The sequence below is a fragment of the Muntiacus reevesi genome, chromosome 2 (assembly GCF_963930625.1).
Source record: "Muntiacus reevesi chromosome 2, mMunRee1.1, whole genome shotgun sequence".
NCBI lineage: Eukaryota > Metazoa > Chordata > Mammalia > Artiodactyla > Cervidae > Muntiacus > Muntiacus reevesi.
Genome location: NC_089250.1, coordinates 210,692,636 through 210,906,807, shown reverse-complemented (window position 1 = coordinate 210,906,807; position 214,172 = coordinate 210,692,636). Strand labels below are relative to the sequence as shown.

Sequence of the window (214,172 nt, the reverse complement as noted above, 5' to 3'; positions counted from 1 at the left end):
GGGGGAGACGATGGCAACCCAGCCTTGATGACTGGATTTAGGAGGTGGGATTTTTCTCATTACTGGAATTAGCTACAAGTGCTGAAGAGCTCACCGCAAAACCCCCTGTGGCGGTACCACGCGCTGGATTTAGCCTTGATGGTTGATGAGCTTCAAATGACTTTGGCCACATGACGCATCTGGCCCCAGTGAGGAAGTGGGGCAGGCAGGCCCCAGGACTCCCGGCTCTGGAGTGGGACCAGATGGTAGTGAGGCGAGTGAAAGTCGCTCTGTCGTGTCTGACTCCTTGTGACCCCGTAGACTGTACCCCGCCAGGCTCCCCCGTCCATGGAATTCTCCAGCCCGGAATTCTGGCCATGGGTAAGCCGTTCCCTCCTCCAGGGGATCTTCCCAACCCAGGGATCGAACCCAGGTCTCCTGCATTGCAGGCAGATTCTTTACCATCTGAGCCTCCAGGGAAGACCTGGCTTTGGAATGGGACCAGATGGTAGAGTCCCTTTGATTTTGGCTAAGCACCCACTTGGTGTCAGGACGTCTGCCAGACGCTACAGTGCAGAAGGGACAGCCCCGGCCCCACCCCTAGGACTCAGGCTCCTGTCTACCATCCTCCCCAACCTGGCCTGGGAAAGCCCCCCGGCTTTCCTACCCCCACGGCCCTGGGCACAGCCAAGGCTGAGCTCTCCCAGGGCTTGCCAGGGGCTGCCCCACACACAGACACCCAGCTCACCGGCGACAGCTCCAGTGGAGAGCACAGGCCTGCCCCGGGTCTGAGCCCCGCACCGTTTGCCCCAGCAGCCAGCAGTGCCAGCTCTCATTCACCTGGCATTTCCCTCATTCCAGGCCCAGCTTAAACAGCGAGAAACTGCATTGGACCTCCCCAAACACTCCTAATACAGTCCTTGGAATAGGTACAGTTGCTAATGTCTTTTCACAGATGAGAAAAACCGAGGCTTGGAACTTGCCAAGGGCACCCAGCCCGGTATGAGCAGGTCCGTGTGGGCCGGGCTCCAGACCACTGTGTGCAGAGCTGGCATTTGGTGTGTGCACGGCCTCCTGCAGACCAAAGGCTCAGGCTGACTCTTGGAGTGTCCGGGCCACTCACTCCTGTGTCCCTAGGCCAAGGACCCGGCCGCCATGTCATCAGGCCCAGGGGAGAAGGAATTCGCAGGATGTGTGGCCCAGCTGTGTCCTAGCTCCACTCCTGAGTACAGGCTCTGTTTTCTCTTCTGATGAGGCAGCAAGGCCCACCCCAACCCAGCCAGAGTCCGTCCCTCGTCTGATCTGCTGAGAAAGGAAGACTCGGGGTCCCCTGGGAACGGGTGGCTAGGGGCGTGCATTTCCACAGTGAGGCACCTGCTTGCCCTTCAAAGCCTCCGCCCACACAGCCAGGCTCACGGCCAAGGAAGCCCTCAACCAGCGGCTCAGGGACCCCTCCTGCACCTCCCAGCGGTGGGTGAGACCTGGGCCCGTGGGCTGACCCAGGGGGCCTTCGTCACAGGCCTGGCTGGAGGCTTACCTTAGCCTCTGAGAAAGAACTGTCACGTGGTGAGGGCTGCTGTGTTCGCTTCTTGGGAAGCCTGACAGAGGACCCCAGAGGGCACTGCCTGGGCCTCGGGCGCTCAGGCTAAACCCGTCTCCGCACAGCCCGTCCCCGTGGCCCAGCCTTGGTAGAGGACTGCCCAGCCCTGTCCATCCGGGGAAGGCGGCATCTGGAGCTAGGCCAAGGTCTTTGGGCCAGGCCGGGAAGCCCTGCCTCCCCTCCCGGCAGGCCTGTCGTGAGCACCTCCCTCTTCATGCAGGTTGAAGTCTGGAACCCCCAATATCATTCATTCATTCAGAAGGGCTGATGGTTTAGAGCATGGGTCCAGACTGCCTAGGTTCAAGACCCAGCTTTTTTGCTCCGCAGAGGTGACAGCCCGTTTAACCTCACTGCACCTGTTTTTCCCATCTATCAAGTGGGGGAAATCACAGTGCCTTCCTGAGAGTCTCACTGTGCAGATGAGATGAGATCAGGCAATAAATGTAAGGCACTCCTAACCCAGGCTAAGTCCTCTGTTAGCCCTTGATGGGAAGTGGGTGGGGGAGATTCTAGGGACTCTGGTAGTTTTTTTTACATACCTATCAATAATCACTTTATTTTTTTAACTTAAACTTTTTATTTTATATTGGAGTATAGCTGATTAACAATGGTGTGATAGTTTCAGGTGGACAACAAAGGGATTCAGCCAATCATATACAAGTATGCATTCTCCCCTAGATTCCCCTCCCATCCAGGCTGACCAGCATTCCCTATGCTCTACAGTAGGTCCTTGTTGATTATCCATTCTAAATATAGTCGTGTGTACATGTCCATCCCAAACTCCCTAACTATCCCTTCTGGGGATTCTACGAGCTCTGGTATTCTAATACCTGGGGGATGTATAACAAGATCTGCATAATGCTAGCTAAAATCTTACAATGTTTAGTTCAATTTCATTTTTTTTTTTGCAGTGTTCTATAATATCACAATTTGAAATTTCTAAAATATTTATTTGTATCTTACCCCCTCCAAAAGCCAAGCTTTTATTTATTAATGGCGTCTAATTTTGCTCATTTTTGTTTGTCTGTTTTATCTTTTTTTTCTTTCTAGTTTTGGTCATTTTCAAAAAAATAATCATTTGGTCACTTGTTTCATCCATGCATTAAAATAAATCCTATCTCATCCTGACAAAAAGCCTGCTTAGGGAAGTCCTGCGAGGTAAACATGAGCTCTTAGCGCTTCGTACTTTGGTCCCCTCCTCTCTGGCCCGGGTGTGGTGAGGAGCAAGGGGAGGTTGGGGAGACCGCAGGAGGGAAGTGGAGAGGTAGCAGCTGACGGCTCAGGCCGCTGGGTCGTGCCTGGCGTCTGCAGGACAGGGCAGTCTGGCCGGGCGGTTATGCAAGAGTGGAAAGACTTCTGAGAAGAAAGGAAGTCAGCGGCGGGCCGCAACCTGGACTTGCGCCCGGGAGGGGGTACCGCTTGCAGCCCGCCCCACCTGCCACTTCCTCTGCCCTTCCCAGGTGAGCAGCGCCGGGCGTCTGCCCTCGGTGCGGGACCGGACCGCAAGGCAGCACCCCGTGAGACGGGGAAGGCCAGAGACAAGCTGAGCATCCCTCAGGGCGGGGCATTTAGTGAATGATTAAAGGACCATCTCTCAGCTGCAAGCCAAGTGTCATGTGCTGTGGGTTTAAGGGAGGACCGCCATCCATCATGGGACACCAATCGGCCTATTCTTGCTTCCAACTTTCTGTTGTGGTAAAAGGCACCCACAGAGAAGGGCTGTGCATGAAACTCAACATGCCTAGGGCCGGGCTAATTTTAGGAAGTGAGCGCACTTGTGGAACTGGCGTCCTTATCAACAGAGCGAATCTCTTGCCGCCTCCGGGCCCCCTCCGCTCACTGCTGGTGCCCACCCCTGCCCCCAGAGGTCACCCTGGCTTCCAACCCCACTGACTGGCCTGGGAAGGGTTTGAGCTTGGGGTCAGTGGCATACTGCAGGAGGGGCATTTTGTCTGCTTCTCTATCCTCACGTTGTACCTGGAAGGTTCCCCCGTGTTGTGTGGGGCAGTTCTTTCCCATCGCTGAGCTGTGCATCCTTCTCTGCAGGCAGATCCCAGCTGTGTAAGTGGAAGTGACCAAGGACTGGCAGGCTGGTCACACCCAGGGTTGGTGACCTCGGGGTGACTGAGGAGCAGCATTGTCTAGAGGGGACCTGCCAAGCAATTCTTCCAGAACAGAGGAAAGAAATAGACCCCGAGCTTCCGAGATAACACCCCCTGCCAAAGGTCAAGCCTTGCCCCTGGTGGTCCCGGGGGACTCGTGGCTCTCAGAGTGCTCCCAGCGCTGATGGCCTTGGCCACCATCTCTCCCTCTTGGAATCTGAGAGTCTGGGCCACAAAGTGACCCTGCCCACCTGAGTTTGCCATCAAAATTCCTGGGTCTAAGACCAGTTGCTCTGTGACCTTGAACCAGCCCTGTAACCTCTGAGCTCCCAGAGTCCCTCGTCTCCCTGGCCAAGTGCCCCAGGCTTTGGCATCACCGACTCAATGGACATGGGTTTGAGCAAATCCCGAGAGTCGATGAAGGACAGGGAAGCCTGGCATGCTGCAGTCCATGGGGTCGTAAAGAGTCAGACAGGACTGAGCAAATAAACAACAACCCATCCTCTCCCAGCAAGCTACTCCTCCCTCACACCTGCATCCCAAATCCCCTTCTCCCCATTCTCAGCAGAGATGGGGGTCCACTTTCACTCAGGAGGAAACCAAGCTGGCTCTGAGGGGCCGTTCTTTGATCAGGATTTGAACCCGGGTCTTACTCTGCCCGCCCACTACTGTTCTCAGTCACACTCACCCAGGGTGTGCACCGGAGGCTTGCACACACTCCCTTGGAGGATTCATCACTCCATGAGCAATGCAGTTACTATCTGAATACTTGCAGAGGGCCCACTGCCTGCCAGGCACCAGCTCTGGGGCATTGGGGCCAGAGCCCTTGTCAAAACAGGCCAGACCCTTCTCTCACGGGGCTCATAATCTGACCTGGAAAGACATTGTAAAAATAAAACAGTGGGCAGTGCTCTGAGAAAAAAAAAAGAAAAGAGGAGTAGGGGCCCATGAAGTGTTGCTATTTTATGTGAGGTTATCAAGGAAGGCCTCTCGGAGGAGGTGCCCTTTCTCAGAGGAGAAACCTGCAGACAATGAGGGTGGGAGTTTCAGGCCTGCCGGAGATGGGCCAGGTGGAACGGGGCGTGCAAAGGCCTCGAAGTGCAAGTAGTGGGGGAGCTCCCATAACAGAGAAGCCAAGGCCGCTGGTGTAGGGAGCCAGGAGGAGAGAGCGGGGAGTCGGGCACCCCACTGGGGTCCTAGAGGCCACGGGGAGGACAGGGGCCAGAGTGTCCTTGCACACCTGCGTGCGTGTGGCCGCCCACGTCCCGCCACGGGAGCCCCAGGAATCCCAGAAAACGAAAGAAGAAGCCCTCTCTGCACGCTCCCTGCCCCCTCCTGCCACCTCCCCCCCACCGCCCTCCGCGACAGAGGCGACTTCCTCTTTCCAGCCGATTTAAGTCCCAGCCCCTGAGCACCCCGGAGGAGAGGGTGCCGCGCGCAGCCGAGCCATGGGGGACCACTTCATCCGCCACATTGCCCTCCTGGGCTTCGAGAAGCGCTTCGTCCCTAGCCAGCACTACGTGAGTACCGGCCGGGAGCGCCCCGCGCGGGGACAGACCTGGGGGTGGGTGGGGGGTGCACGTGCGGGTCCCTGCACAGCCCCGGGGCTCCTGGCCCGAGGGCAGAGGCTGCAGGGTCGTGGCCGAGGCTCCGGGTCCCCATCCGGCTCCGGGCCGCCCATCCAGGGCCGCAGTCCCTGTGAGCCCTTGAGGTGATGCGCGCCGCGCCCCCCCCCCCCGCCCCCCCCAGCCCAACTCCCTGCTCTCCACGCCAGCACGTGTCTCCGCCGGCCCCTCTGGGAGGGGTTCCCGGGAGGGCGCGCTGGTGGTGATCAGTTACATCAGAGTCACGGCCCCTCCTGTAGGGTGACACCACTGCCGGGACTCGAAGAGTCCCCCCTCTTGCCCCGGGGGAGCTGGGGAAGTGTTGGCTCAGACCCGGCCACCCCATCCATCAAAGGTCTCCAAACCCAGAGGAAGACCAGGCAGGGATCCACTTTGTAAACTGGCGCGTGGGCTGCATTCAGAGTATATGCGGAGCCCTTTCATCTTTTTTTAACTCTTAATTTTGAAATAATTTCAAATTTACAGAAATGTTGCCGCCGCAAAATGCCAATTACTCCAGCATTCCTTCACCCACATTTTCTCTCTGTGTGTCTCTCCCTCTGTTCTTTTGTCCCTCCCTCCCTTTCTCTCTCTCTGAATGTGTATTTCTGAATCGTTTGACAGTTATTTGGCGACATTGTGCTTCTTTACCCCTAAATATTACAAGTGTGTATTTCTTAAAACCAAGAACGTTCTCTTACATAACCAAAGGTGTCGAAGTGAGGAAATTAACCTTGATAAAACACTGCCATCCAGCCCACAGACTGTATTAGGATTTCAGCAATTGTCCTACTTGTCCCTTGGCAGGGGCGTTTTTTCAGGCCCAGGATCCAATCCAGGTTATCCTATGTATCTGAGTTGCCTCATCTCTTTGGTGTTCTCTGACCTGGATCAGTCTTAACCAGTCTTTGTCCTTCTCAATTTTGACTTTTTGAAGACATGGGACCAGTTATTTTGCAGAACGCCCCTCAATATCGCTGTTTCTGATACTTCTTACAGACTTTCCAATGGCTTAGCAAGTAAAGAATCCTCCTGCAATGCGGGAGACACAGGTTTGATACTTCCTTAGATTCCAATGGCTTCCCTGAAAGCTCAGATGGTAAAGAATCCTCCTGCAATGCAAGAGACCCTGGTTTGGATTCCTGGGTTGGGAAGATCTGCTGGAGAAGGGACAGGCTATCCACTCCAGTCTTCTAGGGCTTCCCGTGTGGCTCAGCTGGTAAAGAATCCACCTGCAATTTGGGAGACCTGGATTCGATCCCTGGCGTGGGAAGATCCCCTGGAGAAGGGAAAGGCTGCCCACTCCAGTATTCTGTCCTGGAGAATTCCATGGACTGTTTAGACCCTGGGGTTGTGAAGAGTCGGACACGACTGAGTGACTTTTCACTTTTCACTTTAGATCCCAATTATTCAAGGATACCCCGGAAGGGACTCTCTGTTCTTCTCTTTGATCCCATCAGGTGGCAGGTGATTTTTAGTTATTCCTATATTAGTGATGTTTGATCACTAAATCCTAAGTGTGTCCTCCAAGTTTCTCTGCTGTGAAGTTACTGTTTCCCCCTTTGTAATTCATAACTGGGCTTCCCTGGTGAGTCAGTGGTAAAGAATCCACCTGCCAATGCGGGAGATGTGGGTTTCATCCCTGGGTCTGGAAGAGATCCCCTGGAGAAGGAAATGGCAACCCACCCCAGTATTCTTGCCTGGAGAATTCCATGGACAGAGGAGCCTGGCGGGCTGTAGTCATTGGGGCGTAGAAGAGTTGAAGGAGACTTAGTGACTACAACAAGCAACCAAATTAATAACGAACTCATGGGGGAGGTTATGGAAAGCTGTGTGAATGTCCTGGGCCTTACAGACACTGGATGACTCTTGTTTGAATCAAATGACTATCACGATTGCCAAATAATGATTTTTAGACTCTACTGGTCCTTCTGCATGCATTAGTTAACATTTTCCTGTAAGTGTCTTCCCTTCTTCCTTATCTATGTCTGTATGGATCCGTGGATTCAGTGGGTCAGAGTCCATTACTATCAGTACTTATTTTGATGCTCAGAATGTTCTAGATTTGGTGACTGGGAGCTCCTTCAGGTTGGCCTCTGTGCCTTTTTTTTGATATATCATGTCATTCTTTGAGCACATTATTATTATTATTTTGGAGAGGGTACCAGAATTCATTCTTATGGCACAAGATGGTCCAGCTTAACCTGGACTGTCTCAGCCCTAGGCCTGGACTGAACTATTTCACCAAAGAACCCGGGTTCTTTAGTGGGAGTGATATTAGAACCCCAAATCTGGAAGCTAGGCGTGCTCATTGCCACAAAGGTGTCATGGCTCGTGAGTGCCTTTTCAGTGGACAGACGGGGAAATAGCCGTGTCGTATCATTCTTGCCTCTCATCGTTTTGTATCTGTAGCTCCTTTCTCTCACTGTGGGAGCAGTGGGTCCGGAGGAGATTGGTGTTTCACTCCTCTGCTCAGTTCTAAAGTAAACATAAATTTGTTTCAGAGTAACTACACCCACGCCACTATTAACAAAAACCTACTAACCTAATAAGTCAAATTTAAATTTTCTTTGCAGTTCTTTTTTTTTGCAGTTCTTTTTGTCCTTTAGGACTGAGAATAGTGACAGCACTGTAACTAAAAGCTACTTGGAGTCTTTTCCATTAAAAAAAATTTAGATTATTACCCATTTTATATACCATTAAGTTTCTTTGGTTTTCTTTGCTTTCCATTTTAAAGTTAAAAAATCCTTGTTGGTTTAATTTTATTTCTAAACATGTAAAATATTAGCAAGATCACCCATTTAAAGTGCACTGTGGTTTTGGGTATATTATGAGTTGTTCAACTCTCACAGCTATCTGATTTTTAGAGTATTTTAATCTTCCCCAGTGGTAGCTATTCTTTTTTTATTCCCCAATATTTTATTCTGAGAAACTTCAAATATAGACAGAAATTGAAAAAAATTTTACAGCAAAACAAAACCAAAAAATCTAACCAGTCATATGCTCACTATCTAGATTCTTCCATTAACATTACCTGTAGCACTTGTTTTATGATGCAAACCATCCATCCACCCATCAACCTATCTTTTTTTTGATGCACTTCAAGGCAAATCACAAATATCGGTACACTTTGCCCTGAATATTTCAGCATGCATATCACAGCTAGAGTTAAGCATTTGCTTATAGTTTTTTCTCTTTTGATGTAAAATTTGTGTAGAATGAAACCCACAAATCTTAGAGATACATTTACTGAGCTTTGACCCTGGGAGTCCCTACAGAACCCAAACTCTCATTGAAATGTTGACTGTGACCTTCACTCCATCTCTTGTCCCAGTCATTCCTTCCCAGCCCCTAGAAGCAACTATTTAAGGTGTCTTTTTCCACCTTGAATTAATGTGGTCACTCTAGAATGTCACAGACATGGAATGGTATGTAGCTTTTCATGCCTGACTTCTTGCATTCAGCACAGTGCTTTTAAGATTCATCCACGTGGTTGCAAATATCAGTTATCTGTTCTTTTGTGTGGCTGAGTGGTGTTCTTTTAACTGTTTTTGCAGGCTTATTTTTCTGTATTGAGTTTTGTTTGTTTGTTTGTTTTATATAATGGCTTTTTTTTTTTTTTTTTTTTTTTGGATATTGGAGAAGGAAATGGCAACCCACTCCAGTATTCTTGCCTGAAAAATCCCATGGACACAGGAACCTGGTGGGCTACAATCCATGGGATCCATATGACTTAGAGACCAAACCACCACAATTCTTATGTCATATGATTAACTCATGTGGATTGCACAATTCAGTGGTTTTGAGCACATTCACAGAGTTGCACAATCATCACTACAATCTGTTTTTTTTTTAATCACCCCAAAGAAATCCTATTCCCAGTCAAGCCTCAGCCCCTCTACCCCTAACCCCGCCCAGCCACTGGCAACCACAAATCTACTTTCTGTTTCAATAGATCTGTCTCTTCTGGACATCTCTTTTTCTTTTCTTTTTTATTTTGTGGCTGCGCCCTCGGCTTGTGGGATCTCAGTTCCCTGACCTAGGGCTGAACCTGGGCCCTCGACAGTAAAAGTGCAGAGTCCGGCCGCTGGATCACCAGGGGCTCCCTGGACATTTCATATAAATCCAGCCACACAACATCTTACTGTGTTGCGTTGCGTTTTGTTATCTGAGCCCAGCCCTTTCAGCATCTTACCTCCTGTTAACTCTCACACCAGCCCTAGCTGTGTGGTCCTACTTTTACCTCGAGTTTACAGAGAGGAATTTGAGTTAATCTGAGAGAGTTAATTTGCCCTGGGGTCCATGAACTTGGTGCTCTTTCTATGGCCCCGGTTTCCCCAAATAGCACTCTCCCTCCCAGTCCCAGTCCTGTGGGTTTCCACCGTGGGTGGGGGGCTGCCCGGACACGTGCTTGAACAAGGTCCCCGGTTCCTGCCTCCCCCCTAGGTCTACATGTTCTTGGTGAAATGGCAGGACCTGTCTGAGAAGGTGGTCTATCGGCGCTTCACCGAGATCTACGAATTCCACGTGAGTGCCGTGTGTGTGTGTGTGTGTGTGTGTGTGTGCGTGCGTGCGCGCGTAAGGAGGAGACACCACGTCCAGCCCCAGCTCTGCCTTCGGGGAGGGAAATTTAGAAACCCCCTCCCCTCCCAGCCCACAGTTAAGGGGGCATTTTTTTTAAAAAATTGAGGTGGAGTTGACTTACAATGTTGTGGGCATTATTTTTTTTTAATTTAAAGAAAACATTTAAAGTAATTTTTATTGTGAAAATATACGTAACATACACTTACCATTTTGCCTATTTTAAGCGTACAAGCCAGTGGCATGAAGCATGTTCGCTATGTCACGCTACCATCACCACCATCCATTTCTGAACATTCTCATCTTCCCAAACCAAAACTCTGCACCCACTCCACAGGAACTCAAGGCGGCTGTCTCTAGGGTCCTCCTGCTTGCTCTGTGCCCGCAGGGGGATGTCATCCCGGGAGCTTGCTCTTTCACTCACGGTCCCTGGGCCTGATGAAGACCCTGGTGGACTGGAAGGAGGGTGGATAATCCTGATACCCATGGAACCTAGTCTTCTTGCTTTGTGGGTGCCTGTTATCACCAGGATTTACATGGGAGAATCCCCCAGGGTTCCCAGCACCAGAGGCTGTTTGGACAAAATTGGGGGGAGCTTATGGTGGGGGTCACGGTGTGTGGAGCTTGGCTGCTGGGTCCTGGTCTAAGACATGGAGGGGCCACAAAAGCACTTCTCTTATTTGAATTATTTAAAGTGAAATGCAGATAAATATGAAGAAAAACTACATCCAGCCTTGTACACCAGCACCTGGAATCACAGCTGATGTAACTGGGCTTTTGCACATCTAAAAAGTCTTTTGCACAAGGCTTTTAGATAAAGGAGATGGGTCGACTTAAGAGGGAGGGGATATATATACACATATTTAAATGTTTAAATATATACATATAATTCTGGGCTTCCGTGATAGCTCAGCTGGTAAAGAATCTGCCTGCAATGCAGGAGACCCTGGTTCAATTCCTGGGTTGGGAAGATGCCCTGGAGAAGGGAAAGGCTACCCACTCCAGTATTCTTGGACTTGTACCAAAGAACCCTTGTACCAATGCAGGAGATGTAAGAGACTCAGGTTCAACCCCCTGAGTGGGAAAGATTCCTCTGGAAGAGGAAATGGCAACCTATTCCAGTATTCTTGCCTGGAGAATCCCATGGACAGAGGAGCCTGGAGGGCTACAGTCCATGGGGACGCAAAGAGTCAGACACGACCGAGCGACTAAGCACAGCACAGTTCATATATAATTATGACTGCTCTGTGTTGTTGTGCAGTAGAAACCTACTCAACATTGTAAAGCAGTTATCCTCCAATTAAACTTTGTAAGAAAAGATAAAGGAGATAAAGCACTGCAAAAGCAGTGGAAGCCTCCCTTCATCTCAGAGCCCATACCAGCTCCTACCCTTCATGGTTACACACACACACACACACACACACACACACACACGCAGCCCAGGAGCAACATACGGTAGTGTGGAGCGTGCATTTTCTGAGGAGTAGGTAAATGCCAACAGTGTGCCTTTTGCCTGTTTCTCAATCTTATTACCATCACTGGGTTACAATTTTGAGACCAGTCCATGATGATACATTGTGGGGCTCCATCTCACCTATTTAAACTGTTCTATTGTAGGATTAGCAACTCCCCCTTGCTTTTTTTTGTTTTCCATTTCTTTTTTTTTTTACTTTTTGGCCATGCCACGTGGCATGCAGGATCTTAGTTCCCTGTTGGGGGATTCAACCCACATTCCCAGTAGTGGAAGCATGGAGCGTTCACCACTGGACTGCCACTGAAGTCCCAGGATAAGCCCCTTTTATCACCTAGTGGACTCATTCATTCATCCAACCACTATTTATTGAGCCCCTGCTAAGTGCCGGGCACATTCTTCTTGATTGGTAGGCAATGCTGCTGAAAGGTATAAGAAACAGGTGCAAATCCTTGCCTGCCCTTGTAAGCCATATGTTCCAGTGGAGAAGTCAGGATAACAGACAGGCAAACAAATGAGTGATTTCTATAGTGTGTTAGATGGTCCTTAGACGGAGCAAAATAGAGCAGGGAGGGGGGTGGGAAGGGTGGGAGGAGGAGAGGCAGTTGTCAGGAAGGAGGCCTTGTGAGGGGGAGATAGCTGAGCAAGGACTTGAAGAAGGAGAAAGAGGGAGAGAGTGAGCTATTGATCTGCGTGTAGGGGGAAGAATGGGGATAACACATGCAAAGGCCCTGGGACAGGAGTGGGCCTGGAGCTTCCAAGAGTGGCTGGGGCAGAGGGAACAGGGGGAGAGTGATGGCAGGAGAAGTTTGAGCTGGCAGAGGCAGGTCACATGGCACCGTGTGGAACAACGTGGCCTTTGTTTCCATTCTGAGTGAGTTGAGAGGCAGGGAAAGTTCTGAGGGAGGGACGGAGGGAGAAGGGGAGAGACAGGATACAACCTGGGTTTTAAGAGGATGCCTCTGGATGGTGGATTGAGGACAGACCAGGAGAGAGGGGGCAATGACATAAGAAGGTTGTAATAATCAAACCAGGCAGAAGTGGGCGTAGTGAAAAGGATCAGATTCTGAACAGATTTGGGGAGCAGAGCCAAAAGGATTGGCTGGTGAGTTGGATGTGAGGTGGGAGAGAAAGAAGAATTCAGGATGCCACCAGAAGCTTCTTTCTTGCTGTTCAGTCGCTAAGTTGCGTCCGACTCTTTGGACTGCTCCTCGCCCCAGCGATTAGGAAGTATTTAGGGCGTGTCCAATTCCATGCCTTTACAACGCTCTAATAAAACGATGCCTTCATGTTTGCTTTTCTGTCTAGAAAGGCTTAAAGGAGATGTTTCCTATTGAGGCGGGGGACATCAACCCAGAAAATAGGATCATCCCGCACCTGCCAGGTGAGGAGTGGGGCTGAGTCACCTGGGTGGGCTCCCCTGCCCCGGCTCCCCTCATCTGCCCTCTGACTGTCCCCTCCACTCCCACCATCTCTGGACTTGACCTTGCAAGTATGCTTACTGGTCCTTCTGGTGTCCTTCCCTGGTCCTGCCAGCCCCGCGGTGGTTTGATGGGCAGCGGGCGGCCGAGAGCCGCCAGGGCACTCTTACCGAGTACTGCAGCACGCTCATGAGCCTGCCTGTCAAGATCTCCCGCTGCCCGCACTTCCTCGACTTCTTCAGGGTGCGCCCCGACGACCTCAAGCTCCCCACAGACAGCCAGTGAGTGGTGGGAGAGGGAAGGGTGGTTGGCTCAACCTGGAGAGGGCAGGGCTTTCCCATGTTACACAGGAAGAGCCTGAGGATCAGAGAGGGCAGGCGACTTGCCCAAAGTCACACAGCGAGAAAGTGAAGGAGGCAGGATTCCAGCTCAGAGGGACACCCCCAGCATCCCTGCCAGACTTCTACCTGCACCCCTCTGAGCCTCAGGATGCTGGGGGTGGGGTGGAGGACACACTCTGGGCTGGGGGTGCTAAGTCCGCGGTCCTTGTCCTGGCTTTGCCTGGCCGTGGGACCTGGAGCCTTCTGAAAGCAGCTTCCCCAACTGTGACCCAGTGGTGAGGGCCAGACGCAGTAGTGGGTGCCCGGGAGAGTGCTCATAAACTGGGAGGTGCGGAGCCCCCGAAAGGATATGGGGCTTGGTGGCCTCTGTTCATTCCTGAGCATGTCTCAGGCACCTCCTCTCCTTTGCCACCTCATTCTCTGCCTGCCCTCGCCCTAGGGGTCTCCTGGACGCAGGGCCCTCCATGGACGGCATCAGAGAAGCTGAGTGAGATCTCAGGGAATGTGCTGCCGAAGGTCCCTCTCTCTGTCCCTCTCTGGTACTGAGCGCCAGGGGATGCCTGGAGAGCAGGGTTTGCCATAGACAGACAGCAGTACTCCAGTTAGTGCTTCTGGACCCCTGAACACACCCCTGGTCCCAGGCAGGGCAGCTCCCCTCGGCCCCTGGGGGACAGGGCGCCCACCCGCAGTTGGCTCCAGCAGAAGGGAGCTGGCCTACAAGCCTTCTCCTTTGGGTCTGCAGGAAGCTGGGCAACCCCCCTCAGGCTCCAAACAGCTCCTTCTTTCTTCAAAATCCCTTCCTCCCAGTCTAGTCGCTCCCTTCTCTCTGCGGTGGCCCCCATTTCCCACGTTCCTTTTGGGAACTGTCTCGGGAAGTTCTTCTGTAGGCCTGTCCTGAGCATCCCAGGGGGAAGCCCAGTGGTCTAACCCAGACTGTTCTCTGCTGCAGGGTGAAAAAGCCAGAGACATACCTGATGCCCAAAGATGGCAAAAGCAACACTGCGGGTAAGAGGCTGGGGCAGCCCAGCGTGGTCACCCTCAGGGACCGTTGACACGATCAGGGACCCGTGCTCGGGGTATGTGGGGAAAGAGCAGGAGATGAGAGTGGCTGTGAAGGGTCTTGGTGGCTGCACTAAAGAGTTGGGGTCTTGGGACTTCCTTGGTGTCCAGTGGCTGAGACTCTGCACTTCATGCGGGGAGTGTGGGTTCGAACCCTGGTTGGGGCAGTAAGATCCCACGTGCTGTGGGGCATGGCTAAAAAGTTAAAAAAAAAAAAGAGTTGGAGTTTTGGGAGCTCACCTCTGTGGCTGCAGCGCCAAGCACAGACCCTGGCTCCAGACAGCCCAGGGAATGTTCTGGCTGAATGAATGATCAGATTTGGGGGCAAAAGTGGCCTTTAGTGGCCCAAATACACTCAGATTCGAAGGTACTGGGAATTGGGGCTTCAATATATGAATCTGGTGGTGGGGGTGGATACAAGTCAGGGCTTAACAGGCAGCTGCAGCATCACCTGGGGGCTGGTTAGAGATACAGACCCTCAGTTCCTACCCGAGACCTATGAAATCAGTGCTTGTGTTTCAGCGAGATCCCTGGGTGATTTGTTTGCACATTAAAGGTTTTTTTTTTTTTAATTATTTACTTATTTATTTGGCGGCACCGGTAGAGGCATGCGAACTCTTAGTTGCAGCATGTGGGATCTAGTGCCCTGATCAGGGATCAAACCCAGGGCTCCCTGGAGCATGGAGTCTTAGCCACTGGACCACAAGGGAAGTCCCCTGTGCACATTAATGTTGAGAAAGGCTGCTTGCAAACCTCATCAAATGAGAGAGAGCGTGTGTAAAGTGTGCGGCCAGTGTCTGGCACACAGTAGGTGCTGAATAGGCGCAGGGTTGCGAAGCCTAGCTTGTCTCTGCTGCTTTCCAGTACACAGGGCGTGTCTACCCCCGGCCTGTCTGGAGCTGGGTGGGGACAGGACATCAGTTCCCGTCCTGGCGATCCACCCAGGGCCCGCAGGGGAGAGCCGGGAGGAGGTACCCACCGTGTCCACTCACCCTGCCCTCCCTCTGCCCAGACATCACGGGCCCCATCATCCTGCAGACGTACCGCGCCATCGCTGACTATGAGAAGGGTTCGAGCTCCCAGATGGCGCTGGCCACGGGCGATGTGGTGGACGTCGTGGAGAAGAACGAGAGCGGTCAGCTTCCTCACCCTGCCTGGACCTCCCTCCCCTGGTGCCTGGGCCGCCAGCCACAAGCCCCCACCAAGGCTCTGCCCCCTGGGGAACAGCCTTGGGCCTCCTCCCCGCCTGGCCCACAGCGGGGCTCTGGCTCCTTTGGGGGCCCTGGCTGTCCTCCCCACACTGGGCGGAGCGGGGCGCAGAGGTGGGGGTGGTCACCCTCTCTCTGAGAGTGCGCCCCCTGCTCTGGGAATCTGCACACATTCGGGGCCGTGACAGAGCATCTCTGCCGGGATACAGCCGGGTGGGGAGGCAAACTTCTCATCACGCCTGTGAAGTGGACTCTGAACTGTAGTTCTGTGGTCCTCTATGTACCGGTGTGTGTGATTTTGGCATGCAGTGTGGTGAAGGTGACAGGCTTCCCAGGTGGCACAGTGGTAAAGAATCTGCCTGCCAATGCAGGAGATGCAAGAGATGCGGATTCGGTTCCTGGGTCAGTACGATCCCCTGGACTAGGAATTGGCGACCCGCTCCAGTATTCTTGCCTGGAAAATTCCATGGGCAGAGGAGCCTGGTGGGCTACAGTCCAGGGGGCCACAAAGGGTCAGACACCACTGAGCACACACACACACAATCAGTCTGAATGCGAATGTTGCATGTCTGTGTGTCTGCGTCTGCGTGTCCTCACCCCTCCCCACCCGGTGATGGCTGAGGGAGGCTCCCAGGCCTGCCCGGACTTACTGCCCTGTGTCCCTGACACAGGCTGGTGGTTCTGCCAAATGAAGACGAAGCGGGGCTGGGTCCCAGCGTCCTACTTGGAGCCCCTGGACAGTCCTGATGAAGCCGAGGACCCGGAACCCAACTATGAAGGTGCCCGCTGCCTTCCCCAGCTGCAGGGGTGGGAGGAGGAGGAGGAGGGGCCCAGGGATATTGAGGAGCCAGAGTGACTGCTTTGGGGTCTGACATGACTGAGGGCTGGGCAGAGACGGAGGCAGGGCTGAGACCCCAGAGTATAGGTTGGGGTAGGAGGTGGTGCCTTTGGTCAGGACAGGGGGAACCAGGAGGTAGAATAGAGGAGAGAGGGTGATGAGGTCAATCTGGACACGTGGTGGCTGTCAACCTGGGGCTGGGTCCAGTGGGAAGTGGCACCGTGAGCCAGCCTGAGTGTCAGGAAGGAGGGCTGCCTGGAGGTGGGGGCATCGTGGCTGACTTAGAATGGGAAAATGGGCAGCCTCTGGGTTGGAAGGGGTCTATGTGGGGTTTGATAAAAAAAATGTTTTGGTTGCCCATATCTTCAAATATTAATAGAAAGAGTTTACAATTTTATGTGGATTTGTGGCTCCTCTTTAAAAACTGGGCAAGACGTGTATACAGGGCTGGCAGCCCCACATGTGAACAGTGGGCTGGAGTGATGGCTCAAATGCCACTGGACGGGTCCTCTTCCTCCGCACTTCCTGTCTGGCCACTCCTCATGTGCAGGTGGCTGGCCAGGTCTCTGGGGTCATGGGAGCTCTGGCCTCCGGTGTGGATGGCGGTGGGTGGGAGTGGGCGAGCTCCCGTGAGTAGAGCAGGCAAAGGATAGAAGTCCAGGGTGTCCCCAGGAGGAGTGGGGAGAACTGGAGCAGATGGTGTCCTGAGCTCCGGCTGGAGGAAGCCCCAGGCCCAGAGAGGAGGGGGAGGGTGGGGAGCCACGTGCTGGGTGGACCTTCGCAGCATGCCCCTCCCCCTCCAGGTGAGCCCTACGTCACCATCAAAGCCTACAGTGGGGTGCTGGAGGACGAGATGTCCTTGGAGGAGGGTGAAACCATTGAGGTCATTCATAAGCTCCTGGATGGCTGGTGGGTCGTCAGGTAGGAGAGTCGCGCCCCCTCTCTCTCCCTCCCACTCCACCTGTCCTGAGAGTCAGCCTGGCCCAAGACTGGACCTGTGCGGGCTCAGTGCCGACCTGACTGTGACTCTGGGTAGGCCACCGCCTCTCTCTGTGCTGTTCCCATTTTGGAAGCAGATTGCTTCCATGCCAGTCTGCTCGTATCGTGGGGTTCGGTCTCCTTGTCTGAGTGGGCACTTCTTTCCTTTGTGACTTGGGATCATGTCCCCTGACCAGTCCATCTATTCATTCTCCAGCAACACAATTAATTGTGTTAATTATTATCTTTTAAAAAAACACAGTACCATTTTAAAAAGATTTATTATTTACTTTTGGCTGCTCTGGGGCTTTGTTGCTGCATGCGGACTTTCTCTAGCTGCAGTGAGCCGGGGCTGCTCTTCGTTGCGGAATATGGGCTTCTCCTTGCAGTGGCTTCTTGTTGCAGAGCACGGGTTCCAGGTGCTCAGGCTTTAGTAGTGGCGGATCAGGGATAGAACCTGTGTCCCCTGCATTGGCAAGTAGATTCTTAACCACCAGACCACCAGACGAAGTCCCTGAATGAATTATTATATTTGACAGCTGCTAGAACAGACCCTGTCATCCCTTTTCCTTTTAAATCCTTGTAATTTTCACCAGTTCATTCCTTCAAATGAATGTAAGAATACTAGTTTTTCCTGATTCTGGGGAAAGCAGAGTGCTGGGGTCTTACACACGATTGCCAAATCTGGAGTCACAGTGCCTATCTGTGACCCCCATGAGCTTGTGGCCACAACACCCCCCATCAGCATGGCCCTCCACTGAAGACTTTGAGGCAGGATTTCTCCAACTTTTTCATTTTTATTGGTGAAAGTTGTTTTACAACGTTGTGTTAGTTTCTGTTGCACAGCAAAGTGAATTAGTTTTTAGACTCAAATTCAGTGAACCCCCATCATGCACTCCTGAGACAATATTTGTGATTCTCCCACCAGCCAAGAAGAATGGGTTTTACTGAGTGAAGTCTGTATCATGCAAAGGCTACTGTTTTGTTTTTGTTTTTTTAACTCCCAAATGTAGTAGTAAGAATGGGAAGAAAAATCTTCTCAACCAATGGTGCTGGAACAACTGGATATCCCTGGGAGGGGGCGGTGGGAAATGAAACTTGACCCTGCCTCACAGGGTCAAATAAATACACCTTTATTTGGGATGGATCGCAGGTTTTACCAAGCACAAAACCCCAAACTAAGAAGCTTTTGGAAGAAAGCATAAGGGAACTTGTTGACTTGGAAGTGGGCAAAGATTTCTTAGGACCCAGGAGACCATCACCTTACATAAGAGAAAAAGGGACAAATACAAGATCGCAAACACCTGTCCCGGGAGAGCTGGATCTGCTAATTGACTCCGCTTCTCGGTGTCACAACTAGGAAGGCCTGAGTCACACCCATGAGGAAGTCGAGGCACACAGGTGCAGGGGCTGGTGCTAGCTGCTGTGTTTGCAACCTCCCAGCGGCCTTGACCCCAGATGACCCTAAGGGACCCTTGACCCCATGTCTGAGGCTCCATCCCCTCTCCTGGCCGTCACTGCTCAGACCTCAGCGGCTGCCTCTGTTACAGGAAAGAAGATGTCACAGGTTACTTTCCATCCATGTTCCTGCAGAAGGCAGGGCAGGACGTAGCCCAGGCCCGAAGCCAGATCAAGAGCCGGGGGGCGCCGCCCCGCAGGTGAGCAAGGGTCCGGGGGCAGTGGGGGCAGGCTGGGCGGGGCTGAGGAGGGTGTACCTCGGCTTCCCTTTGTGGGTCCAGGCCCTAGGTTGGCAGTGCTAGGGCGGGGGGTTGGGGGGGAGACGGGGCCCTGGAGTGCCCTCCTACACTGTGGGACCGGCACAAGGGCAGCAGGGAAGCAGGGCTGAGAGATGGAAGTGGGGGCACCGGTGCCCACCGTCCTTGGGATGGCCCCTGAGGGCTGGGGCAGGCCGGAGGGCTTCCTGCGGAGGGGGTAGGCTGAAGGCCGGCTGGGGAGGGAGTGAGAAATGGGCCTGGGCTCTCAGGGCAGGGGGTCCGTGTCGGGGAGGGGCAGTGGCCTTCATGGCTATCGGGGCTGGGCAGGACTCCCTCCACCGGCTCCACTTCCTCGGCCTATTCGTTGGACCCCAGGGCTGGCCATTAGAGTCCCCTCGGGTAGGGCGGCGGCAAGGGTGCGGACGCAGGGCGATAACTAAACCCCCTCTCCTGCTGGACCCAGGTCGTCCATCCGCAACGCACACAGCATCCACCAGCGGTCACGGAAGCGCCTGAGTCAGGACACCTATCGGCGCAACAGTGTCAGTTTTACGAAGCAGCGCCGCCGCCGGCCGGGACACCCCGGGAGCGCCCTGAGTGAGTGCTGGCCGGGGACTGGGGGCGGGGCCGGGCAATGGAGGCGGAGCTGTGATGGAGGCGGGGTCTGGGGCGGGGCCGGGCGGTGGGGGCGGGGCCATGAGGATGGGGCCCGAAAAGTGAAGCGAGGCGGTGCAGAGCAGGAGGGGCGGGCCTCACCTGGTGCTGTCCACCCGCAGAGGAACAGCAGCAACCCCAGACCGAGCGCCCCAAGCCGCAGCCGGCCGTGCCCCCGAGGCCCAGCGCAGACCTCATCCTGCACCGCTGCAGCGAGAGCACCAAGCGGAAGCTGGCCTCCGCTGTCTGAGGCCGCCCCCACGTGATGCTCTCCCCACCCCCAGCCCCTAAACTTGTATATACGTGTATAGAGCCTGAGGCTGGCAGCCCCTGGCCCGCGCCCCACCTAGCTGTTCGACACCCTTAATAAACGTTGCTTGGAGGGGACTGATGCTTTGAAAAGTCGCGCCGCGGGCAACGCCCTTGATATTTCTAGACTTAGGACTGGAGGCTGTGAGGTCTGTTGGGGAAGTTGCAAGAACTGAGGTCCGGTTGCATACTTCTCTGGCCTTGGCCAAGACCAAGTTTGCACAAGGCCAAGTGCAAGAGGAAGCGCCAGCTTCTTCTGGCTGTTCGCCTGAACAGACTGCCTGCTTGAACTCTGGCCTCACTGCAGAAGAGTCCTGAAGAAGAGTGGACACAGTGCATAGCTGGGGCGGGGCGGGGTGGTGTGGGTGCGGGTCAGGGCTGTAGTTGGCTTTGCTTGTACACTTTGATTGCCCAAAAAAACCCTGTAATTTAGGTTTAGGGAAACACACACCATAAACTGAAAGGGAAGAAATGGAGAGAGACATTCATGCAAACAGAAACTGCTGGAGTAGCTATACTTAGAGAAAATAGACTTTGTAACAAAGACTGTAATAAGAGACAAAGGCATTCCATAACAATAAAGGGGTCAATCCTTTATAAGGGGATATAACATTTGTAAATATTTATGCACCCAACATAGGAGCACTAACATATACAAAGCGAATATTAACAGACCCAAAGGGAGAAACCGACAACAATACAATAATAGGAGGGGACTTTAATACTCTGTTTACATTAATGAACAGGTCATCTACCCAGAAAATCAGTAAGTGTTTTCCAAGATAAATCATATATTGGATTGCAAAACTAGTTTTAACAAATATAAGAGGATTGAAGTCATATTAAACATTTTTTTCAGTCATGGTGGTATGAAACTAGAAATTAATTACAGGAAGAAAACTGGAAGACTCACAAATGTGGAGGTTAAACAAGTTATAAACAACCAATGAGTCAAAGAAAAAAATCAAAAGAGAAACAAAAACACCTTGAGACAAATGAAAACAGAAGTGAAACATACCAAAACTTATGAAATGCAGTAAAAGCAGCTCTGAGAGGGAAGTTCATAGCAATAAATGCTTACCTCAAGAAACAAGAAAAGTCTCAAGCAACCTAACTGTACACCCCAAGGAACTAGAAAAAAAAAAAAGAGCAAATGAAGCCCAAAGTTAATAGGAAGAAGGAAGGAACAAAAATTATAGCAGAAATAAATGAAATAAAGACTGAAAAGACAATAGAAAAGATCAATGAAACTAAGAACTGGTTCTTAGAAAATATAAACAAAATTGACAAACTTTTAGCTAGATTCAGCAAGAGAAAAAGAGAGAGGACTCAAATCAGAAATAAAAGAGGAGATGTTACAGCTGATACCACAGAATACAAAGGATCAGAAGGGACTACTATGGACAATTATATGCCAAACGAAATGGATAAACTGGGCAACCAAGGAGAAATGGATAAATTGCTGGAAACATACAATCTACAAAGCTTGAATCATAATGAAATAGAAAATCTGAAATGAAAATCTCAAATGAAACAGACCAATTGTTAGCAAAGAGGTTAGGAGTTTGAATCAGCAAAACAAAGAAACAAAAAACTCTCAACAAGCAAAAGTCCAGGACCAGATGGCTTCACTGGTGAATTCTACCAAACATTCAAAGAACAGTTATTATAAGATCAATCTTTATCAAACTCTTCCAAAAAATTTGTGAGAGGGGAACTCTTTCAAATGTATTTTACGAGGCCACCGTTACCCTGACAAAGGATGCCACAAAACAAGAAAATTACAGGCCAATATCTCTGATTACCCTAGATACAAAATTCTTCAAAGAATACTAGTAAACAGAATTCAACAATACCTTTGATCACACTGCATGATCAAGCGGAATTTATTCCAGGGATGCAACAGTGGTTCAATAATCAGTCAATGATACACCATATTAACAACATGAAGGTTGAAAATCATATGATCATCTCAGTAGATGCAGAAGAAGCATTTGACAAGATTCAACATCCATTTATGACAAGAATACTCAACCAAGCGGATATGTAGGGAACATACCTCAACATAGTAAAGGCCGTGTGTAAGGAGTACATAGAACATCAAATTCAGTGGTGAAAAGCTAACAGCTTTTCCTCTAAGATCAGGAACAAGAAAATGATGTGTGATCTCACCACGTTCATTTCTCAAAAAAGATTAAAAACAGAACTACCATATGATCCAGGAGTTCTATCAGAATTATATGAAGAAAATGAAAACACTAAAAAAAAAGAAAAAAAAAGGAAAACACTAATTGAAAAAGACAACTGCATCTTGAAGTTCACTGCAGCATCATTTACAATAGCCAAGATATAGAGACAACCTAAGTGGCCATCAGTGGATGACTAGATAAAGAAATTGTGGCATAAATATAAAATGGAATATTATTCAGCCATAAAAAATAATAAAATCTTACCACTTGCAACAAAGTGAATGGCATTTGAGGGCATTATGCTAAGTGAAGTCAGGCAGAGAAAGACAAAGAGTGTATTATCTCTCTTATATGTGGAATCTAAAAGGCAAACAAAAAACAACATATAGAAAACAGGCTGATGGCTGTAAGAGGTGGGAGGTGACAAGGTAGAAGAAATGGGTGAATTGGTTATTTATTTTAGTTTAAATAAATTGAATAAACATTTTTTAAACTGGCAAATATAAATAGGAGAATATAATTGATCTTGCATTCGAGATTTAATTGACAATAGCTGTCCTGGGGTGATTGCTAAGGCATAGAAGGGGCACAGAAATTTGAACATTTACCCAGTTTTCCCTCCCTGAGAAACAGTGGGGGTCTTGGCTAATTTAAGAGCTGTGAATATTCAGTGAAGGACAATAGCTTATCAAACACACAGAGGATTGTAAATTGGCTATAGAGACAGGGTGCCTCTGACTATTCAGAGAGCCTGCCCAGTTAGGGAGTTGTACCAGAAAGCAATTATTACCACCCATTCCAGCACTGCAGCTGGCCCAGGGCCTTCACATCTCTGCTGATGGGTCTTTCTCCAGATGCAAAGACACTACAGTGCAAACTAGAATTGCAAATCTTATAAAAAACAGAGTTGGACCTTAAAGAAATCTGACTGCCGAAGAACTGATGCTTTTGAACTCTGGTGTTGGAGAAGACTCTTGAGAGTCCCTTGGACTGCAAGGAGATCAAACCAGTCAATCCTAAAGGAAATCACTCCTGAATATTCATTGGAAAGACTGATGCTGAAGCTGAAGCTCTAACACTTTGGCCACCTGATGCAAACAGCTGACTCATTAGAAAAGGCCCTCATGCTGGGAAAGATTGAAGGCAGGAGGAGAAGGGGACGACAGAGGATGAGATGGTTGGATGACATCACCGACTGGATGGACAGGAGTTTTGAGCAAGCTCCGGGAGTTGGTGATGGACAGGGAAGCCTGGCATGCTGCAGTCCACGGGGCTGCAAAGAGTCAGACACGACTGAGCGACTGAACTGAACTGAGCTGACTGATAGAAGACAGCTTGTCCCCAAGGCTGTGGGAGGCACGGAGCGCTTCTGTTCCTGTGTGGGAAGCGGTATATGAGTGAGGCTGGACAAGGCTGGTCACTTAAGAGAGAAGTCAGTTTCTCCCAGTCTTGGCTCAGTCATACAAGTGATTGTGCTGGTCAGGACACTCTACAGGTCAAGAAGGAAGTTGGGGACCTTGGCAGTTGAATCAAAGTAAAACAGTCCCATGAATAGCCCAGCCAACAGAAGCCAGCCCTGGCTGAACGCTGTGGTCCTCTCCCTAATAATAGGCTAACCACCAGGGAGCCACAGGCGACAGGGATGAGCAAGGCTCTAAGACGGATGCCTCCTAGGTCTCCACAGACGCATGGTGGCTGCTTAGAAAAGGAAGAAGAACATGGACTTCGGAGTCATGCGGACCCGGGATTGAATCCTTTCCTGGCTATGTGGCCTCAGGCAGGCCACTTAATCATTCTGAGCCCCAGCTGACTGTCTGAAAACCTGGGGGCTGGTATTTCCCGGCAGGGTTTGCAGGACCATGCCTCTTATGCTGAGTCAACTTCTGCTCTGGTACATCAGCAGGTGGCCTCCCGAAACTCTCACTGTAAACCAGTCTGGAAGTCACCGGACTCACTTCCCGGGAAGTGAGCCTCAGCCCCAGCTGGACCTGCAGTCAACCTCCTAAGGACAGGAACTGCCCAGCGTGGGTCATTCCTGTCTGAGGACATCCATTCAGGCCCCAGCTGGGCCGGGGTCCCCTCCACAGGGTGACCAGTTGGAGGCTGGTCTCTCCTCCCGTCAGCTTCCTTTAATTTCCATCAAAGCCTTTTCCCCCATTGCTTCCTGGATGCGTCGTCAGGTAGGATCTCCAACCCTCTTGTACCCTAATCAGATTAATTCCTCCAAATCTGGAAAGTATTCGCAATTTTGGGTCACTAATTCCAGCAACTAATAGATACTAAGAACACATATCTCTAACTTTATACCTGTTCATTTCAGTTCAGTTCAGTCACTCACTTGTGTCTGACTCTCTGTGACCCCATGGACTGCAGCATGTCAGGCCTCCCTGTCCATCACCAACTTCCAGAGTTTACTTAAACTCATGTCCATTGAGTTGGTGATGTCATCCAACCATCTCATCCTCTGTTGTCTCCTTCTCCTCCCACCTTCAAACTTTCCCAGCCATCAGGGTCTTTTCCAATGAGTCAGTTCTTCACCTCAGGTGGCCAAAGTATTGGAGTTTCAACTTTAGCATCAGTCCTTCCAATGAATATTCAGGACTGATTTCCTTTAGGATGGACTGGGTGGATCTTCTTACAGTCCAAGGGACTCTCAAGAGTCTTCTCCAACACCACAGTTCAAACCATCAATTCTTCAGCGCTCAGCTTTCTTTATAGTCCAACTCTCACATCCATGTATGACTACTGGAAAAACCATAGCTTTGACTAGGTGGACCTTTGTTGGCAAAGTAATGTCTCTGCTTTTTAATATGCTGTCTAGGTTGGGCTTCCCTGGTGGCTCAGAGGTTAAAGCATCTACCTGCATGTGGGAGACCTGGGTTCGATTCCTGGGTTGGGAAGATCCCCTGGAGAAGGAAACGGCAACCCACTCCAGTATTCCTGCCTGGAGAATCCTATGGATGAAGGAGTCTGGTGGGTCGACGGGGTCGCAAAGAGTCAGACACGACTGAGTGACTTCACTTTCACTTTCTAGGTTGGTCATAAATTTTCTTCCAAGGAGCAAGTGTCTTTTAATTTCATGGCTACAGTCACCATCTGCAGTGATTTTGGAGCCCCTCAAAATAAAGTTTGTCACTGTTTCCACTGTTTGCCCATCTATTTCCCATGAAGTGATGGGACCAGATGCCATGATCTTAGTTTTCTGAATGTTGAGTTTTAAGCCAACTTTTTCACTCTCCTCTTTCACTTTCAAGAGGCTCTTTAGTTCTTCTTCGCTTTCTGCTATAAGTGTGGTGTCATCTGCATATCTGAGGTTATTGATATTTCTCCCGGCAATCTTGATTCCAGCTTGTGTTTCATCCAGCCCAGCATTTCTCATGATATACTCTGCATGTAAGTTAAATAAGTAGAGTGACAATATACAGCCTTGACGTACTCCTTTCTGATTTGGAACCAGTCTGTTGTTCCATATCCAGTTCTAACTGTTGCTTCTTGACCTGCATACAGGTTTCTCAGGAGGCAGGTCAGGTGGTCTGGTATTCCCATCTCTTTAAGAATTTTCCAGCTTGTTGTGAGCCACACAGTCAAGGCTTTGGCGTAGTCAATAAAGCAGAAGTAGATGTTTCTCTGGAACTCTCTTGCTTTTTCGATGATACAACAGATTTTGGCAATTTGATCTCTGGTTCCTCTGCCTTTTCTAAAACCAGCTTGAACATCTGGAAGTTCATGGTTCACGTACTGTTGAGGCCTGGCTTGGAGAATTTTGAGCATCACTTTGCTAGCATGTGAGATGAGTGCAATTGTGCAGTAGTTTGAGCATTCTTTGGCATTGCCTTTCTTTGGGATTGGAATGAAAACTGACTTTTTCCAGTCCTGTGGCCACTGCTGAGTTTTCCAAATTTGCTGGCATGTTGAGTGCAACACTTTCACAGCATCATCTTTTAGGATTTGAAATAGCTCAACTGGAATTCCATCACCTCCACTAGCTTTGTTTGTAGTGATGCTTCCTAAGGCCCACTTGACTTCGAATTCTAGGATGTCTGGTTCTAGGTCAGACGATCACACCATCGTCATTATCTGGGTTGTGAAGATCTTTTTTGTATAGTTCTTCTGTGTATTCTTGCCACCTCTTCTTAATATCTTCTGCTTCTGTTAGGTCCATACCATTTCTGTCCTTTATTGTGCTCAGCTTTGCATGAAATATTGCCTTGGTATCTTTAATTTTCTTGAAGAGATCTCTAGTCTTTCCCATTCCATTGTTTTGCTCTATTGCTTTGCATTGATCTGTATCTATGCTTTTTTTTTTTTTTTGAGTTAATAAATTTTTGTAACTTTGGATGATTTGTTAAAAATTGAAGTATAGTTAATTTACAGTGTTGTGTTAGTTTCAGGTGCATCTATATGACAACCCTCCAAGGGAAAAATGCTACAAAGGAAAAGTAATTTGGTCAACTGACAAAATTGGAGTATGATTGCTAAACTAGATAAAAATATTGCACCAGTATTCAATTTACTGGAATTGGTAACTAAATCATGGTTATGGCCAAGAATATCCTTCTTCTTAAAAATACTCCCAAAAGTATTTAGAGATAAACAAGTTGTAACTTCCTCTTAACCGGTTCAGAAAAGAACTATGCACATATGTTTATACACTTATACAGATAATCATAAACAAGACACTTATACACACAGGAAATGTACACACACATACATACACACAAGAGAGAGATGGGGGGAAGAGAACAAACAGATGATAAAACAATATGAGAATCTGGCAAAAGGGAATTAACTATTCTTCATGCACTTTTCATTTCTTTAACTTTTCTATGCATTTGAAATTATTTCAAATAAAGGTTTAAAAAAAAGCCTCCAAACTTCAACTTAGTCTTTGAAAGCCTATGTTATTTATTTTTGGATTTTCTATTGTCTTTTGCTTTCCATCATCATCATCTGCTTTTATTTTTACTAATTTTTATTGAAGTATAGTTGCTTTGGGCTTCCCAGGTGGCTCAGTGTAAAAAATCCGCCGACCAAGGCAGGAGATGTGGGTTCGATCCCTGAGTTGGGAAGATCCCCAGGAGAAGGAAATTCCAACTCATTCCAGTATTCTTGCCTGGGAAATCTCATGGATAGAGGAGCCTGGTGGGCTATAGACCGTGGGGTCGTGAAAGAGACAGGACCCAGCGACCACGCAACAATAATAGTTGCTTTACAATGGGAGTTTCTATTTTAAGTCCCACCTTTCTGGTTTCGTGGGAAGGCAGAGACACCACAGTATGTGAACATGTCTCTGATTCTCCTTCAATTTGGAAACATATGAAGTCACATGGAATACCATGCAAATGACAGGGAGGTAGATGTGCGTGTATGTATAACTCCATCTCTCTCTCCGGTTTAAACTTCAGGATGCAGTCCCAATGCCCACAGGGCTAAGCAAGCTTGGGAGTGAGTGAAACAGGCCAGGCGTAAGAAGAGTCAACTACTAGAAATACAGTAAAACTTTCTTGATTTTTTTTTTTTTTACTGGGCTATGGGGAAGCACAGAATGTCATACAAACAGGTATGCTAACTGCAAATGATATTTCCGAGTCAAACTGGAAAAAAAAGAAAACCAGAAATATTTAATAACATGTTTTCACCTCGCAACCCCTCGGACCTAGAGGATTCTAGGCTTCCAGCCCCCGGGACCGTGCGGGAGCGGAGCGTGTTTTTGTCACGTCGAGATGTGCAGTACGGAATCCCACTGGGAGTCCTTCAGCTGGGAGCAGTACTCAGCTTTACTCAGTTTCATAATGGAAAAGAGCTGTTCACAAATGTAGGTGCTCCCAAACATCGAGAGGATCTTGGCACAGTGAGTCTTGTACTTGGGGTAACTGCCCCAGAGGTATTTGTAGAATTCTGGTATTCCAACCTTGTCGTATTTGGTTTTCAGGGCCGTGTTGCACTGCAGGTCAATCACCTCCATCTGCAGGGCTTCCTGGACGCTCTCGATCTTCATGGAGAAAGGGGAGCTGAACAGGGTCAGTTCACTTTCGTAGAGTTTGAAATCAGACAGTCTTTTCTGGAACTCTGTCTTCAGCTCCACGATTTTGGGAATGTAGTTCAGGCCGTCGCTTTCGTCCCTGGAAACTGATTTCAGGGTGGGAAAGTGGGCCAGGTTATTCCTGGCCAGATGAGTCTCCCAGAGGCACAGTTTGGCCAAGAAGGCCCGAATCAAGTCGTACATCTGAGTCACGATTTGGGAATGCCCTTGCAGGGAGATGTTCAACGTGTTCAGGTGCATGGTCATGTCCACCAAGAAGGCCAAGTCTTTGATCCAATCTTGAGAGCTCAGCTGAGGCAGGGGCTTGCCCCTGGAGGACATGAAGGAGTCAATCTCTTCCAAGGATTCAAAGAACCTCTTCAGCACCAGCCCACGGCTGAGCCACTTAATCTCCGTGTAGTACAGGAGGCTGCCGTATTGGCAGTCCAGCTCATAGAGCAAAGTCGTGAACTCGCTGTGGTTCAGTCCGCGGGAGCAGATCCAGTTCACGGCGTTAACTACCACGCTCATGATGTGGTCCATCTTCAACTTCTGAGCACAGAGTGACTCCGGGTGGATGATGCAACACACGGACTTCAGGTCGGAGCCCTTGCAAACCATCGCCACCTTGGACTTGAGTTTCGTGACCAGCCCATCGCTGGCGTCTATCATGGCAGGGGTGCCAGTAGAGGCCACGCTGACTAGTTTCGACCAGTCGATATTAAACTTTTTCAGACTTTTCTCAACACGCAAAAAGATCTCGTTTCCAGACTTCGTGCCCGTCATGGGCACCGTATCTAAAAGTTCTTCTGACACATCAAAATTCTCATCGACTCCCCGGATGAAGATGGCCAACTGCGTGGTGTTGTTTATATCTGTGATCTCGTCGATGGCAATGGAATAAGCCACAAAAGACCTGATTTTTTCACGTAACTTCTCCCACAGGTTCCCAGCTACGTCTTCCACGGGCTGGATGGCAGCACTTTCCCTCGGACTCGCCTTGGCAAACGCTTGTTTTTGCTCGGGACACACGATGTCTGATGACCCTAGGAGATACTTTCTGAGCCCTTCCTTGAGCTCCTGGAGCTTCTCATCACGCATCTGCTCGGTGTACTGGTCATAGTGCTTGCTGTGGTTGGTTTGATAATGGCGTCTCAGGTTGTACTCTTTGGACACCGACATGCTCTGTTTGCATATTAAACAGGTAGGGATGTTCTGCACTTCCACGAAGAAATAAGCTCTCTCCCACTTTTCTTGGAATACACGGCCCTCTTGATCTATCTTCCTTTTTCCCACTTTTGATAGAGACATGGAGACAAGAAAGAGTTCACTTTTCTCTTGACTATTAGAAAAACATCAGCAAAAGCATGATGACAAATGCAGGGGATAAGGTGGCTGGGGGCGTGGGTTAACTGGAGGGTGACCCAGCTCTGCAGAGGTGGGGGTGGGGCTGGGGACACTCAGGGCCAGCAAACTATTGCTGAGGGAGCATGGCCCCACGCTGGCTGGATCTAAAGAAAACCTGGAAATGAATTTTTATGAAAAAGCCCCTGGTTTTTCCGTATTGGCCACTAATTCCCTTTTTTAAAAGGTTGATGAGTCAAATGAAAGACGTCTTTGTAAGTGGCTATGTTTGTTCCACCTGGTGTAAATGAGAATGGTTTGAGATTGTATTTGCATTTTAACATATTGGGTTTCCCTGATGATTCAGCAGGTAAAGAATCTGCTTGCAATGCAGGAGACACAGAAGACTCAAGTTCGATCCCTGGGTCAAGAAGATCCCCTGGAAGAGGAAATGGCAGCCTACTCCAGCATTCTTGCCTGAAAAATCCCACAGACAGAGGAGTCTGGCGGGCTATAGTCCAAAGAGTTGGACATTTTTTTTTTTCAATGGCTTTTCAAGAGAATTTTGAAATAACAGAGAAGGGGATGAGTACAGAAGGCATATGATTTACCTGCTATGAGTCCCAAAAGACCTGGTGACAGCCACAGATCCTCACAGAACTTACGTGGTTTCAGTGTAAAGAAATGGGCCACAATGTATGTGAGCTTTACTTCGAGAGAACATGGGTATAAAAATTCACTTTAAGGAAATGCAGACAGAGACAGTCAATTCAGTAGTTGCCTGGGGCTGGGGGTGGGAATGGGAAATGACTAGAAATGGGTAGGAGGAATCTTTGGGGGATGATGGAAATGTTCTAGTATTAGATTATGGTGACGGTTGCACAACTCTGTAACTTTACTGAGAAAAATCACTGGACTGTGTACAGTTTGCACAAGTGAATGTTATGGTATGTAAATTATGCCACAATAAAGCTCTTAAAAAGGCACAAAGCTATTTAGCAACCAGATGAATTTAGGAATAATAACTGTGCATTTCAAGAGAAGAGTTTTGCTTCCAAAAATAAAAAAAAAATTTTTTTTGAGATGGACCATTTTTAAAGTCTTTATTGAATTTGTTACAAGATTGCTCCTGTTTTAGGTTTTGACTTTTTTGGACCTGAGGCATGTGGGATATCTGAGTTCCCTGACCAGGGATCGAAACCTGCACCCCCAGCACTGGAGGTGAAGTTTTAACCACTGGATTTCCAAGGAAGTTCAGAGCTTCCAAAATTTAAGTGAGGAGGTTCTCTAGTGATTCAAACTTTTGGAACCATCTCTACATTTTCTGCTTTTTTTTTTTTTCTTCTAGAACTACCTTATTTTTAAAAATTTACATCGAAATATAGTTGACTTACAATGTTGTTGTGTTAGTTTCAGGTATTATATACATATGTTCTTTTTTAGACTCTTTTCCATTATAGGTTAATGCAAGATGGGTATAGTTCCCTGTGCTATACCGCAGGTCTTTGAGAGTTACATTGTCCGCTTTAATATCCAATAGGATTTTGACTTGCTTGCAAGGACTCTAGGGGAGACATGAAAAATATCTGGACTTCCCCAGTGGTCTAGTGGTTAAGCCGAACTTCTACTGCATGAGGCGTGGGTTCGATCCCTGACTGGGGAACTAAGATCCCACATACCAAGTGGTGCAGCCAAAAAAAAAGTTTTAAATTAAAATGAAATTAAACAAGCAGAAAGGCTGGAGCATCGCTCCATCAGAACAGAAGTCAGCCTCAGCACTGACTGGAGCGGGTTCTGGGAGCCCTGCTGCGGCAGGCAGGAGCCGTGCTGGTTCTGAACTGTGGGGAGGTCAGTGGTTAGAGATCCTGGCGGTGGGACTGGGGTGGCCAGGCGGGTACTATTTACCAGCTAAGGTGGAGCAGCAGTAGTTCAGTATTATGAGCACCTTCCTCCAGCATAAAGACTCTTGAATAAGAGTGTGGTGTGCCATCACTCACTGCAAGTTCTGCCAAACTAATATGAGAAAAAAATGCCTGGCTAAGAAAACACAAGCAATGGAATTAAAGGGCTTTATAAGCAGCAGGAAAAATGAACATAGAGAGCGACATGTTTTGGGACTTGCCGCTGGTGGTCCAGTAGCTAGGATTCCAAGCTCCCAATGCAGAGGTACCCGAGTTCAATCCCTGGTTGGGGAACTAGGTCCCACATGCTGTAACTAAAGATCCTGCATGCTGCAACTAAGAACCAGAGCAGCCAAATAAATAAATAAAAAGTGGCATGCTTTGCTCTGAGACTCAAGGCTCAGGAAGCAAGGACCCCATGGTGAGTGTCCCTGAAGACAGCTCACACCTCACATTGGGGGCTGGAACCATCTTCTCACCCCTGGAATACTCACCATTGCTGAGCTCGAGACCTGGAAGTGGTCTGAAGAGAAAAAGAGACATTGGTGAGTGCAACAAGGGCACTTTTCCTCTCTTGTCCAATTTAGTTCTATTTGACAAACTTTTGTGACATCAGCTATCGGCTAAAGCAAGACTGGTTGCCCACCAATAACCAAGAAATGGGAGCTAAAACACACAGTTCCCAGAAGCAGAAGCCAATGAACTGGGACTTCCCTGGTGGTCCAGTGGTTAAGACTTCGAGCTCCCAATGCAAGGGGCCTGGGTTTGATGCCTGGGTTAGATGCCTGGGTTTGATCTAGGGAACTAGATCCCACATGCTGAAACTAAAATTTCCTGCATGCTGCAATGAAGATCCCGAAAGCCGCAACTAAGACCCAGTGCAGCCAAATAATTAAATTAAAATAAATATTTTTCAAAAAGAACACCATGAACCGAATATGAGGGGCAGTATCACATAGCAGTTGACCGACTTGACTGCAAGGACCCACCGCCCACCTGCTGGGGTTAGAATCCCGGTGTCCCCTGACTTGTCCGCCTTGAGGAAGTTAGGATCTGCAGCTCATTCTCCTGCCCCAGCAGGGAACCCTCACGTACCTGAGAACTGTGAATTTGATAAACTCTGCAGCATCCAGGATTCTTCTCATGGAGCTGATTTCTAGGTAGCCGGGGGCTTTGAAGACCACCCCCGGGGGCATGCCATCGATCACCACACATCCAGGGTTGAAGGTGATCTTCCTGTAGGGAACTTTCACAGGGAAATCCACTCCAATGGCTTCACCTGTGGTGAGATGCACATGAAACCAGCTCAATTTGTTACTTGCTTCTCCCAAACTGAGCTTTATCTTTAACGTCAAGCTTTCAAAATTATTCGCGTCAAGTGATAACAATGGTGATCCGCCATTATTTTATTTTCCAGGCGTGCTAGGATGCAAGAGTGATTTTAGTGATTTTTGAAATTGGGAGTGTGTAGGACAGCAGACTCAAGTTTCTCTATGCATGAAATAGGGATTATCTACCTAAAAAGGTTTTCTGAGGATTAAATGATTCATCATATGTCAAACGCTAAAAACAATACTTAGCCACAGGAAGAAGTCGGTAAGTCAAAGATAGCTATGATAATTATTTTTTAAATTGAGATAAAATTGACATATAACATTATATTAGTTTTGGGTATACAGCATAATGATTTGATAAAGATAGCTTTTTAAAAAAATTTTTTATTGAAGTATAGTCAATTTATAATGTGTTAATTTCTGTTGCACAGCAAAGTGATTTAGTTGTACATATCTATCTATCTATCTATATATAGATACACACACACATATTCTTTTTAAAATATTCTTTTCCACTATGGTTTATCATAGATATTGACTATATTTTTCCATGTTATACAGTATGACTTTGCTGTTTATCCATTCTATTTATAAAAGCTTACATCTGCTAACCCCAACTTCCCACTCCATCCCTCCCCCGACCTCCTCCTCCTTGGCAACCACCAGTCTGTTCTGTGTCCATCGTTCTGTTTCATAGATAGGCTCATTTGTGTCCTATTTTAGATTCCACAGAAGTGCTATCATATAGTGTTTGTCTTTCTCTTTATGACTTACTTCACTTAGCATGACAATCTCTAGTTGCATCCATGTTGCTGCAAATGGCATTATTTCATTATTTTTTGTGGCTGAGCAGCATTCCATCATACATAGGTACTACGTCTTTATCCATTCATCTGTTGATAGACATTTAGACTGTTTCCATGTCTTGGCTATTGTGAGGACTGCTGCTATGAACATAGTGGTGCACGTATCTTTTTGAATTATAGTTTTGTCTGAATATATGCCAGGAAATGGAATTGCTGGGTCATATGGTAGTTCTATTCTTAGTTTTCTAAGGAATCTCTATACTGTCCTCCATAGTGGCTGCACCAACTTATTTCCACCAACAGTGTAGAAGGGTTCTCTTTTCTCCACAGCCTCCCCAGCATTTATTATTTGCAGATTTTTTAAATGATGGCCAATCTGGTGTGAGGTGGTACCTCATTGTGATTTTGAGTTGCATATCTCTAATAATTAATAATGTTGAACATCTCTTCATGTGCCTATTGGCCAAAAGATAGCTATTATTATTATTATGTAATTAGTGTTTCCATATAAAAATACACACTAATTTTGATCACAGCTCCTTAAGAGGAAGATCAATTTCTTAAAGCAATCAATTAGAAAGAAATATTTCAAATATATATTCAAAAATCTGAATATGCAACAATATAAAAACATACCAAATTTTCGGCTAAAAAGGTCATTGACTTGTTCTCTTAGTTGTTTTATTTTTTCAAGGCTTGATAATCTTTCCTTCTCATTATCTAAAAAAAAAAAAAGTTTATTCATGCATTTGCCCCCGACCCCAAAAGGCCATTGGAGAAAACACCCATTAGCTCATGAGAAAGTACTTTACCTGGCTTATCAATTTATTTTTAGCAAAAAGTAAGCATTTTGTAAATTTGTAAATTTAAGGCATCAGAGATGTCTTTCCTTAGTTGACAGGGTGAACTTAGCAAAGAAATAGCTCCAAGAGATTAACCCATGTCACAAAATGGTTAAAATAAAACAAAATGAAAAACACAGTCTAGATTATGACAAAATCAGATAGAATTCTATACCTGGAACTGTCACTTGAACGATGTTAAGATCTTCAACACCTGCTGCAGAATTTGTAATATTGGGTGAACTGGTGTTTCCTTAAACAGAAATTGAAATTTAGAACTTATAGAAAATTAGACTACTTCTGCTATAAAACTACCAAACTGCCATTCTGATCAGAAGGCCTGAGTAGGGAATTCCTGGTGATCTAGTGATTGTGACTCGGGGCTTTCACTGCCAAGGGCCCGGGTTCAATGCCGGATGGGGAACTAAGATTCTACAAGCATCACAGTGTGGTCAAAGAAAAAAAAGAAGAAGGCCAGACTAAATTTTTAAAACTCCAGAGAATATTTAGCTATGGAATAACAAGCTGGCTTGGCATTAATTGATGCTTGAGTCTCTGCAGTTTAATGTCTATGTCAAAGGAGAAGGCAATGGCAACCCACTCCAGTGTTGTTGCCTGGAGAATCCCAGGGACAGGGAAGCCTGGTGGGCTGCCATCTATGGGGTCGCACAGTCGGACGACTGAGGCGACTTAACAGCAGCAGCAAAGGGGAAAGGCCTCCATGGCTTTTACTTAGTTTGTAGCCCCTGATACTTCACAGTCAGTCTAAATTGATTTAAAAAGAAGACTGATAAAAATACATTTCCTGGGACTTCCCTAGTGGTCCAGTGGTTAAGACCCCAAGCTCCCAATGCAGGGGGCACAGGTTCATTCCCTGGTTGAGGAATTAAGATCCTGCATGCCACTTGGCCAAAGGAAAAGAAGAAAAAATTCCCTTATTGTTAATTCTCAATTTAAGGAAGGGTGAAGAAAGTAAGACATATGAGTGCGTACAAGAGAGCACTTAAGCAGCAGACGTCCTGTGAGAAATGATGTAACAGGACAGTCAAGGAAAGGCTCAGGTGGGGTTGAGCAGTAAAAGCCCAGTTGACGGTATCGCGGTCTGGTCAAATGACAGACACTACGCTCACTTAAGTTCTATGTGAGAAATGAAATGAGCCTTTCGAGTCCTTTCTGAGGGACTCAGGGCTCAGCCCCTGTGTTCTGTGAACGATCAACAATTTGGATATCTGAGATTCTACATCTGAGAGCAGACCCCAAAAGGACACAAGAAGCCACATCACAGTGCTCCCTCCTCCCCTGGTGATACACACACACACACACACACACACCGATTTCACTCTTTCCTCCGGAGCAATCCTTTGAGGAAAAATGAAAAACTATACTTAGCAGTGTCAATTCGGCAATGTTTTTGGCAACCAACCTTCAACTTTCACCTCAGCTTCAGGGTCCTCACTCATTTCTGAAGGGACAAGTTGAGTAGAATCTTGAAAAAAAAATTTTCTAAAATGACATTCACTGTTATGTATTCTCATGTTCCAATATTTTACTGCTTCTCTACCCTAAAAGTCGCTTATCCTGGCATTTCAAATGCATTTCATATTTAATAAACAGAGGTATAAACACAAAGGTACTTTTAATTTTAAAAGGGATAATAGAGTAATAAAAGATGACCTTAACTTACAAGGGATAAGAGGAGATAAGAAACTTTCAGGGAGCAAATGATACGAAGTTACCCACAGTAAGGGACACAGAATATTCTTCTCTTTGAGCTAATGGAATTCATGTGGCAACAGTGTTTTCTGGTTGTTGTTGGTAATTATTGAGATTTTTAAAAAGCTATTTGCTCCTCTCTTATCCGGCCAGCAGCCCCCAGGTGATTCAAGGTCTATCGTTACTTGGACTCATAATTGAGTTTTCTGCTGGATAAGAATTATGACATGTACATCAAGCTGGCATCACAGACTCAATGGAAATGAGTCTGAGCAAGCTCCAGGAGATGGTGAAGGACAGGGAAGCCTGGCGTGCTGCAGTTCATGGGGTTGCAAAGAGTTGGACACAACAGAGCGACCGAACAACAGCAACAACATACAAGTTCCACATACAAACAAAAGCCTGGCTAGGTTATCTCACCTAACTGGCTCATTTTAGAATGATCTGTCAGTTGTTACATTAATTGATTGTTAGTAAAAGAAGAAAGACTAGAACACAAGACTGTTTTGATTTTGTACTATCATTGTATAAGATGTAACCTTTAGGGAAAAATGGGTGAAGGCACATTGGATTGCTTGTACTATTCTTGCAGCTTCTTGTGAATCTATTGTTGTTCAGTTGCTAAGCTGTGTCTGACTCTTTTTGACCCCATGGATTGTAGCCCATCAGGCTCCTCTGTCCATGGGATTTTCCAGGCAAGAATACTGGAGTGGGTTACCATTTCCTTCTCCAGGGGATCTTCTTGACCCAGGGATCAAACTATAACTATTTTAAAATAAAAAGGTTTCAGGGAGTTTTCTGGTGGCCTTGTGGTTAGGATTCCGGGCTTTCACTACCGTGGTGTGGGTTTTAATCCCTGGCTAGGGAACTGAAATCTGGTAGGCCATGTGGTTCGGTCAATAAAGAAAGAAAGAATTAAAGGACTGGCATGAAATAGAAAGCTTTAAAAAATCAAACAAGGGGCTCCCCTAGCAGTCCAGTGGTTAAGACTTCACCTTCCAGGGCAGGGGGTTCGGGTTTGATCTCTGGTTGGGGAGCTGAGATCCCACATGCCTCGGGGCCAAAAAACCAAAACATAAAACAGAAGCAGTATTGTAACAAATTCAATAAAGACTTTTAGAGAGTGGTTCATATCATAAAAGCCTTTTTAAAAAAAGTTTATTCTCTGCAAAATACTATAAACTAAAAAAAAAAAGAGAGAATGCCTCAATTTTCTAACCTTCCATTGGTAATTCCATTTCTATTACTTCAGTGCCTGCAGAAGGACGACGGCTCTCTGAAAGGAAAGCAAACGATATATTAAAAAGGCAGAAACACATATTTTAAAAAAGACATCATTTGAAACTAAGGCAAAGAATTCAAGACCCACACAGGAATACCCACGAAATATTTATAGACTCCTGGAAATCAAATTCATATAAATGATCCTTTCTTTATGCTTTCCCCCCCCCCCCACCAACCTATGCTTTGGAAAAACTTAAAACAGAAAAGCAGAGAGAAGGCAAAATGAGGCCATTTGTCCATCCTCCAGCATCAAGTCATCGACTCAGGTCATTCTATCTGTGCCCCAACCCCCGCTCCCCCAACACTGGTTGTTGTTGTGTCAGATTCTTTGCAACCCCATAAACTGCAGCACACCAGGCTTCCCTATCTTTCACTGTCTCCCTGAGTTTGCTCAAACTCATGTCCATGGAGTTGGTGATGCCATCCAACCATCTCATCCTCTGTCGTCCCCTTCTCCTGCCATCAGTCTTTCCCAGCATCAGGGTCTTTTCCAATGTGTCGGCTCTTTGCATCAGGTGGCCAAAATATTGGAGTTTCAGCTTCAGCATCAGTCCTTCCATGAATATTCAGGGTTGGTTGCCTTTAGGATTGACTGGTTTGATCTCCTTGCAATCCAAGGGACTCTCAAGAGTCTTCTTCAACACCACAGTTTGAAAGCATCAATTGTTTGAAGCTCAGTCTTCTTTAGGGTCCAACTCTCATGACTGCTGGAAAAACCATACCCTTGAGTATATGAACTTTGTCGGCAAAGAAAAGTGACTACACCCATTGGTAGTTTACGGTAAATCTCGGAATTCAGTCTGCAAATACCTGCGTTGAAGGAAGTACATCTCTCTTCAGTTAGCGTCACCATATCGTGATGACCCACACAATGAAGAATTATTCTTTATCATCATCTCATATCTAGTCATTGTTCAAGTTTCCTCAATTCTCTCACGTGTCTTGGAAAAAAAACCACATACTTTATACTGGAAGTAGTTTTAAACTTATGGGAAAGTTGCAAAAATAAAATAGTACAAAAAAGATCCATCTACCCTTTACTTAGATAGCAAAATGCTAATAATTTACCCTGTTTGTGATCTTTGTCTTTCCCGATCTCTGGCTCCAGATGGAGACACATATCTGGATTTCTTTTTTATTCTTGCCTAATTGCTCTGCCTAGGATCTCCAATACACTGTTGAAAAGAAGTGGCAAGAACAGACATACTTGTCTTTTTTAAAAAAATTAATCATCATTTTTCACTGTGCGGGGCCTTTGTTGCCGTGTGCAGACTTTCTCTAGCTGCAGACAGGGGGGACTACTCTTCCTTGCGGGGTGTGGGCTTTTCACTGCGGTGGTTTCTCTTGTTGTGGAACACAGGGTCTAGGTGCAGAGGCTTCAGCAATTGTGGTGCACGAGCTTAGTTGCCCGCAGCATGTGGGCCCTTTCTGAATCAGATATCGAACCCACGTCCCCTGCATTGGCTGACATATTCTTAACCACTGAGCCACCAAAGAAGCCCCAGACATATTTGTCTTGTTCCTGGTCTTAGGGGGATAGTCTTCAATCTTTAAGTATGACATGATCTATGTAAGTTTTAAAATAGTTATAAAAAGTTATATAAGTTCTTATTAACTATAATAGTTATATAAGTTCTTAATTATGTTAAAAAAGTTCCCTTCGGTTCCTAGTTTCTTGAGCGTTTTTTAAAAATCATGAAAGGTATTAGATTTTGTCAAACGCCTTTTCCCTACATCTGTGGGGACAATCGTGTGGGTTTTGTCCTTTATTCATTATGTTGCTATTCTGTTGATTGATTATTATAGGTTGAGCTAATCTTGACTTCCTAGGAGCAATCACTATATGGTCATTGTGTGGTCAGGCCATTCAAGATGGCTGTTCTCTTGCTCTTAGTACATCTCCCCGCTCAACCAGACCCTGCTTCACACACATGACTACCTCCATCCTCTTAATTATGGCTTAATTAGTAACTACCTACCGCTTGCCCCTTACCCCCACTGCTGGTTTCCCCGGTAACTGATGAGTCCATCTGACGTCAGGTCCTCCCTATAAATGGAAGCCGCTTCCGAGTTAGTGAAGTTGCTGTCACTTCTTGTCTGCCGTTTGCTGCACAAAGTGCGTGTTGCTCCAGGACTTTGCTTCAGATGTGTGAGATCCCCTGTCCAATAAGCCATTGATGTCTTTGTTGCGGGGCTTTTTCTTTGTTCTCAAGGTTTGCCGACCTGGGGCGGAGGTACATCCCCAACAGGTATGATGGATAAACTTATGACTGTTTTATTGAGGATTTTTGTTTATTTGTTAATAAGCGATATGGTTCTGTAGTTTTCTGGTGTTGTTTTGTCTGGTTTTGGTATTAGGGTCATACTGGCCTAACAGAATGAGTCAAGAAGTATTCCCTCCTCTATTTTCTGTAAGAGTTTTTGAAGTTCTGGTGTTCACTCTTTAAACACTGGTAGAATTCACCAGTGGAGTCACCTGATCCTGGGCTTTTGTTTGTAGGAAGCTTTTCAATGACTATTCAAAATTCTTGTTATGTGACGATTCAAAATTTGTGTTTTATCCTTAGTTTCAGTGGTTTGTCCATTTCATTTAGGTGACTCAATTTGTTGGCATACAATTACTTACTATTTGTGATAGGCAGATGCCCCCGCCCTGGCAATAAAAAAGATATCCAAAACCTGTGAATATATGATGTTACATGGCAAGGGGCAGATAGGATGCAGTTGGGATTAGGTGTCCTCATTGACAGTCTTCAGAAAAGATTATCCTGCATATCCAGCTGGGCTCTGTGTAATCATTGTATGGGGTATTTCAATGTGGAAAAGGAAGGCAGAAGGGTCAGTGCTGGAGTGATGTATTTCGGGAAAGGCTATATTAATTCCTTGACCTTGGCCTTCTGTATCCTTGTTCCCCCATCCTGGAAGCCTTTCCCCCCACATCACACAGCATCAGCCGGGAAGAAAACAGAACGGTATTGATGCTCTGACATCCATCAAGGAAGCCTGGGTGCAGTATAGCTCAGCAAAGCTTGTACAGGGCAGTCTTCATTTCCAGGGAAGAGACGGGGCCCCCGCACACGTAAAAGACCTATGGGACTTCCATAGGCTTTGCGGGGGCCAAGATACTACATGTACCTGTGTAGACGTTGTGTTGGGGGTCTTCTGAGAGATCTGTGTTGCAGATGGATCGTGAGGTCCTGGTGTGTGTGGCGGTAGCTTCTGAGCACTTGTGGGGTCATGGCTGACTTCACTGGGGGGGTCCTAGGGGCCCGCCGCCATTCTGAGCAGGTCACATTGGTTGTCTTTTTGGATTTAAAACTATCTCCCTCACTTAAAGCAGACAGAAAGATACCAATACTTCATGTACGTAACCTAAGTGGTTATAAAAGCATTCAGTGCTATGGAATATTGTCCATGATGTCAGACAATCTGGAACTCTTTTGGCATCAAGAAGGAAGCTGTTCTACAAAGATGTCTTGAATGGTTCTGTCATTTCCAAGCCAAGCAGGAGAAAGACTATAAAGTCACACGTTTAAAGTGGATATTTCTCTTCAAATAATGTACTTCTTTCTGAAAAGTTAAAATAGAGTGATTGCAGGTGCATCTAATTTATTTCACTGTTGCCTTTCAGAGGAGAATCTGTTAAGAATCTTGTCCCTAATTGTACACAATTTGATCACTTAAGTATAAAAATATATTCTTGGGAGTCAATAATTAGTTTCTAAATGCCTGTTGTTTCAAACAACAGGCATCTAGAAACAAATGTTACACTGATTCTTCACCCTGAATTCAGCAAGCACATCTGAGTGTCCAGGATGTAGAAAGTCCTGGGCTTGGGACTCCAGGGTGGGAGTAAGATGCTGTGTTTCCCGCCACTGGCTGAGGGAGTCCTCGGCAAAAGTATAAATATAGGATTTCCCTGGCGGCCCAGCGGTTAAGACTCCCCCCTTCCAATGCGGGGAGCTGGCGGGGAGCGGCTTCAGTCACTGGTCAGGGCACTGAGATGGCACATACACAGCAGGTCACAGTAAATGCTGGAGATTCCCTGCAGGAGTTGAGGGTCTGACTGTGCCCAGAAAGAAGGGGGACGCTCCTCAGAAGTCTGCAGGATAGGATGGGGAGCCACAGCGAGGGATCAGCTTATATAAAAACCCCGTGGAAGGGGGATTCAGGGCTTGTTTAAGGAACCATAGACAGAGCAGCGTGTCTGAAGAACGGAGGGAGGGTGATGGTGGGGGAGGCAGATGACATAGGAGGGGACACCAGAAACAGCAGTAGGGGGACTTTCCTGGTGGTCAAGTGGTTAAGACTCTGAGCTTCCACTGCCTGGGGCACAGGTTTGATCCCTGGTCTGCTCAGTTGGTAAAGAATCTGCCTGCAATGCAAGAGACCCTGGTATGATTCCTGAGTTGGGAAGATCCGCTGGAGAAGAGATAGGCTACCCACTCCAGTGTTCTGGCCTGGAGAATTCCACGGACTGTGTAGTCCATGGGGTCTGAGCAATTTTCACTTCTAGGGCTTCCCTGGTGGCTCAAGTAGAGTCTTCCAGCAGTGCAGGAGACCCAGGTTGGATCCCTGGTTTGGGAAGATCCCCTGGAGAAGGAAATAGCAATCCACTCCAGTATTCTTGCTTGGAAAATCCCATGGATGGAGAAGCCTGGCAGGCTACAGTTCATGGGGTTGCAAAGAGTCGGACAGGACTGAGCGACTTCACTCTCTCTGTCTCAGGAAACTAAGATCCTGCAGGCCTCATGGGGCGGTCAAAAAAGAAAAGGAATAGGAGGAAACTGGGACTTTACAGGTGATAAGGAGCCACAGACAACTGGGACTTTACAGGGGATAAGGAGCCACAGACAACACCTATGGGGGAGAGACGTGGACAGATCCCAGTTTTCAAAGAATACACGACTGGGGTGGGGTAGGGCGTCTGGGATGGGCTGAAAAAGAGATCCTCTGCCCCTCTGTACAGATGTAAGGAGACTGGTCATGGGGCACAGGGCAGGATGCGGCCGAGGGGGTGGGTGGGGTTGGCGCACGACAGAGCAACTACAACAGAACTTCCATTGGTCTCTGCCTTTTAGATCTTTTGGAAAAGGTGTTTTTAGTAAAACTTACGGATCTAAGTAACACTGCAGGGAAATTCCAAAGTTTTTGTAAGGAAACATTTTCAATCTGATAATGTTTGAGGCTCTAACTGCAAATTGTCCCACACTCTGCACCCACTCACAGTGGAGGTGGAAGATGGAGAAAGGATCTGAACACCGTGCAATAGTCATGGCAACAAGACGGTATCCTAGCACCATGATGACCCCAGCCGATCATCAACCATCGTCAGCTGGGGTCTGGCAGGATTCTGGTCTTCAGGTAGAGAACTGAGCCACCCAACCGCATAGACCACCCCACCTGCGCCACCTTTGGGACGTTTATGTATTTGGTAACGACCATCTTCTTCCTGTTGAACTTATATGCTGGCAGTGAACTCATATGCTGCCTTTCTAGTAAAAAAAAGGCACTTGAGTTTCTTAACTCTGTCTCCATCTCTTTTATCTCAATATCTTCTCAGCAACTCAGACTGGACAGAAGAGGATTAAGAGGGGAATGTTTTAGAACACACAAAACAATATTTAATAGACAAACTCAAGTAAAACGCAGCCTGAAATACCTCTACAGTCACGTATGCCCAGAATCATATGGATTCAGGCTACATATTAATGCAATCTATTTTATGACTGTGAAATTGTTCACCTTAATGGCATTGTGCAAGATTCTACGTAAATATACATGTATCTTTATGACTCTTTGCTTGTTCAGATGAGCACTAATTAAAAGCTTCCATCACAGATAACTGTTAGAGAAGAAAGTTATTATAAAATGGTATTACCTTGCATACTATATTCATAGTAATTAGGGTCTTCTGATTCTTTCTTGACTGACACAACTGCTGCTTCCAGTGAAATACCTTGGAACGCAATGGAAATTATAAAATGATGTGTTAAACTCATCAACAGAGATGTGACCGGCTCACACACCTTCCAGGTTGTTTGGATTAACACAGTAACACTGCAGTCAGCAAGAGAACTTGTAGCTCATGCGCTATGAATGAATGGGTTAATCCATGTAAAAATATAACACAACATAAAAGGAATGAAAGATGGAGGGAAAGATGGGGGGGAAGAAGAGAAGGAGAAAGGGGTCTAGCTCCCAGTTTGGGGAGATTTTCCCTTTCAAGATGGCTGAATATGTACATGTAGTTACATGAAACATTGTAAATATTCTTCTGAAACGGGGCCTGAATTGCCACAGATTATCTTAATTTACTTACTACAACAGGATGAATGTCAAAACCTGGGGAAACTACATTAGTAAAACCAAAAGGCTTTATCAGGGAAAGGTGTGGGAGAGGGCAAAAATTAGCCACAGATGTCTCCCGTCCCAGTATACACGCCTGTTTGCAACGTAACTTTCCCACTCCTGTTTTCTCCAAGTGGAAAACTACTCCACCTTGTAAAGCCAGGCCTGGCCATGTGACTTGCTTCGGCCAATGGGAGGTAGACAGAGGCTTGAAAACTGCCTGTGCCTCCACTTCTGCTGTTTCTAGAGCAGAGCTGCCGGGTGAATGAGCCTGGAGGATGTGGGGCCCAGAGGAGAGAGACCCAGGAGGACGGCCAGCCCAGCCCAGAGGACGGCCTGGTCCACACACACATGTGTGAGAAACACTGAGTCACGGTTTGAAGTCACTCAGTTCTGGGGTGCAGGTGATATACTGCAAAAGATAACTGATACCGAAGTACACATATAATCTAACTGTGAAAGTTAACAGACGCAAAAACAGTAATTGTGACACAGCTTGGGATTTCACGGTTCGGCATTAATTAACAAGTTCCGGGGTGGGGCTGGGGGTCTTCTGAAATTAACAGCGCTGTTGGCATAGGGATAGTGAGATGGGGTATTAAAGAATGTGATTATCAAAAGGGCTTCCCTGGTGGCTCAGCTGGTAAAGAATCCGCCTGCAACATGGGAGACCTGGGTTTGATCCCTGGGTTGGGAAGATCCCCTGGAGAAGGGAAAGGCAGCCCACTCTAGTATTCTGGCCTGGAGAATTCCAAGGACTGTATAGTCAATGGGGTCACAAAGAGTCGGACGTGACTGAGTGACTTTCACTTTTCACCTATCACTAGCCTGAATTTTGTTTGAAACGTGTATAGCTTTTGTAACTTAGAGTCAAACTTTTAGGTACAACTTCCAAGTTGATTGGGCACTAATGACTCTACTAACAAACATCTGAAGTACGTGACGGCTGGGCTGTCAAAGAAAAATTCCTGTTCAGTGCAGGCAACTGAAAGCAGATTTGATGCTGTGGAATGCAGAATGTGTTTGAAATGGTAATGAAAACAGACTGGCTTCAGCTTTTCCTCAACACATGATGGGGGGAGGGGAAATTCAAAAGGCAAAACCCGTTTAAACAGCTGTTCGGTGCGTCAGGTGCTACACAGACATCGCGGGAAGTAAGGCCAAGGGATGGTCAGCTCTCAGGAGCCTGTAGGCAGCTGGAAGCGATTCGTACCATGAAATTCACAGCAGAAAGTCACATTATTAGGGAACCCATATTTTCTTAAAGGGAACCACATCTCCAAAGAAGAGAGACCTCAACAAAAGAGGCCTATTTTAAGGCCAGTGGGAATGGCTCATCCCCCCTACAGCTGGTGAGGAAGGAGGGGGAGGCAGCAGGGACCATGGTTCCATGAAAGGCCCCCCCTTCAGGGAGGGCTAACAGCTGCTCACTCTCATCTCATCTGTTTTCCCAGTTTCTAACAGGGAAGAGACTGTGGCTTGGGGTTTTAAATTCTCCATGACCAACAGAGACACAGGCAGAATGTATCTGAAATGCATCCCTAAATCTTGGAAATGCATCATGGCCAAGATTAAAGGGGCTTCTCTGGTGGCCCAGCGGTACAGAATCCGCCTACAATGCAAGAGATACAGGAGATGAGGGCTTGATCCCTGGATCAGGAAGATCCCCTGGAGGAGGACATGGCAACCCACTCCAGTATTCTTGCCCGGGAAAGCCCGTGGACAGAGGAGCCTGGTGGGCTACAGTCCATAGGGTCACACAGCCGGACATGACTGAGAACACACACATCCCTAAGATTAAAGGGGCATCACGTATAAGGGGGATGAAAACTACACAGCTGAATTCTGCTAGCTGAAATACTCGGCTCCGCACTGACTTGTGTTGGTTTTACCTAGGATAACTACAAGGAACAAGCACTCTTATTTTTCAGACCCTGATATTTAAGGTGGAGCTTCCACGGAGCACACATTTACATGTAGACGGGAGTGACCCTGGTGTATGACAAGGGAGGGGTCAGGCTCTCCTTCCCCGAGGGACAGGGGGAGGCAGCCCGGCATAAACCACACCCTGACACCTTCAGAGACGTGCGTGCTCTGACCTCCATGTCATTGAAGATAAAGTCTCTCTTTGCCTTTCCTCTACAAGTTTTCTTAATATTGAATATTTTTCTTTTAGATTCTCTCATACTTCATTTTAACTTTTAGAAGCTTGGAACTGTTTCTTATTTTTAGATTGCTTTTCTAAACATTATTAAATTCTAGTTTTACCCCCTTATGGTAGTAGGTGGTTTAGTTACTAAGTCACGTCCAACTCTTTCTTCCCCAGGGACTGTGTGCCTCCAGGCTCCTCTGTCCATGGGATTCTCTGGGCAAGAATACTGGAGTGGGTTGCCATTTTCTTCTCTAGGGGATCTTCCCGACCGACCCAGGGATCAAATTCTTGTCTCCTGCATTGCAGGCAGATTCTTTACTGCCGGGCCACCCTTTCCCCCCTTAGAGCCAGTTTGCTTTCATCTTTATCTTTCTGAGGTTTGAACTTTAATTTATGTACTTGTTTATTTTAGGTTGCCTAAGCTTTTAACTTCTAATGCTTTCATTATTTTCCCACCCCTTGATTAAACATTTGACTTTTAAATTTTTTTCTATTTTTAACCTCTAACATTTTCCCCTAATGCCATTTTTCTTTTTTCTTTTCTTTTTTGAGAAGTGGGAGAGGCAGGGATGGGGGGTAACTGCTCACATCCATCAAAGAGGGATTTCTTTTCTGCCAATATAGATTATCGTAGTAATGCATGTCTGTTGTAGAACATTTGGAAATTACAGAGTGTAAGAAAGCAATAAAACAAGTTGTTTATTCATACTTTATTCATAAATCAAATTCATAATTCCAAATGTATGTTTAAGACTTTTTTACTTATTTAACAGTCAAGTTCTAATTTCCATACGATTAAAATAATACTTTACCTACAAATATATCTACTTAGTGACCCCATGGACTGTAGCCTGCCAGGATCCTCTGTCCATGGAATTCCCCAGGTCAGAACACTGGAGTGGGTACCCGTTTTCTTTTCCAGGGGATCTTCCTAACCCAGGGATCAAACCCAGGTCTCCCGCATTGCAGGTGAATTCTTGACTGTCTGAACCACCAGAGAAGCCCAATAACATTTTAGTACCCAGTATTTATTGAACTAGAAGACTTTTTTCTAGATATTTGAGTAAAATATGATTCTGCAAATATGGCCAAAGTTGAGGTTAACTGGTTTTCTACATGGATCAATAGATCATCTGAAAATTAAAGACAATTTTATTCATTATTTTCAATCATATACCGTATATTTCCTTTTCTTGTCTTAGTGCATTAACTAGGACTTTCAGTATGATACTGAAAGGGAGTGATGAGAGGGGACATCCTTCCTGATCTTAGTGGGAAAAATTATAGCTTCTCACTATTAAATATGATGTCAGACATAGGTTTTTTGAAGATTTTTTTATCAAGTTGAGGAAGTTTCCCTCTAGTTCTGCTTTACTGAAAGTACCATTTTTACATAAAATGTGAAGTGAAAGTGAAAGTTGCTCAGTCGTGTCCAACTCTTTGAGACTCCATGGACTGTAGCCCGCCAGGCTCCTCTGTCCATGGAATTCTCCTGGCCAGAATACTGGAGTGGGTATTAAAAGGATTCAAATAATAACCTGCTGAATACCTCATTCTACAAGCATCAGGGTACATACCAGAATCTTCCATGGGTTCGGTCTTCACACGGATGGGGGCGCAGCTAAAAGGAGAAAGGCACGCTGGTCAAGATGGGCAGGGAAAGAACTGCCCACAGGCATTTGGACACTGAACCCACTCCCCAGATCTCCGTGTTGTCATGATTCCCCTCACCTCCTCAAGCTGAACGCACAGCTACCTCGACTGTAATTTCGTAAAGTTAAATGACACCACGAAGAAAGTTAAAGGTGTCAACAGAATATAGTTTCATAATCCCAAACACCCCTTTGAATAAGGAACATGTAACAAAATAAGCCATTCCATACTCTAAAAACTAATACATTGGGTTTAGATGTGGAGTTAATTTTCTTTTTGTCCCTTACCTTTCACTTGGTGATGTCACTGACCTATCGGTGTCAGTTACCACCCCAGGCCCACCTGCGCAGGAGTAAGAAGACACACGCTAGCTGGTTTCATGCATCTTGAAACACGATAACATTCAAAGGCACATAAAGGGAAGGGAAATACAGAGAGGACAGAATTCCAGGTTCCAGGTCATCAGAGAAGGGCAGCAGAGGGGCCAGCTCAAAGCAGCCCCCAAGGACTGGGCCACCTGTGTGGGCAAAATGGGGGCTGAGTAGCAGCCTGGGGCCAGAGTGGCCTCCAGCAGGTTACTAAGCCTCCCCGGGCCTCAGTGTCCTCATCTGAGGATGGTGGTTGAGTACGGATTCATTCATCCATGCAAAGTGCTTAGAACAGTGTCCATCACAGAATGTGTCAGCAGTTATCTTCATTATTCTGTAAGGACAATACAGCCACCTGGGACAGCGGTCACCAGCCACCCCTCACCCTCCAGTCCCTCCTTTAAGGTGAGCTGGGCCCCCAGGAAGTCACAACTGCTCCAGAAATACTTGCTCTGTGAGCAGTCCATGCACAGGGGTGTCTCATCACCCTCTGTACCCCGAGGTGCGGACAGTGAGACCCCCGCCCACCCCAGCCACTTGGCTTCTGCACTTATGTAGGCTCAGCACGACACTCTCTTTAGACCTGGTCTTTCATGAACCTTTCACGACCCAAGGTTTCCAACTACATCCAGAATAATGATCTGAGAAAACAAGAAGTGGGCGTAGATGGATCTCTAAATGCTCCTCGTAAGGTTGCTTCTTTTTTCGGTCCCTTTATCATTATGAGGAGAGTATGAGTCGTCCTGGGTTCCCAAACGTAATTTCCACCACCCTGCACATAGCTTTCTGCCTGACCACATGGAATGGGCTTCCTGGGGGAACCAAGCTGTAAAGATCCTGCTTATCTTGGGGGCCAGCTTCTCCAGGAAAGCTCTTCTGACCACACAATTCTAACCCTTTCCCAAGGGCTCTCAGGGTCACCATCCCTGGTTCGCTGAACAGCCTCATCCTTTCTCGCAGACATCTCAGAAACATAGGAATGGCCACACAGCCCGGACCTACTCCTGAAGCCCACAATGCCTGGCCCGCAGCTGGTGCGCAAAGACCAGCATCCTCACATTCCTATGCATGTGGACAAGGGAGGTCTCCAGCCCTGTGAAGGCTGGACGCAGAAGTCCGCTGGCATGCAAGCTGGAGGAGGGTGGTATCTCGGCTCCTGGGCTGGGTGTGTGTGTTTCCCTGAACTGTCGTCCCTGAAAACATCATCCCAGGTCCGGGATCAGAGGGGGCTTCCTCAATGTGGGAAGGGCACAGCCTAAACAAGTGTGAGAATGTGCCAAACTCGCACTTTAACTAAGAAAAGCGAAGTGGGCAGTCACCAAGTAGGAGAAGCTGTCACTTACCTGGCTGATTCGCTGGACCCGGGAAAGGTCTGCAAAAAAACCCCATATGTTAACACTGACATGAACACACCTCCCACACAGAGTAAACATCTGAAGAACCAACTTCTAAACGTAAGGGGACGACGGGCTTCCTTGGTGGCTTAGTGGTAAAAAAATCTGCCTGCCAATGCAGGAGACATGGGTTTGACCCCTGGTCTGGGAAGATCCCACACTACTGAGCCCGCGTGCCCTGGAGGTGGTGGTCGGCAATGAGAGGAGCCACTGAAATGAGAAGCCTGCGCATCATGGCTAGAGAGGAGGCCCCGCTCGCTGCAACTAGAGCAAAGCCCACGCAGCAAAGGAGCCCCAGCACAGTCAAGAGTAGACAAAATTATTTACATAAATACAGCAATCCCAATAAATAAATGTAACGGGACAGATTTAACCAACTGAAATTAAGTTGTCAGTTTATCTTCAGATGAACCAGCTGTGAGAAAAGGGGGAGAGCCTGTCACCTGTTGATGAGGAATGAAATCCCTGCTTTGTTCTCCAAAATCCACTTCAGGATTGCAAGGTCATAGTTCTCAGGGTGTTGGAAGGGGACCCCTTCTGGGAGCCCCTGAACCACTATAGCCTCCTGGTCTGTCAGCATCTTCTCGTAGGGAACAGGTACCATGGCTGTCGTCCCCAAGGCTTTGCCTGGAAGCACCAGCAGGATATCTTTAAATAACAGGAGCATAAAAGACCCTGACAGTCAATTTCAGTTAGTGTCATAAACGCAGGTGGTGACATCTGGCTCCAAAGTTTATTAAAATCCTAAAGTGTTCCCTGCTGCTATATCTCAAGTTTGTAACATTTCCAATCAAAGGGCCAAAAGAATACATAGAATCTGTTTTCCTTTAAATCTTCACAGAAGGGAAAATAACAGATTGGATAATCTATAAAAACATGGAATCAGTATGTTGTACACTGGAAACTAATATAAGGTAAGTCAACTTATATTATATTTCAATAAGTAAACTAAAAATCATCCATTTCTGAAAGAAAAGACAATAATAGGCCTTTTTGGCTCCTCTTGGCGGTTGCACAATGCAGGGTACTCGCCCTGGTGCACCCAGGGCTTCAGGGAATACCCTGCGTGGTTACTCATGATGCTGCCAGCTGAGGATGAAGGCCCGGCCCAAAGCTTACTCCCTATGTCACATGGCGCAGACCAGTCCTTGCCTGTAGAGAGCTGAGGCCTCATGTCCTCCACCACCTGGGGCTGTGACAGTCTCTTTGCACCGCTGGCCATCCCCAAGGTCCTGGAGCCCCGTTTCTCACAGGGAAGTATAACCTGAGACCCTAAGATCCCCTAGCTGGGGTCCCCAAATACAAACACCCACTGCAGGTGTGTGCAGCTGTATAGGAAAGGGGTGCCAGGCCCGAAGAGGCTAACGGGCTTCTAATGCAAATATAACACCTGCAGACATCCTTGTTATCTAGCTTATAAGTGGTTTTTTGTTTTGTGTGTGTGTGTTTTTTTTTAAATGCACTGTGTTGCATGCCAGATGTTACTTCTGGCATAGTACCATGCCCCTGGCAGTGGAAGCACAGATTCTTAACGATTGGACCACCTGGGAACAACCCTATCTAAAGCATTGTGTAGGTATTTAAAAAAAAACAAAACACTGTCTCAGGGAAGTGAGGCTCAGGAGGGAGGGGATACATGTATAATTATGGTTGATTCACGTTGTTGTACGGAAGAAACCAACACAACATTGCAAAGCAATTTTCCTCCAATTAAAAAATAAATTAAAAAAAATTTCTGTCTCCAGGCCTGTGGGGAGACCAGTGACGATGAGGCTGGTGTGTGAACCACCCATGAACATCTGTCATAACTACATGGCTGTGGGCAGGGGGCTCCACAAAGACCGAAGGCTGATGTATACAGAGGTTCTGACAAATGGGAAGAGACCATGTTGATCTGGTACTTAACTGGCTGTTCGCTTGATGAAAATGTGGATTTCTCTAATGTTAGAGATGGTTTATATAGTCACGCTGATAAAATGATCTCTAATACCATCTTTGGCAACAAAGGTCCGTCTGGTCAAGGCTATGGTTTTTCTAGTAGTCATGTATGGATGTGAGAGTTGGACTATAAAGAAAGCTGAGCGCCAAAGAATTAATGCTTTTGAAGTGTGGTGTTGGAGGAGACTCTTGAGAGTCCTTTGGACTGCAAGGAGATCCAACCAGTCCATCCTAAAGGAGATCAGTTCTGGGTGTTCATTGGAAAGACTGATGTTGAAGCTGAAACGCCAATACTTTGGCCACCTGATGCGAAGAGCTGACTCACTGGAAAAGACCCTGATGCTGGGAAAGATTGAAGGCAGGAGGAGGAGGGGACGACAGAGGATGAGACGGTTGGATGGCATCACCGACTTGATGGACATGGTTTGGATGGACTCCGGGAGTTGGTGATGAACAGGGAGGCCTGGTGTGCTGCGGTTCATGGGGTCACAAGGAGTTGGACATGACTGAGCAACTGAACTGAACTGAATACCATTTTTGTGGGCTTCCCTAGTGGCTCAGTGATAAAGAATCTGCCTGCCAATGCAGCAGATGAGGGTTCCATCCCTGGGTTGGGAAGATCCCCTGGGGAAGGAAATGGCCATCCATTCCAGGATTCTTGCCTGGAGAATCCAATGGACAGAGGAGCCTGGGGGCGGCTATAGTCCATGGGGTCACAAAAGAGTTGGACATGACTGAGTGACTAAACAACACCGTCTTCTGTAGTGAACTAGTCAGGGAATGAATGCCTAAGGTGAGCTTTACCGTAACAAAAGCAGAAATAGTCTTCGACAGCTTTTCTGAGGATTTCCGTTTCTCCTGAATCAACCTGCATCCCGCTGGCACTGGCGGGGCCTGGGGGTTTCATCTCCTGCGGCCCTTCGGCAATACCTGTGAATGAGCCATCAGTACAAAGTCAGAAGCCAAGCATCTGTACAGTACATTTCCTTAATATCCATGCTTCCAGCACTGAAAGGAAAAAGGGGAAAAGGAATTGACATAAAACAAGATCTTTTAATTTAAAAAAATAGGGTAAAATAACAAGGTGATAGTCTCTGAAATGACTCTATGGATAAACAATAATTCAACATATGAGGAAACAGAATTTAGCAGTTCAAAGGAAAATATCATAGAAAATTATTTGCTACCTAGTTTGCAAGTGACAGTCACTAGGCAGGAAGACCCTCAGAACTGGAGAGGTTTAGGACCAGCCCCCCAATGATAAGCTCTGAACAAAATCTTAAGATCAATTACTTTTTTTTTTTTTTTGGCCTAACACATGGCACTTAGGATCCTTGTTTCCCAATCAGGGATTGAACCCATGCATCCTGCATTGGAAGCAGGGAGTCTTAACCATTGGACCACCGAGGAAGTCCTAAGATCGATTACATGAAAGCTTTGAAGAACAGTCAAAAACAGGCAAAACCAGAAAGGAATGATGTCCTTGAAAGAAGGCGGGAACACAGGGAGTGAGCTGCACACGGAGCTGGCTTTTCTCCTCTGGGAACTCCTCACTTCCTGTGGGATTCCGGGGGAACTAGAGCTTAACCAAAAAAGCAGCTAGGGGTAAAGAATCTGTCTGCCAACGCAGGAGACGCAAGATCCCTGGGCTGGGAAGATTCCCTGAAGGAGGAAATGGCAACCCACTCCAGTATCCTTGCCTGGAGAATCCCATGGACAGAGGAGCCTGGTGGGTTACAGTCCACGGGGTCACAAAGAGTCGGACACGACTGAGCGCCTGGGCATTAATAGCATCAGTCTTAGCTGAAATGAGGAAATCTACGTCACAGGTCGGGACTGCTGCTGTGGTCGGACAGAGAAGCAGAAGTTCTGGAGAAGAATGAGTCACAAGGCGGCAGACCCAACATCATCACAGCAGCCTCCCTCGGATTCTTGTTGTTTTCGTTGATAAGTCGTGTCTGACTCTTTGCGACCCCACCGACTGTAGCCCCGCCGGGCTCCTCTGTCCATGGGATCTCCCAGGCAACAGTACTGGAGTGGGTTGCCATTTCCTTCTCCAGGGGATCTTCCCGGCCTAGGGATCGAACCCGAGTCTCTTGCATTGCAGGCGAATTCGTTACCATCTGAGCCACCAGCGACGCCTTGACTGGTCCTCAAACTGTGCAAGCATGGGGTGAGGCTTTAAGGAGAAGCAACGTTTGCAAGCTAAATTGTTGGGCAGAGATTTAACAGCCAACAGGGTTTAAACATTTAAACAGGGTTTTGGATTCACCAGGTTCGGGAAGCTTGTTGAACACTTTGTAAAACTAAGGGGCACATGGTAGGAGGAGGGGCCGCCCTCCGAGACTAAGAGAGATGGATGCTCCAGGGCCAAAGGCATCACTTGTCCACATGGGGACCGGGTGACCTGCCAGTAACTTCACCGCCTGCCAGAACAAAACGCAATTTTTTTTTAGCAGACTTTTACAACATAGCATGCATAATACCTGGTATGAAATTTAAAATTAGTAGGGACTTCCCTGGCGGTCCAGTGGTCAAGACTCTGGGCTCCCAGTGCAGGGGGCACAGGTTCAATCCCTGTTTGGGGAACTAAGATCCCACATGCTCTGCAGCACAGTAAAAAAAAAAAACCCCAAAAGCTCCACACACACAAAAACAAAACTTAAAATTAGTAGAAATGTGAAGAAGCAGGAAATTGTGACCCATGATCAAAAGAGAAAAAAAAGCAATTTATAGACTCAGACTCGCTAATGACTCAGTTGAAATGACCAGATGAGGACTTGAAACAACTGCTATAAATACACAAAGGACTTTGTATAGCCGCGGTGAACACAACAAATGAATGTAAGGGGAATTCCAACAGAGAAATGAAAATGCTAACCAGAGAAAGAAGAAAGAAAATGGAATTTTAGAAATGGAAAACAGTTGGGAATGAAAATTTACCCAGATGAATAGTGCCCTGGATATGGCAGTAGGAAGAATCAGTGTCCTCAAAGAAATGCCAGTAGAAACTATCCAATCTGAAGCTTGAATACAAAAAGAAAAAGGGAACATACACACAGAAGAGGAAAGACAGCCTTAATGACCTGTGAGTCAATAAAGAGCAATTTTCCCTCTCTGTGTAAATGAAGAGAATCGGAATAAACATTTGAAAAGATGACGGCCAAAAGCGTCCACCGCTGACGAAGACATCAACCTGCCGATTCGATAAACTCCACAGACCAAGTAAGGTAGGAACAAAGAAGGTCATAAATGGGCATTTCATGGTCAAATGGCAAAAAACCAAAAATGAGACAGAGCTAGGGAAAAACATACGTTACCTTCAAGGGAACAAGAATAAGAATTCTAACCTAATTTTGTTATCGAAAACAGTGGCAGCCAGGAGACAATGGAATGAAACTTGTGAAGGGCTGGAGGAAGGAAATTCCCTGGCAACCCAGCAGTTAGGATGCCAAGCTTTCACTGCCGAGGGTGCAGGTTCAATCCCTGGTTGGGGAACTAAGATCCCATAAGCTCTGTGGCATGACCAAAAAAGAAAAGAAGGCTGGAGGGAAAAAAACTGTCAAGCCAGGTTTCATAGCAAGTAAAAAACAGTCTTCAAAAAAAAAATAGGAACCTACTGTATGGTGGCCCAGGGAACTATACTCAATAACCCATAATGAAAAACAACCTTAAAAAAATATATATAAACATAGCTATAACTGAATCACTTTGCTGTACCCTTAAAACTAACATAGCATTGTAAATCAACTGTACTTCAATCAAAAAAAATTCTTCAAAAACAAAAGCAAGGAGAATGATGTTGGCATGATAGCAGATTAGGAAGCAACGGGCCTTCTGTCTTCCACAGATACACCAAATTAACAATATACAGACCAGAACACCTCTGTGAGAACTGCAGACCATCTGAGAAGCTATGGCACCCCAGCTAATAGAAAACCAAGATGAGATTTCAACATAGGCGTAGGAAGGTTCTCAGCCCTTGGTGTGCCTGTGTGTGCCTCTCCTTCTACGTGGCATAGTGCAGAGCAGCTGGGAAGGAACCCCTAAGTCTGAGGCTCCTCCCTTGGGGTGCAAACACAAGAGTGGACTGTGTGTTCAACCTTTTGGCTTGTCTGGGAGTTGCTGGACGAACTGATTTCTATCTTGCCTGACTCAGAGCACACGACTTAATTCAGAGCTGCAGTTCTGCGGGGAGACACCAGGGGGCGAAAGAGATTCAAAAAGATTTGAGAGGTTCTAGAACAGACAGCCGGAGAAGGCAATGGCACCCCACTCCAGTATTCTTGCCTGGAAAATCCCATGGACGGAGGAGCCTAGCGGGCTGCAGTCCATGGGGTCGCTAAGAGTCAGACACGACTGAGCGACTTCACTTTCACTTTTCCCTTTCATGCATTGGAGAAGGAAATGGCAACCCACTCCAGTGTTCTTGCCTGGAGAATCCCAGGGACGGGGAGCCTGGTGGGCTGCGGTCTATGGGGTCGCAGAGGGTCGGACACGGTTGAAGCGACTTAGCAGCAGCAGCAGAACAGACAGCGGGTCGAGGGGTGGTCTTCCCTGCCTGGAGCCAGTAAGCAAAAACGGAAGAGGTCTTGGACTCAGTGTTTTGTTAGGTCAAAGGGATGTGTCCGAACCATTTTTAGGATAATGCTGATGACACCTTAGAAGAAAACAACACACAAGTCTTGCCTGCAAATATTCTAAGATTTATAAATACAAAGGGGTAACATCCTTAACGTGTGTGCATGCACAGTGGCTTCAGTCTAGTCCGACTCTATATAGACTGTAGCCCACCATCTGTCCATGGGATTCTCCAGGCAAGAGGACAGGAGTGGGTGGCCATTCCCTTTTCCAGAGGATCTTCCCCACCCAAGGAGAGAACCCAGGTCTCCTGCATTGCAGGCAGATTCTTTTCCACTGAGCCACCATGACGACATCGTAGAAGAAAACAATATATAAGTCTTGCCTGTAAATATTCTAAGATTTATGAATACAAAGGATAAAATCGTTAACACCTACAGTATTTTGCAAAATCCTTCTGTAAATCCGTCCTGGCGTTGACAAAAGCACGTCCTTTCTCTGTTCCAATAACAAACACGTCCGCTTCATACATTGCGATGCAGGCCACTTCCGCCTTGGACTTGGCCAGTTCTTTACACTGAAATGAAAAAACAGAATAAAATATTATCTGCATGGATGGATCCCAATTTCGTGGGGCCTGGGAGGTCTGCTTTAAGAAAAAAATACAAAATTACAAAAAAAAAAAAAAAGAAAAAGAAATCGCTCTAGCTGAGTTTTTCCTGGTCCAGGATCCAATCCAGGGTTGCACTTTCTGTTTGCTGTCCTGTCCTTCCAGTCTCCTTCCATCTGGGACAGACAGATCACCTTTCCTTGTCTTGCAGGAGACTGACATGTATGGAAGTGCAGCCCAGTTATTTTCCAGGTGTCCTGAAATTTGGGTTTGCCCCATGCTCCCTCCTCAGAGGCATGAATGCCACGGGAGCAGTACCGCTGCTTCTCAGCGCCTCCTGCCGGGAAGCTCCAGAGCTCCCTCTGGCCCATCTCTGCCCGTGTTCCTTTTGGTCACTTGATTAAGAAGGTGGCTGTCAGGTTTGTCCACGTTTATAAAGTTACTGATCGGTCCTTTTTTAATCCATAAGTATCTTGTAATCAGATGCTCTGAGATTATGTAAGTTAGTTAGTGTTAGTCCCTCAGTCGTGTCTGACTCTTTGTGACCCCATGGACTGCAGCCCGCCAGGCTCCTCTGTCCGTGGGATTCTCCAGGCAAGAATACTGGAGTGGGTAGCCATTCCCTTCTCCAGGGGGTGTTTCCCAACCCAGCAATCAAACCCAGGTCTCCTGCATGCCAGGCAGATTCTTTACCATCTGAGCCACCAGGGAAGCCCCTGAGGTTATGTAAATTCCCCTCAGATTTTTAGCCACTGGGTAAAGTTTATACATTGGATGTAAATAGATGCATATAAATAGATTATTAATTGACCTTTGAATTTAAACAAAAAGTATTTTCAAACAAGGTAACAGAAATGTCTGCATTAAATTTTCAGATCTGGAGAGCTTACCTTTATACGATTCCATCCATAATGTAGGAAAACAGTTCTTAATTATCTGACAAGCCCACCATTCTTTCTTAAAAAGGGTATGTGTACACAAATAGGATTTAACACTGTAGCTGAATGTCAAACGTGTTGGTGAAGTGTTTCATAATTCAGCAGTGATCCAACCAGATGACATTTTACAGAACTGGAAACCATCTTACCATGGACTCAAGAGCAGACACGAGGAACGTCACTACCATCCTGCTCTCCGAGGACTCCTCATTTGCAGTGGGCAGGGTGGACATTGCTACTTGTGCCATGATCCCTGGGAAAGAAAAGTATTAAGAAAATGAGTGGTAGAAATTGTGTCCTGCTCAACACGTTTAGAACTGGGAGGGTCCTCACAGGTGACCTAGTTCAAACCTTCCTTTAAAGCTGACACTTAACAACAGTACATGGAGGCTTCTCTGGTGATCCAGTGGTTAAGAATTCACCTTCCAATGCAGGGAACTCTGGTTTGATCCCTGGTCGGGGAACTAAGACCCCACAAGCCAAGGGGCAATTAAGTCTGCATGCTGCAACTAGAGGAGACTGTTTGCCACAACAAAGACCCAGAGCACCTCCCACCTCTTCCAAAAGGACAGTATATGATCCAGTTGGCATGTATGGATGTGAGAGTTGGACCACAAAGAAAGCTGAGTGCCAAAGAATTGATGCTTTTAACTGTGGTGTTGGACAAGACTCTTGAGAGTCCCTTGGACTGCAAGGAGATTCAACCAGTCCATCCTAAAGGAGATCAGTCCTGAATATTCATTGGAAGGACTGATGCTGAAGCTGAAACTCCAATACTTTGGCCACCTGATGCAAAGAGCTGACTCATTTGAAAAGACCCTGATGCTGGGAAAGATTGAGGGTAGGAGGAGAAGGGGATGACAGAGGATGAGATGGTTGGATGGCATCACCGACTCGATGGACATGGGTTTCAGTGAACTCTGGGAGTTGGTGATGGACAGGCAGGCCTGGCATGCTGCGGTTCATGGGGTTGCAAAGAGTTGGACACGACAGAGCGACTGAACTGAACTGAAGATCGTGTATTTCCCACTAAACCTAGACATGTATTTCATTAAATAAATTCGGGTATTACACTAAAGAGGCATGCTAACTGTCTCCCAAGTGAGGAGGAGAGAAGGTAATTTCTCTTACTGATCCAGTGTGGTTTTGTCTGATTCCAGCATTGTGGTGACTGACACCACATTCCGGTCCACATACACAGAAAAACGAGAGCAGTGGGTTTGTGTACTAGAGACTGGAAGAGAAAAAAACCCCTTCCTTCCTCTCCTGTTAGGCCTTCTCCTGCAGTGAAGGCTCATTCTAATTTTTGCTAAATTCTATATCAAGTGAGCATTAGAACGCTTCTTTGAAAAATTTTCTGCAGCACCATAAAAAGAGTTCTTTGAAATAGAGCATGCAGTGTATTAATATCTGTCATGTCCTGTCCCGGCAATAGCTGTCTTAATTATGTTTGTAAGCAAAAGATAAACAGATCAACATAATTATGTATGTGGGAGGAAGCCCAAAGATCTATGAGCATGAAGGATGGTGGTCCTACAAGGCTATTCAGAAGTATTTGCAAATGCTTCCTCCTGAATTGATTTCTTGACCACTTGAAGGTGTGTGGCCACGTGCCTTGTGCTGGCCAAGGACATCAGGGAAGTGACGTCACCTCCACGCTGGTGATTCCACCATACTCCCTCTTCCTCTGCAGTTTGATCTGTCAGGTTCCATGTGATCAGGTCCCAGAGAAAAATGCAGCTCAGAGCCACAGCCAACTCACAAGAGACCTCCAGTGCAAGCAAGGAATCAGTCCTTGCTCCCTGAATGCACCCAAATCTGGTGGTGTTTTTGACCATCGTTTACCCTAGTCAATCTGCATGGACAAACCATGCTGAAAAGGAATTCTAAAAATGTAACTCCTCATCTATTTAGATTTTCTGAAGCCACTGGAGGATCCTTGAGGATCTCTTATGTTAGAGTCAAAGCCTCCCTGAGAAAGAAAGTAGACTAGCGCACACAGAGCCATTAGGATGCAAATTGTTAGAATTAAAGGTTTTTTTTTTTTTTCCACAACTCTCCCTATTATGAAATAGAGCATAAGAGTGTGACATCATACCGAGCAAGTGAGCTAAGTCACTTCAGTCGTGTCCGACTCTTTGCGACCCTGTGAACTCTAGCCTGCCAGGCTTCTCTGTCCATGGGGATTCTCCAGGCAAGAATGCTGGAGTGGGTTGCCATGCCCTCCTCCAGGGGATCTTCCTGACCCAGGGATCAAACCCACAACTCTTATGTCTCCTGCATTGGCAGGCTGTTTTTTTTTTTTTTTTTACCACTAGAACCACCTGGGAAGCCCAAGAACATGAATTAACAGACACGACCTGGGCATGAACAGGTGAGGAAATACACTTCGACTTGAAGTTTTTATTTATTTGCAAATTGATTTATGTACTAGGCATGCCACTTAGGCATGCTGGATCTTAGTTCCCTGACCAGGGATGGAACCTGTGCTCTCTGCAGTGGAAGTTTGTAGTCCTAACTACTGGACCAGCAGGGAAGTCCCAATTTGAAGCTTTTAAACAATTATCTTAAAATCAAGCCTTTGACTCTCTTCTGGTTATCACACCCCTATTTGAGAACAAACAGAAGTTGGTGACTATTGCTGGTCATCACAAGGACTCTGTTTCAGCAACAGAGTTGGAGTCAGAAAAAGCAGCAAACAGGATAACCTGGAAGAAATGGATGGATTCTTAGAAATGTTCAATCTTCCAAGACTGAACCAGGAAGAAATAGAAATTATGAACAACCCCAATTACAAGCACTGAAGTTGAAGCTGTGATCAAAAATCTCCCAAAAAACAAAAGCCCAGGACCAGATGGTTTCCCAGGAGAATTCTATCAAACATTTAGAGAAGAGCTAATGCCTATCCTTCTAAAACTCTTTCAAAAAATTGCAGAGGAAGGAACACTTCCAAATTCATTTCATGAGGCCACCATCACCCTGATACCAAAACCAGACAAAGACAACACAAAAAAAGAAAACTACAGGCCAATATCACTGATGAACATAGATTCAAAAATCCTCAACAAAATGTTAGCAAATATAACTCAGCAACATATCAAAAAGCTCATACACCATGATCAAGTTGGGTTTACTCTAGGGATGCAAGGATTCTTCAATATACGTAAATCAATCAATGTCATACACCATATTAACAAATTGAAAGATAAAAACCATATGATATCTCAATAGATGCATAAAAGGCCTTTAACAAAAGTCAGTACCCACTTATGATTAAAACTCTTCAAAAAATGAGCATAGAAGGAACCTACCTCAACATAGTAAAGGCCATATATGATAAGCCTACAGCAAATATTATTCTCCATGGTGAAAAACTGAAAGCATTCCCCCCTAAGATCAGGAACAAGACAAGGGTGTCCACTTTCACCACTATTATTCAACATAGTTCTGAAAGTCCTAGCTATAGCAATTAGAGAAGAAAAAGAAATAAAAGGAATCCAGATCAGAAAAGAAGCAAAGCTCTCACTGTTTGCAGATGACATAAAACTGTACATAGAAAACCCTAAAGACAGTATCAGAAAATTACTACAGCTATTCAGTGAATTTAGCAAAGTTGCAGGATACAAAATCAATACACAGAAATCACTTATATTTCTATATACTAACAATGAAATTCAGAAAGAGAAATTAAGGAATCAATCCCATTCACCACTGCAACAAAGAGAATTAAATATCTAGGAATAAACTCACCTAAGGAGACAAAAGAACTGTACACAGAAAATTATAAGACACTAATGAAAGAAATCAAAGATGACATAAACAGATGGAGAGATATTCCATGTTCCTGTGTAGAAAGAATCAATATTGTGAAAATGACTATACTACCAAATGCAATCTACAGATTCAGTGCAATCCCTATCAAATTACCACTGACATTTTTCACAGAACTAGAACAAAAAATTTCACAATTCATATGGAAACACAAAAGACCCCAAATAGCCAGAGCAGTCCTGAGAAAGAAGAATGGAGCTGGAGGAATCCACCTTCCTGCCTTCAGACTATACTACAAAGCTACAGTCATCAAGAGAGTATGGTACTGGCACAAAAACAGAAATACAGATCAATGGAACAAGATAGAAAGCCCAGAAATAAACCCACGCACCTATGGGTACCCTATTTTTGACAAAGGAGGCAAGAATATACAATGGGGCAAAGAGAGCCTCTTCAATAAATTCGTGCTGGGAAAACTGGACATGTAAAAGAATGAAATTAGAACACTTCTTAACACCACACACAAAGATAAACTCAAAATGGATTAAAGACCTAAATGTAAGACCAGAAACTATTAAACTCTTAGAAGAAAACATAGGCAGAACACTCAATGACATAAATCAAAGCAAGATCCTATATGACCCACCTCCTAGAGTAATGGAAATAAAAACATAAGTAAACAAGTGGGACCTGATTAAACTTAAAAACTTTAAAACAGCAAAGGAAACAGTAAGCAAGGTGAAAAGACAACCCCCAGAATGAGAGAAAATAATAGCAACTGAAACAACTGACAAAGAATTAATTTCCAAAATATACAAGCAGTTCATACAACTCAATACCAGAAAAACAAACAAGTCAGTCATAAAGTGGGAAAAAGACCTAAACAGACATTTCTCCAAAGAAGACATACAGATGGCTAACAAACACATGAAAAGATGCTCAACATCGCTCATTATTAGAGAAATGCAAATCAAAACTACAATGAGATATCATCTCACACCAGTCAGAATGGCTGCTATTAAAAACTCTACAAACAATAAACGCTGGAAAGGGTGTGGAGAAAAGGGAACACTCTTGCACCATTGGTGGGAATGTAAATTGACAGCTACGATGGAAGATGGTATGGAGATTCCTTAAAAAACTAGAAATAAAACCACCATATGACCCAGTAATCCCACTTCTAGGCATATACCCTGAGGAAACCAAAATTGAAAAAGACACATGTATCCCATTGTTCACTGCAACACTATTTACAATAGCTAGAACATGGAAGCAACCTAGATGTCCATTGACAGGTGAATGGATAAAGAAGTTGTGGTATATATAAACAATGGAATATTACTCAGCCATAAAAAGGAATGCCTTTGAGTCAGTTCCAATGAAGTGGATGAACCTAGAACCGAATATACAGAGTGAAGTAAGTCAGAAAGAGAAAGATAAATATCGTATTCTAATGCATATATATGGAATCTAGAAAAACGGTACTGAAGAATTTACTTACAGGGCAGCAGTGGAGAAACGGACATAGAGAACAGTGTTATGGACATGCGGAGAGGGGAGGAGAGGGTGAGATGTGTGGAAAGAGTAACGTGGAAACTTACATTACCATATGTAAAGTAGATCGCCAATGGGAATTTGCTGTATGGCTCAGGAAACTCAAACAGGCACTCTGTATCAACCTAGAGGTGTGGGATGGGGAGGGAGATAGGAGGGAGCTTCAAAAGGGAGAGGATATATGTATACTTATGGCTGATCCATGTTGAGGTTTGAGAAAACAACAAAATTCTGTAAAGCAATTACCCTTCAACTAAAAAAAAAAAAATTGAAAAAGAAAAAGCAGCAAGCAGCACCCGGAAGGCACTTGTGTTAAGTCTTAGAAACTCTTTCCTCTAGCGTCTAGATTCCATGGTTATCACTTGGCACATCAGACCAAGGAAATGCGTATCACAAAGTATGAAACCGCAAAGGCATGGTATGTTTCCCACTTACCACAATGTTCACTTAGATTATGCTCTATCCTTATTACTTTGGGAGCTCAGAATACTTTCATTCATAATTCTTATCTTGCCTACTATCCCAGACAGAGAAAAAGGAGCAGATGCTTTCTCAGGTCACAAACATGTTGATTCATCCATGCAAAGCTAGAACCAGGGCAACTTTCTGCCTGCTGCTGTTTCCACATCTCACCTTCAATTGCCCTAGGTTGGCTAAGATGTCCCAGGTGGTGCTAGTAGTAAAGAACCTGCCTGCCAGTGCAGGAGACATAAGAGACAGGAGTTTGACTACTGGGTTGGGAAGATCCCCTAGAGCAGGGCATGGCAACTCACTCCAGTATTCTTGCCTGGAGAATCCCCGTGGACAGAGGAGCCTGGCAGACTACAGTCCATGGGGTCCCAAAGAGGTGGACATGACTGAAGTGAGTTGGCATGCATGCATGCATTGCTATGATGTCAATCACATTCAATGTGTGTTAAGAAATGGGGAAAGACAGGGTGGGACGAATTGAGAGTAGCATTAAGATATATACATTATCGTGTGTAAAATAGCTAGCTAGTGGGAAGTTGCTATGTAACTCAGGGAGCTCAGCCTGGTGCTCTGTGGTGACCTAGAGGGGTGGGAGGGAGACGTAAGAGGGAGGGGATATATGTCTACATATGGTTGATTCATGTTGTTGTACAACAGGAACCAACACACTGTAAAGCAATTATCCTTCAATTAAAAAAAATTTACAAAAAGAATGGGAGGGATGCCATCCTAACAGCCTGTGGGGAAGCCACAGGAGATGAGAGCTCCCGCCTCATTATCAGAACTTTCGGGACCATCTCAGTACTTTTGATGGGAAGAACCCTGGAGGTGGTGGAGTCCTGTCGGGCTCCATGGGGAAGGCTGATTCTGTCTGGGGCCTTCTGCTCTCTAGAAATGGCTGCATCTGGATCACTTCCCACAGAGCCCTTAGTCAACATGGCGCATGGAACATTCCCTGGACCCCTAACCCGTGACTGCATCCTCTCCTCCGCCCTTTGCCAGAAAGAAACTGTCATCACACCGCCGCATTAACGGTGACCACGTGAGGACACACCAGGCCGGGTGGTGACATGAGGTTCCCGAGCACGAGGCCTGATGGGCGGGTCCTCCCAGAGCCGGGGGCCGAAGGCCAGGCTGGGGGCGCCCCAGACCACCGGCCAGCTCCGAGACCCCGGTGGGCTGCCCTCGGCCGCCTCCTCTCTGATCAGAGACACCCAATCAATCACTTCCCAGGAAGGGTCTTTTCACCTCTGAACTTTTATGAGCCCCCTCACCTTAAAATCAAGGGAACCACACATTTATAGGAGTCTATGAATATGTAATGTTCAGAACAGGGAAATCTACAGAAATAGAAGTAGACTGGTGGTTGCTTAGGGCTGGGAGGTGGGTTGATGATAAATGGTATAGGGTTTCTCTTCAGGGGTGATGAAACTATTCTAAAATTGTTTGTGGTTACGATTGCCCAACTACATGCATATATTAAAAGCCACTGCATTGTATAATTTAAACGGGTGAATTTTATTTCAAGAAAAGGAAAGGGAAATTCCCGGGCAGTCCACGGGTTAGGACTTGGTGTTTTAGTTAGGACTGCCAGGTCAGGGGGTTCACTCCCTGGTCAGGAAACTAAGCTCCCACAAGCCAAGCTGTGGGCCCAACAACAACAACAACAAACTATTAAAAAATCAAATGACGGAACTTCCCTGGTGGTCCAGTGGTTAAGACTCTGCACTTCCACTTCAAGGAAGGGGCTGGGGTCGATCCCTTTTGGGGAAATAAGGTCCTACATGCTGTGCAGTGTGGCCAAAAAATTAAAAACTAGAAAGAAAATCAAATGAAATCAAAGAGAGGTTGGATGGTAAGAAAGGAAATTAACACTCACCAAACATACACCACACGCCAGTGCTTTTCTGATCATCCAATTTGATACTCACACACTGTCTAAGGTCCCATGGTAACACACAGGATGACTCGTGGCAGAACAGGGGCTGGGAACGCAGGGGAGGAGCGCATGGCAAACCAAGGAGCACAGGGAGCTTAGATCAAGGACCTCCGAGGGCAGGAGCCCCCTGGTTAGAGAGACCATGCGTCGTGGGCTAGGATAGACCTGGTGCACCTGCCTTGCAGGTAAATTATTAATAGTCCTCCCTTCTCTCCCTTGTGGCTCAGACGGTAAAGCGTCTGCCTGCAATACGGGAGACCCGAGTTCGATTCCTGGGTCGGGAAGATCCCCTGGAGAAGGAAATGGCAACCCACTCCAGTATTCTTGCCTGGAAAATTCCATGGACCGAGGAACCTGGTAGGCTACAGTCCATGGGGTCACAAAGAGTCAGACAGGACTGAGCAAATTCACTGCTCTCTCTCAAGGGCCTGGAAGATGCATTGTAACATGTTTACATGTGGATGGTTTGTGATATGAAAAAGATAACAACCACTTGAACATGATGTCATGCATCCTTTAAAAAAAACTGGTGTTGTTTTGGCCAAGGCGTGGCTCGTAGGACCTTAGCTCGCTGAGTGTGTGTGTCTGTGTGCCCTGTTGCTCAGTTGTATCTGACTCCTTTTGGCCCCGTGGACTGTAGCCGGCCAGGCTCCTCTGTCCATGGGATTCTCCAGGCAAGAATACTGGAGTGGGTTGCCATGCCCTCCTCCAGGGGATCTTCCCGACCCAGGGATTGAACCCAGGTCCTCCATAGTAAAAGTGCCGAGTCCTAACCACCGGACCGCCAGGGAATTCCCCTTAAAAATATTTTTAAAAATTAAAGTACACTTTACATAAAGTTCAACCTTGTCTAATGTATGGTTCTGTACGTTTTTAGCATGTAGCCACCACTGAAATCATGGTACGAACAGCTCCATCACACCCCAGATTCCTCCACGACTCTTTGTGGTCAGTCAACAGCCCCACCCCAACCTCTGGCCAGAACTGATCTGTTTTCTGTCCCCACAGTTTTGCTTATTCCTGAATATCACATAAATGGAATCCTACACTGTGCTGGGGGTGTATCAGTAATTTGTCTTTGTTTTATTGAATATTCCACTGTAGGGATGAAACTCAGTTAAATTAATTCTTTTGCCATTTACAGAACTTTTGGGTGTCTGAAGTTTTTTGATGATTATGAATAAAACCATAAATTAAAAGACACTTGCTCCTTGGAAGAAAAGTTATGGCCAACCTAGACAGCATATTAAAAAACAGAGACATTACTTTGCCAACAAAGATCTGTCTAGTCAAAGCTATGGTTTTTCCAGTAGTCGTGTATGGATGTCAAAGTTGGACTATAAAGAAACCTGAGCACTGAAGAATTGATGCTTTTGAACTGTGATGTTGGAGAAGACTCTTGAGAGTCCCTTGGACTGCAAGGAGATTCAACCAGTCCATCCTAAAGGAGATCAGTCCTGAATATTCATTGGAAGGACTGATGCTGAAGCTGAAACTCCAATACTTTGGCCACCTGATGCGAAAAGCTGACTCATTAGAAAAGAACCTGATGCTGGGAAAGATTGAAGGCGGGAGGAGAAGGGGATGACAGAGGATGAGATGGTTGAATGGCATCACTGACTCAACGGACGAGTTTGAGTAAACTCCGGGAGTTGGCGATGGTCAGGGAGGCCTGGCGTGCTGCAGTCCATGGGGCTGCAAAGAGTCAGACACGACTGAGCAACTGAACTGATGAATAAAACCACTATTGTGTCAACCTAAGGTTTCATTTCTCTTGTGTAAACACCTAAGAGTCGGATTGCTGGGTCATATATCTTGAGGTTTTTTTGTTTGTTTTTTTTAGCTTTAAAAGAAGTGAAACTGTTTTCCAAAGTGGTTTACCATTTTGTATTCCTACCATTTTGTATTCCTTTTGTTGTTGTTCAGTTGCTAACTCGTGTCTGACTCTTTTTGATCCCATGGACTGCAGCAGGCCAGGCTCCCCTGTCCTGCACTATCTCCCGGAGCTTGCTCAAATTCATGACCATTGAGTCAGTAATGCTATCTCACCATCTCATTCTCTGCCGCTCTCTTCTTTTGCCTTTTTAAATCTTTCCCAGCATCAGGATCTTTGCCAATTCCTACCACTAATATATGAGAATACAGTGAAAGTGAAAGTCGCTCAGTCGTGTCTGACTCTTTGTGACTCCATGGTCTATACAGTCCATGGAATTCTCTAGGCCAGAATACAGGAGTAGGTAACCTTTCCCCTTCTCCAGAGACTCTTCCCAACCCAGGAATCGAACCAGGGTCTCTTGCATTGCAGGTGTATTCTTTACCAACTGAGTTACCAGGGAAGCCCTATGTGAATATATCCCTACCACTAACATGTGAGAATTCCAGTTGCTCTGCATCCTTGTCAACATGCAGTACTATCAACTTAAAAAAAATTTTTTTTAGCAGTTTTAATAGGTGGGTAGTGATATCACTTTGCACTTTTAGTTGGCAATTTCCTAATGACTAAAGATGCTAGGCCTCTTTTCATATGCTTTTCTGCCATCCATATAGCTTATTTAGTGAAATGTCTTGTTCAAATCTTTTGTCCATTTTGAAACTAGATTATCTGCTTATTTTTTATTATTGAGTTTATAGATTCTTTATATTTTCTGGATACAAATCTTTTATGTGTGATGGGCAAATATTGGGCTGGCCAAAAAGTTTATTCAGGTTTTTCTATAAGATGGTATGAAAAAAAAAAAAAGATGGTATGGAAAAATCTAAATGAACTTTTTTTACCAACTCAATCTTTTCTATATTGGGAAATGTAGCACCCCAATGTTTTGCTATAGGGAACAGTATACAGAGATAACTGATAAAACTTTATGATGTTTATCAGTAATCTAAGGATGATGTGGCCACTGATACTTTATCTCAAATGGTTTAGAAAAAAATAAAACTTCTTTTTACCACACTTGCAATTTTTCTGTAAGTTTGATATTGTTTCAAATTTCTAAAAATTATTTTTTAAGCTTACATCAAATATACACACATTTCTGTTTCTTAAAATTGTACAGTCAGAGGGTTTTATAATTCCTTTAATAAGTATTTAGACTGTATCATTAAGAATTCAGATTAAAATACTTCACGTGAAAGCCCCAACTTGAAATAATTTTTATTTATGCAAAATCCATCTATTGGCAAAGACAGAATTTCACTCCTATTTCTTTTCTATATTTTTACACATCACCTGCATTACTTGGTTGAAATATTAAAATCTCTTTCCCATTGTAAATTATAGAAATCTCACAAGGATTTTTAAATCAGCTTTTAAACATATTGAACATTGGCCAACTTCTATCTTGCTGTTGATGTTTAGTCACTAAGTCATGTCCGACTCTTTGCAACGCCCTGGACTGTAGCCCACCAGGCTCCTCTCTCTGTCCATGGAATTCTCCAGACAAGAATACTGGAGTGGGTAGCCATTCCCTTCTCCAGGAGATCTTCCTGACTCAGGGATTGTACCTGTGTCTTCTGCATTGCAGGCAGATTCTTTACCGTCTAAGCCATTATTAAAACTGTGATGAAGAAGCTGATAGTCTTTTTATTATTATTATTTTTTGATGTGGATCATTTTGAAAGTCTTTACTGAATTTGTTATAATACTGTTTTTGTTTTATGTTTTGGTTTTTTGGCTGCACTCCCCGACCAGGGATCAAACCCAGACCCCCTACATTGGAAGTTGAAGTGTCAACTATTAGACTGCCAGTGAAGTCGCAAGAAACTGATATTCTTGACCATCATCTTTCTGAGTCAATTAATTCAAATACTGCTTAAAAACAAGACTCTCTCTCATTCGGCAGGGTTGCGTCTTCCAATGGAAGTAGGTACACCAAAAGGCAAATTCAAGTATGGTCAACACTGTTGGAGGAAGCAATAGACACCTTTCCCAGAGGGAACATTTTTCTTCTATGATTTCTTTAATGTTTTAGGAGAGAGGCTTTTCTAGCTCTTAATCTGCATGTGCAACTTTGCTGACACTGCACACTTTTTTGGGTAAGTAGTTCTGAAATGTGTCAACCACCCTTGGCAGGTTCTGTGTTGTCTATCACCAGTCCATCCCCTCTTTGGTGGTGGTTTCCCTTTTGTCTTAGAATTCTGCCATTGACAGATATGTCCTTAGAGTTCATGTCTTCTAGCCACAACTTTAATACTTTTCAGCCTCTCTAAAGCCTTCTCTTGGCTGGTCTCTTAGCAACCACTGGAGTCCTCAATGCCACAGTTTGGTGACTCTCGTGTTGATGACATGAATTCTGGATTCATCGTGACCTTGCTGTGATCTCTTGCTAAGCCCCTCAGAGCCAGTTTTCCCTGCAGTGTTGACATGGGTCATTGTTTCCACCATTAATTATCCAATGATGTAGTGAGAGGCCATAATGTATGAAAAATACACATTTTAAAATAATATAATCAGACTTGATGTTGTGAGATGCTCACACTGACAGCCACCAGAGATGAGCCTACTTAAAGGACTGGCATATTCCAGGCTCTTATCTTATGCTCGCATCCAATCTATAATCACACCACAATAATCTCTGAGAGGACTGTGATGCCAAAACTTTAACAGAGAATAAAATAATTCGCAGAATGAAACTAGCTGGAACTCCAAAAAGATCTTATCAATGGGCATCAATGGTAGTAATTAAAAAAAATGAATCTTTTGTAATTTAATTTTTAAAATGAATGTTTTATAATTATCGCCTGCTTGCACCCTTTACTTAACAACAAATAGAGGCAGGAGCTTTGTCTTTTATACTTTATGCTTTAGAACACATCATGCGTTAATAGCACATCAAAGCTAATGAACCATGATTATAAGCTAATTTTGTGGTTTCTCACCTTGAGATCATTGAGGGGGAAAAAAAAACCCCACTGCATTCTAATAAAGCTAAAAATCCTAGACAATGAGAGCTAGTACCACAGAGTTCAAACCCCCAAAGCCAATACAGTGATTGAAGTTCAAAGTACTGGATATGTTCATTTAGATCACAGATTTTACATCGTGCTTAACTTTTTGCTTTTTTAAGACTGGAGATGTAAACTAAAACAACTCTCAAATCTCAAAACTTTCCCAGAAATCTTTGATTTCCCAGAAATCTTTCTCTCCTTTTCAGTGTTATATTTTACTAATGAAAAGCAAACATCAAAACCAGACTGCCTCCTATTTTGGTAAATAAAGTTTTATTGGAACATAGCCACGCTCATTGGCTTACATCTTGTCCATTGACTGCTTTTCCAAAAAGGCAGGGTTGCAGGTGACAGAGACCACATGCCCTCAGAGCTGGAAATATTATTTGACCCCTTACAAAAGAAAAGTTTGCTCATCCCTGTTCTAGATTTCATTTCCACCACTTATAATTTTCATCATTTGGAATGGCACCCACTCCATTTATCAAAACTCTGAAATCTTGAAACAGACGCCTGCTTTACTTTTTAAGCTGTTTCCGATTTTCCTCTCCAAAGGTTTATTTGTTCAGGTCCCCGAGGACTTGATGTTAATTAGCAAGTTCCTAAAGTGCCAACTTCTCTCAGGTCTACAGTCAATGGAAACTGCAAACCCAAGTGTACCTATTCACCATTCAACAGAAAAGTACTGAAGTGGTCAAGAGGTACCAACTCCCAGTTATAAAATAAGTAAGTTCTGAGGATGCAACAGACAGCTTGGTAACAATAGTTATAATGTGTGCATGTGTGCTCAGTCATGTCTGACTCTCTGAGACCCCATGGACGGTACCCGCCAGGCTCCTCTGTCCATGCGATTTGCCAGGCAAGAATACAGGAGTGGGTTGCCATTTGCTTCCACAGGGGATCTGCCTGACCCAAGCATCGAACGCACATCTCCTGCGTCTCCTGCATCAGCAGGTGAATTCTTTACCACTGAGCCACCTGGGAAGCCCATAGCTAACAATAACTGTACTGTATATTTGAAAGTTGGGTAGAGAATCGATCTTACCAGGAGAAAAACAAATTGTAACTATGTGATGTGATGGATGTTCACCAGTCATTTCACAATACATACATATGTCAAATCACTATGTTTTACTTCCAAAACTAATACAATGTTATATGTCAATTATATCTCAACCTGGGGAAAATATTCTAAAAAAAGGATAACAACAAATTTCAAGACAACAAGGACTCTTCTGGAAGGACCAAGGAGTACAGAAAAGAACTAGAAATGTAACCTATTTTCAATGTCAAAAAATGAAAAAAAGAATTAGTTAAAATTAAATGCTTAACAAATAGTCAAGTACTTCAGCTTAGCCAAACAAATCCCTAAAATTTTAAAAAATGTAATGCACACCTGCTGTGTGAAAACATATACTGCTGACAGGAAGGACAAGGGGGCAACAAAAGTGAATAAAACCCACACCCTGTGTTCTGGAGTGAGACAGACTAGCAAAGACACAGCAGAATAGCAGGTGATAAAGGCAAAATGAGAGCCAGATGCTCCTGAAACGGTTCAGGCTGCTGTCAACAACGTCGGGGATGAGAATGAAGGCATGTGAGCAAGTTCTGAAGCCTGAGAAAAAGTGAAGAGACCATCCAGGCTGCAGGTGTAGGCAAAGACCCAGAGCTCTGGGCAGCAAACATTGGGGCTAAATAACAGGAAGGCAGGAAGAACAGAGACCCACTCCAAACGGACTGACACCTGCAGTTGCCTGGCGCCAAGCCCTGTGTCCACTGAAGGCAAGATGGCCAGTCACGCAGACCAAACCTTCCTCTCCAAATGTAAGAAAAGAGAAGAGCCTGCTCAGTTCTTCACTTGCAGCTGTGAGCGATACACAGTTTCCCAATTCTCAATTTTATATCTACATATCTGTTTACTTCAAATTACCAGCAGGAAACTAAATGGTGACATTTTTGGCCCAGCAATTCCACTCCTTGGTACATACTCATGAGTTGAAAACAAATGTCCACACACACACACACACAAAATGTGAACATGGATGTTCACTGCAATATTCATAATAGCCAAATAGTGGGGAAAAAATTCATCATTTGACAGAAAATGAAAATGTGGTATACCCATACAATGAATTACTAGTCAGCCATAAGAATGAATGAATGAATGAATGACGCCAGATCTCAAAGATCCTTTGATGATTCTGTGCTTAGGAATGATCTGGAACAAAAACTATTTGGAATGTCAGAGACATAGGAACAAAATGCGTATTAGCAGTGTCCATGGCTGGGGTGGGAAAGGGGTACAACTGTCTTAGTGGATACGGCATTTCTTTTGGGGTGATGAAAATGTTCTGGAATTAGTGGTGATGGCTGCACAACTCTGAATAAACAAAAATCACTGAACTATAGGGGCTTTCCAGGTGGTGCTAGTGATAAAGAACCTGCGTAGGAGGCTAAGAGCCATGGGTTCGATTCTTGGGTCGGGCGGATCTCCTGGAGACAACAACCCACTCCATTATTTTTGCCTGGGAAATCCCAAGGACAGAGGAGCCTGGCGGGCTACAGTCCATGGGGTCGTTAAGAGTTGGACACGACTGAAGCGATTTAGCACCGCACACACACTTAACTACACACTTTTAAAGGTAAATTTCATGGAGCGTCAATAAAGCTATTAAACAGCAAGGCTCGGGTTTGAAGGATGGGGAATATAGCCCTCCAAGCCTTTTTTCTCCTTTACGTCTAATGACACCACCCTTATGGCAGAAAGTGAAGAGGAACTAAAGAGCCTCTTGATGAAGTGAAAGAGGAGAGTGAAAAAGTTGGCTTAAACCTCAACATTCAGAAAACTAAGATCATGGCATCTGGTCCCATCACCTCATGGCAAATACGGGAAATAGTGGAAACAGTGAGAAACAGTGAGAGACTATTTTTTTGGGCTCCAAAAATCACTGCAGATGGTGATTGCAGCTATGAAATTAAAAGACACTTACTCCTTGGAAGGAAAAATGACCAACCTAGACAGCATATGAAAAAGCAGAGGCGTTACTTTGCCAACAGAGATCCGTCTAGTCAACGCTATGGTTTTTTTCCAGTGGTCATGTATGGATGTGAGAGTTGGACTATAAAGAAAGCTGAGTGCCAAAGAATTGATGCTTTTGAACTGTGGTGTTGGAGAAGACTCTTGAGAGTCCGCTGGACCTCGAGGAGAGCCAACCAGTCCATCCTAAAGGAGATCAGTCCGGGGTGTTCATTGAAGGGTCTGATGTTGAAGCTGAAACTCCAATACTTTGGCCACCTGATGCAAAGGGCTGACTCACCTGAAAACACCCTGATGCTGAGAAAGATTGAGGGCAGAAGGAGAAGGGGACGACAGAGGATGAGATGGTTGGATGGCATCACCGACTCAATGGACATGAGTTTGGGTGGGCTCCGGGAGTTGCTGTTGGGCAGGGAGGCCTGGCATGCTGCAGCTCATGGGGTTGCAAAGAGTCGGACACGACTGAGTGACTGAACTGAACGTCTAAATCATAACCGTGACGGAGTGGAGTTCAGGACGAGAGACTCTTCCGGCCTCTGGGATTGGTTTTCTGGTCACAAGCAGGCTGCGGGTGGCCGCCCCACTGGCCACACCCACGACAAAACCCACGTCGCGCGGCACTCGTCAACGCGCGCGACAGTTGGCTAGGGGTCGGGACGCCTCCGCCGGGGAGCCGGACGCAGTTACCAGGCAACAGCGGCTAACCCGCCCCACCACCTAACCAATCACGCACTTCCGCACGCAGCGCAATATCCCCGCGTACGACCGCCGGAGCGTGACCTGCGGCACACTGGGCCCTAGCGTCCTGAGACGGCAAGCACCCGCCCCCACCGCCACCGCTCAGCCAATCAGAAGGGAGAGGGATGCGCGTTCCGTGCGTGCGACCGTTGCCCCGCGCCGGGGCTTCCCCGCCCCACCCCCACTCCTTGGGCCCTGCCCGCCGGGAACCGGTTCGGGGGGCCCGCCGGGCCGCCTGAGGCGGCGGCGCTCGCAGCGCGAGCCTGGGCGGGCAGCCACTTAAGGCTTCTCCTCCGCCAGGTCTGCGGGACGAGAAAGTTCCAAGCAAAGCACCCGCTCTTAATGGCGGCTGCGGCGGGGGCGGGATACGCACCTGAGGTCCCCGCCGGCGGGCAGCGCCCGGCCGGCCGCCGGGTCCGAGGGCTGGGCCACCTGGGAGTGCCTGGGGGCCGAGCGCGGCCTGCGAAGACCGTCTGGAGACGAGGGCGCGGCGTTGTGGGCGACGGCCGAAGCCCTGCTCTCCACTATCCCTCCTTTTTCTTTTCTTTCTTTTCCTTTTTTTTTTTTTTTTTTGGCTTCCTGGAAGGCAGCCTGGACTCGTGTGTCCGCAGCGCCCCAAGTGGGAGTTGTCGTTTCCGGTGCCGTGGAATCCACTTCAGCTGCACGTTGAGCTCGTTGGAAGTCCCTTAGCCCCGCGCTGTTCAGGGCCAGACGTGCCTGTCCATCTCCATCTCCTGCCTTTGATGAGTGGCTGCACGTGTCTGGTCTCACCCCCACCGACACCGCCCCCAAACGTGGATGTCCTTCTTGCTCTTATTTAATTTTACACTTTTTAGCATGATTGCAGTTTGTAGCTTTAAGCGGTGAGGTCACAGCTCCAGCGACCGGTGAATTTGCCTTAAAGCCATTGAATTATGTTGTAATACTGTAACAGTTGTGTCCTGACCTTTTGATGGGACTCAGTGACATTACTAAGGAGTCGAGAGCTGTCCTTCTGATGGTGCTGGTTCTCCAGCAAATAGTCAAGTATTACTTTAGTGCTGTTTAATCAAAGTCCAAATATTTTAAATATGCCAGGAGGAGAGTTGCTGCTGTTAGTCGCTAAGTCGTGTCCGACTCTTACCATGGACTGCAAAAGAATAGGGTAATAGAAACGGTTTACCCATTGCTCAGATTTACGTAGCATGCCTTATTTTAAAGGACTATTTAGACACAATTGAAGACACTGTTCTCATTCCTTTTTCTTGACTGTCTCGGAGTTCTAATACGCATTTTCTTTTGCAGAAAGGCAAGTGTCCCAGATTCTCTGTTTTTTTTGTGTGTGAGTTGCTAACAAGGTTATGCTTCCTAGGAGATGCTATTTTAAAAAACTGCCCTTCCAAGGTAAAGATAATGAGCGATTAGCTGAGATGGTACCTGCTTTATGATATTCTTAAAAGTGATGTTTGAAAATCCTCGTGGTGTTTTAGTTGATTCTTCGTTATTCAGAAGAGTCATGGCCTGTAAAGTCTTAGCAAACAGGGTTCTGCCAGCCTCTTCACGTTTTTGTGGAACGATTAAATGTACCTTTGTTTTATATGTGTGTCTGTTTAAAGACACCGTATTTAATGTGTTTTGTAGATTTGTTAGTTGAACTCAGTGGCCAACAGTGCTGTAACTCATGTGTGAAGGAAACTTGGCTAACACAAAGTGTTTTCTATCTAATGTTGCAGTGTTCAGTGCTTACAGTCTGAGGACCATTTTAAATAGCAAAATCATCAAAAACAAAAAAAACCCCAACCCCCCAAAATGTGGAAAGTGTGGCATTAAATAGACCAGAAGAAGGACACGTTTATGGTGTAAGAGCTGGTACCACCCTATTCTACCTCAGCCTGGAACGTGTGTGGCAGGCAAAAAAAACTTTTTTTTTGCCACTCTACTCTGTCTGGAAATGATTGGGGAAAGTAGGGTGAGTAATGCTTTTAAATTTACCTGTGAGTTGTAGTGAGCAGGTGAAATCCCAAATCTGGAGCTAGTGAATAATAATGATGGATTTAAAACTTAACCTGTATATCAAGAGCTTCAGGCTTCCCTGGTGGCTCAGCGATAATCTGCCTGCAATGCAGGAGATGTGGGTTCAGTCCCTGGATTGGGAAGATCCCCTGGAGAAGGAAATGGCAACCTGCTCCAGTACTCTTGCTTGGAGAATTCCATGGATAGAGGTGCCTGGCAGGCTACAGTCCATGGGATGGTAAAATAGTCAGGCATGACTTAGTGACTCAGCAATAACAATATGTAGAAAATAAATGGAAATTTGGCTAAAATAAATAAGATGTTTGTTTTTAAATTATTGTTTATTTAATATTTATCTCATTATTTAAATAATTTCCTTGTATAATTCATAAACCTCATATTAGTAGCTGTTCAGTTCAGTCACTCAGTTGTGTCCGACTCTTTGTGACCCCACGAACCGCAGCACGCCAGGCCTTCCTGTCCATCACGAACTCCTGGAGTCCACCCAAACCCATGTCCACTGAGTCGGTGATGCCATCCAACCATCTCATCCTCTGTCGTCCCCTTCTCCTCCTGCCTTCAATCTTTCCCAGCATCAGGGTCTTTTCAAGTGAGTCAGCCCTTTGCATCAAGTGGCCAAAGTATTGGAGTTTCAGCTTCAACATCAGTCCTTCCAATGAACACCCCGGACTGATCTCCTTTAGGATGGACTGGTTGGATCTCCTTTGAGAGTCCAAGGGATTCTCAAAGAGTCTTCTCCAACACCACAGTTCAAAAGCATCAGTTCTTTGGCACTCAGCTTTCTTTATAGTCCAACTCTCACATCCATACATGACCACTGGAAAAACCATAGCCTTGACTAGATGGACCTTTGTTGGCAAAGTAATGTCTCTGTTTTTTAATATGCTGTCTGGGTTGGTCATAACTTTCATATGCAAATAACTTGTATATATTTTCTCATGCTTACCAATTTTTCCCATAGGAATGCATAATCAAAGTAATTTGAAGACTAATGCCCTAAAAAGTTGGAAGTACCCTTTTCTTAGAAAATTGAAAGAAGAATTTATCCCCAAGTAGTGAGCTGGATTCATCAAGCAGATGGCTGAAAACAATGGTAATATTAAAGTATACCACATTTATGTGCCATGGGAAGACTCAAGATTGTAAAAATGTCATTTCTTCTAGTTAATTTCTCTAAATTAGCTCATGAATTTAATGCAACTCCAATAAAAAAAATCCCAGTGGGATTTTTTTAATGCAACTTGGCAAGATGATTTTAAAATTTATATGAGAGTAAATGTTATGAATAGCAAAGGCAATTTTGTAAAAGAACAAAGAAGAGGGATTTGATTGAATAAAAGAGCATATTGTAAAGCTGTAGCAGGTGAAACGTTGTCATGTTAGTTGAGAATAAATCAGTAGAAAGAAAAATTGAGTTCAGACATTGACCAGTGTATAAGGAAATTTATCATATATTATAAATGGCATTTCAGATCTTCGGATAAAGTCTTGTTAATAGCCAATAATTTGGGGACAGTGAGGTATTGTTTGAAAGAAGAATTATACAGTCTGGTCTCATACCATTCATAAAAATGAACTCCAAATACAAGTGTTACATTAAGGGTTTTACAAATATTACAGAATATCCTTATTTTCTTGGGTAGTACTTTTCCTAAACTAGACATAGAAAGCAAAACTCTAAATGATAAATTTAGTAAAACTAACTACAAGAAAATGAAATTGTATAGAACAAAAGACACCATAAATTAAAAAAATATGATAAAATTTTTCAACACATTTCAACACATAACAATTTCTATGCAAAATATATCAGTCACTTCTATAAATTAGTAAGATAAACAATCCAATAGAAATGTGGCCAAGAATATGAATAGACAATTCTCAGTAAAAGAAAAACATGAAATGCTAGTAAGCATGTTTAAACCTTCTGGAGATTACAGAAATAAAAAGTGAATCAGTAATGAAATGTGCTTTGGGTATTAGATTGACGAACAGTTGAAAAGTTTGTATCCAGGTGTTAGGTGTAGGAAAAATGAATCTACCCATATTCTGTTGAAGCACAACTTTTGGAGAACAAATTGAAATCATTTATTAAATTTTCCAAATGAGTATTTTCTGTGACCCAGCAGTTTTGGTTTTCAGTATCTACCCTGGTTGGGATGTTGCATGTGTGTGCTCAGTTATGTCTGACTATTTGCCAACCCATGGACTGTAGCCCACTAGGTTCCTCTGTCTGTGGAATTTTCCAGGCAAGAATACTATAGTAGGTTGCCATTTCCTCCTCTAGGGGATCTTCCCAACCCACAGATGGAACCCACGTCTCATACGTTGCTGGATTTACCTCTTGAGCCACTGGGACTTCCCATCTACCCAAGAGATACCCTCAAATAAATGCAAAAGGAACATATACAAGAATATTCACTGTAATAGAGAAAACTGGAAACAACTCGAATGTTCATCAGAAGAATGGTTAAATAAGATATGGTTCACTTACACTAATATCCAAGAGAGGAAAAGAATGGGGTAAATCCAAACACATTGTTATAAAAGTATTTCCAATATAGTTTTGAGTAAGAAGATGAAGTTGCAGCTTGAAATACATATCTAATTTTTAAAACACACACACATAGCAAAAATGAAATATTTTTCCATAGTACCATATATATGTGGTGCTGTGGTTAAATGAGTCTTTAGCCTTAGCTATGTATAGTGTTTTATTAGTTCTTCTACAAAGGTAAAAATCGTAGATTAATTGTATAATTCAAAGTTAATAATAAAAATTAAAATATATAGGACTAATTAAGTTCATTCTTTCCCTAACTGGAGAATTTCAGCTATCCCAAAGTAACAAAAAAATTAGGATGTCTACAGAAAGATGACATTATGAGTGGGGAGAAGATTTAGTTTGACTAACAATTCACAGACATTTTAACATTTGGGGGTAACTGATATTTTGCTGTAGGACCGTCTTTTCAGAATAGCAATTTGGACAAAAATATAAGTCTTTGCCAGCATAAAGCCAGTATAGAAAACCAACCAGGCTTTGATAGCAAAATGTAAAAGCCCAGTTGTGACTAAATCCTGGTCTCTTTGGGCCAAACTCAACTTTTCGGCTGTTTTATCCTGTCTCCCTTAGTGGGAGCCAGAAAATCAATGGGCAACATTGCCACCCAGTGGCTCTGGTTCACCTTGCAGCGTATGACACGGCGCCCTTTTGTTCCTAAATCTCAAACCAGTGGTTCTTTCAGATATCCCTTAAAAGAAAAATGTTCTGGAAATTCAGAAGACCTGTGTAGGGTTATTGATTGTTTAATTCTGGCAAGTAAAGCCTACTGTATACCAGCATTGTCAGTTTTGCAAAAGAACAGATATTTAAAACCAAGAAATGAAAGAAAAATAAAACCAAAAAATGCACTAGATAAAAAGACAGCCCTGCTTATGAAAGAACAGTTGGCAATTATATATGCATTTTATACCTATACAAGTATATCATAACTATATTACTAATTGTGATGGTTGATTTTATATGTCAACTGAGCTGGGCCACAGAATGCCCAGAGGTGGTTAAACATTTCTGAGTGTGCCTGTGATGGTGTTTCTGGAGGAGATGAGCACTTGTATGGGTAAACTGAGTACAGAAGCTGGCCCTCCCCAAACGTGCCTGGGCCTCAGCCAGCCCACTGATGGCCCCAGTAGAACAAAAAGGCAAAGAAGGTTGAAATGTTCTTTTTCTTTCTCTCTGCCTGTTTGACCTGGGACATTGATCTTCCCCTGCCCTTGATCTGGAACTTTCACCATTGCTGCTCTAGTTCTCAGGTCTTTGGGCTCAGACTGGAACTATACCAGAACTACAATGGAACTACACCAGCAGCGTAGTTTTACACCCAGTCTACAACTACACCCAGTCTCCTGGGTCTCCAGCTTGCAGATGGCACATAGTGGGAACCCTGTTCCTCCTCTTGGTTCTCAGGAGAACCCACATACAGTAATCTTCACATAGTTCTCTGTTATCAATATGTCTCAGCTTTATCAATAAAAGTCGAGATGGACACAAAAGTCTTGTACACAGAACCTTAGTTTTGGAGGTTTCAGGAGTGAGGGCAGGGAGAAATAGCGAGTAGTATTGTCCTTCCCATCCAGAGGCAAGCTGCCTTTGGTCCTCTTTACCACTGGGATTGAAAAGAACCCATTCACCAGATCAGCATCATCTGGAAGTTCCAGAAACTGTGTTGATTTGTTCTAGTAAAATACCACCCCTGACTCGAAAGCCATGATTGGATTAAGCAATTGGCTTAGTTCATAGTATACAGTTGTCTGCCATTATCCATCTGGTGTTTGCAGGAGCCAGACGGGCTCTCAGGTCTACAGTCCCACCTTGGTTGCAGTGTGGCTTCTCATTTAATACCGCCTAGGTCAAGACACGGAGAAGGCAACGGCAGCCCACTCCAGTACTCTTGCCTGGAAAATCCCATGAATGGAGGATCCTGGTAGACTGCAGTCCATGGGGTCATGAAGAGTCGGACACGACTTCACTTTCACGTTCATTTTTCATCACTTTTCATGCATTGCAGAAGGAAATGGAAACCCACTCCAGTGTTCTTGCCTGGAAAATCCCAGGGACGGCAGAGCCTGGTGGGCTGCTGTCTATGGGGTCGCACAGAGTCGGACATGACCAAAGCGACGCAGCAGCAGCAGTAGGTCAAGACAGGGCGAGGAAACCAGTGTGAGCTGCTAGAAATGTGTGTCCCAACTATGTTCCCCAGGAAAGAGCAGAGAGGTGTGGCAAGAGTCAGGTAGGAAAGGCAGATGTAAGGGGCACTGTTGAGTCTGCCTCTGTGGTCCCTGGGCTCCTGATTCTGCCAGGATCCTGAGAAGTGCACAGCCAGCCTCCCTGAATAGGCTTCAGTGGTAGCATTTATCCATGGGCTCCTAACCCCATTGGTTGAAGTTTGCCTTAGGGTGTTAATTCCTCGTCTCTTCCAGGCTGTGTGTGTGTGTGCCCTGTGAACTCCTCTCTGTGTCTGAGGCATCTCTGGAGTGTTTGGTAGAGAGTTAAAAATGCCTGGCATGCACATGGGACAAGAAGCTTGAAGAGAGCCAAACCTTGCATGGAACTACTCACCCCACCATGTCAGAGATGTCAGACTAAGGCCGAGAGGGCTGACCGAGTACACTGTGGATGCACCTGCTCCAGTAATCTATAGAGTCACAAACCCAGGTAAAAGCCCCAAACTTTGCCATGGCCAAGAGGTCAGAGTGATCTTCCGTCCTTCTTCCTCCATCTTTCCAACCTTGTTTCTTACCTGTCACCTCCGCACTCAGCTCCGACCACTCCGCCCTCCTGGGGGTGTTGGGGTTGGAGGTTGGGGTCCCAAACACACTCCTGGTGTGTGGTCAGGTAGCATTTCACTAAAGGAGTCACACACCAGAGGGAGCTCCTGGGAGCTGTCAGGCATCTCTTTTTCAATCAACACTAGAGGGTTTGCTAATTAGTTTAATGAGTGTTAGAAATGGGTTTAATGAAATTAGCAGCTTGTTAGTTGGTGGATCAAAGTTCAATGAGAAGAGGAGAAACCACCTGTGATTTGAACAGGGGAAGTTTAATATGAAGAATTATTCGTGGTAACAAGGGTTTGGCTAGCATGAAGTAAAGATAACTCTAAAGAATACAGGTATAGTAGACACAGGGAGCAGTCTCCAACCCTAGGGCTGAGATAGGGGACCCCAGAGATTGTGAAGGACTGGGAAACCTGGCATACTGAGTCCACAGGGTCACAGAGAGTCTCGATATGACTTGAGCAACTGAACAAAAGAAAGAGGCCACCCCCAGAACTGAGACCCAGACCTCATTGGTAAAGACTGAACCACGGCTCACTGAATGGTAGGGGTCATTGTAGTACAATGACCTGGCAAAGGTCACAGGAGATGTGCACTCTGGTACTTTACAGAAATCCACTCTTTTGTTGGGGGACAATGAGTCTCCCACGGGGAGGTGCTTCATAGGAGGCATTTTGCTGTGACATTGCCTGAGGGGGCTGCTCTGTGCTCTGTTGCAGTTGCTGGGTGCTGGTTGTGGTCATCATTGGTTGGGCTGCTAAAGTAGCAGCACCCTCTGGTTGCAGAGGTGGGTATTGGTCTGCTCCTGTTTGGAGTAATTGAAGAAGCTTGATTGGGTATGAGAGCTCCCCCTACCGGCCTGTTCGGTTGTAGCTGAGTTTCTTGAATCAATTCCACTCCTGGAACAAATCCAGTTTTAAAGTACTCCCAAGATCAGTTGGTAAAGAATCCGCCTGCAATTCAGGAGACCCCGGTTCGACTCCTGGGTCGGGAAGATGCCCTGGAGAAGGGAACGGCTACCCACTCCAGTATTCTGGCCTGGAGAATTCCATGGACTGTATGGTCCCTGAGGTCCCAAAGAGTTGGACATGGCTGAGCGACTTTGACTTTCACTTTCCCTAGATCAGACAGGAAAGAATCTGCCTCTAATGAGGGAGAACAGGGTTCCATCCCTGGGTTGGGAAGATGTCCTGGAGAAGGGGAAGGCTACCCACTTCAGTAGAGGAGCCTGGCGGGCTGCAATCCATGGGGGTCACAAAGAGTCCAACACGACTGAGGGGCTAAGCACAGATCAGTTCGGATTGCTTTGTTGTCCTGGAGTGTTCCTTGTATTCATTCTATGAAACATATTCCTACTGTTCTGTGGTGAAATGTGATTGATGTTTTACCCTTGTGTGGGGCTATTTTATAGAGGATGGTGGAGGGAAACTGAGTGATAAGGTGTGGTAGCTGTGAGACTGCTCCTCAAAGGCCTCCAACTGTAATTAAGCAAAGCTATGAAATCTGGCCTCTGTTTGTACCGAGGTCATGCTTCCCTTGGACTACTCCCAATGACTGAATGAGGCGGGGATAGACACTCAGGCAGACCAGATCCTGGGAGGCATGGATTCCCCTGACCGTCATCTTCGGCGCCAGGATTCCCTGGTGATCTTACCGAGCCTTCCTTGGTAAGAATAGGACACTTTTACTCAGACTTCCTCCTTCTCCCTCATTTAGAGTCAGAGTGTATCATGGCCTGATGGTTCTCCCAGCTTTCCCAGCACCTCCCTTCTCCTTTTTCTCTTACAGAGATATTTCCCCTAATAAAATCCTTGCCCATCTAATTCCAGGGAGGTGGTGTTGAATTAAAAAACCTCAGCTAAAATTGGGAGGCTTCCCTTGTGGCTCAGATGGTAAAAGAGTCCGCCTGCAATGCAGGAGACCCGGGTTCAATCCCTGGGTGGGAAAGATCCCCAGGAGGAGGGCATGGCAATTCATTTCAGTATTCTTGCCTGGAGAATCCCATGGACATCAGCGACAGTGGACTGGGGGGAGCACTATGCTGGAGTCGTGCAGGGCGGGCAATCCCTAACATTTTACTTCTGCTGATTGCCAAAAAAGCAAAAGACCTTTTTAAGATGAAAGGGTTCGCCAGGGGCGGGAAGGGGCTCAGCAAACGTGCGCTGTGCGGGAAGGTGAGTTCAGGGTAGCTTCAAGCCTGGAGAAAGGTTGCGCACTAAGTCGGGCCGCGACCGATCTCCCAGGATCTCTCAGGATCGGGGGTTACCAGGTTCTGCTTAGCCCTCCCGCCGCCCTCTCAGCGCCTTTGCTTTCCGCCAATAGTAAACGAGGCCGCAAAGCTCTTCCGCAGGGGCGTAAGGTCAAGGGTCGCCAATATGGCGGCGCCCAGGAGTTGAAAAGGCGTGAGAGGGAGGATGGGGGTGGCGACGCTGGCGGCGGGCGCTCGGCTGGGGCGCCGGCTGAGCGGGCTGGGGCCGGGCCGCGGACACTGGACAGCGGCCGGGCGCTCGCGGAGCCGCCGCGAGGCGGCGGAGGCCGAGGCGGATGCGCCCGTGTTCCAGTACGTGGGCGAGCGTGCGACTCGCGCCGACCGCATCTTCGTGTGGGGCTTCAGCTTCTCCGGGGCGCTGGGCGTGCCCACCTTCGTGCTGCCCGGCTCCGCACCCCAGCCCCGCGCCGGGTCGCGGCCGCGCCGGAGAATCCAGGCCGTGCCCTACCGCCTGGAGCTGGACCAAAAGGTGAGGACTGCGGCTTCTTTCCTCCCTCCCTCGGTGCCGCTCTCTAGCCTTCGCCGTTCCTTCTGAGACCCGCTTGGAGGGTTGGCTACGCTCGGTGGACAAACTTAGGGGAGAACGACCCTCGAGCGGGCCCTAGGCGGGGAAGGTTTTAGGGCCCTGCCAGGATTTACGGAGTGGCCGAAACGTGCCAGGTGTTGTGTCCGGCTCGCGTCACTCGCGCAACACCCCGTGAGCCGGGATCGTTGCCACAGTTACGGGAGAGGAAAGGGAGGCTCAGAGAGGTTAAGAGACCGGCTCACTGCCCCACAGTTGGTAGGTGTACGTTGCTTAGAGATTCGCCCTCGGGCCAGACTCCGGAAGTTCTGCTGCTAGGAAAGCGGACTACGAAAGATCTGAGAAAATGTGGGCCGGCTGGAGTCAGTGAATAGCTCTGAAAGGAAATGTTAACTGGAGTAGTAACAGGAATGAGAGAGAGGATGAAAGGTCTAAACACACTGGAATGGTTGCACAGGAGGCCTCTGAGTTGACTCAGACTTGAAAAGATGCAGTGAAGTACAGCTCCTGGAGGGCGCCTTATTGTGGCAGCCAGTATTTAGAAAAGCAAAAATGGCTGTTTAGGATAGGTTCTTGCTTGGCGTGGACATCTTGGTAAGTGGTGGAAAAGAAGCGAATTTGACTACCTCGGCTTCTGACTTCTCTGTCAAGGATAACAAATGATCTTTTGCCCTAAATAGGAAGCATCAGAGAAACAGGAATTAAGTAAGCTTCAGTGAATGGTTGTTTGACTTCTTAATACTGAGTTGTGAGAGTTATTTATGTGTCCTGGATGTAGGTCCTTTATCACATATATGATATGTGCACATATTTTCTGCCAGTCCTTGAATTTCTTTTTATTTTAATAGTGTCCTTGAGGAAGCAAAAGTTTTAAATTTGAGTGAAGTTCAGTTGATGAGGTTTTCTGGTGTGGATCAGGCAATTTGGTGTATCTAAGAAGTTTTTGCCCATCCCAAGATTGCAAAGATAATTTTCCTATGTTTTTGTCTAGGATCTCCATAGTTTGAGTTCTTATATTTTTGTGTGTGAGCCAGTCATTTGAGTTAATTTTTGCATATGGTATGTGGGCTTCCCTGGTGGCTCAGTGGTAAAGAATACGCCCGCCAATGCAGGAGTAGTGGTTGGGAAGATCCCCTGGAGGAGGAAATGGCTACCCACTCCAGTATTCTTTCTTGGGAAATCCCAAGGACAGAGGAGCCTGGCAGGCTACAGTCCATGGGGTCGCCAGAGAGTCGGACAGACTTAGCGAGTGAACAACAGCAACTAACTTTTCTGTACTCTCGGCAGTCAGTCTCCTCTGCTGTGTGTGGCTTCTGACCTTGCTTGGGTTTTTGTTTTCTTCTGGCCTCCTCCCCCAACTGCCTTTTTTTTTTTTTTTAAAGTTAGACTTCTTGGGGTTTGCCAGTGATTTGGACATAGGCTGTCCACCTTCTGCTCTCCACCTTTGATTATGTGTGTGGGTTGGGGATCACATTCAAAGTTCAGCCTGATCTCAAGTGGGCGTCAGCTTTTCTTCCCACTGGGAGCTCCTTGTGCAGTTTCCCTGTCAGCCATGCAGGTGTGAGAGCTTTCTGTGACTCTCATTTCTAGGACCTGCCCGTTACATTGCTGGCTGATCTGCCTCTCCTCTTACCCTGGTCAGGATTGCACCCTCAGACTCACAGAATTGTGAATCTTGTTTGTTTCCTGCTGAATTTGCTGTGCGGCATGAGTTTTCACCCTTTACCCCCAATTAAGTCTGCCTAAGCAGCAAAACTGGTGGTTTTCACCGTCAGCGCTGCCCTTTTCTAACTTTTCTAACTTCTGAGCTGGGTTAGCTGGAGCAACTCGGGACAAGAAGTCTACAAACCCTGGTATTCTTGCCCGTAGGTCTAGCAGCACTTGGTGAGTAATTTCTTCATTGATTTGCCTTTGATTGACTTCTGGAGCCCTGAAATGGTTGTGGTTTGGTTTTTTGCAGTTTTCTCCAGTTTTATACTTGTTCTTTGGGGGAAAGATTAGCTAACCTCTTCACACCACCGGAGTTGGAAAGTCCCCTTCTGGTGCCTTATTATAACAAACATTGCTTAATGCTGACTTTGTGTCAGGTATTGTTCAAAGCCTTTTCACATATTGGCAGATTTAATAATATAGCAGGTACTTCCCAAATATTTGTTGAATGTTGAATAAACAGATGAGAGTAATCATGCAATGTGCTGGGCATCAGCTTTGAAACTCAATTTTCTGTGTTTCCTGCTGTGTGGTCACGGGATGTCTCCTGCCTCCCCAGTGGGTCATTTCCTTGGAGGTGGAGCCATTCCAGGAGACCAGAGAAGTGAGCTGTTTTTTGTTTTTACTAATGTAACAGTGCGCCTGTGTCTATTCCATGTGAATGTTAGGAGAGAAACTGTCACAGGGCAGAGGGAGGGGTCTATAACTTTTGGATGAATCAGTTAAACAGGTCATCACATTTAAAAGAAATATTTAGCTCGCTTTCTTCAAGATATGCTGGAGTTAAAAAATGTAAAAACAAAACAAAACTCATGTTTGTTCATTATCATGGTAAGCTAGCATTTTCATCAGGATTAGGTTAGATTTACATGTAGTCTCTGAGATCAACTACATAGGCCTTTGGTAAGCTATGAACAGTCAAGAGATAGTGGAGGAACATTAGGGTGACCATTTAATTTGTTCTCATTTGCTTGAGAGTGAACTTTAGGGCATCAGGTGTAAAGCAGGATTGTCTCAGGCCACTCTGGGTATTGTGGACAGGGAGTTGACCTTATGAAGCCAGGCTGCCTTTGGTTTGTTTCCAGCCCCGCTGAAGACTCAGTTTCCTTATCTGATCTGTGAAGGTGGGGGTCAGCCAGTGTGTCGTATTCACGATGGCTGTGATTCTTCATGGAAGTAGTGGTTTGAGACTATAACAGTGAAGCAGAAGGATTAATAGCATACACTCCGCAATCAGACAGCTTAGGCAAGTTACCGAATCTCTAGGAGGTTTGATTTTCTTATATATCAAATGCTACTATTACTACCCTTAATAATAATAATAAGCACATTATATAGCTCTTACATTAAGCCAGGTACTGTCTACTCTTAAGAGTTTTAACTATATTAACTCATTTAGTCTTCACAACTACTCCTAGCTTACAGGAGAGACACTGTTATTAACTATTTTGCATATAGGGAAAGAGACACAGAGAAGTTAAGTAGTCTTTCTCAGGTTACACAGCTGGTAAAGGTCTACCAGTGGTCAACCCTTTGATCTCGCCAAGATTCAAACTAAAACAAAGATAGTCTTCAAGTTTACTCTGTGAGACTGTGTCTTGGTGAATGGGGATCATTTGATATGTAGACCTTTGGGTGACTGAAGATTAAATGAGATTGTGCATATCAAGCCCTTAACACATGGTAAACCTTCAGTAAGTGTTAGTTGCTATAGTAATAGTGTTGGTTCTTGAAATGGATAAACAACCTGTGATTTATTGCTGGGAAAACTTACGTCCCATATCAGTCAATGCTTTATGGGAATTTTTTTTTTCCTTTCAGATTTCATCTGCTGCCTGTGGATATGGATTCACGTTGCTGTCCTCTAAAACCAAGGACATTACGAAAGTTTGGGGTATGGGGCTCAACAAAGATTCCCAGCTCGGATTTCACAGGAGCCAGAAAGACAAAAGTAAGTATTCTCACCTTGGTTTCTCTCTGCTGTGAGTGATCTAAAAAGGCACTCTTTGATTTTTAAGAATATGAATTCATAAACCAAACCATAGCAACAGAATAGATGGAGTCTTTAAAGTGTTGTTTGAAACCATCTAGACCAGATTATTTTTCAGCCTGTTTGGTAATAACATTGAACCTTTAGGCAAAGGAGCATTTGCTGATGAGTAAAGGTATTCTTTTTGGCCCCAAAGAGATGACCCTTTTTCCCCCTAACTTGGAGATCACTTGAAATATTCTGCAGTGCCTACAATATGGTCTAAGGGGAAAAATTCAATGAAATCTTTAAGATGGAGGTTTGATTACAGGTATTCAAAACTTGAATTGTAAAAACGTTAATTATTTATAATGACAGTTTTACAAGTATACAGTAGTAAATCAATTATAAGTACAATAAGAAGCATTTTTTTTTTAAAAAAAAAAGGGGGAGTAATTACCCAGAAATATACTGGATAAGCCTTCCCCCCCATTTTTTCCTATTCCTTTATTCATATGCAAATATATTTAAAATATAATTTTGATTACAGCATATGTTTTGTTTTCTGCCTTTCTTCACTTAATTTTATATTGGGAGTCTTTTATAAATTAGTACTGAAGTCTTTATTAGCTGCAAGATGCCACATTACATTTTTTATGCCCTTTACTATATATGGAAATGGACAGAAGAGTCTAGTGCACCCAATGTACTGCCACCAGCTCCAACAGTCATCAGCTCACTCTAGTCGTGTTTTATTCAGTCTCTACCATCCCCCTCAACAAATTTGAAGCAAATCCTAACATTATTGATTTTTTTTCATAAATGTTTCAGTACGTATCTAAAAAAATTAAGGATTCTTAAAAAAAAAAGATCTTATCACACCCAGAAATAATTAGCAATATAGTCATTTGATATCATCAGATATCCAGTATTTATTTTATTTTATTCTTTTTTTATGGCTGTGTTGCTTGGCTTGCAGGATCTCACTTACCTGACCAGAGATTAAACCCCAGGTAATTAAACTTTCACAGCAGTGAAAGTACCAAATCCTGACACTAGACCACCAGGGAACTACCCCCAGTGTTTAAATTACTGATTATCTCATGAATATCATTAGGTTTATATTTTTAAAAATTTATTTGAATTAAGGTCCAGATAAAGGCCAGACATTGTTTGGTTGATAAGACTTTTGAAAGTCTTTTGAGTTTGTGTCTGTCTTTTTCTTCTTGGTATTTATTTATTGAAGAAATCATGGCTATTGTCCCGTGGAAGTGTCCAGTCTGGAGTTTGCTGATTGCATCCCCGTAGTGCTGTTTAACGAGATCTGCTGTCCTCCTTGTTTCCTGTCGGTTGGTAGCTGGAAGTGGAGCCAGATTCCCCGAGAGTTGCACACTTCAGATTCCCTTCAAGTGTTCTCTCTCTGCTGCTTCCCAGGCCCTGAGGGGTCAGTGACTGTAGTAATAGGAGATGGGAAGTTTTCAGTATTTTAAAGTAGAGTATTTTTGCAGTTAATAAGGCTGATACACTAATAGCATTGTCCAGTGCCTTTGGTTTAGCTTAGAATTACATCATCATCTTGTGATAAATTACAGTTAATCCATGCTGATCAAAAGCTCTGTTTGAAAATTATATCAGTCACAAGTGAATACCAACAGGCATGCATGATAGTAGTGCCATATATTTGGTAAATGAAATGTTTTTAAACGTGGGGTTCATGGGAGAAGAGTGGGGTCATGAGTGGTTGAGAAACAGGACATTTGCAGATCTTACCTCTAGCCTCTGTTACAAATATTCAGAAGTTCATCGTTTAAAACCTACTGTAGTGAAAGTGTTATACCTCAGTCATGTCCCTCTCTTTGTGACCCCATGGACTGTAGCCTCAGGCTCTTCTATCCATGGAATTCTCCAGGCAAGAATACTGGAGTAGAGTGCCAGTAGAAGTGCCCCTCCTCCAGGGGATCTTCCCGACCCAGGAACCTCCTTCATTCCCTGTCTGAGCCACCAGGGAAGCCCAAAACGTACTGTAGGAACTCCCTATCTAGGCCAGTCTGGCTTCTCCAGTAGGATTGTAAAGAACAATAAGATTCTTCTTTGGGGTGCCTTCTAAAACACTTTCTTCCTTTTCTTGCTTATTTAAATACTAAAATTTTCTTTGTTTGAATAGATAACATACACACTTCAGAATCCTACAGGCGCAGTTGAATATGTAGTGACAAGTCTGCTTTCCACCTCTGTCCTCCAAGCCACACAGCTTTTCTCCCTGAAGACAGCACGTCAGCAGCTTCCAGTTTATTCTCCTAGAGAGATTTTGTGCATGTGGAAGGAAGCACATGCGTCTGCGTGTTCTTTTTACTTTGACTCTAAGTGGTATCATGCTATACATGCTATTCTTTACTCTGCTGATGAATTCTAGAGGGGGTTGCAGGAAGAAAGTGCTTTTCCTTTCCTTAAAAATCCAGAAGGTGGGACTTCCCTGGCGGTATAGCAGTTAAGACTCTGAACTACCGCTGTAGGGGGTGCAGGTTCGATCCCTGGTCTGGGAGCTAATGTTCTGCAGGCTGTGCATTGTGGCCCCCCAAAAAATCCAGCAGGTTTTAAATGACATGGGAAGAGTTTTCTTTAATAGGACTAAGTAAGCTTTACAGTAACTCATCGTGTGATGGACGCCGGGGGCTGGGTGTGGGGCTGGAGTTCTCGTCTTAGCTCTGCCAATAACATCTGTCTCCCAGGCCGTGTAACGTGTGTGCACCTGGTTCTTGTTTCAGCGAGGGGATATGAGTACGTGTTGGAGCCCTCGCCCGTGCCGCTGCCGCTGGACAGGCCCCAGGAGACGCGGGTGCTGCAGGTCTCCTGTGGCAGAGCCCACTCGCTCGTACTGACGGATGGTGAAGGAGGTGATGGACCTGTTCCATGGGCGTGGGAGAGTGGAGGCCACTTTCCCGCGGTTGGGCCTGAAGTGGCTGTTGGGGTTGAACCCCATCTAGTTAGTGAAGCTGTTGGCATTTCCCGAGCAAGTTAGTGGGATGGCTCAAGAGAGCTGTGTGGGGCCGTCCTTGGCAACTCTTTCCTGTTCTCTGCCCTCTGTGGTTCTTGGAAAATCTCTGTCCATTTTTATAAACATGACAGCCACACCGTATCATGACCTACTTCTCCTTAGCCCTGGAGTCACCAAGCCGGACTGTGTGTGTGTGTGTGTGTGTGTGTGTGTGTGTAGATGGCTTTTTCTCGTGTACCTAGAGCAGCCTGTTTGCTGATACTTCTTCCACGTGGGGTGGGGGTGGGGAGTTTCCCTAGTCCAAGCTCCTGGCTCACCCCTGGCCCTCTTCAGAAGAGCGGTTGTTTCCAGGGGAAGGTCAAGTTGACTGAAGTTTTCAAATTTCACTTTTTTGGCTCAGTGTGCTTTGTAGGAAATGGTGAAGGTGGTGTTAGGAGCTCTTTTGGGGGAGGCTTGGCGTTGCGGGCAGCCTAGTGACAGGTCCAGGGAATGGGGTGCTGAGGCCTTCCTTTCGCGGGATGTGCTCACCTCATCACATGGCATTCCTGAGAAGCGCCCCCAGGGCCCAGACGGGGAGGCAGAAGGCATGGCAACAGTGGCCTGGGCTGTCTCAGCCGGCCTGGATCCCAGCACGCCTGTCGGGGCGCCTGCAGAGGCTGGGAATGTTGGAGAAGGAAGTCGAGAGGCAGCTGGGGTGAGTGGTCGGACTAGGAGCATGTGGGAGACCCTCCTCCCAGTACTGACGTTTGAGGATTCCAGGACCGTGCAGAGCTGATTTGATTGGCGCTTTATCCTTTAGTCTTCAGCATGGGGAACAATTCTTACGGGCAGTGTGGAAGAAAGGTGGTCGAGAATGAAATTTATAGGTGAGTTCCCTAAATTGCCACCCCTTCCCCAGGTTGTGTCGAGTGTTAAACACCTTGTGAGATGTGAGAGACCCCCAGAGTCGTCAAACGCAGTGGGAGGTCCCCGGAAGGCGTGGAGAGCATCATTCTGGTGCTGGTGGGAGGGAGGGCGCCTGAGCCCCGTCTGATGAGGGAATGTCTTTTGATTTCATTTGTTGCTTTCACCAGACTGATTAACTTAAAAATTCCACTAGTCTTTAAAAAATTTCCCTCTAACTCCTCACATTATGCTGGTAGATCTAAATAACATTCAGAAATCTGCAGCATATTAAAGTCACCAAAGGATTTTGTTTTGTTTTACTTTCATGCCCAGACCTACCTCTTCCTTGTATTTGACCCTGAGGGTTTCCCTAACGTTACCGTGTGCATGTGGGGGCCACCTGTTGGGGTGACGAGAGGGGCTGGAATCACCCAGTGCTCACCATGCTTCTCCCCGAATTTCTCCTGGCTGTAGTGAAAGTCACACAGTTCATAGGATGCAGGACTTCGATGGACAGGTGGTCCAGGTAAGAGATGGGGGGCTGAGGACCACTGGTTCTGCCCCCCCCCCTCCAGAGGTGATTTTGAAAGGGTGAAAGTTGGGTGAGGTGATGACAAACTGTTACGGTGATTTTCTGAATTAATAAATGATTTTAGTAAGTATGGTTGCCAGCCTATTCTAGGTCAGGGCTTAGGCCAGCTTGCGGGGATACATCGTTTAATAAACATTGGGGAGGGTGAGTAACACTCTGGGGAGAGGCAGGTTATATACCAGCCGTATCAGAGTGTAATTTGAGCTGCGTTCCAGGCTGCTTTATCCTGCTGACCATTTTATTCTCATCCATGGTACAGTGCCTGGCACATGGTAGAGACTTCCCTGTGTAAATGAGTGTATACAGAAAGTGCTTATGAGAGTACCAGAGATCTGTCACTCCTACCGGGGGTGAACTGGGAGGAGGGAAGGGCTTCTGGAGGAGGGTGTGGTTCCTTGGGTGGAATGGGGCGGAGGGCCGCTCGGGTTCGCTCCTTAGGACACCTTAGTTTTGTTTTTAGCCGGAGCAGTTTCAGGGGAGCGGGAGACACAGCTGAACTGTGCTGGATTGAGTCGGCTGTGGAGCAGGGCGGGGCAGCCTGCCGCCCGGCCCCCGGGGCCCTCCGGAGTGGTGGGCAGGGGTGCCTGGCTTTGGGCACTTGGGCCAGGGCGGGGCTCTGAGGATTCCTTCTCACCAGGCATCTCGCCTCCGTTTGTGTGGTAGGTCGCCTGTGGTCAGGACCACAGTCTGTTCCTGACGGATCGAGGAGAAGTGTATTCTTGTGGATGGGGTGCAGACGGGCAGACAGGTACTGTCCCTTCCCCCTGGCCCCTCCCCGGGGGTGGCGCAGCTGCCTCTGTCCGGCTCTTCCCTCTCCTGTCCCTTCCTGCGTGTCGCCCCCTTCTCACCCCCAGCTCCTTGACTGGACAGAGGACTGGGGCTGCCCCACCACACAAGTCTGAGTCTTTTCAGAGACAAATGCCCCCTAATGGGAGCTCGGCTTCAACTGATTTGCGAAGAATGTGATTGAGGGAGAGAGGAATGAGAGAGGAGCTTTATCATCCTTTCTGTGTTCCATGTTTGTCTGAAGGGAGGACCTTAAATTTAAGATTTAAGCCTTGTGTAAATCCTCTATCATCCTGCCACCTCAGCATATCATCTTTGTCCTTTGACACATGTTTTCTCCCAGTCCTTGTTCGTATGTGAACATTGTTTAAGGTACTCAGGGGTGTGATTTTTATATGCCTGTTTTATTGTTAAATTTACATGGAACATTTTCCCACGTTGGTATAATTTGCAGTTATAGTTTTTAATATTTGTATGATAGAGCATCCAATTCATGTACTATAAAGTAAATTAATCACTTAGTTATTTTATCAGGTAGCTACTCATTACCCCGTAGTCAGGAGGCATACTTTTGGCGGGTGGGGGTGTGTGCAGTAGCCATTGCAGGTATGACATTTGTCACATATACATGTGTAACTTTTCCCTTCATTTGGATTATTGCCCTGCGATAAATTTCCCAGGCATGGGTCAGAGGATTAGAATATTTTCAGTGTACAGAAGTACTGATTTAATCATCACTCCTCTAGTAGGGATTATTGTCAGTTTAAGTGTCCTAATTTAATCCCAGTGCCAGTTTTTAAAGTGTGCATTTCTTTAGTATCTGCAAAGTTGAAGCTTCCTTTTTATTTTTTCAAATCTTGGTGTGAGTAACTTTTACAAATCAGCTTTTTATAAAAAGATTGAAATGGATACATCTCTGACAGCACAGACCAAGGAACGAGTGAAAGTCCCAGTGCTGGAGAGAAGCGGGCTTTGGTTTCCTGGTGCCACTCCAGAAGCGCTGCGGTCACGTGGCCTCACTGCCCTTGCTCGCCAGGCTCTGAGTCCAGCCCTGCGGGCCCCCTGCACCCTGGTCGGGAGCCTCGCTCCTCTGCTGCCGCCGGGCCTTGCACATGCTGTTCCGTTAGCCTGGCAGGCTCTTCTTCAAAACTCTTCCCTTTCATCCTGCAGACCTTGGCTTGAGGTTATCTCTTCATTGAAGGCTCCCCTGACCATCGGGTCTAAAGCAGTTTCTATCTCAGTATCCAGTTTCTTTTATAACCCTTCAACGTTTTGAGTTAATTTTAAAAAGTCTTTTTTTAGTATATAGATTATATTTGGTGTATACAGAAGATGATATGTAGGTTTCGCGTTGCCTGTTGCCGGCAGGTGTTGCCAGTCTGACACTGCTTTGGGCGCCATGGAGGAAACCTAGTATAAGCAGGGCTCTGTGGTTTGGGGGTCTCCCTCATCTGCTGCCCAAGGGATTACCCTCCATCGCCGAGCTGATGGTGACATTTGCCCTCCTCGCAAGCCCTGTCTTTTCCTCAGCTCACTGTTTACCACACCAGTTTGCCAGTTTCTATTTGTCGTTTTGGGGGGATGGCATGGGGGGTGGACATGGCATGGGCTATTAGAAATTTCCTTTATTTTCTTTCAAGCCCAGCAGTGCCTCAGGAATTGCTTGCTGTAACTTTGGTTTCCCAGTGCATACAGAAGTTATGTTTATAATATTAAGTGTGCAATAGCATTATGTCTAACAAAAACAATGTACATATCTTGATTAAAAAAATACTGCCTCCAAAATATTAACCATCACCTGACAAGACAGGGTTGCTACAAACCTTCAATTTGTTAACAGTGCAGTGCCTGCAAAGTCAATAGAACGAGTTGTGCCTGTATATTGTATACAAGGTCTGATAGGTTCATTGTGTGGTGGCGTTTCATCTTGAAAAGGTTTCTAACTTGAGTCAGGCTTAGAAAATATCAAGGGTTTTACATGTAAACAATCACTGTGATGTTTTTTCCTCTTAGAGAACCTGGAACAGGAAGCTGTACAGTGTGCGGAGGGAACTGATTAGGATTCTGAGTTGATCTTTGCAAAGTGCGTAAAACTGTGTTTGGCACATAGTAAGTCAACGCAAGTGTTTGAGTAACACAGTTTTCCATCGTGTTAGGCCTGGGTCACTACAATATCACCAGCACGCCCACCAAGCTGGGCGGAGACCTGGCCGGAGTGAACGTCATCCAGGTGGCCACCTATGGGGATTGCTGCCTGGCCGTGTCAGCCGATGGCGGCCTCTTTGGCTGGGGCAACTCTGAGTACCTGCAGCTGGCCTCTGTCACCGACTCCACACAGGTACGCGGTCATTGGCAGCCCGGGGCTGGGGGCTTGGAAATAGTGTTAAGGACATGCAGAAGAGGGCCGTCCCCAAGGGGAGATGTACAGACTGCTGTGGAGGCCTCACCTGAGCTGAGGCTGCTTCTTCAAGGGGCCGAGTGCTTGACGATCTCATTGGAACCTAGAAAAAGCCATCGTTATCAATACTTGATAAGCTAGTCCTGGCTTAGAGCAGTAGTTTAGGTATGTCTGTGTGCCCTGTCCTGTTCTGAAAGGGGAAGTGAGGCTGTTCACACACGTTTTTGCAACATCCCAGTGGGCCTTTTGCTGCCGTCCAGCGTGTGTGCCCCCGAGCACACAGGCCCGAGGTGTGCCCCTGATGAAGACGCCGTGTGGCCCCCAGGTCATGCAGGAGAGCCTGGCGCCCAGCGCGTTGTGTCTCCCCATCACGACCCCGCCTTCACCACAGGGGGCCACCATCTGTACACTGCAGTAGGGTTTTAAACATTTTATTAAGGAAACTTCCAAATATAAGCAAAAAGTAGACCTTATTGCATAATTAATCTCTATGTAGCCATTACCCATATTCAATAATTACCAATTAATGGCCCGTTTAAAAAAATAGATAACTTACTGTTTTAAATTGTATGACTTAGTGGTTTTTAGTATATTCACAAGGCTTGTGTAACTGTTACCAGTATCTGATTCCAGAACATTTTCATTAACCCTCCCCCACCGTCCTCTCCAAAAAGCCCTACACACCTAATGGCCAGTTCTGTTGCATCTGTAATTCCATCTACTTCTCTGTCCTACATTATTTTGAAGCAAATCCTAGACTTTATAGCTATAAATCAGTATGTGTCTCTAAGTGATAAGGATTTAAATTAATATCATCAAGCTTCTGACAACATACAGAAGAGTTTTAAATATATGTTAATAACTAAAGAAATATGCACAAAGGGATAAAGGTCAGCTAATCAGATGAAAATAATAGGTTCTCTGTGTTCTGACACAGTGGCTAGAGGTGGCTGCAGATTTGGCTCTGAACTTTCTAGTAGCCAAAACAGAAGAAAAGGTGGTCATTTATTATTTTAATGTGTTTGTTTTTATTTATTCATTTGGTTGTGTCAGACCTTAGTTGTGGCATATGGGATCTAGTTCCCAGACTAGGGATTGAACCCGGGCCTTCTGGAGTTGGAAGCTCAGAGTCTTAGCCACTGTATCACCAGGGAAGTCCCAGAAAACGTGGGCATTTAATGATTCATTGTTTCCTTAAGATAAACTGCAAATAAAGTGTCCAGGAGAAGGACTGGGCTTCCTGATACCAAGGCCTACGATCAGTGTCTGCAAGGCCTTCCGGTGGGGACGGGTCTAGGGTCACGTCGCTGTTACCTGTGCTGCGTAACAAATGACCCTACCATGTGATGGCTTAAAACAACCCGTATTTATTCTCTCTCAGTTTTTGTGTCACAAATCGAGGGCTGGCTTGGCTGGGTCTTTGGCTGAGAGTCTCTTTCTTGGGGTTCACCTTGGGAAAGCTCTGCTTTTGGGCCCACACTGGTGGTCCACAGTGGGGTACAGGTCCCCATGGACTGCTGGCCCCAGGGCCCCAGGTTCCTCGCTGGCACTTGGCCAGCTCGTAGTAGCTGGCCGAGCCTTCCTCAGCTCCTTGCCATGCAGGCTTCTCCACGTGGCGGCTCCCAGCACAGCAGCTGGCTTCAGCCGAGCAAGCAGACGAGAGGGTGAGCGAGCATGTCAGTGAGACAGAAGCCAGTGCTCTACAAGTTCATCCCGGCAGTGGCTTCCCCTCACGTTTGCTGGAGTTCTGTTCTGTAGAAGCAAGTCACCAACCCAGGCCCCCACACAGCAGGGTGCAGACAGCACACGGTGTGACCTGCAGGAGACAGGTCACTTGTTTGGAAGCAGCCCACCACAGCCCTGATCCTGTATGTGGCCCGAGCCTCACCCTGTCGGGACAGCAGTGGTGCGTTTCCATGGCTCTTTGCTGGAGCGTTTCTCAGCCTTTGCTGAGGGCCTTGTGCCAGAGCCCAGCTGGGCAGAGGAGCCACGTGAGCCGGGTAGTGGACGCCAGGCCCGGCCAGCAGCCTCGTGCCACCTAAGATCAGTAAGCCCCTTTAGTCACCTTAGGGGTCGTTGTCTTCCAGCTGTCTCCATCTGCCCGTGACTCTGAAAAGACCCATGCCTGTCACTGAAGCACTTAAAATTCATCTTTCCAAAGTCACTCCTCAGTAGAGGCGCCAAGACCAAAGCCTGCTGGAAGGCTAAGTAGGCCACTTGGCCGTCTTTAGGCACTGCAGGTTCAGAACATCCTGGAGTGAATCCGTGCTCATCCCCCCACCCTGGCCCTTCTCCATCGTTTCCCACATCCACTCACCTTCCCCTCTCAAAGTCACATCCCTCTCACTTGGAACCCGTACTGCTTCCCTGTTATGCTCAGGGTAGAGACCAGATCCTTAACCGTGGTCAGCCGCTGTCCCACGTGGTCTGGTTTCCCCTCTCTCCACCGGCAGCTTGCAAGTACTCCCCCTCGTTCCCGGCTGCGGCCACCCTGACCTGCTGAAACTCCTGAATGTGCTATGCGCGCCTCACCCCCTCTGCACTTCCAGCTGCCCGACCTGGGGTTTCCTTCTCTCCCTCCGCCGGCTGCTTCCTCCTGACTGCTCTCCCGACATGCACCCTGAGACCCCCCCTGTTCTCTTTCACTGTGCTCAGCGCAGGTCCATCCTGCGTTCATCTTGGCTGACATCTGCCTCCTCCACTGGACTACACTCCCAGAGCGGGACTGGGTGTCATGCTCCCTCGTCTCCCCCATGCCCTGTTAGACCCTCAGCACCTGGGCAGTATTCGGGATTTTCTAGGGGAGGGCATGAATGAACTGGGACTTATACCTACCCTGTACATGAAACAGTGTTTCCAAGTTCTCACTGGTTTGTCTTCCTCCTAACGGGTGTGGCCCCTTCCTCTGATGCAGGTGAACGTCCCCCGGCGCTTGCCCTTCTCAGGAGTGGGGTTGGTGAAGCAGGCTGCGTGTGGGGGCACAGGCTGTGCGGTATTAAACGGTGAGCCCTTCTTGCGGGCTGTTTACTGGGAAGCTGCGGGTGGGATGGGTGAGGAAGGGCTGGTGTCCATTGGGTCCGACTCTCAGCGTGGGGAGTGGGCCTGTGGGAAGATCAGAGTTCAGTCCACAGAGGGGGAGGGTGACTGATGTTTCTGACAGAAGGCTAGCAGCTGTGATTTATATGTCAACAAAGAGCCAGCGTAGAACTTTGTATCACAGATCTCTGGCTTGCTCGCTCCCTCTCCCTGAGCCTGGGCCAAAGACTCCAGCCCTGCCTTCTCCAGAGAGACTGTGCCGAGAGCCCACGGGCACACAGGGTCCAGATCCTGAGAGCCACGCCCCCTGGGGTTAGCATCTGACCCCGCTGATCAGTGTTAAACTTCCTATAACCTGAAAGTCATTGCAAGCTTTAGAATCTGGCCAGGAGTCGTGTGGGTACTTGGCTCGATCTCCTGCTCTGTGTCGGGAAAAGCTGTCCTTGTAAGGCTCCCCTGTGTTCACGTGGGGTCTGGGTGATTTATGGAGCAGCCCTGTCCAGCACCCTCAAGATGTGGGATGTTTGTGTTCTGAGATTGGTTAGTTGGCTAGACATCCTCCACAAGCACGAATTTGAAAGAGGAGAAAAGAAACATTAATTTAAGTGTCTATCTCAACATGTTCTTGCCAAGCAAGAAGAGGGAAAAGAAAAAAGGAAAAAAAATGCATGTGGATGTAACACATCTTGGTGGTGTGGTTTGAATTTCTTGAGAGGGAGGGCTGTGCTTGGTTTGACTTCCTGACCGTTGTTTTTACTGTAATCCAGGAGAAGGACATGTTTTCGTCTGGGGCTACGGAATTCTTGGGAAGGGACCAAACCTCTTGGAAACCGCTCTTCCAGAAATGATTCCACCCACTCTCTTCGGCCTGACGGAGTTCAACCCGGGCGTCCAGGTTTCCCGCATTCTCTGCGGACTCAGCCACTTTGCCGCCCTGACCAGTAAGTGACCGAGCCCGTGCGGCCCCAAGGCCTGGCCGGGCCTCTGCCTCTCAGGTTCAGCCCCAGGCTGGGGGCCGCTCTCAGGCTCCATCCGTCCAGTGGAATGGCGCCCTTGTGTGGATAATTAAAGAGAGCGGCTGATCCAGAAGTTGTTTGGCTTGAGGTTGTGTAATGTGTGTCTCCTTTTCATCCCGGAGGTTTGTTTTCGGTTCATCTGGTTTGTGGTTAGGCTAACGTTACAGTGAGTTTCTCAAGAGGACACCGTCGGTGGTTGGAAGAGGGGACACTGGAGTGGGCCCGGGGGAAACCAGTGGGGGGTTTGGCGACATCCGCGGTGGGCGAGCAGGAAGTGACCGCGCAGGGCTTCCTCCTGGTCCCCTGGCCGCGCCCACCCCTTATCCAGCCTGGAACGCAGGAGGCGCATGTGTCAGACAGGCCTGTGGTTTCCAGGAGGAGGACGTGCCTGGTTTCTCCAAAGTGCCGGGGGAGAGTGATCAAAGGGGAGGCGGAAATGGAGGCTTTCTTAGAGGTCTGCCCAGTTACAAAGCCATGAGCTCTCCAGTTACCCTGCAGACCTCCAGCGTGTCTGTGCTTCTTGATTACAGCCCTCATCCCGCCACCGCGGCTGTCGGGCCAATTTGCTTCTCTTTAGTTGACTTGAAATGTAAGACTGAGCTAAATAGATTTCATTTTATGACTTTTAAGTATTATAAATTCGCTTTTTCCTTGCAACTTAAAGCCCTTTTCGTCTCACGGCAAGTAGTTATTTTCTTCTTAAAACATCTGGGCTGGGACAGTCAGTCTGGGGTCACCTTCGTCTGTGTTCTTTGGCCTTCTGCTTACGTGAGGACCGCTCCAGATAAGCACCCTCTGGAGGTTCCAGAGTCCTCACCACCTCTCAGACACAGCCTGCATCTCAGGTTTGGGGGTTCTGAAGCAGCGGTAGCTGCTGTGCTGGTGGGTGTGGTGTTGTCTGACTGCACTGAGGCAGTCAGTGATAGCAGGGGGACCTGGGGTGAACCCTCACCACCCCCCACGCAGGGTCAGCCACCTCCATCTGCAATTGTGTGTGTCACATGAGCATTTTAAAGCTGTTCTGATGTGGCAAAGAGAGTCAGTATGGGTGAATTCTAGAGGTAACGATTATCTGTAATTTCTCAAATGTTTAAGGCTTAAACTGTGTGCAAAGTCACGAACTTCAGAATCCACACACAGCCTTCACCTACGACTAAGGTAGATTCCTTTGTCTGCTGTCCTGCCATGTAGCCGTGTGGGTCACACGGAAATGAAATCCTGCTTAGATTGCCCCCAGAACCCAACAGCCACCCTCCCAGTGACTGTTCCTCAGTTGAGGGCGCCCCGGGGCTCGGTGTCTCCCCTGCCGCTGGGCCTGGCGTTGGCCTGCGGCCATCTGGCGGTTGGAGTTGGTTTACCCTGAGGTGTCCTCTCAGGGGGACGGCCAAGGAGAGCGGGCAGAGCAGGGGGCTCTGATGTTGTCACCGAAGGGCCCTTTACTGAGTCAGCAGGTGACTTCAGTTCCAGCTCCTAGCGTCCTTTCTTCTTCCCACGAGCAGAGGCTTCTGCCCGCTGGGGCTGGTGAATGGGGCCTCTGCTGAGGACACCCCAAGCCGGTGCGGGAGGAAGTCTGGACCGAGGGCCCTTCCCAGTCTGGGGCTTCGTCTGGAGGCTGCGGTTCCCAGAGCCCCAGTCTGGCTTCAGTGTCCTGGCTTGTCCCTACAGCACTCTGCCTGCCCTCTTCCTTCGTGGCACTTGTTACAGTTGGAAATCATGCATTTGTTGGGTTATTTATTTTTCGCGGTTGGACTGGCTCCCCCCGGACGAGGACGGGAACATGCCTGTTGGTCCCCCTGCCGCCCCCGCGTCTAGCACACAGATGCAGTCCCAGCCCAGAGAGGCGCCCCGTCGCCATGTGTCACTTGACCAAATGCTCCTGAGACCAGACAAGGAGTGACAGATATCCTACTTCTCACTCTGTCAGGGTGTGGCCGGGATTTGAGGATGTGAGATCTCAGGATTGTGGAGGGCAGGTCACACAGCTGGGCGATGGGGGGTGTTTGCAAGGGCTGAGCAGAGGGGGCTGTGTGCACAGGAGCTCCCGGGCCCACCTCCGGGCACGTGCTCACCTCCCCTGAGAAGGACGCTGTGTGAATCTGGGCTGGGACACCCAGATTTGGTTTGGGGATGGTACTGTTTACTTGTCCCTTCAAAAGCAAGCATTAATAAAGCCGGGGAGAAATTGAAGGTTAACATTGATCTTTTTGTACCAGTTTCTAGAAGGCCTATTCTCATGACCCTTCCTCCTCTTGGAGACTTGCCCTTGGCCTAAGCCCCAACCGAGCCACCGTTCTTTCTTTGCAGATCGAGGAGAGCTGTTTGTGTGGGGCAAGAACATCCGAGGGTGCCTGGGGATCGGTCGCCTGGAAGACCAGTACTTCCCGTGGAGGGTAAGGCTGGGCTGGGCGGCCTGCGGGCGTGGCTGCGGAGCCGACTCTGGACGCGGCAGCTGGGCTGGACCGGTCCCGGGGTTCCGGTCTCGTGCTGTCCTTAGGGCGCCTCAGGGAGAAGTGAGCTGCAGGCTGGGGGTCCCGGCTCTCCACGAGGGAGGGCGTCGGGTTGAAGGAGCTGACGTGCCAGGAGCTCTTTACCAAGGTCTGTGGAGAGGAGTGTTTTACAGCAAATTTAAAAGAAAGCAGGATGTTTAATATTTAGAGTGCCTTACCACAGCCACCAGACTCAAACATAAAGGCTCTTCTCAGGAGGAGGGTGCAATTATACAAAAAGGCTCATTTCAAAATTAAAGGGGAAGGAGATTCCTTCCTCAGTTGTAGTTTATCTTCACGTTGTTTACTAAGTCAGTTCTTTAAGTTCTTCTAAACAAGGCTATTTATTCTTTTGAGTACAGAACATATGGACCTGGTACAAAACGTATTATGAAAAATAAGCCTCCCATCTCCTGTCCCAGAGGCAGCTTCTGGTTTCATCCTTCCCTTCCGGAGATGGTCTCTGTAGAGAAGCAGGCGCTCGTGTGCATGCATGCTTGTGTGCGTGTGTGTGTGCGTGTGTGCCTAAATGTTTTGTTTTGAAGGGTCGTTTTTAATAATGTGTTCTGAGGTTGTGTAAAAGCATCTTTTAAAAAAACACATAAAAATGCAAAAGAAATGTTTTAAATTTTTAAAAAGAAGATTTATCTGTCAAAAACCCACAGAAAGTGTCTGGAGGCGCTTTGGTATTTCAGCGGCTGTTTCTCCCAGCCCTTCCCTTAGCGGCTGGCTCTCCTGGCTCCCGTGAACTTGGCTGGCCCTGCCTCTGGTGCAGTCTCTACCTCTGAGCCACCAGGGACGCCCTCTGGTGCAGTCTCTAAAAGACACTGGTCAGAAGGGAGGCTTTGAACTTGTTGGGGAAAGATGAGTGTGTCCCCAAGTTGTTCCCAGCCTGGTGGGGCAGCCCCGCTGTCCCCTGGGGACCCTAGCCCAGGAGAGGAGCGGCGCTGCGGCAGCAGGCAGTGGCTGGCTGCTCCAGGGGTGGGAGCGTGGGGCAGTCAGGATCCCGCTTGTCCTTCGGGAACTCCGACCCCTCCCAGAGGGCTCCCTTCTGTGGGGACAGCTTGGGAAATGGCCAAGCAACCAGGTATTGAATGAATGACCACTGTGACTCGCGGCTCCCCACCTGCTTTCATTTGCTCTAAATTAGAGCGAACATCAGCTGTGAAGTCAGGTTTGACATCATAGGGTGTCTTCACTGCTGAGGTGGCCGGGCCAGGCTTGGCCTCAGGCAGAGCAGGGGGCGCCAGGCCTGCAGGTGGACCCCTTGCTCTTCAGGCTGGACCCCTGAGCATCCCTCTGACATGCTCCCAGCCCCCGTGCCGTCAGGGCAAGGACGCTCTGGTCTGTTCTGTGACGGCCGCCCTCGGGCCACATGCTGTCTCCTCTTGGGCATCTGCAGAGCTCCTTCGCCCCCTTGGCACCTTTTGGTTGGGGTGGGAGGATGGTGCTGAGGTCCGTGCCAGCTCCAGGATGTGGGGCTGGGGCTCGGGGAGAGCGATGGAGACAGGAGCCAGGTTTTGGATCAGCTAGGTTGGAATCCTTAAAGGTTAGTCTGATGTTGAGTAGTTGGACCTTTCTCCAGTCTGTTCTGTTGTCTCACTTAAAAAAAACAATTGCAAGTGATTTTTATTCCTTAAAAACTAGATTTTCTAACTCATCTTCAGCAGGGGATATGTTACATTATTTAAAAAGTATTCCACAAAAGGGAAAAAAAACAACTAAAACTGTATTTGTAGCTCTTATAGTGGTACTAACTGGTTACTCTTAGACGCACAGAGCTGGGGCTTTTCTTATGGTTCACAGGCCCAGGAGGTGACGTCTGAGTCACCTGATCCAAGCCTCTCCTAGGATGTCTTCCTGCTCCATGTTGGTGCTCAGAGAGGTTCAGTGACCTCTTTAAGGTCACACACCTAGTGAGAAGCAGAGCCCAGATTTGGATTCCGTGTCTGACTTTGAGATGTCATCAAGGTCCCCCTCCCCTGTGAGGGCCTGAGCTGGGTCCTCTGCCGTGGGAGACCTCTGCGCAATAGCGGCCCTGCGGGTCTGGGCTCAGGCTTCACCCCGGCCCAGGCGGTGCTCTCCCTCTCCATAGCAGGGTGACGACCATCCTGGGGGTGAGGCGCTCTGCTGGTGAAGGTGGGGCTGTGCCCCCAGCCTGCGCCCCTGCACCTGCCTTCCCAGGCTCAGCTGTCCGCTGGGCCGGGCTGCAGTGCGAGCTTGGTCCTTTGCAGACTGTGCCTCCCCTGTGCTGTGCGCCCCTCTGGTTGGCTGGAGCCCAGGCTCGGGACCCTCTGCCTTCAGGGCCCCTTTCTTGGCCTCCGGCAGTTGTGACGCCCCGGGGTGGGGGGTGCGCTGCGGGGCTGGGCCTCCTCGCAGGCTGGGCGGGCTCCCCTCCGGGGTTGTGGCCCCACCTCCGGGTGCTGGGCAGGGTGTCTTCGGGTGCAGCTGAGAGGGGACGTGGTGAGTCTAGCGGCCCGGTCACAGCTGGTCCAGTGTTCCTTGTGGCCTTCCTCTGTCCCTGACCTGGTGGGTGTATGTCTTGGGAGCTTGTCCTCATGTAGAGAGTTGCTCCTACACTAATTCTGCTCATACTTTTCAGAGTTACTCAGGCCAGATAGGGTTCGGCTTCTGGAACTGTTTTCCTTTGCGATAATGGGAGTGTAAATTGTTTTAAAATAGAAACTCCTTTTAACCTTGGGGCAGACACAAACAGAATATGGCTGAGGGCAGCTGTCTCTTGGACTCAGTTCAGAGGCTCAGGGGCCGGTTGCCGGGGGAGCCGCCTGCTTCTCCCCAGAGAGGCTCCCGGGACCAGTGTCAGCCAGGGCCATGTGGCCCCCTCTGCTTTGGGCTCTCGGGCCACAGCCCTTGGGGAACAAGGACAGAGGCGCGCAGAGAGTCGCCTCCCCCCGGGGAAGGTCAATAAAGGTGCCCTCGCGGCCGGGGAGGTTGCTGGGAGCTCACCTGGCCGGTCACCCCGGGCAGCGTGTTTTCTTCTGCTTCCATGGCCAGCCCGGAACACTTTATGCAGCTCTGAGCCTTTGTGATGAGCCGGGGGCACCGCGGCGTGTTTGCTCAGTGATTCCTGTAACAGGTTTTGCTGAGGGCGTTTGTTTAGAGCAGGGCGGGCAGCATGACTTGGTGCTACTGTCCGTTTGCCTTGCGGCCCGGAGCCCTTAATGGACTTGTCTCTGAGCCGTGGACGCTGCTGCCTCTGGGCTTTTAAAAGGCCAGGCCATCTGGCCGGGGCTGTCCCCTCGGAAGCTCAGTAAACTCTGCAGGCTGTTGCAGAGCTGTCTCCAGCTGTCACTTTGCCGCCCTGGGGAGGGCGGGCAGGACTTGTGTCCGGCAGAGGCCGAGGAGGGGCCGGGGAGGGAGCTCTGTTTAAGGAGACACCGCACCCCCACCGGCTCTCTGCACCCAGAGTCTCTGGGAGGAGCAGAAACCAGTGAGAAGTCGTTTCCAGTTCCGAGGGAAGGTGGGGAGCAGGGCAGATGATGACTTGGTGGTATCCAGAGGCAATAATAGCTTTCTTTTCTACTGAATGTCATTTTATATGGTAGCCATGTGACTGTCACCTATTCGAATCAATAACAGTAATAATAACAACAACAATGATAATACAACAACAAAAAAATACAACAACAATAGGAGAAAGCCAAGTGCCCTTCTCCTGGAGAACTGGGGGGCTGTGTGGGCCTGGAGACCCCATTTGTGTCAGGGGTACCGTGAAGTGTGTGTGTGTAGTGTGTGTGTCTGTGTCCTTCTCCAGGGCTTAGCTGTGGAGCTGCGGGATGCTGAGCGTCCGTGTAAAGACCAGCAGGCCGGGCCGTAGCCTCCACACCCGCGCGGGGTTGTCTGCACGTCACCCGGAGGGCTGGCCCTGCTGGTGATGAAGTGTTGGCAGGGCCGCCAGTCAGGCCTCTGGCCCCTTCTGAGACGCAGTCAGCACCCCTCCTCCAGGGTGCACGGGACTTGGGAGCAGCCTGCCCAGGCCTGGGGCTGATGGGTGATGCGGGTGAAGACACTGGGCTGGCAGTGGGCCGTAGTGGGCCCCGCGGGCAGGACAGGGCGGGACGGTTTCTGGAGCTGCTCAGGAAGCTGTCTGGTGACCCCTGGGGCAGACCCCTCTGGGGAGTCCCCCTCACAGGGAGCAGCCTCGGGGGGGTGTCCACGTCCTGGGATGGTGCACGTAGGGGCCCAGAGCGGCCTCTTGGGGGTGCGAAGTTGGGATGGCTCTTCCCAGCTGATCTGCCAGGTGCGTGTAAGCCCCCATTTCCAGGTAGGCGGCTGAGGCTGAGCGGTTCTGTCGCCGACCCAGATGCAGAGCCAGGGTCAGGCCACGTTGCGCCCCCACTAGGCCCCCTCCCCTCACGGTGCACCGGGTCTCGCTTTTTCAGGTGACTATGCCTGGGGAGCCTGTGCACGTGGCGTGTGGTGTGGATCACATGGTGACTCTGGCCAGGTCCTTCATCTGAACCGCCTCCTCGATCTGCTGGAGCCCGGCCCTGGCCTCAGGACCACCTGGCCTGCTCAGCCAGGGCGGCCGCGGGGCTCTGGATGGGGCCCGAGAGGGTCAGGGCCCTCCGTGCGCTGGGCCGCGCTTCCCGCAGCCTGGAGCGGGGTGCTTGGAAGTGTTGGAGGCAGTCCCCCCTCCTGCCCAGGGTGAGGCGCTTGGCACAGACTCTGCCTCTGGGCTAAGTGGCCCTGGCAGGGCGAGGAGGATCTGCTTCATCTCTGCTCCTTCCCGGGGACACACGGTGGCATCCGCTGTCAAGTCTGGTCTTCAGAGAGCTCATCCGCTCAGCCGTCTCTGCGCGTTCTGGGATACCCACTGACGGCCCTGCACGGGGTCCTCCCTGGAAATGCCCATGGGCACCAGCCTGCAACCCTGTGGGCCTGCAGTAGTCACCTACCTTCTAACACTTCTTCCTGCCTGACTCAGAAGATTTGAGAGGCCCCTTGGGAAGATGAGCAAGGCCAGATTTCTACGGGCCAAGGGCTTTGAACACAGTCCGCAAAAGCTTGGCTGGAGTGCTCGCCTTGGAGAAGGAAAACTCAGACGGTGAAAAACATTTGCGTTAGTAACATAACATGTCCTTTTCTTTAACAGTCTTTTAAAAGTCTTTTTCGGAATAAAGTCTATTTTCTGCCTTTTCATTTTTAAGAACTTGAGAGGCCTTTTTATTTTAACCTAATCATTTAGGGATTAGCTTTCCAAAACAAGGCATTTGGTAAAGAGGCTACTAGAAGCCAGTGAAAAGAACTCTGGAAGACAGTCCTGCCCCCTCACTGCAACTGGGAGAGAACGCTGTATAAAAATAACTAGTTATGTCACAAACCAGGGTCTCACTCGAGGTGTACATACATCCCCCTCCTTTTAGCTGTTCACTCAACAAATGTTTACTGTTGTGTCCTGTATGTGCCAAGTATTGTTGATCACATATGAGTCACATGGGGACAGAAAACCCCCGCAAGCAGGTCTCATGATGCTTACATTCCGAGGAGGCAAAACAGTCAACAAGCCAAGTGCAAAGTGTGTTAGATGTTTGCGTGGGCTGTGGAGAAAAAGCAGAAGAGGGTGGTTGATGCTGGGAGGGTGACATTTATTTATTTATTTTTTTATGGAGGGTGACATTTAAAGTGGAACGGCCACTGTCGATGTCCTCGCTGTGGCCCGAGGCAGTGGGAACCAGCCAGATGGTGTCTGGGGGGTGGGGTGTGGTCCTGGGACCCCTCCTCACCTGGGCTCATACCACCTCCACTTCTCTATGGGCCGACCAGTTCTTGAGTTTCTTACAGCAAAGCTCTTCCATAAACTTGAAACAAATTGAAAACTGTCATTTTCCTTCCCAGAGTTCCTCTTGGGCCAAGGACCATGTCACCCTGGCGGTGAACAGTAACCCGTCTTCCGGGAGATACACGCCTCGAAGCTCATACTGATTTGCAGAGAGTGATGCCCCCAAAGGGCAGGCAGGGGACCTCCCAGTGATGCTCAGGGACCGTAGGGGATGGTGGTGATGGCGGGGGGGGGGGGGTCCTCCATTGAAGGTGAGGGTGGTTTTTAGCCTCCCCACAAGTGGCAGCCACGATAAGATCCGGTCACTACCTCCTCCTCAGACACTGTGTGTGTGAGTCGCTCAGTCGTGTCTGACGCCTTGTGACCCCATAGACTGTAGCCTGCCAGGCTCTGTCCTTGGGTTTTCCAGGCAAGAATATCGGAGTGGGTTACTGTTTCCCTCTCCAGGGGATCTTCCTGACGCAGGGATGGCACCTGGGTCTCCTGCTTCATGGGCAGAATCTTTACCATCTGAGCCGCCAGGGAAGGGACACAGTTAGATTTGTCTTAAAACTCAAGACAACGCTGGCCGGGTCTGTTCTGCCCGGCCAGGCAGCACGGCCGTTCCATCTGCGGGTGACGGGGGCTCCTGGTTGGAGTGCATGTGTCAGGCCCTTCCCACGACTTCCTCTGTGCTCCTCTCTCCAGTTCTGTCCTCTCATTTCCAGCCCCACTCCCCAGCCTCGCAGCATTGAACACAGAGAGGCCTTCTGTGCCACTGGCTTGGTCGCTGTGTTTCTTTTTGTTCCTGTGAAGGGTTAGGCTCTGGACACCTCTCACATGAGCAGATGTGTGGCTGACACCCTGAGTGAAGCGACCCCGGGCTGGCCCTGATGTGACCTCTCCTCCCACACTCAGACTGCGTCCGTTCACGGACGTTGGGGTCCGTAGCTGGGGCCAGTGCAGACCCCTGAAAAGGCAAAAGGACTCTACCACCGGCTTTTGCGGTGGATGATCTCTTCTAAGATGCCTGGGCCCTTCTTTTAAGTTTTGACAGCTATCAAGGGGCTGTTGGAATAACTCCCATCTTGGCCATCCTTCCTGCCGTGCATCCACATCTGGCTTCTCTAGGACATTGTTTTTTTAAAAAAATTGAAAATGTGAGACATATACTCTAAAACCATTTTCAAGTGTATAAGTGGGTGTAGCCTATTAGTCTTTTGTGCGACCATCACCATGATCTCATTCCACACGCTCCCTCTGGAGAGCTTTTCACCATTGTGAGCCCCCCACATCCCCACCAGCAGGGTTACACATGATCAAACCAAGGGCAGGTGGGGACTTCCCTGGTGCTCCAGTGGCTAGAATGCAGGGGCCCAGGTTTGATCCCTGGTCAGGGAACTAGATCCCACACACCACAACTAAGACCTGGAGCGGCCAAATAAAATTTAATAAAAAACCAAAAAACCAAAGGGAAGGCAGAGTGACCACTGAGGGTGCTCTTTCCTTCTGTGGCCCTCTATTTTTAAGAGCGGGTTCCATGCTGGGGCTCTTTGTGACCCTGCAGGCTGTAGCCTGCCAGGCTCCTCTCTGTCCATGGGATTTTCAGTGGATTGCCATTTCCTCCTCCAGACGAGTTTCCCGACCCAGGGATCGAACCTGCATCTCCTGCACTCCAGGTGGATTCTTTACCCACTGAGCCATCAAGGAAGCCCCTAAGAGTGATTGGGGAACTTTAAGAACTATACTGAAGCCAAGAAGAATTGAATCAGACTCTTTGGAGGTGCGGGGGGTGGGGTGGGGGTGGGGGTGGTCCCAGCACAGGGAACCCCTCCCCCCCTCCAGGAGAATGGTTTGCTGCAGTGAGATCCCTGCCAAGCAGCAGCCAAGCTGCTCCCACGTGGAATTATGCCTGGCTGGGGGGAGGGGCACCAGCCAATCCCTCCACATCCACGGTACCCGCCGTTCCTGACTGCACTGCGAAGGCTCTTGAGTCAGCCAGGGTCATCTCTCCTGATAGGCGGCTAGGACCCTGGCTGCCCCCTTTCCTCCTCCTATCAGCCATATTCAGTAACCCAGACTCACCAGGTGCTAAGTTTGATCTCTTGCACGAAGTCCTCCGCGGCTCCCCACGGTCTGTAGTGGAGTGTGAGGCCTCCAGCTGGCCTGACGACCCACCTCGTATTTCAGCCTCATTTCCTACCAGCCCCGTCCATTTCTGCACTCCCCTACTTCTCTGCTAGGCTCTCTGCGCCTTTGCTGTCCCTTCTGTTTGGGTCCCCCCGGCTTAACCAAGTTCAACCTAACATCCTGACTACTACTTCCTCCTGCCTGACTGTGGTCATGGCCCCAGGGAACGGCGGCATCCCCTTGTGGTCGAGCCTGGCACTGCACTTCCCCGAAATAGCCCATTTCCACATCTTTAAACCTGGAGCAACTCAGGTGCAAGGGGCCGTGACAGAGTCATCCGGGTCTCCAGCGCCCCCCCCCCCGCCACCAGCCCCCAACCCAAGGTCTAGCACTGCCCTACAGACACTAAACATGAATGAGCAGTGGGAAAAGGAGGCCTTTGCCGCTGTTGGGGGCAATTGGGTCCCCACCGATGCTGTGGCCCGTTTGAAATGTGAAGGGTTGAGGAGGGTGCTTCATCCTTGCAAACCCCAGGAAGAAAAGCCTTTGCAGCAACCAGAAGGACTGAGGGTCCAAGCACCTCCTTGGACTGAGGGTCGTGAACGAGGCTTCAGCTCCTGTTTTCACCCCCTTCCATTGTTAGGGCTACGTTTCCCGCAAGGCAGGGGTGAGGGGAGGGTGGGGTCTGATGTAGGCAGAGCCCTGCCCTGCTCACACCTGCCCTCCATGGAGAGCACCAGTGAGGAGCAGAGTGAGTGTGCGCAAGGTCCAGACCTGCTGGTCTCAGGCCTCTTCCTTCTTTTTTTTTTCAGCCATGTCGCACAACATGTGGGATCTTAGTTCCCTGACCGGGGATTGAACCCATGCCTGCTGCATTACAAGTGCAGTCTTAACCACTGGGCCCCCAGGGAAGTCCCTTAAGCCTTTCTTGCCAGGGCAGCCTGTGTCCACCTGCCAAGGGAGCAGGAGTCCCAGCTCCAGAGTGCTTGTGGGAGGGATGCTGAGCCTCCTGACCTCAGGTGTCTTCTCTGGAGGCATCAGCTCCTGGGCTTCCAGCCTCAAGAGACCTATTCCTGGGGGTGTGATGTCCTCAGCAGGGCCCCCGCCCCCCAGGCCCACCTCTGCCAGAGATACGAGGTGGGGGGGGGGGATGGTGAATGTAGCAGCCAGGCCAAGGTGGCCCGAAGGTTACCTTGACCTCTTGGTTTTCACACCCCCATCGTCCCCTCCAGGGCTCAGTCAGAGCTGGGCTGCAATGATGACAGAACATGGTGGAAAGGATGGTACATGAATTCTGAGGCTAGAAGAAAAACAGTTTGTTTTTTTTTTAGGTTCTGCCTTGGTCCTTGAATCACTTACTCTGGGGAAAACCAAGCACTTACTGTCAAGACATTCAAGCAGTGGAGACTCATGCGGGGACAGGCCAGCAGCCAGGCCCATCTTGCCAGCCTTGTGGAGGGGAGCACCTTAGAAATGGACCCTCTGGTCCCAGCAGAGGCTCTCAGATGCCTGCAGCCTCCTGAGAGTCTGAGCACAAACTCCTCCCAAATTCCAAACCAGAGAGATCAAGACACACGGATGGACCGTTTTAAAGCCTTATGCTTTGGGGGCAACGTGTTACACAGCATTAAGACAACCCCTCTTGCTCTCAGGGCGATTTCCTCTCATATTCTTGTTCTGCCTCCTCGCAGTTCCAGGCCGGTGTTCCCCCAACCACGGTACAGAGAAGGGAGGCAGGAGACGTGGCCCCGGATCAGCATGAAATCAGACAGCCGTCAACCAGCATCATTTGTTTTTTCTTCCGTTTTAATGAACACTTTACAAAGTACAAAATATACTGTCTTTTTGGGGGGAACATTAGGTACTTTTTTTCTCTCCGTCATACAGTACATGAATCTCGAGGGTTTTGTGTTTCTTCAAGAAAGAAAGAAAGCATGAGGGCCCTGGGCAGGGCTGCTCTGTTCTCCCCGCGCCCAGAACGTGGGACAGATAGATCTAAGTGCCACTGGTACTGCTGGTGACCCGGGGTGTGCCAGACCCCCAAGGCAAAGCCCCAGGCAGGGCAGAGGCCTCTCTGAAGCCCGCTGTGCAGCAAACATCCACTCACCCCCGTCTTGGGATAACGGAAATGGTTTTGGCAAAGAGCAGGAGGAGGACTTGGGGTTTTATTTGCCGTTAGCCCCTCCACTCCACCTCCAGTTTTGGAGCCAACGCTGCCCAGCTCTCCCTGGATCATTTTCTGAGCAAGATAAGCTGAAGCAATGGACAGGAAGATGCACTAGGCTTGGCCTCTGCCCTGGGACCTGAATTTGGCCTGTTTTCTACAAGCTCCTCACCCCCCACTCTGGCCTTGTTGGATGGACGCTCTCTGTGGATGAGCCCCAATAGGCAAGAGGGCACTGGCCCCCAGAACCTCTCCTTGTAAATACTGTCTTCAGGGCTGGCTGCTTCTGAGGAGTCTGCTGGGCAGATCTAGCCCTTGGGGCTGGCTGCATGGACCACCGGCCCCCTGCAGGGCGGAGCAGGGCCCCATGGGGACACCTCTGACCTCTCCCCCCTGTTAGTAGTTCAGTCGTGTCTGACCATTTGCCACCCCATGAACTGCAGCCTGCCAGGCTTCTCTGTCCATGGAGTTCTCCAGGCAAGAACACTGGAGTGGGTTGCCATTTCCTCCAGGGAACTTGCCCAAACCAGGGATCGAACCCGGGTCTCCCGTGCTGCAGGCACACTGCCGTCTGGGCCACCGGGGAAGCCTGCCCCCTCCCCAGAGCGGTTTTAACAAAGTCAAGGGGAGTTTGAGGCCTGCCATCCCCACCCCTTCAGTTCTGCATGTGGCCCACAGTAAGAATATACTGAGGCCTTGAAATACTGAACGAGCCAGTCCTTTTGCTCAAATTTGGGCTCTGCAGGTGTGTGCTCCCATATGCACCAGTGTTGACACAGCACACGTTCACACTCACATGCACATTTACACACACGTGTGCCCACAACACTGCTCTGACTCCCAACACTTCTCACTCTCACAGCCTGCCTGACCAAGAACCAAAAGCCACAAGGCCCCTCACCTCCAGGTTGCCCACGGAAGTCACAGGCCAGGCCACAGGCTTCTACCTCCATTCCAGGCCACTCTGGGCCCTTCAGCTCCAAGGGCAGAGGCTGCCTCAGCCCACAGCTCCCATCCTCCCCTCCCAAGAAAACAGGCTTTCCCGGAGGGTTTGGGTTTCAAAGCTGAAGGCCATAGCCCCACCCCACAGCTTTCTCCCTTGGTCTATGGAAAAGAATCCTTTTGCTGCCTCTAATTTGAAAAATGAAAGAAAGGAAAAGAAACTGGAGTGTAAGAAAAGCTATCTAGCTATACCAGGGCTCAACTCCCCTCACAAGTCCCGGCCACTCTTCCCAAGCCTGCCCTCTGCCGGGCTGACCACCGTCCGCCATCTTGGTCGACCAATAGGCGCCATCTTGGTCACGCCCCTACCAGGCAGCCTCTGAATAGAGCCTACTGCCCACTCCAGGCCTCGCCCTTGCCTCAGCACAGCATTCAGGAAACCTGAAAAGCCAAAGCCCCTGTCTTTCCACTGTTGGGAGAACCCATCGTCCTCCCCCAGGCTCTGTCTGCCAAGTCAACAGCTGACTCCACTCCATGGCGGCCATGACAGTGGCAGACTGACGACTCCCCGGCCCCGGCTGGGCAGACACGCTGGCGGCACTTCCTTTCTACGCCCCTACCATTTTCACTCAGGGGAGTGGCCATACACCTTTGTCAGCCACTACCTGGAAGGTCCCCACAGTCCCCACTCTTAGCTGGGGCTAGGACGGGCCCTGGTTGTGCCCACATCCTGATCCAGGGACTCAGAAAGGTGGCCCAGGGTGGCTGGGAACTGTGGCCGAAGGCGCTGGTGGCGGGTGGGCAGGTTCATCTTCATTCATCAGGCAAATGGTGCCCTTGGCTTGGGGTCGGGGCCTGGCCCTTCCCGTCACCCCGGAGCCTCCTGTCCTGAGCTCTGAGGCCTCCTCCTCTGTCACCTCCGAGGGGACGTGCCCCAACCGACCATGCATCTTCTGGACACACCACACTGGTCACCAAGGCCGCGCTGCCTGAACAGGGGGGGTCACAGTGGCCAGCTCCAGGTCACCCAGTCCCTCCCTCCCCACCAGGGGCCTGGGGCCTGGAGCTGACAGGAGGGGGAGAATGCTGGTGCTTGGGGGGTTCTGGGACCCCTGAATCCTGGGGGAGGGCTGTGAGCCTCTCTGCTTGGATGGGTGCTCTGGGCAGAGGGCAGTGGGGAGGGCACCACCTCCTAGGGGGCTTTAGAGACCCCTGTGGAGAGAGGGGGTGTCAAGTGGGCACTGCTGAGTCTCTGCTGGGCCAGGACTGGAGCTGAGGTGGAAAGGGGTTTCTTAGGAGCCGGGGAGCCCAAGTTGAGTGTTGAACCAAAGAGGCAGATTTTCATAACAGGGGGTGGGGGCGAAGTGGGGGTCTCGACTCCCCATCTCCCTCACCCTCCCTACCTTAACCTCTCACCCTGTGTTCATGGATGAGGCAGGTGAGGAGTGAGGGGGCGGTGAGACAGTTTGAGCTTTTCTTACCAGGGAACAGTGCACACTTAAGACACAGCTGGGACCCTGGTGGCGGCTCCGGGGCTCCATGCTCAATAAGCCAGAGCCAAGAGTGTCTCAGCTCAACAGGGCCCCTTCGGGCCGCCTCCCTGTGGGTCTGGAGACCCCTGGGGGCAGCCAGCCAGTGGGGTAATCACTTTCTCTTCCCCCAGACTGCTGGACATCAAGTCACTGTCTCACGGGCACATAGACACCGAGGATGCTCTGGCCTCCCCGCATGGCAAGAGGATGGGGAGGGCTGGGAAACAGAGGGTGGGGTTCCCAGCCCGTGGGTTGGATACACACCAGTGTAACCCGGAGAGCCAAATCCTTGCACCAACCCCTCAAGGAAACAACATCCAGGGCTTCCATCTCTTTCTCGGTTACCCGGGGCCAGTCCCTAGGAGGAGACCCGAGGAAAGAACCTGTGGCTTCTAACCTTGCAGGTGAAAGAAATCCGGTGATGGAGGCATTGGGGGGGGGTGGGGGTGGAGCAGACCTGGACGGAGCAATGCCGAAGGGGCTGTTCCTTTCCAAATGCGCTTCCCCTTTATGGCCCTGTCCCCAAAATAAAACAGGGGTGTCCAGCGGCCTTGGAAACGGAACTAAAGGGAGGGGCTGAATCCCAGCTTTCAAAGGAGACTCAGGGAGAAGGGGGTAGGGACCCTCAACCCCCACCCTGGGGCTCTGTTCTTGGTTGCTGGTCTGATTCTCTCAAGGCAGGGCCGAGGCAGCCAGCCGGCTTCTCTGATCATCGTATTGCCTATATACTTGAATTAAAAATACACGGTGGCTCAAAACGTGCCTGTGTGCACGGCAGACACAGCGGGGCGGAGGCCCTCACGCCCACACATACACGCACACGCGTGTGCACGCTCACACGGTATATATTAACATATATATTGCTCAAGTATATATGCTATTTACAGTATATATCTATATCAACATAAAACACAGGTATTTATATGTGTGTACAATATACGTCCTAGTAGATCTGGGGGGGATCACACGCTTCTTGGGGTCACGGGGCCGACACACTAGCTCGGCGGGGAGGAGAGGCGGGGAAGCAACACGGGGAGGAGCTGACAGGAAGGGGTCTGGAGGGCACGCCACAGGAAAATCAAGGCCTTCCAGGCACAGAGGGGGTGCTCAGGACGTGGGGGGCTGCCCCGCCCACGTGGTCACCCCGGTTTTGGAACCAGCAAACAACTGACATGTTTTGGTTTTTCTGAAGTTTTGTGCAAAATGACTTCCAAAAAAAAAGGTTCCGAATCAGTGCTTGGGCTCTGAACATCTGTAAGGATTCAGAGACATACCTCCAACACCGGGTGGGTTTCCAGGGCTCAGAGGGTCCCATGTGGCCTGGAGAAGGGGGAGAGTGGGGCTTCACCCGGTCAAGAGAATGGCCCCTCTCCTCCCAGCTTCTCAGGGACGGCCCGGACACCACCACCAGCTGGGGAGGAGGCAGGGGTGCCGCCCTGTTCTCCGGGGCGGGGGCTGGTCTGCCACCTGGCTGGCCATCTCCCCACAGCCCGTCGAAACCTTCCTCTGAGGCTTTAGAACCACTCTGCCTTGGCAGCTCTGTGTGGGGTGCCCCTGGGGACCCCTGGATCGTAACTGACCTCTGCTCCCAGCTGCCTGCTCTGAAGGGAAAGCCAAGGCCCCTGGCAGCAGCTCCGATTCTCAGGCCTGTCCCTGGAGCCACAGGACGTCAAACCAAGCGATGTCACACTTTGGGTCCCGACAGCGTCGGCAGGCCCTGTCCCCTGAAACTATTGCCAGCCACAGCCTGGGTAACAAACACATTAAATAGGAAGCTACAAGGTACGGTTTTCTCTATTAAGGCTCAGATAAGCTGCCTCCCAGGTCAAGTTCTCATGAACGCCACGGTCCCTGGACAGAGGGGTGGGTAGGCGGGCGGGCGAGTTGGGGGCAGGGGCCTTCCACGCTCCCCCACAAGCGGGGCAGGGAGAGGAGGGCAGGACGATGGGGGAGCCCTGTGCTGGTCTCGTTGATTGCTGGGGAGGTGGGGGTGACCTAAGAAAACCCCAGCTCAGAATGTTGGGGATGCCCCCACTTGGGGAAAACCGAGGCTCTGCCAGCCCCAGGAGGGTCCAGGGAAAGCAGACGGGACAGGAGCTGTTGCCCCAGGCTGGTGGGTCTCCTGGGAACCACCTCCCCACCCCCCAGGATGAGCGCTTGTGGTGGGGAGGGTCTGGACAGGGCCCCCTTGGCAGTCTTGCTGGGAGTCGGGGTACAGGCCCTGTGGTTGGCAGCCAAGGAAGGTTCTGGGTGGCCGAGGTCCCCCCCAGCTCGGGGCCCCACCCTCAGAGCCTCACCAGCACAGGATTAGAGAGCCGCCCACTGGCCTCCACTCTGCAGGGACCAGCCCAGAGCCAATGGGTCCAGAGACCAGATGGGGTCCAGAGCCCCAGCCCTCATGAGGGCCTTCCCCGGCTCTATGAACTTGGCCCTGCTCAGCCAGCCCCCAAGATGACACGAGAATCGGTACCCCAGTGTCCCAGAGGCACCAGCTTCCTTCGGCGTTTGCCCTCGGCTGTGGGTGAGGCTGGACGAGAAGGTGGGTCAGTGGACAAGCTCCCTTGGCCCTGGACATCATTTTCTCGATTGAGGGTGGGGGAGGAGGAGAGGGCGTACTCTCTGGAGGGTCTGGGGGCTCCAGGAAGGCAGGAGGAGGGCATGGGGAGGCCTTGGCTTGGGTCCCAGGCCTGGCGGGGTCAGCCATCGGGGGGCGTCTCCTAGAGACCCCGCCTCTGGGGGCCCTGGGGCCGGTTTTCCAGTCTGTTGAGAAATACTGCAAGAAGAGTCTTCAGGGTGGGGCCGGGTCCAGGCCTGGGGGGTCGGATGGGAGGAGCGGAAGGGGCCCTTCTAGTGCTTCTCTGCTTGGCTGACTTTCAGGGCGCTGATGACGCCGTTGATGTTTTCTTCCGGTACCTGTGAGGGGCGGGAAGTAAACATCTGGGAGCCGCCGCACCGGGCCTCCCCTGCCCCGGGGTGGGGGCCCGACACTCACCAGTGCGTGGTCAAACTTGAAGGTGCTAATGTAGTAGGCGGGGATGTCTGCGGCGGCCAAGGGCTCGGAGATCTGGGCCACGATGCCGCACTCATCTGGGGACAGAGGCGGGGACCACGCTCAGCCCTCCCCGCTGCTGGCACCCAGCGCAGCCTCGGCCGTTCCCCGACAGGTTGCTCAAGCTCCTGCTTTCCTGCCTGGTCTCCCGGGGCCCCTGGCTGGACCCACAGGCCCCTCTGCTGGTCGTACAGGCCTCGTGCCTGCATCCTGACTGTCCTGCGACGTGGTGCAGACTGGTTGTGTCCTAAGATTCTTATACTACAGACACATTTGTTTTTATTTCTATAAAATAAGGCGGGAGGGAGATGAGGGTCTAGAATGGTGCCTTTCAAACAGTGGCCGGTGACGTGTTTGGGACATGAATTTAGAAGGCTGGTGACTAGCGCTTTAGAAAGCGACAATAGGGGACTTCCCTGGTGGGTCCGGTGGTTAAGAATCCGCCTGCCAATGCAGGGGACCCAGGTTCGATCCCTGAGTTGGGAAGATTCCACATGCTGCGGGGCAACGAAGTCCTCGCACTGCAATGAGTGAAGGCCAGGAGCCTGTGCTCCGCAACTAGGGACGCCACCGCAATGAGAAGCCTGGACACTGCGACTAGGGAGTAGCACCTGCTCTCTCCAACTAGAGGAAGCTCTCGGGCAGCAGCGCAGACCCAGTGCAGCCAAACGTAAGTAAATAAAACTAACAACAACAACAAACGACAACAGGAAAGGGAAGGGCCAAGAGCTCGGACAGCACTGCCGTGAGTGCCGTTTTGTGAAACCGTAGAGTTGTTTAGCGTATGTGTGTGCTGGGCTCTGATGGAAAACACATTTCCAGCAAACCATGGTCAGAAACATATGGCGTCTGCCAATCTAGAATCTTTCTGATTCTCAAAAAGTTGTTTTTCTTGCAGGGCTATTTTTAATTACTTTTGGCCGAGGTGGGTCTTCATGGCTGCACGGGCTTTGCTGGAGTTGCAGCAGGTGGGGGCTACTCTCCGGTTGTGGTGTGTGGGTTTCTGATTGCCGTGGCCTCTCTTGTTGCAGAGCATGGGCTCTAGGGCGCGTAGGCTTCAGGAGCTGACACTCCCACGCTCTAGAGCACCGTTTCAACAGCTGTGGTGCACGGGCTTAGCTGCTCTGCGGCATGTGGGATCCTCCCGGATCAGGGATCGAACCTGTGTCTCCTCCCTGGCAGGTAGATTCTTCACCACTGAGCCACTAGGGAAGCCTTGCAGGGCTATTTATAGCTATTAGCCTGGCGTTAACACCCTCCACACTCCAGAAAGGCAGGTTCCACTGCTGCTTCTTATATGCCAAATGCCAGGACCCCTGGTGCCTGCCCATGAGGCCACTCAAAGCAGCACTCAGCAACTACAGTTGCTAAGATGACTCACGTTTCATTCACTATCCCACCTCAATTCTTCCTTCATCCTGACTTTCTTTTTTCTGTAATGTTATTAAAGTGGGTGTGCTTTGGTAAACTCTAAACCAAAACTGGGAATAAAAAAACAAGCTGATACGCATGGCTAATTGTTAGAGAAATACATATAAAATGACAATGAGGTACCTCCTCTCATCCCAGTCAGAATAGCCATCATTAAAAAAAGTCTACAAATAACAAGTGCTGGGAAGGTGAGGGGGAAAAGGGAACCTTCCTATAATTGATGGTGAGAATGTAAGTTGGTGCAGCCATTATGGAAAACAGATATGGAGGTTCCACAGAAAACTAAAAGTAGAATTATCATGTGATCTAGGAATCCCACTCCTGGACATGTATGTGGACAAAACTCTAATTTGAAAAGAAACACGCGTCCCTATGTTCACAGCAGCCAAGACGTGGAAACAATCGAAATGTCCACTGACAGATGAATGGATAAAGAAGATGGGGTGGAAGAAAATCAGGAAAGACAAGCATCGTATGATAGCGCTTATATGTTGAATCTAAAATATGATACAAATGAACGATTAGTTCACAGACATCCCTGGCGGTCCACTGGTTAAGAATCCTGCCCATGCAGGGGACACGGGTTCAATCCCTGCTGTGGGACGACTCCACATGCCAAGGGGCAAGTAAGCCTGTGTGCCACAACAGCCGAGCCCACGAGCTGCCACTACTGAAGCCCCAGTGCCTAGAGCCCATGCTCCGCAACAAGAGAAACCGCCGCAGTGAGAAGCCGGAGCACTGCAGCTAGAGAGTAACCCCTACTCAGTGCAGCTAGAGAAAGCCCGTATATAGCAACAAAGACCCAGCCCAGCACCCCCTCCCCCCAAAAAACTGTACTCACTTACAAAACAGAAATAAGACTCACAGACACAGCAAATAAACATGGTTACCAAAGGGGAAAGGGGGTCACTGGGGGGATAAATCAGAATGAGTATGGGGTGAACAGGTACCCACTGCTACACATAAAACAGTGTCGAACCCCAGGGGCTCACCAAATCCCAGGGGCTGTCCTCCAATCCGCACCATCTTCCAGAGCTCCCCAGATGCGCTCGTGAACAACAAATTACTAGGAAACCTTAAAAGGGAGCAAGAGATGTCAACCCCCAGATGCTGAGAGTGCTCCCTCCACCAGCTCTCCCTGGAACGCTCCCTGTCGCGGGGGCATCGATGCTGGGCTGGAACTCAGGGACCCCAAGGACCCTCCGAGACCTCAGCCCATGCGCTTTGCACCTTCCTCCTCCAGGGGTGGGTGGGGTGGGGAGCAGGACGGCAAAGCTGGGATTGCGCTTTGGAACAACTGCCCCCTTTGCTCAGGCTGGTCAGGGTACCCCTCCTCAGCTCCAGACTGGAGGGATGGGGTAGGGGGCGTCAAACAGCACTGGATGGCGCTGGGTGACTCGGGGCCTTCGTCTCTGAGTGGCCTGTCATTTGTAAGCTGGGGCCGCTCACCTGCAATGAAGGGCTGGGGCGGGGACTTGTTAGGACCAAGTGGGTGACGGGTCCATCGTCAGCCTCCACCCGGGGCCCGGCTCACCTCTGCTGGGTCTGCACGTCCATCACCAGGGAGATGTAACCCTCGATGAGGGAGAAGGAGAAGAAGCGGATGTGGTCGCAGTCATCGCCGGACGCCAGCGGGTCCTTCACTCTGGGGGCCGGGGGAGATGGTGAGGGGTGGAGTGAGGGACCCACTGCACCCTGACCCGCACCCGGCCCACCTGCCCTGCCTGTTAGCTACGGGGTGTCCAGGCAGGCACCGACCAAATCCTTGCTCTGCCCCTGCCTTGCTGGGGGACCCCTGAGCCACTGCCCCCACGTTGGTCTCCACACCAGTGAGATGCAGGTGATTCCACGGCATTCACGGGGTGAGCACCGACCTTCACAGTGTTGAAGACCCAGCCAGTCCTCTGCATGAGCTATACTTGCCCCTTCCTGGACAGGGTTTCTCTGTCCCTGTGTTGGCCAACATCTCAGGGCACAGTCTGTGGTCACTGCCAGCTGGCTGGCCCCTGGCCCCACCCCACTTGGTGCTGGCTGAAACTTAAAATCTGCCCTGAGGAAAAATGCAAAGTTGTCGTCCACCAAATGAAAAAAACCTGAGTCCCTGGTTCTTCAAATGACTGGGCCTGCCCAGGAGCTCAGGGGACCCTGGGGTGTTCATAATAACATCTATATGTGGGCCTGGGGTTTCCTCAAGTTTTGGGGTTTGCAATGAATCAATTCTCCCCTTTAAGAAAGGGGATCTGGGGTAGAGTCATGTCTCTCTTCTCAAGCTAGTTCCCAGGGCAGGTCTGTGCCTCTCCCCTTGAACTAGCTCCCAGGACAGGTCTGTTTCACCCTCCTCGGATTAGCTCCCAGAGCAGGCCTGTGCCTCCCCCCTCAGACTGGGGCTTGTAGGCAGATTCGTGTCTCCTTGGCCCACCCTGCACCCCCTTACCCCCGAGGGGGCCCTACCCGTTGGAGTAAAACATGACGTCCATGAGGAGTGTGGCAACGGTGGGCAGCGTGTCGGGGTCCAGACTGGTGACACAGAACCTGTTGCTCGGGCTGGACAGAGGGTGGATGACGGGCCTCTGGACTGTGGGAGCACAAATATGAGGGATGCTGAGGGCAGGAGGAGAGGAGGCGGCAAGGCACTTGGGGTGGGGGGTGGTCAGCCAGCAGCTGTTCTGGGGAAGTCCAATGGCAGGCTCTGAGATCTGGCCCTGGTCACTTTTGTAGCTCCCCGCAGCCCCTGCAGCTCTCCTAATTCTCTGGGCTCACCCCCCCAGACCCCTGGGCCTTTGCACGTGCCATGCCATCTGCCTGGAAAGCCCTTCCCAAACTTCACCACGTATCGTATTAGCTCCTACTTGTGCTGTAAGTTTTTCAGCCTGAGAGTCACTGCCTCTGGGAGGCCCACACCGATACCCCGCGCTGGGTCAGCAGTGGCCCCTGGCCGTTTCTGGCTGTGTCCACATCCGTCGCCCTTTGGAGATCCCGGGTCTGAGGACTGTTGAATCATGTGACGCCTGGCCCTCAGCCAAGGCTCTGAGAATGGTGGCGCCCAGGGGCAGGACCTGGTCATTTCCTGAAGTTTCTCTGCACAACCCTCCCCTCCCTCAACTCACCCATCTTGGGCTTCACAAAGCCGTTGGTGATGCCGAGGTTCTCAGCCGCCACTGTCTCGCCATTGACGACCCGCAGGATGGTGAACTCTGATGACAAGGTGTGGGTGACGAAGGGCAGGTCCCGCTCACGCACCTGGGGACGAGCAGTCAATGAAGTGAGTGTGCCGTGATCCCCGGATGGAGCGGGGCTGGGGGCACTGGCCCCTTCACTCTGAAATTCTGTGCCCAGAACCAGCATCCCCCTCCCGGCCTCCTGCTGTCCTGACTGGGACAGGGGCACGTGGAACCGGGACCTGGGACCCGGTGCACGTGACTCTCCAGGGACAGAGGAAGGACCAGAGGGGAGAAGATGCTCCACTGAGGCCAGGACGTGTGGGTCCACGCCCCACTCCCTTTAGAAAGTGGGGCGGGCCTGCCCCGCCCCTCCCGGGCCCACACCCTCCAGGACGGCCACGCCCCATGGGAGAAGAGCATGAATAACAGTGGCCAGGAATTGCTGTCGGCTCTGTGACTGCACAGAGATCAAACTAGTCCATCCCAAAGGAAATCAACCGTGAATATTCATGGGAAGGCCTGATGCTGAAGCTCCAATACTTTGGCCACCTCATGCGAAGAGCCGACTCACTGGAAAAGACCTGGATGCTGGGCAAGATTGAGGGCAGGAGGAGAAGGGGGCTGCAGAGGATGAGACGGTTGGATGGCATCACAGACTCAATGGACATGAGTCTGAGTAAACGCTGGGAGATAACGAAGGACAAGGAAGCCTGGGGTCGCAAAGCGCCACACGATTTAGCAACTCAACAACAACTGTGACCAGAAACGCCTGCCCCCCTGGAGGAAGCGGTATGGGATTGGGAAGCCCACACATCTGGCATCCAGTTCAAACCAAACAATAGTCCACTCAAAAAGGGCAGGTAGTGGATGGAGCTAGAGCCTAGTCCGGGCCATGCTGACACTGGACTGATGACCCCAAGGTCCCCTTCACCTCTCTCTGAGCAGATCGTGAAATGGGGGTGGGGGCACAGACTTTGCAGATCACGTTGGTGGGGGTGCCTGCATCGTGGCTTACCAGGATGAAGTCCGTCTGGTAGGTGGACAGCATGAACACCGAGATGTTCTGATCGGCCAGCGGGGCGATGACTGACTTGGCGATCTTGGTCACACCGATGGGCTGGGAGCTGGAGAAGCTGCCGCCGCCAGACACCACATTGAGGGCCAGCCAGGTGGCATCAGCCACGCTCAGGTGTTCCGAAGAGGGCAGTTCTGGAGGGGGACATGGAGGGCCGGTCTGTGACTGATGGGCCCCCGCTGTGTGACCTCGGCCAGCCCGCCCTCTGGACCCCAGCACCCTCATCTGTCAGAGGAGGACGGGAGACTGGCCTCTGTCCATCTTGGGAGGATTGGGCAGGGAAGACCTTCAGTGGAGTCTGGACGTGCCGGGCAGCTCAGGAGGGGGGGGCCCGGGGACGAGGGGTTTATCTGCGCTGGGCCTCAGTTCCCAGCTGTGAGGGATGAGTACTTGGCAGTGATTCTCTTGTTTCTGGTTCTCACGACCCTCCCGGGTGCCAGGTCCTGTTATCACCACTTTAACCAGGTGGAACAGGTCCTGTGGTTTTCAAACTGGCTCCCAGGAACCTCTCAGTGGGGCTGGGGGTGGAGGGGAGGGAGGCCAGGAGAAGACAGGATCGAGGGTCTAAGATTTCTCTCTCTGCTTTCATCAGACCTATCACCCAAGTCATCCTGAGAGCCTGGAGATCCTGCCGGGAGGGTCCACCAGGGACACGGTGGGGTAGGGTCAGGCGGCCAGTGATCCCAGAGTCTCCTGGACTGGCTTGTGAAGACCATCCCGCCCACCCCGTCCTGCAGAGAGAGCACCCAGGGGAGGCTATGTGTGGGACATGGTACATGTGTATGCCTAGCTGTACAGACAGGCAGCCACTGAACTCTCTGTGCCTCGTGGCTGTCTGTTCAAACCCGCCCCAGACCAGGACTGTTATTTCACCCCATTCATGCGACAAACCAGAGATCTGAGGGACTGCTGACTTAAACAAGATCACTTAGGGAACAACAGAGCCAGAATTCAAACCCAGGTCTGACTTATACACAGACTCTCATGCTCTGTGCCGGGCACTGCATGGGAAGAAGGGCCAGGTCCCCAATTAGCGCAGGGGCTAAGAAGAGAGGCCTGGACCTTGGGGATTTAAGGGGGCTCTCAGGATCATGATGACGCCTGAGGGAGGCTGTGCAGGATGGCTCTGGAGGCCTCACCCAGGCTCCTACCTGCCCAGCTCCGGTCGTCATGGCAACCACAGCCTAGGGAGCCCATTGGCCCCGCTGCCTGAGAAGGGGCCAGTCCTCCGCTAGGCTGGCTGGAGAAGCAGGCTGCCTCCCAGAGAAGGGAAGGGGCTTGGGAGGTGGAGCGGGAGAAAAGGCTTAAAAAAATAAAAGGTTCTGATTTCAGGCTTCCACCTGTTACCTGGGGTGTCGGAAAAGAGACTTCTCAGCTCCAGGACCACCAGAAGAATCACTGCCCCGCCAGAGCCAAGAGTCCCAGCTCAATTCTGAAATCCTAAGGGGCCTGGAACTGGCCAGAGGGGACTTCCTGGGGACAGCATTGTGAGCCCAGCCTGCCATCTATTTTTTTCTCTTGGTATTTTTGGCCATGCCACGTGCCAAGTAGCACGGTCCCCCGACCAGGGACTGAACCTGGGTCTCTGCAGAGAAAGCACCGAATCCTAACCACCAGGCCGCCAGGGAATCCCCCTAACCATGCCATCTTGAGCAAAGACAGCCCGAGGAGCCAGCGAGGGCTGGGGTGCCCTATGGTCCTGTCATCTAAAGCCATTTGATAAACATATTAATAAATAAAATATTAACAAATAGATTTAACAGGAAAAGTTTTAAAAAGTCCCTTTTCATGAGGACTGAATCCCAAAAGGCCTCTTGGGAAAACTCTGGAGGGGTCCTTCCTGTAAGGGTCAGCTCAGGCATCATGACCACGTTGGCTGTCAGGAACCTGCCCTCTGCCTGCCTATTCCAAGCTCCTCACAACTCAGAGCTGCCCGGCAGCTCCCACATTCTCTGGAGCACCAGCTAAAGTCCTGGTGACCTGGGAACCAGCGCTGCCCCAGGGGGCGTTCTGGGTTCAGGCAGACAGTCTACACCTACGCTGTCCAAAGCCACTCACCTCACATGGCTACGGGGCACGTGAGATGTGGTTAGTGCGACAGAAAAAGAAACGTAATCGAACGTTTTATTTAATTTTGGTTCATTTAAGTCCCCACAGTCACATGGGGTGAGCAGCCGGCTGGAGTCTACAGTTGGCCCCATTCTCCCGTCAGCTCCCCCAGGGTAGTGGCCTCGGCTGCCTTTGTCTTCTGCCGTCCTCAGTGCAGGGGGGCACACGGGGGCAGAGGGCGGCTGTCTGCACCCCTCTCTACTCGGCCCAGGCCCCTCTTCCCCGCCCCGTCCCCCCAGCTCGTTCTCTGTGCTCAGGGTGACCTCTGACACCCTTTCATGTGCTCCTATATTCGACTTCCCAGGACGGGGCACAGGGCCCCCGGGGAGCCAGTGCCATCCCCTTACACAGTCTGCCTGTCTGAATTCTCAGGGCAGAATGCAGTCCATTTGCTTAGAGACCCGGCTCAGAAGTCGGCCCCGCTCCCATTTCACAGACTATGAAACTGAGGCCCAGAGAGGCAGGCTGGAGGGCAAATCATGGTACGGCAAACTCGGGGGGAGCTCACTCTGGCCTCCTGGCATGCGTTGCGGTCTCGCCTTGCCACCAGCCTGCGGCAGGGTGTTGGGAAAACCCCTCTCGCGGGGCTGAGCCTCAGGACTGTCAAGCAGGGGGGTCCAGGCATCTGGAGTTCCAGGACCCCAGTTCGGACAGCGTGGTCCCACTGGCCCTGTAAGGCCTTCACCTGGCAGGTGGAGCTTCGGCTGCCCCAGCCTCAGGCCTGCCCTTCCCTAGAGGAAAGGTGGACCATCTCAAGACTGAAAGGGATTATTATTTCTGTCACTACCCATCACCTAAGGCCCTAAAAATAGCCTCTTAGAGCTGAGCACGGTCCCTGGTGGATCGCTGAGGACGCCTGTCACCTCCCAGACACCAGGTGGGCAGCTCTGTCGTTGGGAGCCCCCTGACACTTCTCCAGGAGCCCCCCGCTACTGACAGCAGGGCTCACGGGTCCCTCTGCTAGGTGGCCTTGTCCTCTGCACAGAGTCGGTCAGGTCTTTCCCACCCCGCCAGCATCAGGGTCAAGAGTCCTGGGGTCAGGTGGGCAGGGTTTCATCCTGGCTGCCTGACTCTGGACAAAGTCACCACGTCTCAATTTCTTAAGCTTTCAAATGTGGGCTGCTGAAATCAGGATGGGCTCCAGAAGATGCTTGCAGGATTACGTGAGATTAAACCTCATCGAATGCTTAGCTAAGGGCCCAGTGTCTGAGGGCTCACCAAGCGCCAGGGTCTTTCTGTTTTCACACAGGTGGTGCCAGGGGTGCTGGTTTGGGGACAGGAGTTGGGGAGAATGTATCAATACCAAGAGTTTAACATGCGATTTCACTGTAAAGGAGTTACTACTGGGACAAAGGAGCAGTCATGGGTCTGAGTGTTTAACTCAAAAGGATTTAAAACAAAGACCTAGGAACCACCTAAAAGTCCATGCTGGAGCCCAGCAGACGAACCCATAGTTCATCTATGACAGAATACCACGCATTTGTTTAAAAAGCAGTTTTTCCATGGGACTTCCCTGGTGGTCCAACGGTTAAGGCTCCATGTTCCCAATGCAGGTGGCACAGGTTCTATCCCTAGTTGGGGAACTAAGATCCCACATGCTGCATGGTGAGGCCAAAAAAAAAAAAAAAAAAAAAAAAAAAGAACTCTATGGTATGCAAATTATATCTCAATTTGAAAGATGGAAGAAAGAAAGGGTAGGAACTTTGGTGATACCCTGAGGCATTGTATAAAAGATGGAAGAAAAGTGTTATTCGCTCAGTCGAGTCCGACTCTTTGCCACTCCCATGGACTGTAGCCTGCCAGGCTCCTCTGTCCGTGGAAATGTCCAGACAAGAATACTGGAGTGAAAAAAAAAAAAAGAATACTGGAGTGGGTAGCCATTCCCTTCTGCAGGAGATCTTCCCAGTCCAGGGATCAAATTCAGGTCTCCTGTATTGCAGGTGGATCCTTTACCGTCCGAGTCACCAGGGAAGAAAGATAATGGAAAATCATAGCAGGATGGTGACCAGGGCTTGTTCCCATGGGAACAAGGACTGAGGATGTTTGAAAGCACCTCCCTTGTGGGAGGAGCCCCCCAGAGAACAAGCCCCCTGCCCCTTGGTGGCTTCAGCTCTGGGTGTGGTAAGCACTGCCCCCTCTCAGCTGTGGGGCCTTTCCTGAGGGATCAGAACACGGGGCTGGGCGGGGGCAGAAACAGGGTGCCGAGCAACCAGCACTGACCACAGGCCACAGTCCAGCTAAGCCCCCGGGGGAGAGCAGCACGTACCCAGGAAGCCCTCCTCGTCGACAATGATGGTGTAATCCTCCGGGGTCTCGGTCAGACTGAAGAACTTGCACCTGGGGGGACAGACAGACAGACACAGAGTATGGTTAAGTCCCAGCAGACCCTGCGGCAGCCACCCACCCGTGACCTGGTGTACCCAGCGCTCTGATCCAGGCTGCTGGAGCGGGGTGGGGGGCACTGATTCTCTCCCTCTCCAGTGCCCCAGCTGATTCAGGGGGTCTCAGAGAGGCCTAGAGATGATGACCGTTTCCTCCACCACCCCGAGTCTGTGGGGACCCCCAAGCTGGCCAGCCCTCAGGGTCGCCTCTAGGCCCAAGGGCAGCTCTGGCAGGAACCATGCAGATGAACTGTGTTTTCCAGCCTACCTGAACTCCCACATTCTGACCTCTGGGCCTCTGTCGCCGTGCTGTGTCCCCTGCCCGTGGTCCTGGCCCCTCTCCTCACCAAGTCAAGAGCCCCCCCGTCATTCAGGGCCTAGTTCACATCACCCCACTGAGAGCCCCGCCTTTAGGGCACCCTTCTTCCTTGCAAGAGAGAGGGGTGTGGCCGTGTGTGCCATTTTGGGGCATGGATCCCTGAACCGCCTCTGGTAACACTGCTTAGCCTGGGGTGTAAATTGCTCATCCTCTACCTCAAGTGGGACCATCCATTTCTCAAGGCCAGGGAGGGTCCGGCAATCACCCTGTCCTTCTGCATCTCGTCCCTGCTGGTCTCAGCCCTGAGCGCACTCTGGGCACCTGGCGGACAGGCTGGGCTCCGTGTCCAGACCGCCCTTGGGCTGGGCTCTGAGGCTGTCACCGGGTGAGGGGGAGGGTTCCCTCCTCTCATTGCCTGTCTCCCTGCTCCCCATCCAGCAAGTGGCCCCCAGGCGCGGCGACAGGGAGAGACGGCATGCTCAGGCAGCGGTGTGTGGGAAACTGCCCACGGTCATTTATTTTTCCGGTGTCACCGATCTCACGAGTGAGGTGCAGCTCGGGCTCCGCGCCCAACGTGTAAAACCCATCCATCACAGGAAGTCGTGACACAAAGAGGCCCAACGAGTAACTCTGGCAAGGGCCCGAACGGCACTTCTACGAAGATTAAAATGGGAAAGGAATCCTGAAGCGTCACGGGATGGGGGTGGCCGGAATGTTACACAAACCTCTCTCCTCCTGGTTTCCCCTGTCCTGGCAGCCGCCCTCCAACACTGAAGCCTTGTCACCAGAACCCCTGCAGCACCCTTTTCCCTTTTTTATTTTTTTAAAAAATTAATTTAACTGGAGGATAATTACAATACTGTGGTAGCTTCTGCCATACATCGACATGAATCAGCCAGGGGTGCACATGTGTCCCCCCATCCTGAATGCCTCCTCCCACCTCCCTCCCCTTTTTTCTTTAAATTTTTCACAAGGCATGAGATTCACCGGAATTGGTAGGAACGCAAAATGGTACAGCTATTAGGGAAAATGGTTTGTGTTTCTTACAGACTGAAACATACATGACCACAGGCAGTCCTACTCCTGGGTATGGGCTGGAGAGAGATGAAAATATGCCCACACAAACACCTGTACGCAAAATGTTTAGAGCCTCTATCTGTAACCACCCCGAACTGCAGACATTCCAAACATCCTCCCTGCAGCTGGAGAACTGGGTAAACTGTGTGGCACATCCACGCCAGCGAATACCAGTCAGCAACGAAGAGGAGTGAATTAGTGATTCCTGCAATAAAGCGGATGAAACTCAAGAGCATTGGGCTAAGGTAAAGCCACACTCAACAGGTTAACGTACCCCATGATCCCATTTATATGAGATTCTGATTTACCTGTCTTTTTTTAAAATTAAACTTTTAATCTTGTATTGGAGTATAGCTGATTAACAATGTTTCAATAGTTTCAGGTGGACAGCAGAGGGACCAGCCACACATACACACGTATCCCTTCTCCCCCAAACTCCCCTCCCGCCCAGGCTGCCACGTGACACGGAGCAGTGTCCCCGCGCTCTACAGTAGGACCTTGTTGATTATCCATTTTAACTATAGCAGTGTGCACCTTCCCAAGGTCCCCATCCCCACCGCTCCCCCCACTCCCAGCAACCATAAATTTGTTTTCTAAGTCTGTGAGTCTTCTCCTGTTCTGTAAATAAGTTCATTTGTATCACGTCTTTTAGATTCCACATACAAGGGATGTCATACAATGTTTCTGCTTCTCGGTCTGACTTACTCCCGTGTGTCATTCTGGAAGAGGCAAAACTGTAAGGATGGAGAACAGAACAGATCCCTGGCTGCCTGGGGCTGGGTTGGGGTTGATGCTGGAGGGTCACCAGGAACTTTTTTGGGGTGAAGGAGGTGTTTGGTTTCTTTCTTAAAAAAAATTTATTTATGGCTGTGCTGGGTCTTCTTTGCTGGGCAAAGGCTTTCTAAAGGTTGCGGCAAGCAGGGGCTACTCTCTAGCTGTGGTGCATGGGCTTCTCATCGCTGTGGCTTCTCTTGCTGTGGAATGTGGGGTCCAGGCACACAGGCTTCAGTAGTTGCGGCTTGTGGACTGAGCTGCTCTGAGGCACGTGATATCTTTCTGGACCAGGGAATCAAACTCATGACCCCTGAATTGGCAGGCAGATTTTTAACCACTGGACCACCAGGGAAGTCCGGTGTTTGGTTTCTTGATCGTTGTGGTGGTGACAAGATCATATACGTTTTTCAAAATGGAAAGAACTATACCCTAAAAAGGATGACTTTTACCGTATATACAGATTATACCGCCATGAACCCGGCCTTAAGAAAGTGCTGGTGCCAGACTCATAAATGAGGGGGCACCCCTCCCCCTCCTTGACATTCGGCTCACCCAGCAGCACACACTGTTCAATTTCCCTCCAGGTCTTTGGTTTTCAAATTACATCTCTTGCCCCTGCCTGTCCCACATCCAATTTGCAACTATTGCTTGGACAAGCGAAATCTATAATTGCTAGGGGACAGCTGCACATTATCACCTTAGTGAGTGGCAATCCCTGGTCTGGCCTCGTTCCTTCCTGGGGACCCCCGTGTGCTCAGAAAGAGTCTCAGGAACCCCCTCTCCCCAGCCATCGTCAGAATGCCACAAGCAAGTACACCCAGGGAAGGGGCGGGCAACCCAGCCATCCGAGAGCCCTGGGAAGGCGAACAGGTGTGGCGCTTGCTCTGGGTGCCCTCTTGGCGGTGAGGGATGCTCCAGAAATAGACCGTGTAAATGACCCTGAGGGCATAGACACGGGCAGAAGGCAACATCGGCCTCTGCGTAAATGGGGGTATGACTATGCTGTTGATGTGACCCATGGCTGAGGGCCAGCTGGTAGACATCCAACTCGGAATGTGCACCTTGGCATGGGCAGACCTCTGGGAGGGCGAGTTGGCCGGAGGGACCTGCAGCTACTCCTCTGGTCAAACTCAGAAGGACCTATTCTCCTATTTCCCTCTCACGTCCTACACATCTCTGAGCTCACCCCATCTCCACCGCCCCTCACCCCAGTCGCTCTGAGATCTGTTTTTACCTCTCCCCATCACTCTCCTCCACACAAACGCTTGCCTAGAAGCCTCTCCAGTCTCCTTCCCAATTCTTGTCTGTCTCATCTCATGCATCCGAAGGCTGACAAATATTCTTTCCACTGCCCAGCACCCCCTTCCCTGTTCTTTGGCTGGACACGTGCTGCTCATCCTTCAAGACTCGGTTTAAGCATCTTCTTTGGGGTGAAATCTTTTCTAACTGGCACCGGCCACCTCCTCTGTCTCACCTCCCACCATAGGAGGGGTCCTCCCTGGATGTTAAAGCCATCGCGGACAGTTAGGCTTGGTGGTGCATCACAGCTTTAGGGGACAGTTCATCCATCTCAGAGTGTCTGCGAAGGATGCCTGCAAGAGGTGGGCAGTGTGCAACCTGTGCAACTGCACATGATGGTCCTGAATGCTTTCCACAGTCTATGACAGGTAACACTTGTTTCCCCCCAGTGGACCATATAAGCTCTCAAAGGGAAGGACGGTGGGTTCTCTGTACGTATACCTTGTATCTGACATGCGCTGGACAGGGTATCAATACTCAAAGCCTGATGAGCAAAAGAGTGAACTATGGCCACACACCTACCCCCAAAGCCAGAGAAGTCCCAATCACAGCAAACCCTGCATGTCCGTGTGTGGTACTGCTTGGACTTCCCTGCCGCTGGGAGACGCTCAAGTCCCTAGTCCCAACCCCACACTCTCTAACGAGCTGTGGCTAAACCCATTCCCCAGACGCCGGGCCTCGGTGTATGCGGAGTCTCTGTGCTTTGTCTAAAGAGCCGGAGAGAGGAACAAGACCCAGCAATTACTCAGGCTGCTGCTGAGTGCTGTTAGGAAATCCGAGGAGGAGGGGAAGCATTTGCCCTCTAGATGCCCTCATGGCGCTAAGGAACAGGATGAAATAACAGGGTTAGAGAGAGCTGCCTGGGAGAGCGGGAAGAGGACCAAGGTCCTGGAGTCAAGAGGTCCGAGTTCCAGTCCCAGACCGGCACCGGGGCTGGTGAACCCTGGGCCGCCTGACTCCTCTGTACGTGTCCAATGAAGGACACGTTCAAGGGGGACTGGGTTCCCTGTAGCCCCAGCTTGGGCAAGAAGGGCACAGGCCCCGTGGAACCCTGCCAGCTCCATAGCAAGCTGGACCTCAAGGGGCCTGGCGACAAGGCATGGAGAGACGATCCCAGAACCATCAAATCTGCCTGGGAAACGCTTTTCAAGGGCAGGCAAAAATCCCATCCAGCTCTGATCAGAACCCAAGACGGATCTGTTGCCCCGGCAGCTGGGTAGGTGGTAACATCACACGTCTGCGGGGAGGGCTCATTCATCGCACAGTCTGTGTGAAGAGCACCCTCGGGGTTGGGCAGTGCACAACCTGTGCAACTGTGTGTGATGGTCAGTAGGCAGGAGCGCTCAGGTAGAGTCCTGGGCGATGTAGGAGGGAGACTGGGAACAACAGCCCTAGAGACACTCCTGGTTCACTGTGGTTCAGGACACACTCCAAGGATTGTAATGCAAGTCCCCTGTCCAGGAGATGCCAACACATCCTTGGGCTCCATGAACAAAGCACAGGTGCTCAATGGTTTATGTCTGTTCAGGGACTCACAGGCCTGGTAGAGCATGCCCAGGAGAAATGAGGGGACTTTGGACTGCACCCCCTTCCCGCCTGGAGGAAGAGTCCAGCTGCCACCTTTAAATCTCTGTGGCTGCTCTGGACCAGGGAAGGGATCAGCGCTGCTGTTTATGGCTGTGTGACCTTCGGCAAGTTACTTAACCTCTCTGTGCCTCAGTTTTGTCATGTGACAGTGAGGGTAACAGTGTCCACTTCCTAGGGTTGCTGCTGAAGAATAAATGAGTGTATACCCAGCACGACCATGGTAAGCACTCAACATGTTGGCCATTTTTCCTTCTCGGAGGACAGAGGCAGCTGAGGTGGGGGACCATGGGGAGGCCAGCTTGTGTTGCCAGTTAGAAAAGCTCTAAAGCCAAATGAGGGCTTCTCCAGTGGCTCAGTGGTAAAGACTGCACCTGCAATGCAGGAGGGATGCGGGTTCAATCCCTAGGTTTGGAAGATCACCCCTGGAGGAGGAAACGGCAACCCATTCCAGTATGCTTGCCTGGGAAACCCCCATGGATAGAGGAGCCTGGCGGACTACAGCCCATGGGGTAAAAAGAGTCGGACATGAATGAGCAATTGAGCCTGAGCAAAGCCAAATGGGCTACAGAGACCAGGAGGTAGTGAGGTGTTACCTTTTGGAGGGGCTGAGCCCCAGGCTGGTGGGCTTCAGGGGTGATGCTACATTGACAGGGAGGATGGATTAAGCCACAGCCAAGGTTCTGGGAAGCGCGGAGTCTCTGGATTCCTTGAGACACTTGGTCCTTACATGCTGACCCCAAGCAACAAGCTTTGGCTGAAAAGTCTCCACTCATCTTCCCAGTAGTCCGGCACCCATCAGGTAGCCAGCCAAAGGATGATGGTCTATGACGAAAGAAACCAACTCAGCCTGCAATTCCCAGTGGATCTGCTGGAGCCAAACCCACTACCTGGTCCCAGCTCCCTGACATGCCATGCTGGGACCTCAAGAATCTTCAGACATTCAGCATGTCTGACATTCAGCATGTCTGAGCACACGGACTGTCTGGATCAGGGGAGCCAGGGAGGTGGCCTGACACATCACCATTGGGTGGGAACTCCTATCAGCGTCCTTTTCGCCTTCCCCATTCACCTGAGGGCTGGGTGGTGGTCCTGCCCTCCCCTCCTAGTTTCCCAGACATCACAAAGACCCTCTGACATAGTCAGGGCTCAGCAGAAGTCGCCTTTCCGTGGAATCCTGTGCAGAAGTCTTGGTCTCCGGCAGGCGGGAGACAGCTTTGCGGGCCAGACCCTCCTGGGACTGGGGTCTGTTTTCTGCAGGGTCACCACGTGCTCCTCCCAGACAGATCTTGCTGAGGTTGCCTGGCCACAGAATAAATCCAGATAAATCCAGCCCTTGGCAATTAGAGCCCTGGTCAGCTGGGCTTTTTGTCTTTTTATACAGTTCATGGGGTTCTCACGGGAAGAATACTGGAGGGATCTGCCATTCCCTCCTCTGTGCTAAAGCTGAAGCTCCAGTACTTTGGCCACCTGATGTGAACAGCTGACTCACTGGAAAAGACCCTGATGATGGGAAAGATTGAAGGCAGGAGGAGAAGGGGACGACAGAGGATGAGATGGTTGGATGGCATCACCAATTCGATGGACATGAACTTGGGCAAACTCCGGGAGACAGTGAGGAACAGGGAGGCCTGGTGTGCTTCAGTCCAGGGGATGGCAGAGTCGGACACGACTTGGTGATTGAACAGCAGCTGGGCTATGGCCTGAGCACCAGACAGGCCCTGCAAACTGGACTTGAGAACAGGCTTCCAGCATGTCCCAGGTACCCATAACGCCTTTGCTCAAGCAAGGCCTCTGAGCGCTCATTCTACATTTCAGCACCTAGACACCTATGCCTGTTTCCCAAGGGTAGCCTGTTCAGGATGAACGAGGGAGGTTCAACTACATCTTCCTAGCAGCACATCACAGCGAGCAGATGGAGGGGCCAGGCTCTGACCCACTTCTGGGGGCCATCCCACTGCCTCCGCCAGCCTGCTGCTGCATTTCTGCAGTGGAGCGCAGGAGCCTCGAACTTGGATTACAGCGAGGGACAGACGCACTTTTGGGGTGCTCACTGTGCTGGTCTCCCGCCTTCCCGGGCCTCTCTTCCCTAAGGACATCCAGGCGGAGGGTGTGGGTCAGACTTTCTTCTGTTACCCAGCCGTGACTTTTTCTTCTGCTTCTCCTGGGTCTTTGATAGGTCTTGTGTTATTTACAATTCATTTCTACGGTCATTAACAACTAGAAGCTGCCAATTCAAGTTTTAGTTAGAAAAAACTAAATTAATTGTTTTAGTTAACAACTAGAAGCTGCCGTTTCAAGCACTGTGTCAGTGCTGTGATTTGAAGGGCAATCCTAAAGAATGTCCTTTTTCTGTTAAGATGGAAAAAAAAATCTGCTTCGGTCTTGGGTGGTCAGGAGAATCAGACAGCATGGGTATCAGTGCTCACAAATTCCAAGGTGATATGCAGAGACAGGACTGCAGAAAGGGGCTGGGTAGGGCGGAGGGAATCGGTAAGGTCTGGATAAAGCCCCTGAGAGCCAGGCAAGAGTCTAATGCAGTGGCTAGATCATTCAGTCTTTCAACAAACAAACGGTTAAGTGCCTTTAATGTATAAAGGCACTGCTTCGTGTGCTGGAGACACACCTTAAATAATTGGACAATTAGAATTTCCATGGGGGCTGGATAAATAGTGAGTCAGATGGTGGTGTGTGCCTCAGAGCCAATAAAAAACAGAGTTTGCAGTTTAAAGCGGAGTGGGGAGTGGTTGCTAGGGGCTGGGGCGGGGGGTGGGGGGTAAGGGAATGGGGAGCAATCATTAAATGGGTGCAGAATTTCACTTTTGAGATGATGCAAAGTTCTGGAGGTGGATGGCGGTGAAGGCTGTGGAACAATGGAATGTAAGGATTTAATGCCACTGAGAAATACACGAGGCACTGAAAAGCTTCTACAGGACTCATGGGGATTTTCTCTCGCTCTCTTTTTTAAATGGTGGACAAATGTATTTAACAAGAAATATTACAAAAAATTAAAATGATAATACTTTCTGTTAAGTACATTTGTTCACCATTAAAAAAAAAAAGGGGGGGACCTCCCCAGTGGTCGAGTGGTTAAGAATCCACCTTCCAAGGAAGGGGACTCGGGTTCAATCCCTGGTTGGGGAGCTCCTGATCCCACATACCATGGGGCAGCTAAGCCACAGTGCCACAACTAGAGAGAAGTTCGCCCACCGCGATGAAAGATCCCACATGCTGCAAAGACCTGATGCAGCCAAATAAATAAAAAGACCTTTAAAAAAAAGGAAAGCGAGCGAGCAGGGAAGGTCCCCTATAAGTTCTTTAGAAGCTGGAAGGGTGAGCAGCATGTGGCTGTCCCAAAGCCCTGAGGTGGGTACCTGCCGGGAGAGACAGCAGCCAGGAGTGGCTGCCGGTGGGGGAGGCGGAACGGCAGGCTAAGACGAGGGATAACAGGGAGGGAGGAGGATGCCTGGGGCCCCTGTAAGGACCAGGTGGGGCTGAGAGGCCAGTGAGGAGGCACCTGTGGTCTTCAAGGGGGCTGGCTGGTGAGAGCTGGGGGCTCCGACCTGGCTGGCACTGGTGGGCGTGGCTCCGTTTAGGAGCCTGGAAGTCATATTCAACAACTGGGGGCTGGTGAGGTTGGTGAGGAAGACTGGGGCCAAGGCAGGAAACCATCGTCTTCCACCGCACATTCTCGGCAGAGGCACCAGGGGAGAGGTCAGCTGGCGGCCAGGGCTGCCCTGAACTAACAGAACATACACACCTCTGAATCCCGCCCGGACCCACAGCTTTGGTCCCTTCCTCCATGGAGACCTGCAGCGCCCTAGCCCTGCCCCAAGGGCTCAAGCACAAGTCACAGGGAGCTTCCATATGGCCCCTCCTAGGCCATTTCTGCAGCCTGGGGCACCAGCCAGTGTCAGAACGGTCACGCCCCAGGGCAGGAACCATGTCTGCGGAAGGCTGGCCTCTAGCTTTGCAAGCAATTCCCAAGTGCAGGGCACACACGAGGCACTGAGTAGTGAGTGGTTCCCTTTCTGCCTTGGGAGGGACTGAGATGTAAAAAACCCAAGTAGACATCGTGGCTCTTGCCACCTCTCCAAGATGAGGCTGGAAAAACTGACTGGTCCTTGAATTGTCCCAAGTTCCTTATCTGTGAAAGAGGTTTGAAGCTACCTCTCCTGCAGGATCGTTTAGGATTTGAGGAGGTTACAGAACACACATGGGAAGTGCTCAAGACCCTGCATAAGCATGCATGGTCTCCTGATGCCGTGAGCTGGCCCGGAGACTGAGTGGACGTCCAAGGCAGCGTTCCCATCCGGGCAGTGGTCAGCCTTGCAGTGGCCTCTGGGTCTCTGCCTAACTTCTAGTCTCCCCATTTCTCATGGCCTCCACCCCAACCCTCACCAGCAGGACAGTCAAATCTCATGCAGTGGGCAACGGACCCAACCCAGGTCCCCCAGGCAGGCCACAGCCTCCCACCCCAACCCCCGCCGTCCCCTAGTCACCCCCGTCTGCCCATGACCTCCCAGCAATGATCATATGCACTGCGGTGCTGAGATGACTTCCTTCATGGTCTCTCTCTGCTGGTGAGATTAACCTGCTCCTCGGGAGATGACTGAGTTTTTCTCACCCAAGTTCCCCATGCCTCCCACAGAACTCCACGCAGAGTCTGTGTCATCGCTGCTAACTGAATGTATGCATAGTGTCATTAATGATTCCCATTTCACAGGTGGGAAAACTGATGCTCCGTTAGGTTAAGGCAGTTATGGCCTTGGGACCGCTGTCTGTGCAGTCTCTAGGATGGGTGCGGGCCGGGGGGGGGGGGGGGGCGGCCAGGGGACAAGTGTGGCTTGTGGCATATTCCCTATGACTCAGCTCTTCCCCTGGGAGCCATCCACCCTCTTAAACATGGGTAACCAGAGACAGGGACGAGAGAATTGATAACAGCCCGTCCTTGGTAACAAGCACCTGGCTGCAACCCAGATGCCCATCACCAGGAGAGAAGGAAACTGATGACAGAATACTACCCAGCAGTCAAAACGAACACTCTGCGGGGACTTGCAAAACTATGAATGCGTCTCAGCAATATAATCATAGATGGAAAAATAAGTGCCCAACTGTTATACATAGCACGGTATTCTCTTCACAGAGTTAAAAGCAGCTACAATGAAAAAACAACAAAACCCAACACGTTTAAGACTCCACGGAGTTGCAATATAACTCCATATAAAGGAAGCCAGGGAATAAAGAACACGTTACTTGGGGTTGGGGGTGCTTCCCTGATAGCTCAGTTGGTAAAGAATCCATCTGCAATGCAGGAGACCTTGGTTCGATTTCTGGGTTGGGAAGATCCCCTGGAGAAGGGAAAGGCTGCCCACTTCAGTATTCTGGCCTGGAGAATCCCATGGAGTGTGTAGCCCATGGGGTCACAAGGAGTCGGACACGAGTGAGCGACTTTCACTTTACTTGGGGTTGGGGGGTCTGGTTAGATGAAGGGTAATTTTTAAAAAATAATTTATTTGTTTGGCTGCGCTGGGTCTCTGCTGCTGCTCGTGGGCCTTCACTAGTTGGGGCGCATAGGCTCCTCACGACACTGGCTGCTCTTGTTGCAGAGCATGGGCTCTAGGGCACACGGGCTTCAGTAGTCGCGGCTCATGGCTCAGCAACTGTGGCTGATGGGCTCTGGGCACAGGCTCAACAGCTGTGGTGCGCAGGCTTAGTTGTTCCGAAGCAGGGGGGAACTTCCTGACCCAGGGATCGAACCCGTGTCTCCTGCACTGGCAGGCGGGTTCTCTGCCACAGAGCCACCAGGGAAGTCCCAGATGGAGGGTACTGTCTCCCTCTGACTCGTGCTCTGGCTTTGCACGTGCGGATTACAGTATTAACTAGTCAATTAAGCAAATACAGGTGGGCTGTGCAAGTGACACGTGATGTTATGAACCTGACAATGAAGGGCTGCAGGCAACTGGGACTGGGTCCTCGCAGAAGGGACCTGGCCACAGATGAGAGGCCAAGGTAGGCTGCAAAAAGGTGGAGGAAATGCAACTGAAGAGCCACCCAGGGGAGGTGGCCAGAGAAGTTTCTGGTCCAGGAGCCAGAGTCAGGCAAGAGTCCTAGGATGAATGGACAGGTCTGGTCCCAGGGTTACAGCTCACTGCCATAGGGGTCATTCACCTTGGCCCTGGCTGGCCAGTGATTTGGGGCTCACTTTAGCTCAAGAGATGCATATCTGATCCCCAACTTGACCCCCACAGTCCAGCCTCTAGTAGTCTGACAGTGCTGTGGGTAACAGGCTAATGCTCTGGGTCTCAGTTACTGCACCAGCCCCAATGGCCTTTCTTTTAATTTAAAAATTAAAAAAAATTTAAACTTTATATTGGAGTATAGTTGATTTACAATGTTGTGTTCATTTCAGGTGTATAACAAAGTGATTCAATTATACATATATATACATTCTTTTTTAGATTCTTTTCCCTTATAGATTATTACAACATATTGAATATTGTTCCTTGTGCTATGGGCTTCCCAGGTGGCTCAGTGGTAAAGAATCCGCCTGCCAATGTCAGAGATGCAGGAGACCGTGATTTCCATTCCTGGGTCGGGAAGATCCCCTGGAGAAGGAAATGGCAACCCACTCCAGTATCCTTGCCTGGGAAATTGCATGGACAGAGGAGCCTGGTGGGCTACAGTTTATGGGGCTGCAGAGAGTTGGACATGGCTGAGCGCACACACACCACTCTGTGATACAGCAGTTCCTTGCTGATTATTTTGTATATAGCAGTGTGTACATGTTAATCCCAAACTCCTAATATATCCCTCCCTCCTCCTGATTTCCCCTTTGGGAAGCCCCTGAGCCTGCGTCCTCTCTGATAGTGACCCCCTGGCTTTCTCCTGACTTAACGGGAAGCTTGTTCAACACCCCCCACCCCCGTTCATCCTGCTGATGCTGAGAACACACGCAGACACACACCCTCCAAGGATGCAGACGGCGTCTGGTCAGCAAACTGAAAACAGTAATCAAGAGACTCGACCCAATAGCAACGGTGGTTCTTCTCCCCCTGCCCTGCCCCACTGTGGGGAACCAACAGCCCCTAGAGGGTCCGTCATTACAAGACTTTGGAACTACACTGAGGTACCACCTGGATGGAGCTGCCAGCCTGTTGCCTGGCAACTCTGTGATGCCCGCACTCCCAGGTCACCCTGCGCCTCTCTCATCTCCTGCGGCCACTCCAATTCTGTACCGCCTGTTGCTGCCTCGGGGGCAGGGTGTCCTGGGTGACCCGCTTGGTCGATCCTTAGACGGCCCCTGATCAGCACCATCTTCCTCGGCTCGGAGGATCCCCCAGGTCCTGCCTCTTACCCCTCCACCCCTCGGGGGAACGGCTCAGCCCTCCCTCTCCCGTACCTCCCCGTGCCCATGCTCTGCACCCGTGTCCACCTCCAAGTTCCTAAGGAGGGGAGGGCCTCCTTCCAAAACCCCTCTGCCTTTCCATTCATCTCAGCCCCTCTCTCTGACCTCGGAAAAATGGGTGCAATCTTTAAGTCCCGGTTCCGGACCAGCGCCGCTCTCTCAGGAACCTTGTCTCATACTTGGTTTCCTCCTGGTCTTAGTAACAAATAAGCTCAGGTTTCCTCCATCCTAAAAAAAGGCTCTCTTGTGCCCACCAACCCTCTTCCCTCCGCTACCTCCAGCCCCTGCCGCTGACCGGCCTCAGCTCTCCGACGGATCCTGCTCCCCTGTGACCTCTACCAGCCAAAGATGACGGCTTCCTCCCTCCCACCCTCCTGTCCTTGGGCCTTTTGGCAGGACCCTACACGGCTGCCCAAGGCCTCAGCCTAGACCCGGGTATGGACCCCAGGGTCTCCTGACGTCGACCCTCCTTTCGCTTCCTGCAGTGCCTTCTCTTTCAAGCCTCCCCAATGTTCTTCTCACATTACCCCCTCCCTGCAATTCTCTCCCTCACAGGGTCCCGGTCACTGCGACCCAGGCCTTCTCCCCAAATGTCAGACACCCACTCCTCCTCTGACGCCAGCTGGACTGGGCTCAGACTCATTTCTCACATCCAACCGCTCAGAGAGGAAGTGCTGGGGCCCATTTCACAGATAAGGAAACCGAGGACAGCCACCTGAGGCCACCTCCCACGCCCTCATCCCAGTGGGACGAAACAGAATCGAGTACCATTCGCTTGACTCTAAAAACCCACTGCAGGGAGTTCCCTGGTGGTCCAGCGGTCAGGACTCTGGGCTTTCACTGCCGAGGGACCGAGTTCGATCCCTGGTCAGGGAAGTAACGCCCTACGAGCACTGGCCAAAACCAAGCAACCAAACACCCCTGCTGTTCCGCCCTGGGCGTGGCCAGCAGCTGACCGCCGGGACAGGGTCAAGGACAGGGGACTGCCCCGAGCCTGGGGCCGAAGGCTGAGTCACCTCAGAGAACATTCTCCTGTTCAATGGCTGTGGCCGCCTGTTATGGGCGGTCGGCTGACACTCGATCTGTTTACTCTCAGATCCCCAGCCCAGCAGAGCGAGGCCCTCACGGGGGCCTCTCTGGGGCATCCTGGGCAAGGAGCCCCAGCCAGTCAGACTCTCGCGGACCTTAAGCCAGGAGGGGGGAAGGGCCACTTCCAGGTAAGCTTGTTCAGCAGACCCACCCTGAGACTTCAGATTTACGAACCAGATAAAATTAGCAGAGGGAAGAGATTTGCAAGGGTGGGTTTAATTTGGTAGAATCGCTTGCCACAGATTCCCATTAAAACCACAACAGAGGGGAGAAAGGGGGGGATCTTCCTGGAATCACCCAGACATGAAGGCGGAGCACGAGAGGCATGGAATCGGGGGGGGGGGGGGGAGGCCACTGCGTGGTGCCTTTGGGTAACGGGATCCCGGAGACCCCGCCGCTGTTTGCTTACCCCTGGGGAGGGGGAGCTCACTCCTTTGTGTAGCAATTCATTGGATCCCAGAAGAGCTTATTTCTAGAAAGCTCTATCCGTGGGGCCTCCTTAATAACTGACACCCAACCAGTCTTAATTCTGCCCTCCAGGGACCCAAGGAGATTTATTCCAGCTGGGAAAACGGCAGGAAAGGAGCCCAGGAGGAGTACCACCTCTTCCCACAGTGGGAACAGGGCTTACGGGCAAAGATGTTACATAAACCTCAGCTGTTTGCTTAAAGCAGGGGTCCCCAACCTTGGGGATCTAAAGCTTGATGACCAGAGGTGGAGCTGATGTAATAATAAGAGAAATAAGGTACATGACAAATGTCATGGACTTGAGTCATCCCGAAACCACCGCCCACCCCTACCCGCTCCTGGTGGCGCTAGTGGTAAAGAATCCACCTGTCAATGTAGGAGATGTAAGAGATGAGGGTTCGATCTCCAGGCTGAGAAGATCCCCTGGAGGAGGGCATGGCCACCCACTCCAATATGCTTACCTGGAGAATCCCCATGGCCAGAGGAGCCTGGCGGGTTACAGTCCATGGGGTCACAAGGAGTCGGACACAACTGAAGGGACTTCATGCACACACACTCACAAGGAGTCGGACACAACTGAAGGGACTTCGTGCACACACACCCTCAGCCTCGGTCCGCGGAAAAACTGTCTTCCACGAAACTGGTCTCTGGTGCCAAACAGGTTGGGGACCACTGGCTTAAAGCATGGGTTCTCAACCTTGGCTGCCCACTGAACTCACCTGGTAAGCCCTAAAAAATACTGAGGGAGCCTACAGAGGAGGTACAGCTGAACGGAAAGCCAGAGAGGCAGGCGGCCAGCCTCCCTCGCTGGATGCTTGGACCTTCCTGGCCAGGAGAGGCTGCCGGCAAGCTGCCTAGCCAGGGGCTTGAGCGCAGCACATCCGCCACCATGTTCTGGGGGGATCACCCTGGGCGGATGTCCACCTGCAGGCACCGTCCACTGACTGGGCCTCTGCTCTGCAGGCTCCCCCAGGCAGCTGTGGGGGTGGCACGCCTGGCCTCCCCGAGACAAGGCTGAGCACGCCTGTGAGACCCCGTGGAGCACACTGCTCCCTAAATCAGAGGTACCACTGCTCCCCGGAATGTCAGCGCCCAGGGTTGCGGGTTTAAGCTGGTCCCGACAACACCCACTCACCGCAATGCCAGCAGGGGGGTGACGGATGGGGACTGCTTCTTGGTTTGCCTGGGATGGTCCGAGCCTGGGCACCAACAACGCCTCAGAAATGCGCAGAATCACGCAGAGGCGACAGAAGTCGGGTGGCGAGTGGGCAGGAGAGGGCAGTGGTGACTGGAAGTGGCTATCGGGAAGACTTCTGGGAGCCCGGGAACATTCTCTAGGGGTTTCTGCCTGGGAGCTGGGTCTCCAGGTGTGGTCATCTTGTAGGAATTCACGAAGCCTCATTTATAAGGTCTGTGCACACCCCACCTTGGCCGCTACTTCACTAAAGTAGAAGGGAAATCCCGGGGCAGGGTCGGGAGTGGGGGATAATGGCTAACGGGTCCAGTTCGTGCCTTTCTTCCTGTTTAACCTGAGTCTTGTTTGCATCCCAACTGAGCAGGCATACTCACTGGTTTGCCTGGGGGTGGCCATGAGGCTCACATGCCAGGGTGGACCTCAAGGGTCCTCCGAACAAGGGTGTGAAGGGGCAGAGGTGGTGAGGAGGCGACCTGAAGATGCATGAGGAGAAAGGATTCTACAGTGTTCCCATGTGACACCCCTCTCGCTGTGCCAGGGCTGAGCAGCAGCTACTGAACAGCACTCATCAATTCAGGCGAGAAATGCTTTAAAAAAAAAAAATTATCTGGCTGTGTCGGGTCTTGGCTGTGGCATCTGGGCTCTTTGTTGCATCATGGAGGGTCTTTTGTTGCAGTTCAGGGGCTCAGCGGTTGTGGGTCCCCGTCTGAGCTGCTCAGCAGCTTGCGGGATCTCAGTTCCTTGGGATCGATCCCAGGTCTCCTGCATTGCAAGGCTGATTCTTAATCACTGGACCACCAGGGAAGTACCTGAGAATTGCTTTTAATGACACCAACTTGGATTTTGATCATGATTTGTTACAGGTTTTATATATATATATACATTTTTTTTTACCCCAACCCTTTTTCTGAACTGTGGCATAATTTACCATAATGAAATGTGCAGACTTTAGGTGTATGGTTAGATGAATTTTCACAAATGTATACTCTCTTTTCGGAGAAGGCAATGGCACCCCACTCCAGTACTCTTGCCTGGAAAATCCCATGGACGGAGAAGCCTGGTAGGCTGCAGTCCATGGGGTCACGAAGAGTCGGACATGACTGAGCGGCTTCACTTTCACTTTTCACTTTTATGCATGGAGAAGGAAGTGGCAACCCACTCCAGTGTTCCTGCCTGGAGAATCCCAGGGATGGGGTCGCACAGAGTCGGACAGGACTGAAGTGACTTAGCAGCATAGTCTCTTTTAACCAAGACCCCAATCAAGATACTGAACATTTTGGGAGGGGAAAAACTGGGAGTTTGGGACTGACATATACTCACTCAGTTAAGTCAGTGTTAAGTGTTAGTCGCTTAGTCGTGTCCAGCTCTTTGTGACCTCGTGGACTATATACAGCCTGACAGGCTCCCCTGTCCATGGCATTCTCCAGGCAAGAAACTGGAGCGGGTAGCCACTTCTTTCTCCAGGGGATCTTCCCAACCCAGGGATCAAACCCAGGTCTCTTGCATTGCAGGCAGATTTTTTACCATCTGAGCCACCAGGGAAGCCCTGACATATACACACGACTATATATAAAATGGATAACGAATAGGAACCTGCTGCATAGCGTGAGAAACTCTAATTAATACTATGTAATGGCATATATGGGGAAAACATCTAAAAAAAAAAGTGGATATGTGTATAACTGATTCACTTTGCTATACATCTGAAACTAACAACAGTGTAAATCAACTATACCCTAATAAAAAAATTAAAAAAAAAAAGATACTGAACATTCTCTTCACCGCAGAAAGCCTTGTCCCTTGCCTTTGAGTCCTTACGACCACCCAGAGGCCACCCGTGCTCCAGTTTCTACCATCATAGACTATTTAGTGGTTCATGTGCTTCACAGCCGTGAAATTGTATGGTGTGTACTATTTTGTGTCTGGCTTCTTTGGTTCAGTGTATTGTTTTTGAGATTCATCTGTTTTTTATCATTTGTAGCAGCTTTGATTGCTGAGTAGATATGTTTATATATATTTATAATGTATTATATTTTCATCTATTCTTTCTCTTGTTGATGCCATTCGGTTGTTTTCAGCTTTGGGTTATTACGAAGGAAGCTGCTATAAACATCCTTATTAAAAAAAGATTTCCTGGCTGGCTTCCTCTGCCCCAAGTTCCCGTAATTCCACAAAAGCAGCTCAAGTTTGCCCAAAGACCGCCTCCGCAGACCTCAGCCCATCCAGGGGCACCTGAGCCCTGCCCTCTCCACGGGGTGGGTCCTGCGGCAGGGCGGTCACACCTGCTGAGATGAGGAAGGACCCCGCTGATGAGCAGCCAGGGAAAAACAAGCACATAAAGCATTACTGTAGTTCGATCGTGGAAAGGCTGTGAAACAAGGATTTTAAAAGGGAGCAGCTGGGTGGACTTCTTTTGGACAGGGAGCCCGGGAAGGGCTCAGGGAAGGAGAGATCCATGCAGGACCAGCAGCAGACACGGGGGACCCCGGGAGAAAGACACCCTGACTCTCAGAAGAGAAATATCCTACAGGGTTGTGGTCCAATCATCCGTAGCCACGGAAACGTCCAGTATCATCCACACGATGTAATACATCGCTGAGTGGGAAAAAAGCAAGCTCCAGAAGATAACACACAGTCCGATACCCTTGCCAACTGTATACCCAGGGCGAAACTGTTTGTAAAAGTCAAGGGAAAGATAAGTGTGGGTGGACCACAGTTACCATCAATGTCATGGTTGCAGTGCGGGGGATATTCTTATTCAAACAATCAACAGGTGAAACGTGGAAGCTAGGATTGATAAGTAAGTCACAGGACAAGGATGGTGAGTAATCACACTCTGTGCACCTGAGGTCTATTAAAACAATAAAAATAAAAAAGAAGGCTTTGAAATGTTTGAGGGTGTATGTCTTACACAGAGAGCGGTTCCTGCATCTTGCTGGCAGTCTCGCTGTTGCATCTCTGCACCTGCCTCTCTGTACCTGCCTGAGTCCCATCTTCTCTTAGCTGGGGTAGCTGGAGTCATACTCCATTCTGTGGACCACCGTGGGGTGGGGGACCCCGGGGGATGCATAGACCCCGAAGTCTATGAGCCTAGCCATATCAGACCCCAGGCCCTGTGTCCCTCCAGCTGGGAGCCTGGGAGGACGGTCAGGAGCCCCAAGAAGAGGTTGCTACCATCTTTATTCAGTGACTGGTATCAGCCGAGCCCCTGCTAAGGCAGGGAGTCAAACAGGTTTGTGTTTCTGCAGGGGTCCCAGGGACAAGACACCAAAGGGGGTGGAGCAAGAGGATGGGCAGAGGACCTCAGTGAAGGAAGAGCCAGGAAATGCCTTGAACAGGGGGTTACAGCTCAGAGGTTCGCAAGATACTTGGGGTGAAGAGAACTAGGACTCACACATGCTTTGCACCCTCCACACCCGAAAACATTCTTCACTTGCACCAGGAAGCACGTGGCTCCCTCACTCTCTCCCTAGCACTTTTAGGAAAGAACAGTACAAACATATTTTTCTGTACCCAAGAAACAGGCCAGTAATAGCATGATGACAAATGGGCCTGGTACCTGGTCTCAGCGGAGGTGTGTGTGGGTGGGTGGGAGGTACCAGAGTATGAAAAGGACCGGGGCTGCCAGGCGGGGCGGTCGGGGGAGCTCCCTTCCTGCCAAAAGAGGGGCAGCTGCCACTCAGCTTCGATAAACTGCAGGCCCAGGGTTGCAAGATCTTCCAATTTTTCCAGAAAAGCTGGAAATTCAGATTTTGGTGATCTCTCTCAATACTTAAATATTCGTGTACTTAAAAAAAAAAAAAATACACCAAGGTGGGCCAAAGAAAACATGTCTGACCTACAGATACCCCATTTTTTCCCCTCCCAGCTCCTTACCTCCCCGCAAAGTTCTCATGTGGGATTTAGGAGCTGCAATTAAGCCTAAGCCACCAGCACTGGGACCATCCTGGGCTCGGATTTCATCTCTGGCTCCATAATGTCCAGAACCTCACGGAGGTCCTCAAGAGTGAAGGACTTGGGGCCGGCCTGAGGTGGGGTCTTGAGTTTACCACTACCTTTTCCCAGGAAAAGCCCCCTCGGCGTTCACTCAGCTCAGGGGAGAAAATGTTTAGCATTGACACTTGGCTCTTTTGTTTTTTAATTTTTTATTTTTGGCTGCGCTGAGTTTTCACTGCTTTGCACGGGGTTTCTCCCTAGTTGCGGCAAGTGGGGGCTATTCTTCACTGCGGGGATGAGTGATTCTCACTGCAGTGGCTTCTCTTGTTGTGGAGCACGGGCTCTAGGGTGCACAGGCTCAGCTGCCCCGTGGCACATTTAATCCTCCCGGACCAGGGATCGAACCCGTGTACCCTGCAGTGGAAGTGCAGATTCTTCATCCCTGGACCACCAGGGAAATCTGACACTTGGCTTTCTTACTGAGCTCAATCTTGAGCCAGGGAGAAAGGGCAGGAAAACTGCTATGGAGCCCACAAGTCCCTGACCTGCCTGTCTCTCTCTCCACCCTCCCGTTACCAAGCAGGGCTTTGTTTACTAAGTTCTGGGTGGCCCTTTCAAAGTGCTCGGGCACCTGGCCGGGGGGCCCAGTGATGGCCAAGACACGCCTGCAAAGCAGCCTGGGCTGTCACGGCCTTGTGCTCCTGGCTGCTGGTGACACCAGCTTCCCAGAGGCAGGGCTGGGGCTGAAAATCAACACAGGCAACCACTGCCGGCTCCTCACTCTCCAACCTCTGCTGGAGGATGCAGCGCTTTGCTTTGCTGCATTTGTACCTCTCATTACCTCTCTGAGCTCCCCGGAGCAGCTTACTGACCATCCAGTGAGGAGGGCCAGGCCCCTAGGGCCTTCCATGGACTCTGGGCCAAACACTTTACTTTTATTAAAATTCTCCCTTGTCTGGGGCCAATATCCCTGGGGCCATGTCCAATTTGCCAAAGTTGTGGAGACAGAGAAAAGGGAGATTGCAGTGTTAGGAGAGAGAGAGAAAGTCATTAGAGCAACTAATTGCCAACGGAGGAGACACAAGAGATGAGGGTTTGATCCCTGGGTTGGGAAGATCCCCTGGAGGAGGAAATGGCAACCCACTCCAGTATTCTTGCCTAGAAAATTCCAAGGATAGAAGACCCTGGCGGGCTACAGTCCATGGGGTTGCCAAGAGTCGGACATGACTGAGCATACACACACACACTCGGAGCATAATATAAAAATGCATTTCTGACAAACTTGGCCAAATCAGTGTCATCACCCCATTTTGCAGATGAAGAAACTGAGGCTTGAAAAGTCAATACCCCACCAAGGGCCATGAGCCAAGCAGGCAGAATATGTTGCCTGTGACTTATGGGGTAAGGGGGCAGACCTGGGCCTCTGTGGTGCCAACACCCTCTACTCGCATAGGAGAGGCGACCTCAGGGGTAGGCATCTTTGGCAACGGCAAGGAGGCTCCTCAGAGCTCTCTGAGGGTAACAGGGGCCAGCGGCTGCCTCCCCACCGCCCTGGGGTGTGGAGCACTTTACCTCTGGGACAGCTATGAAGCCCCGGGGAGGGCACTGCTCAGACTCAGCTGCTCCCAGAGCCTGGAGCCTCCCCATCAGCTTAACCTGGCAGGAAGGTGAGAAGGCCTGGGGTGCTGGGACCCAGGACAGTTTCTGACATTCAACACCGGTGGAGGTGAGAGAGCTTGGGAATCTGGGAGGGGGCAGCCCCTGGAGGTGGGGACTCAGCTTCGAGGGCTGGGGATGGCTGAGAGTGGGTCTGGCTACCTGGGCCTGGCAGATGGGTGCCTTCATCTGCACGTGGAGGGGCCAGAGGGGGAGCTGGCCACACAGATGGGCAAATACATCGCGATGAGAGTGAACAAAAGCAGGGCTTTAACTCTGATGGGCTGGTAACAGGCTGGGTGCTCTGGAGGTGAAAGGCTTAAGACCTGTCACAGCCCACTGGGGGCCTGTGCGCTGGCTGGGCGAGAAGATAAAATGGTGATGAAGGACCCCAAACAAGAAGACAAGCAAATGCCCCAGGGCCTGTATGTACCTGCATAATCACACATCCCCAGGATGGCAGGGGACACAAAAGGGTCCTTCATCTGCCATGCTGATGCACGCTGGGTAGTCAGGTGGTGGGAAGCAGGCTGGGGACACCCAGATGGATGGATGAGCTGCTCTGGGCAAGTGCCACACGGAGACTTTTCCAACACGTGTGCTCTGACCCCGGGCTCTGCTTCTGCATCTGCCTGCAAGCGTATTTCCACACGTGCAAAATTAAGGCCTGTGTCCTGAGTTACGCATTACAGCATTAATCGTAAATAATGACAAAAAAGACTGGGAGGAAATGTCCATCACTGAGAGACAGTTTAAAGATATGAAGGCCACCTGGTCCTCGGGGAAACTATGAGATGGTTCAAAGTGTGAAGGCTGCTCAGTCGTGCCTAACTCTTTGCGACCCCATGGACTGTAGCCCACCAGGCTCCTCTGTCCATGGAATTCTCCAGGCCAGAATACTGGAGTGGGTGGCCTATCTTCCTGATCCAGGAATTGAACCGGGGTCTCCTGCGCTGCAGGCAGATTCTTTACCAGATGAACTACCAGGGAAGCCCCAATGGTTAAAAGGAGGGAAGCAAATTATTGCTAAGACGAATTTCAGCTGAAAAATCCACAATGCAGAACAGGAATAGTGAGCATGGTTTAATACCAACGAGCATGGTTTAATACAACTTATGTTTTTTTTAAAAAAAAAAAAGAGGGAAAATACTGTATGTGCATATTTGCATATATATACATACATGTATACATACACACAGAGAAAATACCCCCAAGCTCCTACCAATCTCCTTGTGGGGGTGGGAACTGGGTGGCTGAAGAATAAGGGTGGGAGGGAGCTTTTACTGGGTACTTCTGTGTATCTTTGGAATTCTAATAAACTGTGAATTTATTATCTATCCAAAAGTTAAAAATAAAGAAAAAAACAAAACCGAGGCAAGGAGGCAGCAGGGCTGGGGTGGACTGTCCAGGCAGGGGAGGAAGGTAGGAGTGGGGTGTCAAGGGGGACCCTGAGAAGGTGTGGGAAGGTCATGGTGTCAGAAGCCGGCCTGTGGTTGACCTGCATGGTGACCTTCCTGCCCAGGGCCCGGGCATGGCCCAGATATAGCCTGATGCCAGGAGGACTGAAGAGAATCAGAGGAGTCAGCCCCTCCTGCCCACCCTCACCCTCTACTTGGTAGGGGTGCTGACCCTGAGCCACCTGAGGGGCCAGGGGACATGTCGTCTTAAAGCAGACCCTGGGGCCCTGCCTTCTCTCCATGCAGGGCTCCCTGTAGAAGCTGCTGCGTCACCACCCCCCAGTAATAAGCCTGAGCGCTTTGCGGGTGGGTAAACAAAGGATGGGGGAGCTATCTCAAGGTCTCTAGCCTCCTTGTGAGGACAAACAGCCCACCCAAGCCTTCCTGAGACCTTCTGCTCACCTTCCACACCCCCTCTTAGAGACCAGAGCACTAGGCCAGTTAGAGTGGCCCAAACCACATTCTGTAAGTGTGTGTGGCGGGGGAGGCAGGGACAGGGGGGTACTGAGCATCCCCAGACCATGTGGGGACACCGGGAGGTGATGGAGAGTGGCATATCCATCTCATTATCCGTTCATCAGTCAGTGGATCGTTGGGCTGCTTCCATGTTTTCGCTAGTGAGTAACGCTGCTATGAATGTGAGACCCGGCTTCCAATCCTTTCCAGGACACACGCAGAAGTGGCATTTCACTAGCCTGCATGCATGTGGGCTCAGCTGTGTCTGACTCTTTGTGACCCCATGGACTGCAACCTGTCAGGTGCCTCTGTCCATGTGATTATCCAGGCAAGAACACTGGAGTGGGTTGCCATTTCCTCCTCCAGCCTTCTTTAGCCCAGGGACCAGATCCTGACGGAGGAGGCTGGACGGAGCCCGCCCTCTCCTCGGAGGAGACTGGACGGAGCCCGACCTCTCCTCGTAACAGGGCCACCCTCTCTAGCCCCCAGGTTGCTCCAGCTCACCGTAGGCCACACCGGCCAGGCCTCTGGGCTTCCTGCACATGCTGTTCCTCCTTCTTGGAAGTCCCTTCTCTGCCTTGATGTTTCAAGCCTGGCTCAAATGCCCTCTCTCCTGGAAGCCCACTCCAAGTCCCCTGGACTCCACTGTATTTTCTCCCCTGCACCTTGAGCTCCAGAGCTGGGAGGATTTTTCCTCTCGCCAGACTAGCATCGTCAAGAGCCTGGAGAGAGCCGTCTCCCCCACTGTGCTGTGCATAGTGAGTCCAGGGTCGGGATTCAAGTCCTCAAAGGGCCAGCATGTGGCACAGAATGGGTATCACGGGGGACTTCTCTGGTGGTCCAGTGGCTAAGACTCTGCGCTTCCAATGCAGGGGGCCCAGGTTCCATCCCAGGTCAGGGAACTAGATCCCACAGGCCGCAACTAAGAGTTCGTATGCCGCAGCTAAAGACTCCGTGTGCCGTAACTAAGACCTGGTATAGTCAAATAATAAATACTTAAAAAAAAAAAGACACACTTGGGAACTAGTGGAGATGAAGGAACGCTTGAGGGCCAAGAATCCAGGCCAGGTGTCAGGAAACCCCAGACAGCAAGAATGAACCGTCTCTCCACTCCCAGACTCTGCCTCCCCCGCCACCTTCCCCTGAGCATGATTCCCCCTGGGGTGACAGATGACAGATAAGCCCTGGGAGACTGGAGGGACCTCACCCTCGCCTAGTTGCTCCCTCAGGGCCTGTTCCTGCCCTTGGAGGGAGAAGGGACGAGGCTGCGGAGGAAACCCGACCTCACAGGACAGAGGTATGTGTGCCGGGTCAAGACGCGGGTGATGATGCAAGAACCTTCATTCCTGAGGAGGACGCAGAGGTCTTGGCTTTTGGGAACAAGCGCTCCTTGGGGCATTAACCCAGAGCACTCTTGCAATGGTTTGGTTTCTCATGGGGCATTGTAGCATCACAGTTGGTGTCCAAATGAGGCCAGGAGTACAGGTGGGTGGGGAGGGGTCTCACGATCGCCAATGTCTCCGGCCCTGCAAACCTGCCCTCAGACACTGGTCTGGGCACCCACCTAAGCACCTGACCTGCTGGATCGCATTTAGTCCTTGGAGCAGCCCTCGGACGGGGTGTGATCACTTTCTGCATTTTTTTTCAGTGGAAGTTGACAAACTGGAGGCAGTTAAAGCCAGGCTGATTTGGACTGAGAAGCACAGAGAGGAAAAGGCTGGAGGGGAGCTGAGGGGCCATCACTCTGAACAGGCCTACTATGAAGAGGGTTTAGAAAAGAGTGGGTAAAAAAGGAAATGTGGGGACTTCCCTGGTGGTCCAGTGGTTAGGACTTGGGGCTTCCAACGCAGGAAGGGTGCAGGTTTGATCCCTGGTCGGAGAACTAAGATCCCACATGCCATGTGGCTTGGCCAATACATAAATAAAATGAAAAAGAGAAAAAAAGAAATGTGGTTTCACCGCTCCAAGCATGTACTCCATCCACCTGGGCTACCTGCTGGGGTCCTCAGAGACCTGGCTCTGGGAGATGATGTGGACCAGCCATCCCACAAGGACGCTCAGTTTAGGGGGCTCCAGCCCGAGTGGGTGCAAATGAGTTCCACCAGGTGGGTTATTGTGGGGTCGCCCCCAGGCCACCGCTGCACCTCTCTGGGGTCAAGCCCGCGGAAGGTGAGAAATGGATCCCATCTCTGAGAGCCCCGCCCCAGTCTCACCGGGAGGTGGTGAAGGTGGGGGAGTCCAAGGAGACCCTTCTGAAACCTCCCCGCCCCCCAAGTCCACCGCAGGGTCCCAATCCTAACCCTTGCCGAAGCAGGGGTGACAGCTCTGTCCCCCGTCCTAAGGCTACGTACAAACCCTCCTATGGAAAGCACAGTGTGGGCAAAGTAGAGGTCGTCCTGGGGAGAGAGGAGGATCCGGGCATCGGAGGGGGGCGGGGAGCAGGAGCGAAGCCGCGAAGGAGAGAAGGCGGGGCGGGGCTCTGGGAGTCCAGAGGGCGGGGCCTCGGGGGGCTCCGCTCTGGGCCTGGACTTCATCCCAGCGCAGTCGCAGGATGGGATTAGATTTCGGTGCAAATCAAAGCTGCCCTCCTGTTGGGAAAGAGCCTGGAGGGGACGATGAGGGTCAAGGGGTCTGGTGAAGGAGGCAAGGGAGGCGGGACGGTCAGAAAAGGGGCCTGCAGAAGGGCTAGATGGAGACGGATGGATGTGGGGATGCAGAGGAGGGTGAAAGCAGGTCTGGGCAGCAGATGAGGAGGACCACTTGGGACAGGCCAAGGACGGGCGGGGAGTCTAAGCACCTGTCAGGCAGCTCCTGGGTGCAGAGAACAGCTCCCAGGACCTGGCTGGGAGCGGACCTCAGCGCTCTTGGTTCTGACAAGCTGCTCTTACAGAGGGCCCCCTGCCTAACCCCAAAGGTTCTCAGGTCTGTATGCCCGCAGAGTCCTCCTCTGCTGCGAGCAAAAAGTCCCTTGTCAAAATAAAAGAAAGAAAAAATCATAATTAGACATTCCATCCTGCACCCACCAGCTCAGCCCTTCCAATGATTCCAAAGCTGAACAGACCATCAGCGCTGTGGGAACCAAGACCACCGCTGCCCCCTCGCCGAGGCGTGCAGCCCAACGAAGGGCACTTAGGTCCTCAAAAAAATATCCCTTGAATTCATACGAATAACCAGCTCACTGTGGGTAGGATGCCTAAGCCCTTGATAAAAAGTTTCCCATTTAATCCTAAGTGCAACGCAAAGGGCCCTGTATACTGATGCCCATTTTAAAGATGCAGAAACTGAGCCTCCTTTAAGGTTCTCAAGAATCTGCCCAAGGTCACCTAGCTGGTAAGCGGTGGTGATTCTTGTTGTTCAGTCTCTAAGCCATGCCTGGCTCTTTGGGACCCCATGGGCTGTAGCCCACAAGGCTCCTCTGTCCATGGGATTTCCCAGGCAAGAATACTGGAGTGGGTTGCCATTTCCTGCTCCAGGGGATTTTCCCAACCCAGGGATCAAACCCAAGTCTCCTGAATTGGCAGGTAGATTCTTTACCACTGAGCCAGCAGGGAAGCCCTGGTAAGAGGTGGACTTTGAATTAAGAACACATTTTCTTGATTCTTCCAAGTGTGCACATGCCCCTGAACCCGTCCTGCTAGGTGTCCGCCGTGTGACAGGGGGTGAGTTATGAGCTGCTGTCTCCCCTGTGGGCTGGGGAGGGGAAAGGATGGAAGGGAAGCAGCCTGGCATGTAGTAGGCACTCAAGAAAGATCTCTGAGGCTAAGCTTTGTTCTAAACCTACTTTATTAGTCACTGCCTCGGTGACTTTTGAACTCTGAAGGAAAAAGACTGAACTTGGAAAACACATTTCCACCCCCCTGCCTTTCCTGCCCAAGAGAGGGAATACATCGCGAGGTGGGGAGGGGCTGGGACTGAGGGTGGGGAGGACAGTCCAGGGGAGCGCCCAGGAGGTCCGCCTTGGAGGGAAATGAACCCTGCCTTGAGAGAACTGCAGTCTGTTCCTGTCCAGGGTCCCGGCCGGTGCAGGAGGAGAGAAGCCTGACTGGATCGCCTGTCCCTCCCCCCTTCCCAGGACTGTTCAGCTCCGGGCAGCCTCAGCTCAGGTCAAGTGGCCACAGCCTAGGCTGGGTCAGCTGGGGAGCCCACCTTCCCCTGACCCTTCCCCAGGGCCCCTAGGTATGGCCACCCCAGCAACCACCCATTCCAGACAGGTGAGACACGGAAGGTATCTGACAGTAGTCTCCAAGGAGCCCAAGAGCCACGGGAACCCCCATATGACACATCCGTAGAGATGCGTCCATGTAGGTGACACCAACTTCCGGTGAGCTCGGTCCCAGGAGGACCATGGGCGGAGCCTGCTGTGGCCAGGTGCTTTACCTGGGTTCCTCTCTCCCCGTAATCCTGTTCATGCAAACTGAGTCCAGGCTGGGGAGTCCGGTAGGGGACTGGACCAGTAGGGGACTCCAGGCTCCTACCCACGCAAAGCTAATATGGTGGTTTATGAACATGGACTCTGCAGCCAGAGGCCCTGGGCTCAAAGCCCTACTCTTTAGGTGTTTTAAACAGTGCAGCCACCCCGAAAAACAGCCTGGCAGGTCTTGAAAATGTTAAAAACACAAGAGTTACCGCCTGATGCGGCATTCCCACCCCAAGGCTCTACTCAAGAGAGATGAAGACACATGTTCACACCAACATCTGTACAGAGACGTTCACGGCAGCGATCTTCGTAATACCAAAAATAGGGAAACCATCCATATACACATCGATGGATGAATGCACAAGATGTGGTCCATCCATATGATGGGATATTATTCTGTGGTAAAAAGGAATGGTGAACTGACACACAGGCTACAAGACAGATGAACGCTGAAAAGATGATACTCAGTGAAAGAAGCCAGTTACAAAGAACCACATACCGTATGATGATTCTGTTGGTATGAAACGTCCAGAAAAGGCAAGTGCCTAGACACAGAAAGTGGATTAGTGCTGTCAGGGGCTGGGGATGTCTGCTTCATAGGCATGGTTTCTTTTGGGGCGACAATGAACGAGTTCTGGAATTAGACAGTGGCAACAGCTGCACAACCCTGAATACCCAAGAAGCCTGTTGAGTTGTTATTGCTGTTCAGTTGCTAAGTCGCCTCCGACTCTTGTGATCCCATGGACTGGAGCCCGCCAGGCTCCTCTGTCCATGGGATTTCCCAGGCAAGAAAACTGGAGTGGGTTGCCACTTCCTTCTTCATAGGGGATCTTCCTGACCCAGGGATTGACCCTTCTACATTGGCAGGCGGATTCTTTGCCACTGGGCCACCAGGAAAGCCCACCCAAGAAGCTACTATGTTGTAAATTTAAAGAGGGTGAACTGTATGGTATTTTATGTGAATTTTATCTCAATAAAGCTGCTATTTAAAAAAAAAAACAACAACTGCTCTTCACTAGTTGCTTTTGTGACCTTGGGCAAGGTATGAACCCTCCATGCCTCAATTTCCCCATCAGTAAAATGGGGCCAGTAACTGTACCTCGGAGCTAAGGGTTGTTGTGAGGATTAAGTGAGTTCATGCATGACGTGCCCTGAGCAGTTGTCTCGCTGGGTGCCAGCACTTCCCCTCGGTCTGGCTCTGCCGCCCACGCGGCCCTGGCGCACCGCCATCTGCTCACCCACCACGCTGCCCTTTGATTCTGCACACTCACCTCGCTCCTATCTCCCCCATCCAGTGCCCGAATTTTCGTAAAACATACATCCTATCAAATTTATCATCTTGATCATTTTAAAGTTGACACTTTTCAGTAGTTAAGTGCGTTCGTATTGTCGTGTAACCGATCTCCAGAACTCTTCATCCTGCAAAACTGAAACTCTATACCCACTGAATAACAACTCCCCACTCACCACCCCCCTTCCCCGCCCCCACCAGCCTCTGGCAACCACCACTCGACTTTCTGTCTCTACGAATTTGACTTCTCTGGGTACCTCATGCAAGTGGAATCAAACGGTATTTGTCTTTCGGTGAATGGCTTATTTCACTTGGCATAATGTCCTTAAGGCTCATCCATGTTGTAGCATATGTCACAATTCCTTTTTAAGGCTGGGTGATACTTTATTATCTGTAGAGACCACATTTTGCTTATCCGTGCATCTGTTGATGAGCACTTAGGTCACTCCCACCTTTTGGCTATTATGAACGATGCTGCCATGAACATGGGTGGACAAGAAGACCCCAAGCTTTTAAGGCCAGACCTTAGAGGTGTGTGTCTGTCCAATACAAGGAAAGGACTCTAAGTCCAGTTTAAGTGTACTGGCTTCCCGGGTGGCTCAGTGGGAAAGAATCTGCCTGCAACGCAGGGGATGTAAGAGACACAGGTTCAATCCCTGGGTTGGGAAGATCCCCTGGAGTAGGAAATGGCAACCCACTGCAGAATTCTTGCCTGGAAAATTCCATGGAATTGTCCAGGGCAGGCCACAGTCCATGGAGTCACAAAGAGGATGTTACCTTTAAGGCAAGGAATAAGGTTTTGGGGGACTGGCAGCTGGGGGAGATGTTAATAGTGGTAAGAGGCAGTACTGGGTCTTAGACAACCAGTACCGGGTGGGACGAGGCTGGTTCATTCAGGGCTAGTCCCTCAGATCAGAGGTCTGTTACAAGAAAATCATTTGCCAACACGTGCAAGCTCAGTGCTTTGCAACAAAAGATGAGTCAGTGCCGTGAAGCTCTGGTCCTGAGGCCTGGACATGCACCTGGGGTCAGCACACTGGGAGATAAGCCCTCCCCCCAACAGCCTGAGGCACAGGTGATTCTAGAAAGTCACTCACCCAGCCCCAGGGCGGCTTTGAGAGCTGTCTGGCTGGATGAAAGCTAGCTAGGGTGATCACACGTTCTGGTTTGCCCTGTTGTTTGGGGTAATTATTTTTAGTGCTCCTTGTTATTCTCAGAAGTGTCCCCATTTAGATGATAAATTACATAGTCACTCTATCAGTTACTCACTGCATAACAAATTGCCCAAAAACCTAGTCACTTGAAACAACAAACCGGTGGATCTTTCACAGTTTCTATGTGCCAGGAAGGTGCGCCTGGCTCACACGGGTACTTCTGGCTGAGGGTCTCTAACGAGGTCACAGCCCACGTGCAGGCTGAGGCTGTGGCCACCAGAAGGCCTGCCTTGGGGCAGGAGGATTTGTCAAGGTGACTCCCAGGCTGGCTGCTGGTGCTGGGAGGTTTCAGCGCCACTTCACTCTGGGCCTCTCCGCAGGGATGCTTGAGCGTCCTTACAACATGGCAGCCGGCTTCCCACAGAGCAAGTGGAAGGCAGAGACAGAGCGGTGCCACGCCAGGCGGAAGGTATCATCTTGATGCATCACTTCTGTCCCCTTCTGCTCATGAGAAGAAAGTCACCAATCCAGACCCCACACGTAAAGGTAAGGGAGCTTTAGCTAGCTTTTCAAGGGAACATTGTCAAAGAATCTGGGATATTTAAAAACGACCACAGTTACTCTAAAACTAGGGCACATGAGGTGGAGAGAGGGAGCAAAGCCAGAGAGGACAGAGTCGGATCAAAGAATATTTGCGATGCCAGATAAGGAGCATGAACCGGGATCTGGGGACATGGTGAGAAGGGACTGTTCTGAGCAAGGCAGAGATACAATCAGGATGCACAGTGAATCATGACATCCACCCCAGCACCAGCCTCTGGTGGGGTCACAGGGCTCCACTCAGCCCCGGCAATACCAGCCATCACCTCCTTCTGGGTCTTTGGGCCTGTCACCCTCTGTCTTTGGCAGAGAACACACCTTTTCTCCCCACTGGACCGAAGCTCCTTTTGTGTCTCCCACAGGGCCCTGCACACGGCAAGTGCACACGGCAGGGTTTCTGTGTGAACAAAACAGATCAATTTACGCCAACCCCAAGCTGTGGTCACACCGGCCCCAAGTCCCGGCCTGTTCCCTGCACCCACCTTTCTCTCTCCAGCCTCCAGGCTTTGGTTCTTCCTGCCCAGAGGGCTCTGGCTGTGCCAACCATCTGCACTGCCCTGGGGGCAGATGGAACTGGTGGGAAAGTGGTTTGGATAATTTAGCGGGGAGATGAGCAGGAAGAGGTGTGGATCTCACTAAGCAGGTGAATGTGGGGCAGGCCAAGGATAACTTTGTATATTCCATTCCTTGGGCTTCGGAGCTGGTGCTGAGCCTATGTCTTTCTCTGGGGCAGCAACAAGCCGTGGATACCCCAGGCAGGCGTGAGAACTGGCTCTGTGCTCCCCCACTCTCTCCATCTGTGTCCACCCACTCCTGCTCATGGTCCGGCCTGTCTGCCTTCGTCCCCAGCACCTCTCCCTCCTGACATCTCCCCGTTCCACTCAGACTCAGCTCACAGGGCCGTCTCTTCTAGGAAGCTTTAACTGCTTGTAGGTCGGGATGCTACAGGCTTCCCAGGTGGCTCGGTGGTAAAGAATCCCCACTTGCCAATGCAGGAGATGCAGGTTAGATCTGCATCTAGCCTGGGGATCTGGGAAGATTCCCCTGGAGAAAGAAATGTCAACCCACTCCAGTATTCTTGCCTGGAGAATCCCATCGACAGAGGAGCCTGGCGGGCTACAGTCCACGGGGTCGCAAAGAGTCAGACACGTTTAGCAACTGAACAACAACTGGGATGCTACAGCATTTTGGCTGTCACGCTCCGAGGCCCTAAATGCCTGGTGTCCTCAGCGAGGTTCCTGGAGGGCAGTGACCAACTCTCCGCTTCCTATATCAGAATGTGACTGTATGTGCATTGTTCTGTAGCTAAGTCATGTCCGACTCTTTGTGACCCCACGGACTGCAGCACGCCAGGCTTCCCTGTCCCTCACTATATCCTGGAGTTTGCCCAAGTTCGTGTCCGTTGAATCAGTGATGCCATCCAGCCATCTCATCCTCTGTCACCCTCTTCTCCTCCTGCCTTCAATCTTTCCCAGCATCAGGGTCTTTTCTAACTAGTCAGGTCTTTGCATCAGGTAGCCAAAGTATTGGAGTTTCAGCTTCAGCATCAGTCCTTCCAATGAATATTCAAGGCTGATTTCCTTTAGGATGGACTGGTTGGATCTCCTTGCAGTCCAAGGGACTCTCAAGAGTCTTCTCCAGCACCACAGTTTGAAAGCATCAATTCTTCGGCACTCTGCCTTCTTTCTGGCTCAACTCTCACATCTGTACGTGACTAGTGGAAAAGACCATAGCTTTGACTAGACGGACCTTTGTCAGCAAGGTCATGTCTTGGTTTTTTAATATACTGTCTAGGTTTGTCGTAGCTGAAGGCTCCTTAACACACACACATAGCTTTGTGTGTGTGTTAAGGAGCCTTGAAAAGTCCCCTAACCCTGGGCTTTTCAAACTCTGCCTCCACAGACTCTCAACGGCTAGCTTAAAGAGCATTTTCTCTTTCAGTTAACACTGGAGTCCACTGTGGACTCCAGGCTCTATTTGAAGTGCTTGACACGGTTTGTCTAAGTCCCCACAACAACCTAGATGGTGGGTATGAACACTATTCTGATTTAGAAATGGAGTGGACAGCGAGGTCAAGCATTGTGCCCCAGGTCACACCGCCAGGGCGCAGGGCTGCTGAGATTCCACCCAAGGTGCCGGGCCCCAGGCCCTTGCTCCCCTGCTCATCTGTCTTTCCCTAACGTGATCAAACAGTGGCCTCAGCCCAACACCCTCAGAAATATTGGACTGTTTGCAATTTTGAGCTTTTCTCCTGTAAATGCCTCTTAAGTCTTCAGTGCTCACGATGGCTCATTGGCAAGACTTCCCAGAGGCAGCACCATGGATGAATGATCGCGGGCCAAACCATACCCGAGACTTAACAGACAGCAGATCCGGCCCAGGCGGGCAGTGTGGGTTTCTGTGAGCACGGGCTTACTGCATATCACTTAGGTGCTTCTTCTTGTCAATCAAAAGAGATGGACTGTCTAGATACGAGCATCTCATGGGCAAAAAGAGGATGCTGCAGCTTCCTGTGCCCCCAACCCTCAACTTGCATTTCAGGATAACGATCTTGCCCCTGTCCCAGCTTCACTGTCATGGCCTCTCAGAGACACCTCTGCTTAGCAGCCCCCAGGAGGGGCTATGTCCAAACCAGTGTGATTTTAGACCTGGCTGAGAAGTCTCAGGGCAGGTTCCACAACCAGAGTGCTGTTTAGTTGCTCAGTCGTGCCTGACCCTTTGTGACCCCATGGACTGCAGCACGCCAAGGCTCCCTGTCCTTCACCATCTCCCAGAGTTTGCTCAAACTCATACCCATCAAGTCGGTGATGCCATCCAAGATTTTCTGGGTTCAAATCCCAGTTCTTCCACTTGGGTGTGTCCTTGGGCACTCAAGGTTCTCAGTCTCTTCATCTGCAAAGTGGGGACAATCCTGCTTCAACTTTAGAGGGTTGTTGTGAGAATTAAATGAACTAACAGATGTATAGTGCCTGAAATGTACTAAGTGCTTTATGAGCATCAGATATTATTGCTGTCGTCGTTGTTTTCATCATACACTTATTGATTATTGCCAGTTTTGCCTTCTGCGGTTGCAGACAGCAAATTGGGGTCCCCGAGGAGCTCCATCTCCAGATGGCCCCAAGACTCTAGCCAGGCGTCCCCAGCTGCAGTGGTGTATCCTGATTGGCTCGTGATGGTCTCATTTCCTGTGCCTGTGATTGGTGGAGATATACTTATGTGCCTGGTTCTGACCAATGAGATGAGGAAGTCTGTATATGAGGGGGATGTGATCCCAGAAAGGTTTTCTCATAGACCTTCTCAAGGCAACAGCCCTTTCTGTCCCCAGGGTCCTCACCACTCCTTCCCATGACTGCCCATATTGCCTGGAGGTGCCCCAGCCAGTCCACAGAGCCAAAGAGAAAGACTGGGCCCTTGATGACATCAAGCTTTTAAGTTACCAGCCCTCAAACAGCCCGATTCATGACTTCATGGCGCAAAGTTCATACTTCTTATTGTTTGCGCCAGCTTATTTGCAGCCCAAAGGTTCCCAACTATATGCCATGGTTGGTCATATTATATCTTCTTGGGATTAAGCCCACCATACCAGAGGAAGGATATGAGCTCAGCTGTGCATCAAGGAAGATTTCCTAGAGGAGGTGAGGCTAACATGGGATCTAGAAGAACGAGCAAGTGGACAAAGGGGGTAGGGCAAAGAGAATATTCCAGGCTGCGAGATAAAGGCCTGAAGCTAGAGACACTAGAGGGTGTGTGTATCCATGCAAATAATCTGTGTGGCTGGGAGCCACATGAGATGAGACTGGAATGGTGTGGTGGGCTTTCCAGTGGGCCCTCAGCCAGGCTATATCACAGGACTGCAGGAAAGCTGTCTGGTCAGCCTGGATTTGGCTCACCTCAGGTCTTCTCCTCCAGCCGTGGGCCTAGAATAAATGTACTCAGCCTGCCTTCCGCCCCCTTTTCCAGCCACACTCAGATGCTGCCGTGACAGTCGGGGCAGGGGCACTGGGCCTCATTTCTCCAGGTGTGATTCAGCCTGCCGAGCCTCTTCCAGCCCCCAAGGCTCTCAGAAAAGACTCTGGCTGGAATCTGGGTCACTCCACACGAGTCGGACATCCATCAAGTAAGCAGTTACTAAGTGCCTACAAAGCAGAGTGCTCAGCACGGCGGAGAAAGGACCTGGTTCAAATCCCAATTCTGTTTCTTCTGTGACCTTGAGCAGGCTGCTTTGCTTCTCCAAAGCTGGTGTCTTCACCTCTTTGGAACACACAGTAGTGGAGTGGGTTGTTGTGCCCTCCTTGAGGGGATCTTCCCAACCTAGGGATCAAACCCACGTCTCTCACGTCTCCTGCATTGGCAGGTGTAGTTCTGTTTTCTCTGGTACTGGCAGCGGGGTGGGAGAGAAGAAAAAGATAAAAAGATGCACAAAAAACTTCCTGAAAGGTGGGAGAGTAAGACAAGCAAACGATATGCTCCTATGGACAAAACTTGAGAGGTGATGGTTACAGGGAGGAAGTAGAACGTCTGGATGGGGGGTGATGAGGGACAAGCATTCCCAGCAGAAGATTAGGCAGGATGGAAGGGATGTTCCTAAAGCTTTAGAACAGTATGCTGCAAATACATGGGTTGGATATAACTGTTGAATATAGGTGTCACTGAACCTGTAATAGCAGATTTCTGAACTTGAGCCAGAAAGATGCTGATTCAAATTCAGGCTCTATACTGACAGCGTAACCTTGAATGAGTCACTTAACATTTGAGCCTCAGACTCCTTCCTTGCAAAGCATGTGTAAAACCTAATTCAGAGAGTCGTGTGCTCAGTTGCTCAGTTGTGTCTGACTCTTTGCGATGCCATGGACTACAGCCTGCCAGGCTCCTCTCTCCCTGGGACTATCCGGGCAAAAATACTGGAGGGGGTTGCCATTTCCTCCTCCAGGGGATCTTTCCAAACCAAGGGCTGAAACCACCCTGCATTGGCAGGCGGATTCTTTACCACTGAGCCACCTGGGAAGCCCCAATTCGAAGAGCTGTACTGTGGTATATGCAGGATCCTGAACCAGGATCTGGCTAATTCCCACTTTAATGCCCTAAGATGCAGTGCCACCTCCTGCAGGAAGTCCTCCAGGCTCCCTCAGGTCATCCCCCAGATCCAGCTGCTAGCCCCTAGATACTCCCCTCTCTGCTGTGATGGCCTCTTCTTTCTCTCTCACCAGGCTTGGGGCTTCGAAGAGGAAGAGGCAGGGATCTCAGCATCTCTTGAACTCAGCTGCACCCCCACAGGGAGTGGGCATCTACTGATGCCACATCCCTCCCAAGCCTCCACCCAGGTAGACATGAGAGGGAGGAAGTGACTAAGTCTGCTGGGGGTGGAGGGAAGCAGGGCTCAGGAAAGTTTTGGGTGATAACACTAGATCTTGAGGGTTCAACAGGAATTTACTGGTGGGAGGTGGGAGGAGGGGGTTTCAGGCAAAGAAAGAGAGAGATAAAAAGAGAGAACTAAAGCAGGGAGGTGTGAATGGAAGTAAATTGTGGGTCAAACAGTTGTGCCAGAAAATGTCTAACTAAAGATGAGAATTCTGGATTCAGATCCCAAAGGGTCTCAAATGCCACGCCAAGGATTTGCCCCTTCAGGGAGTGACGGAAAACTTGTCAACAGGCAACACAGTGACAAAAATGACAAGGCTCTGGGCCACCACTTGGGGGCAGATACCGATGGAGGAATCAAAAAAGGACCAAAAGTTCTACCTGGATGACTGACTGTTGAAAATTGCTCCAATAACACATCCACACCCTGCTCCCCCTTATACTTGCAGAAAAGCCAATTTCCACAATCATTCCACGCTACACCCACAGCAGCTCTGTGAAACCTATGGGGCCGAGTGGTGCTATCTTCATTACAGATGGACAAAGCGAGAATCAGAGAAGGAAATGGACCTTGCCACGGTCACAGGGGCATCACAGGGGCAATGAAGGGGCTCGTCACAACCTGAGGTCAGCAACCTGGCCCTGCCTGGGAGGCAGGCCTCTGGCCATTGGACAAATGTGCTCAGCACCTTCTACAGCCAGATCCTGGAGACAAGGAGATGACCTTTGACCTCTGAGTCATCTTGAGACTGGACTGATCACCTGGGCTTCTTACAGGAGAGGGAGAAGCGGGACCCACTGAGCGGTGGGGTTTCTGTGGTCCAGACAGGTCAGCAGGGGCTCACTCCCAGGACAGGCCTATCTACGGGACCTCCAAACTGGACCCTGGGGTGGGGGCTGGAAGGGGGCCAATCCCCCCACAAAGGGAATGGGACAGAGGAGTGGCCCTTGGCTGCCTTTCTAAGAAGCCCCCAAATGCCCCCTCCTGCCAGCACCCAGGCCCCCGCACGGCAGCAGCCTGAGTCATCATCCCGGTTGTTTGAATGGTAGCCGAGAAATCAGCCAGGGGGGCTGCCTGGGGCTGATGGCCAAGGGTTGGAAAAACAAGGCCACTCTCTCTTACCTCCAGCCTTGGAATTTCAAGACAGGCTGGGGGTGGGGAGCAGAGGGCAGGTAGGTGCAGGAGGGATGGGTATCAACAGCGGGAAGAGGCTGGGGTGGGGGGCCAGAAGGAGAGGGAGAGGTTCAGAATCTGAGCTGGTGGCTTTTGTTTTCAAATGACCTGTTTAATAATTACCTTTGCAATCAAAGGAGCCAGGGCCCAGGGAAGGTGAGCATTCAACCCTCCATACCCCACCAGGCAGCCGGGCAGCCGGAGCAGAAAGTAAACAAGATGCCACTGGCTCTCTGCTCCACCTCGCAAACAATGGCGGGACTGAGCTGCCGGCTCACACACACACACATCAAAGTGAGATTTCCAGGCAAGAACTTTAACAGGCAGATAAGAGGCTTGGATTGAATTTTCCCCCCACATCCCGGCAGCTCCCCCTGAGCTTGCGTCCAAGGGGGTAGCCTAGGGGCTCCCGTCATTTTAAGTTAACCTTGATCTGTAATTTATTCATTCATTTTGCAAAGAAGAAGAACTACCTCCGTCTCAACCCCCGAAGAGCCTAGCCAGCAACAACTTCATCCCTTTAAACAGTCACAATGGTGGACAAACAAGGGATTTAAGTTACAGCGGCTAGCTAGCACTCACACTACGGCTCCTTAAAAAAACACCACCCTAATCCAAGCCCCGACCGGGGCTCCCAAAGTCAGACCCTGACCGGCAGTGGGAAAAATCCAACTTGGGTTTTTTTTTTTTTTTTCTCAACCTCCCAAGGCCTTCAACTATTTTTCCCCCTGCAGCATCCAAGCCCAGCCTCAAGGCAGAGCCGTAAACACGCCTGCTCCTCCCCCTTCCACGGTTCGGCAAAACAGCACCCCCCCCCCCACCTTCCCGGACCCCGAGAGAAAGAACCACAGCGACCCTCACCCGCAGCCCCCCTCCCCTCCCCTCCCCCAGCCTCCGGCGCCGTCCGCAATCGTCGCAGGCACCTTGAGATAAACACCCACTAATGATTTTATGATTTTTCTGCTCTGGGTAGCCGCGCTCAGCAGAATCCCTTCCCCCGCCCTGGCGACAGGGGCCGGCCCAACCGAGGGATTGGGGGATGGGGGGGCGTTAGTTTTTTTTTTACACGGCCGCGAGCCCACACCTGTTTTTCATTCATTCATTCGTTCGTTCATTCATTCATTAACGGATTCGTCACAGCTGTCTGCCTGGCCCTTTGGATCTCGGGGAGAGGATGGGAAGAGGGCTGAGATGGGGGGAGACAGCGGCAGGGGTGCATCTTGTGTGTGTGCGTTGGGGGGGGGGGGGTCGGGGTGGAAGGACCCAGTTGGAGGGCAGATCGGGCGGCTTTGTCAAACACAAGACGAGCGATGCGGCGGGGGCGGGGCGGGGGCGCTCCCCGGGGCTCGAAGTTGTTTTCCGAGCCGCGGCGGCGAGGACAGCCGCCCGGGTGCGCCTCTTTGTCTCTCCCCGGCCGGCGCCGCGTCCCCGCGCGCTCACCTGGTCTTGGAGGACAGGAAGGCAAGTTTGATCAGGCCGTAGGTAAAGAGCGGGATACTCTCCTTGGCGACGCTGGCAACTTGCAGCCGGTGCTCCAGGATGTGGAGTTCCATCGTCCGCCCGCGCTCCGCGGCGGCTCATCCGCGGGGGGCGAGCCGCGGCCCCCGCCCCCCTGCGCGCGCCCTGCCGGCACCGGAGCGCCGCGGGCAGCCGGCCGGGGGGACCGGGAGCTCGGCGCCGGGCGGGCCGGGGCGGACAAAGTGGGAGGCCCGTCGAGCCGCGAGGGGGACCGCGGGCGGCGGGCAGGCGGCGGGCGAGGGCGGCAGCGCTGGCGGAGCAGCGGCGCGCGGCGCCCGGCGCGGAGAGCAGCTGGTGTTCGCTGTAACAAACAACTTGCCACTCAAACGCCGGCCCGCTGGGCATGCGCGGCCGCCGCGGGGCGTGTCGGGACTTGTAGTCCCGCGAGCGGGGCGCCGGCGGCTGCTGATGTCAGGGGGCCGGGCGGCCGTGCGAGGGGCTGGCCGGGTGCTGGGGAAGGCGGGGGGTGGCCTGAGGGGCGGGTGGAAAATGCTGGAGCGCGGGCCCCTAGGGGCCCACGGGGAGGCGGAGGGCAGAAACGGGGGCCTTTGGAGCCGGCCTGAGCCGGAGTGCAAGCTCTGTCCCTCCGAGCTCAGGACTTGGCGCTTTTGGGTGCAAAGCGAGTGGCCCACAGAACTCCCGCTCTTGAGGAGGCCCGAGTCTGGGAGGGGAGAGATTTGGAGAAATCGGTAATTGCAGTGCAGAGAAGCAAAGCGAAATAAATAAGGAGGGTGTGTGTGTGCTGGGGACAGAGATGGGGCTTCAGGGGGGTTTTCTGGAGGAGGGGACATCCAGGCTGGGTTCTGAAGGATGAACTGGAGTTCGCTGAGGAAGGGGTGGGGCACGCGGGGATGGAGGCGGCCGGCGGCCTTCCAGGCAGAAGGAACAGCGTGTCCAGAGGCACAGAAGCGTGAAAGCCCCCACGGAGCAGTGTTTGGCTTTGCTGGAGCGGAAAATGTGAGGGAGGAGAGGCCAGAGATAAGGCAGGCGCAGTCACCAGGAGCCGGGTCGAGAGGGTCATTGTGCAGAACTAATGAGTTGGCCGTTTATCCAGAGGGTGAGGGGGCTGCGAATGAGGGAAACGTCTGAAATACACCCCCACGGGCTTCTCACCCCAGGGCCAGCAAGTCCCCGACTAACGTCCTGCCACGGCTCCCCCTTAATGGCCTATTGGAATTTGAAATTTTCTAGGTTAAAGTTACTGGTGCTTGGCTCTTGGGCAGAGTATTTTGGGGATGTGATGGATTAGGTTTACCTGCTGGGGCTGTCTGAGAACTTTCTTTTTGGGGAAGATTCTGACCATGCCCTACCTCCATCTCTCAGCCCACCTCTCTGAGGTGGGGGGACATGTTGGGCTATCTTGTTTCCACAAAGGGGCTCGAAGCCTCCAATCTGGTGGCTGTTAAAGCGTCTTGACCCCCTTCCCCTTTTAGTTTCACTCAAGAATTTATACCCATCTAATGAAGAATATTCTTTTTGTTTTGTTGTGCCTGTCTGTCTCTCTCTTTTAGAATTTCAGCTTCGTGAAGGCAGTGGTTTTTGTCCTCTTACTGTATTCCTAGTGCCTGAAATGTGGCTGGCAGGTGAGAGACATGTATTCAATATTCATGGGATGTATAAATGCATACATCTCTTCCTTTAGCATGGAGAGACTTAGAAGGCCCAAACAGAAATGCATTCAGGGGCCAGGCAAGTGTGAAGGTGAGTAAAGCAGTTGGGTATCAGAGAGTTGGGAAATGGTACAGGGGAAGGGTGGCCAGACTGAAGGCCTAAAATTCTTAAAACAAACGAAAGCAACCCAAGAGGTGAAACCAACCAAACAAGGCTAAAGGCAGGATTTGGTCAGTTTTCTGATTTCTGCTCTGGATGGCCTTGGTCAGTGTTTTTTAATCTGTAGTTTATGATCCATGAGTGGGTGGTGAAATCAATTTAGCGGGGCATGACTAGCATTCAAAAAGAAAATTGAATAGAAAATTATACAGAACTTTGCACATAGTACAGGTCATCTGTTACTGTGATCTCTTCTATGTTTCAGGAAACTTTCATCTTGGCCACATGTGTACTGTGTGCACACCGGCCTAAATGTGCATCTGTGAGCATACATGCACTGGATCTTGATGCAAAGGTATTTCTCTGCGTCTTGGGTCAAAACAATTTGAAAACCCTAGGTTTTCTAGTTAATTAAGCCAGGCTGTTGGGAAGTTTGCAAATTTAGAGCATGTTGGTTGGATTTACAGAATTGCTTTCACTGAGCTGAATTTGGTGCTTAAGTTTTGAGACACACCTGAAATGATCATCGAGAATTTGAGGAAACTGACCTCTAGGTTATCAGATCTAGAGAATGGTTTCAGGCAGGGCCTAGGGTGAAACATTCACTCTCAAGGTCATGCCTGTCTTGGCTCTGCACGTTCTTGTGGAATTCACTTCTCACTTGCTCCCTTAGCTTTGCACCCTTCTGGTTCTTTCTTGGTTCTCCTGGTTTTTTCCTCTTTGGTTTCTTTTCCGCCCAGTCCTAAAATATGTGGAGGCCCACCTGGTGTTCCTTCCCGTAAGGTGTTTATACAGCAGTGGCTGCCAGTGAATCTTGTCTCCTGGTTAGGTATCCCACATTGGTTTTGGCCTTGTGACTTTCTTTGGCCAATAAGGTCTTAGCTTGGTAGTACATGTACTTGGTAACTCCTGTGCATTGACGCTTGCCCGCTTGGATGCTCCCCTGAGTCCACGATGCTGTGAAGAAGCCTAAGTGAAAGTTCACATGGAAAGAGAGGCCAGGTGTTCCAGCTGTTGCCACTGAGTCCCATCCTCTGCTGACAGCTGGCGTCAACCAGACACGTGAGTGAGCTGATCTGGGACCTTCTAGTTCACTATCCAGACACATGCAGCCCCATGAATGAGCCAGGTGAAGCCACAATAGGAACTACCCAACCAATCTATAGAGGAATAATAAATACAGCTGACCCTTGAACTGCATGGGTTGAAACTGCTCAGGTCCATTTATACATTGTTTTTTTTCAATAGTGAGTAATGCAGTGCCTTAAGATCCATGGTTGTTTGAATCTGTGGATGTGGAGCCATGGATACTGAGGAACCACATATATGGAGGGTCATTTATAAGTTATAAGCAGAAAGTTCCCTAAGAGTCTGCCTTGCAGGAGATGTGGGTTCCGTCCCTGGTTGGGGAACTGTTAGTCAGATCCCACATGCTGTGGAGCAACTAAGCCTGCACGCTACAACTACCGAGTCAGGCGCCTCGAGGAAAGATACTTCATTGTGCCACTAGGACCCAGTGCAGTCAAATAAACAAAAATAAATTAAAAAAAAAATTATAAGCAGATTTTCAACTGATGGAGAATCAGCATTCCTAATCCCCACCTTGTTCAAGGGTCCACTGTAGTTATTTTCAGCCACTAAGATTTGGAATGATTTATTATGCAGAAATAGATCACTGATATTTTCCCTCTCCCCTCATCTTCTTTCACTCTGTGGGTGGACTCAGTCTCTGACTTCTGATATGTTGAGGGCCCCTAAATTGACAGTTCTAGCCCAGAACATGTTCCTGAAGCCCCGACTCACATATCTAACTTCCTGATGGTTGGGGATGTGTGTGTCTGCATGCTCAGTCATGTCTGCCTCTTTCGACCCTATGGTCTGTAGCCCGCCAGGCTCCCCTGTCCATGGGATTTTCCAGGCAAGAATACTGGAATGGGTTGCCATTTCCTTCTCCTGGGGATCCTCCCAACCCAGAGATTGATCCTAAGTTTCTTGTGTCTCCTGCATTGGTTCTTTATCACTGTGCCACCAGGGAAGTCTGGTGGTTGGTTACGTCCACCTAAATGTTCACAGGCTTGGGCAGCTCACCCTGTTCACACCTTACCTCATCATCTAACCCAGGTATCTCCAACCTCTGGATCTAATGTCTTATGATCTGAGGTAGAGCTGATGTAATAAAAAATAGAAATAAAGTGTAAAGTAAATGTAATGTACTTGAATCATCCCCAAACCACCAACCCCACCATCACCCCCCAGTCTGTGAAAAAATTGTCTTCCACGAAACCAGTCTCTGGTGCCAAAAAGGTTGGGGACCACTGATCTAACCCATCCCAGACCTTCTCCTCTTCCTCCCATAATCTCTGTCTTGGTTGATGACATTATTGCCAGTCCCTAAAGTTACCAGCCTGATCTGGCATGTTGAGTTTTCCAAGATGGTCACAAGATCTTTTATTCTGCATGCTCTCCTGGCAATGTGACATTGATCAGCATCCCTTTAGGAGGTGGGTCAGTGTTCCTTTGTCTTGAATCTGTGACTACAGAAGAAATGACACCTGTGACCTCTAAAACTAGGTCATACCTGGTCATCCTGTGGCCAGCTGGTCTCCTTGGGACATTCACTCTTTGAAACCATCTGCCATGCTATGAAGAAGCATAGCCTCCATGGACAGATCACAGGTGGAAATTCATATTGGTTTGTTAGGTTTGCAGAACACATACTGGGGGCTTTAAACAACAGAAGTTTGTTGTTTCACAATTCTGCGCACTGGAAGCTCAAGATCCAGGGTATGTTTCTTCCGAAGCCTTTCTCCTTTGTTTTTAGATGGTCACCTTCTCCCTGGTGTCTTCGCGTGGTCTTCCTTCTGTAGTATCTCTGTCCAAATCTCCTGCTCTTATGAGGACACTGATGATATTGACTAGAGCCCACTCTGATGACCTCATTTTAACTTAATTACCTCTTTAAAGACCCTTTCTCCGAATACAGTCCTGTTCTAAAGTAGTTGGGGTTAAGACTTCAACGTATGAATTGTGAGGCATGGTGGACACACTTTGGCCCATAGCAGTGTTCCAACTTCCCCAGTGGCTCAGTGAGTGAAGAATCCACTGGCAATGCAGGAAGGAGACACAAGAGACACGGGTTTGACCCCTGTGTTGGGAAGATCCCTTGGAGGAGGGAATGGCAACCCACTTCAGTATTCTCACCTGAAACATCCCGTGGACAGAGGAGTGGCGGGCTACAGTCCACAGAGTTGCAGAGTCAGACACAACTGAGTGACTAAACACAGCACAGCGTTCCAGCCAACAGCCCCAGTTGATGGTTGAAACCTCAGGGTAGGTCTGACGGCCCCCAGACCTGGGGAGGGAGGCTTCACCAGACGCGAATGAGTGACTCTGAGCAAGAACCACTTAGCTGAGCCTGATCACCCGCTTGAACCATGAAAGGTAATAATGAGATAATTGTTGTTGTTCTAAACCACTGTATTTAATAGCAATAGATTATTGGAATATCCTAGAATCAGTCTGGTTGCTGGTGGTGATGGTGGATGGGGTGGAGGGAGCTGACCAGGGAATTATCCTGGATTGGTCCCTCTTGCTTCCCCGAGTCACCCCCCATCTAATCTGTCAACAGGTCTTAATGATTTTATTTACTGCACACCTCTAATCCAGCTGTCCCTTCACCTTGACCATGCTAGACCACCATGTCCTAGATTGTTACAATGGCCTCCTAATGTCCATCCCATCCTCTTTGTGTTGCCTGATAGATGTTCTATGATGTGGGCCTACCACCTATAACTCTTTTAGGGACCCCGGCTCTCCTAAAAAAACCAAGCCCTGATCCTCCATAGTTGATCTTATGGGAAGGGAAAGAGGCTTCCTCACTCATAGACCCATCCTCTCCAGTATGGTAGACATTGGCCGTACATGGCTACTGAATACTTGAAACTGGAGCTAGTGCCATGAGAAATGGAAGCTTTAATTCTGCTTCATTTTAATTAATTTAAAATGAAAAAATGATGTTTAGTTATTGGAAAACATTGACGTATGTTTGGAAGAGGCTGCCCAGCTGTCCTGGTTTTCCTGGAACTGGGCTTTTAGGATGTGGAACTGTGAGTTTTTAAAACCAGGACTTGCGGACTTCCTTGGTAGTCCAGTGGTTAAGACTCCGAGCTTCCACTGCAGAGGGTACAGGTTCAATTCTTGGTCTGAGAACTAAGATCCCACATGCCATGAAGCATGGCCAAAAGAAAAATGGAAAACCAGGACTTGAGTAAACGAGGATGAATCGGTGACACTGCTTTGAAACAGCTTGGTTATGTACATCTGTGAAATCCAAATACAGCTCGAGTATCGTGGATGAGAATTTAGCAGCTGGATGGAGGTGTGCCATAAATGTCAAACACACCCTAGCTTTCAAAGACTTGGTATAGAAAAAAAAAACTAATAATTTTTTATATTGATTACATGTCGAAATGATAATATTTGGGATGTTGAGTTAAATAGACTGTATACTAAAATTCCATCTGTTTCTTCTTTACGTTTTAAAATTTTAAAGTCACATATGACTTGCTTCATATTTTTATCCAGCCCTGCCCTTGAGTGGTGGCTCTCAAACAGTGGTTGGTGTCAGAATCACTGGGGCACTTGGTAAAGATGCCCAGGCCTTGACCTGCTTGGGGAGCCTGGGCCCCTGTTTTCTGTCAGCTTTCCTGGTCCCAGTCACCCTGCTGTGGTGGGGTGTGGTGTGGGAATATAGATACTGGCCACCCCTTTCGTCTTAAGTCTGGGGTCTCTGGACCCAAGAAAACAATGCCCAGGACAGGCAGGAGTTCTCATTCTGCCTGGCTAAGGCCTAGCATGGGCTTTACCAGCATGAGCTGCTCATGAGGTGGCATAGAAATAGAAAATGAAGAGAGGGAGGGGAGGGCCAGAACTAAGGGGGCATCTTTTTCTGGGGCTGTGGTTCTTTCTGGATCCTTCCCTAGTCCCTAGGTGAGCTGACCTTGAATCTCCTTCCCTGGGTTTGACAGACAGCACCAAGGGCCATGGGTAGTCATTGAAGGTTCTTGAGCAGGGGAGGAACCCGATGAAATGGATATCATTCCGAGGGAGCCCAGGCCTTCACCACCTCCTTCACCCCCATTTCACCGCAGGGCTGCAGGAAGAAGAGATTTCTCTGATTCTTTGCTGGAGAGCCCCATCCCACCTGCTCGCCTTCACCCCCACGGAAAAGGATTGTGTGCTCAGTCGCTCAGTTATGTCTGACTCTTTGTGACCCCATGGACTGTAGCCCACCAGGCTCCTCTGTCCATGGGGATTCTCCAGGCAAGAATTCTGGACTAGGTTGTCATGCCCTCCTCCAGGGGATCTTCCCAACCCAGGGATTGAACCCAGGTCTCCTACATGGCAGGAGGATTCTTTACCAGCTGCGCCACCAGGGAAGAGAAAGGATTACTGGTCCCCAAAGTGTGGTGGACTGAGTTCACGTGAACTCACATCGCAGCTTAATCCCCATCAGCCATTATCCTCATCTCAGGCACAGGCTCTTCCTTCCTTCATGCTCCCAGGCCTGCCCAGCCTTACCAGGATCCCCCAGAAACCAGGTGCTGGCCTCTCTGCTGTAAATCCACACTGAGACATAGATGCCAGGCATCACTTGGCCCCACGGAGGGAGAGAGTGTGGGGTGTGGGAAACCAGCCAACCAGCCATCACTGCATCCTTGAGAACCAGGCCTGGTCTGAGTTCGGCCTCTCTCCCATGCTGCGCTGTGCAGATTACCTCTTTCTCTGCTTTGGTTTCCTCGTCTATAAAATGGGCACAGTGATGCTTTTCTCACAGAGTGTGCTCGTGTGGGGATGAAAGGAGAGAATGCCTTTGGGAAAACATCCCGCCCTGCTCCTGGCACTCGATAGATCCTCACTCAGCAAATATTTGTTGATTGAATGAATGAATGAATGAGTGTGTGGATGGGCACATTGGCACTCTGGCCTAAGGGCAGCCCCCTCTGTAGTTTCCAGTCTACTCCCTCCTGGCTTGTGGCTCCCCTCAGTGAAGGAGGAAAGGAGGGAAGTGGGTGTGTCTAGGGCTTCCCCTCGGTGCTCGTGTCTGCTTGTTGCATCTGATTTCCAGAACAGTTAGGGATTCATATGCTCGTTTTACAGATGGGGAGACTGAGGCTAGGGGAAGGTCAGGAGGAGCCGATTGTGGACACAGCTTTTCTTGGGTCTCCCAAAGGTCTGCACCAGGGCTGAGCACACAGTGTTACTTAAGGAATGCAGATTGGTTGAATCAGTGAGTGAACATCGGGCACCAAGGTGACAGTGGAAGCCCCATCCTCTTTATTGTGACATCCTTGGGCAGGGCAAGAGGCAAGGAGTCTTTCTCTCATGCTCTGTCTTGGATTATTTCCTTTCACACCCACTTCCTGCCTCCTCTCCTTCTACTTCTCGGCCTGTGCTGTTTCAGCAATTTTTTTTCCCTTTTCTTTTTTCCTCCCCCTCCCTTCTTTCCTTCCTACCTTCTTTCCCCTCTCTTTCTTTCATGTAACCTGTGACTGAGGACCAGACTGCATAGCCTCTAAGAACCAAAAGGTTGACATGGTGGAAGGTAGAGGCTGAGGGGCCTCCAAACCCCTATCATTCACACCCTGGTGCCTCCGTTTCCTCATCTGTAAATTGGGTTGTTTTAAGGAGTTGGGGTAGTATGCGTAGGTGCCGAGTACAGCCTTGACCAATGGGAAGAGCCTGAGGGATGTGACTTGTTGATGTGGTTGTTTCACCTGTGCTTAAAGCTGGCCTTCCTGCAGCTCTTTGATATCCTGGGAACTGATTTGAAAAGCATCAGGGCCTGAGATTCTGAAAGTGTGACTTGGGGTAAATTGTGCATCAGTTTTACAATCCCTAAAATGCAAGTGTCTGGATGGCTGCTCCCCAGGAAGGTGGTGAGCTGCTGGTCATTAAGTCATTGGGATGGGAGAGCCATAGCTGAGTCCTGTGGAACTAAGGAACTCTGGGATGATGTGTGACCTTCCCCGGGGTGGTGTTTCTTCAAGGCTTGTGGAGTGACTTGGGATGCACATGTGCTGATTGACCAGTGGGAGTGGCCTGGGGGTCCTGGGTGACTTCTGATCCAGAGCAGTTCCAGAATTCCTTCTTGGCAGGTGACAGGAGAGGGAGCTGTACCTGGGGCGTCTTTTTGCACATCGCAAAGGCGATTTGCTCTCTTGGGAGGGAATCTGATCTCTAACATCCTTTGTGAAGATGCAGAAACATCTGCAGTGGACGCTGCTGGGATTGCTCATGAGATATTAGTCTCGTCTCAGTGAAGAGAGCAATTTATCAGAGGCCATTCCTTCCAGCGATGAAGAACCTTTCAGAACTTGATTGCACTTAATGCATCAGCCTTTCCAAAGTGTTTTATTCCACCCTCAAATGAGATAATGAAGCCCTTTAATTTACTGTTCAACTCCCACACAGAGTGAGTGGGTCAGGCCCGAGGAGACAGAAAGCTGGACCCTGGCTCAAGAGGCCAAGTACACCCAGGGTGTTGTCAGTCTGGAACTGCCCGTCTCCTGGCAGGAGGTGGCATGGAATCCCAGGCAGCTCAGAGTAAATCCCAGTCTGGTGGCTTGCTTCTTGTGCACTCCCAAGCAAGCCACTTATTCTCTCGAAGCCTCAGTTTCATCTTCTGTAAACTAGGATGGTTGATGACACCGGTGTGGCAGAGTTGTGGAAAGGATTAGGGATGATGTGGCTAAGGGGACAGTGCCTGCCACTGGATAGATCCTCAATACATAGCAATTGTCATTGGGTAGTGAAACTGAGCTCTGAGACCTCAAAGGAAGTCGTTTTTGCTCCTGGTCATGGGGAACATTCACATCCATGGCTCTGCCCTGGAGTCACCATCAGCACCAAATAAATCAGCCTTCAAGGCCTTCACCTCCTGCTTCTCTGCCCATCTCATCCTGACCATTTCAATGGAGCTAGCCCACTCAGACAGTAGATGCTAGATGGAGCTAGCCCACTCAGATAGTAGATGATGGATGGATGGCTGTAAAAATCCAGCCATGGACAGCATCGGAGCCCAAGCTGAACGTTGCCTAAGGCTCCTTCAGCCTCCCATTTGGACCTGGGAGCTTCTTGACCTCCCCTCCCCTGGTTCTCACCCTGTATTGGACGTGTGTATTCTGACATATGTGATGGTGCAAGCTCTGGGTAAATTTAAGGGGCCTCATTAGATTTGTGTTGATTACAATACTCTCCCTTGAAGGCAGTAAAGTTGCTTGCTCTAACAATATCAGCATGGGCTTCCTACGTGTCTCAGTGGTAGCGAATTCGCTTGCCAACGCAGGAGACGCAGGGAAGATCCCCTGGATGAGGGCATGGGAATGCACTCCAGTATTCTTGCCTGAAAAATCACGTGACAGAGGAGACTGTCAGGCTACATTCCATGGGGTCGCAAAGAATTGGACCCAACTGAGCATGCACGTGTTGCGTGTGCACACACACACACAAACACAATATCAGTATATTATGATACTTTTCCAAGGATGGAAACAAAGCATCTTGAGAAAGGGGTGTGTTTTCTAATTTGCTCACAGGTCAATAGAGATGAATGGCTTACCCTTCCTTCTTCCATTGCCTCAGTGACCTTCCCTGGCTCAACCCCACATGCCCCTTTATGGCAGGATTCTGGTATTTGTCCTCTGTTCCTGCTCTGGCCTGGAGGGGTCAGCCTGGACTTGCACTGTTGGCTTCATCTGAGGCAGATTCCTGACTGGCTCTTGTCTCCTTGGATCCTGACCCCAGAACAACTCCTATCGATGTCTTCTCCTCCCTCAACTAAGACCCAGTGCAGCCAAATAAATAAATATTTTTTAAGAAGTATTCCTCTGACTTATTTCCTTCCTCTTCTAATGGGACTTCTCTGCCTTTCAAAGTTTCTGCTATTTATTTCCAGGAGCCCCAGTGAGTGTCTCACTAGTGCTCACAAACATTTTTCTGCCACATTTTATTGCCATTTTCCTCCTCCTGTGATTGACTTTCAAGCTGAGAGGGTTGCTGTCAAGGTTTCTGCTGTCTCCTCCCACTGCTGTGGCCCTCACTCCTCAGAAAGCTGAGGACCTCTCCAGGATGAAGCCTGACTTGGACACACCCCTCTGAGCTGCCCCCATCACCCTAAAATGACTTTCCTCTCCCTTCCAGGCTTGCTGTTTCATGGTCACACAGCTAAAGATATGCCATTATCCCTTAGTATTGTGCAGAGAGCTTAGGGAAAGGGCTTGCTGCAGACTGTATTCTCCCCAAAATGGTAGCAACAGTGACTCCCCATCTTCACATGGTCTTCATACAATGGGGCTCTGACACCCCTTCTTCTTGGATTGGGATGGATTTGTGATTATGGCAGAAAACACAGAGGGTCATTAAGAGTGATGTAGCTTCAGCTAGCTTGCTTGGGATGCTTGCTCAGGGGACCCAGCCACCATGCTGTGAGGAAGCCCAAATCGTATCCACTTTCCAGCTAGGTGAGTGGCGCTATCTTAAAAAAGTGGATGGTCCAGCTTTAGTCAGCGATCCTAGCCCGTGCCACCTGGAGCAGAGATGAGCTGTCTCCACAGAGCCTTGCCCAGACTATGGATTCATGAGTAGAGTAAGTGTTGTTTGAAGCCACCAAATTTGACATAGTTTATTGCACTGCTATAGACAATGGATACAGAGTTTCTCCAGTTTCCAGTATTTTCCTTCCCTGGGACTCAGACCTGGAGCCATGGGGCTGAGCCCAGGGCCAACCTGAAGGACTGATCTGGCTCCACCCACTTGGGAATTACATTTCCCTTTCCTCAAGTTGAGCCTCTTCCTGGGAAGCTCTTGGGTCCTTCTCAAAGACTGATCCATGGGGGCACCTGGTCCTTTGGAATTGACTGAAAGTGAAAGTCACTCAGTTGTGTTCGACTCTTTGTGACCCCATGGACTATACAGTCCATGGAATTCTCCAGGCCAGAATACTGGAGTGGGTAGCCTTTCCCTTGTCCAGGGGATCTTCCCAACCCAGGGATCAAACCCAGGTCTCCTGCATTGCAGGTGGATTCTTTACCAACCGAGCTATCATGGAACTGGACATCCTTAAATCCTGGAGGGCCAGAGTTTAGATTAAAACCAAGACATCTCCTTCACTTCCTTCTTATCCTCCACTCCTAATCACAATCTCAGTTATTTTATGAGAGGGAAACTGAGGCTCAGAGAAGTTGAATCACTCTCCCCAGGCAGTACAGCCGGGAAATGGGAGACTGAGATTTGGACCCACATCTGTCTGCCTGTCTGCTGCCCTGGGGATGTTTTCTCTGTGTTATGTGCAGAGGCGGATGCTCCACAGGGGCCCCTTGTGTCTCCCCAAGGCCCGGAGCCACTTCATCACCCTCTTTACAGACGCCCCTCAAATGAGATGTATGTTCAGATGGCTGATAAGCATGTGAAAGGCACTCAGCCTCATTTGTAGCTAGGGGATGCAAATAAAAACCCCAAGCTGGCATGCCAGTGCTTAGGATACTGTGATCTCACCCCCAGGGATGTGAGTTCAATCCTTAGTCAGGGAATTAAGATTCTATAAGTCACGTAGCACGGCCAAACAATGTCCCCCCAAACAAAACAACAACAACAAAAATGAACCAAGCATACCCCTGTGATAGAATGCAAAAGTGCATCTGTCGGACCACCTCCCATGGATTTGCGGCCCCAGCAGTCCTTTTGGCCCCCTCGGGGCGTTCCAGCTTTGGTGCACCCTCTGAATTCAGTGGGGGCTCACTTTCTCCCTCTGCACCTGCTTCCTTCCTGACCACAGGTGTCACTCTCAAGAGCACTTCTTAATAAACATCCTGGGTGCTCAACTCCATCTCTGTTTCCAGGGGAACCTTACCAGTAACAACTACACATCCACTAGAATGGCCGAAATATTTTGGAAAAAAAAAATTGAATCCTGGTTTTCATGTTTTTGAAATATTACAGACTGGAAACAGACTAGCGCGTACATGGCCAGTTGATTTTTGACAAAGGCGCGACAGCAATTCAATGGAGAGAGGATAATCATTTCAACAAATGGTGCTGGAACAACTGGACAGCCATTTGAGAAAATAAAAAGCAAGCAAAAGAGAGAAAAAAAAGCCTTGATTACCTGTACCTCACAATGTGTACAAAAGTTAACTCAAAATGGATCATAGACCTAAAAGCAAAACTTAAAATACTCCCCAGAAGGAAACATAGGAGAAAATCATTGTGACTTCAGGTTAGGCAAAATTTTTCTTAGTTATAGCTTCTTTATCCATGAGCTATAAAAGAAGACTATGGTAAATTAGATTTCATCAAAATTAAAAATATCTGATTTTGAAAAGACATTAAAATGAAAAGACAAGCTACAGCCTGGGGGGAAATATTTATAAAACACATGTGATAAAGAACTTGTATCCAGAGTACAAAGCATCCTGAAAACTTCATAATAAGCAAACAAGTGACCCAATTCAAAATGGTTCAAAAAATTGAACCAACCCTGCAGACAAGAAGATACATGGATGGCAAATAAGCACGTGAAAGGATATTGAGCATCATGAGCTATTAGAGAAATGCAGATTAAAAACCAAAAGGAGAGGGACTTCCCTGGTGGTCCAGTGGTTAAGAATCTGCCTGTGTTCTTTTCTCCGCCATCCTGTGTGGGATAGAATTTGCTTCTCGCCAAGTCCTCTCACAAGACTGTCAGTATCAAGTGATTCCTGGCCAAGACAGAAAGGCAGAATCATCCCATTCCCCAATGGACTCGAATGAAAACTCATAATAAAATCAGGTCCAGCTCCAAGAGAAGACAGACATCGGAGAAGAATCAAGCTGGTCTATAGGGAACCTCACATGTGAAGTGGCACATTTATACTCCATCAAGGTCACTTCCATCTTAACTGAATCACAGTGCTGAGAGCATCACTACTGTCTGAACAACTCATGGGAGAAACGGAATGTTTGGCTCATGGTGTTTCCTGACTAGCGGTCCATTTGGCTCAGGAATAAATATGTGAAACCTTTTATTGGAACTGTTATTGTATTATTCTGGTTTGTGATGATGTACTGAACAAATACCTCTCCTGTCAGGTTAAAAAAAAAAAAAAAGAATCTGCCTTGCAGCGCAGACAATACAGGTTTGATCCATGGTTAGGCAACTAAGGTCCCACATGCCCCAGAGCTAAGCCTCTACACCACAACTACTGAATGCCATGCATCTCAAATAGAGAATCTGTGCAACACCATGAAAGATCCTGCATGACGCAGTGAAGATCCCATATGCCACAACTAAGACCCAATAGAGCCAAATAAATGGTAAAAGCAAAATGAGATACCACTAGACATCCGTTACAATGATTTAACAAACAAGCTTGACAAGACCAAGTGCTGGTGAAGAGGCAGAGCAACTAGAACTCATGCAAAACTGTACAGAATATTTGGAAAATGGCTTGGCAGTTTCTTATAAAAGTAAACATGCACTCATCATGTGATCCAGCAATCCCATTTTGAGTTGGCTACCCAGGAGAAATAAAAGCATGTGTTCCCACAAAAACCAGCCCACCCATGTTTACAGCAGATTTATTAATTATTTCCCTTCCTGGAAGCAACCCAGATGCACTGTAATTGGGGAATGGATGAATAAACTGGTACATCCATCCAGTGGAATACGATTCAGCAATAACAAACTGTGGAAACACTCAGTAACATCAATGAACCTCACCCACATTATGCTAAGTGGATGAAACCAAAGTCAAAAGGCTGCCTACTGTATGATTACAGATGTTGGGAGTAGGGTAAAGGATTTGGTGCCTATCAAGTAGCACCAAGGAATTTTGGAAGGTGACAGAACTGTTCTGTATTATGATTGTGACCGTGATCACTCCACTGTATGCATTTACCCCAACTCACAGAACTGTACACCAAGAAGAGTAAAATTTACTGTGTGCAGATAAACTAGACTGAAAGTACTGAACCCCAAAGCCCTTTATGTAAGTAGTATCATGCTGCATGTATCCTTCTGCAGCTTGGTTTTTTGGCTTGCCCTTAAATGCTTTATACAGGTTGACACTATGTATGTAATAAGGATACATGTAGCTCTTGTTCATTCATTTTAACTGCTAATGATATTCTGTTATGCGTTGTATCTTAATTTGTCTATTTTTCTTCTTCTGGTGGACATTTCTTTGTGTCTGTTTTTTCTTCCCTCTGTTTTAAGCAGTGGAGCAATAAAGACTCCTGTAAATGTACTCTGGAGCACAGGTGCAGAGATTTCTCTCTTGAATATTTACTGAAAAGACTAAATTGAATAGGGATGAAGACTGTGAGCATCTTCACGTTGCTCTCCAACTGACTCTACCAACAGTGTTTGAGAATTTCATTCTTCTACATCTTCATCAGAAATCGTATTATCAGACTTGAACTTCTGCTTAGCTGATAAATGTAAAATGGTACATTTTGCATTGTACCATTGTTGTCTTATTTTGCATTTTCCCTGATTGCTAGGGAGGTTGATTTATATGTTTATTGGTCAGTTTGGGTTTTTTTCTTACATGAATTGCCTCTTCATTGTCTTTTTCCCCCTACTGTGTTATACATCTTTTTCTTCTTGAAAAAGTTTCTTTGTTTTTCCCCCTCAACCTCCTCCTGATTGTAATCCCTTATTGGGTAGCAGATATCTTCTCAGTCTGTGGATTTTTTTAAAGAAGCAATTTGATAGTGTCTTTTGTTGATTAAAATTTGTAAATTTGTTAGTCTTTTTTTTTTGTTCATCCTTTTTGTGTCTTTTCTAAGAAATTTTGCTTCACCTCAAGGTCATAAGAGATATTTTCCTGTAAACTTTAAAAAATTTTGCTTTTCACAGGTATGTCTTTAGTTCACTTGGAATTGATCTTTTTGTGTGTTGTAGAGCTCTAATTAGGAGAAGGCAATGGCAGCCCCCTCCAGTACTCTTGCCTGGAAAATCCGATGGACGGAGGAGCCTGGTAGGCTGCAGTCCATGGGGTGGCAAAGAGTCGGGCGCGACTGAGCGACTTCACTTTCACTTTTCACTTTCATGCATTGGAGAAGGAAATGGCAACCCACTCCAGTGTTCTTGCCTGGAGAATCCCAGGGACGGGGGAGCCTGGTGGGCTGCCATCTATGGGGTTGCACAGAGTCGGACACAGCTGAAGTGACTTAGCGGCAGCAGCAGCAGAGCTCTAATTTTATTTTTTTTATGCATAACACTGCACCATTTATTGAAGAATCCATCCTTTCTCCACTGATTTATATAGATTTATGGGCTCCCTATTTTATTGGTATAGTTGTCTATCCTTGAGTCTATGACACTATCTTAATTATGTAATCAGTCTTGCTATCTAATAAATCTGTCTGGGGCTATTCTTGGCCCTTTGCTCTTCTCTATACATTTCGGAAGCATCTTGTCAAGTTCCCAAAGACAGTTTTGGATATTTTTGAAATTCTGTGTAATACATAAATTTAGGTACAATCAGCATCTTTATGATATTGAATCTTTCTGTTCATGAATGTGGTATATATATTTCTTTACTTACTCAGATATTCTTTTGAGTCTTTCAATAATGTTTTGTAATTTGGACCATATAGTTCTCGCACAACTTTCTGCTGCATTTATTTTAGGCACCTTACAGTTTTAATTGCTTTTTTTTGTTGTTGCTATGGTTGGTAAGTGAAATTGAAAATAATATATTCTAGTTATTTGTGATACATAGGAATGTTATTGATTTTTATATGTCAATCTCATGTATAGCAATCTTGCTGATTGAAAGTTTGTGTATGGATTCTTTTGGATTTTCTCTGTAAATAGTTATACTTTCTCTAGATATACTTTTCCTTTACACTTCATGTCTTTTTATATCTTTTACTTGCCTTATTTAATTGTCTGGGTGCTTTAGTGTAATGCTAAAGGGAAGCAATGACAGAGGACTTCCTTTATTGCCCTGCGTACGCGCTCAGTCACTTCAGTAATGTTCAACTCTGTGACCCAGTGGACTTTAGCCCGCCAGGCTCCTCCGTCCATGGGATTCTGCAGGCAAGAATAGTGGAGTGGGTTGCCAGGCCCTCCTCCAGGGAATCTTCCTGACCCATGTCTCTCTAGACTCCTGCATTGGCAGGCAGATTCTTTACCGCTGGTGCCACCCGGGAAGCCCCTTTATCGCTTTGAGTCTAATCGAGTTGCCTTTAAAGTTTTACCCTTAAATATAATATATGCAGTGAGTTTTGAACAATTACTCTTTATCCCATCAGTGACATTATATTCTATTTCGAGATTGCTTTTGAAAACCTTTTTAATGGTATAAATGAGTACAGAATTTTGTCAAATGCTTTTCCTGCAGGTATTGAGATGATCATATGCTCTCCTTTCCTTTTAATCCTATAATGTGGTGTATTACATTAATAGATTTACTTATTATTCATGAGATAAATCCCACCTGGCCAGCAACCATTTTATATATATATTTAATTTCACTGAAATTAAATTAGCTGCTGAATTTAATTTGCTGATATTTTATTTAAGATTTCAAAATACATGTTCATAGGTGTATAATGGATCTATAATTGCCTTTTAAAAAAATTATCCTTGTCTGGTTCTGCCATCAAGGTTATTCTGGCTTCATAAAATGAAATCAGTAGCGTTCATTCTTTTCCTGTCCTTTGAAACATTTCTGTAAAAAGCATATATTTTCTGGTCCTCAGAATTTTCAGAAAATTTGCCTCTAAAACTTGCTCAAGCTTGGGATGGCGGAGGTCAACTTGTGGATGAATTAAATGTGTTTAATGATGTGGTTACTGTTGGAATGAATATCTTTCTTTTCGTTACTTATTTTGATTATTTGTACCCTCTTCCTTCTCTTCTCACTTCCTTGTCCTCATCTTCTTGCACAGGCTAACTAGTAGTGTCTTTATTTGATCACCCTCCCCTCCCCTGCAAGGAACCAGCTTTTGATTTTGTATTTGGATAGGATATAAATTTGAGTGCTGCAACAGAAACCTGAAATTATTAATGACTTAAATAAAGACACAGATGTCGGGAACAAACGTGTGGACTCGGGGAAGGAGGAGGAGCGGGTGGGATGAATTGGGAGATTGGGATTGACACATATGCATTACTATGTATAGAATAGATGGCTGATGAGAACCTACTGTGTAGCTCTGGGAACCTGCTCGGTATTCTCCGGTAACCTAAATGGGAAGGAAATCAAAAAAGAGGGGGTATGAGTACATAAAGCTGGTTGACTTTGCTGTATGGTAGAGACTAACACAGCATTATAAAGCAAATATACTCCAATGAAAATGAATTTCAAATAAATGTAATTAAAAAAATTTTAATGACTTTAAAAAATTATGCATTATCACCAGTTATGTTCTCAATTGTGTACCCCACCCTCTTGGTGTTGTTCAGTTCCTCAGTTGAGTTTGACTCTTTGCGATCCCATGAATGGCAGCACGCCAGGCTTCCCTGTCCTTCACCATCTCCCAGAGTTTGCTCAGACTCATGTCCATTGAGTTGGTGATGCCACCCAACCATCTCATCCTCTGTCATCTCCTTTTCCTCCTGCCCTCAATCAATCCCACCCTCTAGCTGCCTGCAAATTCACATGTTGCAGCCCTTTGAATGTGACTGTGTTTAGAGAGGTAATTAAGGTGGAGGTGGTAATTTCCCACCTTTAAAGAGGTAATTAAGTTAAAATGAGGCACCTTTATGATGGATGGGCCCAAATTCAATCTAACTGGTGTCCTTATAAGAAGAGAAGGACTTCCCTGCTGGTCCAGTGGTTAAAACTAAGGATTGCGATGCAGGGAGTTTGGATCCCTGATTAGGGAACTAAGATACCACACACTGCGTGGTGCAGCCAAAAAAACCCCCACAAAAAACAGAAGAGGAAATCTGTACACATACGGAGACACCAGGCATAAGTCTGCCCAGAGAAAAGATTATGTGAAGATACAGAGAGAAGAGGGTCATGTGTAAGCCAAGGAGAGAGGCCTCAGAAGAAACCAACCCTACCAACACCTTGGTCTTGGACTTCTTAAATGTCTGTTGTTCAAGTCATCCAGACTGGAGTATGTTAGTACGGCAGGCTGAGCAAACTAACTACCACCTCACGTAAAGTCCCAACCTTTATGGAGTTCGTCAGTTGCCCAGGCGCTTTCCATCTTGTTGCTCTAACATCGTCAACATGACCTGCCTTCCTGCCTGCATCTCAGCCAGCTGGAAAAGAAAAGGGGAAGGGAGAGCACACTCCTTCATTTTATAGACACGACCCAATACTTGTGCCCACTTCCATGTTTTATATTTGGCTGCAAAGGTTACTGGTGACCAGTTAGGAACACGAGTGGAAAGTGGGGAGCAAGGGCATTTTCTGCCATGAGTTTTTTAATTCCTTTCTGGGAATTCCATAGAGGTCCAGTGGTTAAGACTCCATTGCCAAGAAAATATTAAAAAAATTTGAAAGTTATGTGTATTCTCAATTTCCTAAATTCTCAATTTGTTGGGTGATATAGTCTCTCTCTCCTATATATGATTCAGCTTCTTATTTGTGTTGTCCAGATGACATATATTGTGATTAGGAATATATTTGGACTTATTATACTACCCCATTATATGTTTTCTGCTTACTTTATCTTTCTTTCTCTTTTTGTCTCCTGTGGGCTATATATGTGTACATAACATACATATATACATGCATATTCTAAAGTTTAAGAATTTACTGATTTGATAATGGAAAAGAATATGAAAAACACTTTGCTGGTTTGGAAGATTGAGATTTTTATTTCTCTTTTTTGTGGTTATGCTTAATTTTTAATGATTTAAAAGATTTCCTCTTTATCCTTGATTTTATGTGGTTTAATTATAATAGAGCTATATATGGACTTAATTTATGCTGTATATTCTTGGGGTGCATTTAAATTTTTTTTTTCACTTTTTGGCCACACCATGCAGCATGTGGGATCTTAGTTTCCCAATTAGGGATTGAACCTGTGCCCCTTGCATTAGAACCACAGAGTCTTAACCACTGAACTGCCAGGGAACTTTCCTCTTGTGGTGTATTTTTGATTTGCAGTTTCATATTGATCTTTAACTCTTGAAAATCCTAACTGATTGCCTTGTTACATATTGCTTCTCCATTGTTTCCTCTTTTTCTGGAACTTCTATTAAATATATGTTGTAGTCCCTCCATCCCTCCTCCAGTTCTCTTAACTGCTCCTTTGTATATATTTTTTCCCCCTTTGACTCTTGGTGCTGTCATGGGGGTCAGGACACTGCTGGTAACAGAGTGGTCATCTGGATGGGCGTCTATGGAAGGTCACCCTCTGAATGTGGTGTTTGAGTTGAGATCTAATGGGGGTGGAAGAATGTCATGTGGGATCAGAGAATAGTGATGTAGGGGAGATTCCTCCAGGCAGAGGGAGCAGGATTTGTAAAGGTCCCAAGATGAGAAAGTTCATGAGACGAAGAGCAAGAGGATGTTGGCCATTGGAAGCCCCCAAAAGCCTTTAAGTCAGGAAAAGAATGGTCCACTGGGCCCATCTTTCTGGTTGCCTTGTGGAGCAGAGGACAGAAGAAGGGCAAGAGCAGGAGTGGGGAGATCAGTCTGGAGGCTCCCGCAGCCTGGATGAGAGACAGGTGGTAGCTGCAACCAGCAGCTGGCAGTGGGGTTGGAGGGAGAGGATGAAGGACCAGATATTTAGAACATAAGCTGGATGGTGATGGGCTGCATGGGAGCAGGCTGGCGGTGGTGAGGGGATCCCAGGGCCCAGCTGCCACGGGGAAGACATGGAGGTTTGGGTGCAAATCCTTGTCTTGCTTACCCTTGTCCAGGTGAGACCCTCCTGCACAGAATTCACCTGCTCTTCATGAGCCATTTTAGATATTCTCCCAGGGATTGGACCTTCAATGTGTCAGGTGTCCTGTGGGCCCCAGGAATCCTATCTCCTTCCCGCTCTAGCCTCTTCTCTGACCCACTGGGTGTCTCGAATGATCCTTCTGGGCTTCTGCTGGGATGCACACGGTGGTTAGACCTTGACCCCGGGCCCTGGTCCAGCTGCTCAGACCTGGCCAGACCCCTCCTTCCCCAGGGTCAGACCTTGATGACACACCTTCAGGTCCTGCTCCAATCTGAATAGGCTACCTGGAATAGAATCCTGTGCCATCATCCATTGGGCTGCTTCTCTCCCTTGGAGACTCTGCTGCTGGACCACACATCCCAGCAGCCAGCCTGGACATCACCTTCAGCCTGGCTATCCTGTCCCTGGACCACCTCCACCCAGGCCTTACAATGAGGTGGCCGCAAGTTGTCCTCCTGGTTCTCAGCTTTCTCCTCCTTATCTGCTTAGTTTGAGTTCCCTCAGAAGCAGGCTTTTAGACAGGGATTCAAGTCATCCCAGAAACCTAGGTAGGGTTGTGTCCGGATAGAAAAAGGAAGGCGGCCAACACAAGAACACCAGCAAGCTAGTCTCGACAGAGATGAGCAGCTGAGCCGAATCTGGTGTGGACCTCCAGGAGCAGTGCAGATGCAGGAACTAGGAGCTTTCTCACCTGGGAGGTGAGGTTGTCCCGGGGAATAGGCACAAACCCCCATTGCTCATTGGTGAAGGGCAGCCCTAGGGACATTTCACTCCCCAACACTTGCCCCTGTCCTGGTTGGGCAGAGCAGACTCAGACCCTGGAGAAAGCCCTAGCCAGGAGTTGCAAATGCTGGATCCTGGCCCTGGAATGGGGGACCTGGGGTACCCTCTTATCCTAACCCTGAAGTTGGAGCTCCTGTTCCACCATCTGCAAAGCCAGGGCAATGCCACTTGCTGTCAGCACTGCGACTTAACACATGGACCGTGCCCAACACTGCTGGGCACAGAGCAACCTGATAAGGCTGAGGAGGGCGAATAGTTCTCTGTGCTGTGCAAATGTGCCCTAGATACGTGGGCAGCAGACCCAAAGCTCTGAGACAGAAGGTAATCTCTTTTGCTTTGCTCCCTCCCCCCCCCCCAATCTCTGGCCACTGGTTCCTGCTGATGTGACATTCTTGTTCTAAAAACAGACATGTAACACCTCAAGCAGATTTGCAGTCCCTTGACAACGGTCTTGTCTGGCACATAAAGGGCCTCTGCCTTTCTGCCTGGCTTCCCAGAGCCCAGGAGAAGAGGTCAGTCCAAGGGGGCTGCTCAGAGAGCAGCGTGGTGCCTGACCCTACCACCCATCCCCCTGGAAGAGGGAGGTACCAGGAGTCAGAGCTCTCTCTGTCTTGGAGGCCCTGTAATGGATCGCTGATGCTGTGGAAGGCTGACGATGTGTCCTTTGCTGGTGGTTGGATTCTTTGCCCCTCCAGGCCCTTGGTTACTTTGAGCGACCACTCAGAGCATACCCCCGAGGTCAGGCACTTCCTGTTTATAGCAGGGTGACCCTATGCTCAGTTGGAGGCCTTCCACTGCAGAGACACTGAGGCCCATGGAATCTAGGCATGCTCCCCGCTCTGCTTCCAGGAGGCTGCCTGTCCCAGGCACTTTACAAGCCAGCCGTGAAGCATGGCAGCAGGCCAGGAATGGCCCGGCATTGCTGCCCTGGGGTCTCCAGGGCGCCCTGGAGACCATTCTGGCCGTTCTATTATTGCCAGCCATGGGGGTGGAGGCTCTGGGCACAGTCCTGGCCAGGACAGAGCATGGATAGTGCCTCAGCTCCTACGGTGGCCGGGGCTGGCGTTGTCTCATGGTCTCAAGCCTGGTGGTACCCAGTGGGCGGGTGAGCCCTCTGAGAGCCCTGTGGGCCCCCTATGAGAGCTGCCTTCCCTTGTCAAGTCCCCCTAGTGGCACGTGCGGCTCCTGCCTCAGTTTCCCCTCCCATGCTCTAGCACCCCCTGGAGCTCCCAGTGTTCTGTTCCTCCCTGAAGCCTGGCAGCTTGAAGGACGGATGCCCCTCCCCAACTCCTGCCAGCCCCTGAACCGGGGACTATCTCTTTTCCTGGGTCCCTTACTAGAAGACTCAGTTTCCTTGTCATTGATAGGAGTGATGTCACCCGCCCTGCAGAGTTGTTGGATGGGACAGTGGACATGTTTCAGAGCCGGGGAGTGGGATGCACTGGAAGAAGGGGACTGACGGACATACGTGCATGTGCGCTCAGACGCTCAGTCGTGTCCGACTCTTTGCGACCCCATGGACTGTAGCCTTCTGTACATGGCATGTTTCAGGCAAGAATACTGGAGCAGGCTTCCATTTCCTGCTGCAGGGGATCTTCCTGACCCAGGGATCGAACCTGAACCTCCTGCCTTGGCAGGTGGATTCTTTACCGCTGTGCTGGCTGGGAAGCCCAGCATACATACACTGCATGTATAAAATAGCTAACTCAGGAGAGCCGACTGTAACACAGGGAACTCTGCTCAGTGCTCCGCGGTGACCTAGGTGGGGAGGAAACCCAAGGGAGAGGGGTATGTGTTTTTGTGTGGCTCATTCACTTGGCTGTGCACCAGAAACACACCACATTGTAAATCAACTGCACTTCAATAAAAAATAGCTTCTAATGCATCTAACAAAGTCCCTGGCGGAGAGCAAGTGCTCTGTGGACGGTGGCCGTGATCACTCCTGGTGTTGAGAACAACGTTCTTCATCTGTCTGCCTCCCACCTGATTCTGAGAGATGCTACTGCCGAGGGCCCCACCTTTTGACCCCGGGGAGAAGTGCCGCCCCGTAGAACCTTCTGCAGTTGTGGAAATGGTCTGTGTCTGAGCCGTCCAATATGCTGGCAGGCCCTCTTGAAAGGTGGCCAGTGAAAAAGCATTTTTAAAAAAATTAAATTCAAATTAATTTAAATGTAAATAGCTTCACGTGACCGGGGCTACTGAATGGGACAGCACAGCTTTTGGTAGGAACACTGGCCTGGTTCATTCATCACACAGATATTTATTGAGAGCCAACTCGATGCCGTGTAGGTGCTGAGATTTCAACAGCAGACAAGACAGGAGAAGGCCTTGCTTCTTGGTGACAGGAGAAGTTAAATAAATAAATAAGCAATTCAGGCAATGACAAGAGATGTAGACAACTCCAGAGCGCCCTCAAGTGCTAAAGCAAGAGTGTACTTGCTGTCTTTTTTTTTTTTTTAATCTTTATTGGATGAAACGATTCCCATTCTTTTATTTTATAAAATGTCCAATATTTCAAAAATTCCTGATCCGTGTAGAGAAATTCCATTATATCATTTAAATAGATTTTAGTATATTGTTTTGTCTCTTGATGGACTAGTCCTGTTTCTTATTATGGGCTTCATGAGTAAGCTTTATTTAAGGTTTTAAATGGGCTTCCCTGGTGTCTCAGATGGTAAAGATTTAAATAACACATAATTTCAGTTACTTAAGTTATTGCAAGACAAAGAAAATGGCGAACAGCTCCTTGATTTATTATTTGAAGTCATAGTGACTAAATAGCAAAATTTTATACTATCAAAACAGAAAAATACATACCAATTCCACATGTACATAGAGATGCAAATTTTCTAAAGAGTAGCAAATAGAATTTATTAAGCTGTCAAAAATAATTCACTATGGCAAGTAGGATTTATTGCAGGAATGCAAATGTGGTTCAAGAAGTTAATCAGATAGTTAGTGGGAAAGAGTTGTATAGCACAGGGAACTCAGGTCAGTGCTCGTCACAACCTGGAGGGGTGGGGTGGGGAGCGGGAGGAAGGCTGAAGAAGGAGGGGATATATGTATACTTATAGCTGATGCACGTTGCTGTAGAGCAGAAGCCAGTGCAACGTTGTAAAGCAGTTATCCTCCAATTAAAAATAAACAACAACAACAAAATGTCCCTTTCAAGAAGTAAATAATTGAAGACTCTGATAAAAAGGAAGCTCATTAACATAATTTATTATACCAACATGTTACTAGAGCAACGATTGTTGGACATGTAAAAGCATTTGGTAGAATTCGTGTTTACTATTGGGCTTTCCTGGTGGCTCAGTGGTAAACAATTCTCTGGCTAATGCATGGGACCTGGAAGACGCAGGTTTGATCCCTGGGTTGGGGAGATCTCCTAGAGAAGGAAATGGCAACCTGCTCCAGTATTCTTATCTGGAAAATCACGTGGACAGAGGAACCAGTTCATGGGGTTGCAAAGAGTTGGACATGACTTAGCAACTTAACAATAACACACATCAAAAGACTTGCCTTTGTATTAGTGTGTTTGAGCTGCCATAACAAAGTCACAGATTAGGAAACTTAAAAACAAAAGTGTATTTTCTCGTCATTCTGGAGGCTGGAGATCCAGGATCAAGGTGTGGGCAGAGCTGGTTTCTTTGAAGGCCCCTCTCTTTGGTTTGGAGATGGCCCTCTTATGCTTGCCTGCTCACATGGTCTCTTCTCCGTGTGGATCTGCGTCTAATCTCTTCTTCTTCTAAGGACACTAATCATACTGGACTAGGACCCACCCTAAGGGTTCATTGTTCCTTAAAGATCCTGTCTCCAGATACAATCACTGTCTGAAGTACTGGGGGCCAGGACTTCAACATATGAACCTTGGGGAGATACACCTAAGCTCATAGCAGGCTTCAACCAGCTCATGTTAAAGCATATCTCTAAAAACATAGCGACGCTGAACTTCAGCTACTTAGTTGTATGGCTTGCAAAGCTTATGCCCTTGGAGTCATCTTGAAATGACTCGTGTGAGTGGTGGCCTGTGGACCATGCAGGGCCACCGCCTCAACCAGCTCACAGGAACGACTTCCATTTGGCTTTATTTTGTGCTTGAGAGCTGGCACCTAAGAAAAGGGGGAAAAGTACTTTCTTCCCAACATTTTTCCAACAACACTGGCTCCTGGCTCTTTTGAGTCTCTTTGTCTCCTCGGATACCATTTACAGAGGAAGACCTGCCAACAAACAGCCCGATTATCCCTGGTCAATAGAGCACCTGGGGTCCATCTACTGGATCCAGGTCTTAGCATCTCAGTGGATATAATGGCTATGATGTATATATAGTGGATATAAACATGGACCCATCACCTAGCTTAAGTAGTGATCACCATATTGCCAACCTGGCCTCATCCTTTCTCCCCATCCTCTCTTTCGAAAAACAACCAATTTGAGATGAAACTTAGATATAAAAATCAAGGACAAATGTTGAACAGTGTGGTGTCCCCCAGGGTTGTATCGATGACATAACTGCTGATGAACTACCCCCACTGAGAGGGTGAGTTGGATCAATCCATATGGCCCTGCAATGTGCCCAGGGAAAGATTGTGCTTGACTTAGAGACATTAAGTTTGACAATATATTTATTCAGTGAACCAGAGAGGGAAGCCTAAAGTATATGTTCTGAGAGAGAGGCATGGAAACCTTTGTGTACTCATTGGTTTTATTGTAACAAAGCAATATGCACGTTTTAGCATTTAAAACAGAACATGTTTTTTTCCCTTCCAGTGAAACCAAAAGAAAAATAACAAACTTTTTATCATGGAAAAATGTGAAGCATCTGCCAAAGTAGAGCAAGTAGTACCATGAATCCCTGGGGACCCATCACCTAGTTTAAGTAATGATCACCACATTGCCAGCCTGGCCTTAGCCCTTCTCCCCATCCTCTCTTTTTCTCAGTTGGAATATTTTAAAGCACACCATAGACATGTCATATTAAGAAAATTTAAAAATAAAACCCGAACAAAAATTACAGTACGGAATGTCATTTCCAAATAAGATCCCTTACATTCTGCTGAATTGCCTCCATTAAGTGGCAGGGCTCCAGTCATCGTTAGGAGACGATTTTATTGTTGAAGCAAAAGTTTCAATGGCGAGAACATCCATTAAGCATCATCCAAGAAGAAGCTGTTTTGTCACCATGCCCGTTTCACCCTCCCAAACATCTCGAACCACCTTCTGCCGATTTTCTATAATCCTGCTTTTCTAGTTTTACAAAGAAAGGGTAGAGATCAAAGGGCTGGTATTGGATGTTCATATTCACATGGATATGGTTGCAGGGAAAGAATAAAGAACACTAGGGCTCTGCCTGCTTCCCCGTGGGTGCCCAGCAGCCTCCGGGCTCACAGGAGTGCACATTGTCTTTTTTCTCCTCAAGCACAGTGGTGTATGCTTTCAAGGGTTTTGTTGAGAAAGGAAGGGATAGAGAGGGAGTTGGAACAAAAAAACTGTGTATCAGGTGTAAAGAGGCCAAGAGAGACTTCAGGAACACCAGGGGATGTAACATAAGCGAAAAGAGCAGACCATTCCCTCACTGCCAAGGTCCTGAGAAAATCAGAAAGGCTGATTGGAAAAAGAAGGTTGGACTGCATCAGTGTTGTATTCGTCTTCCTCTCTGTTTTCTCACTCCCCGTCATCTTCATCTTCTTTATCTTCACCCCCATCTCCTTCTTCTTCAATGTCCTCCAAACTTCTGTAGCCAAACACTCCCTCCCTTGATACACCTTCCCATCCACTGTACTTTCCCCTTCTCTCCTGGTTATGGCTATTACAGTTGCATAGCAAATTACCCCTAAATGGAGCTGCTTAAGATAACTATTTTATTTTGCTCACTATTTGGTAGATCAGAAACAGAGAAAGGGCTGGGCTGGGCAGCTCTTTTTTGGGGTCTTCCACTTGGTTGAGGTCGCGGCTGGCTGGGAATGCAGTCATTGGAAGGTACTACGGGGCTGGCTGTCCAAGACGGCGCACTCATGTGGCTGCCGGTTTTTGCTGCCTGGCTGTTGGCTGTTCCACCTGGCTGCTCCTGTGTGGTAGATAGTTGCACTTTCATTTTCATTTGGTTCAAAATATTAAAAAAATTTTTTTGAGACTTCTTCTTTGACTTCTTCTTCTTCGTGTGTTACTTAGAAGTGTGTCATTTAATCCCCAAGTGTTAAGCACACAACTTGGAAGTTTCTATTTTTATTTTCCTTTTTAAACAATAGGCTTTTAAAAATATGTATACATTTTTGACGCAGACCATTTTTAAAGTCTTTATTGAGTTTGTTACAATACTACTACTTCTATTTTATGTTTTGGAGTTTTGATCGTGAGGCATGCGGGATTTAGCTCCCCAACTAGGAATCGAAACCACACCCCCTGCATTGGAAGGTGAAGTCTTAACCACTGGACTGCCAGAGAAGTCCCTCTAACTGTTTTTCAATAGCTGATTTTTTAGTTTAATTTCATTGATGTCTCATGGCATAATTTGTATGATTTCTATCTTTTAAATTTGTTAATGTGTATTTTATGGCTCACAATATGGTTATTTTGGTGAATGTCCCATATGAGTTTGAGACAAATATATATTCTTCTTTTGCTGGATTAAATACTCTATAGAGTCAATTAGAACCAGTTGATTGATGGTGCTGTTCAGTTCAACTATATCTTCTTTGATTTTCTCCTTGCTGGATTTGTCAGTAACTGACAGAGGGATTTTGAAGTCTCCAACTGTAATACTGTATTCATTTTTCTATGAAGTTCTGTCAGTTTTTCCCTCATGTATTTCAGTGTGTTACTGTTAGGTGCAAACACATTCAGTCAGTTTAGTCGCTCAGTCGTGTATGACTCTTTGCGACCCCATGGACTGCAGCACTCCAGGCTTCCCTGTCCATCACCAACTCCTGCAACTTGCTTTTACTCATGTCCATTGAGTCGGTGATGCCATCCAACCATCTCATCCTCTGTCATCCCCTTCTCCTCCTGCCTTCAATCTTTCCCAACATCAGAGTCTTTTCCAGTGAGTCAGTTCTTTGCATCAGGTGGCCAAAGTATTGGAGCTTGAGCTTCAGCATCAGTCCTTCCAATGAATATTCCAATGAATATTCAGGACTGATTTCCTTTAGGATGGACTGGTTGGATCTCCTTGCAGTCCAAGGGACTCTCAGAGTCTTTTCCAACACCACAGTTGAAAAGCATCAATTCTTCAGCTCTCAGCTTTCTTTATAGTCCAGCTCTCACATCCATACATGACTATTGGAGAAACCATAGCTTTGACTAGATGGACCTTTGTTGACAAAGTAATGTTTCTGCTTTTTAATATGCTGTCTAGGTTGGTCATAGCTTTTCTTCCAAGGAGCAAGTGTCTTTTAATTTCATGGCTGCAATCACCATCTGCCGTGATTTTGGAGCCCAGGAAAATAAAGTCTCTCACTGTTTCCATTGTTTCCCCATCTATTTGCCATGAAATGATGGAACCAGATGCCATTATCTTCGTTTTCTGAATGTTGAGCTTTAAGCCAACTTTTTCACTCTCCTCTTTCACTTTCAAGCGCGTTAACTATCACGTTTTTTTTGAGAACTGACCTTTTTGTCATTATGTAATGCTGCTCCTTACCCCTGCTGACTGTCCTTGTTCTGAGGCCTGTGGGGTCTGAAGTTAATGGACGCACTCCACTTTCTTTCGATTAATGTTGGCTGTAGCTTTCTTCATCCCTTTTCTTTCAAAGCCTGTTATTTTAAAAACATTTAACAAGTAACCGTGGCTCAGCTGGTAAAGAATCCACCTGCAATGTGGGAGACCTGGGTTCAGTCCCTGGGTTGGGAAGATCCCCTGGAGAAGGGAAAGGCTACCCACTGCAGTATTCTGGCCTGGAGAATCCCATGGACTGTATAGTCCACAGGGTCACAAAGAGTCAGACACGACTGAACAACTTTCACTTCACACATGATGTTAAATTTACCATCTTAATCAATTTTATGTGTATAGATCACTCATGTTTTGTGTATTTACTTGGTTGTGTAACCAATCTCCAGAACTCCTTCCATCTTTCAAAACTAAAACTCTATACCCGCTAATTAACAACTTCCCTGCTCATTATCCCTGCAACCACCAAAATTAACTTTCTGTCTCTATGAATTAAAAAAAATTTTTTGCTGATTTATTTTCAGCTGTGCTGGGTCTTGGTTGCTGTGTGGCTTTTCTTTAGTTGTGGAGAGTTGGGGCTACTCTAGTTGCAGTGCTCAGGTTTCTCGTTGCGGTGGCTTCTCTTGTTGCAAAGCACAGCCTTTAGGGTGTGAGGGCTTTACTAGTTGCAGCGTGTGGGTTCCGCAGTTGTGGCTCCCGGGATCTAGAGCACAGGCTCAATAGTTGCGGCACACGGGCTTAGTTGCCCCGCTGCATGTGGGATCTTCCCAGACCAGGGATCGAACCCATGTCTTCTACATTGGCAGGTGGATTCTTAACCACGGAGCCATCAGGGAAGCCCTGTCTATGAATTTGACTACTTTAGGTTCCTCATGTAGGCGGAATCACATGGTATTTGTCCTTTGGTGACTGGCTCGTTTCACTTGGCATGTTGTCCTCCAGGCTCACCTGTACTGTAGAATTTCCTTCCTCTTGAAGGCTGAATGATATTCCATTGTATGCATATACTGCGTTTGTTGATCCATCATCTGTCGATGGAAAGTTCCATTGTTTTCACTTCTTGGCTATTATCAATTGCTACTTTGGATATGCTTGTGAAAATATCTCTTTAGGAGCCTGCTTTAGACTGTTTTCTGTATATACAATTGTTTTCTGCAATTCCAGAGGTGGAATTGCCAGGACATACGCTAATTCTACTTCTAATTTTTGGAGGAACTGCCATACACTTTACCGTAGTGGATAGCCCCGTTTTACATTCCTGACAGTGGTGCATGGGGTTCCGAATTCTCACATACTTGTCAACACTAGTTATTTTCTGGGTTTTCGTTTTGACAATAATCACCCTAGCTGTGTGAGGTGGTATCTCGTTGTAGTTTTGATTTACATTCGCTTAAGGATGAGTGATGTTGAGCATCTTTCCACGCACTTGTCGGCCATTTGTATATCTTCTTTGGAGAAATATCTATTCATGTCCTTCACCCCTTTTAAATCCACTTTTGTCGTTGTAGAAATTATTTACGTATTCTGTTATCAGATATATGATTTGAAAATATTTTCTCCCATTCCATCAGTTGCCTTTTAACTCTGTTTAACATGTCCTTTGATGCACAGAAGTTTTAAAGGATGATGTAGTCCAACATGTCTGTTTTTTTTTTTGTTAACTGTTCTTTTGGTGTCATATCCAAGAAATCATTGCCAAACCCAATGTTACAAAACTTTTCTTGTGTGTTTTCTTCTGAGAGTTTTATAGTTTTTGGTCTTACATTTAGGTCTCTGATCCATTTTGAGTTAATGTTTATATATGTTCTAAGGTGAGGGTCCAACTTCATTCTTCTGCATGTGGATCTCCAGTTTCCTAGAACCATTTCTTGAAAAGCCTGTTCTTCCCCCATTGAATGGTTTTGGCACGCTCATCAAAACCATTTGACCACTTACATGAGGTTTTATTTCTGGCCTTTCTATTCTATTCCATTTGTCTATATGTCTGTCTCTATGCCGGTCTTTATTACTGTTTTCTTTTCCCACTGCTTTTATTATTGTAGATTTACAGTAAGTTTGAAATCAAGAGGTCTGAGACCTTGAACTTTGTTCTTTTTTTTTTTTTCATGATCATTTTGTCTATTTGGAACCCCTTGAAATTCTTTATGAATTTTAGAATAAAAATTTCTATTTTCTCTGATAGCTTTATTCTTGTCTCCCCCACAGTTTCTGAGATTCCCTATATATACATTTTTTTTCTTTTTTTAATCAATTTACTGTAAACGTATTTATTTATTTATCTGGCTGGGCTGGTCTTAGTTGTGGCACCCAGGAGATTCCATCTTCGTTGTAGCATGCAGGATCTTTAGTTGAAGCATGTGGAATCTACTTTCCTGACCAGGGATCGAGCCCCAGGCCCTCCTGCTTTGGGAATGTGGAGTCTTAGCCACTGGACCACCAGAGAAATCCCTTAAGACATGTTTAAGTCTTTGTAGCACTTTTCTGACTCCCTCTGTCACTTCTCTTCTTGTCTTTTTTTCCGTTGTTTCTTCACATGCCTGAATCTTGGGAATCCTGTACTTGGGGGTGATCTAATTGCTCGTCTAGATTCCTAGATCAGGATTGGCAAAACAGTGGCCCGTGGGCCATGACCAACCCACTGCCTGTTTTTGTAAATAAGATTCTGTTGGGACACAGCCATGCTTGTTTGCTTGTGTGTTGCCTGTGGCTGTCTTTGCACTTCAGTAACAGAGGTGAGTAGTTGTGACAGAGACCATATGGCCAGAAAGCCCCAAATATTTGTTAGTCTGCCTTTGGCAGGAACAGTTTGCCGACCTCTTCTGTGCATGTACCAGCCTCCCTCACCTCTCGCTTTGACCTTGGCTCTGATGATGTCCGCATGAAGTTGGACACAGAAATCCTTCCTGGTTGGTTACATGGGGGTGACATCTTGAGGCTAGTTCAGGCTCCCAGATCCTAGCCAGGAGGATGACCATGGTGGGGGTCAGGGAAGGCTGTGCTGGTGGGGGAACGTGAGAGCAGAGACCTGGATGATATGAAGAAGTTGTGTGAAGGCTTTGAGGCAGGAAGGAGCTTGATGACTTCAGAGCGTCTATAAAGAAGTCTGCTGAGGCTGGAACAAAGAGAGGTGGGAGGGAGGTGGTGGGACAGGGGTGGCAGGAAGGTGCCCCCACCGAGGCTGCATGGGGCTGTGGGGACTTTGTCACTGCCCTGCTTGGGGGTTAACAGTTGCATAAGGGGTGGGTCTTGAGTGTGTCTGTCACATTCAATGTTTCATTTAATCCTTGCCCATGTTGGGGGAGGGGGAACATCATTGTACCCATTTTAGAGGTGAGCAAACAGAGGCAAGAGAAGTAAAAGGACTTGCCCAAGACCACACTGGAGAAGGAGATGGCAAACCACTCCAGTATTCTTGCTTGGGAAATCCCATGGACAGAGAAATCTGGCAGGTGACAGTCCCTGGTGTCGAAAAGAGTCGGACACGACTGAGCATGCATGCACGCAAGACCACACAACATTTTGTGTCTAAATTAGACTCTGAACAGAAACCCCCAAGTTCCCACCCTAACTTTTAATAAAGTGCAATGAATTATCCATTGTTGACTTTTTAATTTTCCGAGGCAAAATATTGCTGAGCCTGGATAGAATGGTGTTTGCGATTCTTCCTGATGTCCTTGTGCTAGAATCTAGTCGGTGCCGTCCCGAGTCAGTCCTCAGGTTGGCTTGGGAGGTGAGTCCTGGGCCACAGCAGACTCCACCTGACCTGTCCAGCCTTTGGGCTGAGGTCTGATTGACTCGGTGTTTGACTCCCGGATTCATGGGGGCTCATGAAGCTCCTCAGAAGCCAGGTCTGTGCCCAGACTCCGACGCGATGGTTGAGAGGGGGCAACAGAGGCACTCGGTCATGAAGTTTGTGTTGATTTGTTACAGTAGCAAGAGGAAACTGAGACAGACATTAAAGCAGCTGGCAAGAGCCCTCCTCCCACCCCACATGAGTCCAAGGCTTGAGGTCTGGGCCGGATTCCACGGTCACGTAGTTGGTCAGAGTTGACTAAGCCTGCTCGGGCTTGCAGACAACATTATTCCAGCTGGCTGGCCCCTGGCCCTCATGAGAAAGGCCGACTGAGACCCAAATGTAAAAGGGGTGATTTGAGGGGCGGCTTTGGCATGCTAAGCTCCCCCCACCCCACACCGCTCAACATCCCCTCTCCCTTCCTTGCCCTTTATGGGGCTGGCTTCATGCAGAGCTCAGACACTCCTCAGCCTTCAGCAGATCAGGCCCCAGGGGACTTCTCTTTGTCATTGGAGAGTGATCAATGTGCCTTCTGTCACAGCACAGGCTGTGAGCCTGGCCCTGTCCCCCTCCTCCCAATAAGGCCTGCCGCCTACCCCTCTGCATTGACCTGGCAGCATGCGGTGCCTTTGCAGCAGAAGACACAGATTATTAACACACGGGTCAAAGACCATGACCCTGCTGCGGTTTCCCCCATGGAGGACGGCAGCGTGGACTCTGACCCGGAGCTGGGGGCTGGACGACAGGTCTTCTCCCTGCCTCTCTCCTCATTAAAGCAGCCATCCTTTACGGGGTAATACATGCAGACCTACCTCGCATTTATCAGCTTTATTAACCTACTTTTTATTCCAAAGCTACTCGGCCCTTCTCAGCGTAACCTGTCTTCCACTGCGCCTCTGTCCACCTTCTTTGTCTTCCTGCTGACTTTTTCCCCTCTCTTCCTCTCTTTCCCTAACAGGGCTTCCCCCACCCCCACCCCCCACTGAGGTACATGACCCAACAATCTGTGATGATTTAAAAATTCTTTTTGGCATTTCAAAGAGAGATTTCTCCTCTCCCGCTTGTGAATCTGAGAGGCAGTGTGGTGTCAGGTTCAAATCACAGCTTGGCACTTGTATGACCTTGAGGTTTGTTCTGCTATCTATTGGTGCTTAAACCAACCACCCCAAAATGGAGTGGAATAAAATAGATCATCCCAAACCTCGTGCCTGTCATGACTTGTATGGGTCAGGAATTCTGGAAGTGCTTGGCTGGGCTGTTCAGGGCAGGATAAATCTCTCACGCTATTTCAGGCAGGAGGGTGGTGGAGGGGTAGGAGAGGCAGGAAGGAGGTGGATGGGATAGCTGGGGGCTGTCTGGGGATACCTTTTCATGTAGACGTATTGCAGGGTTAGTGTGGGCTTCCTTGCAGCCCGGAGGCCCCAGGGAAGTCAAACTGTTTACCTGGCCGCTCAGGGCTGTGGCTTGAATGTCCATCACTTCTGCCTGGCTCAGTTGACCATCCTGTTACTAAGATAACCCCAGAATCAAGGAGCCACATTGTGCTCAAGCAACTTGAGAGCCCCCTCCAGCCCTAAGATTTTGTAATTAGCCTGATTCAGCCATGGCAATCTCATTTCTTTTTGCCAGTGATTGGTCTAAGGTTAGATTTTAAAACAGTGCTGGCCAATGTCAGGGCAAGTTGGCTGGGGCTTCTGGAAAAAGATTTTCTTTCCTAATAAAAGAAGAAAGTCATGTAAGGAGATAGATCTCTGTTAGGCTCTGGCAGCCTCCTGTTTCCTACTTTTAACACAGTTGTACGAGGACGTGATGTTTGGAGCTGTGGCAGCCATCTTGGAATCATGAGGCCCAAGAGTTGAAAGACAAAAAGTCCCAAGCTGAAAGGGCAGACAGAAAGATCTTGGGGCATCGTTGATAACATTACCCAGTTGGCTCCCCCTAGTCTGAAATCACCTCTAGACTCTTTGAAAAATTAATTTTATTTTTGGCTGTGCTGGGTCTTCATTGCTATGCTCAGGCTTTCTTTATTTGCGGCAAGCAGGGGCTACTCTCTAGTTGGAGTGTGGTGGCTTCTCTTGTTGCAGAGCGTGAGCTCTAGGCCCACAGGCTTCAGTAGTTGCAAAATTCTTGGGCTCTAGAGCATGGGCTCAGTAGTGGTGGCACATGATCTTACTTGCCTTGTGGCATGTGGAATCTTCCTGGACCAGGGATCGAACTTGTGTCCCCTGCAATGGCAGGTGATTCTGAACCACTGGACCAGTAGGGAAGTCCATCTCTAGACTTCTTAAATTATATCCCTGTTGTTTAAGCTTAAGGGATTCCTGCACTTCCCAGCCAACTCTTTTTCACGGATTCCACATCTCCGAACCTTTGTAAATGGGACTCAATAGGGTTGAAATATTTTCTCATTTTGTCTAATCAGAAAACTCTGACTCATCTTTGAAGACCCAGCTAAATGTCACCAATCTCCTTCCTCAAAATCTTTAAATCATGTGGTTTCTGAGATGCTCTATGCTTGGTAAATTGATGAGATCTGTTGGTCCAGGGGATCACGGCTCTTGGAGGAGAGGTGTCAGCCTTCTGCATGTGTGATGGGGGACCAGCTTAGGGATCTCTCGTCTTGACTGGTGCTTGGTGATAGATGGAATATGGAGGGGTTAGATATGTAGTCTGAAGTCAGGTTACCTGGTTGAGACCCTGCACCTCTGTCTGCTAGCTGTGTGACTTTGGGCAAAGCACTCCTCTGTGCTTCAGCTTTCTCTCTGTCGAATGGAGATAATAATGGTGACCCTCTCATAGGGTTATTATGAGGATTAAATGAAGTGAAATGTGGAAATGCTGAGCAAGGTCTCTACCTCAATAATGACTCACTTTTGCTGAGCTCTTGCTACTATGTAACTGGCATTGTTGGGCTTCCTCCATGGCTCAGCAATAAAGAATCTGCCTGCAATGCAGGAGACACACAGGAATGAGGTTCAGCCTCTGGGTTGGGAAGATCCCCCGGAGAAGGAAAAGGCAACTCACTCTAGTATTCCTTCCTGAAAAGTCCCACGGACAGAGGAACCTGGCGGGCTACAGTCCAAAGAGTTGCAGAGCCGGACACAACTGAGAAACTGGCATTGTTATTAAAATATATCATCTAATTAAATTTAATTAAGTCTCAATTGAAGTAAAGTGCATTATAGATATGTCTCATTTGATCACGGAGGCAAGTTTGGCAGGTATTAATAAATTCTACTATTTCCCCCTTTTTTACAGATAAGAAAACTAAGGCACATGGAGGTTAAGTGGCTTCACTATGTACTAAGTAGAGGATTTGGTTTGATCCAGGCTGCAGATCCTGGAGGACCCCTGATGCCCTTGACCACATCTCCCCACTATTGGGAAGGTTGATCAAATCTGCTGCTACCTCCGTGGTGGGCATGTGCTTCCCAAATCTTTTCACTATTCAAGAGGCAAGAGATTCACTCCACTTGAAAAGGAGCTTTTTTCTGGGCCCATCTCAGAGCTGGGTGGAGGTGGGCTTCTGTTACCCTGCTTTGCCTTGGGGCACAGGGCAGGCAGCCCAGGAGCTGCTGGCACTGACCGAGGACCAGTGTCCACTTGCGGTGCAGAAAGGCTGGGGTAGAGCTTGTCCTCTCTGGGTAGCACAGGTCAGTGAGGATTCCAGTGAGAACGAAATCAGAGGGGCGGGGAGGGGGAGTCCTGGGGGCACTGGGAGCCTGCAGAGATCAAGTTCAAAGGGTCCCAGCCGGGGCACAGTAGGGTTGTGGACAAAGGTCAGCCTCACTGTGGGAGGACATGGGCTGAGCTGGAGCAGGAGGAGTGATAAGGGATGGTCTTGGCTGAACTGTCTTATGTATCTGAGGTTCAGCTGTGCTGGATTGTGCATGCGTGATAGGAGGGGTGGGTTGTGCTGGTTTTAAAAGCCTGTGACAAAGCCATCCCCAACCCCATCCCCCAAATCCTAAACACCTTTCTAGAACCTTTCTACCCTGGAGCTTCACCCTTAGCACCTGTGAAAAACCACTATGGTATTTCTAGGTTTCTCCTAGAGATAGATAAGCGTCTTGCTGCAACAGCTAACGGATAAAAAGCCTGTTGTCAAGATATGGAGAAACCAGAATTGCAGGTGGGAATGCGAACTGGTATAGCTACTCTGACAGTTAGGTAAGCAGTGTCCGAAATATAAACACACCCCTACCACTGAAGCCAGCCATCTCACTCCTAGGCATTAACCCAAGAGAAAGAGAAATGCGTGTCCATCTGAAGACCTATAGGCAGTTGTTTACGGCAGCTTTATTTGTAATAGCTCACAACTAGAAACAACCCAAGAGCTTCCCAGGTGGCACAGTGGTAAAAAATCCGCCTGCCAGCGTAGGAGATGTGGGTTCAATCCCTGGGTCGGGAAGATCCCCTGGTGAAGGAAATGGCAACCCATTCTAGTATTCTTGCCTGGGAAATCTCATGGACAGAGGAGCCTGGAGGGCTGCAGTCCATGGGGTCGCAAAGAGTCAGATACGACTGAGCAATGGAGCAGCTACTGAGTACCCAGCAGCTACCGAATCGATAAACACCTGATAGTGTAATCCTACAAAGGAATACATGTGGCGAGGCCAAAAGGAACGAACTGGTGATACGGGCAGTAACATGGATGAATCTTAAAATGATGATGCTGAGTGAAAGAAGCCACACGGAGGAGAGTAATACAGTCAAGATCCTTTGATATAAAACTGTAGAAATTGCAAACTCACCTACAATGTCAGAAAGCAGAGCAGTGGTTGTCAGGGGACAGGGATGGAGGACAGGGAGGGACAAGAGGAAGGGTTGCAAAGGATTTGAGGAAGCCTTTGGGGATAATGGACAAATGCCCCGTCTTGATTGTGAGGACGGTTTCACGGGTACCTGTGTCAAAAATGAGCTAAGTAATATACCTTAAGTACATGCAGTTTATGGTATATTAAATTATGGTGCAGGAGAAAACTCTTGAGACTCCCCATTGGACTGCAAAATCAAACCAGTCAATCCTAAAGGAAATTAACCCTGAATATTCATTGGGAGAACTGATGCTGAAGCTGAAGCTCCAGTACTTTGGCCACCTGATGCAAAGAGCTGACTCACTGGAAAAGACACCTACTCATTGGAAAAGACCCTGATGCTGAGAAAGATTGAGGGCAAGAGGAGAAGGAGGCAGCTGAGGATGAGATGGTTGGATGGCATCACCGATTCAGTAGACATGAGCTTGAACAACCTCTGGGAGGTGGTGAAGGACAGGGAAGCCTGGCGTGCTGCAGTCCATGGGGTTGCAAAGAGTCCGACACGACTGAGCAACTGTAACAACAACAAATTATACTCAATGAAGCTGTTTAAACATAACAATAAAAAGGGAGCTGAGAGCAGGGCTCCAGGTGCCCTGAGAGTTTTCTGACTGGAGGAGAGCAGGAATCCGCTCCTCCATCTCTAACACTGCATTCCTAACAGCTCTTTACTCAGACTCCTGATAGAATACACCCTCTGTGCTGATACTACTGAGTATTTGTACGTCCGTCTAGAATCTCAGGGTGGAACGGCTTGCTCTGTGGGAAGCCAGAAAGCCCTTACAAGACACACAAGCAATATTTCTCGGCCCCCAGGACCTGCTCTCCACCTTGGCAAAGGCAGCATTTATGAAAAGTAAAGTCTGATAAATAATCGAGTGGATTCCTGAATATTTCAGGGTTTTCTTGGAGTGGGTTTTAGAAGTCTGTGTAGTTTCCCTACTGTCATGTCAGCTTCTCATACTCAATTCTCCTTTCTCTTCATCATTTAAACAGCCTAAAGTGCCTCCCGTATTGAAAAATGAAATCTCCCTCTCTCCCTGGTCTCCCTAGAGCTCCCCTCTTTCTATTTCTGCCCTAACCATGGACTTGGGAGAGTTTCCCTGTACACCCCTCCCTCCCCCCTGCCCCAGAACGTGCCTCCAGGCTCCTCCTTGGCCCACTGCAGTCTGGCATCTGCTCCCTCCCTGCCCTGAGAGCATTCCCACGGATGTCAGGAAAGCCCTCCTTCTTGCTGAACCTCCTGAGGCTTTCCTGTCTAAGACCGTTCAGTGGCATTTCAGCCCAAGGGCCATTAGGTGCTTCTAGAAATTCCCCTCTCTCTTGGCATATGGTCACCACCCAGGAATAGCTTCCCCCTACTTTTCTGACCATGAGATTGCAAAGAGTTGGACACAACTGAGCGCCTGAACAACAATGACTACTCTGATGGTTCTTATATGTAATTTTGTTTATTTATTTATGGCTGTGCTGGTCTTCGTTGCTGTGAAAGCTTTCTCTAGCTGCCGTGAGTGGGGGCTACTCTCTGGTTGCGGTGCTCGGGCTTCTCACTGCAGTGCCTTCTCTTGTTAAGAAACACCAGCTCTAGGGCACACAGACCTCAGGAGTTGCGGTTCCTGGGCTCTAGAGCACCAGGCCCTTGGGGTTCACTTGCTCGAGTTTGAGACTCAAGTGAAGCCCTCTACTCCATATTATGCAAGGAATGGGGGGGACATTCTTCGTGGTTGTCTCCCAGCAGGGTGGATTAGGGACTAGGCACCCGAAACTCTCATAATTGCTAATGCTTACTAACGGAGGCGTCTGGATCACTGGTGTTCTTTGCCCCCTGCCCCCCTTCTGCAGAAACCTCTGGTAGCCAGCTCACTGCGCACGTTTGAGTCTCAATGGGTCAGGGACTGTGGGAACTTCACACCCAGATGCAGCCACACTGTGAGGCCCAACTCACGTTGCTGTTCAGTTGCTCAGTTGTGTCTGACTGCGACTGCATGGACTGAAGCGCGCTGATCTTCCCTGTCCTTCACCATCTCCTGAAGTTTGCTCAAACTCATGTCCATGGAGTCAGGGATGCCATCCAACCACCTCATCCTCTGTCGCCCCCTCCTCCTCCTGCCTTCAATCTTTCCCAGCGTCAGGGTCTTTTCCAGTGAGTCGGCTCTTCGCGTTAGGTGGACTCGGGAGCGGTGAACAAATGGCTGTTTCTCATTCTGTGCTCATGACCGAGTTCTTCTCTACCTTTGAGAGGCAATATGTCTCTTGTGAGTGGATTGTCCACCCTGCAGCTCACCTAAGACAGTCTTCCTCTGTGGGGTGGGAAAGCACAGAACCAGGCACACAGAAAATCAGAGGAAAAGCTCTTTTAATTCTCGCGTGATTGTAAGTTAGTGTCATTCTGAAAAGTACCATTTTGTTGTGAACTGTGGGGTGGATAGAGCCTCATCATCTTCAGTGTTTAGAACCAAAGATCTAACCTGGTCCACGGGGCCAGGGGGAGCCTGAGCTGGATCTCCCAGCCTCTTCTGCCTGCTTCTGCCCAGCTGGGGGAACTGAGAACAGACTGCTCAGGACCCAGTCAGTTGGTGGACAGATGGGGACCAATTGGAGACTGTTGCTAGGGAAACAGTGCTCTATGCAAATTCCTCTGGACTGGGAGGGGGCATCAGCCAGCCTGCCCTCTTCTTATCCCTCTTCCCGGCCTCTCAATGGCCCCAGTCCTGTTTTTCTCTCTCTTTCTCTCCACCATTCTTTAAATAGATGGTTCCCCACAGATGTCTGCTCTGTCACTGCATCAGTACTCATAGGAAGTGAGTCTGTAATAGGCATAGGATTAAGCCAGCAAGACTGACAAAGCAGATTTTTATGACCCAAGCAGCCCTCTAGGGTAAATTCAACATCACCCCTTATTATGGGGAGAGCTGGTTTGGTCCAGTCTTTTCCAGGAGCTTTACTGGGAGAATGAAGCTTCAGGCTCAGTGCCAGCTGACTGGGGGCAAGATCGGGAGTGGCCCATTAGCCACGAGCAGCCCATCTGAGCTCTGCACCTGCTCTGACGATGGACCCCACCGGGCTTTGGCAGCCATGCTCCCTGAACTGATGCATGGCTCCTCTCTCATGGCCCAGGCTTGCAACATCTTTCCACAGTAAAACCACGATGGAAGTTAATTGCCTGCATCGCTCTGCAACTGAACAGGTCCATAAAATGTTTATTAGATGCAGTTGCGGGGACTGAATGGGTGGCCACTTGCTTGGTTTGGGGCTGTGGTTCACATCTCGGGGAGGGGGTGGTCCTAGGCAAGGAGGTGTTCTGAAAAATTGCTGACACTGGGCATTCAGATGGACTTGTTTCGGAGCTGCTCCAAAGCTTTTAGGAGATAGGCTTGGTTATTTAGTTGGGAATTTTTGCTGGTGGTTGTTGAGGCTGCTGAATATCCTCAGTTTCTTCTGCAAACCTTCAGAGCATTTCAGTTTCTCTTTTTTTTTTGGCTGTGTGTTTAAAATTGAAGTACAGTTGGCTTACAGTATCATATTAATTTCAGATGTATAACATAGTGATTCAATATTTTTATAGATTATACTCCATTTAAAATTATTATAAAATATTGGCTATACTCCTTGTGCTGTATAGTATATCCTTGTAGCTTATTTATTTTATACATAGTAGTTTGTATTGCTTAATCCCCTACTCTTTTCTTGCCCCTCCCCTCTTCCCTCTCTCCACTAGCAACCACTAGCTTGCTCTCTACATCTGTGAGTCTGTTTCTGCTTTGTTATATACAGTAGTTTGTTTTATTTTTAGATTCTACATGTAAGTGATAACATACAATGTTTGTCTTTCTCTGTCTGACTTATTTCACTTAGCATGATACCCTCTAGGTCCATCCACATTGCTACAAATGGCAGAATTTTATTCTTTTTTCTGACTGAGTAGTATTCCATTGTGTATATGTACCACATCTTCTTTAGCCATTCATTTGTCAATGAACACTTAAATAGTTTCCATATCTTGGCTACTGTAAATAATGTTGCTATGAACCCATCAGGGTGCAGGTATCTTTTTGAATTAGTGTTTTCATTCTCTTTGGATAAATACCCAGGAGTGGAAGTGTTGGATTGTATGGTAGTTTTATTTTTAGTTTTTTTGAGGCAGAGCATTTCAGTTTCTGAGAGATATTTGGAAGTCCAGTCTTCCCCTCCTCATCTATGGTTTTGTTGTCCATGGTTTCAGTTACCGGCAGTCAACCGCAACACGAAAATATTAAATGGAAAATTCCAGAAATAAACAATTCATAAGTTTTTAATTGCATGCCATTCTGAGCAGCGTGATGAAACCTCACACCATCTGCTCCGTCCTGCCTGGGACGTGAATCACCCTTTTGTCCACTGTATCCTGTCCATTAGTCACTTAGCAACTGTCTGGTTATCTGCTTGCGGTCAAGTGACCCTTATTTTACTTAATGATGGTCCCAAAGAGCAAGAGTAGTGATGCTGGCGATTTGGATATTCTCTGACTGTGTGTCGTTTATAAATTAAACGTTACCATCGGTATGTATGTGTAGGAAAAACATACATAGGGAATGTAATTATCTGCAGTTTTAGGGTCCACTTGGGGTCTTGGCACATCTCCCCATGAATAGAGAGGTGCGGCTTGCCCCTAGACAGATAGTTGCATTGGTCAGGATGATTATGTTAACTGCTGCCATGAAAGAATCTTGAACTCAATGGCTTGGACAACAGAGGTTTATTCCTCACTCCTGTTACATCTCTAGTGAGAGCTGACGGGAGCCTGTGCTCCATGCAGGCACTCAGGGACCCAGGCTGTCTCTGAAGAGACATCTTTGAGATCGTGTCACCCCTGAGCTCTCTGTGGCAGGAGACGGGAGGGATGGATGAAGCATGTTGACTTTGGATGCCTTAACTTGGAAGTGACACATGTCATTTTTACCCACAGCCCATTGGTCGAAACTATTTACATGCTTCCATTCCATTTGGAGAGCTTCCCTGGTGGCATAGCAGTAAATAATCCGCCTGCAATGCAGGAGACCCCAGTTTGATTCCTGGGTCAGTAAGTTCCCCTGGAGAAGGGATAGGCTACCCACCCTAGGATTCTTGGGCTTCCCTGGTGGCTCAGATGGTAAAGAATCTGCCTGCAATGCAGGAGACCTGGGTTCAGTCCTGGGTTGGGAAGATCCCCAGGAGGAGGGCGTGGCAACCCACTCCAGTATTCTTGCCTGGAGTGTCCCTATGAATAGAGGAGCCTGTTGGGGTTGCAAAGAGTCGGACATGACTGAATGACTAAGCACAACACAGCCCATTTGGAGAGCTTCCTGGTGGCTCAGTGGTAAAGAATTTGCCTGCCAATGCAGGATATGTGGGTTCGATCCCTGGGTTGGGAAGATCCTGTGAAGGAAATGGCACGCCACTCCAGTATTCTTGTTTGGGAAATCCTATGGACAGAGGAACCTGGGGGCGATTACAGTCCCTGGGGTCACAATGAGTCCGACGTGACTTAATGACTAAACAGTAACAATGAACCTATTTGGAAGCGAGGCTGGGCCACACAGGGCCACACGTGGCAGTTCTGGAGAGCACTGATGTCTCTGTCACAGCAGCTCCTGTTGGCCATGGTGGGACCCTCTCCAGCTGCACCTCCCTAAGGGGTGGGGTCCACCGTCTGGCCTCCAGGAGTCAGCCCACCTGTGGAAGGGAATGAACTGCCCTGGTCAATGAGCAGACACAGGGGCACCTGTCTCTCCTGCTGACTCCTGAAAGCCATTGTCCCCAGCGGAGCAGTAGCTCCACGGTGCTGTCCTAAGATGGGACACCGGAATCCCTTGAGATGCTTAAAAACGGTCAGCTGTGGGGCCTGGAGATTCTAGTGGGCGGGTCGGCCATGGGGCTGGGTTTGGGAAGCACTCTTGGACTGACAATGCAGACAAGGAAGGTCTGTGGGTGAATCATTCCGCTGGGCCGACTTGCAGGATTCCTGAGAGGTGACAGTGCAACCAGTCTGAGTCCCTGCGGACGTGGGCAGAGGCTTCAACAAGCGTTTTACAGCTGACAACATACTTCTGATTACATTCATCTTGTTGTTGTTTTGAAGTTTACAGACTATTCGGTCTCAAGCTACGTATGTTTATCTTTAAAAACATTTTGAACAGTTATTTATTTAATTAAAAATTTTTTTCTTTCTTTCTTTTTTTTAGCTGCACCCTGCAGCTTGTCTAGTTCCCTGACCAGGGATTGAACCCTCATCCCCTGCAGTGGAAGGTGGAGTCTTAACCACTGGACTCCAAGGGAAGTCCCTCTGATTATGTTCACTTAACTTTTACCAGGTACCTACAGTTTTCCAGAGTCTCATTTGCTCTCTGTGGCAATATCCAAACTCCAGTTATTGCTAAGGCGAGTGTGTTCTCTGTATTTTATGGATGAGATGAGGTTAAGAGATTAGCCTACACACTTGATAATATATGTGTTTCGATGCTGTTCTCTCAGATCATCCCGGCTGGTGTGCTGGGATGACCCAGAGGGATGGGATGGGGAGGGAGGTGGGAGGGGGGTTCAGGATGGGGAACACATGTAAATCCATGGCTGATTCATGTCAATGTATGGCAAAAACCACTACACTATTGTAAAGCAATTAGCCTCCAACTAATAAAAATATTTGGGAGGAAGAAAAAAAAAAGAGAGATCAGCCTACAATTGTGAAGCCAAATGACTAGGCTGGGTCCAAAACTTGTTTTTCCTAGCTCCATATTGGCCAGTCTCTCCACCATGCCAAGCCGCCTCTGATCAGATTCTCTGCTTCCAGAAAGAAATTGTACCCTACCCTTCCTGCCAAATAGGTCCCCCCACTTCCCCGTCACATGCATGTGTGCTAAGTCGCTTAAGTCGTGTCCGACTCTGTGTGACCCCATGGACTGTAGGTTTCTCTGTTCATGGGATTCCCCAGGCAAGAACACTGGTGTGGGTTGTCCTTTCCTCCTCCAGGGGATCTTCCCAACCTAGGGATCGAACCAGCATCTCTTAAGTCTCCTGCATTAGCAGTTGGGTTCTTTACCATTAGCACCACCGGGAAGCCCTCGCATTCCCTGTCACATTCTATTCCAATTTCTCTTGGTGTAAGTTGGACAGGCTGATGCAGAAGGAGCTGACATCTGGTCTCTTCTCACAAACCATGGTAGGAGGAAATGATGAGTCCCCCTTGTATTCAGTCAAAGGAAATTTAAGGGCAGACATCATCTAAGACTGGAGATTGTTCAGCAGAGCACTTTGCCTGAGAACTGAGGTCAGAGTGAACACCATAGGCAGGCTAGATCTGTACATTTACTGTGACAAGCCTTAGCCAGATAGTGATAAAGTGCTTCATGCTAAAATATCAAAATATGTCTTATACTGAAAAAGTTAGTATAACATGACAATATGAGTAAATCTGAAAAACAGTTGCAGTTTGAAGACAACCTTGTACCAAAGAGTATACAATATATAGTTTGATTTATATGAAATTTCTAGAACAGGTGAAGCCAACATAGTAGTAGAAATCAGATCAGTGGTTGCTTCTGGGTAAGGGATACAGACAACTTTGTGACCCCATGGACGGCAGCCAGCCTCCCCTACCCTTCACTTTTCCAGCATCAGAGTCTTTTCCACTGAGTCTGCTCTTCACATCAGGTGGCCAAATTTCCTGGAGCTTCAGCTTCAACATCAGTCCTTCCAATGAATATTCAGGGCTGATTTCCTTTAGGATTGACTAGTTTGATCTCCTTGCAGTCCAAGGGACTCTCCAAAGTCTTCTCCAACACCACAATTTGAAAGCATAATTCTTCAGCACTCAGCCTTCTTTATGGTCCAACTCATACATCTGAACATGACTCCTGGGAAAACCACAGCTTTGACTAGATGGACCTTTGTTGGCAAAGTGATGTCTCTGCTTTTTAATACACTGCCTAGGTTTGTCATAGGGTTTATTCCAAGGAGCAAGCATCTTTTAATTTCATGGTTGTATTTACCTGTAAATAAATAATTTTTAAAGAGAAAAATGTCAGTATACGAAGACACTTTTCTGGAAAATGGAGGGAAGCGAAGGAAATTGAATGATAGCCACTATTTCAAATTTGTGTAAATGCAGATACAGTCTAAGGGCTTAAAAAAAAGCCACCAACATGTATCGTGGCTCCGGAACACCAGGATTTAGAGACTGGGAAGAAGGGACTTCCCTGGTGGTCCAGTTTTAAGACTCCCTGCCTCCACTGAAGAAGGCCCAGGTTTGATCCCTGTTTGGGGAGCTAAGATCCTGTATGCTGCGTGGTGCAGCCAAAAAAAAAAAAAAAAAAAAAAGACTAGGAAGAAGAAGAGACATGCAAAGGAGACTGGGAAAGAAGCGAGAGAGACAGAAATAAAGGCAAGGTCATGGAGCCTCAGATTAACCCTAAGATTAAACCCACATGTAACCCTAAACCTAGAACTAGTCCTACCCTAACCCTAACCCAACCCTAAGACTCACCCTAATCGAAACCCTCAACCCTACCCTGAGTCCTGACCTTTGCTCTAACCTAATTCTAGTCTAGCCTAGGCCTATCCTCAACCCTAAACTTAACCCTAACTTCAATCCTAAAAGTAACCTTAACCCTAACCCTAGCCCCAACCTTAAAGTGAAATTGCTGTCGTGTCCGACTCTTTGTGACCCCATAGACTGTAGCCTACGAGGTTCCTCCAATCCATGGAATTTTCCAGGCAAAAGTTCTGGAGTGTGTTAGCCCTAACCTTAAGGCTAACTCCAAGTATGGATTGAAAAATGAGCCTGGGGGGGTTGATGTTAAATGTCCCTATTCCATTACGGTTGGTCCAAGGCCAAATGAGCCCAGTGGTATTGGAAAAAAAAGGGGGTAGATGGTGAACCTCAGCCTCCCACTGCAGAGGCAACTTTCAGCATAAATTGTCCATGAGAAGGCCTATAGGTTTTCTAACTAGTAATCTTAATGGAATCTTTCCTGAGATAAGGGTGCACGGTGTTGTTACCAGGACATGCTCTCAAAACAGGCCCCAGGATTATGAGCATCAGGGCTGGATGGGACTGTTGGGCCATCCCTTGCAGTTCTTCTTTTGACAGACGGATCCTGAGTCCCAGCGAGGGGATCTCAGTGATGCCCGGGATCACTGGGGACACTGGAATCTGTGTCTGTTTCCCTCGACCACGCCGGCTTCTACTATTCGTCCAGAGGGGTGATCAGGCCACATGTGAGGTCCGGCCATCTCTAGGGACTCTTATGAACGTCCCTGTTGCACAAATCCAGGAGTGCTATTCATTTGGCATTATACATGAACAGCATTTACATTGAAACAGTATGTGAGAGGTCTTTCTTGGATCTGGACAATGCAAATCTCTTCTTGCCCTCAGAAAACTGGTATTTATTCTAATATTAGGGAAGTATCTTTCAGAGCCCAAGCAGGCCAGAAGAGAGACTGACTGGGCAATCAGGAAGAGACTGGAACCAGATCTGAACAGTACTGGTCTCACCTCTTTACACCGAGTAAAACAGACATGAGGTACCCTGCGAAGCTCTGCCCAAATTGCAGGCTTATTAGGACAAAGAAGTTGTCGAGCCACTAAGTTTGGGGTGGTTTTTTATGTAGCAGTAGCCAGCTGAAACCTGCCTGGACAAGCCAGTTTCTCGCTGATTTCCAGTCCTGGGTATCTTTCTGACTCCCAGCTTCAGTCTTATGGAGAAAAGAGTTTCCCCCCTGTGGAATCATTTCAAACCCCAGGAGAGAGCAAAGAATGACCCAGTTCTGGGGAATCTTAGTTTACTCTTCTAACCAGTGCCTCTCCGCTAGTGTAGAAATGGGCGGATGGACTTCAGTTCTAGGTGCCCTTTCATCCCCAGGTGCCTCATGTACCCAAGATGGGATCGAGGACACCATATTCCATACCTCCGTATATACCGAGCCTTCTGAACAGTCTTCTGATTTCACATCTTCTCTCTCAACTCTGCATACCCTCAACATGCCCCAGAAGGTCTAATGCTTTGAAAAATGCATACCCGAATGAATAAAGCATTATAAGTAAAATATAGACTTACACATCAGTGACTCCCAGAGGCCCACACCTGGATGTAAGCACACGGGGCACATTCTTGGGGAGGAAAGTCAGGAACTCGGCTCTCGTGTAAAAGCACTGGCAATTGAAGAATAAGGCTCGCGGCCACCAGGTTTGAGAGGGATCACATAGGTCCATCTGCCAAGTCGGCTGCTCCCTGACTTTGCCTTGTGATATAACATGACTTGAATTATATTTGAAATTGCTATAAGGTTTTATTTCAGCAAAAGGTGAAGAGCTCTCTAGGAGGCCTGGGACTTATTCTTGACCCGAGGCTGGAATGGAGGAGGGTGGAGATGGGAATGAGGTGCCCTCGTTCCAGAGTTTAGTTCAATTCAACTCAACAAATATTTATTGAGTGCCCACCCATGCTGGGCTTCCCTGGTGGCTCAGTGGTAAAAAATCCACCTGTCAATGCAGGAGACATGGATTAGATCCTTGGGTCGGAAGGATCTCCTGAAGAAGGAAATGGCTCCCCACTCCAGTATTCTTGCCTGGGAAATCTCATGGACAGAGGAGCCTGCCGGGCTACAGTCCATGGGGTCACAAAAGAGTTGGACACCACTGAGAGACTACAAACACAACAACAACAAACCCACGCTGGGCTCTGAC

At 48.9% G+C, this 214,172-nt stretch overlaps 4 protein-coding genes and 1 long non-coding RNA gene across 15 annotated transcripts; 2 read left to right on the top strand and 3 right to left on the bottom strand.

Annotated features, from left to right (window-relative positions):
* Positions 1-5,078: 5,078 nt before the first annotated feature.
* NCF1 (neutrophil cytosolic factor 1) lies at positions 5,079-19,964 on the top strand. Of its 2 annotated transcripts, none has more exons than XM_065924793.1 (11): positions 5,079-5,201; positions 9,732-9,812; positions 12,646-12,721; positions 12,874-13,039; positions 14,049-14,104; positions 15,171-15,293; positions 16,038-16,145; positions 17,008-17,125; positions 18,733-18,840; positions 19,361-19,494; positions 19,674-19,964. In XM_065924793.1, exons 1-11 carry the CDS (start codon positions 5,130-5,132, stop codon positions 19,799-19,801), a joined length of 1,170 nt encoding a protein of 389 aa, XP_065780865.1. In that variant the 5' UTR covers positions 5,079-5,129; the 3' UTR covers positions 19,802-19,964. The 2 variants fall into 2 exon arrangements, with proteins under 2 accessions (XP_065780865.1, XP_065780866.1); XM_065924794.1 differs by having other exon boundaries at positions 5,181-5,201; positions 12,650-12,721.
* A 7,574-nt stretch (positions 19,965-27,538) lies between these two features.
* LOC136160739 (general transcription factor II-I repeat domain-containing protein 2) lies at positions 27,539-74,312 on the bottom strand. Of its 4 annotated transcripts, none has more exons than XM_065924781.1 (16): positions 74,108-74,312; positions 57,430-57,533; positions 56,171-56,309; positions 51,956-52,081; positions 49,657-49,861; positions 49,163-49,191; positions 47,739-47,793; positions 47,376-47,419; positions 43,177-43,254; positions 37,231-37,287; positions 35,722-35,784; positions 34,474-34,551; positions 34,093-34,176; positions 32,412-32,595; positions 31,811-31,839; positions 27,539-29,366 (listed from the first exon to the last, which is right to left on the bottom strand). In XM_065924781.1, the coding sequence occupies exons 2-16, from the start codon at positions 57,526-57,528 to the stop codon at positions 27,763-27,765; spliced, it is 2,874 nt and encodes a 957-aa protein (XP_065780853.1). In that variant the 5' UTR covers positions 57,529-57,533; positions 74,108-74,312; the 3' UTR covers positions 27,539-27,762. The 4 variants fall into 4 exon arrangements, with proteins under 4 accessions (XP_065780853.1, XP_065780855.1, XP_065780854.1 ...); XM_065924783.1 differs by having other exon boundaries at positions 35,722-35,760; XM_065924782.1 differs by having other exon boundaries at positions 49,657-49,840.
* A 674-nt stretch (positions 74,313-74,986) lies between these two features.
* RCC1L (RCC1 like) lies at positions 74,987-112,679 on the top strand. Of its 6 annotated transcripts, XM_065924791.1 has the most exons (15): positions 74,987-75,117; positions 75,447-75,682; positions 76,709-76,840; positions 80,731-80,965; positions 87,408-87,537; positions 90,321-90,449; positions 91,104-91,244; positions 91,350-91,416; positions 91,910-91,961; positions 92,691-92,775; positions 94,970-95,151; positions 98,126-98,213; positions 99,015-99,188; positions 101,568-101,653; positions 110,993-112,679. In XM_065924791.1, the coding sequence occupies exons 5-15, from the start codon at positions 87,483-87,485 to the stop codon at positions 111,182-111,184; spliced, it is 1,251 nt and encodes a 416-aa protein (XP_065780863.1). In that variant the 5' UTR covers positions 74,987-75,117; positions 75,447-75,682; positions 76,709-76,840; positions 80,731-80,965; positions 87,408-87,482; the 3' UTR covers positions 111,185-112,679. The 6 variants fall into 6 exon arrangements, with proteins under 6 accessions (XP_065780863.1, XP_065780858.1, XP_065780860.1 ...); XM_065924786.1 differs by lacking the exons at positions 74,987-75,117; positions 75,447-75,682; positions 76,709-76,840; positions 80,731-80,965 and adding an exon at positions 83,445-83,822; XM_065924787.1 differs by lacking the exons at positions 74,987-75,117; positions 75,447-75,682; positions 76,709-76,840; positions 80,731-80,965; positions 110,993-112,679 and adding exons at positions 83,447-83,822; positions 106,153-106,922.
* Positions 96,565-105,343, bottom strand: LOC136160744 (uncharacterized). The gene is made up of 3 exons (XR_010661650.1): positions 104,717-105,343; positions 98,047-98,313; positions 96,565-97,027 (listed from the first exon to the last, which is right to left on the bottom strand). It is a non-coding gene; the product is annotated as an uncharacterized lncRNA (long non-coding RNA).
* A 2,447-nt stretch (positions 112,680-115,126) lies between the features above and the next one.
* On the bottom strand, positions 115,127-166,032 carry CASTOR2 (cytosolic arginine sensor for mTORC1 subunit 2). 2 transcript variants are annotated; one of them, XM_065924795.1, is made up of 9 exons: positions 165,658-166,032; positions 127,391-127,461; positions 122,956-123,149; positions 121,887-122,019; positions 121,231-121,354; positions 120,314-120,424; positions 119,772-119,854; positions 117,292-117,386; positions 115,127-117,212 (listed from the first exon to the last, which is right to left on the bottom strand). In XM_065924795.1, the coding sequence occupies exons 1-9, from the start codon at positions 165,768-165,770 to the stop codon at positions 117,147-117,149; spliced, it is 990 nt and encodes a 329-aa protein (XP_065780867.1). In that variant the 5' UTR covers positions 165,771-166,032; the 3' UTR covers positions 115,127-117,146. The 2 variants fall into 2 exon arrangements, with proteins under 2 accessions (XP_065780867.1, XP_065780868.1); XM_065924796.1 differs by lacking the exon at positions 165,658-166,032 and adding an exon at positions 128,040-128,119.
* Between the last annotated feature and the right edge of the window lie 48,140 nt (positions 166,033-214,172).

Coding starts and splice junctions, on each gene's coding strand:
- RCC1L (XM_065924786.1), top strand. CDS start 83,499: ATGGGGGTGGCGACGCTGGCGGCGGGCGCTCGGCTGGGGCGCCGGCTG. Junction 91,245..91,349: donor GAAGTCGAGAGGCAGCTGGG/GTGAGTGGTCGG, acceptor TTTATCCTTTAG/TCTTCAGCATGGGGAACAAT. Junction 99,189..101,567: donor CCACTTTGCCGCCCTGACCA/GTAAGTGACCGA, acceptor CTTTCTTTGCAG/ATCGAGGAGAGCTGTTTGTG.
- NCF1 (XM_065924793.1), top strand. CDS start 5,130: ATGGGGGACCACTTCATCCGCCACATTGCCCTCCTGGGCTTCGAGAAG. Junction 13,040..14,048: donor AAGCTCCCCACAGACAGCCA/GTGAGTGGTGGG, acceptor TCTCTGCTGCAG/GGTGAAAAAGCCAGAGACAT. Junction 16,146..17,007: donor CCCGGAACCCAACTATGAAG/GTGCCCGCTGCC, acceptor CTCCCCCTCCAG/GTGAGCCCTACGTCACCATC.
- LOC136160739 (XM_065924781.1), bottom strand. CDS start 57,528: ATGGCACAAGTAGCAATGTCCACCCTGCCCACTGCAAATGAGGAGTCC. Junction 52,082..56,170: donor GAAGGATTTTGCAAAATACT/GTAGGTGTTAAC, acceptor GCTCATTCACAG/GTATTGCCGAAGGGCCGCAG. Junction 29,367..31,810: donor AGGTCTCGAGCTCAGCAATG/GTGAGTATTCCA, acceptor CTCTATCAAAAG/TGGGAAAAAGGAAGATAGAT.
- CASTOR2 (XM_065924795.1), bottom strand. CDS start 165,770: ATGGAACTCCACATCCTGGAGCACCGGCTGCAAGTTGCCAGCGTCGCC. Junction 122,020..122,955: donor ACCAGACGGACTTCATCCTG/GTAAGCCACGAT, acceptor GCTCGTCCCCAG/GTGCGTGAGCGGGACCTGCC. Junction 117,213..117,291: donor TCAAGTTTGACCACGCACTG/GTGAGTGTCGGG, acceptor CGCCCCTCACAG/GTACCGGAAGAAAACATCAA.